Source organism: Mercenaria mercenaria, chromosome 4 (assembly GCF_021730395.1).
Source record: "Mercenaria mercenaria strain notata chromosome 4, MADL_Memer_1, whole genome shotgun sequence".
NCBI lineage: Eukaryota > Metazoa > Mollusca > Bivalvia > Venerida > Veneridae > Mercenaria > Mercenaria mercenaria.
The window spans coordinates 36363059-36651416 of NC_069364.1; the positions used below are offsets into that span (position 1 = coordinate 36363059).

A 288358-nucleotide genomic window follows, 5' to 3' on the forward strand; every position below is an offset into this window, starting at 1 on the left:
GTGGGGATAAGGATTCATCTCCTATGCATTTGTCTAAACTTAGATTAAATACAGTCGAATACCGTTAACTCGATATTCAAGGGACTGTAAAAATTGCATCGACGTATCCGAAGTTCGACGTAACGATATCGACTGTCTGGGACTTCTTTGTACTTGTGTTGGACGTCTATGTTGTCATTATATCCAATGCTTTTTAGAGGGTTTGAAAGGGGAAAGAAATAATATAAAACGTAAATACGATTTTAATTTTATTTACAAATAAAATATCTTAATTAAATACATACATACAACTTTTTAATTTTTCAAAATATACATTTAAACATTAGCATTTTTATTGCTTCCCTAAACAAGTCTGAATGCAGCGGTAACGTTCCTAGTTGAGTAGTCATTTTGACTGTGCTTCAGTAACGAAAATTTGCCTGTTAAATACGCATATTGTTACTCAGTCCTAAATGGCAGACAGAAAATATTTCATCCAAATTAGTTGTTATATTTGAAAACAGCTTTCCTGCTTGCACGGTGTTTTATAACACTAATTATTGGGAATTAAATGCAAACATTTTGACATTTAAATTGGATTTAACATTAAATGACAAACAAAACAAACACACAAACTAACTTGAATATGATTAATACATCGCCGGACAAAAACAGGTTTATTTTCACACCTTACAAATAACATGGATATTTTTTGACAATCTGTGATATCGACGAAACCAGGTGTAAAAACAGTACAGGTAAGTTGACGGGACTGAAAAATGTCAACGAGCTAAACAAAATATCGAGCTAATCATATCGAGGTAATGATAATTAATTACATTAGAATAGATAGGGCAAAATCGGGACCGACTAAAACACGTCGTGCTAACCAGAGTATCGAGCTAACCGATGAACTTATTTTGATACATTATTTACTTATGCATCCTGAAGAGATCAAAGTTATTTAAAACCAGCTTTCAATTTAAAATCAGAGCCATTTTAATAACATGACCCCTATAAGCAGTATGTCTAAATCATATATGGCCCAAAATGTGCACTTCTGCACAGCTGTGTCCATTTGTAACTCACTATATATGTTTGGTTACTAGGGTTACTTACTCTATGTCTTTGGTTACTGTACTCTTTTTCAAAATTTTAGTGTCAGTGCACAACAGCACAATGTCCATTTACAACCCATTATATTCCTTTGGTTACCAAGGTTACTTACTCTATGACTTTGGTTACTGCAGTTTGTATTGATTTTATGCTTTATCGCACAACAATTTTATGCTTTATTGCACAACGATTTTATGCTTTATCACGCGGCATTCTTATTCAAGATGTTGTTGCAAATAAAACATGCGAATAAAGTTTTCGTAGCAGTTGATGTATTGTTACTGGAAATTTCAAGGTAAGTTACATAAATTTTAATTTCAGTTTCCATGACCCATTAGACTAAAATAAAACCTTTTACCTTTCCAATATATTATACATGAACATTTTTAGATTTTATATGATACTAACCTATACTTTTCTTTGATTTCACAATATTCTACCAACTTCTTTTGATGCAATACTGTAATGTTAAAACACTCAAGGTGACTAAAGATTTACTGGCTCTAAATCCACTTTTGTGCCATATCTAGTCTAAATGCAGTCACCTGAAACATTAAAGTTATCATAAAAGCAATACGTTCTTATCATGAAAATGAATATATTTACTGGTATTTGTAATAGTTGTAACAAGTAAGGTTAACCATAGCACTGGCAATGAAAACCACCATGCAGTCTAACCGCCATTTGCAAGCAGCAGTATAAGAGGTGGATGATGGTGACATCCTTTGTGGTTACATTCTCCAAATTGAGTGAATACAAATGAGATGCAACTATTTAATTGCAATCTTTCCATTTCTGGCCGAAAAAAACAAGATTTATTTACATTCACATGTAAAACAATGGAGGTAAAATGGTACTTTTTACAACAAAAAAAAATATAAGAAGATGAAATTTTGGGAATATACAGTATGCTAATTCTGGGTAGATAGATAGATAAATAGATTTATTTAGCAAAAAATCCATCATACAACATTACAGATACAGATAAAAACAAACATACATAGCACATATCACAGAACCCCTAGTCTAAAATAAATGAATATCATCAAGAAGTTAAGATTATAAAATGTACTTTTTACCATACCAGTCTATTTTAGTTAATTTCTTATTTTAAATTGAAACTAATTCTGTAGACTGTAAGTAGTGACTAGACATTTTGCTTGGAAAGCCCATGAAAGTCAAAAAAAACTTATTTCCAAGAGTGACCATGACTGGGTCTAACAAACATATACAAACAGACAAACAGACAACAGAAAACAAATAGTGAAGGCCAAGGTCAAGACGGCAGCATAATTGAAATTCAAGGCTAATAAACTAAACAGGAAACTGTACCATAATTTCGGTAGAAAATCCTGTTATATTAGACTGAAATGGTTAAAGTACAAACTTAAAACACAAGTATTACTTAAAACTATAAAAAAAATCAAAGGCCTGAAGGGCCTGAGTCGGCTAATGATTGATGTACTGACAGTATAGTCTACCAGTTTCAGTTTGTTTTTAGTTTTTTCCCCCAACTAAAAAGAGATTTTGTTACAATAAATGAAATGAACATTCGGTCGATGCCTAGTAAAACTTTGATTGACATTATACAAGTATTTAAACCCAATATATTTCTCTAAAATTGAAGAGTGGTTCGCAGAAATAAAAATGTTGAAAGTACAAACTACAATTTGACAGCTGACACTAAGATACTTCCCATGACTTTATATATTTTTCCAGTAAACATTTGCCTCCGGCATTGCCAAAAGAGACAATTATCGGCTGGTATATATTCGCACATGATAAAATTTGAATATGACAATTTATAATTTAAAATTTCACAGCGCGGATTGCCACATACAATTTGTAACGGATGGACGAAAGAACTGATATTTTACAGATATTATAATGGGCCTGGCGATAGCCTTGTCATATGTTAGGTATTGTTCAATCATATTATAAGTGATGTCAGTTTAAAGTTTACTTACTTTTGCGTTTAAAGATACATGTATGTAAATGTTGCTGAGTGTCAATATATAGTGTAACCGATATTAATAAATGCAGTTCTTTTTTAGTTAAAACTATCATTTATTCTATTTCAGACTTGTTAACCCCTTAAAAATCATGTCTGTTATCCCGAAGTCCATCCACTTTCAATTATCCATTTTGATTCATGTAGACAGACAGGCCCAGACTGGGCAGAAAAATGTTTGAGCCATTTTTACGTGGTCGGTAGCAGGGTGGGTGTGAGGAGGGGTGTTTCTTTCCGCTTTAAATTGCAGTCAGATTTTGAAATGGGCATTGTGGCAGGTGGTAAAAGGGCAAATGTATCAAACTGTAAAGTGGCAATATGGGGGAAGGGTGTGGGAGGATACCCCCTCCTGCAAGTAGGGTTTGGGGTATTACCACAAGAAATTTTTGAATATGTAGACCCTTGATACAGCCTTTGGTGCGATTTTAACTGAAAATCTTCTGTTTCAATTTCTAAATATTACCTAGATTCTTTCTAGTATTACAATATCCAAAGTATGACTGTCACTTCATCTTTTTACTTTCAGATCATGCCTCAGGACTAGAATATGAGTCTGATATAGATTATATGTAGGTGTAATAAAAATAAATTCTAGAATCATTTCTGTTACAATAATATCTATCATGTATGTTACTTGAATGTTAAAATTTCATAACACAACTCGATATTTACCCAAAATATTATATCCGGATACGGTTACATTTTTCTCCAGTTTCAACAATATATTTTACAAATTGTGATAATACGAAGAAATTTAGCAGCAATTGGCAGTATCTGACATTGAAGTTTACGGTTAAATTACTTCTTATTTAAATCTTTTCATAAAAAAAGTTGTTTCATTTCGTCAAAGCAGCCAAACATAGACGATCTACTTTCGATTTCAAAAACTACAAGAAAATACAATTTAATGTTTCGCCGATTCGTTTATTTCTCGAAAAATAAGAAATAAAATCATTTTTAATATCAGTAGTAACTAAACAAACCAGTAAGAGCTTCTTCTTCCGATAATTTATCCCTTTACTGACTGCAAAATTCAACCTACGCAAGATCATAGAAGCGTTGTTGTAAACAGGTCACGCGTGTTCGCCGACAAGTGTCCAGAATGTAGTTAGGATTCATCCGCGAAGTCTCGCGGAAGAATTAACGTACTGCACATATCTTATTCGGGTCATTTAAAATGAAGCTGTCATAATTTAATTTCATCGATGTGGTAAACTCTTTGATAAGAGACATTCCAGTGCTTTCAGAGGTACCCACTCAATAAAATACTAGCAGTATGTTCTGGCCCTGTGTTCACAAAACATTTTTCGGTCTCAGCTGAGTTTGAGTTTGAAATTTTAGTATCAATTTAATGAAAACTTCAAGGTTAAATTTCAACTGAGACTGACCATCATTATTGAATAGTCACTTGAAAATAGTTATTTACTTAAGATTTAGTTTTAATCATGCTATTTAGAATCAAATGACAAATAAAGTTTCATTATAAAACTCAGCTGAGACTGAAACTGTTTTGTGAACACGGGGCCTGGAACTATATTTTGTCTTTCGCTGGATGTTACGCAAGATTTGTAAGCCTGCGCAATTCATAAAATGCACAGCGCAATAAATTTGTTATTTGCGCAATGATTTTAAAGATTATTTTTTGAAACGGACAGGGTAACAAATGGATAATTTGGCTAATAAGTTAATATGCAGTTTTTATTTGAATTTACGAACATCATATTTGCTATTTTGTGACCAAAGGGCATAAAATTCGTCACCATAATCATATGCGCAAATGTATTACCAAATCCCGCAGAATCGTTATGCGTGTTTATGCTTAATGAGTTACCGTGGAAGAAAATACATGGCTTTATTCGAGTATTGCACAATTACAAGTCATAAATATGACAGATTACATCGTATATTGGGCATAGCAAATAGGATTGACATAAATGAACTTCATTCGATCAATGAACTCTTTGAAATTAGAGACAATCTAATGGAACTACATCACTTCGCTGTGTTGTGAGGCCATTTAAGAATGAGAAATCGAGCGATAGCAAGGACTCGTCAAACGCTTTACAGCGTTTAGCCGACTCAAAAATCATACTGTTTTAACAATGTTTATCAGTATTTACTAAGCAAGTGTCTTTTTACTTCCCTTTTAAACCTGTGCTGTCCTCTAATAGATTGTACTCTCTCAGGAAGTGAATTCCATACTAAATTACTGTTATAATAAAAAGTATCGGCTGTAACCGAATTTACGTATGGCACATAAAAATTAAAACTGTTTTTCCTTGCACTGTATGTATGCATGTCTGATTTCTTAGTGAAATGTTCGCTTAGATATTTCGGACATTTACAATAGTATATCTTATGCACATGATTAAGGTTCAATTGTTTGACCCGATCTTCAATTCTTAGAATACTAAGCTTCTGAAAATCTGAATCTGTGACCGAAGTCCTAGCTGGAACATTCAGCATAAATCTGACGACTTTATTCTGCGTAACCTGAAGTTTAGTTTTAAGGGTTTTACACAAACCATTATACCATGCAGAACAGGCATTTTCAAACAAGCATTGTATAAGAGAATTACACAGAGTCTTTCTCATGTTAAAGTCTAAACATTATTTTGCCTGTATGCATTGGAATGCGGAGGGTGTCTTCAACAAGAAAGCTGAACTTGAGCATATGCTCCATGAGAAAGACATCAATGTCTGTTGCATTCAGGAAACTCACCTACAGCCAGAGAAATCCTTCAAAGTCAGAGGATACCAGTGTTTTCGCTGTGACAGAATTGGCAGACGAAAAGGAGGCATCATGACATTGGTCAGGAACAACATTAGCGCTGTCCAGACCAACACGCATATGGATGACTCCGAGTTCCAAGTGCTGAGCCTCAGAAAGAACGCGTTCAATTTGAAACTTGTGAACATATACTCTCCAAGAGACAAAGCTCTTTCCCTTGACAAAGTTACAACTGATGAAACCAGGTTCATCATTGTAGGAGACTTTAACAGTCACTCACAAAGCTGGGGATATGACCACCTGGATAAACGTGCAGAGGAAGTGGAGACCTGGCAAGATGATAACAAGCTAAACCTCATCAACAAGCCAGATGATCCCCCAACTTTTTACTCCAGCAGCTGGCGAACAGCATCAACCCCTGATCTTGCTTTATGTACTGATGGCATACATGGACATGTCAAGCGGGAAGTCAATGAACAACTAAGAGGTAGCGACCATCGCCCAGTCCAACTTACTATGGACCGTATAGCCTCTATTTCACCTAACATCCCCAGATGGAACTACAAGAAGGCCAGGTTTTACCAAAGTTTGAGTGATGAGCCCTGTAAAGATATCAGAGTGGAAGGTAGAGACATCAACCGGGTTGTCAAAGACTTCAACGCTAGTATACTTAAGGCTGCTTACAGCGCCATTCCAAGGGGAGCAAGAAAGGACTATAAGCCCTACTGGAGTGATGAGTTGGAAAATCTACAGACAAAATTATCAGAAGCCAGGGAGGAAGCAGAAAACAAGAAAGTAACCTCTCTCTACAGCAAGCCAAGGTCAAATTCCTCAGGCACAAACGGGAATCACAGAGGAAGAGCTGGAGAAACAAAACAGCCTCGCTCAACCTGGAGCGAGACGGCCAAAAGCTGTGGAGATTGACGAGACAGCTGAACGATCAAGAAACAGGAAGAGGCTCAGTAACTTTTGAAGAGAATGGTGAACTGTTGACGGGTAAACAAGCAGCAAACACTTTTGCCTCTAACTACAAAGATGTTTCCAACATCCCCATCAACAGGGAACGGCAAAGGGAAGCCCGAAGAGAAAAAAGGGAAAGGCAGACAAGCCAAGTGACACCAGAATGCATGAAGCAGAGTCTTAAACTGCATGAGCTACAAACAGCTCTTAGGCAGTTGAAGACAAAGAAGTCTCCTGGACCAGATGGAGTCACAAATGAAATGCTGACCCATCTAGGCACTGCAGCAATTTGCAAACTCCTGGAAATTTACGACTACAGCTGGACACAAGGACTGCTTCCGCAGATATGGAAAGAGGCAGTCATGATCCCCATCCACAAGAAAGGAAAGGATCCAAAGAAGGCTGCAAGCTATCGCCCAATCAGCCTAACCAGCTGTGTTGGAAAGACCATGGAGAGGATTGTGAATGCACGCCTGAAGTGGTACATGGAGACTAACAACCTATTCGCAACGCAACAAGCTGGCTTCAGACAATTCCGCTCCACTGTGGACCAGACCACTTATCTATCGCAAGAGATAGAGGACGCCTTCCAAGAGCAGAAAGTCATGCTTACAGCATGGATTGATTTGCAGAGAGCGTTTGACAAAGTCTGGACTGATGGACTCCTCGTCAAGCTGATGAGGACTGGAGTAGGATGTCACATGCTGAGGTGGATAAGGTCATACCTCCACAACAGGAGAGCAAGAGTCAGTTTAGAACATGCCAGCAGTAGGAAGTTCCTGTTGCGTCATGGTGTTCCACAAGGCGGAGTCTTATCCCCTACACTCTTCTTGCTTTTCATCAATGATCTGGTGTCTGAACTATCGAAAGGAGTTAAGGCTGCTCTCTACGCTGACGATCTGGTGTTATGGTGTAAGGAAGAACATGCCACTACAGCCACATACAGAATGCAAGAAGCCATCAACAAGCTTTCAGCTTGGGCTGAAGATTGGTGTGTATCGATCAATACAGAGAAATCGTCCTCCACACTATTCTCCCTGTCGTCAAAGCAGAGGGCGGGTAAAATCAAGATGGGAAATACTTCGCTGATTGAAGCAGACGAGGCAAAATACCTCGGAATGACCTTTGACAAAAGGCTAACCTGGAAGCCCCACATTAGTCAAGCAGAAGGGAAGGCCCGTAGGAAGCTTGCTATGATGCGCAAACTTGCTGGAACAACGTGGGGAGCAAATGAGCAAATACTCAAGACAGTATATCAGGGAACAGTGAGACCCCATTTAGAGTATAGCTCAACTGCCTGGTCCACTACTGCCAAAACTAACCAACAGGCTTTAGACAAGGTTCAGAACCAAGCAGTGCGGCTCATGACAGGTGCTACAAAGTCTACACCAATCTCCTTCATGGAGAAGCTAACAGACACACAGCCGTTACAAGACAGAAGACATGCAAAGGTTCTGCTTCAAGCAGAGAAGTTCAGATCGTTTCAAGACCATCCCATGAAAGCCAAGCTAGATGGCTACACAAAGAATCGGCTCAAACGTAGCAGCTTCGTACATGAGGCAAAGAATCTCAACTGAGAGTTCAAAACTGAGCTGAGCATACCAATGACTCCCCTAGGTAGTGAAGACATTATAAACCCACTAGCGAATGATCTATCCTCAGTGACTGTGAGACTTGCTGTTCATTGTCTTGACCGCGGGAAGCAAGAAGATAAAGGCATTCGGAAGAGCCTCAAACTTACTATGATCAATGAAGACTATCCTCCGGAATCATGGACTCATGTCTATACAGACGAATCAGCCACATGCGCCGTCAAAGATGGAGGAGCAGGAGTTTTCATTCAATACACGTCTGGCAAGAGAGAAACGCTACATGCAGCCACAGGAAAACACTGCAGCAAGTACAAGGCAGAGACTGAAGCACTCATGAAGGCCGTCTCAATGGTTGAAGACTCAGCAGAAGAAAGCTCCTCAGTCGTCTTTCTCACAGATGCACTGTCTGTCATGGAAGCTCTGATCAACAATAATTACCCAGCCAGCATTCTATATCGGCCCCAATTTCAAACCGACGTCGTTGTCTATAACGGCCCGATATCGGCTTCAATATCGGCTGCAAATAGGAATGATGTCGGCCCGACGTCGGCAGACGATATTGGGCCAACATCAAAATGACATCGGTCCGACATTGGCAAACGATATTTGGCCAACATCAAAATGATATCCGCACGATATTGGCAGATCATATCGTTGTCGCGAAATAGTGTGACACGCAGTGCTTCATCAAAGTTTTCTTCAATTATACACTTTATAAATTCTCAGAGTAATTTACTTGAGAACAGATGTGTCTCGCATCATGTGTATGATGGTTATTTGATTTTATTGATATAACATTTTTCACAACTATATACTACATGTTTTATACAGTTACGTAAGTTTTCTGTATATTCTTAACACTATTAAAATTGTTCAATCAGAATTTGAAACATATTTATATTTTCATTTTTTTGTAAATATAAATATTTCTACGGCGGCATTCTACATAAAATAAAAATGCATCTTAATTATAACCTCCCTTTATTACAATAAAATTTTGATAAATACCGTCTACAAATTTTGTTTGGAATCTAGTTTGATTAATTCTGGCATACATCATATTTGCTTAATAAATTAGCACACATAAACAATTAGATTACATTTTCACGTTTATCAATAATATTTTAAAAAATATAGCTATATTAGAGAATCCAATATCGGCCCGATGTCAACCCGACTTACGAAATAGTTACACTGATTGATGTAGATCTACCGATTTCAATATTTTGCGGCAGTTCAACGGTCCGATCTCGGCGATATATGATCATTTTGTGTCGATTCGCCATAAAACCTAACTCACTCACTCACAACGGCCCGACGCCGGCCCTACATCGGCACATTTTGCCGACATTCCGACATTATACCTGTATCGGGCCGATATAGTCATGCTGGCTGGGAAAGCTCCGCAGCTAGCCAGGAGAATGCAGGTCCTGAGTATAACCTGCAAAGTAGCACTTCAGAGGATTCCATCCCATTGTGGACTTGCAGGCAATGAAGAGGCAAACAAACTGGCTAAGCTAGGAGCTCAGAACAACCAACAGAACCTGTGAGTTACAGTTACAAGGAGAAAGTCACCATCATCAAGGCACTAATGAGACCAAGGATGGAGGAAGATGCTTTTCATCTCCTTGATCAGTCTGAACAAGTGATGATGGTCAGCTGCAGGCTCCGCTCAGGGCACAACAAGCTCAATGCTCACATGTACAAGAAATACAGACTGGCATCATCGCCAACTTGTCCATGTGGTGAAGAAGATCAGACTGCGGAGCATATACTTCAAAGATGTAAAAGGCATGACCAGGAGTGAGCTGCGACTTGGCCGATAGCTACCTCAATCCACCAAAAACTGTATGGAGGCATTGAGAATCTGCGGTAAATCATAAGTTTCATCGAGGCTACAGGTCTGACAGTGTAGTCGCGAACGACAAGAAGAAGAAGAAGATGACCTAAATATTTGACAGATTTCTGTGACTTAATTACACTATTACCACACTTGATAGAAAATTCATTTTCTCTTACTCCCAAAAAGAATACATTCTGTTTTCCCAAAATGCAGAGAGAGTTTATGATCAATAAGCCACTTATTGCAATTTTCAAGTTCCATGCCGAGTTTTTTTTACTTACTTTCACTCAGATTTCTATGCGTAAATTATAGCACTATCATCCGCATACAATAGCATCATCATTAATACTGACTGACATATCATTTACATTGCATAAAAACAGCAGGGGACCCAGGGTAATGCATATTATTTTACTATATATTTATAATTTCGGCAGATCTTGAAACTACATCCTACAAAACATTGTTTCAACTGGTTAAAAGGTGTGGAAAGTGGAGGAGATTTTGCAACAGTGGTAAAAAGTCTATCTATCTATCTATCCTGCCTCACACCTCTCACAAGTATTATGGGCAGGGTGCGTGTCGGTGATTAGTACAGAATAAAAGAATAAAAACTGAAATACAGTTCTTTCAGCAATAGTAAGAATGTGAAAGTGACGAATGTTGTTAAAATGTTAAAAAGGATACAGTAAAAGGATAAAAACAATTGCAGTTTATTTAGTAACTGAGCTGGGCCACTGCCTGCTTCAAGGACTCAGGGTCAGGCAGGGTTGCAATATTTGGTAGTAACCCATTCCACAAGACTGTAGTGTGGGGAAAAAGGAATATTTCAAGTAATTTGAACTGACATGGACTTGACGAAGACTTAACGAATGCATGTGCCTAGTAAACCTGTAAGTAATTGGGGAGGGAGATAGCTACAAGGCCATGGTATATCTTATAGAACATGACGAGCTTCGAGTCTAGATGTCTGTTCTCAAGCGTGCGCCAGTCACGGGTATTTTGCATTTGTGTTACGCTGGAGTAACGGGAATAATCATTCTTGACTCATCTGATTGTGCGTCGCTAGACCATTTCCAGCTTGTGAATGTTGACCTGTGTATGTGGTGACCATGCACATGAGGCATATTCAAGCTGCGGTCTGAATAAGAGTAATAAGAAATTCAAGAAAATTTACACATGGGTATTTTAGTAATTTAAATCAACATTACTTTTTTTTTATTTAAAATCACATTTTGCAAAGTTTGGCAACTATGACGTAGTTAAGGCGTAAAAAAAATTGTTTGTTTCCGGTATCTCGACCTACCCTAAATTTTTGGCCCGACCCTAAATGTTTTTATGGCCTCGGAGAATTTTTTTTCAACTTTTTAACACAAAGTTGCAAAACTGCGCTTTTTTTGTTTAAACATGGCCAGTGATTTTAGAAATCAACTTACTGATGCTCTAAAGGCATAACCCCTTTATTTGTATTCATTTTTGACACAAAAATAATTTCCGAAAACAAAAAAAGACAGTGGCTAGAGTAAAATAATTAAGATAATAACATGCATGATACTTACCAAAAGAAACAAAGTGAATTTCGGCAGCTTAATTTATGCATAAAAATGAAATTCCGGTTCTCGAGCCTATGCACGGTACTTCGGCTAGAGAACTGGTTCCGGACGAATAAGTCCGCTGTCTAGGGAACCGATTCCGGTTCTCTAGCCTCTGCCAATTTTTTATAGGCCTAATAAGTTTACACAACCAGTGCAAAAACTTATTATGTCATATGACTCCCTGTTCAAACAATGAGCATATGGTTAAACAAAATACACCGATTCTGGTCCCCCACTGATTCAGGTCCGGGTTGTCTGGTCCGTATTGTCCAATGGTCCGTATTGTCCCAGTACCATTCAGATACCTGTACGATATGACTAGATACTGGAAAGGACCCTTTTCGTGGTATTCGATCGGAAAGGGCCTAACTTGATCGGAAAGGGCCTGCCATTTGTTTGATTAAATAAAAATAAAAAAAAACCTTCTTGACGCTTCGTGTCGAATAAATCCTTCTCGTCTTGTTTTAGTGAGACGCATGTTTCTATGCTTCCGGGAAATCTACCCTTACCTTTTCTTTTATAGGCTGAACACCACTAAATCCAGCTGTTCTTTATTTCATATAAAATCCACTCACTTCATAACGGTGTTTCGACATTTTCTAGCATATCAGATTTTCAGAGACTTATATTCCCATAAAGAACTAGATCGCTACTTTAGAAAAACAAAAAGAAAAGGGGGTGTTAACTTTTATATAAGAAAACTACAGTTCGTTAAATACAACCCGCTGAAATTACTACTTTTCGCTTCTTTCAATTTCTCTTTTCGTGACATTAAATTCTTACGCCGCCATTTTTATCTAGCATGCGATAGGAACATGCCGATTTCATTAGAATGCAAAGTGATACATACTGAAACGCGGTAGGGTAAAAGTAAGCACGTTGCTGCCGAGAAAATGCACTAGGAAAGGAAAAAAGATTAGTACTATTTATATTTGGACTACTTGTGGACTAGACCTGCGGAGGCTTACATTCTATTTGGTAGTGATCAGCCTTATAGAACAGCCTCCGGAATGTTCGGAGTAGTCAAAGGAATATGTTATCCGAGTTACACGGCAATGCATTTCTGACGCTTGCACCGTGTAGGACCGTGCATCACAAAATCAGTTTGTATTTTTGGATAATTCTTCAAATTTACCTGCGAATTTTACACATTTCTGACATAAAACTTACAGATTTTGCATGTAGAAGCAGATTCATTCTGGTTACTCCTGTAACGGGCACCGCCTTCCTAAGCCGGGATTTAGGAATATAAAAAAATTGAAAATAGGGTATCTACAAGGGGTCAAGATGTCATCTTCTAATTTTTGGTAGGGGTCAAGGTGCCAAGGGGTCAAACCGTCGAATTCAGTTGGTGAAAGAAATTAGTACAGGTTTCTATAGTTCTATAAACAGGTCGGAGACTTCCCCTGGATTGAGAGACAGTCTCTCGATCTAAACACTGTCTCTCGTTTGAAAGACAAAATGTCTTTTGATCGAAAGACTGTATCCTGTTTTCTCATATTCTCAGTGGTCTAAGGGGTTGTTTTTATTCCCAGTAACAGATTAACCATTTCATAAACAGCATTTGGGTGTTATTTTGTAGAAAAATCACTTGTCTTTCAGACTGAGTCATAAAATATTACAGAAATATCCATTTAATTATTTTGTTACTGTTTTTGATACCACCCTCACCCGCAGAAATGGACCAAGAGTTTCTCGTATTCCCGTGGATTTAGATTTGAATTTTCATCACGAATAAGTTGTAGAATTTAAAACATTAAAATTACCATTGTGTAATAAAAAGATATATTCTGTAGTAAATACATCAAGAAATATGACAATTAATTGCATAATCAATAATTTATGGCAAATTTGCTAACCCCACCAGAAAAAAAATAAGGATTTTTTTGAAAATTTAGTAAAATGCTGATAATTTCGTCAATATGCGTTCAAATCACTTGAAAGTTTTGTACCATTCCTGTCTAGAAAATAACATACATTGAATTATTTGACAACATTAAGGCAGAAAACGAGAAAATGAGAAACCCTGAGAATACGAGAAACAGGGATACTGGCACTGATGATAAACCCGAACAGAAAATGAGTTTTTTTTTTACCTGTAACCTTTTTATTTCTGTAAATTGTAATCAATGGTCGGTATCAAAATAAAGCTTAACATTTGCTGAAAACTTTACATAATTCAAATTTTATATATACCTGTATCCGAACAGTACCAGTATCCGAATGCTCGTAATTTCTCCTTTCATGTAACCCTTCATAAAGGGAGTACTATATATTTTGGAACGCTGTTTCACAAGCAAGCATCGAGCAAAATTTTGTTCATCAGTGGCAAGTGATTACTTTATTAAGCAATCAACTTTCTGTTTTGTTTACATCTGAGGGATTCCACATGACACGCATGCGCGGAAGACAAACCAATGTTTGTCCAATTCCAGGGAGATAAATCCTGAGCTTATGATTTGCACTCCGTTGTAGAATTACTCTCCCTTTATAATTGGATAAAGTATTAACGAAATTATATTGCCAATGCATCACATGGGTATTTAGTAACAAGGTAGTGCTCGCTAGACTGGTCTCAGTCCTTACATTGGCCAGTCATAGTCTCTTCTCATATTTTATGTTAAATTACTTCCCTTCATAGTTATAACATGGTTACCTTTTCTTGCTGCCGATAATACAGCCAGATATTCAAAAGGGAGCAATCTATAAATGAAAGATATCTGACAAGGAAATACATTAGTATATAAAAAACTTATTATCAGACTAGTAGCTAGTCTAAGTGCTCGCCTCAGGTGTAAGAGGTCTTGGGTTCAAATCCCAGTCATTGCTGAAAATTTTTATCGTTTTTTTTTTTTACTTTTTTTAAATATATATTAACACAGCTTAAGGACTTAAAGTCGATATAAAACTCCTATATACCGAGAGTACAATGTATACAGTAATCAAATAAACTACTGTCTACAAGCTAGACAAATACACAATGTGAAAGGTGCTTGTCTGAAGTGTTGCATAATATGATTATACAGGTGCTGTACGGTACTGTACGTAACGGAACGGAAGATAGCCACACCCTGTACGATTTATGGGGAAAAGTAGTAAAGGTTAATTACATAATAAATTTTAAAATCAAAATTATAAAAGATTTTGAGTCATAATAATTTTAAAGCTGCTTACAAAATTATTTATTGGAAACTGGTACTATAGATTTAAACCAATTAACGTTAATTAGACTGCCCTTTCAGAGCCCCTGTTTTTGGACGCATGCGCAGATAATGCCGGTATTGTTTACATCCTTGCAAAGAGTAAAGACTAGGGTTTAACGATTTGTAGATTATTTTTGTAAACAATTTGTATTTAAAAATAAATATAATGAAAACCCTCATTTTTTATCGGAAACTGGTCTGAAACCAGTAATTTGTAAGCAAACTCACACAAAGTGAGGCCCTGAAAGGGGTTTGTACCAGTATTTAGCTTAAGTGTTGTAAAAACATGAAATCATTATTAAAACAATCATTTCATTACAGTCGCATTATTTATCCATTGAAACAACTTGTTATTTCTAGTAAGCTTTGCAAGAAACACATTGTCATAGAAGTTTGCTTAAGCATTATAAATTAAAGCTGATTTTGAAAATTTGATAAAAGAAAGGTAATTTTCTATATTTGAAATAAATTTGCGCATTCTAAAAAGAGAGTTTAAATTACTCTTTCATTGATTTTCATTGCTTAAGCTAATTTGAGTCGATCGAAAGACATTTTGTCTTTCGAACGAGAAACAATGTTTAGATCGAGAGAATGTTTCTCAATCCAAGTGAAGTCTTCGACCTGATAAATAAACGTCGGACTTCAATATTTTACAACTTTGACATTTCATATAGTCCGACGTTTTATCGAAATTATAAATTTCCCAGTAGAGCAATCTGCAAAATATCTTGCGGAAGGTTTTGCAAGTTCACGGGGAAATTTAAGTGACTAAAAAGCGATAGCTAAATATGAACAACGGACAAAGAAATCTATTTTACACATCCATTGAACATATTGTCTTACTGACAGTACCGAAGATCTGTCCACACTTTGAAAGTGAAATTTACAACCATTCTCTTTTGCAATACAACACGAAACTGTCAAATCTTTATTATAAAGAATGATTTTTGACGAAAAATATTTTCACGGTCGGGGGGGGGGGGGGGGGCCAACCTGGGGTGGGTTCTGGAGGGGTATCCCCTCCTGATGTCGAATTTTTTTTAATATGGTACATGAAAAGATGCATTTTCCTGCTACCTGAAACAGGGTATCCCCTCCTTATGTCGAATTTTTTTTAATATGGTACATGAAAAGATGCATTTTCCTGCTACCTGAAACACCTTTAAGGATGCATGAATGTATTATATATTTAAGGAAAAGTATATTTTTTAATCATTTCATCAAGCCTTTTCAATGTATGTATGATTGTACAGTCACAGTGTACGGACTTCATTTTTCTGTATGATACCCAGGTTTCAGTGTATTGGCTCTGATATCTACCAATCCAATGTATAACCAGCTACCAGTAATAAAGAAGCTAGTGGTTTGAAAATCAACTTTATTTATCATAAAAAAATAATATGTGTAATTTCACTAAAAAGAAAGTTATCAAAAACTGCTAAAAATTGATATACAAAATGACATGATTTGTAGAAAAATGATTTACTAAGTTCACAAATAAGTATTAATAATAAAATAAATAAAAACACAAAAATATTTTTTGAACTTTTCTGCATTTCTTGTGTTCTAAGCAAAAATAATGAAAAACTACCCAGTACCCAGTCAAGTACCGCGTTTAAAAAGCAAGCGATCAATGAAGCATGTACAGATAAACTTTTACCTGTAACATGCCTGGGGCTAATTTCCACTACCGGACACGGTTTTATGGCTCTTGAGCCTGTGTATTGCTGTCAAATCAAGCCAATTGCGCTGGTGTATAAATTTGTTAATTGAGGGGCCCATAGTAATAAAAATCGTAACTAGCCAGCCAGCTGGGGGGGGCCCTGGCCCCCAACCTGGACACGTGCCTGGCGGCCTTTACTAGTCCACATGCATTCGGCAGTCCCCATGCGTTAAATAATGGCCGCAGATTTTTTACTAGTGCCGTAGGTTAAATGTATTTGTTTTCATCTAAGCATAATTGATTCTAAATATTTATTCAGTGTTGTATTGTTCATGATATTTAATTCAATTACGCTAGAAGAGTATGTGTAATGTGTCGGGGGAAGTGATTGGTGGTGCAGTTTTAATTACAATAAACCAATATATCATGTGTTTGAATGTCTTCCTACATTACACTTCAATAAAATAAGGTTGAAATATTTGCTATGCATACGGCTGTCATTCGATTAAACTTGACACAGGGACATATTGAACGTCCAGATATTAAAAGGCGCCCTGTGCAAGTTTAATGTTATTGAACTAGGGGTTCGAATCCGACTCGGGGAAACTACAGTTGATTAGTCAGTTCCGGATCAGGGGGGTTCCGGATCACAGTACTGTTTACACTTACATGATGAAGATAATCATTTAATTTATAGCATGAATATTGGCTTGAATAAGGGAAATAACATACCAAAATATAAGTTTTGCAGATCGCTTGAATGTGGAGAACATTTGTATTTTGTCAATCCGTGTGATCCGGAACTCACACAACAGGGACACAACACAATCGAGAGATTATTTTATCTTTCCAGCTTGCCAATATGTAATGATTTGGTTGGATGAGAGAAAACAATTATCATTTCACAATTGTACCAGTGTGTTTTAGTTTTATTCTAAAATGATCTGTAACTGACCGAAGTGGTGACACGACACCACTGTTGCGCCTACAGTATAATTACTTTCTTTGCATTTTCAAACCAAATGTGGTAATATAAAAAGCAAAAGGATTTTCCTTTCTCCCTGTGCAAAATTGTGCTTTAAAAAATATATTTCCAAATCTCTGTAACAAATTTAGCTCTTAGTAATCCGGAACTGACCAATCGACTGTAACTTAAGCTCAGACCTTGAAATGAATCAACAATTCCAAAGTAGATATCACATTTAATATTTCAACCTGTGTCTTATCCCACTAATTTACAAATTAACAAATGTACATGAATCCTACATATTAGTAAGTGAGGGAACTCAACGCTTGTGCAGTGAAAGAAAGAACCCTCCCGAACAGTCATCGTTTACACATTTTATGCACATTTTACCGCATAAAAAGATCTAACAATTGTTTATTGGTCACAGCAACAGTTTCTAGGCAACTCATTATAAAACAAAACTTCGTAACTTTCTGTAAGTGCAATTGACCAACCATGCACAAGATGACATAAGTAACCTATAAGCAGTATGTCTAAATGCCGTCACCTGAATCAGTGTACTCATAGTCCATATAGTCCATATTGTTAAGTGATATTAAAATGGAGAAGTGTGACCAAAACATTAAAGTTATCATAAAACCAATACGTTCTTATCAAGAAAATGAATATATTTACTGGTATTTGTAATAGTTGTAACAAGTAAGGTTAACCACAGCACTGGCAGTGAAAACCACCATGCAGTCTAGCCGCCATTTGCAAGCAGCAGTATAAGAGGTGGATGATGGTGACATTTCTCCAAATTGAGTGAATACAAATGAGATGCAACCGTCAAAATATGTGTCAGGCCATGAGTTTTTTGGCCCCAAAAGCGATTTGGTCGAAAATGGAGTTTTCGGAAATCTGACGATTGTCTTTTCCCAAAGTAAAAATCTGCTTTTGAAACAGAAAAAGCTGTTGTTTGGAGAAATTACCCCCCTTTGGACTCATATTTTCGTAACTGTATCAAAATAGAGGAAAATTTTTTAAATTTCAAAATCTTTTAAAATAATATGGAAAAAAAAATTCTAATAAAATACAAACTAACATCGTTTATTAATTTATTTCTTTCGTTTCTTTTTTTTATTAAGAATATTTTTTCCCTTAAAATGTTTCCAGGGAACCTTTGTTAAATCCATTTGAAATTTCCTTGTAAATCCAGCCAAATTTACATCAAGAATAAATTTAATATCCGTCAAATTTTTCGTTACAGACAGATTTTAAAAGAAAAAATTTTTTTTGCAAAAATCAAATTGGGCTTTCTTTTGTAAAAAAATGATTTAATGGTTTAGGGTTGTAAAATGAAAAACTATGACAAAAACCTTTTGTTAGAAACACTTGACACTTTGCTATTTTTTGTAATGTTAACAAAAAAATCAGGAAAAGTAAAATTTATTAAAAAATATTAAAAGTTTTTGCTTAAATAGTGTCGTGTCAAAATGTCGGGACTCGTTACCTAGAAACCCAGGGTTTTTTTTCTTACCAAAAGTACCTTTTTATAAAAGGTTCTTAAAATAATTAAATAGTTAAAGGTTTCTAAAAATATTTTTTACATTAAAAGCTGTCAATTTTTATTCAAAAGTAAGAAAAAACCTCTTTTCAGTAAATTTGAGTGACACGGTTTGGGATATACATTTTTTCTGTCACAGACACAACTTGTATTTTAAGGGATTCAAAGATAATTTAAAATGTTTTGGATGCGTATTATTTAGAAAAGAATAGCCCTTACATTATTTTTTTTTAAAGATAGAAAAAAAAAAATGAAAGATGTTTTAAAATAATTATAGTCAGTTTAAAATTTTTTATCCAGGGCAACAATGCAATTTTTTTATAAAATTAAGATAGTTTATTGCAAATTTTTTGAAATGTATGTTTTTAAAAAAAAAAAGAGACTCAAGATTATTAGATGGAGTTGTTTTTAAAAAAAATCTGTATTGCTTAAACAATGAAGCATTTTTATCAACCACTTCATGTTTTCGAAACAAAACATACTTTTCCCAAAAACATTTCTCCAGTTGAACTGGGCAGTTCAGTTAGTTTTACTTTTTTCTTGCCCCCATTTGTAGTTTGAATCGTTGGTAAACTTTTGCAGAAAACATGACCTTATTTTGCACTCTTGACAGTTGACTTTTTCCATTGGCTACTTTCAACGGTGAAGCAAATATATTATTTCCCTTTGGGGTTTCATTTCCTTCACAAATTCAAAAGAATTTTTTTTTTCTGGCTGGAAATTCTTTCTCCTTCACCCCTTTCCCCCAAAAAACATTGTATTAGTACCTTTAAGTAGAAAGTTAAGAATGATTGTGAAGCATTTTTAAAAAATAAAAGTGTTTTTTTTGTGTAATCTACAAAAAAAGCATGCTACAAAGTCCCACCCACCCATAAATCTCAAAATTTTAAAAATACAAAAAACTAGCTAATTTCTGAATACTAGTGACATACCTTAAAAAAATTAAATTTTTTCGTCAAACTAAAGAATACCAAATACTGAAACAGTTTCTTAGGAAATACTGTTGATGTATTCAATCATTATGAAATTTTTCCCCCATTTCTTTTTGAGAATTTTTGTTGAAGGGGAATCTATTAGCTAGAATGTTTTCTTTCAAATGTTTAATAAAATCAGGTCTTTATGTGTATGATTTTTTTAAGATTTTTTTAAACTTGTAAATCTACTTGTACTTATTTTAAAAGGAATTTTTTTTTTGTAATATTTTAAGATGTTTTTTTCTTTCTTCAAAGAAAAATGCAAAAAAACGAAAATTACCCCAAAACCCCCAAACTCTTCCAAAAATGTGGAGTGCATCCCTTTGGGAAATTTTTTTTTTGTTTAAGGGTTGCAATATGCCCGATGTTTCTCGTAGTATCAAATTTGATCTGTAATTTAAAAAAACTTTTAAAAAAAACTGAAATGTGAGATAAAGATGGCCCAGCTAGTTACTCAGGAAAAAGAACACAAAGATTTATACTAGAGTGTAAATGTTTCAATCAAAAAACATGCTTCTTAAAAAAAGTCTTTAAAGTTTAAAAAAAATTTTTTTTTTAAATTTTGAAGTGGGTTTTTAACTTTTTAAAAAATTATTAGTGGTGGGAATCCAAAAAATCATGGCAAGTGAAAAGAATGCAAACTTACTAAAAAGCTATTGAGCATCTTTTTTTACAAAAAAAAAAAAACAGTATTCTTTACTTTTTTTTTTGAAGTGGTTGAAGAAAAAAAAATTTATTTAAAATGACAAACTGTTTCCCGTAAGTATACATAATATGGTAAGGCTGTGACTTTGACATATGGGCTTTCTATGACACACTGATCAGAAATAAGGTGAGAATGTTGTTTAAAAAAATAAGCTTTGTGCCCCCCCCCCCCCCCCCCCCCTTATTTGGAGGTATAGGAGGGGGGGAAAAAGGGGTGTATTTAGTTTTAAAGTGTGTGGAAGCAGTTTCAAGCTGGGAAAGGGGTATTTATAGGCAATGGGTGGGAAAGAGAAGGGAGGTTTTTAGGAAATTTATGGGAAGGGGGGTGATTTGAGGTAACCCAGTTGTGGAATGGAGAAGGGGGGGAAAATGTTTCGGGGGGGGTGATTTTCCTTTTTGAAAAAAATGCGGGGTTCTGATGCTAATTTTAATGACGCGTTTTTAATTTTTGATTTTTCCCCTTACCCTCAGAGTCCGTACAGCAAATAAACATCTTGAAGGTTTTTTAGCTAGAATTAAACGTTAAAGCCCAGTGACAATTCGGGATATTTTCGAAAGGGCAAAAGGTCAATAGGATTTAATTAATATTTTTTAAAAAATTCATATTGTGTAAATATTAACTTCCAGTAAACGCTCAATGCATCATTACCCCTTTTAAATCAATCGCAAATTTCTGTTTTAAAATTTTCCCTTTTCCCCCACCCTTTAAGTTTTCAAATGGCGTGTTTATACAAAGGGGGTAAATTTTCCCTATTTTTAATGAAAAGAAAAGTCAAAACACGGAACTGTTCAATACCTGCTTGGAAATGCGTTTGTTTTCATTATTTTTTGTTTCCCAAAAAATATAGTGTTTAATTTATAAAATGCATTAATTTCGCGAAAACGGTTTAACTCCATCATTTTTTTGACGTAACTTTTAAAGGGTTTTTTAGAATGGTAAAAGCCGCATTTGGGCCCAAAAAAACCCTGGGGCGAAAAATATACTGATTAAAGGTAGGGGTTTGGTCACTTGCATAGATGAATAATTTGTTTGTTTTTAGTCACCTGCCAAGTGAAGTGAGCTTTTGTGTCGGCGGGTCCCTCGTCCGTCCCTGTCCCTAAACTTTTTTTTGTGACCCTCTAGGGAAAATTTTTATGGGGCTTTAGAAAGTGGTCAGAATGTTTATCTTGAGATATTAGGCAGTTCGAAACTGGGCACGTGCCACAAAAAAATAGGCAGTAGGTCTAAAAAAAAGAAATCCCCGGACCTCTCGAGGCCCTATATTTCACAAGATTCATGAAAATTGGTCAGAATGTTCACCTTGATGATATCTAGGTCAAGTTCGAAACTGGGTCACGTTCCATCAAAAACTAGGTCAGTAGGTCTAAAAATAAAAAACCTTGTGACCTCTCTAGAGGCCATATATTTCACAAGATCTTCATGAAAATTGGTCAGAATGTTCACCTTGAGATATCTAGGTCAAGTTCGAAAACTGGGTCATGTGCCTTCAAAAACTAGGTCAGTAGGTCAAATATTAAAAAAACCTTGTGACCTCTCTACAGGCCATATTTTTCATGGGATCTGTATGAAAGTTGGTCTGAATGTTCATCTTGATGATATTTAGGTCAAGTTCGAAAACTGGGTCAACTGCGGTCAAAAACTAGGTCAGTAGGGCTAAAAATAGAAAAACCTTGTGACCTCTCTAGAGGCCATATATTTCATGAGATCTTCATGAAAATTGGTCAGAATGTTCATCTTGATGATATCAAGGTCAAGTTTGAAAGTGGGTCACGTGCCGTCAAAAACTAGGTCAGTAGGTCAAATAATAGAAAAACCTTGTGACCTCTCTAGAGGCCATATATTTCAGAAGATCTTCATGAAAATTGGTCAGAATGTTCATCTGATGATATCTAGGTCAAGTTCGAAAACTGGGTCACGTTCCTTCAAAACTAGGTCAGTAGGTCTAAAAATAGAAAAACCTTGTGACCTCTCTAGAGGCCAAATATTTCACAAGATCTTCATGAAAATTAGTCAGAATGTTCACCTTGATGATATCTAGGTCAAGTTCGAAACTGGGTCACATGCCGTCAAAAACTAGGTCAGTAGGTCAAATAATAGAAAAACCTTGTGACCTCTCTAAAGGTCATATTTTTCATGGGATCTGTATGAAAGTTAGTCAGAATGTTCATCTTGATGATATCTAGGTCAAGAACGAAACTGGGTCACCTGCGGTCAAAAACTAGGTCAGTAGGGCTAAAAATAGAAAAACCTTGTGACCACTCTAGAGGCCATATATTTTCATGAGATCTTCATGAAAATTGGTCAGAATGTTCAGCTGATGATATCTAGGTCAAGTTCAAAACTGGGTCATGTGCCATCAAAAAACTAGGTCAGTAGGCAGCCCTTTTTTTGTAAATTTGGGGAAGGGTACCAGGTCCCTTTTGGAGGGGAAATTTACGTCGCGAAATCATTGTTTGGAGGAATATATTTGCTGAAAAGTTGTTAAAATCAGGACTGAAAATCAAAACTAATTTCATTTTTTTTTGCATGGGGAATTTTTGGCCAAGGTGGGGAAAAAAGTATACTTTTTAGATTGGGGAATGGGGCCGAATTTCGGCCCTAAAATCAGCATAAAAAAAGGCCTGGTAGGTCAAATAATAGAAAAACCTTGTGACCTCTCTAGAGGCCATATTTTTCATGGGATCTGTATGAAAGTTGGTCAGAATGTTCACCTTGATGATATCTAGGTCAAGTTCGAAAGTGGGTCACGTGCCTTCAAAAACTAGGTCAGTAGGTTAAATAATAGAAAGACCTTATGACCTCTCTAAAGGCCATATTTTTCATGGGATCTGTATGAAAGTTGGTCTGAATGTTCATCTTGATGATATCTAGGTCAAGTTCGAAACAGGGTCATGTGCGGTCAAAAACTAGGTCAGTAGGTCTAAAAATAGAAAAACCTTGTGACCTCTCTAGAGGCCATACTTGTGAATGGATCTCCCTAAAAATTGGTCGAATGTTCATCTTGATGATATCTAGGGTCAAGTTTGAAACTGGGTCATGTGCCTTAAAAAACTAGGTCAGTAGGTCAAATAATAGAAAAACCTTGTGACCTCTCTAGAGGCCATACTTTTCATGGGATCTGTATGAAAGTTGGTCTGAATGTTCATCTTTATGTATATGTAGGTCAATTTGAAACTGGGTCAACTGCTATCAAAAACTAGGTCAGTAGGTCTAAAATTATTAAAATATTTTGACCTCTCTAGAGGCCATATTTTTCAATGGATCTTCATGAAAATTGATCTGAATGTTCACCTTGATGATATCTAGGTCAGTTTCAAAACTGGGTCACGTGCGGTCAAAAACTAGGCCAGTAGGTTAAAAAATAGAAAAACCTTGTGACCTCTTAGAGGCCATATTTTTCATGAGATCTTCATGAAAATTAGTGAGAATGTTCACCTTGATGATATCTATATAATGTTCAAAACAGGGTCACGTACCTTCGAAAACTAGGTCAATAGGTCAAATAATAGAAAAACCTTGTGACCTCTCTAGAGACCATATTTTTCAATGGATCTTCATGAAAATTGGTCAGAATTTTTATCTTGATAATATCTAGGTCAGGTTCAAAACTGGGTCACATGAGCTCAAAAACTAGGTCACTATGTCAAATAATAGAAAAAAGGACGTCATACTCAAAACTGGGTCATGTGGGAAGAGGTGAGCGATTCAGGACCATCATGGTCCTCTTGTTATTTTGTTTTATTCATTTTTATACGACCGAAGGGACGTATTATGTTATGACGCTGGTGTCTGTCCGTCCGTCAGCAATTTCGTGGCCGCTCTGTAACTCTTGAACCCCATGAAGGATTTCAAAGAAACTTGACACAAATGTTCACCACACCGAGACGACGTGCAGAGCGCATGTTTTGGATGTCTCGCTTCAAGGTCAATGTCACACTTAGGAGTCAAAGGTCATATCAGTTTGTTTCGTGTCCGCTCTGTAACTCTTGAACTGCTTGAAGGATTTCAAAGAAACTTGACACAAATGTTCACCACACCGAGACGACGTGCAGAGCACATGTTCCAGATGACTCGCTTCAAGGTCAAGGTTACACTTAGGGGTCAAAGGTCATATATGACTTTACTTTGTGTTTATTGCTCTGCATTAGTGCTCTAGCTTTTATTTGGCAGATCCCTCTTTTGTTCACTTACAATAAATTTTTATTCCCCCTTCGAAGAAGGAGGAGTATATTGTTTTGCAGATGTCTGTCGGTCGGTCGTTCTGTATGTAGACCAATCCGTCTCCGGATGATAACTCAAGAACGCTTGGGCCTAGGATCATAAAAGTTGATAGGAAGGTTGGTCATCACCTGCAGATGACCCTTATTGATTTTGAGATCTGTATTTCAAAGGTCAAGGTCAAAATGACCAGGAACAGTTAAACAGTTTCCGGATGATAACTCAAGAATGCTTGGGCCTAGGATCATGAAAATTGATAGGGAGGTTGGTCATGACCAGCAGATGACCCCTGTTGATTTTGAGGTCAGTATGTCAAAGATCTAGGTCACATTGACCAGGAACAGTTAAACGGTTTCCGGCTGATAACTCAAGATTGCTTGGGCCTAGGATCGTGAAAATTGATAGGGAGATTGATCATGACCAGCAGATGACCCCTATTGATTTTGAGATCATTAGGTCAAATTTCAAGGTCACATTGGCCAGGAACAGTTAAACGGTTTCTGGATGATAACTTGAGAACGCTTGGGCCAAGTGTCATGAAAGATGATATAGAGGTTCATCATGACCAGCAAATGACCCCTATTGATTTTGAGATCAGTAGGTCAAACGTCAAGGTTACAGTGACCCGGAACATTTAAACGGTTTCCAGACAGTAACTTGAGAACGCTTGGGCCTAGGATCATGAAACTTGATAGGGAGGTTGGTCATGCCCTGTGTAGATTTTGAGGTCAGTAGGCTAAAGGTCAAGGTCACATTGACCCAGAACAGTTAAACCCTTTCTGGACAATACCTTGAGAATGCTTGGGCCTAGGATCACTAAACTTAATAGGGAGGTTTATCATGACCAGCAGATGACCCCTGTTGATTTTGAGGTCAGTAGGTCAAAGGTCAGTGTCACATTGAACCAGAACAGTAGAACTTTTGTTTACAGTGAGCAAATAATTTCTGTTCCTTGTGCAATTACTGGGGGGGGGGGGGGCATTTCATGTTCGACGAGCTTTTGTTTTTAGCTCACCTGAGCCAAAGGCTCATGGTGAGCTTTTGTGACCACTCAATGTCCGTCGTGTGTCGTGCATCCGTCAAAATTTTCTAAAAAAATCTTTTTCTTGAAAACCACTGGGCAGAATTACAACAAACTTCACTTGAATGATCCTTGGGTGGCCCCCTTTCAAAATTATTCAAAGAATTGAATTCCATGCAGAACTCTGGTTACCATGGCAACCAAAAGGAAAAACTTTAAAAATCTTCTTGTCCAAAACCGCAAGGCGTAGAGCTTTAATATTAGGCATGTGACATTATCTAATGGTCCTCTATGAAGTTTGTTCAGATTGTGCCCCTGGGGTGAAAAGAGGGGGGGTCACAAGTTTACGTAGACTTGTATAGGAAAACACTTTGAAAATCTTCCTGTCTGAAACCGCAAGACCTAGGCCTTTGATATTTGGTATGAAGCATTGCCTTTTGGTCCTCTACCAAGATTGTTCAAATTATGCCCCTAGGGTGAATAGAGGCCCTGCCTCGGGGGGTCTTAAGTTTTACATAGACTTATATAGGAAAAAACTTTAAAAATCTTCTTGCCTGAAACTGCAAGGCCTAGGCTTTTGATATTTGGTATGTTTCATTGCCTTGAGGTCCTCTACCAAAATTGTTCAAATTATGCCCCTGGGGTGAAAAGAGGCCCTGCCCTGGGGGTCCCAAGTTTAACATAGGCTTATATAGGGGAAAAAAAATAAAATCTTCTTTTCTGAAAGTTTTAGGCCTAGGCCTTTGATATTTGGTATGTAGCATTGCCTAGTGAATCTCTAGCAAGATTGTTCAAATTATGCCCCTGGGGTGAAAAGAGGCCCCAGCGTGGTGGTCACCTGTTAGCTCACCTGAGCAATGCTCAGGTGAGTTTTTCTGATCACTCTATGTCCTGCGTCCGGCGTCTGTCTGTCAACATTCAGCTTGTGTGTGCGATAGAGGCTGTATTTTTCAACTGATCTTCATGAAATTTGGTCAGAATGATTAACTTGATGAAATCTAGGCCGAGTTCGAAAATGGGTCATCTGGGATCAAAAACTAGGTCACTAGGTCAAATCAAAGAAAAAACTGTGTATGCGATAGAGGCTGTATTTTTCCATTAATCTACATGAATTTTGGTCAGAATGATTACCTTGATGAAATCTAAGCCGAATTCGAAAATGGGTCATCTAGGGTCAAAAACTAGGTCACTAGGTCAGATCAAAGAAAAACCTTGTGTATGCGATAGAGGCTGTATTTTTCAATTAATCTTCATGAATTTTGGTCAGAATGATAACCTTGATGAAATCTAGGCCAAGTTCGAAAAGGGGTCATCTGTAGTCAAAAACTAGGTCACTAGGTCAAATCAAAGAAAAACCTTGCGTATGCGATAGAGGCTGTATTTTTAGGCCACCATCATCAGATGGTGGGCTATTCAAATCACTCTGCATCCGTGGTCCGTCCGTCATTCCGTCAATCCGTTAACAATTTCTCGTTATCGCATGTCCTCAGAAACTACTGGGGGGATTTTGACCAAACTATGTCAGAATGATGTATTGGTACCCTAGTTGTGTCCCCCTGAAAATCAGACTGGTTCAACAATTATTGAGTGAATTATGGCCCTTTGTTTATTTTTATAATTTACATAGATTTATATAGGGAAAAATTTTGAAAATCTTCTTGTCCAAAACGACAGAGCCTTTGGGGCTTTGATATTTGGTATGAAGCATCATCTAGTGGTCCTCTACCAAGATGATTCAAATTATATCCCTGGGGTTAAATATGGCCCCGCCCTGGGGTCACATGGTTTATATAGACTTATATAGGGAAAAACTTTGAAAAACCTCTTGTCCAAAACCACAGGGCCTAGGGCTTTGATATTTTGCATGTGACATCATCTAGTGGTCTTCTACTAAGATTGTTCAAATTATTCCCCTAGGGTCAAATATGGCCCCGCCCTGGGGGTCACATGGTTTATGTAGACTTATATAGGGAAAAACTTTGAAAATCTTCTTGTCAAAACCACAAAGCCTAGGGCTTTGATATTTGTTATGTAGCATCATCTAGTGGTTCTCTACCAAGTTTGTTCAAATTATCCCCCTAGGGTCAAATATGGCCCTGCCCCCTGGGGGTCACATGGTTCATATAGACTTATATTGACCATATGTATAGTTTTGAGTGGCAAGATGAACATTGACATGAGTTGACCTTGACATTGACCTAGTGACCTACTTTCACATTTTTAGCTCACCTGTCACATAGTGACAAGGTGAGCTTTTGTGATCACCCTTCGTCCGTCGTCAGTCCGTGCGTCCGTGCGTCAACAATTTCTTGTCTGCACGATAGTGGTTTCATTTATGATTTTATTTTAACCAAACTTGCACACAACTTGTATCACCATAAGATCACGGTTCCTTTCTTGAACTGGCCAGATCCCATTATGGGTTCTAGAGTTATGGCCCCTGAAAGGGCCAAAATTAGCTATTTTGACCTTGTCTGCACAATAACAGCTTTATTTATGATTTGATTTTTACCAAACTGGCACACAACTTGTATCATCATAAGATCTTGGTTCCTTTCTTGAACTGGCCAGATTCCATTATGGGTTCCAGAGTTATGGCCCCTGAAAGGGCCAAAATTAGCTATTTTGAGCTTGTCTGCACAATAGCAGCTTCATTTATGATTTTATTTTAACGAAACTTGCACACAACTTGTATCACCATAAGATCTTGATTCTTTTCTTGAACTGGCCAGATTCCATTATGGGTTCCAGAGTTATGGCCCCTGAAAGGGCCAGAATTAGCTATTTTGACATTGTCTGCACAATAGCAGCTTCATTTATGATTTGAATTTAATCAAACTTGCACAATACTTGTGTCACCATAAGATCTTGGTTCTTTTCTTGAACCGGCCAGATCCCATTATGGGTTCCAGAGTTATGTCCCCTGAAAGGGCCAAAATTAGCTATTTTGACATTGTCTGCACAATAGCAGCTTCATTTATGATTTGATTTTAACCAAACTTGCACACAACTTGTATCACCACAAGATCTTGCTTCCTATCTTGAACTGGCCAGATTCCATCATGGGTTCCAGAGTTATGGCCCTTTAAAGGTCAAAAATTGGCTATTTTGGCTTTTGCAGTCATATAAAGACTTCATTTATGGTTTTATTTGATACAAACTTCCAAAATATCTTCAACAACAATAAATCTTGGATTCCATGACAAATCAGATCCAATCGTAGGTTCCAGAGTTATTTTATATCTGATTACCTCCCCTGATTGTAATCAAAATTGATTTATATCAGTAAGTACTTATAGGACTTATTTGAAATTTCATTATTGTTATGAGTTGGACTGAGAAAATCAGGGTAGATAACTATGGACTGATTTTATGTCAAATTACCTCCCTTTATTTCAAATTAAAATGGGTATATTTCCGTAACTAATGAAGATACTGATCTGAAATTTCATTTATGTCAGCAGATTTATTTGGCAGATCCTTCTTTTCTTCACTTACAATATATATTTTTTTTATTACTTCCCTTTTACGTTACTATAAATAGCTTATTTTTAGTAACTTTTTTATTATTGGCCGTAGGGAAAAACCGAGACCATTTTTCTGTGGTACAACATGGATGATACCTCCAATTTTTAGGTGTATTTTGACATATCTATACCTTGTAAGAATTTTTTTTTCTTTTTGGTTAAATTTCTTCCCTTTGTTATTCCTGTCCTTTGGACTGAGATAGCTTTTCTGAGGACCTTCTTGTCCTCAAGTGCAATGATAAAAGGTGAGCGATATAGGGCCATCATGGCCCTCTTGTTGAAGGTACAGGCTTCAAATTTGGACCACATGCATAGTTTTGTGTTCCGAAATGAAATTTGACCTTGATTTTGACCTAGTGACCTACTTTCACATTTCTCAAGCTACAGCCTTCAAATTTGGACCACATGCATAGTTTTGTGTACCGAAAAAAACTTTGACCTTGACATTGACCTAGTGACCTACTTTCACATTTCTGAAGCTACAACCTTCAAATTTGGACCACATGCATAGTTTTGTGTACCGAAAAAACTTTGACCTTGACGTTGACCTAGTGACCTACTTTCACATTTTTGAAGGTACAGGCTTCAAATTTTGACCACATGCATAGTTTTGTGTTCCGAAATGAAATTTGACCTTGATTTTGACCTAGTGTCCTACTTTCACATTTCTCAATCTACAGCCTTCAAATTTGGACCACATGCATATTTTTGTGTTCTGAATTGAAATATGACTTTGATTTTTATCTAGTACCTAATTTCACATTTCTCAAGCTGCAGCCTCCAAATTTGAAGCACATGCATAGTTTTGTATACCGAAATGAACTTTGACCTTGAAATTGATCTTGTGACAAACTTTCACATTTCTCAAGCTACAGCTTTCAAATTTGGACCACATGCATGGACCACATGCACAGTGATGTGTACTGAAATGAAATTTGACCTTGATTTTGACCTTGAGCTAGTCTTGAAATTTGAAACAATCAAAAATGGCTCAATGGTGGGCGCCAAGATCACTCTGTGATCTCTTGTTTAATTAATCTTTATGAATTTTAGTCAGAATGATTGCCTTGATGAGATCTAGGTTAAGTTCGAATATGGGTCATCTGGGATCAAAAAGTAGGTCACTAGGTCATATCAAAGGAAAAGTTTGTATATGCGATACAGGCTGTATTTTTCAATTGATCTTCCTGAAATTAAGTCAAAATAATAACCTTAATAAAATCTAGGATGAGTTTGAAAATGGGTCATCTGCGGTCAAAAAGTAGGTCTCTAGGTCAAATCAAAGAAAAACCTTGTGTATGCGATAGAGGCTGTATTTTTCAATTGATCTTCATGAAATTTGGTCAGAATGATTGCATTGATTAAATCTAGGTCAATTTTAGATGTGGATCATCTTGGGTCAAAAATTAGGTCACTAGGTCAAATCAGAGAAAAACCTTGTGTATGCGATAGAGGCTATATTTCTCAATTGATCTTCCTGAAATTAAGTCAGAATGATTGCCTTGATGAAATCTAGGTCAGATTTGAATATGGGTCATTTATGGGTCATCTTGGGTCAAAAAGTAGGTCACTAGGTCAAATCAAAGAAAAACCTCTTGTATGCGATAGAGGCTGTATTTTTCAATTGATCTTCATGAAATTTGGTCAGAATGATTGCCCTGATAAAATCTATGTTGAATTTGATTATGGGTCAACTGGGGTCAAAAAGTAGGTCACTAGGTCAAATCAAAGAAAACCCATCTGTATGCGATAGAGGCTGTATTTTTAGCTCACCTCAAAGGTGAGCTTTTGTGATGGCCCTGTGTCCATCGTCCGTCGGTCGTCCGTCGTCGTCAACAATTTGATTGTTAATACTCTAGAGGTCACAATTTTTGCCCAATCTTAATGAAACTTGGTCTGAATGTTACTCTCAATAAAATCTTGGATGAGTTCGATATTGGGTCAACTGGGATCAAAAACTAGGTCACCAGGTCAAATCAAAAGAAAAGCTTGTTAATTTTGGCCCAATCTTAATGAAACTTGGTCAGAATGTTACACTCAATAAAATCTTGGACGAGTTTGATATTGGGTCATCTGGGTTCAAAAACTAGGTCACCAGGTCAAATCTAAGGAAAAGCTTGTTAACACTCTAGAGGTCACAATTTTGGCCGAATCTTTATAAAACTTGGTCAGAATGTTACTCTCAATAAAATCTTGGACGAATTCGATATTGGGTCATCTGAGTTAAAAAACTAGGTCACCAGGTCAAATCTAAGGAAAAGCTTTTTAACACTCTAGAGATCACAATTTTGGCCCAATCTTAATGAAACTTGGTCAGAATATTACCCTCAATAAAATCTTGGACAAATTGAGTATTGGGTCATCTGGGGTCAAAAACTAGGTCAACAGGTCAAATCAAAGGATAAGCTTGTTAACACTCTAGAGGCAACATTTAAGACTGTGTCTTCATGAAACTTGGTCAGAATGTTAATCTTGATGACCTCAAGGTCCAGTTTGAATCTGGGTCATGTAGGATCAAAAACTAGGTCACCAGGTCAAATCAAAGGAAAAGCTCATTAACACTGTAGAGGCCACATTTATGACCGTATCTTAATGAGACTTGATCAGAATGTTAATCTTGATGATCTATAGGTCACGTTAAAATGTGGGTCAGGTGGGGTCAAAAACTAGGTCACTAGGTCAGATCCAATGAAAAGCATCTTAACACTCTAGAGGTCACATTTTTGACTGTATCTTCATTGAAACTTAGAATGTTAATCTTGATGATCTTTAGGTCAAGTTCAAATCTGGGTCATGTGGGGTCAAAAACTAGGTCACCATGTCAAATCAAAGGAAAAGCTAGTTAAGACTTTAGAGGCCACATTTATGACCATATCTTAATGAAACTTGGTCAGAATGTTAATCTTATGATCTTAGGTCAATAAGGTGAGCGATACAGGGCCTTCATGGCCCTCTTGTTTAATTAATCTTCATGAAATTTGGTCAGAATGATTGTCTTGATGAAATCTAGGTCAAGTTTGAATATGGGTCATCTGGGTCAAAAAGTAGGTCACTAGGTTAAATCAAAGAAAAACCTTGTGTATGCGATAGAAGCTGTATTTTTCAACTGATCTTCATGAAATTTTGTCAGAATGATAGCCTTGATGAAATCTAGGTCAAGTTCGAATATGGGTCATCTTGAATTGAAAACTAGGTCAGTAGGTCAAATCAAGGAAAAACCTTGTGTATGCAATAGGGGCTGCATTTTACATTGGATTTTCATAAAATTTGGTCAGAATGGTTTCCTAGATGAAATCTAGATCAATCTCGATCTCGAATATGGGTAGTCTGGGTTCAAAAACTAGGTCACTAGGTCAAATCAAAGAAAAACCTTGTGTATGCGCTAGAGGCGATATTTTTCAATTGATCTTCATGAAATTTGTTCAGAATGATAGCCTTGATGAAATCTAGGTCAAGTTTGAATATGGGTCATCTTGGGTCAAAAACTAGGTCACTAGGTCAAATCAAAGAAAATACTTATTTATACTCAAGATTTTTTGCTCGAATTTTAATGATAATTGTTTAGAATATTTTTTTTCATGAAATCACTAGGTCAAACATGTTTACACTGTTACGGTGTGTTTTTCAGGTGAGCGACCTAGAGCCATCTTAGCCATCTTGTTCTATGAGATATAGGAATAAATATTTCAAAAATTATCAGATCATATTTCCTAGACTGTTTAATTATAATTACCTGATGACCCCTAAGTTGTTAGGAGTCACTTGACTGTGACCTTGACCTACTGACCTACTTTCTTGTTTTTTAAGATACAGCCTTGAAATTTGGATGACATGTACAGTTTTGCACACCAGTCTTAAAACTGACTTTCAGTGACCATGAATTTGACCTACTTTCTAATATTTTTGCATCAGTTTGCCATTTGAAACATGTGGCTCATATTACTCAGGTGAGCGATTCAGGGTCATCATGACCCTCTTGTTGAATTACTTCCCTTTTATGTTACTATAAAAAGCTTATTTTGAAACTTTTTTATTATTGGCCGTAGGGAAAAACCGAGACCACTTTTCTGTGGTACAACATGGATGGTACCTCCAATTTATGGGTGTTTTTAGACATACCTTTACATGGTAAGGTTTTTTTTGGTGGACTTTTTGTTTTGGAATTTCTTCCCTTTGTTGTTCCTGTCCTTTGGGCTTCACACTCCAAGTTCTTTAAATTTTACTTCCATCCTGTGATGTAACCCTTCGGGCGTATAATACCCAGCTTGGCGGAGCTCTTCTTATTTGATTGCGCTGCGTAGTGGAAGTGTCTAGGCATCCGGTAACCAGACGCCTAGCCTGCGTTCTAGCCATCCGGTAATTGTCGGGATTTTCCAGCCGTCCGGTAATTGATTTCTTAGTGAATAAGTAATGATTTTATATAGTTTTAACTGTTATTTAGTTATGATATTGATACTTGTCTGCAATAAAAATTTTGTGTGAATACATACTAAAGATTTACTTTTAATCGTCTCCGATAAATCACTGCATTTTTCAGCCGATAAAACGAAACTTTACCAAATTAAATAATGGCAAGATCACGGTGATGTCACTCATTAAAATCTGTTCTTCTGATGGTGGGCAAAACAATGTTTTTATGGGGTCGGAGTTTTTAAATTTTAACAACTTTTTCACTGGGTTTTCAAAATTAAAACAGTTTTGAAATACTTACAATTTTCAAATCTTCTTGCCTGAAACTGCAAGGCCTATGCTTTTGATATATGGTATGTTGCATTGCCTAGTGATCTACTACCAAAATTGTTCAAATTATGCCCCTTGGGTGCAAGAGGCCCTGCCCTGGGGTCCCAAGTTTTACATAGACTTATATAGGAAAAAATCTTCTTATCTGAAATTTCAAGGCCTATGCCTTTGATATTTTGTATGTATCATTGCCAAGTTGATTTCTAACAAGATTTTCGAATTATGCCTCTGGGGTGAAAAGAGGCCCCGCCCCAGGGGTCACTTGATATATGATTTATATAGGAAAAATACTTCAAAAATTATCAGATCATATTTCCTAGACTGTTTAATTATATTTACCTGATGACCCCAAGTGATAAGGGGTCATCCGACTGTGACCTTGACCACCTTACCTACTTTCTTGTTTTTTTAAGATGCAGCCTTGAAATTTGGATGACTTGTACAGTTTTGCACACCAATCTTAAAACTGACTTTCAGTGACCATGAATATGACCTACTGACCTACTTTCTTGTTTTTTAAGCTTTAACATAGAAATTTGTTCAAGCAAGCAACATAACTCAGGTGATCGATATAGGGCCATCATGGCCCTCTTGTCTTCTTTGTTATTATTACTTAAATATTTTATGCGATTAACGTATTCATTCATTCATTCATTCATTCATTCGAAACAGCAAATTTATGCTGTTATTTTCTTCTGTGTTATTATTACTGAAATATTTTATGTGATTAACGTATTATTTCAGACTATGAGAAGACCAGCACCTGACCCCATTTACAGCCTAAGAGGCTCAAGTAGTGCACTGTCGTTCTTGAAGGTATGATATAGGCCTATATTGTTTATGCAGTATCTGGACAAAATCCTCTCCCTCAAGCTTTTTTTTCTTAATTTCTGCTTTTGCTTATGGAATTTTGCCATATAAAGACATCAGTTGCCATAACAGATCTGAAAAAATACAGAGGCAGATTTTTTTTTGGAAGTGAGTTGCTTACGTGAGCAGGGTATAAACTGAGATCTTAAAAGTCTACTTTATTTTTAGCTCGACTATTCGAAGAAAAGTCTAGCTATTCTACTCACTCTGGCATCTGCGTCACACCTTGGTTAAAGTTTTGCATGCAAGTACATATAGCTATCATTTAAATGCATATAGCTTGAAAACTTATTTTTTCTTTTTCGAGGTCAATTACCAACCTCACCGGGTTAAGTCCCATATGTCCCATAACTCTGACATGTATTTTGGGCAAATTATGCCCCCTTTTGGACTTAGAAAATTCTGGATAAAGTTTTACATGCAAGTTTCTACCTCAAAAACTAATGCAGATATTGAATTGAAACTTCACATGTCTTCGGGGTTATGAAACTAGGCAATAGCATCAAGTCCCACAACTCTGACATGCAGTTTGGCCAAATTATGCCTTCTTTTAGACTTAGAAAATCCTGGTTAAAGTTTTGCATGCAAGTACATATGGCTATCATTTAAAAGCATATAGCTTTGAAACTTATATTTTCTTTTTTTTTATTTTCAAAGTTTTTCCCTATATAAGTCTATGTAAACAATGTAACCCCCAGGGCGGGGCCATATTTGACCCTAGGGGAATAATTTAAACAATCTTAGTAGAAGACCACTACATGATGTGACATATAAAATATCAAAGCCCTAGGCCCTGTGGTTTTGGACAAGAGGAAGTTTTTCCCTATATAAGTCTATATAAACCATGTGACCCCCGGGGTGGGGCCATATTTGACCCCAGGGAAATAATTTGAATCATCTTGGTAGAGGACTACTAGATGATCTTGTCCAAACCACAAAGCCTAGGGCTTTGATATTTGTAATGTAGCATCATCTAGTGGTTCTCTACCAAGTGTGTTCAAATTATCCCACTAGGGTCAAATATGGCCCTGCGGGGGTGGGGTGGGGGGGGGGGGGGTGGCTGTTCATATAGACTTATATAGGGAAAAGCTTTTAAAATCTTCTTGTCAATAACCTACAACATTCAGATTTGGACCATATGTATAGTTTTGAGTGGCAAGATGAACCTTGACACGAGTTGACCTTGATTTTGACCTAGTGACCTACTTTCACATTTCTGTAGCTACAGCCTTCAAATTTGGACCACCTGCATAGTTTTGTGCACCGAAATAAACTTTGACCTTGACATTGACCTAGTGACCTACTTTCACATTTCTGAAGGTACAGGCTTCAAATTTGGACCACATGCATAGTTTTGTGTTCCGAAATGAAATTTGACCTGGTGACCTACTTTCACATTTCTCAATCTACAGCCTTCAAATTTGGACCACATGCATAGTTTTGTGTACCGAAATGAACTTTGATCTTGAGCTTGACCTAGTGACCTACTTTCACATTTCTGAAGCTACAGGCTTCAAATTTGGACCACATGCATATTTTTGTGTTCTGATTTGAAATTTGACAATGATTTTTACCTAGTACCTACTTTCACATTTCTCAAGCTACAGCCTCCAAATTTGAAGCACGTGCATAGTTTTGTATACTGAAATGAACTTTGACCTTGAAATTGATCTAGTGACCTACTTTCACATTTCTCAAGCTACAGCTTTCAAATTTGGACCACATGCATGGACCACATGCATAGTGTTCTGTACCAAAATGAAATTTGACCTTGATTTTGACCTTTAGCTAGTCTTGAAATTTGGAACATTCAAAAATGGCTCAATGGTGGGCGCCAAGATCACTCTGTGATCTCTTGTTATACAATCTCATCGCGATTACCTCTGATTTATCCTTCTTAAAGTTCCCAACTGTTCAAACTAATTGATTCATTAGTTTATAAAAGCAATTTCCATAACGTCTAAAAAAAAAAAAGACTGCTGATTAAAGAAATCTAATGTTTACATCAAACAATTACCATTATGACATGTGCAAACAAGTATGACATCATCTCACTTTGATAATCGCCGCAGCTTTGATATGTCGGCATCAAGGCTTTGTGGTTGGGCAATTAACATGGATATGTGTTAAAAACCAACCACATTCACAGTGACATGTGTGATATTGTATTGCATATTTTTCTCACTTCGACTTACTGAGTTCACAATGCACATGAATTTTATTGACGGGACTGAAAATCCATTTCGACACATCTGGAGTCTTGGTAAGTCAAATTTTGACGTAACCGAAGTTGATTTACATATATAAAGAGTGAAATTTGACGGGACTTGAAAATTTCCTCGACTTAAGTGGAATTTGGAGGTACTGGTACTGATGATAAACCCGAACAGAAAATGAGGTTTTTTACCTGTAACTTGTTTATTTCTGCAAATTGTAATCAATGGTCAGTATCAAAATAAAGCTTAACATTTGCTGAAAACTTTACATAATTCAAATTTATATTTAGTAAGCAAACTCACATGAAGTGGGGCCCTGAAATGGGTTTGTAAAATGGGGACTGTATGAAAGTTGACTGATGATAAATTCGACCACTTTGTCATTTACAAAATTTTCTTTGTATTATTATATTGAAACTTTCTCAAAAAGCTGCAACAGTCATTCCTGATCAAGTAATGAAAAGTGACCCAATGTCAGGCCTTCATGTTTCGGCAATGAGCATGCGCAAAAAACACCCTCTTCCCCAGTAATTTTGGATAAATATTTTTATACAAATAAATGTAAGTCATTTATTTATACAGAATATTTACCAGTTTTGTTTTTGTTTACACCAGTAAACTGTTGGTGTTGTAAGTTGAAACTATTAGATGGTGTGTTCAATTTTATAAATAACCGATTTCAATTGAATATTTCCAAGGTGGTCCACTTTATCACCTGTCCGGGTTTATCATCAGTGCCAGTAAGCGAGTTTGAGATACCGAGTTTCGACTGTATATTGGTGCATTTTAATCCATTTCTACCAAAATATCTGCGCAGATCAGGTTAACATGTACACCATATGACCTTGCATATTTGGAGTAAGAGTAGCGGTAGGAGTTCAGGCTCCGCCCTGAAAAATTTTGAAATTATACAAGACAAAATGGTACATTTTAAGCCATTTCTGACAAATAATTTGAGCAAACTAGCTTTGATTTCTTTATTATGTTCACAAAACTCATAACTGGCGTACAGTAAAGATAGGGGATTGAGAGTCTTTCCTGAGGAATGTGGAAATTCTACAACACGAAAATCATTTCAGAGAAACAAATCTGATCAGAAGTTGTTCATCAATAATTACTAGCTTTGATAACTTGAGAAAAGGTAGAGGGTTCAAGGACCCTCCAAGAGAAGTTGTGAAATTCTACTAGATATGTGGTACATTTTTAAGCCATTTAAGACACAGTATTGTTAGCAAAGCGTCATTTGATTTGTGTGTAAATCATCGTGTCCAATTGTTCCTTTAAAAAACCGGATCAGTAACATAAGATCTTGGATCAAATGGAGCAGTTTTGGTGATTTTAGGTAACTATGAAAATATTATTTTTCTGTTGTTTAGAATTTGTTGTCAAGGACGGCATATAGCGCAAGACATGTTCCGAATATTATGAAATACTCGTTGCTTTTCATTTTCCAGCAAATCTAAGCACTTTTCTCAATTACTTTCGAAAACCATGTGAACATAGCAGGTAAACAATGCCACAACTCAGAAAAAGTATTATTTCATTATGTTATTCGGCAAAAACACTAATTAAAGTTACCACTTCCACAATATCACTGACACATTCCTGTAACATATTTTATCATAAATGATGAATTATAATATTTCTTGGAAGACCAGTATAAGGCAATTCATGACCGTGCTGGTCAGTAATGCAGGAGACGCAGGCTCAGCGACTGCAAAATGGAGTAATATTGGAGCTTCTGAGTTTTCTTCTGTGTTTGTTTTCATTCATTTACATGGGAAACATACCTTTATTTACTTTTTTTATCTATCAAAATAGTGATATTGTCCGGAAGTATTGACCTGGCACTCATGAATATTCCGTATGTTTCCGTAAATTAATTTTCGGTGTACGAACCCAAACAATGATATAGCTATTGAAAAGCCAATTATATACCATCACGTATCATGTGCAGATATAGCTGTGCAAACAAAGCGTTTTGCCACTAATCTCAGGGTTGAGTGTTCGAGTCCTCTGTCTGATCAAATAGGGGTTTTTTATGATTTTATCTGTAAAAGACGGAAACTTGTCACACTTACGTTTTATCAACGAAATACTCTACTATCGATTACCATTCTTCTATGTACATAAAACCGTTCTACAAAATGTCGTTTAAAATCTACAGGACCGGACAAGCATTCATTCATTCAACGGACAATTCAAAGAACTATTGTTAGCGATACAAAATGCAATGTTTCATAAAAAATATATAATCATAGATACAAATACAAACACAAGGAATTATATTTTAAAAATGGTTAGAAAAGAATTCGAACCCATGGTAACGTGTTTTCAAGTCGGAGAGCCTACCACTACACCACTGTGCCGTTGGTTCTCTAAATTGATTATTTTGATAAATCTAGATATTTTCAGGACACGAATATCACGTGAAAAAACGAAAACGCCCGAAAATATTGGCGAAGATTAATGAGTGCCAGGTCAATACTTACGGACAATAACTTAAAGCAGCATGCCTCCAGATCATTTGACAACAAAAAAAATATTTCATTATGATTTTTTTTAGATATCTTGACATAAATGCTATATTTCTTAAGAAGACTTTAAAACTTAATTACTGACAAACTTTCTGTTATGGAAACATTTGGGAATTTGCTGTTTTTACTACTTTTTTTTGATGAAAATTGAAAAGCGTTTGTCACACTTTTACTCCATGTAAACTGTCTCGATTATAAATATCTATATTTTGAAGTCATTATTCACTACTTCAGCTATAGCGCTATTGGTTATGACGACGGGAAAATGTCTTTATTGCCGCAGCGGTCCGGGGTTCGATTCCTGACGCGGTCATCTTTTTCTTGATTTGGAACTTTTAAAATACAGTACAATCGCGATCCTACGAAAAGCCAAGGGACCGGCCGTTTTTTTCGTAATATCGCATTTTCGTTCAAGCGTAGTATAGGAAATTTCGCTATACAGCACCTTAATATCTACACGTCATACCGTATAGCGGGTTATTTCTGCTGGGGTAATATTTCTGCGTTTCTGCGGTCTCTCGGTAGAATCGCAAAAATATTTCCAGCAGAATATTCGTCCAGCAAAAATTTAAAACGCAAAAAAATCTGCATTTTTTTTCACCAACGTTGTTTCACGCTATGTTCACAATGACCTGGACTAATTATTGAAAATTACCGTTACCATCTAACAATTACCGATAATGGTATAATCATCATAATTAGGTCTGATGGTCAAACAAAGTCCTAACTGTTAATCCCTCAGAAAACGTTTTTCTTTTGTGAATGAAATAAACTGAGTGAATTTCACTTGTGTTGTTTATATTAATCCCTTGTGGCAATCTTCCGAACTAGGTATACTTTAGTAACCTTTATATAAGTGTAACCGTTATATTTATACCGTAGTTTGCAGTTGTTATGCAATAATTTATTGTTGATGGATTACATTTTCTCATTTCGCAATTATTATATCCTACAATGTATTCATTAAATGCAAAGTTACCAGTAATTTAGTTAATTGATTTCATACGCTATCATTCTCTTAACGTCCGACCATGCGAGGAATTACCTCCTCCTTGGCAGAAACGCAGAAATTTCTCTTCCGTTTAAGTGAAAACGCGGAAATTAAACACGCAGAAATTTGTTTCACATTTTTTGGGACCAAAACGCAGAATATTTTACCGCAGAAATAACCCGCTATACGGTAACCTGTGGTATTAAAACATGTGATTATCGTATCGGAGTGCATGTATATCAATTTCATGTACATCTGGGTGTACTACAAATCTTATTCGAATATCTGAACTCAGATGGTATGTAGAATGTAGAACGGGTGTTTTTTTTTTTTTTTTCATCACTTTTTATTCACTGTACATAAAACATATACAGGGTACCTTGTTGCACGAGAAAAAAAAAACGCAATTGCATATTCCAATACCCTAAGTTACCCTTTACTGAAGTGTTTGGTATAATAAAATGACAATATACAGACGATCAGGACTTAAATATTGTTTTATTTTCATTATGCACTAGTTGTTTGAGCCGTATAGATATCGAAACAAGTGTGGCTTGTATGCCATCCGATCGGATAGTTATATGAGAAAAAAAATAACCACTAACTTATGTCATAATGTAAAACGTATATGTTTCGAATTTAATTACTAAGTTTTCACACTTTAATCACTGTTTACGCCCAACTAAATGATAGTGACACTTTCCACTCTTGAATATTTTCACGCCATTATGGAAGGTGTGAAAACTTAGACGATACATTCGTAAAATTGCAACTTAAACAAGTTGAAAACAGGCATTAAAGGCATAACAATACATTCGTAGGAGCGCATTTTTCGTAAAATTGCATTTTCATACAACCGCGACTTTGTTACATAGAAATAAGAAGGAAAGCAGCCGGGACCACAACACCTTTTTGTATTATACCGGTATTTCGTTAAATTGCGATTCGTAGCATCGCGAATGCACTGTATGTTAGAAACAAAAATTCATATTCTAATGTTCATAATATGATCAAACTTCAATTTGAAAAAAAAAGATTATTTTCTAGCCAAATCTGGAGGCATGCTGCTTAAGGTATACAATTATACTGGTTGAAATAAAATGTGTTCCACACTGGACATACCAGTTCCATGAAGGTTTACACCAGTTCGTCAGCACAGTTGAATGATTTATTACATCTGTTGCACTGGCGCATTTTGTCTTTGTGTCTTTTCATATGTCTCTTCAGGTCTGATTTTGTTTGATAGCATATGTAGCACATGAAGCCATAATAATGAAAGAATAATGCAACAACTCACCCTCTTTCTATGCTTACATTTAGAACTCCTATAGGTCTGGTAATTATAGCACTGTCATGGGGGTATCATTACCTTTTTTTAGCCCACCATCATCAGATGGTGGGCTATTCAAATCACTCTGCGTCTGTGGTCCGTCGTCCTTCCGTCCGTCCGTCCGTTAACAATTTCTCGTTATCGCATCTCCTCAGAAACTACCGGGGGGATTTTGACCAAACTTTGTCAGAATGATGTATTGGTACCCTGGTTGTGTCCCCCAGAAAATCAACCTGGTTCAACAATTTTTTTAGTGAGTTATGGCCCTTTGTTTATTTCTATAATTTACATAGATTTATATAGGGAAAAACTTTGAAAATCTTCTTGTCCAAAACCACAGAGCCTATGGCTTTGATATTTGGTATGAAGCATTATCTAGTGGTCCTCTAACAAGATGATTCAAATTATTTCCTTGGGGTCTAATATGGCCCCGTCCCTGGGGACACATGGTTTATATAGACTTATATAGGGAAAAACTTTGAAAATCCTCTTGTTCAAAACCACAGGGCCTAGGGCTTTGATATTTTGCATGTGACATCATCTAGTGGTCTTCTACTAAGATTGTTCAAATTATCCCCCTAGGGTCAAAAATGGCCCCGCCCCGGGGGTCACATGGTTTACATAGACTTATATAGGGAAAAACGTTGAAAATCTTCTTGTCCAAACTACAAAGCCTAGGGCTTTGGCATTTGTAATGTAACATCATCTAAAGGTTCTCTACCAAGTTTGTTCAAATTATCCCCCTAGGGTCAAATATGGCCCGACCCTGGGGGGTTACATGGTTCATATAGACTTATATAGGAAAAAGATTTTAAAATCTTCTTGTCAATAACCTACAACATTCAAATTTGGACCACATGTATGGTTTTGAGTGGCAAGATGAACCTTGACATGAGTTGACCTTGATTTTGACCTAGTGACCTACTTTCACATTTCTGTATCTACAGCCTTCAAATTTGGACCACATGCATAATTTTGTGCACTGAAAAAAACTTTGACCTTGACATTGACCTAGTGACCTACTTTCACATTTTTGAAGGTACAGGCTTCAAATTTGGACCACATGGATAGTTTCGTGTTCCGAAATGAAATTTGACCTTGATTTTGACCTACTGACCTACTTTCACATTTCTAAAGCTACAGCCTTCAAATTTGGACCACATACATAGTTTTGTGTACCAAAACAAACTGACCTTTACATTGACCTAATGACCTACTTTCACATTTTTGAAGGTACAGGCTTCAAATTTGGAACACATGCATAGTTCTGTGTTCCGAAATAAAATTTGACCTTGATTTTGACCTGGTGACCTACTTTCACATTTCTCGAGCTACAGCCTTCAAATTTGGACCACTTGCATAGTTTTGTGTACCGAAATGAACTTTGACCTTTAGATTGACCTAGTGACCTACTTTCACATTTCTGTAGCTACAGGCTTCAAATTTTGACCACATGCATAGGATTGTGTACTGAAACAAACTTTGACCTTGACATTGACCTAGTGACCTACTTTCACATTTTTGAAGGTACAGGCTTTAAATTTGGATCACAAGCATAAATTTGTGTTCTGAAGTGTAATTTGACCTTGATTTTGACCTAGTGACCTACTTTCACATTTCGTCCTTGAAATTTATCTAGTGACCTACTTTCACATTTCTCAAGCTACAGCTTTCGAATTTGGACCACAATGCACAGTGTTGTGTACGGAAATGAAATTTGACCTTGAGCTAGTCAGTAAGTCTTGAAATTTGGAACACTCAAAAATGGCACATTGGTGGGCGCCAAGATCACTTTGTGATCTCTTGTTTCAACTCACTTCCAAAAAGAAGTGGAGCTAGTGTTTACAGGCCTTAATTTTGAGAGAATAACTTGCGAAGGAGTGGATTGATAATTTGTATTTTTAGACTAATTGAATTATTTATGCTAAAGAATTGCTAATCCCGTTATTATGTCTCCCACCACACAGTGGTGTGGGAGACATATTGATTTACTCCTGTTTGTGTGTTGTCTGTCTGTCACAAATCTTGTCCGCCCTTTAAGTCAAACATTTCTCATCCGATCTTCACCAAACTTGAACAAAATGTGTTTGACCATAAGTGCTCGGCCAAGTTCGATAACTAGACAAATCGGCCCAGGCCTTTTGGAATTATGGTCCGTGAATTACCAAAAATCGGCCTTTGTACTCTTGTCCGCGCTCTAAATCGAACATTTCATTTTCTAAATCTAAATTTCTAAATCTTCACCAAACTTGAACAAAATGTATTTGACCATAAGTCCTCGGCCAAGTTTGATAACTAGCCAAATCAACCCAGGCAGTTCGGAATTACGGCCCTTGAACATAATTACCAACAACTATCGGCGCAGCATTGTAGACCGGTTACTCCACTCCACTACCGCCGAACAGCATTGTAGACCGGCGCAGCATTGTAGACCAGTTACCACTACCGACACAGCATTGTAGACTGGTTACTCCCAACATGTGAATACCAATAGGCCACAAACAGTATACAAAGACAGACTTACTATTTAGATGATTAGGCAGTTGTGGGAGACATTGGCTTTTCTCAAAAGCACCTCCAGTTTCAGGGCAATGAGACACTGTATTCAGGAAACTATGTATTGGTAGATTCAGGGCAATGAGACACTGTATTCAGGAAACTATGTATTGGTAGTTTCAGGGCAATGAGACACTGTATTCAGGAAACTATGTATTGGTAATTTCAGGGCAATGAGTCACTGTATTCAGGAAACTGTGTATTGGTAATTTCATGGCAATGAGACACTGTATTCAGGAAACTGTGTATTGGTAGTTTCAGGGCAATGAGACACTGTATTCAGGAAACTATGTATTGGTAATTTCATGGCAATGAGACACTGTATTCAGGAAACTATGTATTGGTAGTTTCAGGGCAATGAGACACTGTATTCAGGAAACTATGTATTGGTAATTTCATGGCAATGAGTCACTGTATTCAGGAAACTATGTATTGGTAGTTTCAGGGCAATGAGTCACTGTATTCAGAAAACTATGTATTGGTAGTTTCAGGGCAATGAGACACTGTATTCAGGAAACTATGTATTGGTAATTTCAGGGCAATGAGACACTGTATTCAGGAAACTATGTATTGGTAATTTCATGGCAATGAGACACTGTATTCAGGAAACTATGTATTGGTAGTTTCAGGGCAATGAGACACTGTATTCAGGAAACTATATATTGGTAGTTTCAGGGCAATGAGACACTGTATTCAGGAAACTATGTATTGGTAGTTTCAGGGCAATGAGACACTGTATTCAGGAAACTATGTATTGGTAGTTTCAGGGCAATGAGACACTGTATTCAGGAAACTATGATGGAGCTGTTTTTGAATGGTCCATGGAGACGCGGAGAGTTGTCAGCAACTTCTCAGCTCACCCAGGTCATTCTATCCTATATCTGGACTTCAGCAATGATTCACACTTGATAACCCATGGAAGAGATGGTCTGGTAAAAATATGGGCAAAGAATGAGACAGGCATGAGGCAGAATGGTAAATTGTCTGAATATGTATTCATATCCCAAATCGTATTTATTTTTAGCTCGACTATTCAAAGAATAGTAGAGCTATTGGACTCACCCATGCGTTGGTGCTGCGTCCGCATCCCAATTTGGTTAAGGTTTTGTATGTAAGCTGGTATCTCAGTAACCACTTGTGGGAATGGATTGAAATTTCACACAATTATTCACTGTGATAAACTGACCTACAGTGCACAGGTTCCATAACTCTATCTTGCTTTTTTACAAAATTATACCCATTTTTCGACTTAGAAATTCTTGGTTAATGTTTTGTATGTAAGCTGGTATCTCAGTAACCACTTATTTGAATGGATAGAAACTTCACACACTTATTCACTGTGATAAACTGACCTACATTTCTCAGGTTCCATAATCTATTTTGCTTCTTTACAAAATTATGCCCCTTTTTTGACTTAGAAATTCTTGGTTAAGGTTTTGTATGTAAGCTGGTATCTCAGTACCCACTAATGGAAATGGATTGAAACTTCCCACACTTGTTCACTGTCATGATCTGACATGCACTGTGCAGGTCCCATAACTCTACTTCACATTTTTTCAAAATTATGCCCCTTTTTCTGACTTAGCAGTTTTTGGTTAAGTTTTTGTATGTAAGCTGGTATCTCAGTATCCACTAATGGGAATGGATTGAAACCTTGCACACTTGTTTACTGTCATGATCTGACATGCACTGTGTAGGTCCCATAACTCTACTTTGCATTTTTCAAAATTGTGCCCATTTTTTGACTTAGCAGCTTTTGGTTAAGTTTTTGTATGTAAGCTGGTATTTCAGTATCTACTAATGGGAAAGGATTGAAACTTCACACACTTGTTCACTGTCATGAGCTGGTAAGCACTGTGAAGGTTCCATAACCCTTTTCCCCATTTTTACAAAATTATGCCCCTTTTTAACCAGGTTTTCAATGAAAACCTGAGTTATTAGATTGGGGTAGATGTCGGTCAGGCGGGCGGGCGGGCGGCGGCGGCGTCAAACTGGTGTTTCCGGTCAATAACTTTTGTTTCGGTAAAGATATTTGAATAAAACTTGGTATGTATGTAGCTTATATCAAGACCAAGGCTGGGATTGATTTTGGGGTTTCTGGGGTCAAGGTCAAGGTCACTGTTACTTAAAATAGAAAAAGGGTTTCCGGTCAATAACTTTTGTTCCGGTAAAGATATTTGAATAAAACTTGGTATGTATGTAGCTTATATCAAGACAAAGGCTGGGATTGATTTTGGGGTTTCTGGGGTCAAGGTCAAGGTCACTGTTACTTAAAATAGAAAAAGGGTTTCCGGTCAATAACTTGACTTAGGAATGAGCTATCATGATGAAACTTGGTGTGTAGAAAACTTATATAAAGTCGTAGCTTGGATTGATTTTGGGGTTTCTTGGATCAAGGTCAAGGTCATTGTTACTAAAATAGGGTTAGGGTTAGGGTTAGCATATCTTCTACATGCATGGAGGGATTTTGATGAAAGTTGGCACAATTGTTCACCATCATGAGACGGAGTGTCATGCGCAAGAACCAGGTCACTAGGTCTAAGGTCAAGGTCACACTTAGAGGTCAAAGGATACAAGAATGAAAACTTTGTTTGGAGCATATCTTCATGCATAGAGGGATTTTGATGTAACGTGGCACAATTATACACCATCATGAGACGAAGTGTCTTGTGCAGTTCCCTTCTTTAGAATTACTTCCCTTTGTTGTTACTATAAATAGCTTATATTGTAACTTTTTCATTACTAGACGTAGGGAAAAGCCAAGACCACTTTTCTGTGGTACAACATAGTTGTTACTTTCTAATTTTAGGTGTATTTTAAGGTATCTCTACCTGGTAAGGAGTTTTTTTGTGGACTTAGAAAAACAAAAGAATTACAATGATTACTAAACAACCACAAAATTAAAATTACATCTGCAAATACAGGTGCTAGAGTAAAGAAATTTGCTGTGACGGGCATATATTGTGACATTCTGGCACTCTTGTTTATTCTTATGAAAAGTGTTGAAAACCTGGTTTCGTGGCATTGCCGCGTTTCTTGTTCGACTTTTGTATTCATTCATTTGACAGGGCTGTTGAATAGTCGAGCGTTGCTGTCCTCCGACAGCTCTTGTTAGCATATAGAGTGAGTATGTCAGTACACCATAAATGTGGTATCTCTTCAATCTTCAGATAAATGCTACCGTATTTGATATACTATTTTACATAACTGTTCACATTTTAGAACCATATTTTGATATATGCAATTTTTAGGGCTTCTGTCCAAATACAGCATCATTTTACTAGCCTGATATATTGTAATCTGTACCATGCTAGCAGATTTACGTAGTAATTATACTCCCACAAACGAAGTTTGGGCTCATACTGTAAAATCATTTAATTTTATGGGCATGAAATTTAGTGGTTTTGGTCAAAACGGCAATTTCGTGGGGATATGAATTTGTGGATTTCAACTTTTGAACATAAAATGAATGGGAATTTTACATATTTGTGGGATTAAATTTCATGGATTGTCTAAACCACGAAATCCACGAAAATGAGTCCCCCACGAATATTGATGATTTAACAGTCTAGGAGTGAGCTTGTCGGCCGGTCCATTGGTTTTCATGGTTTCATGACAATAACTCTTGAAAGGCTTGACAGACTTAAATAAATTATGGTACACAGGTGTAACATCATAAAATACAGGTCAAGTTCGACTTTGCCTACAAACCACCATTTTTACAGGCCTGTAGGGATGTTTTATGTTATGACGCCCTGAACCCCTTGAAATATTTTGAAGAAACCTAGCACAAATGTTCACCACATAGGAACGACGTGCAGAGGGCATGTTTGGATGGCTAGCTTCAAGGTCAAGGTCACACTTAGGGGTCAAAGGTCCTATGACTTTGTTTCGTGTATATTCTGTAACTCTTGAACTGTTTGAAGGATTTTAAAAGAACTTGGCACAAATGTCCGCCACATCGAGATGACATGCAGAGCACATATTTTGGATGGCTGGCTTCAAGGTCAGTGTCACACTTAGGGGTCAAAGGCAGAGCTCCAGATAAGGACCGTATTTTAGTAATTACGAATTTATTAGGGGTCGGATACGAATTTAATTTAAAATGTGGCCTTGTCAATACGAATTTATTTTAAAATGCGGTCGTATCAGTACGACCTGTAAACAGTATTGCGAATTTCAAAGGAAGATTGAGCGGAATTGCACCAAGTTGCGCTAATCAATGCTATCCGGACTGTTGGCAATTTGCATGGTGTCAAAATGAGTGTTGAATACATGAAACACACGCCGATAGCATAATTTAAGCTCCACCTACTTCAGGTACTTGCGAGATTTTCCCGAGAAGTGTGAAAGCGAATCAAATTATCCGATACACTACAGTCGATTGTGTGCAGCCAATTAGCGCTGCGGTTACGTCTTTGACACTTTGTTTAATTGTCAGCATGTTCGAGAGCAAAAAACAATGTTTTATTAAAGAAATTGCTGTAACCGTGCAATGAATTGGAATACTGTACACATTTTTTTGTCATCTATGGTAAAAGAATGACATGTAATGTATTAATTATGTTAAATCTAATTTACTTCCATCAATGAATTGATTTAAATATGTAATTTTAGTTTACACAGTTTACTTTCAATTTTATTCGAGTGAGATACTGTTAATAAAAACATTTTCATCCTGCATTCATACAAAATAGTTATAACCAAAAATCGCCGGGTTAGATTTACAGCATCGGCTTGAATTTTTAAAAACGACACTTTACAGAATTCTGTATGGGAAATGATATAACTAAGAAAATGAATGGTCACATCAATGCTTTTTATCTAGAAACAAGAAAATTACAGCCACCTTTCGAATCACTCAACAGCGTTCAGGTAGAAAAAATCTTCCCCCCTTCTTTCTAAAGTTGATGAGTTCATGGTTGCTGCTAATTGTACCCCCCGACAACAAAGTTGTAAGGGGGGGTATACTGGTTTCAGGTTGTCTGTCTGTCTGTCCGTCTGTCTGTCTGGCCGTCTGTCCGTAGACGCAATCTTGTGCGCACCATCTCTCCTTATCCCCTTGACAGAATTAAATGAAACTTCACACAAGTGATCAGTACCAACAGTAGTTGTGCATGGGGCATGTTAGGCAGTGATTCATTTTGAAATCTGAAGATACGAGTCCATGGGACTCACATATTTTGAAACAATGAGTCCCAGCCAGTGAGTAATGAGTCATACAAGTTGAAAAAGGAACTAAATATGCTTAATATATAATAATATAACGTTACTAATTTTATTAGCTCGACTATTCGAAGAATAAGTAGAGCTATCCTACTCACCACGGCGTCGGCGTCGGCGTCGGCGTCGGCGTCACACCCTGGTTAAGTTTTTCGTACCAGTCCACATTTTGACAAAGTCTTTTGAGATAAAGCTTTGAAACTTTCAACAATTGTTTACCATCACCATGTCCAGTTATAGGCAAGAGTACATAACTCTGTCAAGCATTTTGACTGAATTATGGCCCCTTTTGACTTAGAAATCTTGGTTAAGTTTTTCGTACCAGTTCATATTTTGACAAAGTCTTTTGAGATAAAGCTTTGAAACTTTCAACACTTGTTTACCATCACCATGTCCAGTTATAGGCAAGAGTACATAACTCTGTCAAGCATTTTGACTGAATTATGGCCCCTTTTGACTTAGAAATCTTGGTTAAGTTTTTCGTACCAGTTCATATTTTGACAAAGTCTTTTGAGATAAAGCTTTGAAACTTTCAACACTTGTTTACCATCACCATGTCCAGTTATAGGCAAGAGTACATAACTCTGTCAAGCATTTTGACTGAATTATGGCCCCTTTTGACTTAGAAATCTTGGTTAAGTTTTTCGTACCAGTTCATATTTTGACAAAGTCTTTTGGGATAAAGCTTTGAAACTTTCAACACTTGTTTACCATCACCATGTCCAGTTGTAGGCAAGAGTACATAACTCCATCAAGCATTTTGACTGAATTATGGCCCCTTTTTGACTTAGAAATCTTGGTTAAGTTTTTCGTACCAGTCCACATTTTGACAAAGTCTTTTGAGATAAAGCTTTGAAACTTTCAACACTTGTTTTACCATCACAATATCCAGTTGTAGGCAAGAGTACATAACTCCATCAAGCATTTTGACTGAATTATGGCCACTTTTGACTTAGAAATCTTGGTTAAGTTTTTCGTACCAGTTTATATTTTGTGTAAAGTGTTTGACATATGGCTTTGAAACTTTTATATCTTGTTCAGTATAATAGTCTCTATCAATAGGCAAGAGTACGTAACTTTCTCCTCTTTTTTGGCTGAATTATGGCCCTTTTTGAACTTGGAAACTGGTTCTGTTTTGTATATGTCCATGTTTTGTCAAGACTATTTGACATATGTCTTTTAAACTTTAAACACTTGTTTATCATTATGATTTCCATCTCTAGGCAAGAGTACATAACTCTGACAACTATTTTGACTGAATTATGGCCCTTTTTGGACTTTCAAATTTGTTCAGTTTTTCTTACAAGTCAGCGTTTTGTCAAAACTATTTGAACTGTGGCTTTGAAACTTTTAACACTAGTTTATCAACATGATTTCCATCTGTAGGCAAGAGTACATAACTCTGTCAACTATTTTGACTGAATAATGGCCCCTTTTGGACTTGGAAATTAGTTAAATTTATCATATAAGTCCATGTTTTGCCTAACATATAACTTAACATATTTGCCATCATGGTCACACATTGCCATTTAGTGCAAGACTAATCGAAATCCACAAATACAGGAACATTTTTTGTTTAATCCATTTTTTGTTTAGTCTGAAAATCTATGGAAATATTTTGACCCCATTCTTCAATCAATTCTTCGAATAGTCGAGCGCGCTGTCATCCGACAGCTCTTGTTATTTCCAGTCTTTGTTTAAGTCTATTAATTTAAAGTAAATAAATTCACTGAAAATGTCAGTGATTCTGTTTTCTTATCTTTGTAAACCTTGTGAACCTAATGTGATTAAACTGCAAATTAAAGTTTTTTTAGCTCATCTGATTTTTTGAAAAAAAATGATGAGTTATTGTCATCACTTGAGCGGTTGTCGGCGTCGGCGTCGGCGTTGCCTGGTTAAGTTTTATGTTTAGGTCAGCTTTTCTCCTAAACTATCAAAGCTATTGCTTTGAAACTTGGAATACTTGTTCACCATCATAAGCTGACCCTGTATAGCAAGAAACATAACTCCATCTTGCTTTTTGCAAGATTTATGGCCCATTTTGTACTTAGAAAATATCAGATTTCTTGGTTAAGTTTTATGTTTAGGTCAACTTTTCTCCTAAACTATCAAAGCTTTTGCTTTGAAACTTGGAATACTTGTTCACCATCATAAGCAGACCCTGTACATCAAGAAACATAACTTCATCTTGCTTTTTGCAAGAATTATTGCCCCTTTTGGACTTAGAAAATCAGTTTTCTTGGTTAAGTTTTATGTTTAGGTCAGCTTTTATCCTAAACTATCAAAGCTATTCCTTTAAAACTTGCAACACTTGTTCACCATCATAAGCTGACCCTGTACAGCAAGAAACATAACTCCATCCTGCTTTTTGCAAGATTTATGGCCCCTTTTGGACTTAGAAAATATCAGATTTCTTGGTTAAGTTTTATGTTTAGGTCAACTTTTTCTCTTAAACTATCAAAGCTATTGCTTTAAAACTTGCAACTCTTGTTCACCATCATAAGCTGACCCTGTACAGCAAGCAGCATAACTCCATCCTGCTTTTTGCAATAATTATTGCCCCTTTTGGACTTAGAAAAATCATTTTCTTGGTTGAATATTATGTTTAAGTCAACTTTTCTCATAAACTATCAAAGCTATTGCTTTAAAACTTGCAACAGTTTTTCACCATCATAAGTGGACACTGTACATCAAGAAACATAACTCTATCCTGCTTTTTGCAAGAGTGATGGCCCTTTTTAGACTTAGAAAATCATGGGTAGGACAATATTTCTACTATACAGAAAAAATCAGATGAGCGTCAGCACCCGCAAGGCGGTGCTCTTGTTTACTCTTGCAATGATTGTCCAAACCAAGAAAACCCTTTAAATATGAATACAATTAATTAAAAATATTAATTCCATATCAGCAGTAAATAAATCAAGCTCCCAGTGCTAATGCACTCAAAGTCACAGTCACTTTAAATAACAGGTATGTGAATTAAATACATGTCAATAGCAGTGACATCACTATGACATCACTCGAATACTGTCTTCTTTGATCTGCTGGTGTCTCTTTGATCTGCTGGTGTCGGCTCACATCAAAAGAAACAGTTAAATTGTCAAACATGTTTAACCCAATTTCTAAATTTGATGCCTCAAAAATTTGGGTAAATTTTAAGCTCAGAAAGTGTCAGTGCTTCTAAAGTCTTAATTGGTTTTGAAAAATATGAGTAAAATTAAGTGGAAATTATTGGAGCCAGTCAAGGTAAGATACTTTCTAAAGGTAAAAAAAAGCATGTGTAAGCTAATGTACCTGTAATATAAATCTCTACTGCTTTGTTTATCAACAGTCAGTTTACAAAAGAAGTGTCACCTTCGCACTTCTCGGTAATCTGAAGTAGGCGGAGCTTAAATTATGTCATCGTATATGCACCTGTCAATATTTTGCCCGCCCGGGGGAGCGGCGGGCATACACGGGACTTTAGACAGAAGACCATTCCCGACAGGCGGGAATTTGACAAACATTTGATGTACCAACCAGGCTCTAGGGTGGGATTTAGACAAAAAAGGTTGTCCCTAGGGTGGGGATTTAGACAACAAAATTTTTGAAATGTCAAATTCCCCCGGGTCGGCCCTGGGCGGGGAAAATATTGACAGGTGCAATATTCCAGTCAAGTGTCAACAGGCTGATAGCGGGTAACTGGTGGGGTGTGGATAAAAAAAATCGGGCGACTTGAATTTTGCTTTGATGTTAGATTAGAGCGAAGTGGGGAGCTAAAAAGCGACTATTTCGCTCAAGTCTCTCCCTAGCTCAAGCCCTATTCTTTGCAAATCGAACGGTGATAAGGTAAATTTTGTTTGCGTCCCGTGGCTGCACATATTTTAAATTAACGCGTCTCCCATGAAAAATACGCCTCTTTGACGCAGGACGCACGGCAAAATGAATCACTGGTTAGGTTCTTTTAGAAAAAAAATTTGCAGAGTTATGGGACTTTGTTTTTTTGTTACTATACTATATACATAGACACAGTCTTGTGCGCACCATCTCTCCTCATCCCCTTGACACAATTTAATGAAACTTCACACAAGTGATCAGTACCAACAGTATTTGTGCATGGGGCATGTTAGGTTCTTTTAGAAAAAAAATTTGCAGAGTTATGGGACTTTGTTTTTTTGTTACTATACTATATACATAGACACAATCTTGTGCGCACCATCTCTCCTCATCCCCTTGACACAATTTAATGAAACTTCACACAAGTGATCAGTACCAACAGTAGTTGTGCATGGGGCATGTTAGGTTCTTTTAGAAAAAAAATTTGCAGAGTTATGGGACTTTGTTTTTTTGTTACTATACTATATACATAGACACAATCTTGTGCGCACCATCTCTCCTCATCCCCTTGACACAATTTAATGAAACTTCACACAAGTGATCAGCAACAGCAGTAGTTGTGCATGGGGCATGTTAGGTTCTTTCAGCGACAAAAGTTGCAGAGTTATGGGACTTCGTTTCTTGTTAACATACTATGTACATACAGTCTGCATATGCAATCTTGTGCGTGCCTAATCTACCAAACCCTTGCACACAATTTAATGAAAATTCACACAAGTGATCAGTACTAACCCTAGTTGTGCATGGTGCATGTTACATTCTTTTAGATAGATATTCTGCATAGTTATTGGACTTGTTAGCCCACCATCATCAGATGGTGGGCTATTCAAATCACTCTGCGTCCGTGGTCCGTCGTCCTTCCGTCCGTCCGTCCGTCATTCCGTCCGTCCTTCCGTTAACAATTTCTCGTTATCGCATCTCCTCAGAAACTACCAGGGGGATTTTGACCAAACTTTGTCAGAATGATGTATTGGTACCCTAGTTGTGTCCCCCCCTAGTTGTGTCCCCCTGAAAATCAGACTGGTTCAACAAATTTTTAGTAAGTTATGGCCCTTTGTTTATTTCTATAATTTACATAGATTTATATAGGGAAAAACTTTGAAAATCTTCTTGCCCCAAACCACAGCGCGTAGGGCTTTGATATTTGGTATGAAGCATCATCTAGTGGTCTTCTACCAATATGATTCAAATTATTTCCCTGGGGTGTAATATGGCCCCGCCCCAGGGGTCACTTGGTTTATATAGACTTATATAGGGAAAAACTTTGAAAAACCTCTTGTCCAAAACCACAGGGCCTAGGGCTTTGATATTTTGTATGTGACATCATCTAGTGGTCTTCAACTAAGATTGTTCAAATTATCCCCCTAGGGTCAAATATGGCCCCGCCCTGGGGGTCACATGGTTTACATAGACTTATATAGGGAAAAACTTTGAAAATCTTCTTGTCCAAACCACAAAGCCTAGGGCTTTGATATTTGTAATGTAGCATCGTCTAGTGGTTCTCTACCAAGTTTGTTAAAATTATCCCCCTAGGGTCAAATATGGCCCCGCCCTGGGGGTCACATGGTTCATATAGACTTATATAGGGAAAAGCTTATAAAAACTTCTTGTCAATAACCTACAACATTCAGATTTGGACCACATGTATGGTTTTGAGTGGCAAGATGAACCTTGACATGAGTTGACCTTGATTTTGACCTAGTGACCTACTTTCACATTTCTGTAGCTACAACCTTCAAATTTGGACCACATGCATAGTTTTGTGCACTGAAATAAACTTTGACCATGACATTGACCTAGTGACCTACTTTCACATTTTTGAAGGTACATGCTTCAAATTTGGACCACATGCATAATTTCGTGTTCCGAAATGAAATTTGACCTTGATTTTGACTTTCACATTTCTCAAGCTACAGCCTTCAAATTTGGACCACCTGCATGGTAATTGTACCGAAACAAACTTTGACCTTTACATCGACCTAGTGACCTACTTTCATATTTTTGAAGGTACAGGCTTCAAATTTGGACCACATGCATAGTTCTGTATTCCGAAATAAAATTTGACCTTGATTTTGACCTAGTGACCTACTTTCACATTTCTCAAGCTACAGCCTTCAAATTTGGACCACATGCATGGTTTTGTGTACCGAAACAAACTTTGACCTTTACATTTACCTAGTGACCTACTTTCACATTTTTGAAGGTACAGGCTTCAAATTTGGACCACATGCATAGTTTTGTATTCCGAAATAAAATTTGACCTTGATTTTGACCTAGTGACCTACTTTCACATTTCTGAAGCTACAGCCTTCAAATTTGGACCACTTGCATAGTTTTGTGTACCGAAATGAACTTTGACCTTAAGATTGACCTAGTGACCTACTTTCAGATTTCTGTAGCTTTAGGCTTCAAATTTAGACCACATGAATAGGATTGTGTACCGAAACAAACTTTGACCTTGATATTGACCTAGTGACCTACGTTCACATTTTTGAAGGAACAGGCTTCAAATTTGGACCACGTGCATAGATTTGTGTTGTGAAGTGAAATTTGACCTTTATTTTGACCTAGTGACCTACTTTCTCATTTCTCAACCTACAGCCTTCAAATTTGGACCACTTGCATAGTTTTGTGTACCAAAATAAACTTTGACCTTAAGATTGACCCAGTGACCTACTTTCAAATTTCTCAAACTACAGTCTTCAAAATTGATGCACATGCATAGTTTTGTGTACAAAGAACTTTATCCTTGAAATTGATCTAGTGACCTACTTTCACATTTCTCAAGTTACAGCTTTCGAATTTAGACCACATGCACAGTGTTGTGTACGGAAATGAAATTTGACCTTGAGCTAGTCGGTAAGTCTTGAAATTTGGAACACACAAAAATGACACATTGGTGGGCGCCAAGATCACTCTGTGATCTCTTGTTTTTTGTTACTATATTGTATACATACAGTCTATATACATACAGTCCACATAATTATGCAATCTTGTGTGCATCAAATTGCAATGTGCTGTTGTCAGTGCATGCGGGGGTACATTCATCACCTTTAGTGATAGCTCTAGTTTTTGTCTGTTATCTGGAACTACCATTACTAATTTCACAAAATATATGGTAGTACCGTTACTAATTAGAAAAAATATCAAGTAGTACCGTTACTATTTTCACAGAACATCAGGTAGTACAGTTACTATTTGCACAAAACCTTATCTGGAGCTCTGGTCAAAGGTCATATGACTTTGTTTTGTGTCCGCTCTGTAACTCTTGAACTGCTTGAAGGATTTTAAAGAAACTTTGCACAAACATTCACCACATCAAGACGGCAAGCAGAGCACATGTTTCTGATGGCTCACTTCAAGATCAAGATCACACTTAGGGATCAAAGGTCATACCTTTGGGCATATATTGAGGTACTCTTGTTATCTTTCCGTCCGTCCTTCCATCCGTCCGTCTTTCCGTCCGTCCGTCCGTCCATCCGTCCGGAGCCATATCTAGGAAATGGTTGGGAATATTTATTTAAAACTTCATATACATGTTCACCACTATGAGTTCTTGCGGCCCGTCAAGTTTCAGTCAGATTGCCCAAGTAACACCAGAGTTATGGCCCTTAGAACTTTCTAGTGTTAACTATATAGGGTACTATAAATATGGCAATTTCTGCATCATAACTTTTGATATATTTGACCTAGAACTATGAAACTTAAACAGAATTTAGATCACCATAATGTGGTTGTGTACACACAATTTTATTCAGATTTATTTGTAAATTAAGAGTTATTGCCCTTTAATTGTATAAAAATCCACATATTTGTACATAACAAACTTACCATTTTGGTAAAATTTCATTAAATTTCTTTCATTCTTTTCCATGAACATTTATTGTAAACATGTGAAGTTGTGTACCCACACCTGGTCACCCCCTTACCTTGATCACACACCTCCCCCCTATCCCCCGACCCCCCCCCCCCCCCCCACCAAAAGAAAACAAAAAAAAATCATTCCTTATTTTAGATATTTTTCAAACAAACTTCATATACATGTTCACCACTGTGAGGTTATGGGGCCCATCAAGTTTCAGACAGATTGCCCAAGTAACACCAGAGTTATGGCCCTTAGAAGTTTCTAGTGTTAACTATATAGGGTACTATAGATCTATAGATATGGCAATTTCTGCATCATAACTTTTGATATATTTGACCTAGAACTATGAAACTTTAACAGAATTTAGAGCACTATAATGTGGTTGTGCACAGACAATTTTGTATGGATTTCTTTTGTAACTTTAGAGTTATTGCCCTTTAATTGTCTAAAAATCCACATATTTGTACATAACAAACTTACCATTTGGCAGAATTTCATTAAATTTCTTTCTTTCTTTTCTGTGAACATTTATTATAAACATGTGAAGTTGTGCACCCACTCCTGGTCACCCACTTGCCTTGGTCACACCCCCCCCCCCCCCCCCCCCCCCCCCCCCCCCCCCCCCCCCAAAAATTTTTTTTGTTTTTAGCTCGACTATTCGAAGAATAGTCTAGCTATTCTACTCACCCTGGCGTCGGTGTCACACCTTGGTTAAGTTTTTGCATGCAAGTACATACAGCCATCAATTAAAGGCATATAGCTTTGAAACTTATTTTTTCTTTTTCTAGGTCAATTACCAACCTCTCTGGGTCAAGTCCCATAACTCTGACATGTATTTTGAGCAAATTATGCCCCCTTTTGGACTTAGAAAATTTTGGTTACAGTTTTACATGCAAGTTACTATCTCCAAAACAAATGCAGATATTGATTTGAAACTTCACATGTGTCTTCTGGGTTATAAAACTAGTTGATAGGAGCAAGTCCCATAACTCTGACTTTCATTTTGGCCAAATTATGCCCCCTTTTGGACTTAGAAAATTCTGGTTAAAGTTTTGCGTGCAAGTACATACAGCTATTTCTAAAAGGCATATAGATTTGAAACTTATGTTTTCTTTTTCTAGATCAATTACCAACCTCACTGGGTCAAGACCCATAACTCTGATATGTATTTTGAGCAAATTATGCCCCCTTTTGGACTTAGAAAATTTTGGTTAAAGTTTTACATGCAAGTTATTATCTCCAAAACTAATGCAGATATTGATTTGAAACTTCACATGTGTCTTCGGGGTTATAAAACTAGTTGATAGTTGCAAGTCCCATAACTCTGACCTTTATTTTGGCCAAATTATGCCCCCTTTTGGACTTAGAAAATTCTGGTTAAAGTTTTGCGTGCAAGTACATACAGCTATTACTAAAAGGCATATAGATTTGAAACTTATTTTTTTCTTTTTCTAGATCAATTACTACCCTCACTGGATCAAGTTCCATAACTCTGGCATGTATTTTGGGCAAATTATGTCCCCTTTTGGACTTTGAAAATTCTGGTTAAAGTATTACATGCGAGTTTCTATCTCCAAAACTAATGCAGATATTGAATTGAAACTTCACATATGCCTTAGGGGTTATAAAACTAGTTGATAGCAGCAAGTCCCATAACTGATATGCATTTTGGTCAAATTATTCCCCCTTTTGAACTTAAAACTCTTTTGATATTTAACCTTTTTATACGCCCGTTTGAAAAACGGGACGTATTATGGGAACGCCCCTGGCGGGCGGATGGGCGGGTGGGCGGGCGGGCGGGTGGTCGGGCGGTGTCCACAGACCTTGTCCGGAGCATATCTTCTACATGCATGGAGGGATTTTGATGAAGATTGGCACAGTTGTTCACCATCATGAGACGGAGTGTCATGCGCAAGAACCAGGTCCCTAGGTCTAAGGTCAAGGTCACACTCAGAGGTCAAAGGTCAAATTCAAGTATGACTTTGTCCGGAGCATATCTTCTTCATGTATAGAGGGATTTTGATGAAAGTTGGCGCAATTGTTTATCATCATGAGACGGAGTGTCATGCGCAAGAACCAGGTCCCTAGGTCTAAGGTCAAGGTCACACTTAGAGGTCAAAGGATACAAGAATGAAAACTTTGTCCGGAGCATATCTTCTTCATGCATAGAGGGATTTTGATGAAAGTTGGCACAATTGTTCATCATCATGAGACGGAGTGTCGTGCGCAAGAACCAGGTCCCTAGGTCTAAGGTCAAGGTCACACTTAGAGGTCAAAGGATACAAGAATGAAAACTTTGTCCAGAGCATTTCTTCTTCATGCATGGAGGGATTTTGATATAACTTGGCACAAATGTTCACCACCACAAGACGGAGTGTCATGCGCAAGAACCAGGTCCCTAGGTCTAAGGTCAAGGTCACACTTAGAGTCCAAAGGTCGGATACAAGAATGACTGTCCGAAGCATTTCTTCTTCATGCATAGAGGGATTTTGATGTAACTTGGCACAATTATACACCATCATGAGATGAAGTGTTTTGCGCAGTTCCCTTCTTTAGAATAACTTCCCTTTGTTGTTACTATAAATAGCTTATATTGTAACTTTTTCATTACTAAACTAGTCGTAGGGAAAAATCGAGACCACTTTTCTGTAGTACAACATGCATGCTACATCCAATTATGAGGTGTATTTTGACCAATCTCTACCTGGTAAAGATTTTTGTGTGGACTTACAATTTTTTTTTTATTTTTTTTTTTTTTTTTTTAAGATTACCTTCCCTGAGTTGTTACTATAAATAACTTATATAGTAACTTTTTTATAATTGACCGCAGGGAAAAAACAAGACCACTTTTCTGTGGTACAACATAGATGTTACTTTCAAATTTTAGGTGTATTTTAAGGTATCTCTACCTGGTAAGAGTTTTTTTGTGGACTTAGAAAAACAAAAGACTTAAAATGATTACTAAACAACCACAAAATTAAAATTCCATTTGGAAATACAGGTGCTAGAGTAAAGAAATTTGCTGTGACGGGCGTATATTGTGACATTCTGGCACTCTTGTTAGGTAATATTTTCCTGCCTCTGGGACAATATTTCGAATAGTCGAGCTTGGCTGTCTTACGGACAGCTCTTGTTTCATTTTTTATTTTAGATTTTTTTCAAACCTTCCAAGTTGTACCATTCCCCCACCTCACTTCTCCACCCAGTCATGCCCACCACTGATCATGTATCGTCCTCCCCCCCTCCCCTCTAACTTCCCCCTTTTTTTTTTTTTTTTTTTTTTTCATTTTTAATTTTCCATCAATATTTATAATCAACATGTGAAATTTTGTTTCCTCTCCCGTTCCCCTGCACCCCCACCCCCTAAAAAAATAAATATATACATATATCTATCCATATATATATATATATATATATATATATATATATATATATATATATATATATATATATATTTCCATTCCTTTTTTTTTTTTTTTAAATTTTTAAATGTTCAAACCTTCAACATTACATGTTAAGTTGTGACTGCACAAACCTTGCCCTCAGCCATGTTCAAGATATCTTACCTGTGTTCTCTCAAGGACATCTGTCCTTTTAAGTTCAAATGTACATGTTAAACTGCAACACCTGGTGCCAAACCACTAAAAGACAACATTTCGTTCCAGTTAAACTTCAAGCTCACATTTCAATTAACTGCATTTAATTTTAAAAGCTAAGCTTATTACAGTAAGCATATCCCATTCAAAATAAATTCTTTAGTCAGGATCAAAGTATCATACAGTTATTATGTACTCTTTAATTAAACATTTTTACTCACTCTATGTCGTGAGTAAATCAATTATTCACTAATTTCATGTTCCTAACTACAAAAACAACAAACAAAAATATAGGATACAGGTCTTAGTATTTGACAGCATTCCAATGTACAAAAAATACGAATATATTTGTCTTGCAAATGTCAGACGGTACGATGTTGTGCGATATGTTGACGATCGACCAGTAGAAGTGGGGTAAATGTGGTTATCTTTATCTTTGTACACCACTCAGCCTGAAAACATACTATCAAAATTTAATGAACTAATAATAAAAGAGAGTTAAGAGGAACAACACATCAAACACCGGGTGTAGTTAACAAATTTAATAAAATCTACCGGTTTCGGTCATATAAATGACCTTCATCAGGATAAAATATAAAGAAATTTCTACACTGAAGTATATAAAATGTGGACGACTTTGATGACAAATTGTTACTATAAATAGATTGGTTCTGGCAACTGTCCAAAAATTGTTGGCATCGGTCCAAATGTAAAAGGAGTCTGTTTTTAGAGTTTTTGTACAAGAAGAAATAATTTTAACTTAATTAAATATTCCGTAAACTCTGTTGACACTAATTAATTGTTCATTCTCATTACTGAACATTCCGTACTCGTCCTGGCATAAGGTATCCGTGCTGGAACAGGGTGTTGGTTGGATTGGCGACAAGGGCGATGGTATATTGAATGTAAGTGTTCCGATTGGTGGTTCTTCCTTGGACTTCCTGCTACGTTTAAGTTTCATCTTGGGTGTCATCTTGACATACGGCATTCCAGTTTTTCCCAGCATGATCCTAAATTTAGGTGTCTTCATTAGAGTTTTGTGAGTAGGGTTTTGTAATCTGGGAAAGGTTACCACTTTGTCCTGTTTCATCACTGTGACTTTCACAAATTCTTTTTCCTCAAAACCATGTATCCTGGTGGAATGGTGCTTAAGGGTGTCCCTCCTGACATATAATTTCTCACACCATGAGCATTTGTATTTTATGTTGTGGTCTTCATGGGTTTTTTTGTGTTTGTATTTTTGATGTTTAGTTGTGCATTCTTTTCCACAGATTTCACATAGGTATACGTATTCTGGCTTGTCATTGTTTTTCCTTTCTAAATCTTCTAATTTTGTAGCGAAATATATTGGATCTGTCATTGTTGCAAATTAAGACCTTCTGGTGATTTAGTCCTAAGCTTTTTTATCCAAACTTCCTCGGTTCTTAATCGTTTATTGACATCACGTCCTGTTTGTTGGATGATTATGACGTCGATTGCGTTAGCGTTATGACCCGCGCTATTAAAGTGGCGGGAAACCGGTTTTACGTCGTTCTGCATTCTAATATCGGCGAGATGTCCATAGAATCTTTCCCTCAGTGTATTGCCTGTTTGGCCAACGTACTGTAACTTACATAGCTTACATGTAATTAAGTAGATCACGCTGACCGTTGTGCATGTATGATGTCCATTAATATTGAACGTTTCTTGAGTTACTGTACTTGTGAAATCAGTAGAGTTAGACATGTGCTTGCAAATTATACAATTTCTGCCACATGTATAGCTGCCCCGTTTAAGTTTATTATGTATTAAGTCGGACCTAACCAACATATCTCTTACGTTTTTGGATCTTTGGTGTACGGATAAAATTTTTGTATTATTGATGAAGGTTGTAGAAATATTTGCCCTAAGGATCGGTAAATGTACGTTGAGGACACGTTGTGCTGGTGGGATAAATGGGCTGTATGTGGTAATGAAAGGTATCACATTCCCTTTATCTCTTATCTTATTCTGTTTAGACAGTAAAGTATATCGGTCTAATTGGCCGGCTTTATTTATAGCTCGTTGTACAAGACTGGCAGGATATCCACGTGCTGTTAAGTTCTGGAACAAATATTCAGTACAAGTTTTGAATGACTGGTTATCACTACAAATGCGACGTATACGTACCGCCTGGCTGTAGGGAATGCTTCTTTTCTGGTGTTCCGGATGAAAACTTGTGTAGTGTAAGTACATATGAGCATCCGTCGTTTTGTGTATAGGCTTGTGTGAAGTAGGCCCGTACTGTCTTTCGTAATGTGTGTGTCTAAGAAGTTTGCAGAAACTGAGTCGATCTCATGTGTAAACTTAATTGAGTCGTGAAAGTTGTTAAGGCAGGCCATGAAGGAATACAATTCCTGTCTGCTGTGAGGCCATATCATAAAGATATCATCAATAAATCTCCACCAGACTAAAGGTTTCAACATTTGAGTAAGTATAAATCTTGACTCCAGATATCCCATGAAAATAATGGCGTAACTGGGTGCACATTTCGTTCCCATAGTTGTGCCCGAGATCTGTTCGTAGAATCTTCCATTGAACTTAAAGCATGTCTTCCGTAAAACAAACAACATTAGTCTTAGAATGATCCATGTTTTAGGTTCCTGAGTTGGACGTCTATTCAGTGCTTCTTTGAGAGCTATTATTCCATCTTGGTGAGGGATAGATGTATAGAGCGCTGAAACATCGATTGTGACTAAGTGAGAGTCTTTAGGGACGTTGCTCAGTTTATGAATTTTGAGAAGGAAGTCATTTGTATCCTTAATGTATGACTTAACAGACTGTGCTAAGGGTTTGATATGATAATCAATGAATTGAGATAGTCTTTCCGTCGGACTGTCGCATGCCGAGACTATGGGCCTGCCTGGGTTATTAGCTTTGTGTATTTTTGGGAGCATATAGAACACTGGGGTTCTGCAGTTCTTCGGTTTTAAGAAATTAATCGATTCTGTAGGTAATAATTTATGTTTTTTTAGGTAGTCTAGAAATGAGTTTATTTCAGATGATATTTTCGGTGTTCGGTCGGCCGAGATTGCTTGGTAGAATTTCGGATCATTTAGTTGTCTAAGACCTTCTTGTATATACGAAGTTTTGTCTAGAATAACAACAGCGCCACCTTTATCCGCCGGTTTAATTATTATATCAGGATTATTGCGTAGTGACAAAATAGCTTTGCGTTCTTCATCCGTAATATTAGATTTGAAAGTATGTTTATTCTTTTCGTTTAAAAGCTTCAAGTTAGTACTCGCAATAAAAGTTTCAAGTTCTATAGACTTGCCTGCTGGGGGAGTCCAACCCGATGATTGCTTGAATGGGTGAATTGGGTCTTTTGAATTATTATCATTCTGGAAAAATTGTGATAATCTCAGTCTGCAATTAAATAGAAGTACGTCCCTCTCATACTGGATTTTGTCATGATATAGCGGTGTCAGGCAGAAAGATAGACCTTTACAATAATATTGAAGTTTGACTTTTTGTTAATTCTAGTTTTGATAGATTAACAACCCATTTGTTCTTATTGTGGAGTAGTTTATTATTCTCAAAATCGATTCTAGGTCTAAATCTACGTCTGGTCATTGTCTGAAGTTCGGTGGTTGTTGATTGTTTGGTAAGGTGTTGGCTGTCTCCTTTCGTTTGTTACGCAATTCTTCTTGTACGTTTAATGAAATCTTGGAAACTATTTCTGTAATCAATCCCACTTGGTCAGTAGAGGTTTTCTTTTTTAAATCCTCGTTGATTGTATCGATTTCTTGTTGTAGTTGTGTCGATCTGTTGCTCCAATATTGAAATAAGATCTCACAGAGTTTATTACCGAATTCTATATGGGCTTCTTCCCACTTAATTTGCAAAGAAGAGTTAATGACTGGAACTTGCGGAGTGAGGTTCACGGGTAGGGATTTCGGAGTAGATTTAGTGTTGATACACCTCTGTAAATAATCAATGTGATGTTGTGTGCGAGTTTTTTGTATGTATACTGAAATTTTTTAAAACTTTAAACCTGGAAATGTTCGATTCGTCAATTCTGCGCGATGATGGTTCTTCTGCGATTTTTCGTTTCTTCGTTATTGGTATAGTCTGGCCGGAAATAACTGTTGTTATGGAAGCAGACGGTGTAGCGTTCGGTGTATCTGCGTCAAAATCGTCCGGTTGACTCAGTGAGAATGACATCGGTTGTAATTTACTGCGGTTTCCCTCTCCAAGGGCTCAGGTGTTGCTTGCTTCGGCGGATCCAGTTGCTGGATGCACGGCAGAAAGTGGAAACTATCACACTGCCCACACCGATTATATTAACTGGTTGGTCGCCCGGTGGAGACGGATCCCAAAGGGATACGAGTTCCTCAACAAAGTAATGAACTAATAATAAAAGAGAGTTAAGAGGAACAACACATCAAACACCGGGTGTAGTTAACAAATTTAATAAAATCTACCGGTTTCGGTCATATAATGACCTTCATCAGGATAAAATATAAAGAATTAAGGCAAAAATTTAAGGCAAACATACAATCAGATGTACATGAAAATCTAAACTGTAAAAATGTGCTTTCTATTAGGTCCCGAATGAACCAAATGTAATAACTTGAACTCATCTTATCTAGAATAGTTAAACAGCATATAAGATGGCAATTCTGGTCTCTCTCAGCTTCGTTGAATAACCACAAAATAAGAAAAAATGTGCAGTGTGTAAAACATAACATTCTTTCAAGGTAAAATCAAAAAGACAATGAAAACTAGCTCAAAGAGGATAACGGCAATTTCCATTTGATAACGAAAGAATAACATTGCATGGGAAAAAAACAGCATAAAATATATTGATATAGAATTAAATGTGTACTTGTGAATGTTACTTTTCTAAATGTAGATACCGAGTCTGGCATGAAGAATTCAAATGTTCTCATATAATGTTAAATGTATATCTGCATTCAAAGTTCTAGTAATACATGAATGCTCAACAGTAATAATTAACAAGGAACTGTTCATGTCTAAAGACCCTTGAAATATAAGGTACGTAACTGTGAACCTTATTTTCTATCAGAACATAAAGGAGACGTAATGTCTGGCCTGAGGAATCTCTCTAGAACTAAATGATTACTCTTGTTTAAATCAGAGTCAAAAAGTCAAATCTGTCTTTGATATTCGAATACAGCTACAAGCCATCAGGAATAACTATTAAGAAACTTGAAATGTCTGTTAGGGTGGGTGGGAGGGAATAAACAAATAATCAAAATACTTGTTATGCTGTCAAATATTCAACCTCGAGTGAAGAATATCAATTAACAACCACTTATATAGTGCACTGAAAACATGAGAAAATCGTGAATTGCAAGCAGAAAACGCGGTAAAATAACTACCGGGAATGGAGACAAAATAGTTAGCAGACGATGAAAAACGTGAATAATTTTATTTACTCACTCTATGTCGTGAGTAAATCAATTATTCACTAATTTCATGTTCCTAACTACAAAAACAACAAACAAAAATATAGGATACAGGTCTTAGTATTTGACAGCATTCCAATCGAGCTAAACAAAGAAGGTAATTGTAGTGTAATAAATTCAAAAGATTCTTTTAGAAATATCCAAAGTTTTCAGAACGCTAGCCAAAATAAACGCAGCACGGCCTAATATTCATGTATCACAGACAAAGCATTCAAAAGACAGTCAACGCAATAATGCACGACTAAAATTTACAGCCCATGCTTTCTCAGCACAGCCAAAGCAAAATAGCACTTTTTACAGCAAACGCTTTCACAACACGACCAAACGGTCACTTTTTCGATACAGCGTACGCTTCAACAGCACTACCAAAGTAAAACGGTCATTTTTTCCAAACACCCACCGCTTTCACAAAACAGCTGAAGTAAAATAGACACATAGCTTGATACTCAAAAAGTATACTTATCTTTCATTGCAGTTCTCACCAAGTTTTATATGAATTACATATCCATCTTACTATCTACATTAAGCTACAACTTGCACACCATCTGAAAATATTAATTCACATACTAAATATTTCATTTGGAAAGAACTCGGCAAAAATAAATTACAGACAACATTTCAAAGTTTAGCAGAAAGGAAACGGCTAATGTTTTCGCATCACGGACTCGAAATATAAATAAACAACATCATGTCTTGTTATCAAAGTTTCGCTAAAACGATATATGTTAAACTATTCACAACATCTAAAAGTAACACTTACTGCAGAGTTTAATATAAACACTTGTTTGGCTAGTCAGCTCTTTTGCGTTATAACCAGTCAAAACAGTAAAACCTTTTACAGTACAGTTAAAGCAAAACGGACATAACTTCCTTAGCAAATTGAGCTTGAACAGGTAACACATAGCCGTACAAGCACAATGTAAAAAATCAGTGCTTTCGCGTATCCTTTTAAATTAAGTTAGAAGCGACTCCCTATATTACAACTGTATACTTATCTGTTCATTGTTGTTCTTAGCTCAACAGAAATAAATATCCACCAAACAAGGTAACACTGATCACTACATCTGAAAAGAACATAATAAGATTAACGATTGATCTAGATAAAATAAATATATATATATATATATATATATCACAGCACAATTAACGTAACTGAATATGTCAAAAATGAAAAGACAAAATCACTGTCGTTTTTAAAACAACTTCATTTATCAAAATATAATAATCATTCATTAATGCAGCACCCAATGCTGTAGCTAATGACTTCACAACACAGAAATTAAACGGTCAACAAAATGATACACGAGGAAAATAAAACAGCCAACACTTCCATAGCACAGTAGACGTAAATTACAATACCTAATGTTTCACAACACTAATAATAAGAAAGTCAACGCAATTATGCATGACTAGAACAAAGCATCCCACACTTTCAAAATACGGCAAAAGTAAAAGTGTCGTAGCTAATGTTTTCACAACACTGACTATAAGGCAGTCAACGCAATAATGTACGGTTTAAATAAACAGCCAACGCTTTCTCAGCACGGCCACAGTAAAATGTTCCTTTTTCACCAAGAAACGCAAATGCTTTCCCAGCACGACCAAAGTAAAACGGTCACTATTTCCGCATTATAGCCAAATACTTATCTTCCGTCGCAATTTTCACATATTTTTAATTAAAAAATCTAAACAATATATCAATCAAACAGTCTCTTCGTTAAGCTAATTACTACAGTTTGAAAACGTCTGAAATTTATGTCAACCAAACAATGTTACGGTTATCACATCTAAAATAATTAATGGATAAATGATTATATTTTGGTGTAAAAGCCAAGGTAAAACGGACAGTAGCCTCATATTCGAAAAATTACAAGAACAAACACCATCACAGCACGGTCGTAAAACAACTGAATATATCAACACATAATAATCCGTCATTGAAAAGAACATTATATATTAGATATTTCATATTTTCATAGCAGTTTTTCGTACATTGTAGTATTTTGTTAGCCTTACAACTTCTAAAATAAATAGCATCTACCAATCAACGTTTTCCTAATCACGACATCTGAAAACAACAATCAACAGATTGAAGATTGATCTGCATGTAAAACTCTCATAGTATAACAAAAATAAAACGGTCAGTGGTCTCAAAGTACGGCAAAAATGTAAAAACAAATGCATCATAGCACGGTCGTCCTTTAAAACAGCTCAATATACCAAAACAATATCTTTCACAGATGTACTTCTTTTTGTAGTTGAATTTATCACACAACTGCAATAAGACAGTCAACACAATAATGCATGACTTAATGGCAGAAAACGTACTAATGCACGAAAGGCTAAAAGCAACATAGCTAACTCAGTAATAAATTGTCTCAAAAATCCATAAAAGTACTCTGAAATGACTAGTGGTACAAACTTATAGGCGTAAGAGTTTTGCAAGATACTTTTATAAATAACCAAATATATTGTATAAAACAGTTGGAACGCTTTTGAAATAATGCACACATTTTACATTATTCTTGCATTTTTCCCAATATCTAACTTTTATTTTCACCCACTTCATTTTTCAGTGTCATATGCAAAACATGGCAGAAATGAACATATTGAAAATTTTCACCTACACTATGGCCGAGTAGTCTTAAAAACCAGACTTATCTAAAACATATACTTATCTTTTCACTGTAATTTTATTCTTGAAAACATATTCACCACGTGGTCTACAATTAACCAAATCAAAGCTTCTGTGCTAAACACAACATCACACGATTCAAAATCAACATAACTGACGTTTTGGTGACTTCATGTTACAACTAAAATATAAGAACAAATACTAAATTTCTATCACAGTTCTATCATTCTGATACTGAATTCACATCATTATACGTCTCTACGTTAACTGATCATTCTATCCAATACTCGAAATTCCATTAAATGAGGGTTACTTACTTGGAAGTACTTATGCAACAAATTTTTGAAAGATACTCTAATTTAGACACACACCGCCACGTGACTACTTTCACAACAAATTCTTCATGAAATATTCTTAAACATACAGCATATCCAAACAATAGATTTTATGTTGACTATTTAGGACTTATCTAAAATGTTACAACTCATCTGCATGACTTATGCAAGGAAAACTATATTCATCATAGTTAAATAAATAGATATGAATAACTATCTTTAAAACTGTTGAAGTACAAAATTGCGAAATTAAATCAACTAACGATTATGTACATATTCGCTACTAATTCAATAAATTTACAAATGACACACATTTGTCTTGGCATATATATGTCCTGTCCAATTTAGTAACTAATTACTTGTTATCTTCATCATTTTTTCATGAAAATGTATAATTTACCATCATGGAAATACAAAAGAATACAGTAATAGTGGTGACTCATTAACAAAAACAATATATTGCAAAGCAAAGTAAAAACAACTATCATTAAATTTCGCAATTACTTATTTATCAACCAATTTCATATTTTCCTAAACTAATGAATAACATTATACAAACATACATTAACAATTGAATTTTCACATAACATCAAGTCTTTAAACCATTTATCTAAACTTACGTTTCTACCGATTTGTAAAAGCACAGATCTTGCAGAAAACATTTAACCAGTCAAACTTCTGTGCTTTATACAACATACCGATAATTAAAGATCTATACAGCTTCTCTACTTACTTAAATTTGCTTATGATAGATACATATCGTCGTCGAGTATAATAATATTAAATGTCTTACAATTAAACTGATTTAAATTTATACACATACATTACACATAATTCAAGTACAACGTATGCGTCCAAATTAAAACAATAGATTATTATTGTATAAATCTCGTCCATGTATACATTAAATTACACTCATTAGCAGTAACACGTTTCTTTAATTGAACATTTCTACCATAATCAAAATTTGCAAAAATACATTTTGAAAACACATTCTGCGATAAAATAACGAAAGTACGAGAAAATGCTATATGTAACAACCGCGCTAAAACTACTAAATTTACAGATACAAATTTTCAAACTTTCTAAGAACATTACCATTTGTGACACATAGGCACGAAAATGTAAAAATTCTTGTAAATCCGTATACAAAGGATATGAACCTTTCCGTCAATTTGTAAAGTATACTGTTTCATTCTAGCCAAATATTCAAAACTAATATTTCAAGTATAAATGTCTCAATTTTGTACAGATAACAGTATATTGATCAAAATCTTAGTAATTTGACAGTGTCAATTTCAAACTATGAGAATAAATACTAGTGATACATTGACGAAACATCGTGAAATGAAAAAACTAAAAATCTTTCTGTACAAAACTACCGAATGAGACAAAAGTAGTATACGTTGAGTGTTCATTTCCAGATGCAATGATGTCAAAAATAAATATTGTCTCAGAAGGTTTGTCAAGTTTTCTTACGAGAATAAAAAATATCAAAATACTTGTTATGCTGTCAAATATTCACCTCGAGTGAAGATATCAATTAACAACCACTTTATATGCACTGAAAACATGAGAAAATCGTGATTGCAAGCAGAAACGCGGTAAAATAACTACCGGGAATGGAGACAAAATAGTTAGCAGACGATGAAAAACGTGAATAATTTTATGTTTTCTGTTAAATTGATTTTGACTAATGAAATTATTTGCTTCTTATTAACATCCTTAACTTTTTGCCGGATATATCTTTTTGCCATTCCTCACCACAAACCCTTTCGGCGGGGGATACCAATTCATCGAATTTGCTTGTTTGACATAGTTATGACCCCTTTCCAACTTAAATTTTCCCTTTTTCCGGACAATAACTCATGAAAGACTGGACAGATTTAAATAATTTTTGGTACAAAGGTGTAACATCACAAAATATACAGGTTAAATTCGACTTTGGCTACAAACCACCAGTTTTTAGCTCACCTGTCACGAAGTGACAAGGTGAGCTATTGTGACAGCTTGATGTCTGTCGTGCGTCGTCCGTCGTCTGTCAACAATTTCTAAAAAAAATCTTCTTCTTGAAAATCACTTGGCAGAATTACACCAAACTTCACAGGAATGATACTTGGGTAGTCCCCTTTCAAAAGTATTCAAAGAATTGAATTCCATGCAGAACTCTGGTTGCCATGGCAACCGAAAGGAAAAACTTTAAAAATCTTCTTGTCCAAAACCACATGGCCTAGGGCTTTGATATCTGGTGTGTAGCATCATCTAGTCGTCCTCTACCAAAATTGTTCAAATTATCCCCCTAGGGTCAAATATGGCCCCGCCCCGGGGGTCACATGGTTTATATAGACTTATATAGGGAAAACTTTGAAAATCTTCTTGTACAAAACCACATGGCCTAGGGCTTTGATATGTAGTATGTAGCATCATCTAGTGGTCCTCTACCATGATTGTTCAAATTATCCCCCTTGGGTCAAATATGGCCCTGCCCCGGGGTTCCCAAGTTTTACATAGACTTATATAGGAAAAAAAGTTTAAAAATCTTCTTGTCTGAAACCACAACACACCTTTGATATTTGGTTTGTAGCATTGTCTTATGGTCCTCAACCAAAATTGTTCATATTGTACCCTTTGGGTGAAAAGAGGCCCTGTCCTGGGGGTCCCATGTTTTATATAGACTTATATAGGAAAAAGCTTTAAAAATCTTCTTGTCTGAAACCATACGACCTAGGCTTTTGATATTTGGTATGGTGCATTGTCTAGTAGTCCTCTACCAAAATTATTCAAATTATGCCCCTGGGGTTAAAAGAAGCCCCATCCTGGGGTTATTATGTGAGTTATATAGGAAAAATACTTAAAAAATCATCTGATCCTATTTCCAAGACTGTTTAATTATAATTACCTGATGACCCCAAGTAATATGATGTCACTTGACTGTGACCTTGACCTACTGATCTACTTTCTTGTTATCCCCCCGCCAAAGGCGAAGGGGATATTAGAAATGCTCTCCGTCCGTGCGTGCGTCCGCAACGATCTTTGTCCGGAGCATAACTCCAAAAGTACTGGAGGGATTTACTTCAAACTTCATACACTGATAGAACACATTGGGAGGAAGTGCAGTGTGCAAGAACAATAACTCAACCTTGCCTATTTTTTGAGTTATTCCTCTTTATAATATTTTCATAAAAAATTTTGTCCGGAGCATATCTCCAAAAGTACTGGAGGGATTTTCTTCAAACTTCATACACTGATAGAACACATTGGGAGGAAGTGCAGTGTGCAAGAACAATAACTCTACCTTGCCTATTTTTTGAGTTATTCCCCTTTATCATATTTTCATAAAAAATTTTGTCCAGAGCATAACTCCAAAAGTACTGGAGGGATTTTCTTCAAACTTCTTACACTGATAGAACACATTGGGAGGAAGTGCAGTATGCAAGAACAATAACTCTACCTTGCCTATTTTTTGAGTAATTCCCCTTTATTAGCTCACCTGAGCAATGCTCAGGTGAGTTTTTCTGATCGCTCGATGTCCGGCGTCCGTCGTCCGTCGTCTGTCGTCTGGCGTCTGGCGTCTGTCGTCTGTCGTCCGTCGTCTGTCAACATTTAGCTTGTGTATGCGATAGAGGCTGTATTTTTCAATTAATCTTCATGATAATGGTCACAATGATAACCTTGATGAAATATAGGCCGAGTTCGAAAATGGGTCATCTCGGGTCAAAAACTAGGTCACTAGGTCAAATCAAAGAAAAACCTTGTGTATGCGATAGAGGCTGTATTTTTCATTTAATCTTCATGAATATTGGTCAGAATGATAACTTTGATGAAATCTAGGCCGAGTTCGAAAATGGGTCATCTCGGGTCAAAAAACTAGGTCACTAGGTCAAATCAAAGAAAAAACCTTGTGTATGCGATTAGAGGTGGTATTTTTCAATTAATCTTCATGAATATTGGTCAGAATGATAACCTGATGAAATCTAAGCCGAGTTCGAAAATGGGTCATCTCGGGTCAAAAACTAGGTCACTAGGTCAAATCAAAGAAAACCTTGTGTATGCGATAGAGGCTGTATTTTTCAATTCTTCTTCATGAATATTGGTCAGAATGATAACCTTGATGAAATCTAGGCCGAGTTCGAAATGGGTCATCTGGTCAAAAACTAGGTCATAGGTCAAATCAAAGAAAAACCTTGTGTATGCGATAGAGGCTGTATTTTTCATGTAATCTTCATGAATTGGTCAGAATGATAACTTTGATTCAAATTAGCCCTGGGTCGAAATGGCCTGGGGCGGAACTAGGTCTACAGGTCAATCAAAGAAAAATTGGTTTCATAGAGGTGGTTGTTTTCAATACATCACTTTGAATATTGTGATTGTAGCATTGTGCTTATTCTCAACCAAATTCGTACATAGTGTCCTTGGGTAAAAAAGCCGTCCTGGGAAATCCCATGTTTTGTATAGACTATAGGAATGCTTTTAAATCTTCTTGTCATGAAATTCGACTAGCTTTTGATGCTGTCGAAATTGGTGCATTGTTAGAAAAAACTTACGAATTATTCAAATTATGACCCTTGGTTCATAAGATCGGGGTTATTTTTTATTTCTATGAAAATAAATAAAATTCATCTGATCTAGGTCCAAGATGTTTAATATAATTACCTGTGACCCCAAGTAATATGGTCACGGGCTGAGACTAGACTACGATACTTTTTGTTATCCCCAGGCTATTTTTCAAGGGGATATTAGAATTTGTCAGACTGGCCTGTGACTGATCTAGACGATCTGTATACGGATCTGGTCAAAAACTGAGGGATTTTGTTTCAAATCATACACTGTGAACAGATTGGGAGGAAGTGCAGTGTTAAGACAATACTCTATGCTATTTGTCAGAGTTACCTTTTAATTTTTACCAATAAAAATTTTGGGAGCATTCTCAAAAACTATGGGTGATTTCTTCACTTATACATGATAGAACACTTGGTGAGAAGTGCAGTTTTGCAAGAACATTACTCTACATTTGCGTCAGATTTTGCGTTATGACTTTGATCATATTTTCAAAAATGTTTGAGGCATAAACTCCAAAGGTCATGAGGGATTTTCATCCAAACTTCTTAAAGGATTGAATTACATTGGAGGATTAGTGCAGTATGCAAGAACATAACTTACCTTGATATTTTTTGGTAAATTCCCCTAAATATTGTTCAATTTGGTTCCGGAGATAGCCACTAGGTATTGGAGGATTTCAAACTTCTTACCTGAATAAGATGCCATTTTCGAATTGGTCTTGAAATCAATAACTTGCCTTGCCTATTTAAAGTTGGTTCCGTTTTATATTTTCTTAAAAAAATTGTCCGGTCATATTTCAAGCATGGAAGAATTTTGTATGCTTGGACAAATGTTTTCTCAGTGATTTAGAATGTGTGGCAATGATCCAGCCCTAATTATAAGGTCAAGGTCAATAGGGTCAAAGGGATCAAAATAAAACTTGTCCGGAGCAATTCATAGTAAAATGCTAGTGGGATTTTGATATAAGTTGGATCTACTTAATTTGGACACGAGACGGAGTGATAAAATCAGGATGATCATGGGCCTAGGTCGGGTCAACAACTTCATAGGCAAAGGTCAGATACTAGAATTGATTTGCCAGAGCATTCTTTTATGCCAGTGTAGGATTTGGTGAAATTTGTTTCTTGACACATTATCACCATCATGAGATGAAGTGTTATGGCAGTTCCTTCTTTGGAGTACTTGCCTTGTTGCCTTTATGTTTTTTGTAACTTTTTCATTACTAGCCGTAGGGAAAAACGAGACCACTTTTCTGTGGTACAATGGATGGTACCTCCAATTTTTAGGTGTATTTTGACACATCTATACCTTGTAAGAATTTTTTTTTTCTTTTTGTTTAAATTCTTCCCTTTGTTGTTCCTGTCCTTTGGATTTAGGTATTTTTTCTGAGGACCTTCTTGTCCTCAAGTGCAATGATAACAGGTGAGCGATATAGGGCCATCATGGCCCTCTTGTCATATTTTCTTACAACATTTTGTCCGGAGCATAACCCCAAAAGTATTGGAGGGATTTTCTTCAAACTTCTTACACTGATAGAACACATTGGGAGGAAGGGCAGTGTGCAAGAACAATAACTCTACCTTGCCTATTTTTTGAGTTATTCCCCTTTATCATATTTTCTTAAAAAAAATTGTCCGGAGCATATCTTCTTCATGCATGGAGGGATTTTGATATGTCTTGGCACAAATGTTTACCACCATGAGGCAGAGTGTGTACGCAAGAACCAGGTCCCTAGGTCTAAGGTCAAGGTCACACTTAGAGGTCAAAGGATATAAGAATAAAAACCTTGTCCGGAGCATTTCTTCTTCATGCATAGAGGGATTTGATATAACTTGGCACAAATGTTCACCACCACGAGACGGAGTGTCATGCGCAAGATCCAGGTCACTAGGCCTAAGGTCAAGGTCACACTTAAGAGGCCAAAGGTCAGATACAAGAATGACTTTGTCCGAAGCATTTCTTCTTCATGCATGGAGGGATTTTGATGTAACTTGGCACAATTATACACCATCATGAGACGAAGTGTCATGCGCAGTTCCCTTCTTTAGAATTACTTCCCTTTGTTGTTACTTTAAATAGCTTTTATTGTTACTTTTTCATTACTAGTCGTAGGGAAAAATCGAGACCACTTTTCTGTAGTACAACAAGCATGCTAAATCCAATTTTGAGGTGTATTTTGACCAATCTCTACCTGATAAAGATTTTTGTGTGGACTTGCAATTTTTTTTTTTTTTTTTTTTTTTTTTTATAAAGATTAACTTCCTTTATTTGTTACTATAAATAACATTAATACTTTCAGACACTAACTTGCCATGAACTTTAGCCTTCAATTATAATATGCCCGGCGGGGGGATTAGCCATGTCTAACATGGCTCTTGTTTTTTAAGATACAGCCTTGAAATTTTGATGACATACACAGTTTTGCACACAAATCGTAAAACTGAATTTCATTGACCATGAATGTGACCTACTGACTTTCTTAATATTTTATCATCAGTTTGACATTTGAAACATGTAGCTCATATTACTCAGGTGAGCGATCCAGGGTCATCATGACCCTCTTGTTTGACGTAGTTATGGCCCCTTTCCAACTTTAAATTTGCATGTCAGACAGGAGTAAATCAATATGTCTCCCACACTATTGTGAAAGGATTTTCATAAAAATTGGGTCAGATGATCACCTCATCAAGATGATGTGCAAAACTCATGAGTCAGCCATGTCGGCTCAAGGTCAAGGTGACAACTCAAGGTCAAAGGTTTTAGCCTTCTATTTTGTGTCCGCTCTGTATCTCCTTAACCTCTTGGAGGATAATCATGAAACTTTGGTCAAATGATCACCTCATCAAGACAATGTGCAGAACCCATGAGTCAGCCATGTTGGCTCAAGGTCAAGGTGACAACTAAAAGTCAAAGGTTTGAGCCTTCCATTTTGTGTCTGCTCTGTATCTCCAAAATTCCTTGAAAGATTTTCATGAAACTTGAGTCAAATGATCACCATATCAAGATGATGTGCAGAACTCATGTGTCAGCTGTGTTGACTCAAGTTCAAGGTCACAAATCAAGGTCAGAGGTTTGAACCTTTCATTTCGTGTCTGCTCTGTATATCCTAAACCCCTTGAAGTATTTTCAAATTCATTGATTTCCTCATACATGGACTATAAAATATACAGGGCTCACACTGGCCTCCAAACAATAATAGCCAACTTTTTAACCTATGAAAAATTAATAGCCAAAATAGGTGTGGATCTTTGCATGCAATTTTTATAAAAATAAAAATGATAAATTTTAACATATATATTTTCTTAATTGCTTTAAAAATGCAGTAGAACCATACGAGGGTGTGGGGATCGGGGATTCAGGGAAATTACTTCCAAATATTGGTGGTGGGGTCCCACTATAAATGTTTAAAATGCTATATTCTGATGGATTTTGAAGGCATTTACAGGACACGTATTTAGTTTGTGTAAGGCAGCTGAAATGGTTGATATTGACTGACATTATAGACTGGGCAATGGCTCAATTAGCCCCATTCATGCACACACAATATGGACACAGTTGCACACAATGGAAAGTTTACCAAGTCTTTGAGTATCACTCATGTTTATACTTTTTCTTTATACATATCAAAAGTGTTTTGAAGATTCTTTTGACCATAACTGCACTTAAATTGCTCGAAAAGTACAAAACAATTAGGTCGCGAAAATACGTGATAATTGGCATTTATGCGCACTATTGAATTACAGTTTTTTGTCAACAAGTTTTTGATGCTTTATTCAGTAGTATTATTAAATCTTATTGATCCTGACTTGCTGTTGTAGACTTACTTTTGTGAACACTATTTATTTCTTTTATTATGTCTCCCCTAGGAGACATATTGTTTTTGCCCTGTCCGTCCGTACGTCACACTTCATTTCCGAGCAATAACTGGAGAACCATTTGACCTAGAACCTTCAAACTTCATAGGGTTGTAGGGCTGCTGGAGTAGACGACCCCTATTGTTTTTGGGGTCACTCCGTCAAAGGTCAAGGTCACGGGCCTGAACATTGAAAACCATTTCCGATCAATAACTAGAGAACCACTTGACCCAGAATGTTGAAACTTCATAGGATGATTGTTCATGAAGAGTAGATGACCCCTATTGATTTTGGGGTCACTCCGTCAAAGGTCAAGGTCACAGGGGCCTGAACATTGAAAACCATTTCCAATCAATAACTAGAGAACCACTTGACCCAGAATGTTGAAACTTCATAGGATGATTGTACATGCAAAATAGATGACCCCTATCGATTTTGGGGTCACTCCATTAAAGGTCAAGGTCACAGGGGCCTGAACATTGAAAACCATTTCCTGTCAGTAACTTGAGAACCACTTGACCCAGAATGTTGAAACTTAATAGGATGATTGGTCATGCAGAGTAGATGACCCCTAACGATTTTAGGGTCACTCTGTGAAAGGTCAAGGTCACAGGGGCCTGAACATTGAAAACCATTTCCGGTCAGTAACTTGAGGACCTCTTGACCCAGAATGATGAAACTTCATAGGATGATTGGATATGCAGAGTAGATGACCCCTAACGATTTTAGGGTCACTCTGTTAAAGGTCAAGGCCACAGGGGCCTGAACATGGAAAACCATTTCCAATCAATAACTTGAGAACCTCTCGACCCAGAATGTTGAAACTTCATAGGATGATTGTTCATGCAGAGTAAATGACCCCTATTGTTTTTGGGGTCACTCCATTAAAGGTCAAGGTCACAGGGGCCTGAACATTGAAAACCAGTTCCGATGAATAACTTGAGAACCACTTGACCCAGAATGTTGAAATTTCATAGGATGATTGAACATGCAGAGTAGATGACCCCTATTGATTTTGGGGTCAGTCTATTAAAGGTCAAGGTCACAGTGGCCTGTTCATGTAAAATCATTTTTTGGAAATAACTTGAGAACCACTTTACCTACAATGTTGAAACTTAATAGGATGATTGGACATGCAGAGTAGATGACCCCTATTTATTTTGAGGTCACTTGATCAAAGGTCAAGGTCACAAGAGCCTGAACAGTGACTTGAGAACCACTAGGCCAAGAGTGTTGAAATTTAGCGGGATGACTGGACATGCCAAGTAGATGATCCCTATTGCAGCCAACCATCAGTGTCTCTTTGACTTTCGCTCCTGACCCCTATTGACTTCTTGCCTATAGGACTTTGCATTGGGGGAGACATGCGCTGTTTTACAAAAGCATTTTCTAGTTATTGATTTGTTTTTAAGGCGGAATGTGCCCGAAATTTTTTTGTCGAATATTGTCCTGAAATTTATACTGTACAAAATTCAGGATATATGCGATTGAGTTCCGGTTTTACTTTGTCGCCATATTGTTCGTGTTTTTTGCTATTGTGTCAGAAACATGGCCCCTGACGTCAGTTTTTGTGCAACGCCCAGTTCCGAGTATTTTCGGCATTTTTCCTTTCCTGCGCTCTGAATGTCATAAAAATGAAAAATACAAAATAATGTTCATTTTGCAAACAGAAAATACTACTCAATGATACAAAATTCAGCGAAATGGAATTGACACTTAGGACGTCAGTGACGATAGTGTGACGTTAGAACGGAAAAACTCACATCAAGTTTTGATATAAATTTTGCTTTAAAATCCAGTTTATAAAAAACGGCTTGATAAAAAAACGTATAATTTTGGTATGTTGTTTCGCAGTGTGTGCACGTCTAGTAGACACATAAATATTTAGGGGTCACCGACTTCATTTTTTTGCAATATAATATAACTTTACCTAGTGATGGGCCGATTAGCGGATATAATCGATTGACGGCTAGAAAAGTCCAACCGATTCCGATAATCGATTATGTTTTCTCAGAGTCGATAGCGGGTACGAATCTACACGGGTATGAACGAAGGTTTCCGAAGGGAAATACGGTGCGTGAGAATTTATGTTTACCTTAGAAATATCCGAAATATGGACTACCTGCATGCATAACGGATAAAACAGAAGTATGCCGACAATCAAACGTTAGTATTTCGTTTCAGTTATCCAATGAAAAATGGATTTAACATCTTACAGTTAGGATCAGCTGTTAACATGGCGGCGTCCATTGCGTCAATAAAAGTGGGGCCAAAAAAATTAGCGAAACTTTGATAAATTTTCGTATTTTACAACGGTTTGCCCGAGGGAATTTATCTGTTGAAACTGGACACTAATGCCGTCAAATTTCCGTGTCCATGACGTAATTTCAATGGAAAGAAGTTTGGTGTTTTTTTATGCAGTTGCAGTTGTCATCGAGTTGTCATGATTTTTTTTCTGCCAAAATTCCGTTTACCCAGTATCGCTGACCAGTGTACATATGGAAACAAATTTAACTCTGATTTTTATCTGAGCATTTTTTACCTAGCTTCATGACATTGTTATATGCCAAAGCAACAAGTAGTTGGAACATGGGGCTACTCAGTAGTGTCAGGCTACGGTAACCATTGTATGAAAATATTAATATTACCGAAAAATAACTGAATTCATTTAATGATTTTCTACAATCACTATTTTTGTCAGCCAGAGAAAGACTGAAATATCTGTACTTTCTTGCTGTATGCTAGATATGTTACAGGTACAGATATACCAGTCAACTGTCACAAATGACAGCTATGAGTCTATGATACATGTATGTAAACCAGATTGCAATTTATTGTTGTTTCCCTGTCTGCAACTAATTAGTCATTACTAAACAAGTTTCTGTTAACCATGAACCAGCTTTAAAACATCTGATTAATGGTAGTTCTTTATTTTTCAAAAGAGCATATGAATTTTAAGTAAAACAGTCACTTTAAAGACATGACTATCTGAATAAACAAGTAAGAAAATAAATAACATTCAACCGATTATTTTTCCGATACATCGCATCGGTTTGCTAACCGATTCCAACCGATAATCGGTTGGAGTTTCCAACCGATGTCCCATCACTAACTTTACCCCTACCCCCATATGATTTGTGGCTATATGACGTGAGAGTTAAAAATAATGTGTTTTCAACTTACACAACTAATGTTCGTGTTAAAAACGATATGTATTTATAATAAGAATTTTTTACGATGCATTCGATCTGAGCTGCAGATGACATGTACTAGTGAAAGGAAACACTTCTGACAAAATGTATATCTTGTACTATTGTCTGTAAGTATTTGACCCGGCATTCATTAATCTTCGCTAATATTTTCGGGTGTTTTCGTTAGTTTACGCAAAATTGTATCCTGAAAAGATTCATTGTTACACAAATAACCTTTATAGTTAACCATCTGACTTCCACGCACGTTACCAGGGGTTCGAAATTACATCGGACCATTTTGTAAATTCAATGTAATGTAGTGTTACCGTATTTGCTTTTATTCTTAAAATATCTTTTGCAATGCTTTTCACGAATTTTAATTGATTTATCTTGTATCTTTATATTTCGGGAGTTATTTGACGTTTTATTTAAGATACCTTTAAAGATTTTTATTCGACACTTACTATAAAATATCTTGAATAAAAGGGTATTTCTTTCAGTAAATGAACCATAAAAAATAAATAGATAAGAGTATCAATTTTCAGTCCTGTAAACTATGGAGATAAAATTTGACAAAAAAGATGTTAGACTGAGGACTAAAACCCGCAACCCTGAGATTGATGGCTAATCATTTTGTCCCCGCAGCTACTTGCACATGCGATATTTTTTTTAACCATCAATAATACTTACACAGTACTTATTATGTCTCCCCCAGGAGACATATTGTTTTTGCCCTGTCCGTCCGTATGTCACACTTCATTTCCGAGCAATAACTGGAGAACCATTTGACCTAGAAACTTCATAGGGTTGTAGGGCTGCTGGAGTAAACCACCCCTATTGTTTTTAGAGTCACTCCATCAAAGGTCAAGGTCACAGGGGCCTGAACATTGAAAACCATTTCCGATCAATAACTAGAGAACCACTTGACCCAGAATGTTGAAACTTCATAGGATGATTGGTCATGAAGAGTAGATGACCCCTATTGATTTTGGGGTAACTCCATCAAAGGTCAAGGTCACAGGGGCCTGAACATTGAAAACCATTTCCGATCAATAACTAGAGAACCACTTGACCCAGAATGTTGAAACTTCATAGGATGATTGATCATGAAGAGTAGATGACCCCTATTGATTTTGGGGTCACTCCGTCAAAGGTCAAGGTCACAGGGGCCTGAACATTGAAAACCATTTCCGATCAATAACTAGAGAACCACTTGACCCAGAATGTTGAAACTTCATAGGATGATTGGTCATGAAGAGTAGATGACCCCTATTGATTTTGGGGTCACTCCCTCAAAGGTCAAGGTCACAAGGGCCTGAACATTGAAAACCATTTCCAGTCAATAACTAGAGAACCACTTGACCCAGAATGTTGAAACTTCATAGGATGATTGGTCATAAAGAGTAATTGACCCCTATTGATTTTGGGGTCACTCCATCAAAGGTCAAGGTCACAGGGGCCTGAACATGGAAAACCATTTCCGATCAATAACTAGAGAACCACTTGACCCAGAATGTTGAAACTTCATAGGATGATTGTACATGCAAAGTAGATGACCCCTATCGATTTTGGGGTCACTCCATTAAAGGTCAAGGTCACAGGGGCCTGAACATTGAAACCCATTTCCTGTCAATAACTTGAGAACCACTTGACCCAGAATGTTGAAACTTAATAGGATGATTGGTCATGCAGATTAGATGACCCCTCACGATTTTAGGATCACTCTATTAAAGGTCAAGGCCACAGGGGCCCGAACATTGAAAACCATTTCCGGTCAGTAACTTGAGAACCACTTGACCCAGAATGGTGAAACTTCATAGGATGATTGGTCATGCAGAGTAGATGACCCCTAACGATTTTAGGATCACTCTGTTAAAGGTCAAGGCCACAGGGGCCTGAACATGGAAAACCATTTCCAATCAATAACTTGAGAACCTCTCGACCCAGAATGTTGAAACTTCATAGGATGATTGTTCATGCAGAGTAAATGACCCCTATTGTTTTTGGGGTCACTCCGTTAAAGGTCAAGGTCACAGGGGCCTGAACATTGATAGCCAGTTCTGATCAATAACTTGAGAACCACTTGACCCAGAATGTTGATTCATAGGATGATTGAACATGCAGAGTAGATGACCCCTATTGATTTTTGGGTCAGTCTATTAAAGGTCAAGGTCACAGTGGCCTGTTCATGTAAAATCATTTTTTGGAAATAACTTGAGAACCACTTGACCTACAATGTTGAAACTTAATAGGATGATTGGACATGCAGAGTAGATGACCCCTATTTATTTTGAGGTCACTTGATCAAAGGTCAAGGTCACAGGAGCCTGAACAGTGACTTGAGAACCACTAGGCGAAGAGTGTTGAAATTTAGCGGGATGACTGGACATGCCAAGTAGATGATCCCTATTGCAGCCAACCATCAGTGTCTCTTTGATTTTTGCTCCTGACCCCTATTGACTGCTTGCCTATAGGACTTTGCATTGGGGGAGACATGCGCTTTTTTTACAAAAGCATTTTCTAGTTTCTCTATTGAAGGCCAGGTCAATACTTATGGACAATATCCACTTTTTACTATCCACTGGTTATTCCTGTTGATGTTTTCAAAATGCAGATTCAAAGCTTGAAGAACAGATGTCTTTTCTGTTACTAACCTTCTCAGTCTAATGCAAAATGCTAACTTAGCTTTATAAAAAGAAGCTAGTATGCGGTCAGTTGACGATTTAATTTCGTGAAAACTGGTGCTTAAACATGTTTTAAAGGCACTCGCTACAGTTTTTCTGGACGGGTCGATATTTACCCAAACACCGTGCCAATTTGTTTGTGTTTCTAATTGATGTAGCTCACTGCAGAGTTGGAGCGGTCTTCTGCGCATGCCCAGAAGTGATTATCTAATGTCGCGTACGGCAAAAATTCGCAAATTATTGTATGTTCGCATGCATTTAATGGATAATATGTATAATATACTGACTAAAGGTTAGGGTAAGTATCACCATGGTTACAAAATATATACATTTAAAGTACTTTTAGTTCAAATTGCTTCAATCCGACTTATGTATACTGGAGTCTGTAATTTATACCGGCGCTCCAACTCTGCATTGAGTCACAGCTGTTTCTAATCCCGTACCGTACCCATACCGTACATCACTATTCGTAAACTATAGGTTTTGTTCTGAGAAAGGCGCAAACTTTTATCGTTCTATGCCATCAAAATGCTTCAGAAACACCTTAAAATCCGCTTATTAAGAAATCTGCCGTTTGATAATTTGATATATCTCTAAGTCATTTGCTCAAACACTGAAAGAGTATTTCGTACCAACCTGCGTTGTAAAAATGCCCGCCACACCCCACCTCGTTGTAATTTGATTTAAGCCAAATCTAATACGATGACCTATCAATTTTCTTTTTGTTTTAGATTAGGTAGACATAACCAAAGGTATTTGCAGAGTTTGATTAAATTCTATTATGTGAAACTCGATAAAATAGCAGAAGTACCAACTTAAAAATTGACAAAAATATGCAAAAATAGCCCTTGGGTCTGCTGAACAAGTATTCCTTTCTTTACAAAATCATTTTCTTTTGATTTCTCTGAGCATGTTTCAAATAGATATATTGTTTTCCGTTTTAAAAATGCTTAGATATCAAATTGATGCTGATTATTGTACTTTACTGAAATATATTTTAGGATTATAGAAATTTTGGAAAATGTTAAAAATAGCACCATATCTAGATATCAAATTGATGCTGATTATTGTACTTTACTGAAATATATTTTAGGATTATAGAAATTTTGGAAAATGTTAAAAATAGCACCATATCTAGGGACAAATTAAATTGAAACAAAGCTGGTGACCTAGTATTTTTATTTCATTTTTCAATACATCATAACATGATCTTTTAATACAAAACATTTCATCAAAATCTATTATTGAGAAAAAAATTACGAGCTGTAGCGAGCGTCCTTAGAAATTTTGTTCATATGTAATTTTATGATATGAGGGTTTGCCTGATTTTACCAGAAATATTTATTGGCACATGTAAGACTGTTGCTCCATTTCACATGTATAATCGGAACGAAAATAGTATACCAGATCCTATATCTTGTATGAAATTAATGTTTTTACACGGAATAATTTATCATGAAACAAATTCTACCAATTTAGACATCAATCTCCACATCTTATTCATACGAGATTACGAGTTGAGAGAAGAGTCTGATCTATACGCATAATGCTGAGCAACTGGATCATTTTTTCACATCCTTGGTAAACGACCAGCGATCAAAGTCCCGACCTTCCGCACGAGAGAGACAAAGACAGTGAAGTCATAGTAAGGCAGTGTAGCTAGTCCAGCGAATAGACTTTATTCTTAAAGATAGATCTTCAGATGACGATGAAGTATTGCAGCTGATCAGAAGCAGGGAATCTATTCTTGAGACAGTGTCTTTTTATTAGCTCATCTGATTTTTTGAAAAAAAATGATGAGTTATTGTCATCACTTGAGCGGTTGTCGGCGTCGGCGTCGGCGTTGGCGTCTGCGTCGGCGTTGCCTGGTTAAGTTTTATGTTTAGGTCAGCTTTTCTCCTAAACTATCAAAGCTATTGCTTTGAAACTTGGAATACTTGTTCACCATCATAAGCTGACACTGTATAGCAAGAAACATAACTCCATTTTGATTTTTGCAAGATTTATGGCCCCTTTTGTACTTAGAAAATATCAGATTTCTTGGTTAAGTTTTATGTTTAGGTCAACTTTTCTCCTAAACTATCAAAGCTATTGCTTTGAAACTTGGAATACTTGTTCACCATCATAAGCAGACCCTGTACATCAAGAAACATAACTCCATCTTGCTTTTTGCAAGAATTATTGCCCCTTTTGGACTTAGAAAATCAGTTTTCTTGGTTAAGTTTTATGTTTAGGTCAGCTTTTCTCCTAAACTGTCAAAGCTATTGCTTTAAAACTTGCAACACTTGTTCACCATCATAAGTTGACCCTGTACAGCAAGAAACATAACTCCATCCTGATTTTTGCAAGAATTATGGCCCCTTTTGGACTTAGAAAATATCAGATTTCTTGGTTAAGTTTTATGTTTAGGTCAACTTTTTCTCTTAAACTATCAAAGCTATTGCTTTGAAACTTGCAACACTTGTTCACCATCATAAGCTGACCCTGTACAGCAAGCAACATAACTCCATCCTGCTTTTTGCAATAATTATTGCCCCTTTTGGACTTAGAAAATCATTTTCTTGGTTGAGTATTATGTTTTAGTCAACTTTTCTCATAAACTATCAAAGCTATTGCTTTAAAACTTGCAACAGTTTTTCACCATCATAAGTGGACACTGAACATCAAGAAACATAACTCTATCCTGCTTTTTGCAAGAATGATGGCCCTTTTTAGACTTAGAAAATCATGGGTAGGACAATATTTCTATTACACAAAAAAAAAATCAGATGAGCGTCAGCACCCGCAAGGCGGTGCTCTTGTTACAATAAAGCATAACTGCTGGTCCGATGCAAATGATTCATTTCTTAGCGGGAACCTTTTGATCAAGTGCAGTTTCAAACTCTTAATAAAGAATGCTAGAAAGTATGTTGTAAAACCCTCACCAATTGCAGCTGAGTACGGAGATTTAGTAAAAGCCGTATCTGTTTCTTCGGATGCCCTGGATGTAGAAACTGTAGATTCATGTTCACAATCTGAACACTTAAATTTAAATAATCGTAAGTTATATCAAGGAAATGTCATTTACATGATTTACACCCTTTATCAACTATCTCTTTAAGATATTTCATATCTACAATTCTTCTTTTCGGAATATGTCCGTCATCACCTGAATGTTTCAATTTATTACATGTTTTTTTTTTTGTTTTGTTTTAGCTCACCTGAGCAATGTGAGTTTTTCTGATCCCTCGATGTCCGGCGTCCGGTGTCTGTCTGTCGTCCGTCAACATTTAGCTTGTGTATGCGATAGAGGCTGTATTTTTCAACTGATCTTCATGAAGTTTGGTCAGAATTATTACCTTGATGAAATCTTGGCCGAGTTTAAAAATGGGTCATCTGGGGTCAAAAACTAGGTCACTTGGTCAAATCAAAGAAAAACCTTGTGTATGTGATAGATGCTGTATTTTTCAGTTGATCTTCATGAATTTTTGTCAGAATGATTACTTTGATGAAATCTAGGCCGAGTTCGAAAATGGGTCATCTAGGGTCAAAAACTAGGTCACTAGGTCAAATGAAAGAAAAACCTTGTGTATGCAATAGAGGCTGTATTTTTCAACTGATCTTAATGAAATTTGGTCAGAATGATTACCTTGATAAAATCTAGGCCAAGTTTGAAAATGGGTCATCTGGGGTCAAAAACTAGGTCGCTAGGTCAAATTAAAGAAAAACCTTGTGTAAGCGATAGAAGCTGTATTTTTCAATTGAGGTTCATGAATTTGATCAGAATGATTACCTTGATGAAATCTAGGCCAAGTTCGAAGATGGGTCATCTGGGGTCAAAAACTAGGTCACTTGGTCAAATCAAAGAAAAACCTTGTGTATGCGATAGAGGCTGTATTTTTCGATTGATCTTCATGAAATTTTGTCAGAAGATTACCTTGATGAAATCTAGGCTGATCCGAAAATTGGTTTTCGGGGGTCAAAGACTGGGTCACTAGGTCAAATCAAAGAAAAACCTTGTGTATGCAATAGATGCTGTATTTTTAAATTTGATTCTCATGAAATTTGGTCAGAATGATTCCCTTTGATGAAATCTAGGCCAGTTACGAATAGGGGTCATCTGGGGGTAAAAAAAACAAAGGACAAAAAGGTCAAATCAAAGAAAAAACCTTGTGTATGCAATAGGGGCTGAAATTTTACACTGGATCTTCATGAAATTTTGATCAGAATGTTTGTCTGGATGACATCTAGGTTGAATTTGAATATGGGTCATCTAGGGTCAAAAACTAGGTAAACCCGTAAAATTTAAAGAAAAACCTTGTGTATGCAATAGGGGCTGCATTTTACACTGGATATACATACAGTTTAGTCAGAATGATTGCCTTAATAAAATCTAGGTCAGGTTAGAATAGGGGTCATCTGTGGTTAAAAAACTAGGTCACTAGGTCAAATAAAAAAAACCCTTGTGTATGCGATAGAGACTGTATTTTTCAATTGATCTTCATGAAATTTGGTCAGAATGATAGCCTTGATGAAATTAAGGTCAATTTTGAATACTGGTCATCTGGGATCAAAAACTAGGTCGCTAGGACAAATCAAAGAAAAAGGTTTTGTATGCAATAGAGGCTGTATTTTTCAATTGAGGTTCATGAAATTTAGTCAGAATGATTGCTTTGATCAAATCTAGGCCAAGTTTAAATGTAGGTTACCTTGGTTTAAAAAACTGGGTCATTATGTTAAATGAAGAAAATACTTGTTTACACTTCAAGAGACTACATTTTTGGTCCAATCTTAATGAAAATTGGTCAGGATATTTGTTTCCATGAAATCACTATGTCAAACATGTTAACACTGTTATGGTGTGTTTAGGTGAGCGACCTAGTGCCATCTTGGCCCTCTTGTTTTTTTTTAAATCGACTTTTTCTTTAACACTTTCTTAGCAAATCTCACTATATGTCTCTCAATACTTTCATGTCGATTCATTTCACCAATTCATTCCCACTTTACTGTTAATACATGCAGCTTCGCATACTTTTTAAATTATTTTGTTAAATAAATGACGATTAAGCGTGTCATTTCTTAATGGGGTAGGGGTAAAATATCGTCAAATATTGAAAAATATAAGTCAGTGACCCCTAAGTATTTATGTGTCTACTAGACGTACACACACTGCGAAACAACATGCCAAAGTTATACGTTTTTTTATCTGGCTGATTTTTTATAAACTGGATTTTCAGGCAAAATTTGTAACAAAACTTGATGTGAGTTTTTCCGTTCTGACGTCACAATATCGTCTCTGACGTCCTAAGCGTAAATCTTATTTCGCTGAATTTTGTACCATTGAGTAGCATTTTCTGAATGAAAAGTAATAATTATTTTGCATTTTTCATTCATATGACATTCAGAGTGCAGGAAAGGAAAAATGCCTAAAGCACTCGGAACAGGGCGTTGCATGAAAAGTGACGTCAGGGGCCATGTTTCTGACACAATAGCAAAAAACACGAGCAATATGGCAACAAAGTAAAACCGAAACTCAGTCACATATATCTTGAATTTTGTACAGTATTAATTTGATTTTTTTAGTTTCAAGTTTGCCCGTATCGGGCATGCTTCTATAAATAGAAACAGAACTGGGTTTCCCGATAATTTTTTATTTAATGTGCAAAACAAAAATTTATTATGTCAGAATTGTTTTGGAAAAAAAAAAAAAGACTATTAAAAATATCTGGCCTGTAATATTTCAACAAATTTGCTTTCTTTACAAATTCTGAAAATTCGAGGGAAAAAAGAAGATTTTTTTCGCTGCGAACTTTTTCATTTCAGATTAAAAACACATATAGATCTAACCTAGATCCTGATTAAAGATATTTTGAAATTGTCAGCAGTTAGGTCAGTTTATAATATGTTTTTAAAGATAATTAAATCAGCAGTAACTATAGATGGCAATTTAATTTTTCATCAGGAAACTGCCCGTGCAAATTAGTTTAGTTGTCATCTGCCGAATATAGAGTTGAAGAAAATTTGCTTTAGCATTCCAAAAAAGTAGCCTGTCAGTTCAATCTGGTTGATAGCTAGGTAAGTAAGATTAACTTCCACTTATAATCGGTTTAATTGTCATCTGCATCCTACCGCCTTAGGCAATGTTATCTGCATAGTTGACACGTGTTTCAAATACACGAGGTAATAAACAGTCCGCTGTATCGATTTTCTACACTAGAAGACCGTGGGTTACTGTCTCACTTGGCATAGTTATTTATGCAGCTATTAAACAAAATAATCACCAGTTCCTGTCGCCAAAATGAAAAAATATTCGCCATTTAAATAAAATAATCGCAAATGGCGATAGTGAGACCTGAATATATTTAACAAAGTCAATGCTTCCACCCAATACCATCAACCCTTTCACTATCCATATAGCTGTCTTTCTGACTGCCTTGTTATGATTTCAATACATTAATAAGGTTGATATGCAGTGCAGCTCTGCATAAATACTGATATTAAAGCTACTTGCCCACAGTTTGAAACTTTTTAACATGTTCTTTTCCACTAAGTTTGGCATAGAATGTAAATATGACACTGAAAAATGATAAAGTGGGTGAAAATAAAAGTTAGATATTGGTAAAAATGCAAGAAGAATGTAACTTTTCTGCATTATTTCAAAATCGTTAAAAGGTTTTACTACCTTCTGCACAATATTTTTGGTTATTTATAAGAATATCTTGTAAACTTGTCAATAAGTTTATACGACTAGTCAGTTTCAGAGTACTCATTTTTTAGCTCACCTGAGCACAGAGTGCTCGTGGTGAGCTATTGTGATTATGCTGTGTCTGTTGTCCATCATGCATTCATGTGTTTGTCCATTGTCAACAATTTCTTTAAACAACATCTTCACCAAAACCACTGAATTAATTTTGATGAAACTTTACACAAATGATTTGTGGGTGACCCTGTTTCAGAGTTGTTCAAATGGTTCCAACTCATCGAACATATTGGTCACTATGGTTAAAATTAAGTTTTCAGCCATTTTCTCCTCTGAAGCGATAATAGGTAAAGCCTTGATATTGACTGTCTACCATAACTGTTCACATTATTATGCCCCTTTTCGAAGAAGAAGGGGTATATTGTTTTGCAGATGTCGGTCAGTCGGAATGTAGACCAATCCGTTTCTGGATGACAACTCAAGAATGCTTGGACCTAGGATCATGAAAGTTGATAGGGAGGTTGGTCATCACCAGCAGATGACCCCTATTGATTTTGAGACCAGTATGTCAAAGGTCACAGTGACCTGGAACTGTTAAACAGTTTCTGGATGATAACTCAAGAACGCTTGGGTTTAGGATCATGAAAGTTGAAAGGGAGGTTGGTCATGACCAGCAGATGACCATTATTGATTTTGAGGTCAGTAGGTCAAAGATCAAGGTCACAGTGACCCGGAACAGTTAAGCTGTTTCTGGATGATAACTCGAGAATGCTTGGGCCTAGGATCATGAAAATTGATAGAGAGGTTGGTCATCACATGACCCCTATTGATTTTGAGATCAGTAGGTCAAAGGTCAAGGTTACAATGACCAGGAACAGTAAAACGGTTTCCGAATGATAACTAAAAATCGCTTGGGCCTAGGATCAGGAAAATTGATAGGGAGGTTGGTCATGACTAGCAGATGACCCGTAGTGATTTTGAAGTCATAAGTACAAAGGACAAGGTTACAGTGACCCGGAACAGTTAAACAGTTTCCAGACAATTACTTGAGAATGCTTGGGCCTAGGATCACAAAACTTGATAGGGAGATTGGTCATGACCAGTAGATGACCCCTATAGATTTTTAGGTCAGTAGACCAAAGGTCAAGGTCACATTGACCCGGAACAGTTAAACCCTTTCAAAATGATAACTTGAGAACGCTTTGGCCTAGGATCACAAAACTTAATAGGGAGGTAGATCATGAACAACGTGGGGAGCAAATGAGCAAATAGTCAAGACAGTATATCAGGGAACAGTGAGACCCCATTTAGAATATAGCTCAACTGCCTGGTCCACTACTGCCAAAACTAACCAACAGGCTTTAGACAAGGTTCAGAACCAAGCATTGCGGATCATGACAGGTGCTACAAAGTCTACACCAATCTCCTTCAAGGAGAAGCTAACAGGCACACAGCTATTACAAGACAGAAGACATGCAAAGGTTCTGCTTCAAGCAGAGAAGTTCAGGTCTTTTCAAGACCATCCCATGAAAGCCAAGCTAGATGGCTACACAAAGAATCGGCTCAAAAGTAGCAGCTTCTTACATGAGGCAAAGAAACTCAACCGAGAATTCAAAACGAGCTGAGCATTTCAACAACTCCCTAGGTAGTGAAGACATTAAAACCCACTAGCGAATGATCTGTCCTGGGGGACTTTGAGACTTGCTGTTCCTCGTCTTTATAGCCCGAAACAAGAGGATGAAGGCATTCGGGGAGCCTCACTTGCTATGATTTAATGAAGACTATCCTCCCGGAATCATGGACTCATGTCTATACAGACGGATCAGCCACATGCGCCGTCAAAGATGGAGGAGCAGGAGTTTTCATTCAATACTCCCTCTGGCAAGATAAAAACACTACATGTAGCACAGGAAAACACTGCAGCAATTACAAGGCCCGAGACTGAAGCACTCATGAAGGCCGTCTCAATGGTTGAAGATCGGCAGAAGAAAGCTCCTCAGTCGTCTTTCTCACAGAAACACTGTCTGTCGTGGAAGCTCTGATCAACAATAAAGCTCCGCAGCTAGCCAGGAGAATGCAGATCCTGAGTATAACCTGCAAAGTAGCACTTCGTGGATTCCATCCCATTGTGGACTTGCAGGCAATGAAGAGGCAGACAAACTGGCTAAGCAAAGGGGCTCAGTCAGAAAACCAACAGAACCTGTGACTTACAAGGAGAAAAATCACCATCACAAGGCACTAAAGAGACCAAGGATGGAGGAAGATGCTTTTCATCCCTTGATCGGTCTGAACAAGTGATGATGGTCAGGCTCCGCTCAGGTCACAACAAGCTCAATGCTCACATGTACAAGATTATACAGACTGGCACCATCGCCAACTTGTTTCCCTGTGGGAAGAAGATCAAACTGCGGAGCATATTTCTTTTAGAGATGTAAAAGGCATGACCCGGAGCGAGCTGCGACTTGGCCGTAGATACCTCAATCCACCAGAAACTGTATGGAGGCGTTGAGGATCTGCGGCAAACCACAAGTTTCATCGAGGCCACTGGTCTGACAGTGTAGTCGTGAACGACAAGAAGAAGATCATGACCAGTAGATTACCCGTGTTGATTTTGAGGTCAATAGGTCAAAGGTCAAGGTCACATTGAACCAGAAGAGTAGAATCTTAGTTTACAGTGAGCAGATAATTTCTGTTCCTTGTGCAATTACTGGGTGGGGTGGTGGGGGGGGGATTTCGTGTTCTACAAGCTCTTGTTGCCTTTAGGGTCAGAAATGGTGACACCCTTTAGTGTGAGATGTATATACTATATGCTTATATATAAGCAACTTTGAAAATCTTCTCTGAATCTGAATCTATAACAGCTAGAGCTTTGATATTTGGCAGGTGATATCAGGGGTTTGACTCTCTACCATAATTGTTCAAATTGTTGCCCTAGGGTCAAAAATGGTCATGCCCCTGGTAGACTGGCTTCCGTCCCTATGTTTGTACTGTCATATTTCTTATAATTTTGTAAGTTTCTTCATTAAATGAGGAAGTAACTCTAGCAGGTTGTTTCTGTACTGACTTTTTTTATTGCCGGTTACTCCGAACATAGGTATAGTTAGCCATCAAGTAAAATTTGCCATTCAAGACGTTTAAAACTTACTTTAAGAAATGTTTGCAGTATTTAAAAAATGTATATAATAATATAGGCCAATTTAAATCTTCTTCTCTGAATCCATCATAGTAAGAGCCTTGAAATTTAGCATTTGATGTCAGGGTTTGACTTTCTACCATAATTGTTCAAAGTATTGCCCTAGGTTTAAAGGCGAGTGCTTTAGGGTCAATGACCCTCTTGTTACATATTTTTGAGAGAAACTATTTTTCACCTAAAATTTGGATTAGTCCCTTTAACTTTCATTGGTGTGTAATTTAAAAACAAGTTTTATTAGTACCATTTATTTTTAGCTCACTTGAGCATGAAGTGCTCATGGTTAGCTTTTGTGATTGCCCTGTGTCTGTTGTTGTCAACAATTTGACTGTTAACAATCTAGAGGTCACAATTTTGGCCCAATCTTGATGAAACTTGGTTAGAATGTTACCCTCAATAAAATCTTGAACGAGTTCGATATTTGGTCATCTGGGGTCAAAAACTAGGTCACCAGGTCAGATCAAAGGAAAAGCTTGTTAACACTCTAGAGGCCACATTTATGACTGTATCTTCATGAAACTTAGTCAGAATGTTAATCTTGATGATCTCTAGGTCAAGTTCGAATCTGGGTCATTTGGGATCAAAAACTTTTAACACTGTAGTTGCCCATATTGTACATACGTCATTGTTTAGTGTTGAAAGACACTATAGTTGCACATATTATAGATACGTCAAAGTTAAATGCTGAAAGACACTATGGTTGCACATATTATAGATACTTCAAAGTTAAATGCTGAAAGACACTATAATTGCACATATTATAGATACGTCAAAGTTAAATGATGAAAGACACTATAGTTGCACATATTATAGATACGTCAAAGTTAAATGCTGAAAGACACTATAGTTGCACATATTATAGATACGTCAAAGTTAAATGATGAAAGACACTATAGTTGCACATATTATAGATACTTCAATGTTTAATGATGAAAGAAACTTTATTTGCACATATTATAGATACGTGAAAGTTAAATGATGAAAGACACTTTATTTCCACATATTATAGATACGTTAAAGTTAAATGCTGAAAGACACTATAGTTGCACATATTATAGATACATCAAAGTTAAATTCTGAAAGACACTATAGTTGCACATATTATAGATACGTCAAAGTTAAATTCTGAATGTACATACGTCAAATTTTAATGATGAAAGACACTGTAGATGCCCGTATTGTACATACGTCAAATTTTAATGGTGAAAGACACTGTTGTTGCCCATATTGTACATATGTCAAAGTTAAATGATGAAAGACACTGTAGTTGCCCATATTGTACATACGTCAAATTTTAGTGATGAAAGACACTATAGTTGACCGTATTGTAGATATGTCAGATTTTAATGATGAAACACTGTAGATGCCCGTATTGTACATATATGTCAAATTTAAAGATGATAGACACTGTAGTTGCACATATTGTAGATACATCAAATTTTAATGACGGAAGACACTGTAGATGCACATATTGTATATACGCCAATATATAATGATGAAAGATACTATAGTTGCACATATTGTCGAAGTTTAATGATGACAGACACTTTAGTTGCACTTATTGTAGATACATCATTGTTTAATGATGAAAGTTTCAGTAGTTGCACATATTTTGAAGATGTCAAAAGTTAATGATTTTTTTTTTGAGTTTTTCTTTTTTATAGTTTTTAGGCTGGCGATTTATTCACCAGACTATTATAACCATAAATCGAGATTCCACAAAGATCAACAGGTGCTGAGACTTAGCCTGGGAAGCCGTTGATAATTTTGTGCTTTGTCAGAAGAAAGCATACCTAATATTTATGCATTAAAGATATCACTTAATTTGCGCTAATTAGTGTTAATTGGCATTCATCGGAGTTTCTGATATTATCAGCGCCTGGGGAAATCTGAAGGAGTTTCCATGTAACTACTGATTATCGATTTTCTATAATTAGCCTAATTGACATGTGGTCATATTTGCGCTTGTTTGAATCGAAAACGAGGCAATGCTGCCGAAATTTCGACAATTTTCATAGATCACTAGGTCTGCATTAAAATAACATCTTGATAGCTATCACGCAAATTTAAGTTTATACTGACATATTTAAAAGTTGTTACAATTTGCTGGAAAAGCTATGGGAGGTACAAACTGGTATTTGTCTATGGCCCAGAAATGTTCGGAAACCTTCGGAAATACACGATTCGAATCTGTTTTTTTCCGTGAGAATTCCGTTTCTATTTTTAGCCATGGATTACTGCTTTCAGAAGTTATTGTTCTTTATTAAACACCCGCATATTTCGGGTGTAATATAGGTGGCGCTGCGGTCGGAAAACAGGTTTCCCCAGGCTGTCAATTTGCAGGTAGAAAAAAAAAGTTAGAAATTGTCAGACTGGATTCCCAGGCTAGCTGAGACTGACAACAGAAAATATCATTTCATGTGCAATTCAAATAGTTTGCCACGTTTATCAGTTTTGCTACAGAGTTGTATTAAGATTGTTAGACTTACCTGTTTCAATAAATCTATTTGCTCAAACATGTGATAATAATGTTTTATTTTCTAATGGAAAATACTTGAAAGATAACATTAGAAAATATTACATAATGATAGTAAATTTATTCGCCCTCTACGAATGAAATGTCGGTATGAATGGAACTTTTTCGTAACTCGCTTCGTTATAGATTATAACCCCGGTCTATTAATAGCTAATTAAACAAACACTGGTTCCGAGAAACAAATATCGATATGATTTATACTGCGCATTATTCGACGACCTGACATAACATGGAAAATAAGAAATATAAAATAACAATTAAAATGAACTTATACAGTGATGTCTTATATTTAGGATTAAAGTTTTAAAAATCAATTCTTCCAGATACGTGAGAAGAAACAAATGACCACATTCTACAATTTGTATATCGAAACAGCGTACATATAAAATTTTGCTACAGAAATAATGTTTATATTTACAATAGATTCTATATTATTTGATTTAACAGCAGTTTGTTTGTTTTTAGCTCACCTGAGCATGAAGTGCTCAAAGGTGAGCTTTAGTGATCGCCCTGTGTCCGTCGTCCGTCCGTCGTCAACAATTTGACTGTTAACACTCTAGAGGTCACATTTTTGGCCCAATCTTTATGAAACTTGGTCAGAATCAGTGTGGGGAATCACGTGACCCAAAATGATACGGAACACGGAAATCAACATGGCGGATTTTTTACTTTTTTACCGATTTTCAGAGGTTAGTAAAAACTACAGCATCTATTTCGCTCGTTTAATAGCGCAGTCTATGCGCATTTTAATACTCTTTCCAGCGATATATGTGTCTTGTTTACGTTCTCTCTAGTTTCTGAGAAACCTTCGAGGTTTTGACCGAAGCGAGGATAATTTTCTTTAAAAACACAATGGTACGATACACGTAATTACTCTTTGCACACAAAAATCTATGTAATTTGCAGTTGCACATATTATAGATACGTCAAAGTTAAATGATGAAAGACACTATAGTTGCACATATTATAGATACTTCAATGTTTAATGATGAAAGAAACTTTATTTGCACATATTATAGATACGTTAAAGTTAAATGATGAAAGACACTTTATTTGCACATATTATAGATACGTTAAAGTTAAATGCTGAAAGACACTATAGTTGCACATATTATAGATACGTCAAAGTTAAATTCTGAAAGACACTATAGTTGCACATATTATAGATACGTCAAAGTTAAATTCTGAATGTACATACGTCAAATTTTAATGATGAAAGACACTGTAGATGCCCGTATTGTACATACGTCAAATTTTAATGGTGAAAGACACTGTTGTTGCCCATATTGTACATATGTCAAAGTTAAATGATGAAAGACACTGTAGTTGCCCATATTGTACATACGTCAAATTTTAGTGATGAAAGACACTATAGTTGACCGTATTGTAGATATGTCAGATTTTAATGATGAAACACTGTAGATGCCCGTATTGTACATATATGTCAAATTTAAAGATGATAGACACTGTAGTTGCACATATTGTAGATACATCAAATTTTAATGACGAAAGACACTGTAGATGCACATATTGTATATACGCCAATATATAATGATGAAAGATACTATAGTTGCACATATTGTCGAAGTTTAATGATGACAGACACTTTAGTTGCACTTATTGTAGATACATCATTGTTTAATGATGAAAGTTTCAGTAGTTGCACATATTTTGAAGATGTCAAAAGTTAATGATTTTTTTTTGGAGTTTTTCTTTTTTATAGTTTTTAGGCTGGCGATTTATTCACCAGACTATTATAACCATAAATCGAGATTCCACAAAGATCAACAGGTGCTGAGACTTAGCCTGGGAAGCCGTTGATAATTTTGTGCTTTGTCAGAAGAAAGCATACCTAATATTTATGCATTAAAGATATCACTTAATTTGCGCTAATTAGTGTTAATTGGCATTCATGGGAGTTTCTGATATTATCAGCGCCTGGGGAAAATCTGAAGGAGTTTCCATGTAACTACTGATTATCGATTTTCTATAATTAGCCTAATTGACAAGTGGTCATATTTGCGCTTGTTTGAATCGAAAATGAGGCAATGCTGCCGAAATTTTCGACAATTTTCATAGATCACTAGGTCTGCATTAAAATAACATCTTGATAGCTATCACGCAAATTTAAGTTTATACTGACATATTTAAAAGTTGTTACAATTTGCTGGAAAAGCTATGGAGGTACAAACTGGTATTTGTCTATGGCCCAGAAATGTTCGGAAACCTTCGGAAATACACGATTCGAATCTTTTTTTTTTCCGTGAGAATTCCGTTTCTATTTTTACCCAAAGGATTACTGCTTTCAGAAGTTATTGTTCTTTATTAAACACCCGCATATTTCGGGTGTAATATAGGTGGCGCTGCGGTCGGAAAACAGGTTTCCCCAGGCTGTCAATTTGCAGGTAGAAAAAAAAAGTTAGAAATTGTCAGACTGGATTCCCAGGCTAGCTGAGACTGACAACAGAAAATATCATTTCATGTGCAATTCAAATAGTTTGCCACGTTTATCAGTTTGCTACAGAGTTGTATTAAGATTGTTAGACTTACCGTTTCAATAAATCTATTTGCTCAAACATGTGAATAATTTTTTTATTTTCTAATGGAAAATTACTTGAAAGATAACATTAGAAAATATTACATAATGATAGTAATTTATTCGCCCTCTACGAATGAAATGTCGGTATGAATGGAACTTTTTCGTAACTCACTTCGTTATAGATTATAACCCCGGTCTATTAATAGCTAATTAAACAAACACTGGTTCCGAGAAACAAATATCGATATGATTTATACTGCGCATTATTCGACGACCTGACATAACATGGAAAATAAGAAATATAAAATAACAATTAAAATGAACTTATACAGTGATGTCTTATATTTAGGATTAAAGTTTTAAAAATCAATTCTTCCAGATACGTGAGAAGAAACAAATGACCACATTCTACAATTTGTATATCGAAACAGCGTACATATAAAATTTTGCTACAGAAATAATGTTTATATTTACAATAGATTCTATATTATTTGATTTAACAGCAGTTTGTTTGTTTTTAGCTCACCTGAGCATGAAGTGCTCAAAGGTGAGCTTTAGTGATCGCCCTGTGTCCGTCGTCCGTCCGTCGTCAACAATTTGACTGTTAACACTCTAGAGGTCACATTTTTGGCCCAATCTTTATGAAACTTGGTCAGAATCAGTGTGGGGAATCACGTGACCCAAAATGATACGGAACACGGAAATCAACATGGCGGATTTTTTACTTTTTTACCGATTTTCAGAGGTTAGTAAAAACTACAGCATCTATTTCGCTCGTTTAATAGCGCAGTCTATGCGCATTTTAATACTCTTTCCAGCGATATATGTGTCTTGTTTACGTTCTCTCTAGTTTCTGAGTAACCTTCGAGGTTTTGACCGAAGCGAGGATAATTTTCTTTAAAAACACAATGGTACGATACACGTAATTACTCTTTGCACACAAAAATCTATGTAATTTGCAGTTTTTCGAACTTGTTTCAATCTGTAACTGTTAGATCTTTATCATAGAGTAACTATGCACAGTGTTTGTTAATAATTTTTCGCGAATTCTTGCGAAAAATGGACAAACTATTGAAATGGTACGCGACACTTGCTATGATACGCAACACGTACTAACTGTTGGCAGTCTGATACGAAACACGTGCATGTGTCACCAACGGCGATTTAACTTCAAATTCGTGTCATAATTAATTTACTAACTATTTCAAACGTGGTTTTCAGTTTTTAAGATCGTTCGGAAGCACTGCAATCATTATTTATGTTTAAAGAGGTCAGCACGCTAAGACTTTCATGTTTCAAAATTACATAAAATGTTTATTTTATTTCAGAATGGCGCAGTTTTCTAATCTTGTATACTTTTCTTTTACAGACATGGCCAAACCTAAGAAGAAACCGGGTCTGACACTTGCATGGGTGAAAGTTTTCCGTATTATGACGGAATTCCATATTTTGGACCTGCCCAAAGGTCATTTTTCTAAATCGTGTAAATCCGATGAGGGGGGGGGGGGGGGGGGGGGGGAGATCATGTCAACTCGTCCCCTAGTCATTGGTCCAGTGCGGTCGTCTATCAATGGCAAAATAATGACAATTCAAATTTTCCAGGATGCTAAAAATAGCGCTGATTGCAACACTTGCATCGTCCTTTTCCGTTAGGAATACCGTATGTAACATTATTCGATAGCCGAAAATTACCGAACGCTGGCGATTATTCATCCAAAAATAGACTGTAGATCGGTTATTTCCGCGGATTAGACTGAAGATTCTATTTGAAATTTCCGTGTGTAACCGATGGTTAACGAATCATTTCAGCACGCGTGATACTTTATGACCTCCTTTTACGACAACCAAAAACCCGTTCATTACTGCTAATCGGAGGCAGAAATTTCGAATGTTCACAATATTGAAGAAATTGACCGATCTGACTCACAGGCACCAGTATCGGACCTGGGACAAAAATATGTTTGTTTTCATCCTAAATGAGTTAAAAATGAAAAATATGTAGTGAAATATGAGCCCCCTTCAAAGTATACATATGTCTAGACATATGTATACTTTGAAGGGGGCTCATATTTCACTACATATTTTTCATTTTTAACTCATTTAGGATGAAAACAAACATATTTTTGTCCCAGGTCCGATACTGGTGCCTGTGTGATAGTGACAGATAGATATTTGCTGTGTTGCACATTGCACAAACAATTAATTACAAATCCAATGGAAAGAAAGGCATCAGACTTCACTGCGAGGACACCAAACACCAGAAAAAACACTCGAGTTGTGAAAACGGGGAATGAGGTGAGATGATTTTTCATTATCTGTTTATAAATGCTTAATTTATATGGAAGAGGTACTAACTCACAAGCATCCATGACAAGTATGCCTCAAATTCAAATAAAAATAAGGGTATTAAACATACCCAAAAAGACTGAAACACAGCCTTTGTTTTTAACAGTGTTACCTGAACTTCATACATGTACATTATTGTATCCTTACTTAGGCAATTTTGGCATGGATGTGACCCCACCCTCTTCCTTCTTTTGTCTTCTTGCTTTACTGGCCATATACACTGTTGCTTGCTGGGACTGGTCTGTTAATTCTGAGTAAATATTAGTTTAACTTGCCCTGAACTTATGAGCCCAGCAGCAAAGTGTCGGTTTAAACCAAAGAAGCCAATTCTTAAGGGGAACCCATGCCCAATTTTTAAAAGTATATATATATGGTGGTCTATAAATTTGGGACTGTTCTTCATGGCTCTACTGTATAGTTTTGTATGTCATTTAATAATGGGTCCATTTGTTTACTTTCAGGTTCTTGTAATGGTACTAAGAACACTGAATCTATGCAAGACGGGGTGGATAAACAACACGCCATAACCAGTGGCACATACGTAAACACACACAGCATTGCCAAAAGTTAGAAGGATGACCTAAAGAAAAATCTTAAAGGACAGATCTTATCACTGTATACCAGTGAGGCAACAGACAATAACAATAATAAGAATTTGAATGTAATCACATTGTATATTGTGAAATAGTGTGGAAATGATAAAAATGAATTACAAAATATTCGAAAAAATAAGGACTTGAATTGTTGTTTGCAGAAGTCTCCAAAACTGAAATACAGAGGACTCTGCTTATCAGGAGAAGCTTTGTACAGTACTTAAAAAATGCTGTATTTCAGGAGCTTCCGGGGGGCCTCTGGCCCCCTGGACCCCTAGCCAGGGCTTTGCCCTGGACCCACCGGGGGCCCTATCGGCCCCCAGATATTTTTTCAGTATTTTCAGTTTTTCCAACTTTCACCCATGCACTTGGGAAAAAGAAGTGGATACAGAAGCAAAACAAGAATGTCAATATTAAAGTAACTTTCCAATTGCTGCAATCCGTCAAGAAATCACCAGTGCAAAAAAAAAACAAAAAGGCTGCTTACGCCATCGAAATCCCCTCTGTACAACTCATCTCCAGCAAATTAAAAATAAAGTGAATTTGGTCACCTGTCGTTTCCAAAAAACAATTTACAATAATTCCTGATAAAGGTCTTCAAAATCATTTTTTGGACATGTAGAGGAAAACAGTGATACCAGAGGCGATGTAGAACACTTCTTAAACACTGAATTACTATGTGAAGAAATGTGAAGAAATCACATGTTCGATACTGGAAGCAGAAAGAGACTTCCTGTAAAAAGAAAACAGGGAACTGTTAGTACATCAAGGAACGCAGTTCAGAAAGGAGCTCTGTGTATAAGGGACGAATGAAATAAAATGCTAGTGATGAAGAGGATTGGACTGGACTGAGAAGTGCTTATGAACGAGAAAAGAAATAGTTACGATATCAGTACCGAAAATAAAAGGAAGATGATATAAATACAATTGGAGAAAAGAAAAAATATTTTAGTACTTAAAGGTCCATTACTAAGGGAAAGTGAGTTGGCAGTTTTTTTCATAGCCAGTGCATAGACTTCTGCAAGACACTAAATAATGAAGATTGGCAGGTCAAAATTTACAGAAGGTCTTTGGAACTCAAAGAAATGTATGTGTATTATGTTGAAATTTCAATGAATCGACAGAATGACCCCCCAGGTCTTTTTAACTTTCTTCATACTTCATAGAAAAATAATTGTACATATACTGCGATTTATTTCGAATTTCTACTTACCAACTTTCATTTTCCAATAAAATGAAATAGTTTCTGTGCTTTTTAAAAGAAATTAAAATGTTCACTTTCCTTAGTATTGGACCTTTAATGTGAAAGGGAATGTGATATAAATCTACACTAAATGAGAACAAATACGGGAAGTGAAATAAATACTGTGTGAAGAAAGAACCGATGTTTTAATAGTAAATGGTAGGGAAATTTTGATATATTCAGTAAACAATGTGAAAACAGTGTGATTAAAATCATTGGGCTAAATTTTATGCAAAAGGACATTATGTGATATAAATTGACATACTAAATGGGAATAGAAAGACTCAATGACATTGAGAAAAAGAAATTTTAAGAAGTTTTTATTTATTGTTGGAAGCTTGCTGTATAGATTCTGTATAGATAATGAAAATGAGCTTTCATAGCTTTTTTTCAATTGAAAAAATTGACATTGGATAATGCTGTACAACAATGTAGGGTTAACGCACGTTTTTTTGTGTAACAAGGGATTGGTTGGTGCACGAGCCCGTAGGGCGAGTGCACCAACATAGCCCGAGGGATTCTGCAGATGTTGTTTCACGAAACAAACTTGCGTTATCGCTATTCTTGCATAAAACACAACTTAATAGCTGGAAATATCAAAAAAACTAGACTATCCAGCTGACATTAGCAGATCGAAGTCGGCCGTTTCAGGTTGTTATGGACACATGTTTTATTTATGCATTTCCAGGGCATACAGAAACAGTGCGTATTTTATACATGTCGAACGGACATTCTTGTTGTGGTAATTTCTTTAATATTAAATATATGTAAAATAAGCATGACTTCCCCTTTTTCCGATATATCGGTAGGAACTTTAGCTTTAGAGGCTCGGAATTATGAGAAAAGGGCATAACCCTACACGGCATCCTGTCTTTACACAATTTGCAGGTGAGGTGCCGACAGAACACAATTCTGCTTGGTTTAAATTGATAGTCTGCCCCTTACGCTTTTTAAATGTAAATATTATCGTTTAATAGAAACTGGTATCAATACCTATATTCTTTATGTCGTTAAGAATGAAATCTCTAGGCCTATAACTAGAAAATTTTGCTTTGCACCCCACCCAATCGCGATCAAAGTTTGATAAACACAAAAATTTGAATTTTTCCAACATCGATATAATCAACTTAGATTGGATTTATAAACTCAAACATGGTTGGTGAGATCTACAAATAAATTGAAAAATATATAATAAATACCTTCTGTTCATCAAATGTTCATTAACTGTGGAAAAATCCTTCAAACTTTACGCTTCGTCATGTTTATGCTTTACATTACACACCATCACTGTATCAGTAGACTGCATAGATGTGTAAAGTAGACACATACATTTTTTAAAAGTTTTAGTGTAAGATTTAAAGTTAGCATGTCAACTTTCTCGACTCAAATTAATTTGGAAAACGAAATTGTATTTTTGTAAATTGTTGTTTGCCTATCATTTTCAGGGATTAAATCGCGGCGTGTAAACTTACTTTGAGTCTAATACGCGTAATAATACAATAATAAGGAACGTCAATTCAGTCGCGTATCAAGAGAGGTAGCGCTTATTACAAGTTAAAGTAAAGTTAGGTTGAAAAATGATATTTTTAATAAATATGCAGATGAAAAGATTTCATAAATCTCGGACCTTTCGACTTCGGCCAAAATTGATTCGGGACCCACAGCAGCATATTCAAAATGTTCACCAACAGCGCGTGCTCACGAGAATCTCCTTGTTTGTACACGTTTTTTCCCTGTTTGTGCATGCCCAAAATCGGCAAAAAACAAAGGTTTTATGCAAGAATGTTTGATTTTCAATGTTATGTCTATATTACACATGACTTTTTTATGCTTGCACATATTGCTTTGTATGTAAATATTTTGTATGTATATCTTTGTATGGATGTAAATATGTTATACTCTCCGATATTGGAGGAAGTAAAAGTTAATAATAACCGAACTGTTATTCAAGTTTCTAATCACTATGAAATTGAAAAGATAGAGGGTTTATGTTATAGCCCCACTAATACCAGCCTCTTTATGTGAGAAAACTAGGTAGGATCTTGTGTTGGTTCTTCCAAAGCCTCTTTCCGCTCATAAGTATCTGGAATACTGTTTCAATGGACAATATAGCCACCAAAAACAACGTCAGTTTAAATTATCATAATTATTTATTAATTGTATATCTTTTGTACGTAAATATAAAATACTTATTTAACTTGAACTCCTGTTTAAATAACACTTTACTCACACATAAATAATACTTGAGCAAATTGCAAGTATATATATATACGGATATACAAAACTAGAAACAATGTCAAAATGGTGATACCGTCACATAAAAAGCATAAAAAATGCCAACTATAAACATAGTAACATAAAATCCTTAAAATCTTGAGAAGAGTATTATAAAACAATTACAGATATACAAAGACTTATTATTCGCTCCAAAATATCACACAGACACATGGGGTCTGAAAAACATACCCCCTTTGCCAGACCCCCATATTAGCTACGCCCATACACAGTATTGTACATTCCGAGACATAAAACAATCGTACATATTACATTTTGTATAAAAGCTCACCTAGTTCGCAAACATGGTGTGGCGGATGAACTTTTTAAAACGTGATCCGATGAAGACTATTTATTTCGTATGATTGTTTTATGTCTCGGGATGTACCATAACGTTAAAATATACTGTACAGGGGGTAGCAGATAATGTTGGCCTGGCCAAGGGGGATAGGTTTACCAGACCCCATATACAAAATGTAGTGTAGTATTTTTTCAATGATACTGCAAAAAAAAACGTTTTCTGTTAAATGTTTCCATGAAGAAACTATCGAAACTATCGACTAAAAATGCGTCAGAAAGGTATATAGTAACATTTATTTAGAGTTCAATAATTAGTTTAAATTGTAGATGATGTTATTTGTTACTAAATGTTATGAACACTAGCAAATCTAGTACAGCAAAGTTTATCAAAGATACCTGGATCTGACATTCCCAATACGTTCTCTAACCTATTTTTGTATCCACTCATAAAACGAATAAACCGTCCTCCAAAAATTCTCCAGCCAAGTATCCAAACATCTTAGTTTTGTTCGAGTATCTCATTTGTGTTGTATTAGTGCACCCAAACCAACAAACAACCTCCATTCACAAAAAAATGCTATACTGTTCACTGGGAGTTTTTATCTTTAGCCAGTTTTAGAAATTTTATCATTACTTCATCAAGTCCATCTTCCTCTTATAATACCGAGAAAACTTCTGACAATAAATTTTCATTAATTGCTTCATCAGTCACATCAACGGGGACTACATGACACATGCACGTGTTGCATATCAGACTGCCAACAGTTAGTACGTGTTGCGTATCATAGCAAGTATCGTGTACCATTTCAATAGTTTGTCTATTTTTTGCAAGAATTCACGAAAAATCATAAAGAAACACTGTGCATGGTTACTATATGATAAAGATCTAACAGTTACAGATTGAAACAAGTTCGAAAAACTGCAAATTACATAGATTTTTGTGTGCAAAGAGTAATTACGTGTATCGTACCATTGCGTTTTTACAGAAATTTATCATCGGTTCGGTCAAAACCTCAAAGGTTACTCAGAAACTAGAAGAAACGTAGACAAGACACATACATTGCTGGGAAGAGCATTAAAATGCGCATAGACTGCGCTATAATAAGAGTAAAATAGATGCTGTAGTTTTTACTTACCTTTGAAAATTGGTAAAAAAGTAAAAAATCCGCCATGTTGATTTCCGTGTTCCCTACCATTTTGGGTCACGTGATTCCCCACACTGTCAGAATGTTACCCTGAATAAAATCTTGGACGAGTTCGATATTGGGTCACCTGGGGTCAAAAACCAGGTCACCAGGTCAAATCAAAGGAAAAGCTTGTTAACACTCTAGAGGTCACAATTTTGGCCCAATCTTTATGAAACTTGGTCAGAATGTTACCCTCAATAAAATCTTGGACGAGTTCGATATTGGGTCATCTGGGGTCAAAAACTAGGTCACCAGGTCAAATCAAAGAAAAAGCTTGTTAACACTCTAGAGGTCACATTTTTGGTCCAATCTTAATGAAACTTGGTCAGAATGTTACCCTTAATAAAATCTTGGACGAGTTCGATATTGGTTTATCTGGGGTTCAAAAACTAGGTCACCAGGTCAAATCAAAGGAAAAGCTTGTTAACACTGTAGAAGCCGCATTTATGTCTGTATCTTCATGAATCTTGGTCAGATTGTTAATATTGATGATCTTAAGGTCCAGTTTCAATCTGGGTCATGTAGGATAAAAAACTAGGTCACCAAGCCAAATCAAAGGAAAAGCTAGTTTACACTGTAGAGGCCAAATTTATGACCATATCTTAATGAAACTTGGTCAAAATGTTAATCTTGATGATCTATAGCTCAAGTTCAAATCTGGGTTAGGTGGGGTCAAAACCTAGGTCACTAGGTCATATCAAAGGAAAGGCTTGTTAACACTCTAGAAGCCACATTTATGACCATATCTTAATGAAACTTGGTCAGAATGTTAATCTTGATTCTGTAAGTCAGGTTCAAATCTGGGTCAGGTGGGATCTAAAACTAGGTCACTAGGTCAAATCAAAGGAAAAGCTTGTTAACACTCTAGAGGCCACATTTATGACTGTATCTTCATGAAACTTAGTCAGAATGTTAATCTTGGTGATCTTTAGGTCAAGTTTAAATCTGGGTCATGTCTGGTCAAAAACTAGGTCACTGGGTCAAATTGAAGGAAAAGCTATTTAACACTTAGAGGCCACATTTATGACCATATCTTAATGAAACTTGGTCAGAATGTTAATCTTGATGATCTTTAGGTCAGTAGGTCAGGTGAGCGATACAGGGCCTTCATGGCCCTCTTGTTTAGAGTTATGGCCCCTGAAATAGTCAAAAATGCACATTTTCACCTTGTGACACGCCTAGCTCAAAACTATTTGATATAGATTCATGAAACCTTGCATAAGGCTAAGTTTTAATCATGATGTGAACTTGCACACCTCCTATTTTTCATTTAGGTCCGCCCCCTATTTTCAGAGTTATGGCCCCTGAAATAGTCAAAAATGCACATTTTCACCTTGTGACATGCCTAGCTCAAAAAGTATTTCATATAAATTGATTAAACCTTGTATGAGTCTTTATCATGATATGAACTTGCGCACCTCCTATTTTTATGCCCCCAAAGGAAGGCATATTAGTTTTCAACTGTCCGTCCGTTCGTTAGTTCGTTCGTTCGTTACAATGTTAACTTTTTGCATGAAGGCACTTTACTCGTGAACCACTGTACCCAGGACTTTCAAACTTCACATGGTGATAGTACTTATTGAGTACACGACCCCTACTGACTTTGGGGTCACCAGGTCAAAGGTCAAGGCGCTGCAGGGACATTTGTCACTATTAGTGACAGCTCTTGTTTGTCTGGCTCCGCCCCCTATTTTCAAAGTTGTGGCCCCTGAAATAGTCAAAAATGCACATTTTCACCTTGTGACATGCCTAGCTCAAAAAGTATTTTCATATAGATCCATGAAACCTTGCATGAGTCTTAATAATGATATGAACTTGCGCACCTCCTATTTTTATTTGGGTCTGCCCCCTATTTTCAGAGTTATGGCCCCTGAAATAGTCAAAAATGCACTTTTTATGCCCCAAGCATCTACTGATGAGGGAGGCATATAGTGATTGTCCTGTCCGTCCGTGCATCTGTCCATACGAGGTTAACCAAATGGGACCGTTTCGTCTAGCATCAATACCCCTTACTAGAATGACTTGATACTTATGCAGATGTAACCTGTGACCATTCCTTATCTTCAGACATCACCTGACCTCAGTTTGACCTTGACCTTGACCTCATTTTGGACTTAGGTTGCTTTGTATGGGCCATCTTGGTTAACCAAATGGGACCGTTTCGTCTAGCATTAATACCCCTTACAAGAACGAATTGATACTAATACAGATGTAAACTGTGACCATTTCTCATCTTCAAACATCAACTGACCTCAGTTTGACCTTGACCTTGACCTAGTTTTGGACTTAGGTGCAAAATCTATCGACAAGGATGCCACTGGGGGCATCAAGCGTTTATTGAATGCAGCTTCTTGTTCACCTTGTGCTGCACCTAGCTCAAAAGTATTTAATATAAATGGTTAAAAGCTCCACCCCCTAAAGTTACGACCCCTGAAATAGTGAAAAAATGCACATTTTCAGCTAATTATGTGCCTAGCTCATAAAGTATTTAATGTAAATTCATGAAACCTTGCTTGAGTCTTTATCATGATGTGACTTGCACACTTGGCATTCTTCTTGAGAATCTTTGCACTTATTACAGAGTTATGGCCTTTGAAATAGCCAAAATAGTGGATTTTTTGTTTGTAATGCTCATAGCTCAAGAAGTATATGGCCTAGATTAATGAATCCTTTTCATAAAATGTTTGTTTAGGCAATACCCCATTAAGACTGCAAACATTTGAATTATTGTCCCTTATTTGTGACAAATGTACCAGTGGGGGGCACACCCTGTGTCCTACAGACACATTCTAGTTAAACAACTTTTACCGTGTCTTTTTAGCTCACCTGAGCACAAAGTGCTCAAAGGTGAGCTTTTGTGATCGCCCTATGTCCGTTGTCTGTCGTCATCCGTCGTCAACAATTTGACTTTTAACACTCTAGAGGTCACATTTTTGGCCCAATCTTAATGAAACTTAGTCAGAATGTTACCCTCAATAAAATCTTGGATGAATTCGATATTGGGTCATCTGGGGTCAAAAACTAGGTCACTAGGTCAAATTAAAGGAAAAGCTTGTTAACACTCTAGAAGTCAAAATTTTGGCCCAATCTTAATGAAACTTAGTCAGAATGTTACCCTCAATAAAATCTTGGACCAGTTAGATATTGGGTCATCTGGGGTCAAAAACTAGGTCACCAGGTCAAATCAAAGAAAAAGCTTGTTAACACTCCAGAGGTCACATTTTTGGCCCAATCTTAATGAAACTTGGTCAGAATGTTACACTCAATAAAATCTTGGACGAGTTTGAAATTGGGTCATCTGGGTTCAAAAACTAGGTCACCAGGTCAAATCAAAGGAAAAGCTTGTTAACAGTCTAGAGGTCACAATTTTGCCCCGAACTTAATGAAACTTGGTCAAAGTGTTATCCTCAATAAAGTCTTAGACGAATTCGATATTGGGTAATCTGGGATCAAAAACTAGGTCACCAGGTCAAATCAAAGGAACAGTTTGTTAACACTGTAGAGGCCACATTTATGACTAACTTCATGAAACTTGGTCAGAATGTTAATCTTGATGATCTCAAGGTCCAGTTTGAATCTGGGTCATGTAGGATAAAAAACTAGGTTACCCGGTCAAATCAAAGGAAAAGCTAGTTTACACTGTAGAGGCCACATTTATGACCATATCTTAATGAAACTTGGTCAAAATGTTAATCTTGATGATCTATAGGTCAAGTTCAGATTTGGGTTAGGTTGGAACAAAAACTAGGTCACTAGGTCAAATCAGAGGAAAAGCTTATTAACACTCTAGAGGCCAATTTATGACTGTATCTTCATGAAACTCAGTCAGAATGTTAAACTTGATGATCTTTAGGTCAGGATTGAATCTTGGTCATGTTTGGTCAAAAACTAGGTCGCCGGGTCAAATCAAAGGAAAAGCTTGTTCTATAGGTCAAGTTCAAATCTGGTTCAGGTGGGTTCAAAAACATGGTCACTAGTTCAAATCAAAGGAAAAGCTTGTTAACACTGTAGAGGCCACATTTATGACTGTATCTTCATGAAACTTGGTCAGAATTTTAATCTTGATGATCTCAAGGTCCAGTTTGAATCTGGGTCATGTAGGATCAAAAACTAGGTCACCCGGTCAAAGCAAAGGAAAAGCTAGTTTACACTGTAGAAGCCACATTTATGACCATATCTTAATGAAACTTGGTCAGAATGTTAATCTTGATGATCTATAGGTCAAGAACAAATCTGGGTCAGGTTGGATCAAAAACTAGGTCACTAGGTCAAATTAAAGGAAAAGCTTATTAACACTCTAGAGGCCGCATTTATGACTGTATCTTCATGAAACTCAGTCAGATTGTTAAACTTGATAATCTTTAGGTCAGTTTTGTATCTGGGTCATGTTGGGTCAAAAACTAGGTCGCCGGGTCAAATCAAAGGAAAAGCTAGTTAACACTTTAGGGGCCACATTAATGATCATATCTTAATGAAACTTGGTCAGAATGTTAATCTTGATGATCTATAGGTCAAGTTCAAATCTGGGTCAGGTGGGGTCAAAAACTAGGTCACTAGTTCAAATCAAAGGAAAAGCTTGTTAACACTGTAGAGGCCACATTTATGACTGTATCTTCATGAAACTTAGTCAGAATGTTAAACTTGATGATCTTTAGGTCATGTTTGAATATGGGTCATGTTGGGTTTAAAACTAGGTCACAGGGTCAAATCAAAGGAAAAGCTAGTTAACAATTTAGGGAATTTAGGGGCCACATTTATGACCATATCTTAATGAAACTTGGTCAGAATGTTAATCTTGATGATCTGTAGGTCTAGTTCAAATCTGGTTCAGGTGGGGTTGGGTTGTAAACTAGGTCACTAGGTCAAATCTAAGGAAATGCTTGTTAACATTCTAGAGGCCATATTTATGACTGTATCTTCATAAATCTTAGTCAAAATGTTAAACTTGATGATTTTTAGATCAAGTTCGTATCTGGGTCATGTCGACTCAAAAACTAGGTCACGGGGTCAAATCAAAGGAAAAAGCTAGTTAACACTTTAGAGCCACATTTATGACCATATCTTAATGAAACTTGGTCAGAATGTTAATCTTGATTATCTTTAGGTCAATAGGTCAGGTGAGCAATACAGGGCCTTCATGGCCCTCTTGTTTTTTTAATTTTGTATAAATTATGTTTTTTCCTCCAGCTTAAACAGAGACAAATTTCAAAGTGATAACCATTGCGCAAAACAATCGCAGAGAATTCATTTTACCAGATATTTTGCTAAAAGAAACCTCAAAAGTATTGCGTAACTATTATAAAACACAAAATTAAACTGTCGGTAACAATTTTTTCTGGGGAGCCTCAAGTATAAGGATTTAATCGGACAGAAATTAAGCTCCAAGGCCACACCAAATTGAAAAGTTGTTCATCGAATTGTTTTTCTGGAAAAATTGAGGCGGCGAGCAAAAAAATAATTTAAATACAGTCAAAACTCGGTATCTTGAATTTCAAGGGTCCATGCATTTCAGTTCGAGATAACCGAAATTCAAGTTATTGGGAGGGACGGTTATGTATGTGATGATGAAAATAATGTTGATTCCAACACTTTTTTTAATCTCCAGCTACTAGGCACACTATGAATATAATATTTCTTGCAATAACTCTTTTAAAACGTAACACAAAATCATTATTATAAACATAATCAGAAATTCACAATATATACATGCATACACATCAGGTAACATTTCCGGCATATGGGCATCAGTCATACATAAATATTCAGCACATTTGATTAATATTATTACAGAACATGTAATAAATGAATATGATACACAAATGATGAAAAAATAACGTACAGTATGATAAGGGCTTAACTAACAAACGAAATTTGGTAAACCGTAAGTCGACACATTTATTCATTTCGTCTATCTCTATTTCTTGGCATGTGCAAACAAGTATGACAGCATCTCACATTAATAATCGCCGCATCTTTAATACTTCGGAATTACAGCTTATTACTGGTTAGGCAACCTTAATCACAATGAAATGTGTGAATTTTTATCGCATGTTTTTCTCACTGCGACTTACCGAGTTTACAATGCACTTGAATTTTATTGACGGAACTGAAAATCCCTTTCGACACATCCAGAGTCTCGGTAAGTCAAAATTTGACATACCGTATTTTCCCGAATTAAGGCCCCCCCTCTAATTAACGCCCCCACCCATTTTGGAGGGGAAAAAAGTCAACAAGAACGGGAAAAAATCACCTACCTCATTTTTATAAGTCCACATAATAAGTAATTTACAGTACTGAAGTCCAATGTATTAAAAATTAAACACACTTTTAAACAGTCCATGTACCGTAAGTCCAAAACATTTGTACTAAGTACGGTACTTAACAGAAAATTAAACGGTAAATACATTTTTGATTTGTTTTTACACCACTCGCGCACACGCTTCCTGCCGACTTTAAACAAACTTGCAGCAATGTGTTTACGATATACCCTTTTCTTCGGCAGTTTTAAGAACGTTTAATTTAAAAGCAGGCACAGCAGCGTGTCAAACCATTGACATTGTGTATTGAGCAATTAGCTACCCGCATGTACTAAGGAAAATGTTATCGGAGTACACAGCTGTTTGGGTCATGACGTAATGTGTAGTGTCGCGAGCGTGTCAAAAAGCCAGACATGAAATACACGAGGTACCGTATTTACATGCATAAAAGACACACTGCATTAAATTGGATGCCAAATAATTACGTTTTGGGGGGATTAAACAACACAGAAACACTTTACAGCTAGTTTGAACGATGTTTTTAAGTTTTGTAAAAAAATTTTCATTTTTTATTTTTTTACCTCAAATAAACGCCCCCTCTTTGGAAAATGTAACGCCCCCGGGGGCGTTAATACGGGAAAATACGGTAAACGGAGTTGAATTACATATATAAAGAAGGAAATTTGACGGGGCTTGAAAATTTCTTTGACTTAAGCGGAATTTCGAGGTAAGCGAGTTTGAGAAACCGAGTTTCAACTGTATTTGTTTTTGTTTTTGAGAAAATCAGGAGCAAGCGAAGAGCCAAGAAATATATTTGTCTTGTTTTGGCTCTCGATTAACTAATAAAAACCTTAAAGTAGAATGTATAGCCCTTTTACGTTAGAAATAATTCACCAGGGATTTGAGAAAACAAGGGTACATTTTGGTTTGGGTACATTTGACCTGCAGATGCACAACAAAGCAAATTCATGGAAAAAGGTATTAACATTAGCATGCAGTACAGTGTAATCAAATAATGTATGCTTTTGAAAATGCTATTAGAAAATATGTAATATACAACAGTGCATAAGTCTACACCAGGAGAAACAATCCTGATAACTCTGATTTGAATTAAGACAGAGTTATGCCATTTTTAGCTCACCTTAGCACGAAGTGCTCAAAGGTGAGCTTTAGTGATCGCCCTGTGTCCGTCGTCCGTCCATCCGTCCGTCCGTCGTCAACAATTTGACTGTTAACACTCTAGAGGTCACATTTTTGGACTAATCTTAATGAAACTTGGTCAGAATGTTACCCTTAATAAAATCTTGGACGAGTTCGATATTGGGTCATCTGGGGTCAAAAACTAGGTCACCAGGTCAAATCAAAGGAAAAGCTTGTTAACACTCTAGAGGTCACAATTTTGGCCCAGTCTTTATGAAACTTGGTCAGAATGTTACCCTCAATAAAATTTTGGACGAGTTCGATATTGGGTCATCTGGGGTCAAAAACTAGGTCACCAGGTCAAATCAAAGAAAAAGCTTGTTAACACTCTAGAGGTCACATTTTGGGCCCAATCTTAATGAAAATTGGTCAGAATGTTACCTTTAATAAAATCTTGGACAAGTTCGATATTGGGTCATCTGGGTTCAAAAACTAGGTCACCAGGTCAAATCAAAGGAAAAGCTTGTTAACACTGTAGAAGCCGCATTTATGACTGTATCTTCATGAAACTTGGTCAGATTGTTAATATTGATGATCTTTAGGTCCAGTTTGAATCTGGGTCATGTAGGATAAAAAACTAGGTCACCAAGCCAAATCAAAGGAAAAGCTAGTTTACACTGTAGAGGCCACATTTATGACCATATCTTATTGAAACTTGGTCAAAATGTTAATCTTGATGATCTATAGCATAAGTTCAAATCTGGGTTAGGTGGGGTCAAAAACTAGGTCATATCAAAGGAAAAGCTTGTTAACACTCTAGAGGCCAGATTTATGACTATATCTTCATGAAACTTAGTCAGAATGTTAAACTTGATGATCTTTAGGATAATTTTGAATCTGGGTCATGTAGGGTCAAAACCTAGGTCACGGGGTCAAATCAAAGGAAAAGCTAGTTAACACTGTAGAGGCAACATTTATGACCATATCTTAATGAAACTTGGTCAGAATGTTAATCTTGATGATCTTTAGGTCAAGTTTAAATCTGGGTCAGATGGGGTCAAAAACTAGGTCACTAGGTGATATCAAAGGAAAAGCTTGTTAACACTCTAGAGGCCACATTTATGACTATATCTTCATGAAACTTAGTCAGAATGTTAAACTTGATGATCTTTAGGTCAAGTTTGAATCTGGGTCATGTCGGGTTAAAAACTAGGTCACGGGGGTCAAATCAAAGGAATAGCTAGTTAACACTTTAGAGGCCACATTTATGACCATATCTTAATGAAACTTGGTCAGAATGTTAATCTTGATGATCTATAGGTTAAGTTTAAATCTGGGTCAGGTGTGTTAAAAAACTAGGTCACTAGGTCAAATCAAAGGAAAAGCTTGTTAATACTCTAGAGGCCACATTTATGACTGTATCTTCATGAAACTTAATCAGAATGTTAATCTTGATGATCTTTAGGTCAGGTTTAAATCTGGGTCATGTGGGGGCAAAAACTAGGTCACGGGTCAAATCAAAGGAAAAACTAGTTAACACTTTAGAGGCTACATTTATGACCATATCTTAATGAAACTTGGTCAGAATGTTGATCTTGATGATCTTTAGGTCAATAGGTCAGGTGAGCAATACAGGGCCTTCATGGCCCTCTTGTTAAACTTAGATTTTTTGGTTAAAATTCATATTACATCCAATATCTGTTACTCTGTTACTTTCAAAGTTATTGACTGTTATGTCTTTTACTGGCAAAGCTCTAATTCAGAGTCAAGCACTGAGAAATGTCGAGCATGCTGTCTTACGGCCAGCTCCGTCTTGTTCTAACTTTAAACTTCCTTAACAGATTAAATTTGTAGAAACAAAGTTTCAATTAAGGTCTGAAATGGTGAATAATGTGCATTAACATTATTTTACTCAAGGACTGAAAAGTTTGAAGCTTTAAATTGGTCTGAACACAACTCATAATGTAAATTCCATACCCCACCCACTTTCGTATAAAAATGCTGATCATTTTGACAGGAAAAACAGAAAACAGAAAAGTGACATGCATCAATATGTATGTACCCTTACCAAAATAATGTACATTGATGTTATCAAATAAATTAGTGTGTGTTTTCATCCAATTTTCAATGAAATAAGTCCGATTTTAGTATCAATTCAATTTGGTAAACATTGGAAGAAAATGGCAAACTGCATAAGGGGAAGTAACTTTAATGCAGCTAGATGGAAGTGTCCTCATATATTATAGACGAAAGGTATTATTTGTTATTAAATTACATTTTAGAACAATCTGGAACTGGAATTATAAGCATTTGTACACTGTAACGTCCGTAAAAGTAGCGCACCAAAACTTTTACCTTGAATTTTTTCAATGGGGCGAACGCAAGACAAAAACAAAAAGAATATTTTTTTTGTGTTTCTGAAAATATACGAGCGGCAAATCCGATGAACAACTTTTTAATTTGGTGTGGCCCAACACTGAAAAAATATGGCCTTGGTCTTTGCATTCAAAAAGAACCATAGGGCAGAAGTAAAACCTGCCTACATTTCTTCCAAACTTTGTAAACTAAAGAATAAATGCAAAATCAAGAACTTTTACAAAATGTAACTAAGTATTTTCAAAGATGTCTAAACCTTCACCCTTTTGTATCAGAGGTTAAATTCATTTTAAACAGCAAAAACTGCCTAATCAAATGAAAGATTACCCCTTTTGTACAACAAATCAATGATAATAAGTCTTCAAAATACAGTTTATCTTACTAGATAAAAGAAATATAATGAAAAAGTTTGGTCCTAGTGGGGCTTGAACCTATGCCCTCCTGAAAAATTAGATAAAGTAGTCTTATGGTAGGAGTTGAATACCCTTCAAAAAAGGAGGTACACTATTACGGGTCCGTCAATTTTCCAAAACGTCGTATTAGGGAAGGAAAAGGACTAGACAATAATCATTAACAGTCCTGTTTGTAGCGGGGTTCGAGCCCAAGATTTCCCTCATACCGACAAGAAAATCGCGAAAATCACCCCATCTGATCAGTGTTCATACATGATGTGGGGGGGGGGGGGGGGGGGGGATTTGCATATAGAAGTATAGATGTTGTGTTTGTTACCTTTATATTTTATCTGATATTACGTCCCTCAATGTTTATTATCGCTTCTTTATAAACATATATAAACGTTTATGGCACGCCAATTGTCCAATAATACAGTAAACCAAGGTTAACGGTTGAAAAACTAGGATTAGCAATCGATAAACTAGGTTTTTGGAATACTAACCTATATTTTCGAGCGAAAACATAAGATAATGGGCATAAACCATAGTTTATGCCCGTGAACCCAGGTTTATGTTTTTCAGTTGAACAATGAATTTCGGTCATTATTCTAAGTTAACGAGGGTGAACCTATGTTTACGAAAGTGAACATTATGTTAACAACTGTGAACTTAGGTTTACAACCGTAAACATAGGTTCACGCTTGTGAACATAGGATAATGACCGAAAATCATAGTTTTGTTCGAGAAACAAGTTAATCGGACGTAAACCTAGGTTCACGTTTGTGTTTATGCTCGTAAACCCAAGTTCACGGTCGTAAACATAGGTTCACGTCTGTAAACAATGATTCTCGGCAATCCAGTTATCCAATAATTACGTTCTTGGGCGAAAAACTACTAGGATTATCGAATACTAACATATATTTTCGAACGAAAACATATGATAAATGGGCGTAAACCATAGTTTACGCTCTTGAACCCATGTTTACGTTTGATAAACTAGGTTTCTAGATTGAACTCTAACTTGGATATACGAACATGAGCCTATGTTCACGAGCGTGAACTATGGTATACAACGTTATCCTATGTTTTCGCTCGAAAGAATAGGTTAACTCGAAAAACCTAGTCTATCCATAGTAAATCCTAGTTTTTCGACAGTGAACCTGGGATCATGTAATTATTGGACAATTTCCATACATGTCACGTCTGTAAAGTATGGTTCATGATAATAAACCTAGGCTCACGGTCATAAACTGGGGTTCACGTTCGTAAACGTAGATATAGGTTCACGGCTGTAAACCCATGTTCATGCCTGAAATTTCATAGTTGATTCTTTAATCTTAATATATCGACCGTAAACCATGTTTTACATTTGATAAACTAGGATTCTCGAATAAACTACAAATTTCATTTGTTATCCTATGTTTACGGTCATTATCCTATGTACGCTTATGAAGCCCAGTTCACGCTTGTAAACTATAGTTTATGAACGTGAACCTATGTTTATTATCCTATGTTTTCGCTGGAAAATATAAGTTAGTATTCGAAAAACCTGGTTTTACGTTCGAAAAACCTAGTTTATCGATCGTTAATCTGTGGTTCACGTAATTATTGGGCAAATTGGCGTGCCATAAACATTTTAAAGCAATTTCATTGTTCCTAAGATAGTCTCCTAAACACGGTATATTGATATGAGATTTTACTTATTTATATGCAAGTCCATGCTATATTAAAGTCAACGAATCAACTTGGCTTTTTAGTGTTAAGTTTGAAACCATGGTGGGGGCCAATGATAAGGTTAAAAAAAGGTAGCATAATCCAGTTTAAATTAACCTATGGTGTGTTTGCCACAGACATTTTTACAAGACAGTGCCGACTGTGTTCCTTTCATTGTTCATTTTGCCCTTGTTTATCCCCCCGCCAAAGGCGAAGGGGATATTAGAAATGCTCTCCGTCCGTGTGTGTGTGCGTCCGTCTGCAACGATCTTTGTCCGGAGCATAACTCCAAAAGTACTGGAGGGATTTTCTTCAAACTTCATACACTGATAGAACACATTGGGAGGAAGTGCATTGCGCAAGAACAATAACTCTACCTTGCCTAATTTTTGAGTTATTCCCCTTTATCTTATTTTCTTAAAAAATTTGTCCAGAGCATTACTCTAAATGTACTGGAGGAATTTTCTTCAAACTTCATACACTGATAGAACACATTGGGAGGAAGTGCAATGTGCAAGAACAATAACTCTACCTTGCCTATTTTTTGAGTTATTCCCCTTTATCATATTTTCTTAAAAAATTTTGTCCGGAGCATATCTTCTTCATGCATGGAGGGATTTTGATATATCTTGGCACAAATGTTCACCACCACAAGGCGGAGTGTCATGCGTAAGAACCAGGTCCCTAGGTCTAAGGTCAAGGTCACACTTAGAGGTCAAAGGATACAAGAATGAAAACCTTGTCCGGAGCATTTCTTCTTCATGCATAGAGGGATTTTGATATAACTTGGCACAAATGTTCACCACCATGAGACGGAGTGTCATGCGCAGTTCCCTTTAGAATTACTTCCCTTTGTTGTTACTTTAAATAGCTTTTATTGTAACTTTTTCATTACTAATCGTAGGGAAAAATCGAGACCACTTTTCTGTTGTACAACATGCATGCTACATCCAATTTTGAGGTGTATTTTGACCAATCTCTACCTGGTTAAGATTTTTATGTGGACTTACATTTTTTTTAATTTTTTTTTTTAAATTAACTTCCCTTAGTTGGTACTATAAATAACTTATATTGTAACATTTTTATAATTGACCATAGGGAAAAAACAAGACCACTTTTCTGTGGTACAACATAGACGTTACTTTCCAATTTTAGGTCTATTTTAAGGTATCTCTACCTGGTAAGGAGTTTTTTTTGTGGACTTAGAAGAACAAAAGACTTACAATGATTACTTAACAACCACAAAATTAAAATTCCATTTGCAAATACAGCTGCTAGAGTAAAGAAATTTGCTGTGATGGGCGTATATTGTGACATTCTGGCACTCTTGTTCCCTGTTAGCTTTTCATTCCTTCTTTTTACAGTAGCCATATAGAAAAACATCATAGCTATACTGTTCATGAAAATTAATAAAATTTAGCAGTAAACCACCTCACCACTGACACATCTTTTAAACCCCAGATGCGGACCACAACTAACAGTTCTTCAAAGCTTTCCCCAAAATTAATACTTCCAGACACTAACTTGCCAGGAACTTTAGCCTTCATTTATAATATGCCTGGCGGGGGGATTAGCCATGTCTAACATGGCTCTTGTTTGTCTATAATTTTCATTCCATTTATATTTTGAAGATAATTATGTTTATGTATACAAATCATACATACACTGTTACGGGGTTGTGGTTTGATTGGATTGCGTTCTCGGAACCTGACTTTTTTTTGTAAGATATTAAACTTTGCAGTTTCAGATTCCCAAGTGAGAATTATGTGCTGTTTGTCTCACTAATTACCCCCAATGAAGCAAACACAATGTATTTTTTCACTATCTATAGTCTGTAATATCCTTACACTACCTTCACAAGTTAATCAAGATGGTCCATCACAATAATACCCTATACTTGCCTTAGTTTGATATGGAAAACCCATAATATCATAAGATTTTGCAAACATCTTTCCTGCTCAGTTTTCATCGTGGTAGCCAGCCTTTCTGTACTTTCGGTGCTTTGATTAAACACTGTCAGCATGTTTCCTTCTAACCTTCTAGTTGTTTTTAATGAAACTTCACAATTGGTTTGTGTTAGTACTGTTCAAAAAATCAAAAAAATATTATTTCAGGTGAACTAAAATGCTCTGACACTGGGTTCTGTGGAAGTTGTTTATTAGCTGATGGAACACTTGCTGTACCAGGCTTCAACCAATCAGAAGTGGATGTGTATGACCTTAACACTGTGAAAGTCATTTCTCAGCTTAAGCATGACAATTCAAACAAAAAATGTGGTAAGTCCATGTTTAGTATTTGATTTCATAAAATAAGTGTGTTATTTAATGCATGAAAAAAGTTTCAAGGATTATCGAAGCAATGACATAAGCAAACAGATGAATGGATTTTAGCTGATCTGTTCAGATAGGCTATTGGTGTAGGTGGATGTGGTCCATCGTCTTTAACTCATTGTCTGCAAATTACATAAACATCTTTTTCTCTGAAACTACTGGTCAGAATTAAATTTAGGGGTTGCTAGAGTGAAAAATAGAAAAGCTTTTAAAGGACTTCTTCTCATGAACCGCTGAATAGATCTTCATCAAAATCTGTAGCATTGTTTAAAGTTCCTCTCCAAATTCATATCAAATGAGGACAGAAAGCCGCTTTTAGGGGCCATTAGAGCTTTTACCTTTAAACTATTTCTTTTCATGAATCACTCATGGATCTTCATCAGACTTGGTCTTAGCACCATTTTTAGCTCGACTATTCGAAGAATAGAGGAGCTATCCTACTCGCCCCGGCATCGGCGTGAGCGTTAGTGTGAGCGTCACACAAATGTTAAAGTTTGCGTACCACCCCAAATATTTTCAAAGTCCATTGAGATATTGCTTTCATATTTTGCATCCTTGTTTACCATCATGACCCCAGTCTGTAAAAAGGTGGAGGCAACTCTATCAAGCATTTTGACTGAATTATGGCCCCTTTTCGACTTAGAATATGCTTATTGTAATGTTAAAGTTTTACTCATTGCTTATATTATACTATCAAGCACTGAGAATAGTCGAGCGCGCTGTCCACTGACAGCTCTTGTTAAGTCTTCTCCCAAGTTTTTGTTTTGTTGGGACAGTTGGCCCCTTTTGGGGCTGCAAGAGCTAAAAACAAACTTCTTTTGATAAACATCATCAAGGATCATCAAGCTTGTTCTGTAACATCTGGAGATACACTTGACCAAAGTTTCAAGAAAATCCTTCAGAGTTATGGCCCTTGAATTGGTCAAAATTGACAGTGTCTGCTCGAGAACTACAGTATTTTTTTCTTTGATATAATGCCACATACCTCCGAGGAAAGAAGTATTTGTTATTGCGCGAGTTCTGCTGAGAGGCAAGGAGAGGGGGAGCCTGGATAGTGTGATGTAGTTGAATGCTCCACAACTGGTCCCTCTCCTCTCGCTTGCTTCGTTTCACAATATTCCCCGGCTTCAGGGTCCGTCCAGTGGCCTTCTTGTGTTATGTTGTCACTGAATTTAAGAGGGCTGATACGGAACCAGCCCTTGTAAATTTAATGTTTATTTTTCCACCACAAGTATATACAAAAACCTTCCCCCCCCCGCCCACACTCCTCCACACTCACGGTGAAAAAAATGGTTTGCTGAAAATTATATAATATTTCAAGCTCCTATTGTTTATATTATCGATTAAAATTTTACAATTTATATATTGAAGAAACCTTATAAAACTATACAAATTTTAAGCAATATATATATATAGGCCAATTTCAGACCATGATTTTAAAAATTAGGAGGCAGATCCTTGCACACACTTTACATTTCGACAAAGATGGTCACCAGTTTTTGAGTCGGCTAAAGGCTGAAAGCCTTTTGACGAGTCCTTGCTATCCAACGATTCTCTAAATGGACCAAATAACACAGTGAACGGATGTAGTTCCATTAGATTTCTCAAACTTCAAACAGTTCACTGCATGAATGAAGTTAAGTTGTGTCAATTCCCTTTGCTATGACCAATATACGATGTAATCTATCATATTTATGACTTGTAATTGTGCAATTCTCGAATGTAACTCATTAAGCATAAATGTGCATTTTAAGAATTGCGCAGGCTTACAAAGCTTGGGTAACATCCAGCGAAAGACAAAAAATAGTTCCAGCAGGGCTCCAGATAAGATGCGTATTAGCGTAAATTACGTATAGAAATAATGCAAATATGCATGTCTAATAATTTCTAAGCGTATAAAAACGTATATAAAATTACAGAAACGCACACAATGCTTTTTTAAAAACAAAATCTGAATCGTCTGGATGCATTAGGTAACATAGCCGATCAGCCTTAATTCTCCCACATTGAACGTAAACACGCATCGTATGATTTCTATAAACTTTGCATGGGTTGAATTTTGCAGTCAGTAAACGGATTAATAATCGGAAGAAGAAGCTCTTACTGGTTTGTTTAGTTACTACTGATATTAAAAATGATTTTAATTTTTATTTTTCGAGAAATAAACAAATCGGCGAAACATTAAATTGTATTTTCTTGTAGTTTTTGAAATCGAAAGTAGATCATCTATGTTTGGCAAACGAAACAGCCTTTTTATGAAAAGATGTAAATAAGAGGTAATTTAACCGTAAACTTCAATGTCAGATACTGCCAATTGCTGCTAAATGTCTTCGTATCATCACAATTTGTAAAATATATTGTTCAAACTGGAGAAAAGTGTAATCGTATCCGGATATAATATTTTGGGTAAATATCGAGCTGTGTTATGAAGTTTTAAGAAAAAAACTAAAAACAAACTGAAACTGGTAGACTATACTGTCAGTACATCAATCATTAGCCGACTCAGGCCATTCAGGCCTTTGATTACTATATTATTTTTAACTATAATTTTAGAACAGAATTTTAAAGATGTTTTGGCACAAATAAAATTCAAAATTCTGAGTCTTTTTGTTTTCGTTTTTTGGCAAAGGCTGACACTGATTTGATCAAATTTACTAATTTTATCAAATTTTACTCAATTTTAACAAATTTTGAACAGTATAAACTTTAATCTAAATAAAACTAATAGAAATGACCTCAAAAAATAGCTTTTTAAATGACACTATAAGAACATTACAAAATAAACATTAAAAGTTAGGCCAGCATTCTTTTATGTATGTGTTAGGGACCTATGGTGGCATACAGCGCACGGTCCTGGACACCAGGTATATGAAAGAAGCCACCATAGGAAAGTCCAGTAGTGATGATGTACAGTACAAAACCAGAAGACACCAGGAAGAAGGTAAATAAAGTAAAACAAAATAGGTAATCTTTTAGTTCAACAATACACTGCGTAATTTAGGCGTTATGTACACACAAAAAACACGCGTAGTGCATTCATTATTTAATATTATCACCTGCAACTTTCAGCACCGCTAGAAAATAAACATAGCTTGAATTCTGTAGCAGTTTTGATACGATAATAGCAGAATGTTAAGCAAAAATATGTAGAAACAACCACCTTTTTAGCTCGCTGTGTCCGGTGTACGTCATGCATTCATCCGTCCATCGTAAACAATTATGTTTAAATGACATCTCCTCCAAAACAACTGAATGAATGTTCCTTGAGTGGTCCTCTTCCAAAATTGTTCAAACGGTTCTGCTTGGTTGCACATAGGGGCCGCCAGAGCTAAAAATATAAAAATCTTCAAACAATATCTCCTAAACTTAACCGCCTCGGTAGCCTAGTGATAGAGCGCCCGCTTCGAGAGCAGGAGGTCGTGGGTTCGATCCCAGGCTGCGTTATACCAAAGACGTAGAAAATGGTACTAGCAGCTTTTTGCTTGGCGCTCAGAGGATAGTGCTAGGACTGGTCAGCCTGGTGTCAGTATAATGTGACTGGGTGGGATATCATGCCATGATATTCCAGTGAGGCAGCACTATAAAGTTGGGCATTCCCAGGCCTTCCCGCGTTCCTACCTTTTCCTACTTTTTCCTACTTTTTTGAATGCCTCCTACTTTTTTGGATCGATTGTCTCACAATCGATCCAAAGTTAACAATGCAGAAATTTCCTTACTGCAAACCGAACAAAATAGTGCGGAAGGTAGTTCCATGCCATAGATTTAGTCAACCATCAAAATATAATTATTCTGGCACGACTGTATTTTCAGCTGTTGAACGTCCAAAACAAAAAATTGTTAACGTATTTTTTCAATTTTTATGATATACAGTTGAATATCGTTACCTCAATATTGTTTAGCTCGATACTCCGGTTAGCCCGATGTGTTTGAGTCGCTCCTGATTTTTCCCTATTTATTTTAATGTAATTATTTATCATGACCTCGATATGATTAGCTCGATATTTTGTTTAGCTTGATGAGATTTTCCAGTCCCGTCAACTTATGTATACTGTTTTTACACCTGGTTTTGTCGATATCACAGATTGTCAAAAAATATCCATGTGATTTGTAAGGTGTGAAAATCAACTTATTGTTGTCCGGCGATGTATTAACCATACTTAAGTTAGTTTGTGTGTTTGTTTTGTTTGTTATTTAATCTTTAATCCAATATAAATGTCATAAAATTTATTTTATAATTCTTTGTATAAAAGCAGGAAAGCTGTTTTCCAATATAACAAGTAATTTGGATGAAATAATTTCTGTTTGACGCAGTAAAAATCTGCCATTTAGGATTGAGTAACAGTATGCGTATTTAACAGGCAAATTTTCGTTATCGAAGCACAGTCAAAATGACTACTCAATTAGGAACATTATCGCTGCATTCAGACTAGTTTAGGGAAGGAATAAAATGTTAATATTTAAATGCATATTTTGAAAAATTAAAAAGTTGTATGTATGTATTTAAATAAATTAAGATGCTTTATTTGTCAATAAGATTAATATCGTATTTACATTTTGTATCATTTCTTTCCCCTTTCAAACCCTATGGAAAAAGCATTGGATATAATGACAATATAGACGTCGGACAAAAGAACAAAGTAGTCCCAGATATCGTCGATATCGTTTCATCGAACTTCGGATACGTCGATGCAGTTTTTACAGTCCCTTGAATATCGAGGTAACGGTATTTGACTGTACATTTCTGTTGTGTATTTCTGACTACAGTAACATATTAATGCGTGAAAACTAGGTCACCGACAAACCTACGATGCCAGCTTTGTTTACAGCACAGACTAATCCTTAAGACTTAAGATTACAGCTAGCCTAGAAGAGTTTTAAGTCTTTTTTGTAGCGATTTTGATGGTAACATCGATAAGATTTTATTGAACTGTAAAAAAACAGTCCGAGATAGCAAGGGAAACAGCTGTAGTTCGATTAGTCTTAAAAAAGTTACCTCCCTCTGTTTCATTTACGTCCTTTGCATGCTCAGCAATACTACATTTTTCCACAAACAAAAAGAGGTTAATATCTCATTCCAGCTATACAGATCATCAGACAAAGCATAAAATCATAACTTTATTGTACAACAAACATACTGATTTAATCTGTAAATGCTCTAGACTCTAGTTTATTAATGAAGGTATAAATTTATCTGTTTATGCAGGATTAAGGCGTAATTTCGCCCCAGTCAGTTTGTCCCCAATTTTAATGGAATTGGTTAGAGATTCGTTACTCAATATACAATAAGTAACATGTACGTATTATGTACTGTATAGCAAGTGTATAAAGTAATTGCTGGTAACAGTTATGATTAGTTGTTACCACGCTTTTTATGCCCCCAAAGGGAGGCATATAGTTTTTGAACCGTCTGTCGGTCTGTCAGCAATTTTCGTGTCCGGTCCATATCTTTGTCATCGATGGATGGATTTTCAAATAACTTGGCATGAATGTGTACCACAGTAAGACGAGGTGCAGTGCGCAAGACCCAGGTCCGTAGCTCAAAGGTCAAGGTCACACTTAGACGTTAAAGGATAGTGCATTGATGGGCGTGTCCGGTCCATATCTTTGTCATCGATGGATGGATTTTCAAATAACTTGGCATGAATGTGTACCACAGTAAGACGACGTGCAGTGCGCAAGACCCAGGTCCGTAGCTCAAAGGTCAAGGTCACACTTAGACGTTAAAGGATAGTGCATTGATGGGCGTGTCCGGTCCATATCTTTGTCATCGATGGATGGATTTTCAAATAACTTGGCATTAATGTGTACCATAGTAAGACGACATGCAGTGCGCAAGACCCAGGTCTGTAGCTCAAAGGTCAAGGTCACACTTAGACGTTAAAGGATAGTGCATTGATGGGCGTGTCCGGTCCATATCTTTGTCATCGATGGATGGATTTTCAAATAACTTGGCATTAATGTGTACCACAGTAAGACGACGTGTCCTGCGCAAGACCCAGGTTCGTAGCTCAAAGGTCAAGGTCACACTTAGATGTTAAAGGATAGTGCATTGATGGGCGTGTCCGGTCCATATCTTTGTCATCGATGGATGGATTTTCAAATAACTTGGCATGAATGTGTACCACAATAAGACGACGTGTCACACGCAAGACCCAGGTCTGTAGCTCAAAGGTCAAGGTCACACTTAGACGTTAAAGGATAGTGCATTGATGGGCGTGTCCGGTCCATATCTTTGTCATCGATGGATGGATTTTCAAATAACTTGGCATTAATGTGTACCACAGTAAGACGACGTGTCCTGCACAAGACCCAGGTTCGTAGCTCAAAGGTCAAGGTCACACTTAGATGTTAAAGGATAGTGCATTGATGGGCGTGTCCGGTCCATATCTTTGTCATCGATGGATGGATTTTCAAATAACTTGGCATGAATGTGTACCACAATAAGACGACGTGTCACACGCAAGACCCAGGTCCGTAGCTCAAAGGTCAAGGTCACACTTAGACGTTAAAGATCATTTTTCATGATAGTGCATTGATGGGCATGTCCGGTCCATATCTTTGTCATTCATGCATGGATTTTAAAATAACTATGCATGAATGTGTGACACAGTAAGACGATGTGTCGCGCGCAAGACCCAGCTTCGTAGGTCAAAGGTCCTAAACTCTAACATCGGCCATAACTATTCATTCAGAGTGCCATGGGGGGCATGTGTCATCCTACGGAGACAGCTCTTGTTGTAAATGTTTTATTTACAATTACAACAAGTCATGAGCACAATCTAAAGCAAAGAGCTATAAAAATAAATGTATTTTATAGTTCATTGACTGAAGGAAACATTAATTATTTTCATCAATCAGTTCCAAGACAAATAAGAATTTAAGAAAAGCTTCTGATTATGGTGAACAAATTGCTTTTTTATTATTGGAAGTGTCTAGCCGTCTGGTAACTGGATGTCTACTACTAGCCTGCATTCTAGCCGTCCAGTAGTCAAACTAATTTGACGCTGTCCTTGGAAATATTGAGATATTTTATCATATGAGCAATATCCCCACTTGCGTCAAATACTTGAAAGACCAAAATGGTTGAAGCAATTTCCGATGAAACTTTCATCGCCGCTGACGCTTTACATGCTATAAGTTTAAATGCCAATAATTTCACGGAATTGGCAATAAATTCAAATGCAACTATTGTATCAAAAGGGTTTTCAATTCCTGATTGATTTATGTAAAAATTATCAAATAATATCCAAAATTACGAATGTTCTGGTGATTTAAACCTATGTATGTACTGTACACGATTAACATCTATCGTTACTTCACAAGTGAATTAGGCTTTAAAAAATTCTTGGTTTCCGGTAACATGCTCAAAAAAATTAGGGTAGGTAAGTCGGAATTTTTTTTTTTATGGAATTTTTTTTTTATTAAGGGAGACTTTTCAGAAATTATTTTTGTTTCAAAAAATGAAAGCAAATAAGAGGGTAATGCCTTAAGAGCATCAGTGAGTTGATTTCCAACATCACTAGCCCTGTTTAAAGCATAAAAAGTGCAGTTTTGCATCTTTTTGTTAAAAAGTTGGGAAAAAAAATTCTCGAAGTCCATAAAAACATTAATTTAGGGCTGGGTCAAAAATTTAGGGTAGGTCAAAACAAACAATTTTTTTTTTACGCCTTAGTGATAAAACCAATAACTTTACATGACTGTGTAATTTGATTTATCTTCCTTTATTTTGGTCCTTCAAAGTTTTGATGTTAAGATTGCCTGTCACAAATATAAAACAGTATGAACATCAAATTATTTTGACTAGCCCTCCGGTGACCGGACAGCTAGCAAATTTGCAGGGGATCTTCTTGCCATTAGGTTATTGATTTCTTAATGAATGAGTAATGATTTTATATGTTATTTACTTAAGATATCAATACTTATCTGTAAACAAAATATTGTGTGAATGCATACCAAAGTACATTTTTCAACGTCTCAATAGATTACCGATTTTTGTATACAAATCCATTGATATTCTTTTTTTAGAAATGATAAAACATTGATTGCCAAACGTCAATGTTATGTTTTTCTAACGACATAAACTTTAATCCTTAAAACACAAATTTAGAAATATTTTTTTGATGAATGGAAAGCTTATAAACCAAGCAATTCATTAATCAATTTTGACTTTATTTCGAATAAAATGGATTTTTTTATGAACGCTTATCTACTGGTTTTCTAAAATTTTGAACATCACATTGCCGCTATTGTGTTAAATGTCATTTAAAACAGATATTCATTTGAAAAATATTTGAATACTAAAATATGAAAATTGCAAATATTTTAAACTGTTTTACCTTTGAAAATCCATTGAAGAAAATGTTAAAATCTAAAAATCTGAAAGAAATATATACATGTAATGTTTCATATTCAGTATTCAGACATTATTACAGTAAGAGAAAAAATAACAAAGATGAATTGTCATCGGTACGAAAATATTAAAATTAGCAGTGACTAGGGGGCCAAAAATCAAACCTCTAGACAACACATACAGGACAATATGAATACTGAGAGACATATTTTATCTTTAAAATTAGGGCTGGGAGGATTTCAAAGTTTTGAAACCGATTAATTATTTGTATGAAATCGAACCAAACTGTTTAATCGGCTGCCATATTTAAAATGCTGTTTTCTTTCCTGATGACTGTGTCAAGGTACTTCCAGCAGCTGATTACAAAGGGACTTCCAGACTTTATCGTTTGCAAGCAGTGTGATAATTAATAAGTCATATTTTGGTGCATTTTATTTTAAGCATATCATGACAAGCAAATTATTGACTATTGACTATGTCCACTGTGTTTTAGCAGAAATATATTGCGTGTCTATGTACTAGTCAAAGAAATGTATAAAGATAAAGTACTGTTCGTGATTTTTATTGTTTGAGAGCGATTAGCGGTTTTGCAAAATTGAAACTGGTTTCACCTAGTAATCAAATTAGATCAAATTAACCGAGTAATCGTCCCACTCCTACTTAAAATCGGGTGGTGATTTCAAAAGTTTGCTGTCCTACTTTTTTTTCTTGTCGGTTTATATGGAAAGTTACAGAAAACATAATGGTGAAAATACAATGGCAAATTCGGCAAATATTAAAGGAAGTGTTTAGCCATCCGATAACTGGATGCCTAGCCAGGAGATTTTCTAGCCGTCCAGTATTAGATTTCTTGAGCCGCACCATGAGAAAACCAACATAGTTTGTTTGCAACCACCGCTTATCCAGACCAGCCTGCAAATCTGCCCAGTCTGGTCAGGATTCATGCTGGTAGGAAATCCACTATGTTGGTTTTCTCATGACTAATACCTGTTATTTACTAAAGATATCGATACTTATGTGCAAACAAAATTTTGATTTGAAACAAGATTTTAGAAAAGCATTGGGTCCAGTAAACATTAAGTGAACATGTGTAAATTCCAGATTAAGCAAAAATATAAAAGAAACAATTAGCTTCTGAACAACAGAAATGAGTTTTTGTTGAGCTTGCTTGCGGTGAGCTCCGCTAGCTGGACTTAGTCGTCATTTTGGCGAGTAGGTGTTTGTGTGTGCGCGTCTGTCGAATTTTGTCCGGACCATAACTTTTACATGCATGGACCAATCTTATTTATATTTAGCATGAATGTTTACCTAAGTGAGAAGATGTGACATGCATAAACCCCATGTTCCTATCTCAAAGGTCAAGGTCACAGTTGGGGTCAAATTTCAAATTGAAGTTCTTCTTCATGCATGGTTGGATTTTGATGTAACTTGGCATGAATGTTCACCTATGAATTTGCAGGTGGCACTGCAGTTAAGTGCTTTTGGTTTCTGTTCCTGATTGCCAAAAACAGACAGAATGTCCAATTTGTATGTTCTTACAACTCAATTTTAGTGGGGTTTTTTTACCAGTGTGACTGAAGTATTTCTAGTTTGACAAGAGGACTAAAGGTTTAGAAAATGCTTCACAACAGACTTAAAAGTATTTATGAAGAAATGATATTCTCATCCTGTTTCAAAATAATTACATAGGTAATTTCTTAAACTTGCATTTGATTGAAGAATTTAATGTTGGATTAATTTCAGCATTTTCAATTTCTTGAAATAAAATAGATGGAGGAAAATACATGTAGACATAACCATACAATTTCACTTTGTCATTATAATGTGTATACATTTGTTTTGAATTCTTCTGATATTGTATTCTCAAGTTTTACAACATTTTGCTAAATCCTCTCCATATTTCAATGTCAGAATGCTTCTTACACCATGTAGGAAAATTATAGTGTAACACTAACCCCCACCCCCAATATACGAAAGTCAAAAGCTATTCATAGCTTTAATATATTTGTATTGTTATATTCAACAATAATATTGTTTACAGACAATAAATAAATATTGAATGGATTTTACAAAAAGTACGTTTAACTTAATATTACCTGTTGTGCAAGCTTTGAATTTTCAGTTCAGTTTTGTTAAAATATACTTTTTGATTACCATTCAAGATACTGCTGTGATACGTCATAGGATGGTAAAATATGATTACTGAATGCAAAAGGCAAGCACATGCGTTCCTACATCAAAAGTAAAGTTCACATATATGGTTAAATGTCAAACTTTGTGTACATTTGTACACTAGAAAAGGTTCCCCTGATATTTACACATAATGTGTACAATCTGTGTTGTTCAGAGACAATAGATCCTCCAGTACTTTCAGTGCTTTGATCATGGTTAGCTTTTGTGACCGCTCAATGTCCGTCATCAGTCGTCCGTCGTGTGGCGTGCAGCCGTCAACAGTTTCTAAAAAAATCTTTTTCTTGAAAACCACTGGGAAGAATTACACCAAACTTCACAGGAATGATCCTTGGGTGGCCCCCTTCCAAAATTGTTCAAAGAATTGAATTCCATTTAGAACTCTGGTTGCCATGGCAACCAAAAGGAAAAAATTTAAAAATCTTCTTGTCCAAAACCGCAAGGCGTAGAGCCTTGATATTTGGCATGTGACATCATCTTATGGTCCTCTATGAAGATTGTTCAAATTATGCCCCTGGGGTGAAAATAGGCCCCGCCCGGGGGATCACAAGTTTTACATAGACTTATTATTATACCAGATTTATATAGCGCCCTTTTCATGATCAATTTCACGTTCAAAGGCGCTTTACATAGTTCAAATTTTATATAGGAAAAAGCTTCAAAAATCTTCTCGCTTGAAACTGGAAGGCCTAGACTTTTGATATTTGGTGTGTTTCTTTGCCTTGTGGTCCTCTACCAAAATTGTTCAAATTATGCCCCGGGATGAATAGAGGCCCTGCCCTGGGGGTCCCAAATTTAACATAGAACTATATAGAGGAAAAATACAAATCTTCTTGTCTTTAAGTTCAAGGCATAGACATTTGATATTTGGTATGTAGCATTGCCTTGTGGATCTCTAACAATTGTTCAAATTATGCCCTTTGGGTGGAAAGAGGCCTTGCCCCAGGGGTCACTTGTTATATGAGTTATGTAGGAATATATACTTCGAAATCAGATCATATTTCCTAGACTGTTTAATTATAATTACCTGATGACCCCAATCGATTAGGGGTCACTTGACTGTGACCTTGACCTACTGACCTACTTTGTTGTTTTTTAAGATGCAGCCTTGAAATTTGGATGACATGTACAGTTTTGCACACCGATCTCAAAACTGATTTTCAGTGACCATGAATGTGACCTTCTGACCTACTTTGTAATATTTTAGCATCAGTGTGCCATTTTAAACATGTGGCTCATATTACTCAGGTGAGCGATTCAGGGTCATCATGACCCTCTTGTTGATGAAAACCTCCTACTTCTCCTACTTTTTTGCTTGACATAGAAAAAAAAATAAACAGCCTTTTCAGTAGTTATATATTTGCAGATGATGGACTCTTGATGTGTTGCTGGCAGTTTCTGCAGCCATTTGGTGCCTCCTGCAATACATTGACTCATATCAAGGTACCCATAGTCCTACCAAACCATATGGGCACACTGACTCAAGCACAGAAATTGCCAGTCAAGACATCTGGGGTCATCATTCGGTTGCCTTGCCAGTGTACAGGTCCAGCCCAGTTGGCTGAGTAGTGACCTATACTCATCAAAGATATACCCTAATATTTTGGCAAAGGAATTTTTCTCAAAATTTAGACCCAGAAACGCACCAGAGGCCACTATTTCATAACTGTATTTCAAAATTATCCAGGGGGAAAGCCCCCTGACCCCCTTAAAATGACTTTGTCCGGAGCATATCTTCTTCATGCATGGAGGAATTTTGATGAAAGTTGGCACAATTGTTCATCATCATGAGACGGAGTGTCGTGCGCAAGAACCAGGTCCCTAGGTCTAAGGTCAAGGTCACACTTAGAGGTCAAAGGATACAAGAAAGAAAACTTTGTCCGGAGCATATCTTCTTCATGCATGGAGGGATTTTGATATAACTTGGCGTAAATGTTCACCACCACGAGGCGGAGTGTCATGCGCAAGAACCAGGTCCCAAGGTCTAAGGTCAAGGTCACACTTAGAGGTCAAAGGATACAAGAATGAAAACCTTGTCCGGAGCATTTCTTCTTCATGCATAGAGGGATTTTGATATAACTTTGCACAAATGTTCACCACCACGAGGCGGAGTGTCATGCGCAAGAACCAGGTCCCTATGTCAAAGGTCAAGGTCACACTTAGAGGCCAAAGGTCAGATACAAGAATGACTTTGTCCGAAGCATTTCTTCTTCATGCATGGAGGGATTTTGATGTAACTTGGCACAATTATACACCATCATGAGAGGAAGTGTCATGCACAGTTCCTTTCTTTAGAATTACTTCCCTTTGTTGTTACTATAAATAGCTTATATTGTAACTTCTTCATTACTAGTCGTAGGGAAAAATCGAGACCACTTTTCTGTAGTACAAGATGCATGCTACATCCAATTTTGAGGTGTATTTTGACCAATCTCTACCTGGTGAAGATTTTTGTGTGGACTTCTATTTTTTTTTTGGATTTTTTTTTTTTTTTTTTTTTTTTTTTTTTTAAAGATTAACTTCCCTTAGTTGTTACTATAAATAACTTATATTGTAACTTTTTTATAATTGACCATAGGGAAAAACCAAAACCACTTTTCTGTGGTACAACATAGATGTTACTTTCAAATTTTAGGTGTATTTTAAGGTCTCTCTACCTGGTAAGGAATTTTTTTGTGGACTTAGGAAAACAAAAGACTTACAATGATTACTAAACAACCACAAAATTAAAATTCATTTGCAATACAGCAGCTAGAGTAAAGAAATTTGCTATGACAGGCGTATATTGTGACATTCTGGCACTCTTGTTTCATGATGTCACGTTAAACTGCGGTGACATCAAAGTTTTTGTTGCAACCAAGAAAGAGCGCTTCTGTATTTATGTCTCCCCCCCCTCTGGGGGAGACATATTGTTTTTGCCCTGTCCGTCCGTCCGCCCGTCCGTCCGTACGTCACACTTCATTTCCGAGCAATAACTGGAGAACCATTTGACCTAGAACCTTCAAACTTCATAGGGTTGTAGGGCTGCTGGAGTAGACGACCCCTATTGTTTTTGGGGTCACTCCGTCAAAGGTCAAGGTCACAGGGGCCTGAACATGGAAAACCATTTCCGATCAATAACTTGAGAACCACTTGACCCAGAATGTTGAAACTTCATAGAATGATTGATCATGCAGAGTAGATGACCCCTATTGATTTTGGGGTCACTCTGTTAGATGACCCCTAATGACTTTGGGGTCACTCTGTTAAAGATCAAGGTCACAGGGGCCTGAACATGGAAAACCGTTTCCAATCAATAACTTGAGAACCTGTCAACCCAGAATGTTGAAACTTCATAGGATGATTTTTCATGCAGAGTAAATGACCTTATTGTTTTTGGGGTCACTCCGTTAAAGGTCAAGGTCACTGGGGCCTAAACATTGATAACCATTTCCGATCAATAACTTGAGAACCTCTTGATCCAGAATGTTGAAACTTCATAGGATGATTGAACATGCAGAGTAGATGACCCCTATCGATTTTGGGGTCACTCTGTTAAAGGTCAAGGTCTCAGGAGCCTGAACATGGAAAACAATTTCCGATCAATAACTTGAGAACACTTGACCCAGAATGTTGAAACTTCATAGGATGATTGGACATGCAGAGTAGATGACCCCTATTGATTTTGGGGTCAGTCTATTAAAGGTCAAGGTCACAGGGGCCTGGTCATGTAAAATCATTTCTGGAAAATAACTTTAGAACCACTTGACCTAGAATGTTGAAACTTAATAGAATGATTGGACATGCAGAGTAGATGACCCCTATTTATTTTGAGGTTACTTGATCAAAGGTCAAGGTCACAGGAGCCTGAACAGTGACTTGATAACCACTAGGCCAAGAGTGTTGAAATTTAGCGGGATGACTGGACATGCCAAGTAGATGATCCCTATTGCAGCCAACCATCAGTGTCTCTGGCTTTCGCTCCTGACCCCTATTGACTTCATGCCTATAGGACTTTGCATTGGGGGAGACATGCGCTTTTTTACAAAAGCAATTTCTAGTTTATCTAGTGTTTGAGATTAAGGGAATATTAGAATCAAAATAATTTATAGCACAAGCGTGCTTTAACACTATTAATACACTCGGGTGGTAATACGTCGTTCAAATAATTTCACTTGGGCTGTGCCCTCGTGAAATTATTATGCCCAACTTATAACCACCCATCGTGCATAAATAGTGTTAAAGCACTCTTATGCTATAAATTTCTTAATTAAGGTTAGCATTGCAAATTTTATGTTAATAACCTCCTACTTTTCCTACTTTTTTGTCAGCAAACCTCCTGGTTTTTTCCTACTTTTTTGTGTAGGGACCTTCTACTTTTCTCCTACTTTTTTGCAAGGCCATGCTGGAAGGCTTGCATTGCTCACTGCTACAAGTAGACACCGTCGTTTATATGACTGAAAAATTGTTGAAAAAGACGTTAAACCCGAACACACACACCTCCTAAACCAATGATCCGACTTTGAAGTAATTTTACACAAATGGTCCTTCTGTCACCCTCTACCAAGATTGTTCAAATTATACTGATTCATCAAAAAACATGGCTGCCAGGGGGTGTGGTCATTTTTCCCTAAATGTATATAGTGGAAATTAAAAAAATCTTCATGACTGTGTGAAACTGCTGGCCCAACTTTTAAATAATTTCACACAAATGGTCCTTGTGTGACCCTCTACCACGATTGTTCAAATTATTTTGATACGTCATAAAATATGGCCACCAGAGGGCTTGGCCACTTTTCACTATATGTATATAGTGGAAACTTTAAAAATCTTCTTGTGTGAAACTGCTGGCCCAATTTTAAAATAATTTTACTGAAATGATCCTTATGTGACCCTCTACCAAGATTGTTAAAATTATTTCGATTCGTCAAAAAAACATGGCTGCCAGGGGGCAGGTCACTTTTCCCTATATGTATATAGTTGAAATTTAAAAAATCTTCTTGTGTGAAACTGCTGGCCCAATTTTAAAATAATTTTGCACAAATGGTCCTTGTGTGACCCTCTACCAATATTGTTCAAATTATTCTGATTTGTTAAAAAACATGGCTGCCAGAGGGCATGGTCACTTCTTTAAACAACATCTCCTCCAAAACCACTGAATGGATTTTGATGAAACTTTACACAAATAATCTCTGGGTACCCCTCTTTCAAATTTGTTCAAATATTATGGGTCTTTTTGGTTAAAAATCTAAGGTTTTCAGCTATCACACTTCAAAAATCTTTTTCTCTTGAGCTTTGATATTTGGCATGTGATATAAGGGTTTAACTCTCTACCATAATTGACCAAATTATTGCCCTAATGTCAAAAATGGCCACGCCCCTGAATGTGACATGTACTTACTATAGGCTTTTATATAAGAAACTTTGAAAATCCTCTTCTCTGAATCAATAATAGCTGGAGCCTTGATTTTTGGCATATGATACTGTTGTACTGTCTAACTATTTCCTTAGGTTAAAGAATGTGTGTGATGGCTAACATAAAATAAACCTATCAATACTTGTACCATTACGTTATACAAACACACTTAAAGCCTTATACACAGGTGAGCGCTTTAGGGTCAATGACCCTCTTGTTTTGTTTTTGAAGCTTTAGCAAAAAAATCTGTTCAAGTAAGCAAGTAAACTCAGGTGAGCGATATAGGGCCATCATGCCCCTCTTGTTTTTGAAATCACATCTATTTATAGCATCTGGTACACCAATAATACTCTTTTTCAGGAATGTGTATGAAAATCAAAAGATTTGAGGACTGTGAAAAACGAGAACTTCTCACAGGCTATGAAGACGGCAGTGTTGCGTTATGGGACCTTAGACAAAATAAAATTGTTGACAAGTTAAATGTGCACACAGACCCTGTTATGTGCATGGACTTCTGTTCTGTACTTAACAAAGGTTATTCAGGCTCAGTAACTGACGACCTGTATTCATGGACTTTATTTGGTGATAAAATTAATCTAAGTGTTTCAGTGAAAACTAAGAATCCAGGATTTAATGATATATTGGTGAGAAAAGATGGTAAAATGGTAGTATTTGCTGGTTGGGATGGAAGTGTTAGAATATTCGGTGCTAAAAAGTTGAAACCTTTAGCTGTTCTAAATTACCATAAGGAAAGTGTTTATTGTTTAGCATTCTCGGAGGACAATATTTTAGCATGTGGTTCTAAAGATAAGCAGATTACTTTGTGGGATATTTACAGATGAGACAACTATATATGGCATACATTGCACTAGGTGCTTTACAAGTTACTTTGGGTGTAAAATTCTTCCATATGAGGTAGCCATGTATCTGGCTTAGGGAAAGTTGGTGATTATATCTAGCTAACTGCCCATGATGGTAATATTGAGTCTTCTGTTTTTCAGCGCTGAACAATATTTTGCAGCTTTGTAGCTCTCCTCTGAAACAATGTGTTGGAAGTTGATGAAACTTGGCCTTGATGTTCTTTTGGTGTTCTTCTTCCAAAATTATTCAAACAGTCTGCTTGGTTATACATAAGGGCAACCACAGCTAAAAATAGAAAAATCTCCTAAAGGACATCTAAACCGCTAATCTGATTTTAAAATAACTTCACACAAACAGTCCCTATGAAAGCCTTTACCAAGATTGTTCGAATTCAGATTTGTCAAAAAACTTGGCTGCCAAGGGGCTTGGTCACTTTTTATCTCGCGTAGGGACGTATTATGTTATGATGCCGGTGTCCATCTGTCTGTCTGTCCATTAGCAATTTCATGTCCGCTCTGTACCGGTAACTCTGTTCATCATATCGAGAGGATGTGCAGAACGCATGTTCTGGATGGCTCGCTTCAAGGTCAAGGGCGTATTAAGGGGTCAAAGGTCATATGACTTTGTTTCGTGTCTGTATTGTAACTCTTGAACTGCTTGAAGGATTTTAAAGAAACTTTGCACAAATGTTCACTACATCAAGACGATGTGCAGAGCACATGTTTTGGATGGCTCACTTCAAGGTCACACTTAGGGGTCAAAGGTCATCCCCCTTGAAGGATTTTGAAGAAACTTTACACAAATGTTCACCACATCTAGACAGTGTGCAGAGCACATGTTCTGGATAGCTCCCTTCCATATAACTATGGACTGATTTTATGTCAAATTACCGCCCTTTATTTCAAATTAAAATGGGTATATCTCCATAACTAATGAAGATACTGATCTGAAATTTCATTTATGTCAACAGATGGACTTGGACAATCAGTGAAGATACATATTGACTGAATTTATGACAAATTACCTCCCTTTATTTTTTATCTAAATGAATGCACCTTAGCAGCTTCTGTATTAATAATGAGATTGGTATGAAACGTTATTTATGTCTTCCATGGTAAGAAATAGTCATATTAGATAACTCTTGATTGAACATTTATCGATATGAATACTTAACTAATATATTGTTGTATAGGCTTGTACTTTTATCTTCTACATGCATATACCAATGCATGATTACCTCCCCTGATTTTTAGCTCACCTGTCACAAAGTGAAAAGGTGAGCTTTTGTGATCGTGCGGTGTCCGTCGTCCGTCCGTGCGTGCGTGCGTCAGTAAACTTTTGCTTGTGACCACTCTAGAGGTCACATTTTTCATTGGATCTTTATGAAAGTTGGTCAGAATGTTCATCTTGATAATATCTAGGTCAAGTTCGAAACTGGGTCACGTGCCTTCAAAAACTAGGTCAGTAGGTCTAAAAATAGAAAAACCTTGTGACCTCTCTAGAGGCTATATATTTCACAAGATCTTCATGAAAATTGGTCAGAATGTTCACCTTGATGATATCTAGGTCAAGTTCGAAACTGGGTCACTTGCCATCAAAAACTAGGTCAGTAGGTCTAAAAATAGAAAAACCTTGTGACCTCTCTAGAGGCCAAATATTTCACAAGATCTTCATGAAAATTGGTCAGAACGTTCACCTTGATGATATCTAGGTCAAGTTCGAAACTGGGTTACGTGCCGACAAAAACTAGGTCAGTAGGTCAAATAATAGAAAAACTTTGTGACCTCTCTAAAGGCCATATTTTTCATGGGATCTGTATGAAAGTTGGTCTGAATGTTCATCTTGATGTTATCTAGGTCAAGTTCGAAACTGGGTCATGTGCGGTCAAAAACTAGGTCAGTAGGTCAAATAATAGAAAAACTTTGTGACCTCTCTAAAGGCCATATTTTTCATGGGATCTGTATGAAAGTTGGTCTGAATGTTCATCTTGATGTTATCTAGGTCAAGTTCGAAACTGGGTCACATGCGGTCAAAAACTAGGTCAGTAGGTCTAAAAATAGAAAAACCTTGTGACCTCTCTAGAGGCCATATATTTCATGAGATCTTCATAAAAATTGGTCAGAATGTTCACCTTGATGATATCTAGGTCAAGTTCGAAAGTGGGTCATATGCCTTCAAAAACTAGGTCAGTAGGTCAAATAATAGAAAAACCTTGTGACCTCTCTAGAGGCCATATTTTTCATGGGATCTGTATGAAAGTTGGTCTGAATGTTCATCTTGATGATATCTAGGTCAAGTTCGAAAGTGGATCATGTGCCATCAAAAACTAGGTCAGTAGGTCAAATAATAGAAAAACCTTGTGACCTCTCTAAAGGCCATATTTTTCATGGGATCTGTATGAAAATTGGTCTGAATGTTCATCTTGTTGATATCTAGGTCAAGTTTGAAATAGGGTCATGTGCGGACAAAAACTAGGTCAGCAGGTCTAAAAATAGAAAAACCTTGTGACCTCTCTAGAGGCCATACTTGTGAATGGATCTCCATTTAAATTGGTCAAAATGTTCACCTTGATGATATCTAGGTCAGGCTTGAAACTGGGTCACATGCCTTAAAAAACTAGGTGAGTAGGTCAAATAATAAAAAAACCTTGTGACCTCTCTAGAGGCCATACTTTTCATGGGATCTGTATGAAAGTTGGCCTGAATGTTCATGATGATATCTAGGTCAAGTTTGAAACTGGGTCAACTGCGGTCAAAAACTAGGTCAGTAGGTCTAAAATTATTAAAATCTTTTGACCACTCTAGAGGCCATATTTTTCAATGGATCTTCATGAAAATTGATCTGAATGTTCACCTTGATGATATCTAGGTCAGTTTCGAAACTGGTTCACATACGGTCAAAAACTAGGCCAGTAGGTATAAAAATAGAAAAACCTTGTGACCTCTCTAGAGGCCATATTTTTCATGAGATCTTCATGAAAGTTAGTGAGAATTTTCACCTTGATGATATCTAGGTAAAGTTCAAAACAGGGTCACGTTTCTTCGAAAACTAGGTCAATAGGTCAAATAATAGAAAAACCTTGTGACCTTTGTAGAGACCATATTTTTCAATGGATCTTCATGAAAATTGGTCAGAATTTTTATCTTGATAATATCTAGGTCAAGTTTAAAACTGGGTCACGTGAGCTCAAAAACTAGGTCACTATGTCAAATAATGACGTCATACTCAAAACTGGGTCATGTGGGAAGAGGTGAGCGATTCAGGACCATCATGGTCCTCTTGTTTAATAAAAGTGGATTTATCTTGGTAAATATTTATAGTCTAACTCATTTGAAATTCCATTATTGTCTTTAGTTGGACTGAGGCAATCAGGGTAGATAGCTATGGACTGATTTTATGTCAAATATTACCTCCCTTTGTTTCAAATTAAAAGGGGTGTATCTGAGTAACCAATGAAGATACTGATTTGAAATATCATTTGTGCCATTAGATGGACTCAGACAATCAGGGTAGATAACTTTTGACTGAATTTATGACAAATTTACTCCCTTTATTTTATGTAAACGAATATATATCAGTAGCATCTAATGAGATTGGTTTTAAATGTTATTTAAGTCTTCCAGGGTAAGGAATAGTCATGTTAGTACAAAAATGCAGCATTTTAGCCTAGGACCCTCAAACTTGGTATGGAAATTGGCCCTGACTAGGTCAAAAGGGACTGTTACAAGAAAATGTTTATCCTGATGATATTTAATGTGTATCCCTATGTGCTCTATGTCAAAACTTGATCATATCATTTTGAGCAGTGGTACTCAGGTGAGCGATACAGGGCCATCATGGCCCTCTTGTTATATGTCCGTTTAAAAAAACCCAGACATATTATGTCATGGCGCGTGCGTCTGTCTGTCCATCCATCATAATTTGTGTAGGGAGCATAACTTTATAACCATAGAATGTATTGGCTGTAAACTTGGGATATAGGTACATGGCGATAAGACGATTTGCAGAGCACTTGAACTGGCTCTGTAGGTCAAAGGTCAAGGTCACACACTGAGCTAAAAGGTCAAAACTGTCCATCATATTTCGTGCCCAGAGCACAACTAAATAATCATGCAAGATATTGACTTCAGTCTTGGCGTGTAGGTAGATTGTGTTGAGACGATGTGCAGAGCAATTGAAACAGCTCTGTATGTAAAGGTCAAGGTCAAAATTTGAGCTGAAAGGTCATATTTGTCTGTCATATTTTGTGTTCAGAGCGTAACTTATTAACCATTCAAAGAATTGACTTAAGACTAGAGATGTAGGTAGGTGAGAATGTGACGATATGCAGAGTGCATGAACAAGGGTGGTAGGTCAGAGGTCAAGGTTACAGCAAGGGCAAATCTGCCCATCATATTTTGTGTCCAGAGTTTTAAAGGTATTGACTTGAAACTTGGAATATAGGCAGGTGGTGATGAGACGATGTGCAGACTGCACCAATCTGCATCAGTTGATATCAGTTTGCTGATGACACTATGTACCTGCGCAGTTTGGCAAGCCCAGTTTTCCCTGTGAGCCTCTGGCAAATGTACATATATACAGTTACAAAACAGAAATAATGAATCATAAATCAACAAATCAACAAATAAACAAACAATAAAGCAACAGTTATGCAAAATACCGTCCGTCTGCACTTATAAGACTATTCGCCTATAAGACGAGACCCAAACTTTGATCCCAAAATAATAACTTTAAACAACTTCTTATGAACAGTTTGATGGATCTTCATCAAACTTGTTCTGTAGGGTCATTGTAAGCTCTTCTCCCAAATTGTTTAGATCTAGTGATTGAAATTTCAACTGAACAAAGCTAGGTTCTTCTCCCAACTGAAGAGCTAATTTGTTTACTTCTAAAAATATGTCAAGTATATTTTTGAGGCCTGAAAAAGGGGTTACCGAATCACAATATTTTAATAGTACCATGTTTCCAGACAGCAAGTTGTCATTTTAAATAACCTTGTTCATTCATGTTGAGATTTTTAAATCATGAAAATCCTTAAATTATTAAAATCATTCACATACAATTTTACCTTTGTTTTATCTAGGTTACAATGTACTTAATTCATTTCCCACTTGAGAGGATTTCATGCTTTCCACAAATTGAGATAATCTACACTTCACCTTGAAAACCAATGGAAATCCTTCACTAAATTATCAATGCTATATTTCTAAGTGTTTAGTAAAAGTCTTGTCTGCTTACCGCAAATTACATGTAAACCTGTAGATTTAATTTCGGGACCCCACAGAAATAATGCACATTGACAACGTGTCACTTCCAACTTCCCCAAAATGTATTCATGCTGTTTGAGAGAAGACGAAATGAAATGTAGCATTCCTTGTCAAATACTTACAGCAAATGTTGTGGCTTCACTGTGTTGTTGAAAATCAAGCGTTCAGTTGATCGGCAACAGATAATCAAATTAACAACAGAAATAAAGCGATTACAAGAACGTCCGGTTTGGTGGTTGTAACCAGTAGCATCCATCATTATAAGATCATATCCCATATTTAGCTAACCTGAGCCAAAGGCTCATGGTGAGCTTTTGTGTCCATCGTCCATCATGCGTCATCCGTCTGTCAGCAGTTTCTATATCTGAATAAGTAACAGTATATAATCTAAATGGGTATCATTGTATTTTATTTCAACATGTTGTATTCTCCTGGGGACTACTGATACCCTTCACTACCACATTGTTATAAACGTAAATACTGCAATATTTGTGTGTACCTGCAGAAGAAAGCTGCATCAGTATCATACATTAATGGAATGTCCAACAAATAAACTAAAAAAACTAGTGTCAGTGCATGGGTATCCTGGTTGTAGTGTCATCTGCTGCAAACAACAAAAGCAAGCAGATCAATTGTCATATCTGTGCTAATAACAAGTAGGAGGTGCCTGTTAAGTTGTAAGTGATAATACATGTTTTTATTGACAAGAAAGAGCAAATCAGAATTTTTTAGTATAAGACATATTCATTAAGATCTGTAGTGAATGAATTATCTTATCATTTAATCAGTTAATGCTACAAATTGACACGACTTCTGTGTTTTCATTGCAACACGCTGCACAAAATGCAAAATTGTGTTGATACTATAAACACCTTATTGACATTTGCAATTTGAAAATAAGACTAGTGGTTTTCTAAAATGTCTATACAATGTTTTGGAATATGTTTACTAAGTATTTCGACATTAAAAGACTCGCACTAAATCCAGAATATATACAGGACAATTTGGAGAAAATATGCTGGAACGCTTTCTTCGTAATGTATTTTGATTCTCATGAAAAATTTAATTTCTGTAACTACATGAATAAAGATAGATAGTATTACAGTGGACATGTATTAAGAGACTGCTCAAGGCACTGCTAAAAAGTGGTCTCTTAATGAATTTAAGTCATGTAAGAGAAAAGATATGATGGATTTTTGATTGATCTTCATCAAACTTGCACTGTAGCATCACTGTTAGGTCCTCTCACAGATTTTTCAAATGGGGACTTTGGCCCCTTTTAAGGGCAGGTGGAGCTAAAACTAGAAAAAAATCTTTAAACAACTTCTCATAAAAGGCTTGATAGATCCGCATTAAACTTGGTCTGTAGAATCATTGTAAGGTCCTCCCTCAAGCAGTACAAAAAGGGGCACTTGGCCACTTAATGGTGCTAGAGCAAAAAACAGAAAACCTTTTAATTACTTCTCATGACTGTGTAGTTGAAAATTCATCAAACCATGACCGTGGTGTCATTTTAAAGTCCTCTCCCAAATTTGTTTAAATGGGGGCATTAGACTTAAGAATAGAAGAACATTTAAACAATTTTCTCCCATGAACTGCTTGCTGCACCTTCATCAAAATTGGTATGTAGAATGAACTGCTTGCTGCACCTTCATCAAAATTGGTATGTAGAATCATTTTAAGGTCCTCTCTCAAATTTGTGCTAATGGGGACACTTGACCTGTTTTATGTTTTTGTATGCTAACACAGATATTACCATTCATGATTCAGTATGTTATACATGTATTCATGGTTAAATAGTCAAGGTACTTTTTAAAGAACTTTTCATTTATTTTAATATAAATATAAGCAATATTAATAAATCATTATAGATAAATCTGATTTCAGAGTAAATAATCCCTGAATTAACTATGTTTTAATAATGAATGTTAGTCAGCTTGCTCTGTTTCAGTAGCACCACCTGTAGTGATAACTCTGCGGCACCCAGGACTAGGGCTTTTAAAGACATATACTTTCACAGAATGATGTTTTGAACATAGCCAGCCTTGTATACATACTTTTACAGTAAACAGGTTGTTGTGATAAATGCAGTAGCCATACAGCAGACCGTTCTGCTAATTCTCAAATGTATATGAAATGAAGCAGTAGTTGTTGAAAGTAACAAGAGTAGGCACTCTTATTTCATACTGTTTTCTGTTTAAATATTTTCTCCCATTTATTACACTGCAGCATTGTTATATCTAACACATATGCACCCATTAGCTTTACCTTCTGAGAAAGTGGATTGAGAGAGGAAGCAGAATTGTCAGTTTCCATCCAGTCCAATGATTTGGATGTAGTCATAGTAAAATTCACTGTTTGCTTGCTTTGATACCAATTACTATTCCAATAATTGTCATGTCATACAAGCCCCACACCAAAGTTACATCATTAGAGATTCTCTATTTTTCAGAGAAATCATAGAATTTTCACTCTGCTTGCAGCACCTATCTCATTCTCTTCTATATTTTTTCAATCCTTTTATAACTTCACTTTGATACATACCGAGAAATCTACCCATACCTATTATCTTTTGAAACAAAAAGAATATTGTAATGGCAAGGTTTTGTAGAATCTATTTGTATACTTTAGCTTATATACTTTAGCTGCTGTGTGCCATTTAATCAATTATTAAAGTTGACATCATAATTTAAAGTAAAATGGTCCATCAGTCTACACCGTAGTAAGTTCTTGCATACCCAGTAACTGTTGTTTCACATGTTTTTACATTGTATTTGTATAATTATGATGATTTGAAAGTGAGTTCAAAAATTGTTTCATTTATGAATGTAAACTTTATCTTTGAAAAAATAATCTGACCCCTGCGTCAAATAAAAATCAAAATATCAATCCCAAGTTTCTTAGTAATTAAATAATCAAGCCTGATCAAAAACTGCAAACATATCCCAGCTCAGATTTTCAAATGATTGTCCCTTATTAGTGTACTTCTGACAGAATTAAGTTTGACAAAGAACAAGTAAGTATGGAATTTTGGTTTGAATTTTGCCACTCTGAAACAAACTTACTTGTGAATATTAAAAGATGGTATATTTTGATCATATGAAAGCTTTATGCATGTACACTGTTTCATAAATATATATTTATCCCGAAATGGTGGTATAGTAATATGAAATAAGGCACTGCCTCAATCAGGAAGCAATCCAACTTCAACTCATCCCTTAAGATTTGAAAAGTACTGTCTAAAGACAGCATCGATTCATGAATTTGGAATAAAAACAACACTGCCCGTATTAGTACTGATGTGCAAGACATTGTGGTTCAGACAAGTTATTTGGACGCATATTATGCACAAGGAAAAAGCGTATTCATCCAAAATATCTGAAGTCAGACACTCTGTGCACATGCCGGAAGAACACATTTTTTACTGTCCATGAACAGGCTCCGCAACATTTTCATTTTTGTCATGTTGAGCACCCTGTGGAGTTTTCACTTTTGCTATTTTGATGATAATTTCAAAAGTACATTAAATATCTAAACAGAAATCTATCAACAGTTTTATTTTACAAATTATCTAATGTTGTTGTTGTTAGATTGCTAAAGCCCTGTTAAAAGGAACTGGTGAAACATTATTAATAGTTCATGGTCCCTTTTGAGCATGGAAGTAAAGATCATAATGTTGAATTTCTATATTTTATGTTTTAAGATGATCATTCTAAAAGAAGTGCCTCCCTGTATTTAAAGGTCTGGCTATAGGCCTGTACAGCTTAATCAGTGATTACAATAGCTTAGTGCATAACAGTAAAAATGCAAGCAGCTCAGCAAAGAAATGAAAATTCAAAATAGCTGTGGTCCATTTTGTTTACATTGGAAATAGAAAAATGTTTAAAAACTTGAAAAGGAATTAAGTACAAATAATACCAACTTGATCAAAATTATCTAGGCGTTTTGTTCACTTTGGACAATTTTGCAATAAGAAAGGATCTTATATCTCTCCTTGTTATTGTATTTCAGCTACTTAAGAGTAATTATAAAATTTTGTGCAAACATATTACAGGTAATCCCTTAAACATTCCTTTGAATGTTTTGTCTGTGTAAATTATCTTGTTTTCTCTTTTGTTTCAAAGCAAGGTAGTATCGAGTGTTTAAAGGAATGTTTTGACCTGAAAATTTAAGCAAAACCGATAAAATGAATAAATTAAGTACTGGGTAGATGGAAATTTCACAATGAGAGAGCAATGTAGGATATTGCATTTAATTAATTAAACAGTGTTTCAGAGGTTTTTTCTTGTTAACTCGGTGTCATTTCTTATAATTTAGGAGAATATAACAGATCATATGAGGCGGTCTTGGAGAAACCCTGCGAGAGAGATGTTCAAGATCGCTGTCCAGATTATGACACTATTAATTAAAATATAAATGAGGCGGATAGAGATAGAAGAAGAAAAGTGAAATCAAAGCATAGTAAGATTTGCTGACAATGGATTATTTACAAAATTGATCATGAACATAATGTGAATTATGTCATATATTGGTGTATCAGTTTCGTATTGGGCATGATAAGTGGAATAATTTACATAAATGCCAGCATTGTATTGATTTAGATGCATTGAAAGAAAGCCGGAGTGAAACTGGATACTATTTAACTTGAATCAGTAGAAACAGATCAAAATTTTGTTTGTAATCGTGGGAAGTATATACACATGTAGGCATAATATGACCAGCAAGTACTATTCAGCAACAATTCTCGAGAGATTTACTTCTCTAAAAAGTAGTCAACCTCATAAAACACAACACCACAAAAGACCCACAAAGAAGTACATGTATAGGTGATTAATTATGATTTTTGTATGATTGAAACGTGTGTGTTTTTAGCTCATGGTGAGCTTTTGTGACCGCTCAATGTCCATCGTCGTCAGTCGTGTGTCTGTCAACATTTTCTAAAAAAATCTTCTTGAAAACCACTAAACAGAATTACATCAAACTTCACAGGAATGATCCTTTGATGGTCCCCTTTCAAAATTGTTCAAAGAATTGAATTCCATGCAGAACTCTGGTCGCCATGGCAACAAAAGGAAAAACTTTAAAAATCTTCTTGTCGAAAACCACAAGGCATAGAGCCTTGATATTTGGCATGTGACATCATCTAATGGTCCTCTATGAAAATTGTTCAAATTGTGCCCCTGGGGGGGTCCCAAGTTTTACATAGACTTATATAGTAAAACACTTTAAAAATCTTCTTGCCTAAAACCACAAGACCTAGGCCTTTGATATTTGGTATGTAGCATTGCCTTGAGGTCCTCTACCAAAATTGTTCAAATTATAACCCTAAGGTGAAAAGAGGCCCTGCCCTGGGGGTCTCAAGTTTTACATAGACATATAGGAAAAAACTTTAAAAATCTTCTTGCCTGAAACTGCAAGGCCTAGGCTTTTGATATTTGGTATGTTGCATTGCCTTGTGGTCCTCTACCAAAAGTGTTCAAATTATTCCCCTGGGGTGAAAAGAGGACCCGCCCTGGGGGTCACTTGCTATATGAGTTATATAGGAATAAATACTTCAAAAATTATCAGATCATATTTCCTAGACTGTTTTAATATAATTACCTGATGAACCCAAATGATTAGGGATCACCTGACTGTGACCTTGACCTACTGACCTACTTTCTTGTTTTTTAAGATACAGCCTTGAAATTTGGATTACATGTACAGTTTTGCACTCCGATGTTAAAACTGACTTTCATTGACCATGAATATGACCTGCTGACCTACATTGATATATTTTAGCATCAGTTTGACATTTTAAACATGTGGCTCATGTTAATCAGGTGAGTGATTCAGGGTTGTCATGACCCTCTTGTTTATTTGTTTGGGTTTAGCGCCATTTTCCAACAGTATTTCAATTACGTAATGGCAGACAGTTAACCTAACCAGTGTTCCTGAATTCTGTACCAGTACTAACCTGTTCTCTGCAAGTAACTGCCAACTTTTCACATGAATCAGAGGTGGAGGAAGAATGATTTCAGACAGCGTCTTTTATCAATAGGGGACAAACTCACGACCCCGAAATCTGTAGATATGCGTTCTCCCTATTGAGCTAATCGGATGAAAGCATGTGTGACCATTATTAAAAAAGTAAATTACATTCGCGGTACATTCACTAGCATACTCAGCACGATACTGAAACAGTAATATTGGAAACAATGCGTATTGAATATGGCACATTTAAGAATATTATTGAATTTTACCTAAATTAATTTCAAAAAAGATATGTAGACTATAAGATATAAAGACAACAAATGAAAGCTTTTTAGCATTTCATATATATTAAATCTACTGGTAATATGTTGACAGGTGTTATACATATGTCGCTTGTCATATGTAGGAATTGGTAATTAAAGTCATACAAAGGAACGTATGACTTATTCATGGCCCTTATTCGGAGTCATTTAAGGTATTTGATCCACAAATAAGCAAGTTCTATATAAAAGTGTTATTAAAATATATCAAATATTGATGCCGGGTAAGCTAGTATAATTTTGGTATCATTTGAAAGTGTATTGTCTGCTGAAAAAGAAAATATAAATTACATGAAAAAAATATGTTATAGAATTTTTATTTCTTTTACTTTACAGTTGTCAATATATATATACCAACAGAAATCCAGGTATAACAGTGTAAGATTTATCATTTGGTAGCTCCCTTACAGAAGCAAGCCTCTGTGGCGTACATGCTGCGTATTTGCTGTGTATATGCCGCGAACACAGTAGTACGCCAGAGGAGTTCATTTTACATACACCGCATGCCGCGTACTATTTCGACGAGTACACAGCATGTACGCAGGAGGTCACTAGTACACTTCAAGTACGCAGCACAGACTCTGAAAATTTAAGGAGTACACTGCATGTACGCAGGAGGGACTTGTACAAGAAAATAGTACACTGCATGTACACCGCAGATACTTTGAAATTTGTGCAGTACACTTCATATACGCGGGAAAGACTTGTACAATTTCTTTTGGCATTTATACTTAGTTTTTTTTTTATACCGTATTTTCCCGAATAAACGCCCCTGGGGGCGTTACATTTTCCAAAGAGGGGGCGTTCATTTGAGGTAAAAAAACTAAAAAATGAAAATTTTTACAAAACTTAAAAACATCGTTCAAACCAACTGTAAAGTGTTTCTGTGTTGTTTAATTCCCCCAAAACGTAATTATTTGGCATCCAATTTAATGCAGTGTGTCTTAAAATTATGCATTTAAATACGGTACCTCATGTATTCCGTGACACGCTCGCGACATTACACATTACGTCATCGTACCCAAACAGCTGTGTACTCCGATAATATTTTCCTTAGTACATGCGGGTAGCAATACACAATGTCAGTGGTTTGACACGCTGCTTATTTGTCGGCTTTTAAATTAAAAGTTATTAAAACTGCCGAAAAAAAGGTTAACACTTTGCCGCAAATTTGTTTAAAGTCGACAGGAATCTTGTGCGCGGGTGGTGCAAAAACAAATAAAAAATGGATTTACCATTTAATTTTCTATTTGATGATTGAATACGTACCGTACTTATAGTATAAACGTTTTGGATTTACGGTACATGGACTGTTTAAAAGTGTGTTTAATTCTTAATACATTGGATACTTACTGTAAGTTACTTATTATGAGGACTTATAAAAATGAGGTAGGTGATTTTTTTTTCGTTCTTGTTGACTTAGAGGGTAAATTAGAGGGGGGGCCTTAATTCTGGAAAATACGGTAAGTTAAAGTCTGAAGTAAACTTCATATATGCGGGAGGGAGTTGTTCATTTTCTTTTGGTGTTTATACTTTGAATTTTTTTAAGTAAAAGTCTGAAGTACACTTCATGCAGGAAGGATCTGTACATTTTTTATTTTTTTTTGGAAGCAAGAACTTGATTTCCGAGTAACTTTTATCTTAATAGCATAGAATAGTTCAGATTACCAGTATTCTGAACAATGAAAATTTGCCAAACTATTTGCAATGTTCATTTGTGAAGCTTACATCTTAGTGATTACTGAGCTGCACCTTGCATGCAGTGTTAAAATATAGATCTATTCTTTTTCATTTTGAATTAATCCTGGAGCTTTCTAACTTGGATAATTGAAAAGCCTTATTTGAACTTCGTTGCATTACATTTTGTAATACATGAAATAATTACCAAGATAATGCCTCAACAGCGCCCGAATGAGAAGAATGGATGGATCCGGGCTGTCAATCAAACTAATTGTAATCTATGATATTGACCAATAAGATAACGCGGATTATTCAGTACGAATCACTTGTTGCTAACCAGCCATTCATTCCCACAAGCTTTCGCTTAGAAACCGTTACTGGTTAATTCTGATAAGTTTGGTACAAAACATTTTTTTCGGTGGAAATGGTGTTGAGGTGTGCTTATAGGGAATATGTAACGCTTACGAGCGGTACCCGAAAAGGCTAGAAGGGGAAAGATTTATATTGTCCCATAAACGGTTAACCTACGGCAGTAAGCATTGAATAAAAGTATGCTGACGACAGTTGAACGTTGAACAAATCAATAAACACAAAACAATCTGCTCATTGACAAAATATGATTCTGATAATCTCTACATGTATATTAAAACCTGTAATGTATATGGTATGATATAATAACATACATAATACATTATGTAACGTCTGTCTGCCTTTACTCATTCGTCTGTGATCTGTTTTAATTTGAATTAGCTCAGTTTATTTTAATTTAGGCCGATCGCATAATTATTCAGTTCAATACATTAGATATATAAGTCATTTATATCTTATTTCATACAAAAGTAACAGCTTACCTTCTTCAGCAATATATTCTCGCAGCTGAAAGTATCATCTATATATATTTATCCTAATGACTGTATGTATTTTATATATATACAAAATCTTGTTCAGCGACCAATTTATTCTTACTCAAGAAATTGCAGAGCATAGAGTGTACATCATAATTTCACATGAAATACCAACATAATTATTCACAAATATAAATAAGATCTGGACACTATGTGGCATATTAACTTTATTTCAAAATGTTTTTGTGAAGGATATAACGTAAGCTCATATTAGACATTTACGGATTACGTCTACGTGGACTGTGGACACCTAAGGCGACAGATTTTTCAAGGGGACCGTCTCTACATAGTTTAATTATATTATGCGCGATATGAAAAAGTGTTTATAACGGTAATGGGGTTTGAGTTATTAAATCATCACTATGCGGTAGGTGATATAAATTTGGATGTGCCTGTTTTTAGCTCGATTTTTCGAAGAAAAAGTAAAGCTATTGCACTCTCTCCGGCGTCGGCATCGGCGTCTCCGTTGGGTTAAAATTTTTGATACAGTCAAATATCTCTGTTACTGTCAAAGCTATTGACTTGAAACTTAAAATACTTATTTACTATCAAAGTCTATACAAGGAAGAACAATCCCCGTAACTCTGATTGAATTTTTACAGAATTATGCCCCTTTTTAATTTAGCATTTTTGGTTATAGTTTTTGATAAAGTCAAATATCTCTGTTACTATCAAAGCTATTGACTTGAAACTTACAATATTTATTTAGTATCGAAGTCTACACCAGGAGAAATAATCCCCATAACTCTGATTGAATTATGATAGAATTATGCCCCTTTTAACTAAGAATTTTTGGTTAAAGTTTGTGATAAAGTCAAATATCTCCGTTACTATCAAAGCTATTGACTTGAAACTTAAAATAGTTATTTACTATCGAAGTCTACACAAGGAAGAACAATCCCCATAACTCTGATTCGAATTTTTACAAAATTATGCCCCTTTTTAATTAAGAATTTTCTGTCAAATTTTATTATAAAGTCAAATGTCTCTGTTACTATCAAAGCTACTGACTTGAAACTTAAAATAATGATTTACTATCGAAGTCTACACCAGGAAAAACATTCTGCGTTACTCTGATTTGAATTTTGATAGAATTATGTCCCTTTTTAACTAAGAATTTTTGGTTAAAATATTTGATAAAGTCAAATATCTCTGTTACTATCAAAGCAATTGACTTGAAACTTAAAATACTTATTTACTATCGAAGTCTACACAAGGAAAATCAATCCCCATAACTCTGATTGAATATTTTTACAGAATTATGCCCCTTTTTAATTAAGAATTTTCTGTTAATTGTTTTGATCAAGTCAAATATCTTTGTTACTATCAAAGCTATTGACTTGAATCTTAAAATACTAATTTACTATTTAAGTCTACATGCGTAGAAACAATCCCCATAACTCTGATTTGAATTTTGTTAGTATTATGCCCCTTTTTAACTTAGAATTTTTGGTTAAATTTTTTGATAAAGGCAAATATCTCTGTTACTATCGAAGCTATTGACTTGAAACTCAGAATAGTTATTTACCATCAAAGGCTTCACCAGGAGAAACTATCCGCATAACTCTGATTGAATTTTGATAGAATTATGCCCCTTTTTAACTTAGAATTTTTGATTGAAGTTTTTGATAAAGTCAAATATCTCTGTTACTATCAAAGCTATTGACTTGAAACTTAAAATACTTATTTACTATCGAAATCTACACCAAGGAAAGCAACCCCATAACTCTGTTTTGGATTTTGACAGAATTATGCCCATTTTTAACTTAGATCATTTTGTTAAATTTTTTGATAATTTCAAATATCTCTGTTACTATTAAAGCTTTTGACTTGAAACTTAAAATAGTTATTTACTATCGAAGTCTACACAAGGAAAATCAATCCCCATAACTCTGATTTGACAAGAAATTATAACTCTGTGTGGTCACACCTTTGAATTACCTCCCTATTGACACTTCTTGACCGGATGATAAACTAAATAAGTATTGAAGATACCAAGTCGTAACTTTATACAATGTTAGACCTCATTGAAAGGAAGTGCAGTGACAAGGAACCATAACTGTAGTTGGTCCCATTTTTAATAATCTCCATTTTTAAACCTCTCTGGTGCATAACTCGAATACTATGCAAGATAGATTTCATACTTTACAAACTGATAGAAATCAGTGAGAAGGAGTGTAGGGACAAGGAACCATAATCTAGGTCGTCCCATTTTTTAATTATCTACCTTTTTTGAAAACTTTATACTTACTCTAGATGCCACATTTTCTTTATGAAATTTAGTCCAAAGACAGAACATTTCACTTTTTAAATGTATAAAAAATTAAAATACAGTTAACTGGGATATAAAAGTCAGTCGATAGTCATATCATAGAAATACCTTTTCAACAGTCTGAAGGCCTAGTTTCTACGTACATGTCTGTGCATCCCTTGTGTGTAGAAGAAAACATAACGGATTGAGTGTATTAACTGAAAACTGTCAACAAGAAATGAATTTCATTTAATTCATGTTTATGCCATAATACAGTATAAATGGGAATATTTTTTTATTTTGATTATTTTCCTATCTTCCGTTCATTTATCTAGTAAAAAAGCTGTCCATCTCTTCGTCCATCCACTACTGATAAATTAAAACAATAAAGTTATACGAATACAAAGTCTTTAACGCGGCTAATACAGAAATAACAAGTGCTCCGCCAAGCGGGGCAATATACGCCCGAAGGATTATTTCAGGGGATGGGAGCAAAATTTAAAGAACTTTACTGTTGAAGCCCAAACGAAAAGGACAACAAAGGGAAGAAATTCCCCGAAAAACTCTAAGTCCACTAAAATCATTACCAGGTACAGATATGTCAAAATACACCTTAACTTTGCAGGTACCATCCATGTTGTACCACAGAAAAGTGGTATCGGTTTTTTCACTACGGCCAATAATAAAAATGTTACAAAATAACCTATTTATAGTAACATAAAAGGGAAGTAATTCAATAAAAAATTATTGTAAGTGAACAAAAAATGGGTATGCCAAATAAAACCAAGAGCACCGCAATGCAAAGCAACATAAACACAAAACAAAGTCATGTGACCATTGACCCCTAAGTGTGACCTTGACCTTCAAGCGAGCCATGCGCTCTGCACGTCGTCTCAATGTGGTGAACATTTGTGCCAAGTTTCTTTAAAATCCTTCAAGCAGTTCAAAAGTTACACATCGCACTCGAAACAAAGTTATATGACTTTTGACCCCTTACTGTGACCTTGACCTTGTATATAGCCATCCAAACATGCGCTCTGCACGTCGACTCGATGTGGTGGACATTGGTGCAATGTTCCTTTAAAATCCCTCATACAGATCAAGAGTTACAGAGCGGACACGAAACAAAGTCATATGACCTTGACCCCTAAGTGTGACCTTGATCTTAAAGCAAGCCACCTGATACAGGCGCTCTGCACGTCCTCTTGATGTGGATAACATTTGTTTCAAGTTTGTTTAAAATCCTTCAAGGAGCGGAGTCGACACGAAATTGTAAACGGACAGACGGACAGACAGACAAACAGACAGACAGACAGATGAACACCTGTGGTATCCCAAAATACGTCCCTTCAGGCGTATGATAACAACAAAGGAATGGAGACGCAAGATATTACGTTTTCTACATTTTTCACAATGTTTTACCTGCTGACCTACATTTTGATCCCAACTGACCCAGTTTAGATTTTTTCATGTTGGACGACGCCGACGATGGAATACGGATACATTGCGATCAGACTAGCTCATCTTTTCAACTTTGTCGCAGATGCGCAACTTATAATATTGAAGAACATTTCAGGAAAGTGTTATGACGCTAGATCAAATACTTTTTGCGATATGTATAACAAAACATTTCTCTGGCGAGCAGACGGACGGACAGACAAATCCAAATACTATCCTGTGCAGTGACATATTAAGCCAGACCTTACCATCATTATAGGAATGTTTTCCTACCAAACATAAATTAAAATTATCATGTTGAGACGGTCCCCTTGAAAAATCGATCGTCCTAGGTGTTCACAGTCCACGTAGACTTAATCCGTAAATGTCTATTAATCAGACACTAAATCAAGAGCAGACAGATAAATATTCGGAGTGGACTTGAATTATTTGCCATTATTTATTATGTAATGATAGCTCTTTCATATTTGTATACAGCAAGTATGACAACGATATCCCCTCGAGGTTTCGACATCATTCTTTTCTATCCTAGGAAGTCTTAAAATTGATTAATTTAAACTGATTTTCCTGTCAGTTGTTTTTAAATGCAATTTAAAAATCAAATATATGCACATGTTAAACCATGCAGTTTAGAATATCCACAGGAGTCTGAAATTCTATCAGTAAGACCATAGAAGTCTATCTTTACAAAAAATACCCCCTATATATATAAAATAAACACCAGGAATGAAACGTCAAAAACCCAGGGTCCCCTGAAAATACGCACGGAACACAGGGAGATCGCAATTTAGCGAGCGTAGTGAAGAAATAACACTAAAATACACCAACCACACTCGACAGCATTCAAATCTGATACACTTCACAAGAGTAATCAGATATTTTCTGAGGTTTTCTGAGATTTTTAGCTGTCGCCGAAGCCATTCGCTGACGTCACAACAACAACAACAATTACAGCGCCAAGATAAAGATAAGATACTTATTTTATCCTTTAAAATTTGTACATCGAGTAAATAAGTATTAGAATATTTATATGTTTACATCAGTCTATAATATCCCCTAGATTCCTTTTGCAATAAAAAGATAATTTACAAAATTTGATTGGGAAAACCCGTAAAGGGAGGTTACTCTTGGGATAATCCATTTTACGATGCTGCGGAATATCTAAATTTCAGTAGTAAAATTTGATACTTGGTGTACAATGACTTTTTTATATGAATAGAGCAATATGAAAATGTCTGTTATGTAATTTGAAGGTGTTGTGATATTTGTTCTGTCTTTAATTGTACATATTATAATAAATCCAAGGTATACATATTTACAGTTTATTTACAGAATATATACAAGAGTTATGAATACATGTTGTATCAACTATATAAATACATGTTGTATTAAACTATCCACAAGCGTGGTCACTCTGGGACTGGCGGGAGGATCTGCTAGTTAAAATTATAAGGAGTCTCTGCTATAGTCTGTTTCACAAATATACTACATCTTCCTTGTTTTGTAATAAACGAAAATGTCCATACAAGGTTAAAGTTCACCAGTAAATCAATATACATAAGTACAAGATTATTTCTTAATGCATTCAATTTCCATGAAATAAACATTTATAAATGCACATAAAATACAACAGCAAATTATAGGAAGTATATACATTGATTCTTGTTTGTTTGTTGAAAACTAATTGACTACACAGTCATTCATGATTATCATTAAACTAAAGTCTCATTTTACCCACTGGCTGTCATAATAGCGCTCATTTTTCTTTACCACTCTACCAGACCGTGTAATGTAAGGACCTTGAGAAGTCTGAGATAGTGTGAGGTCATTACCTGTGCTAGCAGAGTAATTTTCCTGCGGGCCGTTGTAATTGTTTCCAGGATCGGCTAGAATGTTAAGCTGCATGGGGTCAATGTGGGGGAAATTCTCATTTGTTTTTAGCTCACCTGTCACAAAGTGACAAGGTGAGCTTTTGTGATCGCGTGGCGTCCGTCGTCCGTCCGTCCGTGCGTAAACTTTTGCTTGTGACCACTCTAGAGGTCACATTTTTCATGGGATCTTTATGAAAGTTGGTCAGAATGTTCATCTTGATGATATCTAGGTCAAGTTCGAAACTGGGTCACGTGCGGTCAAAAACTAGGTCAGTAGGTCTAAAAATAGAAAAACCTTGTGACCTCTCTAGAGGCCATATTTTTCATGAGATCTTCATGAAAATTGGTGAGAATGTTCACCTTGATGATATCTAGGTCAAGTTCGAAACTGGGTCACGTGGGGTCAAAAACTAGGTCAGTAGGTCTAAAAATAGAAAAACCTTGTGACCTCTCTAGAAGCCATATTTCTCAATGGATCTTCATGAAAATTAGTCAGAATGTTCACCTTGATGATATCTAGGTCAAGTTCGAAACTGGGTCACGTGCGGTCAAAAACTAGGTCAGTAGGTCTAAAAATAGAAAAACCTTGTGACCTCTCTAGAGGCCATATTTCTCAATGGATCTTCATGAAAATTGGTCAGAATGTTCATCTTGATGATATCTAGGTCAAGTTCGAAACTGGGTCATGTGGGGTCAAAAACTAGGTCAGTAGGTCTAAAAATAGAAAAACCTTGTGACCTCTCTAGAGGCCATATTTCTCAATGGATCTTCATGAAAATTGGTGAGAATGTTCACCTTGATGATATCTAGGTCAAGTTCGAAACTGGGTCACGTGCGGTCAAAAACTAGGTCAGTTGGTCTAAAAATAGAAAAACCTTGTGACCTCTCTAGAGGCCATATTTCTCAATGGATCTTCATGAAAATTGGTGAGAATGTTCACCTTGATGATATCTAGGTTAGATTTGAAACTGGGTAACTTGCGGTCAAAATCTAGGTCAGTAGGTCGAAAAATAGAAAAACCTTGTGACGTCTCTAGAGGCCATGTTTCTCAATGGATCTTCATGAAAATTGATCAGAATGTTCCTCTTGATGATATCTAGGCCAAGTTCGAAACTGGGTCACGTGCGGTCAAAAACTAGGTCAGTAGGTCGAAAAATAGAAAAACCTTGTGACCTCTCTAGAGGCCATATTTTTCATGAGATCTTCATGAAAATTGGTGAGAATGTTCACCTTGATGATATCTAGGTCAGATTCAGAAGTGGGTCACGTGCCTTCAAAAACTAGGTCATTAGGTCAAATAATAGAAAAACCTTGTGACCTCTCTAGAGGTCATATTTTTCAATGGATCTTCATGAAAATTGGTCAGAATTTTTTATCTTGATGATATCTAGGTCACATGTGCTCAAAAGCTAGGTCACTATGTCAAATAATAGAAATAACGACGTCGTACTCAGTTCAACACTGGGTCATGTGGGGATAGGTGAGCGATTCAGGACCATCATGGTCCTCTTGTTAATAGGTGCTGGCGATTTCGGCGGTAAATAGCACCATCTTCTGTTACAACAGAATATGACCTTGGATCATGTTTCTTTGTAATTTTTCCAGGCTCCCAAGTTTTTCCCATTTGTATCCGTACATAATCATCAACATTTAGGGGGCACAAGGGTTTGCTGTTTTTATCAAAGTTTCTTTTTTGTACTTCCTTTGCCTGAAGCATTTTTTGAACAACTAGGGAAGGCGGGACAGTTTTGGGTTCTAGGAGTTTTTCCGTAACTGGGACAACTGACTTGTTCTACGACCCATTAATAATTGGGCAGGGGTGTAGCCACATTCAAGGGGTGTGTTACGATACTCCATTAGGGATATGTATGGATCCTGGTTACTTTTTTTTGCCTTCAAAAGCAGCTTTTTGGCTATTGAGACGCCCTTTTCAGCTAATCCGTTTGACCTTGGATGATATGGGGAAGAGGTTCTATGTTCGAAATTCCACTTTCGGGAAAATTCTGCAAATTTTTGTGATGCAAACTGGGGCCCATTATCGCTGATGCAAACGTCGCATATGCCGTAGCGCGACATATGCACTTTCAGTTTTGTGATAACTGTTGCAGCGCGCATATCGCGTAACCAATCTATCTCTAGGAAACGGCTATAATAGTCAACCGTGACTAAATAACTTTTGCCATCAAATTGAAAAATATCCGTTCCGATTTTCTGAAACGGCCTGCTTGGGACTTCATGTGGCATTAGGGGCTCTTTCGGGTTTGAATCCCTGTGTTTGAGGCATATTTCGCATTGCAACACATATTCGGATATTTGTTTCGTCATGCCTGGCCAAAATATATTATCTTTGGCTCTTTCAGTCGTCTTTGTTACGCCCATATGACCTGTATGTACCTGACTCAGCATGTCAGATCTGAGTTCACTGGGTATGACCAGCTTTTGACCTCTAAATATCAGGGAATCTTCCACTGACATTTCGTCGCGGTGATTCCAGAAATCGAGTATTTCTGCTTTACATAATGACCTCTCTGCTGGCCAGCCTTCGACTATGGTTTGTTTCAAGATTTGCATAGATTTGTCTTGCGCTATAGCTTGCCTTATACTATCTAACCGCCTGTCAGTAACAAACAGTTGTTTTCTGACTGAATGTACATGTAAATCTAAGCCTTCTATCAGTGTCGGCATTGTGTCCGGTAATGACTGCCGTGATAGAAAATCACTTACTGGTATGTCTTTACCGCTTATATGCACTACAGTAAGCTTGTATTTCTGCAGTTGCAGTAACATTCTCTGCAGTCTGGGAGGGGCTGCAGAGAGGGGCTTTTTCATGATTGAAATGATAGGTTTATGGTCGCTATGTACCACTATGTCTCTTCCATATGTATATTGATGGAAACGCTTACAGCCAAATACGATAGCCAGGAGCTCTTTCGCTATCTGCGCGTACATTTTTTCACTTTTTGTGAAACTTTTTGAAGCATATGCGATAGGTCTACCTTCTTGCATAAGACAACAGCCAGTTCCATGTTGGCTCGAATCGCACTCAAGGACAAGCTGCGTGTTTGGGTCAAAGTAACCAAGAACTGGGGCATTGGTAATTATTCTCTTGACCTCTTGAAAAGCGCGCGTCTGGGGATCGTCCCATACAAACTCCACATCTTTCTGAAGGAGGTTCCGTAGAGGAGCAGTAATTTCAGCTAAGTTTGGCGCGAATTTAGCCATGTAATTGACCATACCGAGAAACGTTTCTAGTTTCCCGCGCGTGTCTGGCATTTCTAACCTCGTAATTGCCTCTATTTTGCTTGGATCAGGTTTTAAGCCCTGTGCAGAGATTATGTGCCCGAAAAACGGCACTTCAGACACACCTATTACACATTTATCAGAATTAAACCTGATGCCCGCTTCTCGTGAACGTTGCAGCGTTTTACACAAGTTTTCGCCGTGTTCTGCCTTAGAACGGCCACTGATTAGAATGTCATCGACAATGGCATGTATACCAGGAATATTTTGAAATATCTCATGAACTTTCCGTTGAAATATATCACCGGATGAGGAAATACCGAACGGTAATCTGAGGTACCGCCATCTTCCGAACGGCGTAGAGAAAGTTGTCAACATTGACGACTCTTTCTCTAATTCTATGCTCCAATAAGCATGCGTAATGTCTAGAATACTAAAATGGGACGCACCCTTGAGATCTGCTGTCACATCTTCTAGTGTAGGCATAGGGAAATGTGGCCTGCATATTGAGTCATTTAGGGCTTTGGGGTCTAGACATATTCGGAGTTGACCTGTTTTGGGCTTTTCCACGACAACTATAGAGTTCACCCAGTCTGTAGGCTCCGTAACCCTCGTTATGATTTTATCTTTCTCCATTCGTAGGAGTTCCTGTTCAAGCCTTAATTTAAGAGCTTCTGGCACCTTTCGAGGGGCGTTAACCACAGGGACAGCACCTTCTTTCACATACAATTTAGATTTACCTGGGATTTTACCAATACCTTTAAAAAGGTCACCATACCCGGACATAACAGACTGTTTTGTCATGGCTTCTTGATTTTCGGTAGACGGGGATTTTTCTATGGCGTATGTCAATTGTAAGAGACCAAGGTCAAGGCAGGATCTCAACCCTAACAGAGGCGGGGCTACAGTATCCACTATATAGAAGGTTGTGACAATGCAGGAAGTGTTATGTACACATTCCAGGCGTACTTTTCCGATGACCTGTATCATATTACCAGAATATGAGGTCAGTTTACTATCTGGGGGTTCCAAGGGGTTTCTCAAGCCAAGTGTTTCATACATTTGGCGGGAAATAATGTTAACAGCGCTGCCTGTATCAATCTTGAATTTGAGGCTTTGCTTTGTTGGGCCAACGAGAAGGGAAACAAAGGCACGGTCTGGGCTTTGAGATGGAAAAGATGAAGCGCTTACCGTATCAATGAAGTATTCAACGCTGTTTTCATAGCGAAATCCGCATGCGCCGCTGTTTTCATTTTTATGTTCGTAGCTAGATCCATGAGCACTACAGTTCACATAGTCCTTGTCAATATCATGTACATCCCTTGTTTTGGAGCGGCACATTTTAATGAAATGATTTTGTTTTCTGCATTTTAAACACATTTTCCCAAACGCGGGACAGGAAGCACGAAAAGTAGAGTTATGTTTCATTCCACAGTTTCCACACTGTTTGAATCCATAATTTTCGGGTCTTTGAGAGTATGTTGGCGGAGGATGTCTTCTTGTTCTCTGTACGGTATCCACATTATTCGATTTTTCTCCAAGGGCCATGGATGCCATTTGCTGTTGACAGTATTCAGCGTTTTGTGAAATTTGTAAAGCCCGGGGTAATGTTAATTTTTCCCCTTCATTGATCAATTTCTCACGAATCTTGGCGCTATTCGTGCCAAACACAATCCTATCACGAATCATTTCGTCTTCTTTATCCCCATATCGGCAATTCGTAGCACATATTCTTAACCTGGTAACGAATTGGTCAATTGACTCCATTCCTTGCGTTTCATTGTTAAACTTATATCGAGCAAACACAGGGTTTAAGGTAGGCTGCACGTGTTTTTTGAACTTGTCAAAATGTGTTTGTAACGATTTCTTTTCGTCTCCCGTCAATTTCCATGATTGCTGGATATCTCTGCCCTTATCGTCAACCCAAATGAGAAGATATGCCAGTCGTTCTTCTTCCTTTTTTGCTTTTAGCAGTCCCTCAAAAATCAGTTCAGCATGTCTTTGGAACCGGTTCCATGCCTCTGGCAAGTTAGAATTTTCCCAGTCCATTCTGGGCGGAGTTATTCCTGACATATCCATGTTGATTTTAATCACAAAGTAATTTAATATGCACTGATTTTAATCCGTTCAAAACTCCACAAATTAATAGTCCATTTATTCTGACACCATGTTGTGATATTTGTTCTGTCTTTAATTGTACATATTATAATAAATCCAAGGTATACATATTTACAGTTTATTTACAGAATATATACAAGAGTTATGAATACATGTTGTATCAACTATATAAATACATGTTGTATTAAACTATCCACAAGCGTGGTCACTCTGGGACTGGCGGGAGGATCTGCTAGTTAAAATTATAAGGAGTCTCTGCTATAGTCTGTTTCACAAATATACTACAGAAGGTAAGACAGTACGGGAATTGCTACTTTCTAATTTTATCCCGGCGCTGTTATTGTTGTGACGTCAGCGAATGGCTTCGGCGACAGCTGAAAATCTCAGAAAACCTCAGAAAATGTCTGATTACTCTTGTAAAGTGTATCAGATTTGAATGCTGTCGAGTGTGGTTGGTGTATTTTAGTGTTATTTCTTAACTACGCTCGCTAAATTGCGATCACCCTGTGTTCCGTGTGTATTTTCAGGGGACCTTTGGTTTTTGACGTTTCATTCCTGGTGTTTATTTCATATATATAGGGGGTATTTTTTGTAAAGATAGACTTCTATGGTTTTATTGATAGAATTTCAGACTCCTGTGGAATATCACTGATTTTTTGTTACATTTATTCATTTTACTTTACGACTACCATAAACTATTTATAACTACCATTGATACAGTGATATAACAAACGCAAATAGATTTATTTAATATGTTTCTTTTCTATTGTTTTATTTGAAATTGTGGAGTTTAAGCCCTTGAAAAGATTTAATCAGCCCTATGATATGAGAGCAATGTCCGTCCGCACTGAAAAAGAAAATGTTCAAAAGTTTGAAAGATTGCGCGCAAAAATTAGTACTGAAATTATCACCAAGCATAGACATATGTTTATTTTTAAGACAACTGCGTGGTATTTTTCAAATATATATTACAATATAATGGGAATAATCAATTTAATTGATATCACAGCGGTGATCGACATGTCCGTAATCAACTGTGCACAGCGCAAGTGCAATACTTGTAAAATAAGAACAGTAGCTAGGGTATTACGCAACGTTAATAAAAAGCTATTGAAATAATTAATGCATTTCTTTATCTGATGAAAATGTTATCTTGATTTATGAAATCAATTACACCATATGTGACAACACATGGAGTTTTGGTATTTTTATCATATATGCCTAGTGTGGAATTAATGTCTCTACTACTGAAGTAGGCCTAATAGTTTAATCAGATAATTTGTTTAATAATCTAAGACTTAGTCTATTTTAAAATGTTGCTTAGAAAATAATTAACATTAATTATATATGCCAAATCATGCACCTTCATAAGGACTAAGCAATTTTCCTGCCAGCAATATTTAGTGAGTGTCCACGGTTTTTCACTCTTTCTTTGAGAATGCCAACATTTAGCGCTAACCTTTACCGTGGTTAATTTTAATGTCATGTACATATCCTTGAGTAAAATAATAAGGTACCTTGGACAGCTTTCTTGGTGCATCTTTTTCACAATTTGACAAGTATTTCACAGAAAAATCATCTGTAATACAATCTAGCGGGTCCATCGCAAATATGCATGAATCCGCCATTTTGAAAGAAGCTTGTGCGAAGCAGCAACAGTAACTAAGGGGCGGAGCTTATTGATCGGTTTGCGGATCCATGCATTAATAGCTCTCACTGTTATTTGAATACTCTTAAGCAAAACACCATTCTATCATGTTTTATAAAGGCTTTAATGCTCATTATGTTAACTCATTAAGGCCTCACCAAATTGAAAAGTTGTTCATCGGATTTGCCGCTCGTATATTTTCAGAACGTTTTTGGCTAATTGCGCTCGCCCCATTGGAAAAAATCAATCCAAAATTTTTTGGTGCGCTACTTTTTACGGACGTAAAAGTGTATAAATGCTTATATAATTCCAGTCCTAGATTGTTCTCAGATGGATTTTAATCAAAATAAATACATACTACGCACACATCGTATATAATAAATCATAACACTTATATTTAGTTGCATTAAAATTGTTTCCTCTTGATGCAGTTATGCCATTTTCTACCAAATTACATGCTACAAAAATTAATTTATTTCATTGAAAAGTGGATGAAGAAAAGCATACTAATTTATTTGATAACATCAATCTACATTATTTTGGTAAGGGTAAATACTTATTGATGCATGTCACTTATCTTTTTTCTGTTTTTTTCTGTCCAAATGATCAGCATTTGCATACGAAAGTTGGTGGGGTAAGGAATTTACATTATCACAGCAGTTTCGCCACAAGAGTACACAGCATGTATGCAGCAGGAGTACACAGCATGTACGCCGCAGGACTCGGGCCAGGAGTACACAGCATATACGCCGCAGGAGTACACAGCATGTACGTTGCAGGAGTACACAGCATGTATGCCGCAGGGGTAGTACACCGCAGGCTCATTTGCATGTGAAAAGTGTATGTGCCATGTACATGCTGCGTACTATTTCCCGCATACTAAATTCCTCCAGAGTACATCCTGTGTACTATGTGGTCTACAGCATGTACGCAGCAAGTAGTACGCGACAGAGCTCATTTGCATGTCAAAAGTGTACTACAAACGTACTATCGGTGTATGTGCGGTGTATATCCTGCGTACTGTTTAAAGCCCTTGATTTCAGTACACATCATGTACGCATCATATACGCTGTATGTACACAGCAAAAGTACGCAGCAGGCCTTTTTCTTCTGTAAGGGTATACATAATTGCATTTTGCACAAGTGTTTTAACGCTAGTCAAGTGAAAGCAGTAATTCTGGACAATATGAAACTGAACAACGGCTAGAAAATCTCCTGGCTAGGCATCCAGTTATCGGATGGCTAAACACTTCCTTTGATATTTGCCGAATTTGCCATTGTATTTTCACCATTATGTTTTCTGTAACTTTCCATATAAACCGACAAGAAAAACAAGAGGACCATGATGGTCCTGAATCGCTCACCTCTTCCCACATGACCCAGTTTTGAGTATGACGTCGTTTTTTCTATTATTTGACATAGTGACCTAGTTTTTGAGCTCATGTGACCCAGTTTTGAACTTGACCTAGATATTATCAAGATAAAAATTCTGACCAATTTTCATGAAGATCCATTGAAAAATATGGTCTCTAGAGAGGTCACAAGGTTTTTCTGTTATTTGACCTATTGACCTAGTTTTCGAAGGTACGTGACCCTGTTTTGAATTTTACCTAGATATCATCAAGGTGAACATTCTCACTAATTTTCATGAAGATCTCATGAAAAATATGGCCTCTAGACAGGTCACAAGGTTTTTCTATTTTTATACCTACTGGCCTAGTTTTTGACCGCACGTGACCCAGTTTCGAAACTGACCTAGATATCATCAAGGTGAACATTCAGATCAATTTTCATGAAGATCCATTGAAAAATATGGCCTCTAGAGAGGTCACAAGGTTTTTCTATTATTTGACCTACTGACCTAGTTTTTGATGGCACATGACTCACTTTCGAACTTGACCTAGATATCATCAAGGTGAACATTCTGACCAATTTTAGACCTACTGACCTAGTTTTTGACCGCAGTTGACCCAGTTTCAAATTTGACCTAGATATCATCAAGATGAACATTCAGACCAACTTTCATACAGATCCCATGAAAAGTATAGCCTCTAGAGAGGTCACAAGGTTTTTTTATTATTTGACCTACTGACCTAGTTTTTTAAGACACGTGACCCAGTTTCAAACTTGACCTAGATATCATCAAGGTGAACATTCTGACCAATTTTTATGGAGATCCATTCATAAGAATGGCCTCTAGAGAGGTCACAAGATTTTTCTAGTTTTAGACCTACTGACCTAGTTTTATACCGCACATGACCCTGTTTCGAACTTGACCTAGATATCATCAAGATGAACATTCAGACCAATTTTCATACAGATCCCATCAAAAATATGGCCTTTAGAGAGGTCACAAGGTTTTTCTATTATTTGACCTACTGACCTAGTTTTTGATGGCACATGACTCACTTTCGAACTTGACCTAGATATCATCAAGATGAACATTCTCACCAATTTTCATGAAGATCTCATGAAATATATGGCCTCTAGAGAGGTCACAAGGTTTTTCTATATTTAGACCTACTGACCTAGTTTTTGACAGCACGTGACCTAGTTTCGAACTTGACCTAGATATCATCAAGATGAACATTCAGACCAACTTTCATACAGATCCCATGAAAAATATGGCCTCTAGAGAGGTCACAAGGTTTTTCTATTATTTGACCTACTGACCTAGTTTTTGAAGGCATGTGACCCAGTTTTGAACTTGACCTAGATATCATCAGGGTGAACGTTCTGACCAATTTTCATGAAGATCTTGTGAAATATATGGCCTCTAGAGAAGTCACAAGGTTTTTCTATTTTTAAACCTACTGACCTAGTTTTTGATGGCACGTGACCCAGTTTCGAACTTGACCTAGATATCATCAAGGTGAACATTCGGACCAATTTTCATGAAGATCTTATGAAATATATGGCCTCTAGAGAAGTCACAAGGTTTTTCTATTTTTAGACCTACTGACCTAGTTTTTGAAGGCACTTGACCCAGTTTCAAACTTGACCTAGATATCATCAAGATGAACATTCTGACCAACTTTCATAAAGATCCCATGAAAAATGTGACCTCTAGAATGGTCACAAGCAAAAGTTTATGGACGCACGGACGACGGACACCGCGCGATCACAAAAGCTCACCTTGTCACTTTGTGACAGGTGAGCTAAAAAGTAGGACAGCAAACTTTTGAAATCACCGCCCGATTTTAAGTAGGAGTGGGACGATTACTCGGTTAATTGGATCTAATTTGATTACTAGGTGAAACCAGTTTCAATTTTGCAAAACTGCTAATCGCTCTCAAACAATAAAAATCACGAACAGTACTTTATCTTTATACATTTCTTTGACTAGTACATAGACCCGCAATATATTTCTGCTAAAACACAGTGGACATAGTCAATAGTCAATAATTTGCTTGTCATGATATGCTTAAAATAAAATGCACCAAAATATGACTTATTAATTATCACACTGCTTGCAAACGATAAAGTCTGGAAGTTCCTAATGTAATCAGCTGCTGGAAGTACCTTGACACAGTCATCAGGAAAGAAAACAGCATTTTAAATATGGCGGCCGATTAAACAGTTCGGTTCAATTTCATACAAATAATTAATCGGTTTCAAAATTTTGAAATCCTCCCAGCCCTAATTTTAAAGATAAAATATGTCTCTCAGTATTCATATTGTCCTGTATGTGTTGTCTAGAGGTTTGATTTTTGGCCCCCTAGTCACTGCTAATTTTAATATTTTGTACCAATGACAATTCATCTTTGTTATTTTTTCTCTTACTGTAATAATGTCTGAATACTGAATATGAAACATTACATGAATATATATCTTTCAGATTTTTAGATTTTAACATTTTTTAATCCCCCGCCATGGCGGAGGGATTATAGGAATGGTCTGCGTCCGTCCGTCCTTCCGTCCGTAACAAATTCGTGTCCGGTCCATATCTCCTAAACCCCTTGAAGGATTTTCATGAAACTTGGGTCAAATGATCACCTCATCAAGACGATGTGCAGAACCCATGAGTCAGCCTTGTCGGTTCAAGGTCAAGGTCACAACTCAAGGTCAAAGGTTTGAGCCTGCCATTTTGTGTCCGCTCTATATCTCCTAAACCCCTTGAAGGAATTTTATAAAACTTGGGTCAAATGATCACCTCAAGACGATGTGCAGAACCCATGAGTCAGCCATGCCGGCTCAAGGTCAAGGTCACAACTCAAGGTCAAAGGTTTTAGCCTTCCATTTTGTGTCCGCTCTATATCTCTTAAACCCCTTGAAGGAATTTTATAAAACTTGGGTCAAATGATCACCTCATCAAGACGATGTGCAGAACTCATGAGTCAGTCATGCTAGCTCAAGGTCAAGGTCACAACTTAGGGTCAAAGGTTTGAACGTTCCATTTTGTGTCTGCTCTATATCTCCTAAACCCCTTGAAGGATTTTCATCAAACTTGGGTCAAACGATCACCTCATCAAGGCGATGTGCAGAACTTATGAGTTAGCCATGTCAGCTCAAGGTCAAGGTCACAACTGAAGGTCGAAGGTTTGAGCCTTCCATTTCGTGTCCACTCTATATCTCCTAAACCCCTTGAAGGAATTTTATAAAACCTGGGTCAAATGATTACCTCATCAAGACGATGTGCAGAAATTATGAGTCAACCATGCCAGCTCAAGGTCAAGGTCACAACTAAGGGTCGAAGGTTTGAGCCTTCCATTTGGTGTCCACTCTGTATCTCCTTAACCCCTTGAAGGATTTTCATCAAACTTTGGTCAAATGATCACCTCATCAAGAACTCATGAGCCATGTGAACTCAAGGTCAAGGTCACAACTGAAGGTCAAAGGTTTCAGCTCTGTATCTCCTAAACCCCTTGAAGGATTTTCATGAAACTTTGGTCAAATGATCACCTCATCAAGACGTTGTGCAGAATTCATGAGTCAGCCGTGTCAGTTCAAGGTCAAGGTCACAGCTAAAATCAAAGGTTTTACCCTTTTACTATCCATAGCAATGGCGGGGGATTTAGCTGTCTTTCAGACTGCCTTGTCTTCAATGGATTTTCAAAGGTAAAACAGTTTAAAATATTTGCAATTTTCATATTTTAGTATTCAAATATTTTTCAAATGAATATCTGTTTTAAATGACATTTAACACCAATAGCGGCAATGTGATGTTCAAAATTTTAGAAAACCAGTACATAAGCGTTCATAAAAAAATCCATTTTATTCGAAATAAAGTCAAAATTGATTAATGAATTGCTTGGTTTATAAGCTTTCCATTCATCAAAAAAATATTTCTAAATTTGTGTTTTAAGGATTAAAGTTTATGTCGTTAGAAAAACATAACATTGACGTTTGGCAATCAATGTTTTATCATTTCTAAAAAAAGGATGGATTTATATACAAAAATAGGTAATCTATTCGAGACGTTGAAAAATGTACTTTGGTATGCATTCACGCAATATTTTGTTTACAGATAAGTATTGATATCTTAAGTAAATAACATATAAAATCATTACTCATTCATTAAGAAATCAATAACCTTATGGCAAGAAGATCCCCTGCAAATTTGCTAGCTGTCCGGTCACCGGAGGGCTAGTCAAAATAATTTGATGTTCATACTGTTTTATATTTGTGACAGGCAATCTTAACATCAAAACTTTGAAGGACCAAAATAATGGAAGATAAATCAAATTACACAGTCATGTAAAGTTATTGGTTTTATCACTAAGGCGTAAAAAAAAATTGTTTGTTTTGAGCTACCCTAAATTTTTGACTTAGCCTTAAATTAATGTTTTTATGGACTTTGAGAATTTTTTTTTTCAACTTTTTAACAAAAAGATGCAAAACTGCTCTTTTTATGCTTTAAACAGGGCTAGTGCTGTTGGAAATCAACTCACTGATGCTCTTAAGGCATTACCCTCTTATTTGCTTTCATTTTTTGAAACAAAAATAATTTCTGAAAAGTCTCCCTTAATAAAAAAAAATTCCATAAAAAAACAAGAGCTGTCACTAATGGTGACAAATGCCCCCACAGCACCTTGACCTTTGACCTGGTGTCCCCAAAGTCAGTAGGGGTGGTGTACTCAATAAGTACTATCAGCATGTGAAGTTTGAAGGTCCTGGGTGAAGTGGTTCGCGAGTAAAGTGCCTTCTTGCAAAAAGTTAACGTTGGCCCCTGTGACCTTGATCTTTGACCTGGTGACCCCAAATTCAGTAGGGTTGGTGTAATCATAAAGTACTATCAGCATATAAAGTTTGAAGGTCCTGGGTGCAGTGGTTCGCGAGTAAAGTGCCTTCATGCAAAAAGTTAACGTTGGCCACTGTGACCTTGACCTTTGATCTGGTGACCCCAAAGTCAGTTGGGGTGGTGTACCCAATAAGTACTATCAGCATGTGAAGTTTGAAGGTCCTGGGTGCAGTGGTTCACGAGTAAAATGCCTTCATGCAAAAAGTGATGTGAGAACCTCTCGACCCAGAATGTTGAAACTTCATAGGATGATTGTTCATGCAGAGTAACTGACTCCTATTGTTTTTGGGGTCACTCCGTTAAAGGTCAAGGTCACAGGGGCCTGAACATTGATAACCAGTTCCGATCAATAACTCGAGAACCACTTGACCCAGAATGTTGAAACTTCATAGGATGATTGAACGTGCAGAGTAGATGACCCCTATTGATTTTGGGGTCAGTCTGTTAAAGGTCAAGGTCACAGTGGCCTGTTCATGTAAAATCATTTTTTAGAAATAACTTGAGAACCACTTGACCTACAATGTTGAAAATTAATAGGATGACTGGACATGCAGAGTAGATGACCCCTATTTATTTTGAGGTTACTTGATCAAAGGTCAAGGTCACAGGAGCCTGAACAGTGACTTGAGAACCACTAGGCCAAGAGTGTTGAAATTTAGCGGGATGACTGGACATGCCAAGTAGATGATCCCTATTGCAGCCAACCATCAGTGTCTCTTTGACTTTCGCTCCTGACCCCTATTGACTTCTTGCCTATAGGACTTTGCATTGGGGGAGACATGCGCTTTTTTACAAAAGCATTTTCTAGTTTTTACATAAATCAATCAGGAATTGAAAACCCTTTTGATACAATAGTTGCATTTGAATTTATTGCCAATTCTGTGAAATTATTGGCATTTAAACCTATAGCATGTAAAGCGTCAGCGGCGATGAAAGTTTCATCGGAAATTGCTTCAACCATTTTGGTCTTTCAAGTATTTGTCGCAAGTGGGGATATTGCTCATATGATAAAATATGTCAATATATCCAAGGACAGCATATAACCTTATTAACATAACATTCAGTAATAAACTAGCATGGTTACAAGTACAAAAGAATACAAACTAAATTAACAAAATTATGTAGAAAAAAAGTAAATAACAAGCAAATTCGATGAATTGGTATCCCCCGCTGAAAGGGTTTGTGGTGAAGAACGGCAAAACAATATATCCGGCAAAAAGTTAAGGATGTTACTAAGAGGCAAATAATTTCATTAGTCAAAATCAATTTAACAGAAAATGAATGCTATTTTTTGAGGGGGGGTGGGGGGGGTGGGGGGTGACTGGGTGAGGGTACAAAACATCATAATGTTGATTATAAATATTGATGGAAAATTAAAAATGAAAAAAAAATAAATGGGGCAGGGGAGGGGGCGGGTTGATGCATGCTTGGGGTGGTGGGCATGACTGGTTGGAGGAGTGAGGTGGGGGAATGGTACAACTTTGCATGTTGATAAATATTCACGGAAGGTTTGAAAAAAAATATAAAAAGGAATGAAAAACTATTATTTTTAGCTCACAGTATGAGCTTTTGTGATCGCCCTTCGTCTGCCGTCCGTCCGTCCACAATTTCCTTGTGAACATGATAGAGACCACAATTTTAATTTGATTTTATTCAAACATGCACATAACTTATATGGGCATAATATCTCGGTTCCTTTCGAAAACTGGCCACATCCCATCATGGGTTCCAGAGTTATGGCCCCTTAAAGGGCCAAAATTTGCCATTTTTGGCTTGTGAACATGATAAGAGATCACATTTTGCAATCAACTTTAATAAAACTTGCATACAATTTGTATTGGCATAATATCTTGATTCCTTTCAAAAACTGGCTAGATCCCATCATTGATTGCGGAGTTATGGCCCCTTAAAGAGCCAAAATTTGCTATTTTTGGCTTGTGAACACAATAGAGACCACATTTTGCAATCAACTGATTTCAAACTTGCACACAACTTGTATCGGCATAATATCACGGTTCCTTTCGAAAACTGGTCAAATCCCATCATGGGTTCCAGAGTTATGGCCCCTTAAAGAGCAAAAATTTGCTCTTTTTGGCCTGTGAACACGATAGAGACCACATTTTGCAGTCAGCTTTAATCAAACTTGCTCACAACTTGTATTGGCATAATATCGCGGTTCCTTTCGAAAACTGGCCAGATCCCAATATCGTGGTTCCTTTCGAAAACTGGCCTGATCCCATCACGGTTTATGGCCCCCTTAAAGGTCCAAAATTTGCTTTTTTGGCTTTTGCAGCCATATAGAGACTTCATTTATGGTTTGATTTGATACAAACTTGCAGAATATCTTTGACAACAGTAAATCTTGGATTCCATGATGAATCCATCAGATCCAAGCATAGGTTCCTGAGTTATATTATATCTGATTACCTCCCCTGATTGTAATCAAAATGGATTTATATCAGTAAGTACTTATAGGGCTCATTTGAAATTTCATTATTGTCATTAGTTGGACTGAGACAATCAGGGTAGAGAATTATGGACTGATCTTAAGTCAAATTACCTCCCTTTATTTCAATTAAAATGGGTATATCTCTGTAACTAATGAAGATGCCGATCTGAAATTTCATTTATGTCAACAGATGGACTTGGACAATCAGTGAAGATACATATTGACTGAATTTTTCACAAATTACCTCCCTTTATTTTTTATCTAAATGAATACACCGTAGCAGCTTCTAATTAGATTGGTTTGAAACGTTATTTACGTCTTCCATGGTAAGAAATAGTCATGTTAGATAACTCTTGATTTAACTTTTGTAGATATTAATACTTTTCTGATATATTGTGTATAGGCGTGTACTCTGTATCTTCTACATGTGTATACCAATGCATGATTACCTCCCCTGATTTTAATAAAAATGGATTTATCTCGGTAAATATTTATAGAACTCATTTGAAATTTTATTATTTGTCTTGGCAATCAGGGTAGATAGCTATGGACTGATTTTTTGTCAAATTACCTCCCTTTGTTTCAAATTAAAATGGGTGAATCTCGGTAACCAATGAAGATACTGATTTGAATTGTCATTTATGCCATCAGATGGACTCGGGCAATCAGGGTAGATAACTTTTGACTGAATTTATGACAAATTACCTCCCTTTATTTTATGTAAATGAATATATCTCAGCAGCATCTAATGAGATTGGTTTCAAATGTTATTTAAGTCTTCCAGGGCAAGGAATAGTCACGCTAGTACAAAAATACAGCACTTGAGCCTAGGACCCTCAAACTTGGTATGGAAATTGGCCCTGACTAGGTCAAAAGGGACTGTTACAAGAAAATATTTATCCTGATGATGTTTAATGTGTATTCTTATGTGCTCTATGTCAAAACTTGATCATATCATTTTGAGCAATTTAACTCAGGTGAGTGATATAGGGCCATCATGGCCCTCTTGTTTTTTTTGGGGGGCGGGGGAGGGGGAGGGGGTGTGACCAACGCAAGGTGGTGACCAGGAGTGGGTACACAACTTCACATGTTTATAATAAGTGTTCATGGAAAAGAATGAAAGAAGTTTAATGAAATTCTACCAATTGGTTGGTTTGTTATGTACAAATCTGTAGATTTTTAAACAATTAAAGGGCAATAACTTTAAGGAAAATTGACCAATTAAAAAAAAAAAAGACAGGCATCATCGAAGTATGTTGGTTCATATTTATTTCAAGTTTCATGAAATTCTACCAGAAATTGCCGCAGACGTGGATTTTTCATTAAATCAAGGGCAATAACTCTAAGGAAAATTGACCAATCAAAAAAAAAACTTGACGGGCATCATCGCAGTATGTTGGTTCATGTTTCCAAAACGGAAGGTAACCTCATTAATTATGTAGAGTTTACTCTGCGACAAGCACGATGTAATATGTGGCTCCAAGACAAAGTGCAGACACCTGGAGCCGGGAAAGGGGTCCCTGGTAGTAGTGCACATAAATCATTTTATGACGCATAAAACATATTTATGTTGACAACTACTACCACAAAATGCTCATATGAAGCTAGTATGAAAAAATTTAACTAACACCAAGTGGATTGATACATGGGCTTTATTTTTTAGCCATGATATTAATACGTACACACAGTAATACATATTTCTCTTAACAAGATATTTACTTCAGCATAGTTTGTAATACATTTCGAAATATCTGTGCGTCAAGAAGCGCCATGGAGAGGTTTGTCATAAACGAACCATGACCCGCCCAGACAAGTATGAGCATTTGGAAATCTATATATGGAAGTTAAGTTTCCAATTTTAGAAATTTGTAATTTCAATGGAAAATAGAAATTCTATTAGGATATTTAAAACAAATATAAATGGTAGAAATTTAGATACAATTCTCAAGTATACAATAGTTTATTACATTTAATGGTATCATGCATATTCTTTTACAGCAGCTCTTATGGATGAAATTAGTCAAAAAAAGTTTATTTTACTTCCCAAATTGGAAAAATATTACTATATTTGTTTCAAGTTTCCCATTCAGGAAGTTGGGAAAATCCATTGGTTGTCTTCCCAAATGGGAAAAGTAACTCAAAGTCCAGTTTCTTTTTATCAACAACATTTGCAATGCTTATGTTTTAATCGCTTTTACAAACTATTTTCTTGTTATTTTTACAATCTGTCCTTAAAGAACTGTTGGTGCATTTCCATTAAGTGTGCTGTCTATTGTCATTGAACATTGTAAAAGGAGAAAGAAAATCTGCTTAAACCAATTACTGTAATATTATATAGCATGGCATATTACTGTATTGTTTTCACCTCATTTCTATTCACTTGACTTGAATGCAATGGTTTACTTTTCCTAAAGGGTCAGAGCTCATTTAGTATATTACAAATGACACACTGAAGGATTTCTTTAATTAGAATAATTAGTGATAATACTACCCCAAAGGCAGTAGACAGCTTTGTTTGTCTTTCACATGGCAATTATCTAAAAACACTGATGGCATTAAATGATAAAAATATGACCTCGTGTATAAAAGACTACAGAATAGAAATAAACAAAAAGCATTTTGTCATTATTTTAGCAAATTATTGTTCAATTGTAGAGTATAGTGTATTTATTTTTAGCTCATCTGATTTTTTTTTTAGCTCACCTGAGCACAAAGTACTCAAAGGTGAGCTTTTGTGATTGCCCTGTGTCCGTCGTCCGTCAGTCGTATGTCCGTTGTGGTCAACAATTTGACTGTTAACACTCTAGAGGTCACAATTTTGGCCCAATGCTAATGAAACTTGGTCAGAATGTTACTCTCAATAAAATCTTGGATGAATTTGATATTGGGTCATCTGGGGTCAAAAACTAGGTCACCAGGTCAAATGGGAGGAAAAGCTTGTTAACACTCTAGAGGTCACAATTTTGGCCCAATCTTAATGAAACTTGGTCAGAATGTTACCCTTAATATAATCTTGGACGAGTTTGATATTGGGTCATCTGGGGTCAAAAACTAGGTCACCAGGTCAAATCAAAGGAAAAGCTTGTTAACACTGTAGAGGCCAATTTATGACTGTATCTTCATGAAACTTGGTCAGAATGTTAATCTTGATGATCTCAAGGTCCAGTTTGAATCAGGGACATGTAGGATCAAAAACTAGGTCACCAAGTCAAATAAAAGGAAAAGCTAGTTATCACTGTAGAGGCCACATTTATGACCATATCTTAATGAAACTTAGTCAGAATGTTAATCTTGATGATCTTTAGGTCAATAGATCAGGTGAGGGATACAGGGCCTTCATGGCCCTCTTGTTAGTTCACCTGAGCACAAAGTGCTCAAAGGTGAGCTTTAGTGATCGCCCTGTGTCCATCCATCCGTCATCAACAATTTGACTGTTAACATTCTAGGGGTCACATTTTTGGCCCAATCTTAATGAAACATGGTCAGAATGTTATCCTTAATAAAATCTTGGACGAGTTCGATATTGGGTCATCTGGGGTCAAAAACTAGGTCACCAGGTCAAACCAAAGGAAAAGCTTGTTAACACTCTAGTGGTCACATTTTTAGCCCAATCTTAATGAAACTTGATCAGAGTGTTATCCTCAATAAAGTCTTGGACGAGATTGATATTGGGTCATCTGGGATCAAAAACTAGGTCACCAGGTCAAATCAAAGGAAAAGCTTGTTAATACTGTAGAGGCCGCATTTATGACTGTATCATCATGAAACTTGGTCAGAATGTTAATCTTGATGATCTTTAGGTCAGGATTAAATCTGGGTCAGGTGGGGTCAAAAACTAGGTCACTAGGTCATATCAAAGGAAAAGCTTATTAACACTCTAGAGGCCACATTTATGATTGTATCTTCATGAAACTTAGTCAGAATGTTAAACTTGATGATCTTTAGGTCAAGTTTGAATCTGGTTCATGTCGGGTCAAAAACTAGGTCACGGGGTCAAATCAAAGAAATAGCTAGTTAACACTTCAGAGGCCACATTTATGACCATATCTTAATGAAACTTGGTCAGAATGTTAATCTTGATGATCTTTAGGTCAGTAGGTCAGGTGAGCGATACAGGGCCTTCATGGCCCTCTTGTTTTTAAAAATGATGAGTTATTGTCATCGGTGTTGGTTAAGTTTTATGTTTAGGTCAACCTTTCTCCTAAACTAACAAAGCTATTGCTTTAAAACTTGCAACACTTGTTCACCATCAATATCTGACTCTGTACAGCAAGAAACATAACTCCATCCTGCTTTTTGCAAGAATTATGGCCCCTTTTGGACTTAGAAAATCAGATTTCTTGGTTAAGTTTTGCGTTTTGGTCAACTTTTCTTCCTTAAAGGTCAAAGCTATTGCATTAAAACTTGGAGCAGTTATTCGCCATTAAAAGCTGACTCTGCACAGCAAGTACCATAACTCTACATTGCTTTTTGCAAGAATTATGGCCCCTTTTGGATTTACAAAATCATGGGTAGGACAATATTTATATTATACAGAGACAAAAAAATCAGATGAGCATCTGCACCCGCAAGGCGGTCAAGCATTTAACTTAAAAATACATTAACAGTAATCTCTATTCCTCCCTTCGAAGAAGTGGGATTTATATTACTTTGCACCTGTCGGTCACGTTGATTGGTCCGTCGGTCTGTAGTGCGAATGGTTTTTGCCCAGAACCTTCAAACTTGATAGCATGATTGGGGTTATAGAGCAGATGAAACTTATTTTTGAGGGTTTGATAGGACAAAGGTCAAGGTCACAGGCCCTGGTTGTTGAAAATGGTTTCTGCCCAATAACTTGAGAAACAATTATCCCAGACCCTTCAAACTTTATAGCATGGTTGGGTTTAGACGTAGATGACCCCTACTGTTTTGGGATTTAGTAGGTCAAAGGTAAAGGTCACACGAACCTGAACCTTGAAAATGGTTTCCGCTCATTTTCTTTAGAAACCCTTGACCCAGACCCTCCAAACTTGGTAGCGTAATTGGGTTAACTAAGTAGATAACACCTTTTGTTTTGGGGGTCAGTGAGTCAAAGGTCAAAGTCACAAGCACTTGAACCTTGAAAACGGTTTCCGTTCAATTTTTTGAGAAACATATGACCCAGACCCTTCAAACTTTGTAGTATAATTGGGCTTATGAAATAGATAACCACTATTGTTTTGTGGGTCAATAGGTCAAAGGTCAAGGTCACAGGGGCCTGAACATTGAATATGGTTTCCGCCAAATAACTTGAGAACTACTTGAACAAGAACCTTCAAACTTGTTAGCATGATTTGAATTTTAATGTAGATGACCCTTGTTGTTTTATGGGTCAATAGTCTCAAGGTCAAGGTCACAGGGACCAGAACCTTAAAAACTGTTGTTTTTTTTAATAACTTGAGAACCATTTAAACCTGAACCTTCGAACTTGGAACTGTGACTTTGCTTATGAAGTAGATAATACTGGCTGTTTAGGAGGTCAATAGGTTAAAGTTCAAGTTCACAGGGGCCTGAACATAGAAAACAGTTTCCACCCAAGAACATGAACCAATTGACTCAGAATCTTCAATTTTTAGCTCATCTGATTTTTTGAAAAAAAATGATGAGTTATTGTCATCACTTGAGCGGTTGTCGGCGTCGGCGTCTGCGTCGGCGTTACCTGGTTAAGTTTTATGTTTAGGTCAACTTTTCTCCTAAACTATCAAAGCTATTGCTTTGAAACTTGGAATACTTGTTCACCATCATAAGCAGACCCTGTACATCAAGAAACATAACTCCATCTTGCTTTTTGCAAGAATTATTGCCTCTTTTGGACTTAGAAAATCAGTTTTCTTGGTTAAGTTTTATGTTTAGGTCAGCTTTTATCCTAAACTATCAAAGCTATTGCTTTGAAACTTGCAACACTTGTTCACCATCATAAGCTGACCCTGTACAGCAAGAAACATAACTCCATCCTGCTTTTTGCAAGATTTATGGCCCCTTTTGGACTTAGAAAATATCAGATTTCTTGGTTAAGTTTTATGTTTAGGTCAACTTTTTCTCTTAAACTATCAAAGCTATTGCTTTGAAACTTGCAACACTTGTTCACCATCATAAGCTGACCCCGTACAGTAAGCAACATAACTCCATCCTGCTTTTTGCAAGAATTATTGCCCCTTTTGGACTTAGAAAATCATTTTCTTGGTTGAGTATTATGTTTAAGGCAACTTTTCTCATAAACTATCAAAGCTATTGCTTTAAAACTTGCAACAGTTTTTCACAATCATAAGTGGACACTGTACATCAAGAAACATAACTCTATCCTGCTTTTTGCAAGAATGATGGCCCTTTTTAGACTTAGAAAATCATGGGTAGGACAATATTTCTATTATACAAAAAAAAATCAGATGAGCATCAGCAACCGCAAGGCGGTGCTCTTGTTATAGCATAAATTGGCTCATGAAGTAGATGACACTATTTGTTTTGAGGGTCAATATGTCAAAGGTCAAGGTCAAAGGGGCCTGAGCCTTGAGAATCATTCCTGCATGGTAAATTAAGAACCACGTGACCCAGAACCTTCAAACTTGAAAGCATTATTGGAATTATGAATTGTTAGGTTAGTGAGTCAAAGGTCAAGATTATTGGGGTCTGAATCTTGAAGACAGTTTTTGCTCAGTAACTTGAGAACCACTTTATCCAGAGGTTTCAAACTTGATGGCATGCTTAAGCTTATGAAGTAGATGGCCCATGGGGTCAATAGGTCAAAGGTCAAAGTCACAAGGACCTGATGCTTGGTAACTTGAGAACCACTTGACACAGAATCTTCAAACTTGATAGCATGATCCAGCTTAACGAAGTAGATGACCTTATTTAGGGAGTCAGTAAGTCAAAGGTCAAGGTCACTGGGGCCTTAACCTTGAAAACCTTACTTGCTCAATAACTTAAGAACCAACTGAGCCAGTTTCTGCAAAGTTGATTGCATTACTGGGCTTATGAAGTGGATGACCCCTATTGTTTTGGGACCAAGTAAGTCAAAGGTCATGGTCATAGTGATCATGGAACTGGAAATGGGACATGTCCTCATGGGGGACAGTCATGTTTTAAAAACAGCTCTTGTTTTATCTTTTTTATGCCCCCGAAGGGAGGCATATAGTTTTTGAACCGTCTGTCAGTCTGTCCGCAATTTTCGTGTCCGGTCCATATCTTTGTCATCGATGGATGGATTTCCAAATAACTTGGCATGAATGTGTACCACAATAAGACGATGTGTCGCGCACAAGACCCAGGTCCGTAGCTCAAAGGTCAAGGTCACACTTAGACGTTAAAGGTCATTTTTCATGATAGTGCATTCGTGTCCGGTCCATATCTTTGTCATCCATGGATGGATTTTCAAATAACTTGGCATGAATGTGTACCACAGTAAGACGACGTGTCACGCGCAAGACCCAGGTCCGTAGCTCAAAGGTCAAGATCACACTTAGACGTTAAAGGTCATTTTTCATGATAGTGCATTCGTGTCCGGTCCATATCTTTGTCATCCATGGATGGATTTTCAAAAAACTAGGCATGAATTTGTACCACAGTAAGACGACGTGTCATGCGCAAGACCCAGGTCCGTAGCTCAAAGGTCAAGGGAGGCATATAGTTTTTGAACCGTCTGTCAGTCTGTCCGCAATTTTCGTGTCCGGTCCATATCTTTGTCATCGATGGATGGATTTCCAAATAACTTGGCATGAATGTGTACCACAATAAGACGATGTGTCGCGCACAAGACCCAGGTCCGTAGCTCAAAGGTCAAGGTCACACTTAGACGTTAAAGGTCATTTTTCATGATAGTGCATTCGTGTCCGGTCCATATCTTTGTCATCCATGGATGGATTTTCAAATAACTTGGCATGAATGTGTACCACAGTAAGACGACGTGTCACGCGCAAGACCCAGGTCCGTAGCTCAAAGGTCAAGGTCACACTTAGACGTTAAAGGTCATTTTTCATGATAGTGCATTCGTGTCCGGTCCATATCTTTGTCATCCATGGATGGATTTTCAAAAAACTAGGCATGAATTTGTACCACAGTAAGACGACGTGTCATGCGCAAGACCCAGGTCCGTAGCTTATAGGTCAAGGTCACACTTAGACGTTAAAGGTCATATTTCATGATAGTGCATTGATGGGCGTGTCCGGTCCATATCTTTGTCATTCATGCATGGATTTTAAAATTATTGGGCATGAATGTGTACCATAGTAAGACGACGTGTTGCGCGCAAGACCTAGGTCCGTAGGTCAAAGGTCCTAAACTCTAACATCGGCCATAACTATTCATTCAAAGTGCCATCGGGGGCATGTGTCATCCTATGGAGACAGCTCTTGTTTATACATTAAACAATCAAATAAATTATTATTTATTATTATGTAAGTCTTTTTTTTTTCAGAATGTCATTATTGCACAAGTCTTTTCAAAATTCAGTTTTTGAATTAATTAAAAAGGACACGTAAGTCAGTTCTTACTAGTCCTGATAGGATATAATTTATATCATGTTTGAAAGTGTAAAAAGATGCAAAAATCTGAAACGTTATGAATACATATCCCGCCCACTTAGCTCAATAGGGAGAGCACAGATCTACCAATCATGAGATCTTGAGTTTTCTGTGACAATTTGATAAAAGACAATTGTGTCTGAAATCATTCTTCCTCCACCTCTGATTCATGGGAGGAAGTTTGCAGTAACTTGTGGAGAGCAGGTTTGTACTGGTACAGAATCCAAGAACACTGGTTAGGTTAACTGCCTTCCATTACATAAACGAAATACTGTTGAAAAATGACATTAACTTGTACATAAAATTCATTGCCTGGGTATGAAAGTGCTACCTGTAATTTGTACAATATTTCTATCCAACATTTGTTTTCAAAAGTATGTATAATTTTTTCAACTAACTTGAAACCTCTCCTGTATGCTTTTTCAAGTTATCTATAATTTCAGCAATCAAATGACATTCTCTCTTTACTGAGGAGAAAGCATAACAGTACAGGTGACAACACAAAACAGGAACCAGTTCACGTTGTTAGTTGTCTTTGAAACATTATGACGTATGTCTTGTTTACAGATGTGGATTTCCTGCTCTCTGTTTAATTAAAAAATGGTAGAAAGACTGTAATTGTTGAATTTAGTATGCAAGAAAAATTCGACCAATAGCAGTAAGTGCAGATTGAAATATCCGGCTTTTGGGAAACTGTTTAGGCAGCCATTCAGCAGAACCTCTGTTACCCTCAAGCTGGATATTTTCATTTTCTCCTACAGTCAGTGAAGGAACCTTATAAATGTTTTAAAGGCACTCGCTACAGTTTTTCCCGACAGGACGATATTTACCCCAACACCGTGCCAATTTGATTGTGTTTCTAATCGATGTAGCTCACTGCAGAGTTGGTGCGGTCTTCAGCGCATGCCCGGAAGTGATTATCTAATGTCGTGTACGGCAAAAATTCGCAAATTATTGTATGTTCGCATGCATTTAATGTAAAAAATGTATAATATACTGACTAAGTATCACCATGGTTACAAAATATATACATTTAAAGTACTTTTAGTTCAAATTGCTTCAATCCGACATATACTGGAGTCTGTTATTTATACCAGCGCTCCAACTCTGCATTGAGTCACAGCTGTTTCTAATCCCGTACCGTACCCATACCATACATTCGTAAACTATAGGTTTTGTTTAAAAAAAAAAAAAGGCGGAAACTTTCATCGTTCTATGCCATCAAAATGCTTCAGAAACACCTTAAAATCCGATTATTAAGAAATCTGCCGTTTGATAATTCTGTATATATATTTCTAGGTCATTTGCTCAAACACTGAAAGAGACTACATTTTGTACCAACCTGCGTTGTATAAATGCCCGCTACACCCCACCTCATTGTAATTTGACTTAAGTGAAATCTAATATGGTGACCTATCAATTTTTTTTTTGTTTTAGATTAGGTAGACATAACCAAAGGTGTGTGCAGTGTTTGATTAAATTCTGCTATGTGAAACTCGATAAAATAGCAGAAGTACCAACTTAAAACTGACAAAAATATGCAAAACTAGCCCTTGGGTCTGCTGAACAAGTATTCCTTTCTTTACAAAATCATGTTCTTTTGATTTCCCTGAGCATGTTTCAAATAGATATATTGTTTTCCGTTATAAAAATGCTTAGATAAACAAATTTATGCTGATTATTGTACTTTACTGAAATATATTTTAGGATTACAGAAATTTTGAAAAATGTTTAAAATAGCACCATATCTAGGGGCAAATTAAATTGAAACAAAGCTGGTGACCTAGTATTTTTATTTCATTTTTCAATACATCATAACATGATCTTTTAATACAAAACATTTCATCAAAATCTATTATTGAGAAAAAAATTACGAAACTGTAGCGAGCGTCCTTAACCTCAGTTTAAAATATGAGCTTTCCACAGGTAAATGCACATTTTTAACCAGATTTATGTAGAAAACCGATTATTAGATTGGGGTATGTTGTTGGATGGGCGGTAGGGCAGGCATCAAACTTGATTTCCGCACAATAAATGTAGTTTGGAACAAACTATAGACACCAAACTTGGCCTGTAGATAGATGGTAAAGAGAAGAAGGTTGGGATTGCATTTGGGATCATTTGGGTCAAGGTCAATGTTGCTGTTGCTAAAAATAGAAAAAGTGGTTTCTGCTCATTAACTATTGATGTATTGAAATTAAACTTGGCCTATAGGTAGCTTATAGAAAAACCATGGTTTCGATTTTATATGGGTCAAGGTCAGAATAACTTATTTAATCTTCACACTTAGAAAATTCCACGGTGGCATATTGGTCTAGAGCGTATGGCCAAAAGCTACTTTTTAGTCAGTGGGACACTGAGATCAAAAAAAAATTATTTCTCTTTATTTGCGATAAAAAAGGTCATTTTAATGCCCATTGATCAAGGTCACTGTTACTAAAAATAGATTTTTTATCTCTAAATATAGAATTTTTTCTCGATTGGATCATCAAAAAGGTGGTTTCCGCTTTATAATTTAAGTTTGGACTTACCTACTGCCTGCCACCAAAACTTAGCTTTGAATGATATTTTGGGTCACTGTTACTGAAAATAGTAAAATGGCTTCCACTAAATATCTTTAGTTTTGGTACACTTATTGTCAGTATACTTGGTGTATTATAGCTTTTATCAAACACAAAAGGTTTGGAATGTATTTGAGGTCACTTGGATCAGAGTCAAGGTCAATGTAACTAAAAATAGAAAAATGGGGTCATGTTTGAAATAAAAAATAGATTTTTATGCTGTGGATTGGAAGGGTGTAGGTTCAAATCTCACTGAGATCCAAATTTATTTTTTATTATTTCGTGTTTTTAGCTCACCTGTCACAAAGTGACAAGGTGAGCTTTTGTGATCGCGCAGCGTCCGCCGTCGGTGTGTCCGTCCGTGTGTCCGTCCGTCCGTGCGTAAACTTTTGCTTGTGACCACTCTAGAGGACACAGTTTTCATGGGATCTTTATGAAAATTAGTCAGAATGTTCACCTTGATGATATCTAGTTCAAGTTCGAAACTGGGTCACGTGCGGTCAAAAACTAGGTCAGTAGGTCTAAAAATAGAAAAACCTTGTGACCTCTCTAGAGGCCATATTTTTCACAAGATCTTCATGAAAATTGGTCAGATTGTTCATCTTGATGATATCTAGGTCAAGTTCGAAACTGGGTCACGTCCGGTCCAAAACTAGGTCAGTAGGTCAAATAATAGAAAAACCTTGTGACCTCTGTAGAGGCCGTATTTTTCATGGGATCTGCATGAAAATTGGTCAGAATGTTCATCTTGATGATATCTAGGTCAAGTTTGAAATAGGGTCAACTGCGGTCAAAAACTAGGTCAGTAGGTCAAATAATAGAAAAACCTTGTGACCTCTGTAGAGGCCATATTTTTCACAAGATCTTCATGAAAATTAATCAGAATGTTTATCTTGATGATATTTAGGTCAAGTTTGAAACTAGGTCACGTCCAGTCCAAAACTAGGTCAGTAAGTCAAATAATAGAAAAACCTTGTGACCTCTGTAGAGGCCGTATTTGTCTTGGGATCTGCATGAAAATTGGTCAGAATGTTCTTCTTGATGATATCTAGGCCAAGTTCGAAACTGGGTCAACTGCAGTCCAAAACTAGGTCAGTAGGTCTGAAAATAGAAAATCCTTGTGACCTCCCTAGAGGCAATATTTTTCAATGTATCTTCATGAAAATTGGTCAGAATGTTCACCTTGATGATATCTAAGTCAAGTTTGAAACTGGTTTATGTGCAGTCTAAAAGTAGGTCATTAGGTCAAATAATACAAAAACCTTGTCACCTCTTTAGAGGTCATATTTTTCATGGGATATGCATGAAAATTGGTCAGAATGTTCATTTTGATGATATCTAGGTCAACTTCGAAACTAGGTCATGTGCAGTCAAAAACTAGGTCAGTAGGTCAAATAATAGAAAAACTTTGTGACCTCTGTAAAGGCCATATTTTTCATGGGATCTGCATGAAAATTGGTCAGAATGTTTATCTTGATGATATCTAGGCCAAGTTCGAAACTGGGTCACATGCGGTCAAAAACTAGGTCAGTAGGTCAAATAATAGAAAAACCTTGTGACCACTCTAGAGGCCATATTTTTCATGGGATCTGTATGAAAGTTGGTCTGAATGTTCATCTTGATGATATCTAGGTCAAGCTTGAAGGGTCAACTGCGGTCAAAAACTAGGTCACTAGGTCCAAACATAGAAAAACCTTTTGACCTCTCTAGAGGCCATATTTTTCAATGGATCTTCATGAAAATTGGTGAGAATGTTCATCTTGATGATATCTAGGTCAGTTTCGAAACTGGGTCACGTGCGGTCAAAAAGTAGGTCAGTATGTCTAAAAATAGAAAAACCTTGTGACCTCTCTGAAGGCCATATTTTTCATGAGATCTTCATGAAAATTGGTGAGAATGTTCACCTTGATGATATCTAGGTCAAGTACAAAACTGGGTCACATGCCTTCAAAAACTAGGTCATTATTGGACTTTCTTGTCCTTAAGTGCAACGATAACAGGTGAGCGATTTAGGGCCATATTGGCCCTTTTGTTGTTTTGGTGACAAAAAGGTCATTTTGATACCGTTGGGTAACTAAAAAAATAGAAAAAGATGGTCATAGTAATAATGAAAAATAGATTTTTTTTTCAGTTTGTTCATTAAAAAAGCTGGTTTCGAGTTTATAACTAAACAAGAGTGCCAGAATGTCACAATATACGCCCGACACAGCAAATTTCTTTACTCTAGCAACTGTATTTGCAAATGGAATTTTAATTTTGTGGTTGTTTAGTAATCATTGTAAGTCTTTTGTTTTTCTAAGTCCACAAAAAAACTCCTTACCAGGTAGAGATACCTTAAAATACACCTAAAATTGGAAAGTAACGTCTATGTTGTACCACAGAAAAGTGGCCTTTTTTTTTCCCTACGGTCAATTATAAAAAAGTTACAATATAAGTTATTTATAGTAACAACTAAGGGAAGTCCACACAAAAATCTTTACCAGGTAGAGATTGGTCAAAATACACCTCATAATTGGATGTAGCATGCATGTTGTACTACAGAAAAGTGGTGTCGATTTTTCCCTACGACTAGTAATGAAAAAGTTACAATATAAACTATTTATAGTAACAACAAAGGGAAGTAATTCTAAAGAAGGGAACTGCGTATGACACTTCGTCTCATGATGGTGTATAATTGTGCCAAGTTACATCAAAATCCCTCCATGCATGAAGAAGAAATGCTTCGGACAAAGTCATTCTTGTATCTGACTTTTGGCCTCTAAGTGTGACCTTGACCTTAGACCTAGGGACTTGGTTCTTGTGCATGACACTCTGTCTCGTGGTGGTGAACATTTGTGCCAAGTTATATCAAAATCCCTCTATGCATGAAGAAGAAATGCTTCGGACAAGGTTTTCATTCTTGTATCCTTTGACCTTTAAGTGTGACCTTGACCTTAGACCTAGGGACCTGGTTCTTGAGCTTGAAACTCCGCCTGGTGGTGTTGAACATTTGTGCCAAGTTATATCAAAATCCTTCCATGCCTGAAGAAGATATGCTCCGGACAAAGTTTTCTTTCTTGTGTCCTTTGACCTCTAAGTGTGACCTTGACCTTAGACCTAGGGACCTGGTTCTTGCGCATGACACTCCATCTCATGATGATGAACAATTGTGCCAACTTTCATCAAACTCCTTCCATGCATGAAGAAGATATGCTCCGGACAAAGTCATTCTTGAATTTGACCTTTGACCTCTAAGTGTGACCTTGACCTTAGACCTAGGAACCTGGTTCTTGCGCATGACACTCCGTCTCATGATGGTGAACAACTGTGCCAAGTTTCATCAAAATTCCTTCATGCATGTAGAAGATATGCTCCGGACAAAGTCTGTGGACGCCGCCCGCCCGCCCATCCACCCGCCAGGGGCGTTCCCATATAATACATCCCGTTATAATATAAGAACTGGCTTTGGGTTGTATCTTGGGTCACTGTTAATAAAAATAGAAAAATGGTTTATGCTCAGTATCTTTAGTTTGGGTGCACCTGTTATCAGCAAACTTTGTGTTTAGGTAGCTTTTATCAAAGAATCATAAATTACATAGGGAAATGACATACTTTTCTTATACCTGTACTTCTGAATAGCATGATTGGATGCAGTCAAATATGTATAATAGAATATGGTCATTTTTAGCTCACCAGAGCATGAAGTGCTCAAGGTGAGCTATTGTGACCAGTCATTGTACGGCGTCTGTCTGCATTCGGCGTCCATCGTGCATCGTCCGCCAACATTTGCCTTGTGAACACTCTAGAGGCCACAGTTGTGACCCAATATTTATGAAACTTAGTCAGAATGTTTGTCTTGATGATCTCTAGGTCAAGTTCAATAGTGGGTCATAGTTATGGAGTCAAAAACTACGTCAGAAAGTCAGATCAAAGGAAAAGCTTGTGAACACTCTAAAGACCACAGTTATCACTGAATGTTTATGAAACTTGTTCAGAATCTTTGCCTTGATGATTTCTAGGTCAAGTTTTCTCTGGGTAATGTAGGGTTAAAAACTAGGTCACCCATTCAAATAGAATAAAAGGAAAAGCTTGTGAACACTCTAGAGGCAATACTGTAGGCGTACATTTATTAGCACTGCAAAAATTTAGCGCAAACGCAATTTTTGGTGAAATATCTAATTAATGCGTGGACGTGAATTAGCGCTCTCGCGAGACCGCTAATTTCTAATTTTAGCGCTGTCCGAGATGAGGCTCTCGGAGATGTACGGAGATTCACGAAAATATTCGGAAATAAACTTAACCGTCGGCAACTTTTATGTAATGTTTTGTAATGTGTTTCTGCTGTTATTATACGTCATACTGTTAATGAAATTCAACCCTTTTCACTGTTAGCGGGCTAAAGAAAGTACGATTTATTTGAAATCATTTACTTAAGTGTTATACCGTAAATCTCTTCTCGTATTTAATTATAATAATCTGTGTGTTTTATATTCTGTATACTAGTTATAATTGCTGAAATAAAACGAGATTGTCACATTTTAATCATTGAATCCCCTTTGTCCTACATGCATTGTGTCTTAATACAAACGTTCACACCTTTCCGTAAACGAGCGACTGCAGCAACGGACTTGCCCGAAGGTGATACGGAAATCGATAACAACTTGATCAAATGAGAAAAAACACAAACTACAAGCTTAAATATTTTATTTTATATGATCTTATATTTAAAATAATAATATGAACAATAAACAGGAATATCATTCGAAACTTAAAATATTAGCAAGCAGTGTAACTAGTGCAAACTCTCAAGAGTAATTATTTGCAAAAGTTCGAAGAAAACATCATCAAATGAAAATGTACATGAAAATGCTTGGACAAATTAATGCGCGGACATGAATTAGCGCACGTGCGATAGTGCTAAAAGGGCTGTTATTAGTACACCGCTAAAATAAGTAAGCCTACAGTAGTTGTGACTCAAACTTAATAAAACTTGGTCAAAATGTTTGTCTTGATGATTTCTATATCAAGTTTGAAACTGAATCATGTAGGATCAAAAACTAGGTCAGTAGGCCAGATCAAAGGAATAATTATCTTGTTTAACCCTCTAAGAGACCACAATTTAAGTTTGAAACTCATGAGTCAGAATGTTTGTCTTGATGATCTATAGGTCAAGATTGAAACTGATTCATGTGGGGTCAAAAACTGGGTCAGTAGGCCAAATCAAAGGAAAAGTTTGTGAACACTTTAGAGGCCACAGTTGTGATCCAATCAATCTTTATGAAACTTGGTCAGAATGTTTGTCTTGATGATCTCTAGGTCAAGTTTGAAACTGGGTCATGTGGGGTCAAAAACTATAGGCCAGTAGGCCAGATCAACTCTGGTGAGCGATATAGGGCCGTCATTGCCCTCTTGTTTAAAGAACCTGTTGGAATAATGCAAATTTTGAAAACCTGGTTTTCATGGAATTTCCACCTGTTGTGATGTATGTATCTAATCGAGTGTCATGACCTCCAGTATGTTTAACTTGTGTACATTAGGTTTTGATCTCAGGAAACTTTGGTGTTTTTACAATAATCCTAAGTGAATCTTGTGACCCCATAGAAGGAGCATCAGCACATGGCCAAGAGGAAAACATGTATTTCCCCCCGAAATTGCCCATGAAAACCGTACATTGTGAAGCAATGTTGGAATGTTTGTTATTGCTATTGGGGAATGTTGTTTGGCAGGAGGGCGTGTGGGCCAGCAGTGTCAGCTGGCAGACTCGCATTCGGAACTCCATTTATTTCTTCCTAATATTCAAGAAGGCAATTCCAGGGGAGCAACTCCAGAGGAACCGAATCGCAAAGGAAAATTAGAATTTTCCTTACCTGCAATTGAAGACTTGGAAGTTAGCAGGTGGGCGTGTGGGCCGGCAGTTTCAACTGTTTTGCAGGTGGGTGTGTGGGCTGGCAGTGTCAACTGTTTGGCAGGTTGGTGTGTGGGCCCACAGTGTCAACTGTTTGGCAGGTGGGCGTGTGGGCCGGCAGTGTCAACTGTTTGTTTGGAAGGTGGGCGTGTAGGCCTGCAGTGTCAACTGTTTGGCAGGTGGGTGTGTGGGCCCACAGTGTCTGAACATTTTGTTTCTGCTCAGTAACTTGTGATTAAAATTGCAGACTTTTAATATAGGTAGAGTCAGAGTTTGGGATTGCTTACTTTCTGTCACCAAACTGAGTGTGTAGCAAGCTTTATATATGAAAAACTAGCTTTGGATAGTAATTGGCTCACTAAAATAACCTAAAAATAGAAAAATGGTTTTCTCTCAGGGTATTTAGTTTGTGTACATAACACAAAGGTTGGAAATGTATTTAAGGGTCATTCACTGTTACTAAATATGGAAAACATAAGTTAGGAATGAGATATCTTCATTCATTGCAGATTTGGAAAATTCACCCTTGTGAAGTGGTCTAAAGTTTTGGGCTGTTGTATATTTTTATACGCAGGTCTTTGAATTAGCGGGGCAGTAAATACATCTCCAACTCCACCACCTCCTCCAAAACCTGCCAAAAAACATCAGCAATTCAAAGCAGATTTTAAAAAATTAGACTCGCATTCGGAACTCTATTTATTTCTTCCTAATATTCACGAAGGCAATTCCAGGGGAGCAACTCCAGAGGAACCAAATCGCAAAGGAAAATTCCTTACCTGCAATTGAAGACTTGGAAGTTAGCAGGTGGGCGTGTGGGCCGGCAGTTTCAACTGTTTTGCAGGTGGGTGTGTGGGCTGGCAGTGTCAACTGTTTGGCAGGTTGGTGTGTAGGCCCACAGTGTCAACTGTTTGGCAGGTGGGCGTGTGGGCCGGCAGTGTCAACTGTTTGTTTGGCAGGTGGGCGTGTAGGCCTGCAGTGTCAACTGTTTGGCAGGTGGGCGTGTGGGCCCACAGTGTCTGAACATTTTGTTTCTGCTCAGTAACTTGTGATTAAAATTGCAGACTTTTAATATAGGTAGAGTCAGAGTTTGGGATTGCTTACTTTCTGTCACCAAACTGAGTGTGTAGCAAGCTTTATATATGAAAAACTAGCTTTGGATAGTAATTGGCTCGCTAAAATAACCTAAAAATAGAAAAATGGTTTTCTCTCAGGGTATTTAGTTTGTGTACATAACACAAAGGTTGGAAATGTATTTAAGGGTCATTCACTGTTACTAAATATGGAAAACATAAGTTAAGAATGAGATATCTTCATTCATCTGCAGATTTGGAAAATTCACCCTTGTGAAGTGGTCTAAAGTTTTGGGCTGTTGTATATTTTTATACGCAGGTCTTTGAATTAGTGGGGCATATAATGTGAACACCGTGGTGGCGGATGGCTGGCGACGGGCAGCAGCGGATGGGCTTTTTGTGTCCAAAGCATGTCCGCTCTCTAAGTCAGACAGTTTTCATCTTCACTAAACTTGCTGACAATGTTTGTGGTCATAATATCTAGGCCAAGTATGATAACGAGCCAATCGCCCTAGGCACTCTTGGGTTATGGCTCTTGAATTACTCGAAAAACTGCGAATTTAGCCTTGTCCTCTCTCTAAGTCCAACAGTTTTCATCCGAACTTCACCAAACTTGCTGACAATGTTTGTGGGCATAATATCTAAGCCAGATATGATAACCAGCCAAATTGCCCTAGGCACTTTTGGGTTATGGCCCTTGAATTACTCTAAAAACTGCGAATTTAGCCTTGTCCTCTCTCTAAGTCCAACAGTTTTCATCCGATCTTCACCAAACTTGCTGACACTGTTTGTGGACATAATATCTCGGCCAAGTTTGATAATGAGCTAAATTGCCCCAGGCACTCTTGGATTATGGCCCTTGAATTACGTAACTGAATATTTAGACGGGCGTATTTTGTGACAGGCACTCTTGTTATTAATCTTGAACAGACAGGTCACAATTCAAATCTGGGTCAAGGCCTAACTTTTTATAAAAGAAACATTTTAATGGCATAGGGTCAAGGTGATTAACCTTTTATTTATTTTCTTGGGTTAAACTTTGCACTGACACAAGTATAGGTCATATGGCGACTTTCCAGTTTTGATAGTGGAGGAAGACCCCAGGTGTCCCTCCATGCATTATCACGAGTGGGCACCTGGGTAGAACCATCGACCTTCCCTAAGCCAGCTGGATGACTTCCTCACATGAAGAATTCACACACTGTGTGAGGCTGGAACCAAAATCGGTGAGGAGCAAGTGCTTGTCAGCGACCTAATCCATTTGGCCACGGAGGCCCCTTGTAGCAGCGGTTTGTGTTCCTAGGTTCACAATGGTGTGATACCATTTATAGTCTTTTGCACCAAGCCTTTTGAAATAAGTGAAAAGAATTTGATTTTGATTCCCGAATGGGAAGCAAGATACTATACTTAGTATCAAGTTTCCTGTTCAGGAAGTAGGGAAAACCCCACAGATAGTTTCTTGAGTGGGAAGTTTCCCCAACTAGCTATACAAGTTCTCATTTAAGCAGTATTAAGGCATTGGAAATAGAACGGCCTGAAAATAGTACACTTTGACTCACAACATGTTATTTAAACCAGTTATATATCATGCAGTCTTGTGACTGTTATCATGATAATATCAATGTGAAACCGCTCATGTAACGGAAAATTTTGGGTAAAACTTTGAGATAGTTTTTGTCCATTTGGTAAAGTTCTAATCATGGTAGATAAATACCTTTGTCAATGTCAAATATTTCTTGCATATTTATTTTGCAGGCAATCTGTTATTCCTGTTGATGGACCTACAAAACAATTAGGCAGAAGACTGACTCCTCCAGATATTGCCATCTTTGAGGACAAATCCGCAAAAGCCGTACACTTTGAGGCAGAGTCACAATTGCAATCTGGATACCCAACCGTTGGAACATCATCCATGCTGGCACGTAGAAACAGAATCGCAGTAGAAGTTGATAACTCAGAAGACATACAATTCTTTTCTGACTTAGTGAAACCAGTGCAATATCGATGGAAATTTCAAAAGGAGAAATTAAAAACAATAACCCCATCTAAACATGGTTTTCACCAGCGAAGTCAGTCACCGACGTTTCAAAGGCTGGTAGAAGCAAATGAAATGCTACAAAACATTGCTGGTCAAGATACAGATGTGGCTGAAAATGCCACTGTCCGTGATTTCTTTGACACACAAGGTAAAATATTGCCACTAAAACCACCTTCTGTTCTAAGGTATGTGAAATCAGAACAAGTTAGCACACACAATAATTGTACCAGGTCAGTGCCTGCAACAGATGATACGTATTTACAAAAAGATTATGAACTTAGACCAGAAGTAAGAACATTAGAGCCAGCAAAAAATACAAAAGATTTTTACATTGTTCAAAACAATGTTTCTGAGGAGAAAAGATCTCCGAGTCCAGTAAATACATCTCCAACTCCACCACCTCCTCCAAAACCTGCCAAAAAACATCAGCAATTCAAAGCAGATTTTAAAAAATTAGACTCGCATTCGGAACTCCATTTATTTCTTCCTAATATTCAAGAAGGCAATTCCAGGGGAGCAACTCCAGAGCAACCGAATCGCAAAGGAAAATTAGAATTTTCCTTACCTGCAATTGAAGACTTGGAAGTTAAGGTGTTTGAAGAAGATAAATTAAAATCAAAGAAAAAACGTAAATATGAACATAAAAAAAAGAAGAAACATTCACACAGAGTGAAATCTGTTAACAAAGAAAAGGAAGTGATGGATATATTGAACGATATCCCAACTTTGATATCACAAGAAACTGATAGGGATTTCCATCCAGAGTCTATGTGTATGTTTGAAAACTGTAAACTACACAGACACAGAAAATCTAACAGAATTAGACAAACATAGTATTATACTTATAAAAATAATCTATGTGTTCAACTTAGTCAAATCATTTTCATAACTTTTATGTCATGTCCTGAAAATGCTTTCCGCTCAATAACTTGAGAACTACTTGATCTAGAACCTTCAAACTTTATAGCATGATTTGGCTACTGAAGTAGATGATCTTTTTTCTCAACAACTTGAGAACCACTTGACGCAAAACTTCAAACTTGAAATCATGACTGGGCTTTTAATGTATTTGACTCTTACTGTATTTTGGGGCAGTAAATCAAAGGGCAAGGTCACGTGGGCCTGAACCTTGAAAAGGGTTTCCACTCAATAACTTGAGAACCACTTGACCCAGAACCTTCAATCTTGATAGCATGATTTGGCTAATGAAGAAAAAGACCACTTTAGTTTTTGTAGTCAATAGTTCAAGGTCACAAGGACCCAAACATTGAGAACTATTTCTGCACAGTAACGTAAGAACTACATAACCAAGAACCTTAAAACTTGACAGCACGATTGGACTTAACGAAACAGAGGATTTTTTTTGGGGGGGGGGGTGCGGGGACCAATAAGTCAAAAGTCACAATGACCTGAAAGTTGGAAATGGTTCCTACTAAATAACTTGAGAACCACTTGACATAGAATCTGTACACTTGATAGTATCATTGGGGTATGAAGTAGAAACCCCTGTTTGTTTTTTATGGGGTGGGGGGGGGGGGGGGTGCGGGGACCAATAAGTCAAAAGTCACAATGACCTGAAAGTTGAAAACGGTTCCTACTAAATAACTTGAGAAACTGTACACTTGATAGTATCATTGGGGTATGAAGTAGATAACCCCTGTTTGTTTTTTATGGGGGCATGGGTCAATAGGTCAAAGGTAAAGTTCAAAGAGACATGAACATGCATGGTTACTTGAAAACCACTTGACCCAAAACCTTTAAATTTGACAGCATGATTGGGCTTATTAAGTGGATGACCCCAAATATTTTTTGGGTCAGTAAGTCAAGGTCACGGGGGCCTAAATCTAGAAAATGGTTTCTGCTCAATAACTTGAGGACTATTGACCTAGAAACTTCTAACTGGATAGCATGGTTGGGCTTACGAAATAGACGCTCCTATTGATTTAAAACTAGTGAGTCAGAGGTCAAGGTCACAATGACCTGAACTTTGAAAATTGTTTCTGCCCAATAACTTGAGAACCACTTGACCCAGTTATTATCTTCAAACTTTATAGCATGATTGGGCTTATGAAGTTGATGACTCCTGATGTTTTGGGGATTAGCAGGTCAATGTCATAGTGATCATGAGACCGAAAATGGGGCAAACTATCATGGGGACATACACGCTTGTTTCTAGATCATTAAGTAGTTGGTTATCAATATTATACACTTATAAAAAGCCTTTTACCGAAGCCACGGGATAGGGAATATAACAGCTGGTAGATTGAAAAGAGAAAACTAAATGATAACCTGTTCTACTGTCTTATATACCCTGTTCATTTGACAACCCAAATGGCGCCTCATAGAAAGCAGTATCGGTTTATTTCTTTAGCCAATACATGCATGAGTAGATGTTTATTTGTAATTAAAACAGCTTTGTAAGGCATATGAAATTTGATATTGAATATTGATGTGATAAATCGAATTCTCGGAATTGTGCAATTGTTTCTAGTAGTTGTTTCTGTAATGGAGTCAAGATCAAATCAATTTACCGACCACCACCACATGTTCAAAACATTCTTAATTGGTTTATTCTAAGTGGTTCAGTTCAAGGTACAGTTTACAAATTGTTAGTTAATTTATCACTGCCATAAAATATAATGCATGCAAACAGGACTTGCAGGGGAAAACAGGACTTGTAATGGAAAATTGTTAAATATCTTTCACAACCTGATTCCATATAATGTATTTAATTGTGTTCATTCAGACATTACAAACAATGAAAATTATTAAAAGATATGTAGCCTAAATAAATCATTTGCAAGTTACCTGTCAAACATTGAGGAGATATGACGTGACAATTTGTGAATTGGTGAACGAGGAATTCTTAGGAAAAATTTATTCTGCATTACTTTAGATAATATTTAACGAAGTGAACTTCTAAAAATGGATGCATATTTATTTCATGAAACGTGACTTTTTGAGCAAAAGTGAATTAATCATAAAGAAAAAGAACGTTTGGAGTAGACATGATCTGCATGTATGGACGTTGATACTAGATAATGATATTCAAGTGCTATATTTCAAGTTAACTTTGAAATATGATGATTTTGATACGAAACCATGAGTATTACAATGTATGCAATATTTATATAGTGTTGTACATGACTAATATGATTTAACATTTAGAAAATATGGAAATCTATTTACATTTTATGGTTAGACTATTGCGATACCTCTTTGTATTAGTTCAGTTTAAACATATTTATGAAATCATTTTAGAAAAAGGAACATGAATATTGTAAATGCAAACACATGGGCAACAAATATTGGAAGGTCACCTAGACTAGAGATTAAGACTGGCAGTACTATCACACAACAACAGAAGGCAACAATTCTGAAAGGAAGAGCAAAAAGTGCCTCACTCATATTTGGCAGATGCCGCACTGATAGTTTGAAGCAAACATTATGTACAAAAGAGGGCGTTAAATGTGTTCACTTGCACCAAATTAAAAAAAACAATGAGTGGACAGAAAGGGATGTTAAAGGCGCTCAGTTATACCCAATTCAGGACAATATTGGGTGTACAGAAGAGGGCATTAAAGGCGTGCAGTTACACCAAATTCAGGACAACTATAGGTGTAAAGAAAAGGGCGTTAAATCCGTGCAATTACACCTAATTCAGGACAACAAGGTGTGTATAGAAGAGGGCGTTAAATCCGTACAGTTACACCAAATTCAGAACAACAAGGAGTATACAGAAGATTGTGTTAAAGGCATGCAGTTACACCTAATTCAGGACAAGAAGGGAGAGACAACTAAAAGCGATGCATGGGCATGCGAAAAGAATACACATTTTGAATCCAAATTATTTAATTTTAAACAAAGAGTCAATTTTAAAGACATGAACAAAGGACCACCTGTGAGCAAACAACCCCTCACAGCTGCACCAATCAATAAAGTAAAACTATGTCATGTATCCAATGAACCTTTGGCTTTTGTTGAGGACACTCTTAAAATTATGTCAATATCCCGGCGTGTTTCAGTACAAAAACATAAACCGTCTGTGATAACGATAAAACAGGACAACATTGAAGATGAGCATCAAGCCGCTCTTTTTTTAAACATGATATTTAGGGCAAAATCAGCACCACTATCTGCATGTACAACATCACCAGAATCATACATTACCAATACAGGACATTTCCATCTACCTCTGTTCTGGAGGACAAGAAAGAGTTACCATAGAAACCAGAACTTGGGAAAACAAGTCAATGAAATGGTGAGGAAGGAAACTAAAGGAACACAACTTCGATCATTGCTACAAAACAGTCGGAATAGTAACCACCAACAGAGTTGTCCATATAAATGTCAGAGCTGCTTTAGAGCATGTCTTGCTTCAGATACCTACATGCAACAGCAGCTTGATAAGAAATCATGAATGAGTACATGTGACACATAGATTATTTTTTTCAGACAGGTTTAAATGATTGTCTTGCATGAATTAAAAGTTTAATTTAGCTTTTTAATGTAGCTGATTTTCATTCATTTTGGATAAGTATTAATTGAAATCAGACACATTGTTAAATATTCTTGAACATAATAACAATGGTTTTATCGTTGCTAAAATGATATCAAGGATTGCTATCTACATCTTGTACCAAAGCCCGGTATGTTTTCGTACAGAGTATGTCTAAATGGGTGGAGCTTAAATATCAAAGCAAGTTAGTGCTGTACCTGAAATGTACAGTGTATCTGAGATACATCGCATACTTTTATGCTTTTGAATCAGTTTGTCATTTGTATATAAATAAATGAGAAAAAGAACACTTAAAAATTTGCAAGGATCAATAAAATTATCTGAATATTCCGAATATGTCAGTAAATAGTAGATCTATGTATCCAGTATATCAATAGAACTGTCGACATTGATCTGTGTATCCAGTATATCAATAGAACTGTCGACATTGATATGTGTATCCAGTATATCAATAGAACTGTCAGCATTGATCTGAGTATCCAGTTTATCAATAGAACTGTCAGCATTGATCTGTGTATCCAGTATATCAATAGAACTGTCAGCATTGATCTGTGTATCCAGTATATCAATAGAACTGTAAACATTGATCTGTGTATCCAGTATATCAATAGAACTGTCAACATTGATCTGTGTATCCAGTATATCAATAGAACTGTCAACATTGATCTGTGTATCCAGTATATCAATAGAACTGTCGACATTGATCTGTGTATCCAGTTTATCAATAGAGCTGTCGACATTGATCTGTGTATCCAGTATATCAATAGAACTGTCGACATTGATATAACTGTCAACATATTAAGGCCTACAAAAGGATTGTTTGTTTCTGGTATCATGCTAAAAAAATTAGGGTTGTTAGCAGGTCGGTAATTTTTTTTTTTTTTTTTGATAAAGTGGGACTTTTCAGAAATTAAAATCATTTTTGTGTTAAAAAATGAATACAAATAAGGATTTATGTCTTTAGAGCATCAGTAAGCATGCAATTTTGCAACTTGAGAAAAAAAAATTTGCCAAGGCCATAAAAACATTTAGGGTCAAGCCAAAATTTAGGATAGGTCGATATCATTTTACAATCGGTCAAATTATTGATTATAACTTCAGCTTTTTTGTAAAGTTTGACAAGTCCATTTAAACAGGAATATAATTAAATTTCCTCTTGATTTTTCTCACTTTTTTGTTGGTAAAACAATTGCTTCACAGACTGTCCAAACTTATAGGAACAGAAAAATGTCCAATTTTTTTTCTGTCCCAAATGTTAGGTACAAAAAAAAAAATTATTTTGGCAAATTTTGAGGGTGTCCCAACTTTAAGGGTGTCTTCACCATAGTTTATCTTTCTAGATGAAATTCAGATTTTTATTTTCCACTGAAGAGCTGAGACATGAATATGAAGAAAAAACATTTTTCATAGTGAATTACACATTTGCTCTTTAACACCTATATTTTCCACTTTTGAACTTGCCTGACGTCTAACAGTTATGTAGTCTGGGAATTAAAACAATCGAAGTGCTAATTGGTCTATTATGATTGGAAATTTAAAACAAAGTCCAGATGCGCCCTCGTGATACAATAATACACAATGATTTTATTCAAGAGAAAATCAATGTTTGAGATATAATAATTTGATTCTAACATGATATCGAGAATTATTATCTACATTCTTGACACAATCTACCAAATATTTTTCCTTTTTACGTAGTTTTCTTTATAATTGTTACAAACAAACTGTAATTCTATTCCCATTTCAGTCTTTTTTAGCCCACCATCATCAGATGGTGGGCTATTCAAATCACTCTGCATCCATGGTCCGACGTCCTTCCGTCCGTCCGTCCGTCCGTCCTTCCGTTAACAATTTCTCGTTATCGCATCTCCTCAGAAACTACCAGGGGGATTTTGACCAAACTTTGTCAGAATGATGTATTGGTACTCTAGTTGTGTCCCCCTGAAAATCAGACTGGTTCAACAATTTTTTAATGAGTTATGGCCCTTTGTTTATTTCTATAATTTACATAGATTTATATAGGGAAAAACTTTGAAAATCTTCTTGTCCAGAACCACAGAGCCTAGGGCTTTGATATTTGGTATGAAGCATCATCTAGTGGTCCTCTACCAAGATGATTCAAATTCTTTCCCTGGGGTCTAATATGGCCCCGCCCTGGGGGTCACATGTTTTATATAGTCTTATATAGGGAAAAACTTTGAAAAACCTCTTGTTCAAAACCATAGGGCCTTGGGCTTTGATATTTTATATGTGACATCATCTAGTGGTCTTCTACTAAGATTTTTCAAATTATACCCCTAGGGTCAAATATGGCCCCGCCCCGGGGGTCACATGGTTTACATTGACTTATATAGGGAAAAACTTCTTGCCCAAACCACAAAACCTAGGGCTTTGATATTTGTTATGTAGCATCATCTAGTGGTTCTCTACCAAGTTTGTTCAAATTATCCCCCTAGGGTCAAATATGGCCCCGCCCTTGGGGTCACATGGTTCATATAGACTTATATAGGGAAAAGCTTTTAAAATCTTCTTGTCAGTAACCTACAACATTCAAATTTGGACCACATGTATGGTTTTGAGTGGCAAGATGAACCTTGACATGAGTTGACCTTGGTATTGACCTAGTGACCTACTTTCACATTTCTGTAGCTACAGCCTTCAAATTTGAACCACATGCATAGTTCTGAGCACTGAAAAAAACTTTGACCTTGACATTGACCTAGTGACCTACTTTCACATTTTTGAAGGTACAGGCTTCAAATTTGGACCACATGCATAGTTTTGTGTTCCAAAATGAAATTTGACCTTGATTTTGACCTAGTGACCTACTTTCCCATTTCTCAAGCTACAGCCTTCAGATTTGGACCACATGCTTTGTTTTGTGTACTGAAACAAACTTTGACCATATTCATTGACCTAGTGACCTACTTTCACATGTTTGAAGGTACAGGCTTCAAATTTGGACCACATGCATAGTTCTGTGTTCCGAAAAAAATTTGACCTTGATTTTGACCTAGTGACCTACTTTCACATTTCTCGAGCTACAGCCTTCAAATTTGGACCACTTGCATAGTTTTGTGTACCAAACAAACTTTGACCTTTACATTGACCTAGTGACCTACTTTCACATTTTTGAAGGTACAGGCTTCAAATTTGGACCACATGCATAGTTCTGTGTTCCGAAAAAAATTTGACCTTGATTTTGACCTAGTGACCTACTTTCACATTTCTTGAGCTACAGCCTTCAAATTTGGACCACTTGCATAGTTTTGTGTACCGAAATGAACTTTGACCTTAAGATTGACCTAGTGACCTACTTTCACATTTCTGTAGCTACAGGCTTCAAATTTAGACCACATGCATAGGATTGTGTACCGAAACAAACTTTGACATTGACCTAGTGACCTACTTTCACATTTCTCAAGCTACAGCCTTCAAATTTGGACCACTTATATAGTTTTTTGTACCAAAATAAACTGTGACATTAAGACTGACCTAGTGACCTACTTTCACATTTCTCAAACTACAGCTTTCAAACTTGATGCACATGCATAGTTTTGTGTACAAAGAACTTTGTCCTTGAAATTGATCTAGTGACCTATTTTCACATTTCTCAAGCTACAGCTTTCGAATTCGGACCACATGCACAATGTTGTGTACGGAAATGAAATTTGACCTTGAGCTAGTCAGTAAGTGTTGAAATTTGGAACACTCAAAAATGGCACATTGGTGGGCGCCAAGAACACTCTGTGATCTCTTGTTGTTAATGGTTGTGTTAGAATATGTAATAATCGTAACAAGCCCGCCCGCTTAGCTCAGTAGGTAGAGCGTCGGTCTACGGATCGCGGGGTTGTGAGTTTGATCCTCGGGCGGGGCGTATGTTCTCCGTGACTATTTGATAAACGACATTGTGTCTGAAATCATTAGTCCTCCACCTCTGATTCATGTGGGGAAGTTGGCAGTTACTTGCGGAGAACAGGTTAGCACTGGTACAGAACCCAGGAACACTGGTTAGGTTAACTGCCCGCCGTTACATGACTGAAATACTGTTGAAAAAACGGCGTTAAACCCAAAACAAACAAACAAAATAATCGTAACGTATATTATATTTAGTGTTTGGTTATATTTAAAATTTGTACACCCTCAAAATTTGCAAAAAACATTCTTTTTTTCGTACGTAACATTTGGGACAGAATTTATTTTTAGCTCATCTGAGCACAAAGTGTTCATGGTGAGCTATAATGATCACGCTTTGTCTGTTGTGCGTGCGTGCATCCGTCGTCAATGGGGAACATAAGTCAGTTACTTCCATTGATTATGTCCGAGAAGTAACATGGTCCTTCCTCTATTTTTATCATGGACTTCTTTGTAATTTTCATAAGCAATATCTGCGCTAAAATTCATTGGATTGGAAAATAATGAAGCACAGGTTTTCCTTTAGTGGCTCTGTGCAAAATTTAGGTTTGATTAAATATTTTTATTCAGAAATAGTCATAAATAGCATATTTATTTAGACCAACAGCAACATCTTGGACAAAGGTAATAACGAAAAAGTCAGAGGAATCCAACTGAAAAGGACCAAAGTTGTATTTGGTTATCCTTGCGCTTCATACAGCTCAAGGGAAGTATCAAGCTAATGATCCTCATTGTGTTTAATTGACATCTCCTCCAAAACCACTGAATGGATTTTGATGAAATTTGGCATGGATGTTTTTTGGATGATCCTCTACCAAAGATGTTCAAATGGTTCCGCTTGGTTGCACATATGGGCTGCTAGAGCTAAAAATAGAAAAATTTCAAATGACTTCTCCTCCTAAACCAATAGTCCGGTTTTGAAATAATTTCACACAAATGGTCCTTGTATGACCTTCTACCAAGACTGTTCAAATTATACCAATTCATCAAATAAACTTGGTCGCCAGGGGGCGTGGTCAGTTTTCCCTATATATATATTGTGGAAATTGAAAAAAATCTTCTTGTGTGAAATTGCCGGCCAGATTTTAAAATAATTTTACACAAATGGTCCTTGTGTGACCCTCTACCAAGTTTTTTCAAATTATTTTAATTCGTCAAAAAACATGGCCGCCAGAGGGCATGGTCACTTTTCCCTATATGTATATAGTGGAAACTTTAAATATCTTCTTGTATGAAACTGCTGGCCTGATTTTAAAATAATTTTACACAAATGGTCCTTGTGTGACCCTCTACCAAGAGTGCACAGATTATACCGAATCGTTTAAAGTGTGGCCGCCAGCGGGCATGGTCACTTTACTCTATGTATATAGTGGAAATTTAAAAAAATCTTCTTGTGTGAAACTGCTGACCTGATTTTAAAATAATTTTACACATATGGCCCTTGTGTGACCCTCTACCAAGTTTTTAGCTCACCTGAGCACGAAGTGCTCAAGGTGAGCTTTTGTGATTGCCCTGTGTCCGTCGTCAGTCGTCGTCAACAATTTGACTGTTAACACTCTAGAGGTCACAATTTTGGCCTAATCTTAATGGAACTTGGTCAGAATGTTACCCTTAATAAAATCTTGGACGAGTTCTATATTGGGTCATCTGGGGTCAAAAACTAGGTCACCAGGTCAAATCAAAGGAAAAGCCTATTAACACTCTAGAAGTCACAATTTTACCCCAATCTTAATAAAACTTGGTCAGAATGTTACCCTCAATGAAATCTTGGAAGAGTTTGATATTGGATCATCTGGGATAAAAAACTAGGTCACCAGGTCAAATTAAAGAAAAAGCTTGTTAACACTCTAGGTTAACACTTTTGGCCCAATTTTAATGAAACTTGGTCAGAATGTTACTCTCAATAAAATCTTAGATGATTACGATATTGGGTCATCTGGGGTCAAAAACTAGGTCACCAGGTCAAATCATAGGAAAAGCTTGTTAACACTGTAGAGGCCACATTTATGATATATCTTCATGAAACTTGGTCAGAATGTTAATCATGATGATCTTAAGATCCAGTTTGAATCTGGGTCATGTAGGATCAAAAACTAGGTCACCAGGTCAAATCAAAGGAAAAGCTAGTTAACACTGTAGAGGCCACATCTATGACCATATCTTAATGAAACTTGTTCAGAATGTTAATCTTGATGATTGATAGGTCAAGTTTGAATCTGGGTCAGGTAGGGTCAAAAACTAGGTCACTATGTCAAATCAAAGGAAAAGCTTGTTAACACTCTAGAGGCCAAATTTATGACTGTATCTTCATGAAACTTAGTCAGAATGTTAATCTTGATGATCTTTAGGTCGAGTTCGAATCTGGGTCATGTGGGGTCAAAAACTAGGTCACCAGTTCAAATCAAAAGAAAAGCTAGTTAACACTTTGGAGGCCACATTTATGACCATATCTTAATGAAACTTGGTCAGAATGTTAATCTTGTTGATCTTTAGGTCAATAGGTCAGGTGAGCGATACAGGGCCTTCATGGCCCTCTTGTTTCAAATTATTTTGATTCGTCAAAAAACATGGCTGCCAGGGGCTGTGGTCAGTTTTCCCTATATGTACAAATGTATATGTGAAAACTTTAAAAATCTTCTTGTGTGAAACTGCTGGCCGGATTTTAAAATAATTTTACACATATGGTTCTTGTGTGACCTACAAATACTGTTCAAATTTTTCTGATTTGTTAAAAACATTGCTGCCAGAGGGCATGGTCACTTTTCATCAACAATTTCTTTAAACACTATCTCCGCCAAAACCACTGAATAGATTTTGATGAAACTTTACAAAAATGATCCCTGGTTAGCCCTCTTTCAAAGTTGTTCAAATGGTTCCGGTTCTTTGAACATATGGGTCTTTTTGGTTAAAAACAGTTTTTCAGATATCAGACTTTAGAAGTCCTTTTCTGTAGAGCTTTGATATTTGGCATGTGATATAAGGGTTTGACTCTCTACCATACTTATCCAAATTGTTGCCCTATGGTCAAAAAATGGCCATGCCCCTTGGTCTGACATGTACTTACTATAGGCTTCTCTATTATGTTCTTCTCTGAATCAATAATAGCTATACGCTAGAGACTTGATATTTGGCATGTGATATCAGATTTGTAATTTCTACCGTAATTGTTCAAATTATTGCCCAAGGTTCAAAAATATGTGTGACATGTATCTAATATAGGCTTACATAGAAAAAAACCTAACTTTGTACTTATACAAACACACTTGAAACCTTGTACACAGGTGAGCACTTTAAGGTCAATGACCCTCTTGTTAGCTATTCAAAGAATAGTCCAGCTATTCTACTCATGTCGGCATCGGCGTCACACCTTGGTTCAAGTTTTGCATGCAAGTACATATGGCTATCATTTAAAGGCATTCAGCTATGAAAGTTTTTTCTTTTTCTAGGTCAATTACCTACCTCACTAGGTCAAGTCCCATAACTCTGACATGTATTTTGGGCAAATTATGCCCCCTTTTGGACTTCGAAAATCCTCATTAAAGTTTTGCATGCAAGTTACAATCTCCAAAACAAATGCAGATATTGAATTGAAACTTCAAATGTGTCTTCGGGGTTATGAAACTAGGTGATAGCATCAAGTCCCATAAATCTGACATGCATTTTGGCAAAATTATGCCCCCTTTTGTACTTAGAAAATCTTGGTTAAAAGTTTTGCATGCAAGTACATATAGCTATTACTTAAAGGCATATAGCTTTGAGACTTACTTTTTCTTTTAGTTGGTCAAGTGACATCACTCTGACTAGTATTTTTGGCAAATTTTGCCCCCTTTTGGACTTAAAAATCCAGCTTAAAGTTTTGCATGCAAGTAACTGTCTCCAAAATAATGCAGATATTGAATTGAAACTTCACATGTGTCTTTTGGGTTTTAAACTAGGTGATAGCATCAAGTCCCATAAGTCTGACTTGCTTTTTGGCCAAATTATGCCCCCTTTTGACTTAGAAAATCCTGGTTATAGTTTTGGATGCAACTAACTATCTCCAAAACTAATACAGATATTGGTTTGAATCTCTATAGATATTTTAGGGTAATATTCCTGCTTCTGGAACAACGGTTTGAATAGTCAAGCATTGGCTGTCTTACAAACAGCTCTTGTTTAATCTATATGTTCGTTTAATAGTTTGCTTGGAAGCAGTGATAGAGACTAGCAGTTTACTAGTAGTAAATGATTACGTCAGAATTACTGACACGTCAGGATGATACCACCCTTTACTTTGAAAGGGAAATAAAACACAAATACTGAATAAGTTTCAAACCAACCAAATTTTTACTATTCTTTCTTAACTAATATTTTACAAAAAGATCTAAATAAACAAGTTAGAAAAATGCCAAAAATACTGAAAAAGATGACAAATCAGCTAAGTGAAGTGTTTTATGTTCTGCCAAAAAGTAAATAATAATCTCAGTAAATGTTATTATTAAAGTATCAAAATGCATTTTTGTGACTCTGTGCCTTAACAGAAATAAAAATCAATTACCAATAATTACTTAAGTACGAGGGTTGTCCCAGAAAATCACAAACTTTTTTTATTTCGAAAATAAGCGACACATCAGATAATTATTTTAACTGATGTTATTTCAATGTGTACTCAACAGGACTTTAGTGTTTAAAATTAAATATCAGATTCTGTCATATTATTTGAGTAATTTTTGAATAATGGATGTGCTTTTTTATCTCCAAGAAGTAACTTGTATTCTGACAAAATTCAAATGCCTTTTCTATGCAAAAAATTAGTTTGTTCCAATAATCATTAACAAAACACGTGGTACAGACTAAGTATTTTTCTTGCAGACCTTTAATATTTTCCACCCATACAGATTCATCTAGATAATTTCTGTTAGAATGCACATATTTTCAGCTCAATAATTCAAAAGAGCGCTGTCCTACTTACCACGGCGTCGGCGTTGGCGTCAGCATCACACCTTGGTTATGTTTTTGGTACCAGTTGACATTCTGACAAAATCTTTTAACATTTAGTTTTGAAACTTCTAGTTTTAGGCAAGAGTACATATATCTCCATCAAGGATTTTATCTGAATTATGGCCCCTTTTAACTTACAAATTAAGTTTTTCGTACGAGCTCATATTTTGTGTAATCTCTTTGACGTATAAAGCTTTGAAGTTATTATCACTTGTTTATTATAACAGTCTATATACAATGTAACAGTTCTGTATGAACAGAATGGTTTTATGCCAAAATATAAAAAGCTGTATCTGACCAACTCGCACAGGAAAAAGCAGAGCTCAAAACATTTGAGTTACTAAATGAAATTTCTCTTAAAACCTGTGCCCATTTGTCAAGAATGTCAGATCATTTGAATGTCGGGCCTTATTCCTTGCAGAGAAATGGCGGAAAACAGAAAACATATATATTATGAATGTAAACTTTCAGTAGGGACAGCGTGTATTGCACGCCAATCGTTCAGTAATTATGTGAAGCCAGGTTCATGGTCAAAAAATTAGGATTAACAGTTGATAAACCAGGTTTTTGAATACTAGCCTATATTTTTGAGCAAAAACAGGATAAATCCGTAAATCATAGTTCGGGATCGTAAACATAGGTTCAAGCATGTAAATCCAAGTGCACAGTCGTAAATGTAGGTTCACTTTTGTAAACTATGGTTTACGAGTGTGAATTGGGGTTCATGAGCGTAAACAGGATAACAGCCATAAATATAGGATAACGACCGAAATTCATTGTTCAATTGAGAAACCTAGTTTATCAAACATAAAACACGGTTTACAGTCAATATATTAGGATTATTGAATCAACTATGAATTTCGGCTTGAACATGTGTTAATGGCTGTGAACCTGTGTTTCCAAGAGTGAACCTATGTTTACGAACGTGAACCCATGTTTACAACCTAGGTTTATGACCTTGAATCATAGTTTACAGATTTGACATCTATGGCAATTGTCCAGTAATTACGTGAACCCAGGTTCACCATGGAAAAACTAGGATTAATGATAGATAAACTAGGTTTTTCTAATGTAAAAGCATGTCAACCTATAGGTTCACGCTCTTGAACTTAGGATAACGATCGAAATTCATAGTTCAGTTGAGAAACCTGGGTTCAAGATCGAGCTTAAACTATGGTTTACGTTCGTTATCTTATGTTTTTGATCATAGATATAGGTTAGTATTTGAAAAACCTGGTTTTAGTTTACGTTCGAAAAACCTAGTTTATCAATTGTTAACCCTAATTTTTCGACCGTGAACCAGGGTTACGTAATTATGTCTTTATGTAATTATGGGAGACATATTGATTTACTCCTGTCTGTGTGCCTGTCTGTCTGTCACAAAGCTTGTCCACACTCTAAGTCGAACATTTCTCATCCGATCTTCACCAAACTTGAACAAAATGTGTTTGCCAATAAGTCCTAAGCCAAGATCGATAACTAGCCAAATCGGCCTAGGCACTTCAGAATTATGGCCCCTAAAACTTGTTTTTGATAATCAAAGCACTCAAAGTCTGATAAGGCAGTTGAGGTCTTGGTGCATTATAGTTATTAGACAATTGGCGTGCCATAAGCGTGTTAGTAAACTGGACATCTGATACTAACAAGAAAATAAAATACATAATGAAAAGCACGCGGCTATTATGAATCAACTTTCTACAGTGAAGGAACATCAGTACAATTCATATTTAAACCATTCTATATCAACTTTCAAAAGATCTAAATGTAACGTTATAACACATTGATTTTGTAAATAATTTCCACGTTAAAAGGACTAATTAACCCACATATTTTAGTCTAAAGATATTTTCTCTCAAAAATCCATACAGGTTAGTACTATGAAAGTGACTAGTGGTACATACTTATTGACGTAAGAGTTTTGCAAAATTATCTTACAAACAACTGGAAGGTAGTAAACCGTTGCAGCACTTGAAATGATGCAATTTTTCAAATTTTTTTGCATTTTTACCAACTTTTATTTTCACCCACTTTATCATTTTCAGTGTCATATACATTCTATAACAAAGTTGGTGGTAATAAACATGTTGACTTTTTAAGTGTTTGTTTGTTTGTTTTGGGTTTAACGCCGTTTTTCAACAGTATTTCAGTCATGTAACGGCGGGCAGTTAACCTAACCAGTATTCCTGGATTCTGTACCAGTACAAACCTGTTCTCCGCAAGTTACTGCCAACTTCCCCACATGAATGATCAGAGGTGGAGGACTAATGATTTCAGACACAATGTCGTTTATCAAATAGTCACGGAGAACATACGCCCCGCCCGAGGATCGAACTCGCGACCCAGCGATCCGTAGACCAACGCTCTTACCTACTGAGCTAAGCGGGTGGGCTGACTTTTTAAGTGTGGGCGAGTAGTTTTAAAGAAGAAAACCCAATAGTGAGCAATTGCTGTCCTGAATGAAAATTATTAATTTTTACTCGATTAAATTTATTGTTATCAATTTTCATTTATTTTGTATTTTGCTAAGGAATAGAGGATATTTGTTTGTTTTAGTGTAAGATCGAAATATATTTCACCGAGTGAACACTATAATGCAATATTTTTACGAGATGATCATTATATATTTATATAGATGTGCCCTAGAAGGAACTTTTGCTATGCTTTAACTTGTAATTTACATTATTTTCTCGCATATCCAACTTTCTGTACTAAACGCGACTGCTGATAAGCCTTATTTGAGAAATCGATAATCTTGTAGCTTTGATCGTTATCTTCCGTAAATTTACGTCCGTCTCCGAAGTTTAGCGGGGACCCATAAACCACGTTTTCAATAAAATCAATATTTAAATTGCCTTAAGCTATATCTAGTTAATGGCTCAATGGACAATCTTGTTTTTACTATTAAATGCTAATGGTAGAAAAACGTCAGTATATATAATGATTTTGAAACGTCTAATCTTCTTTCCAAGGATTCGGCAACATAGCCGTCTTTGCTATTTTCTCCCGGTTTTCAACGCCTGTGCCTCTTCCAACATCTATCATTGACGTCCGCGTTGGTTGGCGCCTCCGGCTCGGAGGGAATACAGACCTGTATATTCAAATCCTCTACGACCTCTCAATCTCAAAACGAGACATTCTCTAGCTCGAGTGTAACTAAAGGTTTTGTTTTTGTAAATAAGTTTGCATTTATTTTTTGACCTAAAGCACGGTTTGAACAAAAATGCATCACCTGTAACAGATAAACCGGTAAGTTCAATATAGCGTTTCAACACGATGTACGGGCAAGCTACAGAGCTACCTTTTGAAATGACAATTGTATCGCCATGACGATATTGGTCAGTCTTGCTTTGTCTGATATAAAGAGAAATGAAACTGAATTACAGCGTAACCTGCTTATTTCATCAAACCGTAATAATCCTGAATAAGCGAGTAATATCATTTTATCATACAATGTAATTGAAACGTCTGTAGTGATTGGCTCCTCCTTATTTACAGGTTTTGAAAGAGTCCGTTTTGAAGCATCCATTAAGTTTGCCACCGTTTAAACATATATGTCGGATCAGGTAAATTCTTCAAGGGGTGCACCTATGGCAAGCCAATTGTCCAATAATTACGTGAACCCCGGTTCACGGTCGAAAAACTAGGATTAACGATCGATAAACTAGGTTTTTGGAATGTAAAACTAGGTTTTTCAAATACTAACCTGTATTTTCGAATGAAAACATCAGATACCGGGCGTAAACCATAGTTTACGCTCGTGAACCCAGGTTTACGTTCGATAAACTAGGTTTCTCAGTTGAACTATGAATTTCGGTCGTTATCCTATGTTTACGACCGTAAACTTGGGTTTATGAACGTGAACCTACGTTTACCAGCGTGAACTATGGTTTACGACGTTATCCTATGTTTTCGCTCGAAAAAATAGGTTAGTATTTGAAAAACCTGGTTTATCGAACGTAAACCTAAGTTCACGCTCGTAAACCCAAGTTCACGTTCGTAAACATAGGTTCACGTTTGAAAATATAGGTTCCGGTCCGTAAACTATGGTTCACGGTCATTAACATAGGTTCACGTCCGTAAACTTAGGTTCATGTCCGTAAACCCATGTTCACGCCCGAAATTCATTGTTTATTCGATAATCCTAATATATCGACCGTAAACCATGGTTTACGTTTGATAAACTAGGTTTCTCGATTGAACTATGAGTTTCGGTCGTTATCCTACGTTTACGATCTTTATCCTATGTTTACGCTCGTAAACCCTGGTTCACGCCCGTAAACCATAGTTTACGAACGTGAACCTATGTTTACGACAGTGAACTAGGGTTTACAGTCGTGAACGTACATTTACGAGTGTGAACTATGATTCACGGCGTTATCCTATGTTTTCGCTCGAAAATATAGGTTAGTATTTGAAAAACCTAGTTTTACGTTCGAAAAACCTAGTTTACTGATCGTTAATCCTAGTTTTTCGACCGTGAACTAGGGTTCACGTAATTATTTGACAATTAGCTTGCCATATAGTTACAACTCGATAAACACAGTAAACCTAGCTTCCACTCGTAAATATAGGTACATGACCGTAAACATAGGTTTACGGCCGAAATTTATAGTTTATTTCATAATCCTAGTATATCAATCGTCAACTCTGGTTTACGTTCGATAAACTAGGTTTCTCGATTGAACTATGAATTTCGATCGTTATCCTATGTTTACGACCGTAAACTTGGGTTTACGAACGTGAACCTATGTTTACGAGCGTGAACTATGGTTTACGATGTTATCCTATGTTTTCGCTCGAAAAAATAGGTTAGTATTTGAAAAACCTGGTTTATCGAACGTAAACCTAAGTTCACGCTCGTAAATATAGGTTCAGGTCCGTAAACTATGGTTCACGGTCGTAAACATAGGTTCACATGCGAACATAGGTTCGCATCTGTAAACCCATGTTCACGCCCGAAATTCATTGTTGATTCTATAATCCTAATATATCGACCGTAAACCATGGTTTACGTTTGATAAACTAGGTTTCTCGATTGAACTATGAGTTTCGGTCGTTATCCTATGTTTACGATCGTTATCCTATGTTTACGCTCGTAAACCCCGGTTCACGCTCGTAAACCATAGTTTACGAACGTGAACCTATGTTTACGACCGTGAACTGGGGTTTACAATCGTGAACCTACATTTACAAGCGTGAACTATGGTTCACGGCGTTATCCTATGTTTTCGCTCGAAAATATAGGTTAGTATTCGAAAAACCTAGTTTTACGTTCGAAAAACCTAGTTTATCGATCGTTAATCCTAGTTTTTCGACCGTGAACTAGGGTTCACTAATTATTGGACAATTGGCTTGCCATATGCGCCTATTTAATAGAATAAACAGTAACAGAAATCACTGAGTTCGGTGAATGTTTCTCAATAAGCTCAGTTAAGTATAACGCGTTATGAATCGGAGATGCAGGCAGAGCTGATCCACCCTTTGAAGAAATGAAATAATCCCACTTTTTGAAATAAGAATAATACTTAAAGTAACTGTACTGTCACTTTTCGACAACGTCAGAAAATTGGCCATCTTGGACAACAGTTCATCAAAAGTAAAATGTATCCTGCTCTGCTGAATGTCCTCGTCAATGCAGCTTTTCACATTCAAACCTGTTCAAACTGACAAAACACAATATCAGTATATATATACCTAACTATAAAATCTTAAAGACCAAAATATAACGGTCTACCATCAAGTATGCCTCCTGGCTGAAATACAACATATTCATGGACAGAATCACTTTTCTTTTTACCGTCAAGAAAAAGTAGCGACCAAAATGGCACAGATTTCCACACTGGTAAAAGGAGTGTACAAGTGCATTTTTTTGCTTTGTATTTTTCGTAAGCCTGGATGGGGGAACAAGCCAAAAACTTTCCATCCGTCCATCTAAAACTCATTGCATCTATACCGGAAGTTCTCGGACACCAGTACTCGTACTTCGAGTAAAATTCAAATGCATTTAGCATTGTAACTACATGCGAATAAATCAAAAGTATGCGGACCCCACATTTTGTTTAATTTCTCAAATATCTCAGTTTCGACTGACCAGCCGTGACTATCGGTACATCTACTAAAAAAGTATGCTTCTTTATTTTCTGCTCTTTGGGTCCATTTTTGTGTACTTGACATACTTTGTAAACACTTACTGCTAGACTATGTCTTGCAAAACTCAAAACTGGTTTTCTACTCGGTATCAACTTTCAAAACGGTAACAACATTCTTTGTTATCAGTGTTGACCAAAATGTTCTGCCCTTCCAGGCTCTTAAATGAACTGTTTAAAACTCTGTGTACGGCCTCTACATGGAACTCAATCCACTTTCGGATTCAGACCAGCAGCCGACAACATTTTCATCGACATATCCAGCAAAACCAGCTCCACTGGCGTAACAAGACGGTACATGTACTCTGAACATGTATTTGCTCTATATATACTTTCCAATAACTCGGCATCAAGTTTGCCTTTTTATTAAGCATTCTCAAATTTTCATTCCAAAATATCAAATTAGTAATTTCGTCAAGAGCCCTTGAACTTACCATGATCGATGCTTTCCAACTAGCACAACTGAGAACACACTCGTACAGTGACCTTGACATTAGTCTTACTACCGACCAAATGGCTGACTGCATATAGAGATCAACTGTCCTATCAAACGTGCAACAGCTCGCACGGGAAAATGGTATTGCCTTTTCCTATCGTTACTATGAATTCATTCAACAACCTTTCTGATTTTGTATACGAAATTCTGTGACCATAAAGATACCCCTGCAAATATCCCATAAATAACCTAGCCAAACGATACTTTGGCATGGTACCCAATGATGGTACCCAATGACATCTGTCTTCTGCTATAAAAACAAACACAATCAAATCTTGATGCATAAACTTAGAAGCATGTAAAGCCCTACTGAACGTACTCTCACCACCGAGTCCATCATCTAGAAATAATATTGTTCTTAAACCTAGGGATCTCCACTTAGTCACAACTACTTTCAAAAGCTCAGTGAACATGAAGCCTGCTGTTGAAATTCCAAGTGGAAGCACATTAAATACATAAAAATGAGCTCCCATGAAAAAACTAAATATGTTTTATGGTCTTGAAAAATCATATGATGACGCTCACTTCTTATATGAAAAGAAAACAAATACATGTACATGTAGTTCCCAGTTGAGAAAAGTTGCTCAGCAACCGACTGATCCTCAAAGCAACATTTATATTTGAAAAGCTCGAGATTTATATGTCTGCAATTACCTGATTTCCCATAAGCAACTGTGCGAGGGTTTACAATGTAAGGGGTTTCTTGAACCTCGGTAACACAAATTTTTAATCTCGCCTGATACAAATATTGTAGACGCACCGAAGTAGGAATATTTCTAAACGGCAATTTATAGCCATGTTCTACTACATCTAAAATGTATTGATTAGCCCCACAGCTTTCCAGTGTTCTAAACAACTTTTCAACTTACCAACTGGTATCAATATTTGATCATGTATAGTATTTTCTTTTATTATATACCTATATAAATTCTGTAAAAAAAATCGGCTTGTATTTCACAATTGAACACATTGAAGATTTCGTTCAATAACAAAACAACAAATAAAACGGTAGAGGTATATAATAAAAGGGGTCATTATAACAGTAGCTCGATCAGAGATTTTGTATTCGACTCTCGTGGATTTTGCAAGGTCGGATCACACTCGTCCGATCTGGCAAAATCCACTCGATCCGAACTTATAGCATCCCAGATCGAGCTACTGTTATAATAACCCTATTTTATGCTCTTAAAACTTTCTACTACCGAATGTAACATAATTTTACTTATCTATGAATCTTTATTCACTTGGCAACCATCTCCCATCACGGCTTTACATTCTACCCGCCAGTGCCCTGGTCGCCCGCAACGGAAACAAGTACCGGGTTTCCGCCGCTGAGTAGACTGGTTCCATCCTTGCGAGGGCCGCATTTCTCGATTCTGCGACGGTGCTGATGCTGATGCATCTTGCGTCGGAAAATACGTATTTCGTTGAAAAGGTGTGTAACGAAACCTCCTATATATATATATATATATATAGAGAGAGAGAGAGAGAGAGAGAGAGAGAGAGAGAGAGAGAGAGAGAGAGCGATTTTCCTGCTTAAACTTCCGATCGACTTTGACTTAGGATCTAAAAAAATTCTTTTCGTCGTCGGATTCGTCAGCTAACGGATGAGCCTCGAATTCCTGTACTACACACCGTCTGCTGTCAGAAGTATCTGCTAACGTTATAAATTGTTCACGATGATTATGCATATCAATACCCCTTCTGATACTTTTTTCTGTGCCGACGTTACATACTCGCTGGGAGTCGTCCTTATAGCATCCTGCAGAAACCCGTCCACTTCCTTCAGTTTATCGAGTACTCGAACATTCACCTTGTGTTGCTCCTCGTTCCCCTTTTTATGAAACGTGTAAGGGCTGTTCCAGAATTAATTGTATGGGAGGGTCGGAAGGCACTTTTTGAAAAAAAACCCACCACCCATAAATTTTTATTTTCCTCAAACCCCACTACCCATGATTTTTAATTTTCCTTCAATCCCACTACCCATAATTATGAATTTTCCACTAACCCCCACCACCTATAATTATTAAATGTACAAAAAAAAATCGAAACATGGAGAGGTCTATTGTTATAAGCGATGGTGGTAGTACATGTATTTACCGTTTTCCCTTTCTATATTTCAGAAACGTTGATGAGTAACCCAAATGTTTCACTCCACTTCGAAAATTCGCCGTTGGAATAGCAAAATGTCTATACCCCACCCACCTGGTTTATTTTAAGCTCACCTGTAAAACATGTTCGTTTACCGTGAAACAATCGTCATTACATGCCTGTTAGTGTCTAAAATTTAACATCCTTTTTTTTGAAAGTTGAACACATAAATGTAATATTAAGAACCCGAATGAAAAATATTATAAGAGCCTGTCATGGATGTACAGACACGATGTAAATTCAAGCTCTTAAGCATGCATTTTCATTTAGTTGTAGAGCATTTTGTTTACAATATCATGTACATGAAAGTTTTAACACAGTAACGTTTCTGGTGACGCGAAAATATAACGCCAATACGTAATTATTCTATAAGCACAGGGTCATTACCGAAGGAGCATCATGGAAAGCGCGTGCAGTTTTCCCGCCAAAATAAAAGAAGAAACGTCTGCTTCCGGTTCTATCAAGACGGCCCGATATTTACGCATATTCATTCTTTTATTATTCACGTTTCCATCTTAACGTTCACATCTAGGTTTGTTCAGCCAAACATTAGGAACATCTTCCGAACAATGTACGAAAATGTATATCGATCTAACAGTTTCTAATATGGTTTCGGAAGAATCATGTTGAGTCATTAAAACATACACGTATCATGCCCCGACGCCGACAAGACTTGTCATTTCTTTGGACATGATTTATGGAAATTTTATCAACCGTTTTTAGAATAAAGATTTTACGCAGTAAATAATTTAGTAAACTTGTTTTAAAGACACTGGCCTCCAAATCGTACGACAAAAAAGAAAAAAGAATATATATCAGAAAAGCATTGCTATTTCCGTTTGTTCGCGGACAAAGTATTCATTTTCAGGTAAAAATTACGAAAAAAGCAAGTTTATGGAGTTGGTTGTAAATCCATGTTTTACCTGCCTAGGGCCTCTCAGTTGCTGAAATTTTGGAAAAAACATACACTTGCGTCTAATTTTAGCATCTTTGTCCACGTTCTGATTGACTCTTGGTCTCGGTCTCACGTGATTTTGCCCAAGTAACTCTATGAATAGAAACCGGAAACATAAACAGTTCTTGCAAAAACCTTTGGATAAATTCATTCGCTGACAAAAACGGGAGTTAATGTCCGGTAAAAACAAAAAACAAAAGCACAGAGAGAGCGGACACCGACAATTTAATTTACGGAAACATACGGAATATTCATGAGTGCCAGGTCAATACTTACGGACAATAACAGTATAGAAAGTATTTGCGTAATACTGCAGTAAATATGACTGTGTGCGACATTAGTGACTTCCCATATTTATAAACGAGAATTACTGTCGGGAATATTATGATGTTGGTTTTCTTAGGGACTTGCACATTTTCTTGTAAAAAAAGGTTTCCGAATCGGCTAGTGTTTCACAAATATATTGAAATACCTGAGGCAAATATGTCCTTAATATGGATGATGACAATATCTTATTTACGTCGGCATCGGATAATGAAATCGGTACCATTGATTTATTAACATACGATTGTGCCCGTTTTAAGTATTTGTGCGAGCATGGAAAAAATCGACTGATCTTCATGCAAAGAATTTTAACTCAATTCACGCATGTTTTCGTTTCGATCTGTCTCGATTTCATTTAGCTGCATTCCATTTCTTTTCCCGGCGTATGCGAAACATCCGTAACTGGTGGCATAACAAACGTCACGTGCCTGTCAGACTACACGAGTGTGAATGAAAGGCGGGAAAAATGGAAGTATCAATCGGTCTTCACGGATTTTATTGAATTCTACACATGTGCGAGTTATAGTACATAATCGGTGACACAATTCCATTACGTTAGGAAATGTTGATTGACAAACTTTCGGCGATTAAGGACGCTGACTGCAAATTCATCGGGAACGAGACAGAAAAATGAAATATTTAATGAACAGAAATAAAAAAGGATGATATTTCTTATATTGGTGATGTCAAAATTGCGTTCCGTGTATCACGGTCTGTAAAGTAGCGACTTGTAGTTAAAAAGAAAGGAAAATGTCCGTCAGTAATTAAGAGAGGTGGTCAAACACCCACCCCCATATTTTTAAATTTTTTACAATCAACCCACCACCCATTAAAACGATTTTTGTGAGGACAACCACCCATAATTATGATTTTCTGATGGACCCCACCACCCATAATTATCATTTTCCGATGGACCCCACCACCCGTCAATAAAAAATTTGGTTGCCGTCCGACACCCCCATACATTTAATTCTGGAATCGCCCTAATAGTAATTAATCGCTAAACTCTGCTGAATTCTTGAAATCTGAGCCTATGAAAAGTCTCTTTGTGACTCTTCAAATGCTGCTAACATTGACATTAACATTTTCTCCATATTAGAAAGAAGTTCATTTTCTCCGTTTGACATAGAATGACCACTAAATACACTAGAATGACCACTAAATACACATCACCAATAAAATACTTTATTTTATACCTATATAAATTTTGTAAAAAATCGGCTTGTATTTCACAATTAAAAATGAACAGGCATAAAAAAATCCGCATTGTACCTTTTAAATTCCGTATTGTACCTTCCGTATTGTATGCTGCCGGACTACTTTCATTAATATGCATGACCTGACACAGTTCTATAAATAGCGCGCATATAAAAACTTCACTTAGTTCCATTTTAATATCAATAAACATAGATTTAGTTCAATAACAAAACAACAAACGAAAAGGTAGAGGTATATAATAAATGAGTCATTATAACAGTAGCTCGATCTGGGATTTGTATTCGGCTCTCGTGGATTTTGCAAGGTCGACTCCACTCGATCCGAACTTATAGCATCCCAGAACGAGCTACTGTTTTAATAACCCTATTACATTACTATCACCAATAAAATACTACATTACTCAAAAGCACGAAATAATCGTGCGCAAGACTGACCAATACATTTGTATATACCACTGTATTGCATACGTTACGCGAAAGACAAATAGTTCACGCTATACTACCGAATCGCGTGAAATTAATATTCTTCATCATGATCTCCATCTAGGATAGTGCTAGGACCGGTGTCAGTATAATGTGACTGGGTGGGGTATCATGTCACGTGTCTACGGCGTGATATTCCAGTGAGGCAGCACTATAAAGGTTGGCAATGTGCTCACTGCTACAAGTAGACACCATCGTTTATATGACTGAAAATTTGTTGAAAAAGACGTTAAACCCGAACACACAGACAAACCATCTGTAGTCAAGGGTATGTAATTATGTAAAAAAAGGCCCTTTTTGGTCCTAGAATTCAGTTAAGTTTTTTGCACCAGTTCATATTTTGTCTAAACTGTTTGACAAATGGCTTTGAAACTTTGACCACTTGTTTACCATAACAGTCTCCATATGTAGGCAAAACTACATAACTAGGACAAGGAATTTGGTTCAGTTAGGGCCCTTTTTAACACAGAAATTAGAAATATGAAAATCTTTGGTAATCATAGCATTAAACGAGAAGACAAAATAGTGACCTTTATAAATAGGTTTTATATGCGCTTATCTTTAGTACAGGTTTGTTAGTATGTATATTACAAATTTCTAAAACACATGTTCAAAACAGAAGTTAAAAGTTGAATGTGAAACCAGTTCTAGAAATTATATCTGACCAATTAATTAATTGACAACGAGTTTATCTCTATATTTAGCTCACATGAGCACAGAGTGTTTAGGTAACTAATCGCTCATCGTACGTCCGTCTGTCCGTTCACATTTTTCTCCTTTGAAACCGTGGCGTGGATGTCCCTTGCATGGTCTTCTTCCAAAGTTCAAACGTCTCCGATTGGTTGTACGTAGGGGCCACCAGAGCCACCAGAGCTAAACATAGAAAACAATCTCCAAACGACATCTCCACCTAAAGCACTTGTCCAGCTTTGAAATAAATTCACACAAATAAAAATCTGTATCAAGAAGTGCATTCTCATTTTAATACTGTTTAAGGATTAATATCTGTGACTTTGGAAAACGACATGAAACAAACTAGTAAATATTGCTCGTCTACTATCACTAAACGTTTAAGAAGAGAAGATGTAATGTGATATTTATTTTGATGATTTATTTTGATGAAATATTTGGCCCTTCGTCAAACTACAGAATCACATTTCGGTATTTTATATACAGAATATATATTTGATTGATATAACTGAAAATCAACTCCAGCGACTGAAATCGACGAAACTGTCACTAACTGAATATTGTACGTGCATTTCATAAGAAATTTTTTAATAAAACGTTTATAGTTATAACACCACTTTTATTTTCTTATTTTTTTTACTTTCGGGTCATGAAGAACATTATCAGTAATACTTGTGATATACAAATTGCTAGCTGTAGCTGTCACTATATTAAATGCAACAAAAGCAAGAATTACTTCTATTCTGTGAATGAATAAGTGCAAAAGTAGTGTTTTTCACTATTCCATACAGATGTAACGTATTTCCGAGCGGTTGTTTTTTCTCTCCAGTATGAATTGCTATATGCTGAACGCCTCTTATGCTTAAGTTATAATACGTTCATCTATGTAATAGAATTTTCCTCTAGGTTGCTTCACCTTATGATTAGCTTGATATGAAATATATAATTTTCCTATTTGGTTGTCTCGCCAATAATTGGTAATAGATCAATATAAAGAAATGGTTTTTATTGCTATTATTTCGTAGCTCAACTTAATCAAACGTTAATTACATGATATTAAATAATTATACAAATTCAGCTTATTGGTATCTCAGCTTCTTCTATTCCTTCAACTCTAAAAGAGTTTAAGCTGACCAAAACCTTATAGTTCACCTAATGTCTCAAAGAAGTTGGTATTCTACGAGCTATAGGTGATCATCCAATATAACTTTACAATGGTTGGACTATAAGCTGACCTTATCTAGCTGCAACCCGAGCTATATTAATAACCTAATTCTTAGTTCATCTCCAAGAAGCTGGGCTTCGTAGGAGACTATACTATATAGGTTTATATGTGTCCCAAAGTTCCAGTACTAGACTTCGTCTCTGCTTTCCGATGCGCACTCTTCAAGACCAAGTGACAGATTAACAAAACAGCTGCACCCAGCTTTTATACCTACTGCTTACAGCGCCCTCTGTCGTTTACAGTGCCCTCTGTTGGATTTAATCTCTAAGCAAAATAGACAATCTCTTATCGAAATAGTCAATGAAATTGTACAATAATGTACTCCTTACCTGACTAATCTGATTACTCTGAACGGTTTTGTTCGATGCAATATCTTTATCTATTACAAGGACAATGACAAATGATTTAACACTTGTTTACGTCAAATCATTCAAATTGCGTTTTACTAATAAAGGGGCATAACTATGACCATCAAGGGGAACTAAATTACGTCATTTGACGTTCATAAAATCACCTGGTACTTAATAAGATCGCTGCATTACCCACGCCTCCGGGTTCATGCATCTCGCATGGTTAACGAAACAGATTTACAAGAAAACTCCCTAAAATCTTTTACTATGTTCATGATTAGCTGCAGAGAGTTTAAACATATACCTCGATTTTAAAAACTGAACGACTTAACGTGTATCTGCACGTATAAATGGAAAATAATATTCACTCTGTCTTAATGTTATAACTAAGTCTTTCACTACTTATGACCTCTAATAAAGTGGCTATAAAATCCATACTTGTATATGTTACCACAAATGTTGCATTTAAATGTGTCTTCTAAATCATGGCATCCCATATGCAGTGAATGGATAACATCATCCTCAAATATAATGGTTCACAACGTAATGCCTAATTCTGTTGAACAAGATCACTCTTCGTCGTCTTACAAGCATTTTCTTCTTGATCTGAACTATTGGATTTCTTCTGAGCAATATGGTTATCTACAATATCTTCTTTTACTTCAACATCAGTGTCTATGGTATTTACTGACTATTCATGCTTTTTTAGACTTTCATCTTTACAGTCATCCTTCTTTTCTGTTATTTCACTGGGAATAACAATAACTGACCCTGTGTAACCCTCTGTGTTAATTTCATTAGTGTTTCCCGGTGAACTTAATTTCCTTTTCTTCGGCGATAAATCTTCCTCTGTTTTTTCAGAAATCTTCCTCTTTTTAAGAGTTATCACAGGAATAGGATTTGTTTGTTTTCTATATATTCTACCTTTTGTAATATCATTCACTAACCGATTATCTTCAGCGACTTCTTTATCTTCACTTTCGCCAAGTAGTTCAATGTCAGGATCGACATCCCACTCACGGTCACTACTTTCATTTTCATGAATATCTGATTTTCTCATAACTGCAGCCGTAATTACCTCTTTACTTGATTCGGGTTCTTCATTTGTTGACTCCTTTTTCTGTGGAGTTGTGTCTGTTTTATTTACAGATTTTATCTCATGCGTACGACGTATGTGCTGCCTCAGATACTGTTCTTTCTTGAAGCTTACCCCGCATGTTTCACAACGGAATCTCTTCCCAGCACACCTCAACATATGATGATTGTAATTCTCATTTGCTGTCACCGTGTCATTGCATAATGGGCAAATTATCAATAGTCTCTTTGTTACCTTGGTCTTAGCCATGTTGTTTCTGAAAGTAGAAAGAACATAATTGTTCATCCATACAGTTTTTCTTCTGGTTCTTTTACCTTCACTTGCCTATTCTTCAATTCTTCTGAGCTCTCTAAAACCATCTCTGATTCATTACCTACGTTATCACTGTTCGTATTTTGTACTTCCCCAGTCAATAGCTGATCCTTTGCTTTCCGAACTCGGTCACAATGTATCACTTATGTTGTCTTTGATCTACCACAATCTACTTTATAGATTACGTCTGATAGTTTCTCTATTACCTGATACGGCCCTCTCCAATACGACGATAGTTTTGATGAACACCCTACCTTCTTTACAGTAAAGTATACATAAACTTTATCACCTACCTTGAAAACTTCATAGGATAATTTCTGGTCATGATTCTTTTTCTGTCTGCTCATAGCTTTACCTGTATTTTGTCTGACCATAGTATGTGCGGACTCAAGATTTTCACTTAGCTCCCAAACCCATTGGTAAGTAGTAAGATGGCTGGAAGATTTATCTGGATTTCAAATGAACATAGTTCATCGACCTGGAAAGATATATAGAAATGCAGATGGAATGAGCAGAATACGAGATAAACAAACAACAGACTGCGATGATATAGTATTATCAGATAAATTTGGTAGATGATCAACAGAAAGCATGCCATATAAAAGCTCATGCTAATGCAGATACTGATGATAAAAAAAGACATTCAAGATCAAGATGATGACATTTAAAAGGTTAAAAATTGGATTAAGCTTGGGAAAAGGCCCGACAAAATAGTAGTATCAAAGGAAAGTCCTTTTGTGAAATCATTATTAAGTCAATGGCAGAGATTATCTATTCGAGATAATATTCTGGTACGAAAATGAGATGTGCTGGAAACAAATACAGTACATTGGCAAGTGGTAGTGCCATTAGGTCATAGACGAATAGTTTTAACATACTGTCATGATATCAAAGCTTCTGGTTGTCTAGGCATTAAGAAAACTTTGAATAAAATTCGCCAAAAATACTATTTGCCAGGTTTGAAAAATGATGTAAAAATTTATTTGTAGGATGCGAAAAATGTCTCCAACGTACAGACTTAAACAAAATTCAGAAGGCTTCAATGAAAATAGTCAGGTCAAGTTATCCTATGGAAAGAATCGCAAAAGATATATTAGGTGAACTGCCAACAACAGAACAAGGCAAAAAGTATATACTTCTAATAGGTGATTATTTTACAAAATGGACAGAATGCTACGCAATGCCAAACATGGAAGCGAAAACCATAGCAAAAATATCGACTGAAGAAGTTATTGCAAGATTCGGTAAACCAAACTATATATATTCTGATCAAGGAAGGCAGTTTGAAAGTCAATTATTTCGTGAAATGTGTCAACTTTTACAGAAAAATAAATCGCGGACGACACCATATCACCCGCAATCCGACGGGATGGTCGAAAGATTCAATAGAACTCTTGTTACCATGCTTAGTGCATGTGTTTATGCTCACCATACAAATTGGGATGAATTATTGCCGTATGTTATGATGGCCTATAGGTCTTCTGAACATGAAACAACTGGGTTATCTCCAAATTTATGCATGTTAGGCAGAGAAACTACACGTCCTCTAGATATAATGTTTGAAATTCCCCAAAGTATTAAGCCCATCCCATATACATACAACAGTCATCTAGTCCATGGGTCAGTGGCATAGTCATGGTACAGAAACGAGATGGAAGTAAACGTTTTTGCATAGACTATATAAAATTAAACGACGCAACTATAAAGGATGCGTATCCTTTACCGAGAATAGACGACACATTAGATCAAATGTCTGGTGCTCAGTGGTTTTCTTGCATGTTCTGTCATATAAATCTTTCATATGAGGTGCAATGTTATTTCTTGTGTGTTTTGTGTATTTGTTTTCATCAACACATGTAACTGGAATCAAGTTCGCAATATTTGTACCAGCATAAAAGACTTGCGGTTCGTCTGAAACACTCATTATTCTCAAAGGTATATTTTCTTTTGGATATAGCAATGATCTGGCAACGAATCCTTTTTCATTTTCATTATGTTAGATGTTGGTTCGGCTATGAACAATTGTCTTATGTTATGTAATAGAGACGTTATTAGTTTTTCATAAAATCTAAGCCAAGGATTACATCTCCATCTATAATATCTGCTACTATGACATCCATTCTACTTTGTATTCCATTTATATCTATAATGACATTTGTTTTTCCTTTGACGTCTAAAGACTTTCTTGAAGCTGACACAATGCTCCCGTAATAGCTTTCAAGTGCCTGCATATTGCAGATACGTTCCCAAAACACTTATTGATAATATAGACAATGTAGCATCGGTATCAACAAGACAACCAGCTAATATGCCATTTACCAGCGCTTCCATACAAAGTCCTGCCTCTTGCTTATTTGAAACATTTACATTATAATTCTTATGGGTGTAAGTTTTTTATTTAAACTTTTGCTGTGGGCAATCGTACTTAAGATGACTATCTGACCCACGGTCATAACATTTTCGCCTTTGATTTTGTGTATTGTTTGAAGGTATGTGATCTCTAAATGAACCTTTCCCCCTACACTCAATGGTTGGATGTTTTGTCTCTGAAAGTTCTGTCGTCCTGTATGTGGGCTTTAAGCTAAAGTTCTAAGCTTTTTCTCATATCATCAACCATTTTCTTAAGCTCTAGTATTTCTTTATTGTCTAAGGTTTCTGTTTTATATGTTGACAATAGGTACCCTTGTCCTTCTTGCCCGCTTAGCTCAGTAGGGACAGCGTTGGTCTACGGATCGCGGGGTCGCGAGTTCGATCCTCGGGCTGGGTGTATGTTCTCCGTGACGATTTGATAAAAGGCATTGTGTCTGAAATCATTCGTCCTCCACCTCTGATAATTCATGTGGGGAAGTTGGCAGTTACTTGCGGAGAACAGGTTTGTACTGGTACAGAATCCAGGAACACTGGTTAGGTTAACTGCCCGCCGTTACATGTCTGAAATACTGTTGAAAAACGGCGTTAAACCCAAAACAAACAAACAAAAACAAACAAATGTTTTCATTCAGCTCGATTAAATGCCTCTGATTCTACGGCATGACGGACATTATCATTCAAATTGGAAGATCGTGCTTGTTTGATCCTCAGCCGCATATCAGAGCTTACTAATGAGACGACAAATTGTTCCTTCGCTAAGGTTTCTCTGATATCATCAGGTGCTGTAGGATTGGCTAAATTAGTTAACTTCCTAATTTCCTGTGAAAGCTCTGACAATTTTTCACTTGCTTTCTGCCTTCTTTCCCTTAGTTGAACTCTGTATAATTCAGTCTGGTTAGGTGGTGCAACTCTCTCTTTTAAGGCAGTAACTAGCTCTTCATAATTGTGTGACTTGACTGCTAGGTTGCCATAAATGCCCATGTGCTTGTCCTCTTAGTGATATTGCTAGATAAAGACCTTTCTCAGCTTCACTTCATCCATTTATTTCAGCGCATGTTTCAAAATATGCTTGATAGTCGGTCCATGAGCTTGAACCATCGTAAGTTGCAGGGGTAACTAATTTCTTGTGTGTTTTCATCGAAACATCATCAGCTTATTTATCACCAATTTTCTTGTTTCTAAACGCAACAAAACGCACAGGGTTCGGCGATAGGTTATCATTCTCATCTAATGTCCCTGTACCGTTATCAGCCCGATCCGAGGGTAAGTTGAACAGTACAGAACGTAATGGCGTTTGTGGTAAAAGTCTTCGTCTTAAAGGCTTCTTCTCATGTGTCAAACTAGTACTGAATATATCATCTGTCGTATCCTTTGGAGTTGAACTCCGATGTAGCTGAGATATCTGTAATTCCAACTCACATATTTCTCTTTCAACTCTAAGTCTTTGGTTTTCTCACCGTAGTTCCAACATTTGCTCTTGCAACTTTTTGTAATCTTCTGGTTATATTGCATGTGCCATGCTTGAAGTCGTGTGTCAGTGATAGCGGCTATTCTATCAATGATCCCACCGCTGCCACCAAAAATCTGTAACGTATCTCCGGGCGGTTGTTTTTCTCTCCAGTATGAATTGCTATATGCTGAACGCCCCTTAAGCTCAAGTTATAATACGTTCATCTTTGTAACAGAATTTTCCTCTAGGTTGCTTCACCTTATGATTAGCTTGATATGAAATATATAATTTTCCTCTAATGTTGTCTGACCAATGATGGGCAATAGATTAATATAAAGAAATGATTATTATTGCTATCATTTCGTAGCTCAACTTAAACAAACGTTAATTACATGATTATACAAATTCAGCTTATTGTTATCCCAGCTTCTACTATTCCCTCACCGCCTCGGTAGCCTAGTGGTAGAGCGTCCGCTTCGAGTGCGGGAGGTTGTGGATTCGATCCCTGGCCGCGTCATACCAAAGACGTAAAAAATGGTACTAGTAGCTTCCTCGCTTGGCGCTCAGCATTTAGAGGATAGTACTAGGACTGGTCAGCCCGGTGTCAGTATAATGTGACTGGGTGGGGTATCATGTCATGTGTCTACGGCATGATATTCCAGTGAGGCAGCACTATAAAGTTGAGCATTGTGCTCACTGCTACAAATAGACACCGTCGTTCATATGACTGAAAAATTGTTGAGAAAGACGTTAAACCCGAACACACACACACACACACACTATTCCCTCAACTCTAAAAGAGTATAAGCTGACCAAAACCTTATAGTTCACCTAATGTCTCAAAGAAGTTGGTCTTCTACTATAGGTGATCATCCAATATACCTTTACAATGGTTGGACTATAAGCTGACCTTATCTAGCTGCAACCCGAGCTATATTAATAACCTATTCTAAGTTCATCTCCAGGAAGCTGGGCTTCGTAGGAGACTTTACTATATAGGTTTATATGTGCCCCAAAGTTCCGGTATTAGACTTTGTCTCTGCTTTCCGATGTGCACTCTTCAAGACCAAGTGACAGATTAATTAATAAAACAGCTGCACCCAGCTTTTATACCTACTGCTCACAGCGCCCTCTGTCGTTTACAGTGCCCTCTGTTGGATTTAATCTCTAAGTAAAATGAATAATCTCTAATCGAAATGGTCAGTGAAAATGTGCAATAATATACTCCTTACCTGACTAAACTGATTGCTCTGAACGGTTTGGTTCGATGCAATATCTTTATCTATTAAGTACAATGACAAATGATAACAGTTACAGGTTAACTTACCCAATATAGCTGTTAACACTTGTTTACGTCAAATCATACAAATGGCGTTTTACTAATAAAGGGGCATAACTATGACCATCAGATGAACTAAATTCCGTCATTTGACGTTCATAAAATCACCTGGTACTTAATAAGATCGCTACACAGATAATTTATCTAATTAATGAAATTTCTAAGATCTTATTGGAGCATAGACTGCAACCAAGCAAAAAATAGCAAAGTCGGTTTGGCTGGGTCTGATCTTGAGAGTTAATGATGAAAAGTGCAACCCCCACTCCATCTGATTGGCATCTGCTAAAATGGAATTCTCTTACCCGATATTGAATGGACAATTTTTGATACTTGGGGGCAATTTTTAAGATCTGCGAACTACGTTTATAGGAGCACAATAGATACCTTTTAAGTTAGTGTGTCGGGTACTAGATTAAGCCCAGAGATCTCTGTCAATCACCATAATCGTATTAGAATGGAAAACATGGTGAGTAATGATGATGTCCCGGTTAATCAAGGCTCTGTTCTTGGCCCTCTTCTGCTTCTGCTTTACACCAAAGACACCCCCACCCCCACTCCTTGATCTGTTACCTCTCAGGAGCGACTCTTTGTTAATGACTCTGCAGTTTATGCCTTCAGCGACTCTGCAGTTTATGCCTTCAGCGACTCTGCAGTTTATGCCTTCAGCGACACTACTTCAAACTGTAAAACCCTTCAACACGATCTCCGGCAATTAGAAAAATGGTAGGAACTGTGGGACAATACACCTTTAAATTCTTCAGTTAACGTTAGCTGCCTCAACTTATCACAGTTCCTATCTTCTTTGATGTACACAACCTGTCAAATAACTGCATTTTAACTCGGGAAAATTCAATATGAGTCTGCTTATAATCCTTCCTTCAATTTGGAATCGTCGCCTACATGCCATCAGGAACAAGCTCAAAACCTAGCGAGAACACTTTGAAATAGCAGAGTGTCCTAATAAAATAACACTAGCTTTACAAAATTCACTTTTTGATAAATTTATTGTAAACCTTGCCTCAGCGACTCTTTTGAACAAATCCTTGATCGTCTACAGATGGCTTTGCCAAGTGTCATGGTGTATGATGACATCTTTAATGTATCCATCACATCCATTAAGTCCAGAAATAATGGAATGTACAAGTTGCTGATAAGTAGTCTGGTTCCCGTCGTAATATGTACTAATCCAGACTAGCTGATAAGTGACAGGTGAACTTTTTATACCAAATGACATCACTTTTTACGGAAATAAGCTTTCAGGTGTAACAATTGCTGGAGCTTGTTTAGCTTTACCTGTGAGAGGAACTTGCCAAAATCCTTTTAACAAATCAAATTTTGTTACAAAGGAGTTTTGCATGTCCAACGTTATCAATACACTCATTAACTCTAGGCATAGTAAATGAATAAGTTTTTGTAAAGACCATAATATCTAGCTTGTATACTAGCGGTAGGTAAAAGTGTCAAAAGTCTACCACCTGGTTTTCTTTGGCACATTGATCATATCTTGATGTTCTTTTTGTTTTGAACAGATTGCAAGTTTAAACGTCCCTGTTCACAAACTTTTGTAAATCTAGTTCTAAAGTCAGAAACATTCTGTATCAAATTTAAAGAAGTGTCATCTTCTAATTTAAGGGTCCACGGACAGTGTGACCAAACACTATTTCAAATGGACTGACGACAAGTGATATTTGTACAGAATCTCTGGCCGACAAGAGCAACAGCAATATCTTAATCACAGTCCTCTGTATTCATACAATATATCATAATCATGTTTTTCAATGTTTGATGAAATCTTCCTAGATAGGCTTAAGAATTGTATTGTTTTATGCCTAAGTTATGTAATACTTGATGAAATAGGTTAGACATAAAATTAGAGCCTTTATCAGACTGTGCAGATTTTAAGAGACCAACAAATGTAAATAATTAATTAAAGCCATAACAATGGATTTGATCTCAATGTTTCTTAAAGGAATAACACCTTGACATGTTTGTTGAGGCACACATAATTGTCAAAAGATACTAGATCCCTGATTTAGTTTTAGGAACGGGACAAAAACAGTTTACTAAAATTGCACAAAAACGTTCATCAAATCTGGTAAATTCACATATTTAACAAAATAGCTACGACCTGTGACGCTTCTTCTTCGCTGACAACCCTTTGAAACATTAATGAAATTTCAGGATCATTTTGTTGTTCCTGAATAAACTGTGACCTTGGCAGCGAGTTAATAAATCGTTCAATAAAGAGAATGATTAGAGAAATTGTCTGAGTCTGTTAGCTGAACAGACATGTTTTCTTAGCCAGACTGTTTGGGTAACCGCACACGAGAGGTATTGATTACTGTGGTTGAATAAATATTATGGAGGAGTACAGAAAGAAAGCCACACTCCACCCCTTGAATACGTCTATTTATACAGAAGAAGTCCTCTCAGAAAAAGGCAGGACGTCTGCAAGAATAAGAGATTAATTGGCTACTGAATCCTGTAAGATTGTAATAGGAAATGACTGTACAGAGTCACCCATAAGTGATACAGAACCTTCAGGTTCACAAACCTCCATGATAGAATCAGAAACAGTGTCCTTTACCTCCATAGTAGTAGTAATATCGGTACAAGACTGGGTTGAGATATCAGTTAGGTAAGGTCTGTAGGTTCTGTCTCATCCCTTTCCTGCTTTCTATTCTCGACTCGGGTATGATTTTTTTCCTGATTTCGCATTTTTAAGATCGTTTGAACTTTATCAGTTTAAAACTTGATGAAATGAGTACTCGACTGCAAAAAAAAAGGCTGCTGAAAAGAAAGTATCAGAAATGGATTCTAAGCTAAATGATCCGTGGACTGATTTGGAGTCTAGGGTTTTGAAAAATGCAGACAAACTGAATACAATAGAAGAGATCAACTGTGAAAGGCCTTACATTGAGCAGTACGTTAAAAATAAAATAAGATGAAATCCTGAGAAACGGATTGAGTACAGACGAGGACTGATTTCGAAAGTACCAAATTACCACAACTTAATTATGTTTTAGGATCTTTTTACAGATTTTATTAAATATCACAACAACAACCTTTAAGTGTCGTGTGGCGGCCCGTACTTGGATTCAGTGTTGTTTTATTTTCTAGTCCTTTAGGATCATGGAGTCCATTCAGTTGATGTGTAAAAGAATTCCGCTTAAGCCGGTGCTAGGGGGCGTGAGAGGTTTTGCATATTTCATTACCTCTCTTCAACAGACTCAATTAAACCGAGTCTGCTATTATTATGCTTGGTTGCATTCTTTGCTTTCAAAGGATCTTTTTACATTTTTACAGATTTTATTGATTCTGTAGATAGTAAGAATGAGTCGGCAGTGAATAGAGTAGTTTACAAATTTCAACCTTGTTGCAACACCTTAATTAACAGAAAAACTAATTTAAAAAATCGCCGGAACGGCATGATAAATCATGTCAGGATAATAACAGAAATATTTAGAGCATTGCAGTACGGTAACCAAATATATAGTAACGAGATAAATTGTAAAAATGTATTAAAACTAACAGATCGCATTTTAAGGCGAATAAAATGTAAGAAATTGAAAAAATAAATAAATAAATTAAAAAAAAGAACACGCGAGGAAATACATTTCAAAAATGAATCACCAGGTAGAAAGGTAGCAGTATAACAGCGGATGACTTATGTGATTATTTTGAAAATCTGACAGACGAGATAGATATAACGTTTGACAACAAAAGTGAAGACTTGTCGAGGACAGAGGTAGCTGAATGACCCTGTTTTAAAGAATTAGTATAATAAGATTGCTGAAGTTCAGCGCGCGATGAAAAACCTAAAGAGCGCTAAAACAGACTCGAGTGACATTATTAATGAATATTTCATTGGGGCTGGGGATATTCTTAATTGCTACACATCTGGTGGACTTGTTTAATTAACATTATATTTTCGAGCGGTCATTTTTTCCGTCTGCCTGGAATGAGGGAAAATTATTCCGATATTCGAAAAAGGTGATGAAAACAACATAATTAATTACAGAGGAATTACACTTGCTAGTGAAATATCAAAGCTTTTTACTTCACTAAATACTAGACTTACAGATTGGTGCGGGATAGGGGTGTAACGATACGCTAGTCTCACGATACAATACATATCGTGATGCGGTTGCAACGATACGGTACGTATCGCGATACACATTGAGCATTCATCTGACAACATGAAAAAGAAAAAATTCGAAGTTCCTACAGTTGGAAAGTACTTGAAATTTTGTTTTAAAGTTAAAGAAACTTATAATTGATACATTTGTTTAGTTACTATCTTTAACACTGATTTTATGAAAGTTTTCATTCAATGTTTTTACTTTTCACTGTATCGTTTCTGTATCGTGAACCAGGTCTATGATACGATATGCGTATCGCCAGACTAAGGTATCGCGATACAGTGAATTGCGATATATCGTTACTCCCTTAGTGCGGGATTTAAAAAAGGGTTTCATTGCAACGGATGCGAGTTTTTGTTTGCACGGGCTAATTGAACATAGTTTTAATTGTGGAATCGTGTTTATACAACTTTCACTGATATGACAAAAATGCTTTGATAGTGTATATAGTAATGCATTTTGGATTAATATGTACACACTAGGAATTAATGGTAAACTGCTACGAGTATGATCAAGTAAGATGCCGTGTTAAACACTTTCATAAATAATTAGATTTCATAGAAGAAATAGTTCGCTAGAAACAGAAAGATATCTGTTCTCCATTACTTTGGTCTCAATGTTTGTTGTTGATTTGGAACTGTGTTTGAGTTCACGAAGTGGTCTCAATTTCGGAGATGTTATGTTGATTCTTTTTCTCTACGCCGACGATCGATTCTGTAGAAGGCCTTTAGCAAAGTTTGACTTAACTCCACACATATTGTGAAGGTGAACAATGACAAACGTGAGGTATTTAGACGTCTATGGCACGCCAATTGTCCAATAATTATGTGAACCCAGTTTCACGGTCGAAAAACTAGGTTTTTCGAACATAAAACCAGGTTTTTCGAATACTAACCTATATTTTTGACCGAAAACAAGATAACGGGCGTAAACCATAGTTAACGCTCGTGAACCCAGGTTTACGTTTGATAAACTAGGTTTTTCGGTTGAGTAAGAACCTATCTTTATGGGCGTGAACCTGGGTTCAGGAGCGTGAACCATAGTTTACGAACGTGAACCTATGTTTACGACTGAAAATCATAGTTTTGTTCGAGAAACTTATTTTATCGAACGTAAACCTAGGTTCACGCTCGTATACCCAAGTTCACGGTCGTAAACATAGGTTCACGTTCGTAAATATAGGTTCACGTCCGTAAACTATGGTTCACGATCGTAAACATAGGTTCACGTCCGTAAACTTAGGTTCACGGCCGTAAACCCATGTTCACGCCCGAAATTCGTAGTTGGTTTTATAATCCTGATATATCGAACGTAAATAATGGTTTACGTTTGATAAACTAGGTTTCTCGATTTAATTACGAATTTCGGTCGTTATCCTATGTTTACGGTTGTTATCCCATGTTTACGCTCGTGAACCCCGGTTCACGAAAACCATTGTTTACGACGTGTGAACTTGTGTTTACAAGCGTGAACCTACGTTTATGAGCGTGAACTATGGTTTACGGCGTTATCCCATGTTTTCACTCGAAAATATAGGTTAGTATTCGAAAAACCTGTTTTAAAATCGAAAAATAATGAATAATGGACATATAACGCCTTACGGAGAACGGTAACATTGATTATCTTGGCGCAGTTTTTTGATTTGAATGCGCAAAAGTACTTTACTACTTTACTACTCAAACCAAAGACCTAAAACCATGTATAGTCTTTTTGATTCATTTATGTGTGTGTGTCCATTCTTAACTACTCGACTAAAGTATGGGGTTACATAAAGTGCAATTTTAAAATGTCGACTTGTTAAAATACCGACAAGTAATGCCTGCTGGAGTATATGGTTAACCTGCCCGTTTCATATCATATACAGTCGAATACCGCTACCTCGATATTCAAGGGACTGTAAAAATTGCATCGACGTATTCGAAGTTCGACGTAACGATATCGACTATCTGGGACTACTTTGTATTTGTGTCGAACGTCTATATTGTCATTATATCCAATTCTTTTTTCAGAGGGTTTAAAAGGGGGAAAGAAAGAATATATAAAACGTAAATACGATTTTAATTTTATTGACAAATAAAACATCTTAATTGAATACATACATACAACTTTTTTATTTTTTCAAAATATACATTTAAACATTAGCATTTTTATTCCTTCCCTAAACAAGTCTGAATGCAGTAGTTATGTTCCTAGTTGAGTAGTCATTTTGATTGTGCTTCGATAGCGAAAATTTGCCAGTTAAATCCGCATATTGTTACTCAATCCTAAATGGCAGATTGTCAAGTTACCCGGACAAACAGAAAATATTTCATCCAAATTAGTTGTTTCATCGGAAAACAGCTTTCCTGCTTGCATGGTGTTTTATAAGGGTAATTATTGGGAATTAAATGCAAACGTCCTGACATTTAAATTTGATTAAAGATTAAATAACAAAAAAAAAAAATAAAAACAAATACACAAACTAACTTGAATATGATTGATACTTCGCCGGACAACAATAGGTTGATTTTCACACCTTACCAATAACATCGACGAAACAGTACAGATAAGTAGACGGGACTGAAATATCTCATCGAGCTAAACAAAATATCGAGCTAAGCATATCGAGGTAATGATAAATAGAATCTAGTTACATTAAGATAAATAGGGAAAAATCGGGACCGACTCGAACACATCGTGCTAACCGGAGTATCGAGCTAACCGATATCGAGGTAACGATATTCAACTGTATTAATCGCTTTCTTAGAATCATTAAACAATGTGTTATAAAGAAAATGTATGTAGTAATGCTAAATGATGAAAAACAAAACTGGGCTCAAAATATAAAAGCTCAGGTTTGGCAACGTTTCGGAATATCTGCTAAACGTAGATATGAACACTTTCATTCCATATTTTATACTTTTGTACAAGACTGGAACACTAGTTTAATAATAATTGTGTATTATTTGTTTACAAGAATGCGAAGCAAGACTTTGAGGACTACCTTAGCTCGGTGACAGCTAAAAGTTACTGACATTTAATCTGATCATAAACTGCGAATTGAAACCGGGAGATAACACTCGAAAGAGGGGTGCGATGGATGGACAGAAAGACAGTCAGACAGACACATGTGGACGTAGTGAAATACTTCGTGAAATTTGTGGAACAAATGATATTGAGGATGAGTTCCACTTCTCAAATGTAAAAAGAAAACGATATACATGTATTGATAGTTATTACCACGAACGTCCTAGTTTATTTATACTTGTTATTTTTTAATAAAAAATGTGCAGATATTGAACAATTTAGCTTGCTTTTTTAAAACTGTGATTGTAAATAATAGCCAGAACGGTTACATAATTATCAAATTCAGACTAGTGTTTGAACGAATTACAATTGCGAATCTTTAAGTCCATTTACCATACATAAGCTTTTCTGTCATGTAGTTTGATGTATGCCGGCATCTATACGTGTTACCTTGATGCAGAATATATATATATATATTTGTTTAAGGGTGAGGAGCGTAAGCTCAAGTCTAAAAATATAAAATATTTGTTCTGTTCTGTTACAGATAAACATTTTTTAATCATTCGAACGGACATAAACATACAACAACACAAGTATCAGTTTCAGTATCTTAAACATTTACCATTGCATGAATGGTTGTCAATTTCAGGATACAAAAATGATAATAATAACAACTTTCTTTTTTTTCCAGTCATTACTCTTAATAAAGACCATCGCAAAAACAGAACTATGTCCATTTAGGAAGTTTCGTGGAAAATAAAGCAGTTGCTTATAAAAAGTTATTTTTAAGTGTTTTGTGTAAATCTTACAGAGCCTTTCTTTTTACTTTATCATTCTATTGATAAATATCCTTGAAAATCATGATACTAATTATAATTATTGTATATAACCTGAGCCTGTTTTAAGAAGAAGAAAATGATTGAGAACTATTTCACTATTTATTGTCACAGAATAATATACAGCCGTGTTTGTCAGTTGACTTTGTCCCAATGTATTCATTAGAACGAAGACTGCACCTGTTACTGTAGATCGCTTAACTCCATTTTGCGAAATTTCTCAGATTTCTCATTTTATTCATTCGCAAAATGTTGGATTCGACACGTTGCGGAATTTAGAACCAGAAATCCATTGGGGTATACTAATAAAGGTGGCCAATCACATTTAAACAACATTTTACGATTTTTTTCATTTTTATTGTAGTCTGCTAGAGATTTATATAATGTATAAAAAAGAACACTACATAGAGCTAGATCCCTATTACAATAACATGCTTTATTATTTTCATAAAATTTTGTAAATATCCCCTTTTAATACGATAGTATTCAAAAAGTGTCCTATTTCATTACTGATACAAACTTGTCTTTTTTTTCGCAAAACTTTGCATTCACCAGGGATGAAAGTCGTGAATATTAACAGATTTTACAATGTGTCACATGTGCCCAGTTAAGATTAAACGTTAATCTAGTCAAACTGCTTCTTAAAAGAGATTTTAATTACAACTTTATGAAGTATGTTATCTGGAATGCTTTTCATTTGTTGAAAACATCTTACAGAAAGAGAAAATGTAGAATTTATGCCTGTCGTATTCTGTTAGATTTTCTGTGTCTGTGTAGTTTACAGTTTTCAAACATACACATAGACTCTGGATGGAAATCCCTATCAGTTTCTAGTGATATCAAAGTCGGGATATCGTTCAATATATCCTTTACTTCCTTTTCTTCGTTTCCTGATTTTACTCTATGTGAATGCTTCTTCTTCTTTTTTTGATCGTGTTTATGTTTTTTCTTTGATTTTGACTGATCCTCTTCTAATGTTTTTACTTCCAAGTCTTCGATTGCAGGTAAGGTAAATCCTAACTTTCCTTTCCCATTCGGTTCCTCTGGAGTTGCTCTCCTTGAATTGCATTCTTGAATATGAGGAAGAAATAAATGGAGTTCCGAATGCGAGTCTAGTTTTTTAAAATCCACTTTGAAATCTTGCTGAAGTGTTCTGTTTGGTTTTGTGGGAGGTGGTGGGGTTGCTGGAGATTCATTTACCGGGCTCGGGGATCTTTGTTCTTGTGCCGCTGAAACATTGTTCTGAACTATATAATACTCCTTTATCTTTTTTGCTGGCTCTATTGTTCTTATCTCGGGTTTAAGTTCATAATCTTTTTTTAAAGGCGTATCATTTGTTGCGGGTATTGAATTTGTATAACTAGTTCGAGTGCTCACTTGTTCTGACTTTACATACCTTAGAATAGAAGATGGTTTTACCGGCAATATTTCACTTTGCGTATCAAAAAAGTCACAGGCAGTGGCATTTTCATCCACACCTGTATCTTCAACAGCAATGTTTTGTAGTTTTTCATTTGCTTCAACCAGTCTTTGAAACGTTGGTGATTTGCTCCGCTTGTGGAAACCATGTTTGGATGGCGTTATTGTTTTTAATTTCTCCTTTTGAAATTTCCATCGATATTGCATTGGTTTCACTAAGTCAGAAAAGAATCGTATGTCTGTTGCGTTATCGAATTCTTCAAATGTGTGTCTGTTTCTACGAGCCACCATGGATGAAGTTGCAATGGTTGGGTATCCAGATTTGAACTGTGATTCTGCCTCAAGAAGCACGGCGTTTGCAGCTTTGTCCTCAAAGACGGCGATATCTCCAGGAATAAAGTTTCCACCTTGGTGTTTTGCCGGCCCATCAATTGAAATAACAGTTTGTCTGAAATTTGAATATTTAAGAAATGTTTGAAATACAGATTTTTAAATATTTTTTCTTTATAATTATTTTTTTAAATGTTTTTCCCTATACAAATCTGTTTAAACCATGTGCACCCACAGAGCGGGGCCAGTTTTAACCCCAGGGGGATAATTTGAACAAACTTGGTAAAGGACTACTATACAATGCTACAGACCAAATATCAAAGCCATATGCCATGTAGGTTTGGACAAGAAGATTTTCAAAGTTTTCCCTAAACAAGTGTATATAAACCACGTGACCCCCAAGGCGGGTCCATATTTGACTCTAGGGGGTAATTTGAACAATCTTGTTAGAGGATATATATCAATGACATGGTGTTAATTTTAAATACTACCAACATTGATCTATATGCCGATGACTCCACCCTACATAAATCCGCCGACAGTATTACAAAAATTCAGTCTGAACTTCAGTATAGCCTAAATAGCGTCCATAAATGGTGTAAAATAAATAACATGTCACTTCATCCTTCAAAAACAAAATGTATGGTTTTGAGCACTAGAGTCAAAATAAAACATACTAAAAACTTGAGTTGATTTTAGACGGTTCGGTCATTGAAAACGTGAAGTGTCAGAAAGTTCTAGGTGTATATATCGATGAAACTCTGTCTTGGCAATCCCACGTTAGTACCGTGGCCAATAAACTAAACTCAAAAATTGCTCTACTTAGAAGAATTGCATTTTTCTAAACAGATGTGATGAAACTATTGTATTACAATGCATATATTATGTCAACCATGGAATATTGTTGCAATGTCTAGGGATTTTGTCACAAATCGGACACTGATAAAATTACATCTTTGCAGAGACGCGCTATAAAAATAATTACAAAATCAAAGTGTAGCAATTTTGATGAGGTATTAAGAAATTCAAAACTTCTATCTTTTGAGAACAGGTGCAAATACCATATTTCATTATTAGTGTACAAAAGTAAAACAGGAGATTGTCCTATATACATTTCAGATTTACTACATTCTGTTCATAATGATGATTACAGACGCATGGTAATTCTTTTAAAACATAGTTATTGTTATATTACGTTTATTTAAGACTTCTTTAATTTGAGAAGTGTTTGTCGAGAAAATTTAAGTAATTCTGACATGTGTATTTTTGTATAAATGTTAAATTATAAATTGACAGTATGATTGTGTGTATGTGTGAATGTATATCAGTTGAAGGCCATACTGGAAATAAGTTGTATAATATCTGTATTTGTACACTTAGTATGTCACCTTCAGAAAATAAAGTTATTATTATTATTATTATTATTATTATTATAGGACCACCAGATGATGCTACAAACCAAATATCAAAACCTTAGACCCTGTGGTTTTAGATGAGAAGATTTTCAAAGTTCTTCCCTATATAAGTTTATATAAACCATGTGACCCACCGGGCAGGGCCATATTCGACTCTAGGGGGTAATTTGAACAATATTGGTAGAGGACCACCAGACGATGCTACATACTAAATATCAATGTCCTAGGACCTAAAGGGTTAGGACAAGAAGATTTTCAAAGTTTTTCCTTTCGATTGCCATGACAACCAGAGTTCTGTATGGAATTCAATTCTTTGAACAATTTTAAAAAAGACCATCCAAGGAACATCCCTGTGAAGTTTCATCAAAATTGGACTGGTGGTTTAGGAGGAGATGTCGTAATAGGGCGCCATTTAGCGGAACGTCTTTGCATTCAAAGCGTTGACGGTAAACAGCTTGTATGCAAAAGATTTCATTTCGCATCCAGTTTTTCGTCATATCTAAACAATTAAATATCTACTTGTAGTTCATAAAAGGAATGGATATTATTACCGTTTACTTTAAATATAATTTCTGATATATTATTTTCCATCAAAGCCAGAATGAACGCCTTGAAGCAAAAGAAAAAATATCTATGTTTAAAATAAAAATATGGCTAAGATTTTGTCAGCATTTGACCGTATTTATATTTAACACTCAGATAAAAACTTCCACCGTTTTTATCAGTATGTGTATTTTTTCCAATTTAAATAGGCCTAATGTGAATATTATAGCTGGATATAGCTGCTATTAAATCACTGCCATTTTCAACACTAGCTTGAAACAAAACCAGGTGATATGAATTATATAAATGGGCAGTATAAAATATGAAAGAACGGTTCCGTTTCCAAACTTTCCAAAAAAAAAAAAGAATTAGAGCCCGTGCCCCCGAAATATTACCGCACAGAGTCTGTTTTAAAAAGATACTATAAATAAACGGTAAAAAATTTAATATGAATAAACGGGAGGGTAGTAATAATAATAAACTTTCGCGTTTTAACAATTAACTTAAAGTCTAACTTCATTTTCTTTTATTTTAATCATATTTGATTGCATAAAATATTACAAGCATATCTTTTTAACACTAGCACACGTACACGTACACGCACAAAATTTTGGTCGGAAGGAAATCGGAAAATGGCTTACAAAGTTAGAATACGCTTAAAATGAAATTTATGTTGTTGTAAACTTTTTAATGATTAACTTATTTTTCCCCAAAATACAAACAGTTCTTTGTGAAATTTTGATGCACAAAATCTGCTCGTGAAAATGGGGGTAGGGGAAATTTAAGACAGTTTGGAATAACCCATAATGTTTTTCGCTTATTTTACAGTAAACTAAATTTTTATGGTAATTTTAGTTGTTTTTTTAATCAGTAGGACAGTTTTTACACACTACTTAGTAAATCCGCTGGAAAACAATTATTTCGTAGAAAGATTTTGGCATGATTTTTGCGTAAAGTAAGCAAACGGCAACGTCACAACTATTTAGGGCTAAAATGTGATTTTTCGACGTCATCTGCGTAAAAAGTGTGCATTTGACCTTTTTGTACATCGGGTGAAGATCAGCTTTTGCCATTATTTAAACATGTTATAAAGGATGCAACTTGTTTTTCAAATTCCTGCTCATTACGCTTTCTTTACCTGTATAAAGGAAAATGTTGACGGACGACGCACGACGGACAATCACTGACCACAATATCTCGCCCTTGAGCACTTCGTGCTCAGCTAATAATTGAAGAAATAAAATGTATCTGACTCTCTATTAAAATACTGAAAAAGGTGTTAAAACAAGAAAATGATAAACTCTGTAAGAAAATGGTTCTGAATTAGACCGTAGACAGTATAACTGTAGGAACTAAGGACTGAGAGAATGCATTACAGACCGCAGACAGTACGATTGGAGGAACCAAGGACTGAGGGAATGCATTACAGACCGCAGACAGTATGATTGTAGGAACCAAGGACTGAGGGAATGTATTACAGACCGCAGACAGTATGATTGGAGGAACCAAGGACTGAGGGAATGTATTACAGACCGCAGACAGTATGATTGGAGGAACCAAGGACTGAGGGAATGTATTACAGACCGCAGACAGTATGATTGGAGGAACCAAGGACTGAGGGAATGTATTACAGACCGCAGACAGTATGATTGGAGGAACCAAGGACTGAGAGAATGTATTACAGACCGCAGACAGTATGATTGGAGGAACCAATGACTGAGGGAATGTATTACAGACCGCAGACAGTATGATTGGAGGAACCAAGGACTGAGAGAATGTATTACAGACCGCAGACAGTATGATTGGAGGAACCAAGGACTGAGAGAATGTATTACAGATGTTCACTTATGTTCAAGAAGCCAATTTTTAACATGTGATTATGCCTAATGTAGAGTCATTAAAAAATTATGTTGATTTTATTCTTTCATACGGGAAAACCTTCTATTCTGCTTACATTATTTGTGATTAGACGAACTATTTTCCTTGTTGACAGACGAATAAGTAAAAGTTTCATGGTGCAGGCAGTTTGCATTCTATATGTTTAACACTGATGATAGTACAAAAATTTTAGCACTTAGAGACAACGCTTCTATTAGTGCTAGAAAATTGTAATTAATCACAGTCTTTGAAAGTGTACAGGAAAAGAAACATAACTGAGGTAACAATGATCGAAAATTTAAAGAAACCATTGTGATATTTTCAATTATCGCATAGTGCGGCAGTTTTCCTTTGATCTTTGCAGCATGTTATACATAGTAACACACATTATTACTACAAAACTGTGCTGATATCTTACAAAACTGTTGCGATATATATCAACACGGAAATCTCTATGGAGTTTCATAAGAAAAAAAAGTGTTCCGGTATATATCAGCACAGTAAAACTGTTCCGATATATATCGGAACACTTTTTCTCTATTGAGGTCCTATCAAGGGAGTATAATTTTTTCCTTTCAAAGAAAAGATGATTTTAGCTCCAATTTACAGTTCACAGAGAAAGAATTGTCACAAACACCTACATTTATAAAGTAAAAGAATAAATAAACTAGAATATTTCAAAAAATTGATAGTTATTGCCAAATTCAGAAATACATGAAATATATGAAATTCTGAGATTTCTCAAATGTTTCTTTTTCTTTGATTTTTTTTTTACAATCAAAACAACAAGTTTTACAATATGTCTGGCCAATGAAATGCAAAGATTTAAAACCAATGCAGAAATTTGTTGGGTACTTTTATCTGGGGAACACATTTTCTAAAACAGAAGTTTTAGTGTTTCAGTCAGCGAGGCGCAGAAAGGGAATCAAAATAGTAAAAATAATAATAAACAAATTTAAATGAAAATGATATATAAATTTTAATGATAAACTATGCGATAAAACAGTTATAATATGTAGTGCTCGTGTGTTACCAGGATATATCAGAGCTAGGGGTACATCTCGTTATTTTTCTCTTCACATATCTGTCTCGGCCTACCGGCCTCGACGATATGTGCAGAGAAAAATACCCTCGATGTACCCCTAGCTCTGATATATCCTGGTAACACACTCTCACACATACTACTAGTATTAGACATTTACGGATTAAGTCTACGTGGACTGTGAACACCTAGGACGATCGATTTTTCAAGGGGACCGTCTCAACATGATAATTTTAATTTATGTTTGGTAGGAAAACATTCCTATAATGATGGTAAGGTCTGGCTTAATATGTCACTGCACAGGATAGTATTTGGATTTGTCTGTCCGTCCGTCTGCTCGCCAGAGAAATGTTTTGTTATACATATCGCAAAAAGTATTTGATCTAGCGTCATAACACTTTCCTGAAATGTTCTTCAATATTATAAGTTGCGCATCTGCGACAAAGTTGAAAAGATGAGCTAGTCTGATCGCAATGTATCCGTATTCCATCGTCGGCGTCGTCCAACATGAAAAAATCTAAACTGGGTCAGTTGGGATCAAAATGTAGGTCAGCAGGTAAAACATTGTGAAAAATGTAGAAAACGTAATATCTTGCGTCTCCATTCCTTTGTTGTTACCATACGCCTGAAGGGACGTATTTTGGGATACCACAGGTGTTCATCTGTCTGTCTGTCTGTTTGTCTGTCTGTCCGTCTGTCCGTTTACAATTTCGTGTCGACTCCGCTCCTTGAAGGATTTTAAACAAACATGAAACAAATGTTATCCACATCAAGAGGATGTGCAGAGCGCCTGTATCAGGTGGCTTGCTTTAAGATCAAGGTCACACTTAGGGGTCAAGGTCATATGACTTTGTTTCGTGTCCGCTCTGTAACTCTTGATCTGTATGAGGGATTTTAAAGGAACATTGCACCAATGTCCACCACATCGAGTCGACGTGCAGAGCGCATGTTTTGGATGGCTATATACAAGGTCAAGGTCACAGTAAGGGGTCAAAAGTCATATAACTTTGTTTCGAGTGCGATGTGTAACTTTTGAACTGCTTGAAGGATTTTAAAGAAACTTGGCACAAATGTTCACCACATTGAGAGGACGTGCAGAGCGCATGGCTCGCTTGAAGGTCAAGGTCACACTTAGGGGTCAATGGTCACATGACTTTGTTTTGTGTTTATGTTGCTTTGCATTGCGGTGCTCTTGGTTTTATTTGGCATACCCATTTTTTGTTCACTTACAATAATTTTTTATTGAATTACTTCCCTTTTATGTTACTATAAATAGGTTATTTTGTAACATTTTTATTATTGGCCGTAGTGAAAAAACCGATACCACTTTTCTGTGGTACAACATGGATGGTACCTGCAAAGTTAAGGTGTATTTTGACATATCTGTACCTGGTAATGATTTTAGTGGACTTAGAGTTTTTCGGGGAATTTCTTCCCTTTGTTGTCCTTTTCGTTTGGGCTTCAACAGTAAAGTTCTTTAAATTTTGCTCCCATCCCCTGAAATAATCCTTCGGGCGTATATTGCCCGCTTGGCGGAGCACTTGTTATTTCTGTATTAGCCGCGTTAAAGACTTTGTATTCGTATAACTTTATTGTTTTAATTTATCAGTAGTGGATGGACGAAGAGATGGACAGCTTTTTTACTAGATAAATGAACGGAAGATAGGAAAATAATCAAAATAAAAAATATTCCCATTTATACTGTATTATGGCATAAACATGAATTAAATGAAATTCATTTCTTGTTGACAGTTTTCAGTTAATACACTCAATCCGTTATGTTTTCTTCTACACACAAGGGATGCACAGACATGTACGTAGAAACTAGGCCTTCAGACTGTTGAAAAGGTATTTCTATGATATGACTATCGACTGACTTTTATATCCCAGTTAACTGTATTTTAATTTTTTATACATTTAAAAAGTGAAATGTTCTGTCTTTGGACTAAATTTCATAAAGAAAATGTGGCATCTAGAGTAAGTATAAAGTTTTCAAAAAAGGTAGATAATTAAAAAATGGGACGACCTAGATTATGGTTCCTTGTCCCTACACTCCTTCTCACTGACTTCTATCAGTTTGTAAAGTATGAAATCTATCTTGCATAGTATTCGAGTTATGCACCAGAGAGGTTTAAAAATGGAGATTATTAAAAATGGGACCAACTACAGTTATGGTTCCTTGTCACTGCACTTCCTTTCAATGAGGTCTAACATTGTATAAAGTTACGACTTGGTATCTTCAATACTTATTTAGTTTATCATCCGGTCAAGAAGTGTCAATAGGGAGGTAATTCAAAGGTGTGACCACACAGAGTTATAATTTCTTGTCAAATCAGAGTTATGGGGATTGATTTTCCTTGTGTAGACTTCGATAGTAAATAACTATTTTAAGTTTCAAGTCAAAAGCTTTAATAGTAACAGAGATATTTGAAATTATCAAAAAATTTAACAAAATGATCTAAGTTAAAAATGGGCATAATTCTGTCAAAATCCAAAACAGAGTTATGGGGTTGCTTTCCTTGGTGTAGATTTCGATAGTAAATAAGTATTTTAAGTTTCAAGTCAATAGCTTTGATAGTAACAGAGATATTTGACTTTATCAAAAACTTCAATCAAAAATTCTAAGTTAAAAATGGGCATAATTCTATCAAAATTCAATCAGAGTTATGCGGATAGTTTCTCCTGGTGAAGCCTTTGATGGTAAATAACTATTCTGAGTTTCAAGTCAATAGCTTCGATAGTAACAGAGATATTTGCCTTTATCAAAAAATTTAACCAAAAATTCTAAGTTAAAAAGGGGCATAATACTAACAAAATTCAAATCAGAGTTATGGGGATTGTTTCTACGCATGTAGACTTAAATAGTAAATTAGTATTTTAAGATTCAAGTCAATAGCTTTGATAGTAACAAAGATATTTGACTTGATCAAAACAATTAACAGAAAATTCTTAATTAAAAAGGGGCATAATTCTGTAAAAATATTCAATCAGAGTTATGGGGATTGATTTTCCTTGTGTAGACTTCGATAGTAAATAAGTATTTTAAGTTTCAAGTCAATTGCTTTGATAGTAACAGAGATATTTGACTTTATCAAATATTTTAACAAAAAATTCTTAGTTAAAAAGGGACATAATTCTATCAAAATTCAAATCAGAGTAACGCAGAATGTTTTTCCTGGTGTAGACTTCGATAGTAAATCATTATTTTAAGTTTCAAGTCAGTAGCTTTGATAGTAACAGAGACATTTGACTTTATAATAATTTGACAGAAAATTCTTAATTAAAAAGGGGCATAATTTTGTAAAAATTCGAATCAGAGTTATGGGGATTGTTCTTCCTTGTGTAGACTTCGATAGTAAATAACTATTTTAAGTTTCAAGTCAATAGCTTTGATAGTAACGGAGATATTTGACTTTATCACAAACTTTAACCAAAAATTCTTAGTTAAAAGGGGCATAATTCTATCATAATTCAATCAGAGTTATGGGGATTATTTCTCCTGGTGTAGACTTCGATAGTAAATAAATATTGTAAGTTTCAAGTCAATAGCTTTGATAGTAACAGAGATATTTGACTTTATCAAAAACTATAACCAAAAATGCTAAATTAAAAAGGGGCATAATTCTGTAAAAATTCAATCAGAGTTACGGGGATTGTTCTTCCTTGTATAGACTTTGATAGTAAATAAGTATTTTAAGTTTCAAGTCAATAGCTTTGACAGTAACAGAGATATTTGACTTTATCAAAAATTTTAACCCAACGGAGACGCCGACGCCGACGCCGGAGAGAGTGCAATAGCTCTACTTTTTCTTCGAAAAGTCGAGCTAAAAACAGGCACATCCAAATTTATATCACCTACCGCATAGTGATGATTTAATAACTCAAACCCCATTACCGTTATAAACACTTTTTCATATCGCGCATAATATAATTAAACTATGTAGAGACGGTCCCCTTGAAAAATCTGTCGCCTTAGGTGTCCACAGTCCACGTAGACGTAATCCGTAAATGTCTAGTACTACTATGCCCCAACGATAACTTGATATTTACAAACATGACTATAAATAGATTAAAATGGAACATAGGGAATTCAACATTTTTCTAACATGTTACAATCTAAATATTTCTAGATTTTGTACCAATTGGAAATTAGCTCAGTGGTAAAGCATACAGTCCATGTTAAACAGATCTTTTGCTGTGTGGGTTCGAAACTCAGCATCGACATTAAATTTTTATTTCTACACGTATAAACATGTAGATTGCTTCATAAACTATGTGTCAACACAACAGAGAAGTATCTTAAGCCGATATGGCAGATCAGAAAAGTTTAGCATTATATTAAAGATGATGTTGACTAAATGCATGCATTTAAGCCATGCAAATAATAAACATACTGTTGTGTTATATAAAGGCATACATACAGATACTAATAAACTTTGATAATGTGGCAGTTGAGTCCAATAAGTCCAGAGGTGTTCAAAGATAAATCATCATGAAATTATCTTGGAGCTATATTGCAAAGCAATTATTAGTTACTTGTTTTGGAAAATTAACAGTGTCGATTGTATTGAGGTCATTTGTCACATTATCAAAGTTTATTAATACAAACCATCAAAGAAAGAAACAAAAATACGGAAGTAAAAATGAAAACGAAAAGAAAAAAAAAACACAAAAAGACAAAAATTGAAAAAAAAAACTCACGAAGATTCGAACCCACAAAATGATTTGTTTATGTTCAATTGTTATCTGCGTTTTACCCGACTGAGCTTATGTTTCCATGTAATCATAGTATATTTAAGATGAAACAAATACTAATATTTACTTAGAAGGTAATGTGTAAGCATTATGGGTTGGTATTTCATCGGTTATCATGAAATAGAATCGTCCTTGCGTTTCGGCGGGAACCTTGTTATCGTTGGGGATTAGTATAACTATTACAAATAGAAGTGTCAATATTTCATGACACAGGTTCAAATTTGACAGTCTACTTATAAAACGTCATATGATAAAGATAAGCCGGGTGAAATATCAGTTATATCCTAAGATATTTGTTTCATCAAAAATAAACATCATATGCATGGTTTCCAATGTAATTGTCTAATTAAGGTCTACAGCTAAATTAACTTTATAATTTGAATACTTTTGCTGGCATTTGTCCAGTAAATACATGATAAAATTGCAATGGCATTTTCAAATAGTTTCCCAAAATATGGCAGAAAATTCATGGTTTGAACATTACCCAATACCAGTACTCATGCGTCTTTTCGCAATATCTAAAATCCAGACAAGTCCACCTGGTAAAAAAAAAACCAGCACACCAAAATATGGGGAAAACAATCTGCCGAGAATTTCTATGATATCCTATCGTATCTGGTTATTTTTGTCAACAGTGCCAAATAAGCAATTAATGTTTTGTTTCTCGTTTAGGTTTTCATATCTTTGTGTGTGCGTTAGATCCCCCTCGACTATTGACAAGGTGAGCTTTTGTGATCGCCCTTCGTCCCTCTGCCATCCGTCCGTTCACAACTTCTTAAGAACACGATAAAGACCACATTTTGTAATCGATTTTAATCAAACTTGCACAAAACTTGTACTTTTATAATATCTCGATTCCTTTCGAAAACTGGCTAGATCCCATCATGGGTTCTAGAGTTACGGCTCCTTAAAGGGCCAACATTTGCTATTTCGGACCGTGAACATGACAGAGACCACATTTTGCAATTGATTTTAATCAAACTTGCACAAACCTGACTTTGGCATAATATCTCGGTTTCTTTTGAAAATTGACCAGGTCCCAATATGGGTTCTAGAGTTATGGCCCCTTGAAAGGCCAAACTTTGATATTTCGGCTTTTGCAGACATATAGAGACTTCATTTTTGGTTTGATTTGATACAAACTTGCAAAATATCTTTAACGACAATAGATCTTGGATTCCATGATGAATTTGTCAGACCCAATCATAGGTTCCGGAGTTACGGCCACTGATTGATCCCTAAAAGAGCCAAAATTGTTAATATTTACCTTGTGAACACAATAAAATTGACATTTTACAATAAGATCTTGGTTCCTTTTGAAAACCGGCTAGATTCCATCATGGGTTCTAGAGCTACTGTCCCTGAAAGGAGCACAATTCTCTAATTTGACCCTTTCAGCCAAATTAACTGGGTTTCATTTATGCTTTGATTTGATACAAACTTGCAAAGAATGTTTGGTTTATACATAATTTATTTTAGGTCGATTGTGAAGAAAGTTCTACAACTTATATTTATCACCCTCGACATCTCATTCCTGATGGAATCCATCGCCACGAGGGTATGAGAGAAGAGGCCAGTTTCCCTTTTAATGCTGAGCGCCAAGTAAGGGAGCTACTGGTACCATTTTTCACGTCAAAGAATGTTTATTTTGATGATCTATAGGCCAAGTTTGAAACTGGGTCATGTAGGATCAAAAACTAGGTCATCAGGCCAAATCAAAGGAGAAGCTTGTTAACACCCTAGAGGACACATTTATGACCCTATATTCATGAAACTTGGTCAGAGTGTTTATCTTGATGATTCCTCTATTAGTTTTAAAACTAGGTTATATGGGATCAAAAACTAGGTCACCACTCAAATCAAGGAAAAGCTTGTTAACATTGTAGAGGCCACATTTATGACCCTATCTTCGTGAAACTTGGTCAGAATTTTTATCTTGATGATTTCAAGGCCAACTTTAACAGGTGAGCGATATAGGATCATCATGACCCTCTTGTTTAAATTTTAACTACATATGGTAAACAAGAGTATTCTTCTTAAATAGGTTTAATGAACTATTGTAAAAAATCACCTGTGCTTCTTCGCAGATCTTTTGTGACGAACTTTTTTATGATGTTGGCCATTTTTCCGAGAAGTAAATCTCTCCAGAATTATCGGGGAATAATATTTGCTGGTCATATTGTGCTTGTATACCCGCCGTGAATACAAAATGTACTTATACACTCGCCGTGAATACAAAATGTACTTATACACTCGCCGTGAATACAATCAAACGTTTATAGGTCATTAGTACATATAGAATGGCACAATATAATGGTATAAATTCGTATCCTCGCTACTAATATTGAATCAAGTTTACTTTGTAAAGTACCAGATCAGTCTACGAAGTATACATGTATATAACTTGTAACATATCGGAACTTCTTTTTCTGAATTAGTGCAAACCCTTATTCACATCCTGAAAGGTATACGCAAATGAAGATCCCCAGTATCCAGTACGTTATATTTCCACTCTTACATAATGCTTAGTATGCTTAATGTATCAGATAAAGATCAATTGTTTAATGTTGTTGTTCGTTGCCAATACACCAATGGATATCTATTATTAATGTGATAGATTTCAATTTCAATTTACTTGACCGATTGAGATTTTAGTATATTCTGTTGTAGTATTAGGTTGTCGTTGTTACGAATAAAATGCACCTAAAATGACAAATAAACAACACCTTTCGTTTTTATATTCCATCCAGAATTCAATACTGCGGTGGATATATTTGTTGTTCACTAAATTTATCATACGAATCTTCATTTTCCGTTTAAAACAGTAGTATTTCCTTTTTCAATGTACGAGAAAAATCAGTAAATGTACGAAATGTATTCAAATAAATTAATGAACTGAGTCACTAACATCTTTAAGAATGACAAACAAATTCATATAGAATTCTCCTTGAACGGTTCTTAAACACCATTTAATGGTCTATCTTGAAAGATATTTTCCATAATTATCCTGTCTATAACAAGCAGTTTCTTTCTAGTGAAATAGCATTTATCTCCTTGATACCAGCCGAGATAATTATCCGTTTTTGTCCATTTCAATTTATCAAAAACCGTTTAATAGAATTACTCAACAAGGACATAATCCAAGATTTTTACATTATTTGAAGGTCTTAACTCTTTTTATCCCAGTATAAACCACTGTCTCCGGTGAACCCCTTGTTCAAACACTAATGTCCGAAGTAAGTATTGCACGTTTGACGATTTGTATAAAAATATGATTTGATAAGATAATCAATCCTTCAGTGCATCTAACAAAATCTAAGATCTATAAAAAGATCAATATAAACACATTTATGTAAAATATTCCACTCATCATGCCAAATATGAAATTGATAGACCAAATGTTATGGCATATTTCATATAAATTATATTTTTCTGTCATAATTAATTTAGTTAATATCCATTGACAGCAATTCTTACAGTCTTTTTGTTTCTATCGTTATCCTTGATAATGTCGTTGGTAATCTCAATATTTTGTTTATTTCAGTATCTTCGAGGCATAGATAATTGCCATAAAGACGATAAGCATTTGTTTAAAATCAAAAACAGTATACTGCATTGTCCTCTCACATTTGCTTATCGGTTTTGCTTAAATTCGAATCAAAACATTCCTTCGTGTAATCAATACCGCCTTGCTTTTAAACAAAAGAGAAAAAGTAAGAATACGCTGACAAAACGTGACAATTTGAGAACTTTAGTCTATTGAAGGATATTGCTTATTTACTTTTAGGTAGTTAAAGTACTGTAACAATTTTTACGGCAAGAATGTCTCAGCTGGTCAAAAAACTGGATAAATTTGGTGAGAGTTAGTATTGTTTGTACCTCCAAACGTAAATTGACCACGAGTGTGGGTATTTAGCATACTAGTAATGTTTTATAATAAGCTTAGTGCTAATTTAACAAAACAAGACTAAAAGTTCATAGAAGTTTTGCGATCCATGTGTTTGAACCGTAATTTTGACATATATTATAATAATGTTGTTTAAAAGACATGGATATACATACTTTCTTTCTAGTGAATGAAAAATTATATTTTTTAAATCTGCAAAACTTACGAAAGAAATATTTAAGTATTACAAACAGACCTTCATTTGCAAGATTATAAAGGATTTCTGAAATTATTGCACATTTGTAAAACTAAAGATGTTTCTGTAGGATTTTATATAAAGATGGACAGTCACATTTAAGCATCATTTTATGACATTTTTCATTTTTTTCTTATATTCTGCTGCAGATATATTAAGGAAATAAAAATACCCATTTCATAAGGTTAGACACCGTTTTATCTTTTTAATTGCAATCATTCCCCTTTGAATTATGTTCTATGGACATTTTTTAAAATAAATTTTACATAATATCTATTTCAATATCTACTTTATCATTTTCAGCAATGATAAGTATATGTCACCATGCCCGATTTTATGTTATGGACATGAAAGTGCATGAATAATTTGAAATTGGTATTCAAATATGAGAACTAGAAGTAGCTTATGTCATATACATCAGAAAGAGACCACAAATATCATGGATATCCATGCATTTTTCTACGATATAAAGATATTTCTCATTTTTTTGCCAGGGGCTATAACTCTATTATCCGTCTGCATTGTCTTATTCCTTAGGTTTCTGATTAAGAAAAATCGTCCTTTACACACGTTTATTATGGAACATTTAAATATGCTTAAACATGAATGAGAATTTAACTATAACTGTATACATTGGTTGTTACACTACCCAAAGCTTTCCATCGTCTTACTTGTAAACAGACATCTCTTTTTGCCTTTCCTTTAGATAGAAACCGACTAATTCGCTTTTTACCGATAAAAACATATTCACAGCCAGTTTGTTTCTATTTACATGAAGTGTCTGATAACGTCTGAAAAATACAATTTTCTATTTAATGAAAAACAGAATCTATAAGTAACGGATCTGCCACTGCGCAGTAAAAACTGCCGGAAATATCCTTAATATGACTGAGTACCTCTTTTAAAATCAATATAATTTCTAACATTTCTAGACATCAGGATATTTTAATAGTTTGAAAAGGCAACTTTTGAAATGGATTTAGTTTATACTAATTTGTTTTAGCTCGATTGTGATGAAAGCTTCAAGATTATTGGAACCACTCCCGAGTCCGCTTCCTGGTAAAACCAGTACTGGTGTCATATGAGAAGGCATGGACGTGATCCCAGTGGAACTCGAACCCACGGCCCCTGGATTGAGCGACCCACACCTTATCCACTAGACCACCGCTCCTGAAATTGATTTGATTTCGGAATTCTCTTATTTCCAATCTCTCTTTGTCGCGAAACCAACCAAGATAGGCAAGAAGAAAGTAACGAATTTTAGCTAGATATGTAATTGTCAATTCAAGACTTTGACAGATGTAAATTCATATCTTTCCTTATGAAAAGTATGTTTATAAATTTATACTTACGCTAAAATAGCGGGGCAACTAGGATAGGAAAATGAAAGTCTAAGAATGAAAATCTATCATCTGGACAGAAACAGAAAGGTAACGTTTCGAAAAAATCAATAACATGGCCAAATTCAGATTAACCACATTTTACATCAAGTGTACACGTTATTTCATTCCCAGTTGGATGACATGTATATAATGATATTATGTATCGTAAAGCAAAACAAAGTTGCACGACATACTTATTGACATTATGTGTCGTAAAGAAAAACACAGACTACATGTATAATGACATGTACTAAGTTTCGCGACATAATTATTGACATTATGTGTCATAAAGCAAAACATAGACGACGTGCATAATCACATTATGTATCATAAAGCAAAACAAAGGGGCACCACATACTTTAATATTGACATTATGTGTCATAAAGCAAAACATAGTTAGACGACATTCGTAATGACATTTCGTATCATAAAGCGAAACAACTTTTATAATCGGTCACATAGGCTTTTTGCATGCTTTAAGATCAATTACACCATTATTTCATTTTCTATCGTAACAGCAATGTAAAAATATCTATTAAAACTAAAGATCATGGAATAACAGTATCGACATATTTCAACCAAAGTCACAATGGTACCCCATAAGTATCACGTATTCTCGCCATCCATACTTATAGCTATTTATTGAAACAGTAGCACTCCTAACATCCATGATGTGATATTCCAGGTTGTGTGGTGTATGTCTGATTTTTAAAAATAAATCTTCCAGGTATTGTCGTCACTTGATTTTCTAAAATACTTTAAAATAAATTCAAATTTTCTAAGTACATTAGGGGCCATAATTCAGGACAAAATGCAAAGCAGACTTATGGCTCTTGGCCTACATACTCTTCTAATGATGAGAAAGAAGTCTGCAAAGTTTCAAAGCTAGTGTTCTTATTGAACACTATTGAGGTAGCCTAAAGTGGACCTAAACCAAAATTATTACCAAGAAATTCAAATTTTCTAAGCACAAAAGGGTCATAATTCTAACAAAATGCATGGTAGAGTTATGGTTCTTAGATTACTTACTCATCTAATGATAATAAAACGAGCGTGCAAAGTTTCAAATTTGTAGCTTTTATAGTTTTGGGGGAAAAGTTGACCTAAACAAAATTTTTAACCAAAGAAATCATTTTTTTAAATACAAAAAGAGCCGTAATTCTGACAAAATGCTTATCAGAGCTATGGTTCTTGGAATACATAGTCACCTAATGATGATTAAAAAAAAGGTGTGCAAAGTTTCAAAGCTATAGTTATTTATTTAGGTCCATTTATCTTGAATTCTATAAGAATTATAGCTTTGAAACGTGTACACTGTTTGTTATCATTAGATTAATAGGTAGGTCAAGAACCATAACTCTTTCTTGCATTTTGTTAGAATTATGGACCGTTAGAATTATGGACCTTTTTAACTTAGAAAATCAGTATTTCTCGGTTGTTCTTTATATTAGTTCACTTTTCTTGAATACTTACTATAGCTTTGAAACTTCATACATTTTTGTCATCAATTAAGATGAGTAAGAAGGCCAAGAACTATAACTCTTTTCTTGCATATTGTCCGGCGATGGCACCCGCAGGTAGTGCTCTAGTTTACCTATATTCTGATTTTTAGAAGGACAGTTGATTCTTCGCACATTGCGGTTCATCAGTATGTCCTTGTTCATGTTTGGCACTGTATGCCTTTATGCCAGTGTCATGCTGCGGTTTTTTCGGCAAGTTGAGGAACAATGAAAGGACATTGTAACTGGTACCGATGTCTAATGGTAATAAATGAAAATGGTGGACATACGCTGACATCCGGTTGCAGCAGATCTTTTGAAATAACGTATGACCGTATCTGTTTACTTGATAACAACGTGCAGTTTTGGGGCGGGTTTTGTTTGTTTGTTTGTGTTTGGTTTAACGCCGTTTTTCAACAGTATTTCAGTCATGTAACGGCGGGCAGTTAACTTAACCAGTGTTCCTGGATTCTGTACCAGTACAAACCTGTTCTCCGCAAGAAACTGCCAACTTCCCCACATGAATCAGAGGTGGAGGACGAATGATTTCAGACACAATGTCGTTTATCAAATCGTCACGGAGAACATACGCCCCGCCCGAGGATCGAACTCACGCGGGTTTACCCTCTACCAGAGTTATAAGAGTACAACCATAGAATCTATATCTTATTCCTAATTACAAAAAGATGTTCATGCGCTTCAAAAATTCTTCCATTCATGAATATCAATCGCGGATGAATTATCAATGACAAAGCAGTCCTGCATGATTTAGCCTGTCTTCTTTCAAACTGACTATTTAGATTGTTAGTTCTACCTATGATAGTCTTGTCAATGCATCACTTCTTTCCAACTAATTACTTTTAAGTATGCCATTCAACATAGACAACATCGCGTGCAGTGACACATTTTGTCAATAAATTGATCAGGGTTAAATCAATGTAATAAATGTTTAATTGAAAAACTCGTATATTTGTCATTTATTGATCCTATCATAATTACTGATCCTTCTATCAAACATAAATCAAGACATCGGAAACGTAAACAATAGAAGCAATTATCAACCTGCGTATGCGTAGTGCAACTGTATCTAAGGCGTAAAAAATTGTTTGTTTCTGGTATCCCGATCTACCCTAAAGTTTTGGCTCGACCTTAAATGTTTAATGGCCTTGGGGAATACTTTTTTTCATTTTTTTAACAAAAATTTGCAAAACTGCACTTTTTTTGCTTTAAACATGGCCAGTGATGTTAGAAATCAACTTACTGATGCTCTAGCGGCACAACCTTATTTGTATTCATTTTTTGACACAAAAATAATTTCCGAAAAGTCTCCCTTAATAAAAAAAATATATTAAAAAAATCCGACCTACCTACCCTATTTTTTTGAGAATGTTACCGGAAACAATGAATTTTTTTAGGCCGAAATGTTAAATTGTTTACATCGATAGCTCTAGGTGACATGCTCTAAAGCAGTTCCCACATTTATTTGGAGAACAATGTTTGCAATTATTGTTCCGGTTGTAGTTTAAGCAAGGATTGAAGTTGTAATCTTTTAGTTCCGCCCCCTTCCAAGTCACTGGCTTGTTTTTCTAAGTTTTGTTTTCTGTCCTCCAGAATAAAAGTAGATGGAACTGCTCACAGATAGTTTATTGTTTTGTGTTGAAATGCGCCGACAAACTGACATGATTTAAAATGTGTCCTCAGAAAACCTAAATCCTTATTGGATATATCACATCGCTTTACATCGTAATTCGATGCGGCTGTGAAAAGTCGTTTGGATACGCGACGTCGTTTTACATCATGCCTAGCTGCAGCTGTGAAAAGTCGTTTGGATACATGACGTCGATTTACATCATACCTTGATACGGCTGTGAGAAGTCGTTTGGATACATGACGTCGATTTACATCATACCTTGATACGGCTGTGAGAAGTCGTTTGGATACATGACGTCGATTTACACAATACCTTGGTACATGTGTGAGAAGTCGTTTGGATATATGACATCGATTCACAATATATCTTGGTATAGCTGTGAGAAGTCGTTTGGATACATGACGTCGATTTACACAATACCTTGGTACATGTGTGAGAAGTCGTTTGGATATATGACGTCGATTTACATCATATCTTGGTACAGCTGTGAGAAGTCGTTTGGATACATGACGTCGATTTACACAATACCTTGGTACATGTGTGAGAAGTCGTTTGGATATATGACGTCGATTTACATCATATCTTGGTACAGCTGTGAGAAGTCGTTTGGATACATGACGTCGATTTACACAATACCTTGGTACATGTGTGAGAAGTCGTTTGGATATATGACGTCGATTTACATCATATCTTGGTACAGCTGTGAGAAGTCGTTTGGATACATGACGTCGATTTACATCATATCTCGGTACATCTGTGAGAAATCGTTTGGATATATGACGTGATTTACATCATATCTTGGTACACTGTGAAAGTCGTTTGGATACATGACGTCGATTTACATCATACCTGGTGCAGTGTGAGAAGTCGTTTGGATACATCGACGTCGATTTACATCATATCTTGGTACACTGTGAGAAGTCGTTTGGATACATGACGTCGATTTACATCAATACCTTGGTACATTGTGAGAAGTCGTTTGGATACATGACGTCGATTTAACATCATATCTTGGTCAGCTGTGAGAAGTCGTTTGGATACATGACGTCGATTTACATCATATCTCGGTACATCTGTGAGAAATCGTTTGGATATATGACGTTGATTTACATCATATCTTGGTACATCTGTGAAAAGTCGTTTGGATATATGACGTCGATTTACATCATACCTAGCTGCAGCTGTGAGAAGTCGTTTGGATACACGACGTCGATTTACCTCATACCTTGGTACATCTGTGACAAGTTGTTTGAATACCCTGAAATCCCGAAAATAAGCCGCGGCTTATTTTAAATTTTCGTACATCATACCTTGGTACATCTGTGAGAGGTCAATTGGATACATGACGTCAATTTGCAACATACCATGGTGTAGCTGTGAGAAGTCGTTTGAATATATGGCATCGATTTACAGCATACCTTGGTATAGCTGTGAGAAGTCGTTTGGATATATGACGTCAATTTACATCATACCTTGGTATAGCTGTGAGAAGTCGTTTGGATATATGACATCGATTTACATCATACCTAGCTGCAGCTGTGAGAAGTCGTTTGGATACATGACGTCGATTTACCTCATACCTTGGTACATCTGTGACAAGTTGTTTGAATACCCTGAAATCCCGAAAATAAGCCGCGGCTTATTTTAAATTTTCGTACATCATACCTTGGTACATCTGTGAGAGGTCAATTGGATACATGACGTCAATTTGCAACATACCATGGTGTAGCTGTGAGAAGTCGTTTGAATATATGGCATCGATTTACAGCATACCTTGGTATAGCTGTGAGAAGTCGTTTGGATATATGACGTCAATTTACATCATACCTTGGTACATCTGTGAGAAGTCGTTTGGATACATGGCGTCAATTCGCATCATACCTTGGTGCAGCTGTGAGAAGTCGTTTGGATACATTGCGTCAATTCGCATCATACCTTGGTATAGCTGTGAGAAGTCGTTTGGATATATGACATCGATTAACAGCATATCTTGGTACATCTGTGAGAAGTCGTTTGATTATATGACGTCCGATTTACATCATGCCTTGGTACATCTGTGAGAAGTCGTTTGGATACATGGCGTCAATTCGCATCATACCTTGGTGCAGCTGTGAGAAGTCGTTTGGATATATGGCGTCAATTTACATCATATCTTGGTGCAGCTGTGAGAAGTCGTTTGGTCGCAAGTGGCCCTGTGGTCGTGTCTGTAAAATTTACTCTTTGTTTAAACGTTCATTCCAATTTTAGGAATTCGTCTTTTAGATGTCTTTTAGAATTAATAGAGATAAAATATAGATAATAGATTTTCACTACCTCTGTACAAAGGAATCAGAACTTTTTTTTAATTGTCACCATATTTAGAAATGTTAAGATGTATACAGCATAGAAATATTATTGCAAAATTATTTTTATCATCACATTAGCAAAATACAGAAACAAGACGACACAGAAATATAGCAAGAAGTTGAAGGAAGTGTGAATTATGCGAAACAAATGACATAGAAGATGACTACCATTTTGTCATGATTTGTCCAGTTTATAGACTTTTCATCATATTCCTCGACATTATTATACACACCCAATTATGGCAAAATTTATACATCTTTTAAAATATCGCAATGCTAAAATGTTAAATAGACTTGTAGTTTTCTGTATCAAAGCTTTCCTTTCAAAAAAGCCTTTTTCAAGGGTAGCATAAATCAAAACAGTAATGGCGTATACTAGTATTCAGCTTTTATAGTTCAATATATAAATGCATACTGAATATTTCTATCAATCAGTCAGTCAGTCAATGTTTTTTCTTTGCTTAATAAGAGCCCATCCGGCCAAAACAGCCACAATAAAGTATTATGCTATGTAAGAAAAGTACGGACCCTGGCATGTCACCAGCCATGCCGTTAAAGAGAATTTTTGAAGCCAAATGGTGAAGCGAATTTACCTTCACGCAATATCCGTAGAATAAAAGTAAAAAACTCCAAGTAATTTTGAACCAAAAAGCGAGTCACCGTTCACTGTCACGACCAAATGCAATGAGACCTAGAACGACAGTGACCCGAGAAGGCAAGGTCTCCCTAACAAGGGCGGTTGGAGCCGCAAGTCGCTAGCTGCTGCTGTCCTGGTCCCTCATCAAGTTGATGTGCCCCTCCCCTCTCGAACATCGCGTTGAGCGTAGGAATTAGGGGGCTTGGGTTCTTCTCTGCATGCTGTCTGTACTACAGGCCGTCACCAAGAAGGTAGCTTCTTTCGCACACAAACTCCCGCCGACTTCAGTTATATATTAGGACACTGACAGAAAAAAAGCTATTATGATTATGACCTAGTTCCGTCAATGCCCTGTGCTTTCCCGTGCACTCACCGGCGGGTCGGAGAAGACATATCGATCAATGAAATTCCATAAGATCTGGTGCCGCCTGTCAATAAAACTTATCTATGATCCAATCAGATATCGATTTTTTAACACACTTGCATACCTTGGATGTAGTTATCTAAAAAAGCTTCTGATTTGTTATCGCCTACTCTACCATGACTGGTTTGTTTTGAAAGTAAAAAAAGGTGGTTATAAAAATAGAGCGCGTTTGATTGGTTATCCGATATTTTTTCCTGAAGAAGCATGTATGATATGATATAAAATAGTTGTCAAAATAAAAACTGTGTTCGATTGCCTGAAATGATAAATTCAGATTTATATATCTACTTAAAATGAATTATGTCAGAGCCGTTGGAGAATGTAAAATTTCAAAGATATCATTGGCTAACTTCAAACATGCATTTTCCTCATTATATTTAATTATAAATTGGTAACCGTACTTGGAACTGATCCACTAAGGATTGGCCAATTAACCAAACGTTTTGAACATGCCATGGCGGCTAGTAAATTGATTTGCACGTGACTACATTACAGTAACAACTTCTGGAAACAATTGCATAAATGTGAAGGTTCGATTTTTTTTCACAAACAGTCAATACTTTATAAACTGTAACAACTACTTGTGAGAAATGAACATAGTGCATTCTGTCGGATCGTCATAGTTCAGCAGAACTTGAAATAAACCTTGCAGTGGAGTATATACCATGGCATTTTTAAGTTTTCTGTTCTTTCGGATTCGGTTAATGAGAATCCACTGTATGACATCTTGTCATCTTTGGGGGATTTTTTTAAAAATCTAAACGGCTGTAATGAAATAGTGAGTAACTTTGCAGCGGGCTTATTCAAGGTTCTATGGCTTTATGTTGTTCTTTGTTTGAAACATACACAGTATCTGCTGACTTCCACACCATGGTCCTTGGGCATTTTTTATTTATAGAAATCCACAATGGCTGCCATCAGAACCGCGTGATAGCATATTTTCATACTGTAGTGAATTGCTTAAATTGTTGTGAAGGCGAAACGTTATTGCGATAAATTATGATAGACATAAATTATATACGTGTTGTTGTTGAAATACCTATCACAGTTGATTGCTTAAAAACTGATAAAAGTGCTGTTGTTACTTGTAGAAATGATAGGCACTTAAAAGGAAATTAAAACAGATAGGTACAACGGCAGCAACTGTTTGAATATATAAATGAAGTAAGAAAATCTCAAATACTTTGTACAAGGCTAAGTACGCATTGCAGCTCTCTATCTTCTGCGCTCCATGCCAAAAACATTACTGAGTCTCAAAATTGTGACTGCGGGGATGTAGAAACGCCTTATCACTATTTTTTTGTATGCCCGCTGTATATTCTTACTTAAGAATACAACTGTTAAATGTCATATCCCAGTTTTGCACTCCAACATTAAATGTTATTTTACAAGGTAATCCTGCCATGTCAGATGAAACCAACTAGACATCTTTACTGCTTGTTCAGTGTTACATTGTTAAATCCAAAAGATTTTGATCTACAAGAAGTACACATATCAGAAATAGCTTACGTGAAAAATAGCATATCAAAACCCTTCAACTGTATCAAGTTATAGTAACAGTAAGCATGTAATTGTCACTAGTTTCGTTATAAATTTCTCACTATTTCTATTTTTTCTTTCTTTCTTCTTATACTAGTATTTCCAACTACGGAAATATTTATAGATAGTTACTTTACAACTAAATTACATTCTTTAGTAAAAGCTTGTAATTTTTTCAAGTTCAATATATTGCCATGAACTATGTATGCACATTGTTGTAATAGGGAGAGGACAACCTTAAGCTTATAAAGCTTCCTGTCCAATCCTTTATTGTATTTGTAAGCATGTTGTGAAAATAATTAAAAAATAAAATATGTTTAAACCAACATATAAATGCAAAGATCTACACTTTGGAATCTTTCTTAAATGATATTTTCACGTTTTCATAAAAACATAACATTCATTTGCGTTTTGTGACATTGAAAATCGGACAGAGGTCGTAAAATGAATAAGCCTGTATCTTAAAGAGATTGGCTTCGTCTTACTATGTTCCTCTGGTCAGATCGCTCTGTGAAAAGGGCGCTAATAAATCTGGTATAATAATAATAATAATAATAATAATAATAATAATAATAATAATAAAATGATATCATTGCATTACACCATATTTTTCTGAATTTAATACTTGGATTAACAATCTGTTGGAAATTTAATAAATGGAAAAATCGAGGGGCGTTAGAAGTTTCGATAAGTATCTATACAGTAACTGATATATTGATATGTAGTAATACTAGTAGAAAATCAAAGCGCTGAAAGCAACGAAGGATGGCCGCAAACCAAACAGAGCAAAAATGAACATTTGCGTTAAACAAGTACATTGTAAATGCTTAACAAAGGTCACACTAGAGCTCAATTTAACAATTAGATAAAGTACAGTAGGCCTACGTTTGTATTGTTTCTGGTGGTGCACACGTGTCAGGTAAAGGTTAATTTCAACCTTGTTTCCATTTTCTGCAAGTACAAGTGTCATGTTCTGGCTTTTATCATGTGGTGTCGTCTCAGAAATGCTGCACAGTACAATTTTCTTGGCTTCATCACTAGACACAGTCGACACAAAGAAGGTTAAAGGAAAGAATGTTGTATTCTGTAATAAAGGTTTCACTAGGAAGTTTGTATATATATTCTTTATATAGGTTGAATTAACCACATCTGTAGAAACTTCTTTCAAACATGGTTATAAGAGAAAAGAAAGAACATTTTATATTCTATAAACTTTAATGTAGTAATAAAACAATGTTAGACTAGTTTAAAGAGTTCTAAAGAATAGGATTTTCAACATGCAGGCATTTACAAAAATAGTTTGTCTTATTCACTACACTCCTGGGCTTAGATTAATGAAGCATCTTTGCTTTCTTTAATTAATTGAGAGAGACTGCATTCACAAATACGTGATTACTTTTTTACTTTCTAGATTTCAGTGAATGCAAGTAGTTTTAATGCCTGAGAAATATTTCATTGAAATTATTAAAGGGATAAGTTTTGAATATAAGGGGAAAATAGTGACTTAGGTAAAAACTATCTCAAGATGGTTTATGAACACACCCTATAGTCTGTCCCACCTAATTTTGGACCTCCGATAATTTACTTATACTGTATATAAAATTGTCAAAAATGACATCGTTAATACCAGACGGTTAATATCTCTAGGCACCTTTTTCATTTTTTTTGAAAAAATGTAAAATGAAGTTAAAAATCAAGATTTTATGTTTTCCCCCATAGACTTGCATTGTAAAATGACGCGACGTCTATTTCAAGATGGCGGCTTCCATACAAACGTCATTTGGGGGTTTGCTCACAGTTAGCGACGTCAGATATTGAATAACAGACATGGAAAATTAAAACAAACTCTGTCCAAAACTTGTAGTATTTTCTTGTACGGAAGACCCTGAATTAACATTTTACTCCAAATTAAAGTTATTTCCGTTTCAGGTTTTCAGCTTTTTTTTTCTGAAAAATGTGTTTGTACTTACTCGTTCGCATTGACGTAAAATAAACACATGTCTCAAGTCAAGTGCGTATCATTGTTTTAGCCGTTCTATGTAATAGGGGTGGGGACAGCGGAGATGCGCGCAACCCATTTAACTCATTTTCATTATTGGTTACTGTTGTTTATAATTGTTTCAAAGGTTCGGATGATAAACGTCTGTTAAAATGTTGTTTTTTTTAATAGCATGAATACTTGTTCGTATACTGACTTGTGCTCACTATTTTTTGTGACCGTTCGATCAAGGTAAAACATTATTCCTTAATGCAGTTAATGATTTAAATTATACATATTTCAATTTGAGACAACCGCCTATATAACGGACTACGTTAAACAAATTAATGCCTTTATTCTTTATAACATAATACCAGTTTTTCAATTCCATCTTCGCGTCTTTATTTCTCATGCTTTGCCGTTCAGTGAAATCCAAAGTGGCATGTTAAAACATTTTTGTGCTATTGATAGGCATGGTAGACCTATAGACAAAATAAAAATATGAGCCGCGCCATGAGAAATCCAACATAGTGCATTTGCGACCAGCATCCGCGCAATCTGGTCAACTGCCTTCTGCAATTAGAGAGACCGTTAGCGAACAGCATGGATCCTGACTAGATTGCGCGGATGCTGGTCGCAAATGCACCATGTTGGTTTTCTCATATGACCTTTTGAAGGGGTATTTTGTTCTTCAGCTGGATAAATGAAGAATGTTCAAACGCGTCAGTTACTTCATTTTCAATGATATAAAACCCGTGTTTTTGTGTGTGTGTGTGTGTGTGTGTGTGTGTGTGTGTGTGTGTGTGTGTTGTTTTTTTTTTCACCAAGAAGTACGTATACGAAACATTTACTTCTATTACAAAACGGGCAGTATATGACTATATTGAAAATTCAACCAAAAACACGTTGAACGCAAAACAACAGCAAAAGAAAACACCAAAAAAAATTGTACTTGCATGAACTTTACCTTACTGTGTATAACTAGCTTATTAAATACATCTACGCATCAAGTTCATTACAAAAATATACTCAGGCAAAAATGACGGTATCAATTGCCACAACTTTAACTAATGCAACAGTCTACACGGAATATCACTGCAGTCATGTATAAGCCGTGATATAGTCACATGCCAAATGAATTTTATTTTAGTTAAATTGTTATCAATATATAAATTTATGAAGTTGTGTACTATACCATTATTCGACAATTCACATGCTGATAATTCTCTGTTACAATTACTAATACGCCTATCCAGTAATTCAATGGCCAGATTCATTTTGTTGACTTTTTCCTAGGAATCTACATTTTTGGACAATCGTGACTTTTTATTTAATACTAAACCGCGATGCATGACGGTACAATGACGAAAACACGATGGCGCGATGGCACGATGGTGAAAACGCGATGGCACGATCATCAGTGATTAAATCGCGATGGTGCGATAGTACAATGGTGAAATGTCGATGTAATATTGCGTTTTCATCATCGTACTATCGCGTTTTCACCTTCGTATCATCTTACTATCGCGTTTTCACCTTCGTATCATCGTACCATCGCGTTTTCACCTTCGTATCATCGTACCATCGCGTTTTTTTTTTACCATCGTATCATCGTACTATCGCGTTTTCACCTTCGTATCATCGTACCATCGCGTTTTCACCTTCGTATCATCGTACCATCGCGTTTTCATCAACATACCATCGCGTTTTCACCATCGTGCCATCGCCTTCCGGTGGTCATGCGCAGTGGTATAGTATATGTTTCAGTAAAATACAGGCTTGATACAATCTCATTTTCACATTGCACTATGTACCTTCTACATCCTGACAAGAATAAGCAAGCTGAGTTTGGATAATACCATGTGACTATTACACCAAGCTTTTAATTTATTTTCATGCATACATAAAATACAAAGGACGTGGCCTTGAAAATTTTAGAGTTGTAATAAACTGAGCACTGAACATTTTTAAAACATTTTGCAAAACAGCAGAATCTTAATGGTAAATTTCGTGTCACAAAATACATTGAGATACATTCTATTCTATCTATTTTTGACAAAAATACAAGTGTACGGAACTACGCATTTGAAAACGCGATGGTACGATGGTGAAAACGCGGTGGTACGATGGTGAAACCACGATGGTACGATGATGATAACGCGATGCACGATGGTGAAAACGCGATGGTACGATTATGAATACGCGTTATTACATCGACATTTCACCATTGTACTATCGCACCATCCCGATTTCATCATCGTGTCATCGTGTTTTCACCATCGTACCATCGTTGTTTCATCATTGTGCCATCGCGCGTTTTCGTCATCGTACCATCGTGCATCGCGGTTTAGTATTAAAAAAATAGTCACGATTGTCCAAACGGAACACCATAGTTTTTAATCTGAAAACGTTATGAGCCTGTTCGCACACATACCCTCTTAAGTTCTTAACATATTTATTTCTGTTTTCTTTGGGGTATGAAATGTTGTCCTCTGGTGCATTTATAAGTGGCTGTACTCCCCTCATTTTAGTGGGGTCAGGGGTCTCTCCCCTGGAAATCTTTGAAATACAGGCATAAAATGGTTGCTTCCGGTGTAGTTTTTTGTCAAATACAGATCTAATAATGGAGGGGTTACTCTGTACTCTTGATGTTGGGGCGGGGGTGGTCAAGGGGCTCCCCCTTGAAAATTTTGAAATACAGGTATGAAATGGTGGCCTCTGGTGCGTGTTAGGTGCAAATTTTGAGAAACAATTGTTCCTTTACCAAAATAGTAGGGTGCATCTTTGATGAGTAATATGAGTAGGTCTATAGGTCACTTCTCAGCCAACTGGAGGGGGGCACGGGCCCCCTCAATCCGGCCCTGGATCCTGGCCTGCGGAATCTCCTGTTTAAAACTTCAGAACTTATGTTGACAGCGATCATTAGGTTTTCGTGTTGTTGTTTCTACGCCTGGTTGTACAATTTAGGTCATAATGGCGACTTTCTAACAATCACTTTACAGGTAAGAAGTCAAAATTTTAAATTTATAAATATAACGCACCAGGGTCGGTTCCAGAAATTTTTGACGGGGGGCGGGGGGTGGGGGTGGGGGTAAGTCTATGGGTATCAGGGGTAATCCCCTGCATTTTTTTTAAATACATGTATAAAATGTTGTCCTTTAGTGTATTTATAGATGGATGTACTTTCCCTCATATAAGGAGGGTCAGGCCTCCCACTCCCTTGATAATTTTTGAAATATAGGTATAAAAAGATGGCCTTTGGTGCATTTAAGGTCTTAATTAGTCAGACTGGCACAGTCGACAGCTAATTTGCTTTATCCTCTTAAACTTCGGGACTCCGTTAGCTTCAATATTTACTTAATTAATTGTCGTTGGGGTAGCTATGCGTAAGAGAGCCGACATGTGCCGCCTATGCACTTGATCGCTCGAGATATTTAGTGACGTCATATCTATATTGTAGTCTATGACATAATTGGAATTTAGCGTTTGAAAAGTTATTGTGTCATGGCGAGCTTGTTAAATGTGTAGAAGGCTATATTCTAAGGAGGCTGAAGCAGTTGACGTCTTTGTATCGTACAGGTTCTTCCTGGATTATGCATTTGGAAAATACTGTGATTAAAGATAGTTCAGTTGTTTGCCTGAAATTCTTCGAAAGACTGCCGCAGATTGACTGAATCAATTTTCGGATGATGGATTTTCAATGTATGAAGATAACACTTTAAAAATTGTGCATTGAACAGGACATCGTTTGGAAGGATTTAAGGATAAATCGAATAATGATTAAAGGAATTTATAACCATGATAACTGAATACATACTTATCGTATGGCCGGATTCTTTCGTGCAAAGTAAGTTCTTTTTCTATTTTTCATTTTTACATTTTTCAAAATTTTGTTTGTATAGATCTACTAGATCTAAATTGTAAATTCTATTTCAAACCCATTCTGTTTCTTACGGGAGGAAAAATAGCTAAGTGTAAAAATTAAGTGTGAAACGTCCCCACGGAATAACACGTGAAATTTCCCGAAAATCTCCAAAATAGAGAATATTTGGCAATGGCGACCAGAAATAAACAACAGTGAATTCCCATAGAGAAAATGAAATTTAGTCGCACGGGAAAACCAGACGATTGTTTCAAAAATGCTTGAAATTCTCGAGGATGACTTTTTTTTTATTCACAAAAACATGTTTTATGTTCTTTGATCCCGTTTCATTTCTTCATATCAGCCCAAAGTTGAGGTCCAAAATTAGGTGGGATAGACTATAGTAACTTTTTGTTTCATTAATAAACAATAAACTGTATTCAACCGATTAATATACATGCCCCAACCGTGGTTTGACCGGTAATTTAGCCAATATGACCACCCCATTCAGTGAAAGTACAAAACAAAAGTATAAACACTATACAGCCTGTATACAGCAAACTGACACAAAAATACTGTGATTAATCACAAGACGTCTTCAATATTGCGCACCAGATATGAGACTATGTTTTTGGTCCGAGTAACAGTTACATTTTAAATGTATTAAACTAAACAAGGCACCAACATACTATTACTGTTAATTTTGACTCCCATTTTTATAGTTTGATGTACTCAAAATACTGTACAGGAAGTAGATCTACATTGGAATCTGGCATCAAAACAAAACCGTTTTAAGTTTTTCGTGTAACGTTTTAGTGCCACACAAATCCCGTTACATTACTTTCCCCTCCGAGAAATCTCGTCCCGAGATTTGGCCTAGGAAATACATGGGTAAGGCAACTCCAGTCCGGCAGTTGACTTCATCCCACCGCTGCCACCATTTGTAACGTTTTAGTGCCACACAAATCCCGTCAGTGAAAAGCTAGCTCATCACCAAAGGTGATTTAATGTGCATATATACTGTCATTTATAGAATCCAATGACAATTGACAGGTTTACAAATTTGCATATTAATGCAATTACTTCCCTTTATGCATCCAGTAATCGTTACATTCGCACGAATAATTTTTGTGGCAATATTTGCAAATTCATAAAAAAGATAAAACTGGTGAAATTAAAAAAAGTAAAATATTCCAGTGGGGCTCGGACTCCCGACCTCTTGAATGTGAAGCCAGACCGGGCTCCAAGATATTAGCACACAATAGCCTTTAAGCTACAGCGGAACAGTGACGTCACAGTGTATAAACTTATGTATATATAATAAACATCAGTTTCGGTGGCGTTGAAATTTATGAAAATATATCGGGCCTTATTTTTTTTTATTATCAAACACTCATTTACGTTGTTATTCACAGTTCAAAAGAATAAGCGGGTCGCTTTAATCATCAGTAAATTGCAAGCGTCTATTGACTCCTATTAAAACAAACAAAATACTGTTAAAGTATGGAACTATTTTATTCCAAAGGAGTTTCGAAATCACAGGAGTGATAAAAAAATCTCATAAAGATTTTCCCCGTATATATATTTGTTGGAGGGTGTGTGTGTGTGTGTGTGTGTGTGTGGAAAGGTGGGGGGGGGGGGGGGGGGGGGGGGGGGGTTGCACTGGCCGGTATGTCTTCGACAACCGTCCAAGAACTGTAACGGTTATGCTGCGTTAAATGTTAAATTGGCGTTTTCACGCCAGTCCTGTTTCAAGAATGCATAATTACATTTCATTCTTTTATTCTATTCGTTTATTTCAGTCTCATCCTTTAATACATTACAAATATACACATATAGATTTTAAAAACATATCGTACATAGTATTGGCCGTTCTTGAAATAGAATTAAAAGAGACTTTGTATCATAAAGCCTATCAATGAGGAAAACCAGAATCATGAGGCTCACACCACTGACAGACCCAGTCAATGATACTGAACAGTAGTATATCCTGATCAAACCACACAGATATACAATTCTACCCGTGTCCATACAAATGTTAAGCGTCACAAAGCTGGCATTCTCATGGTGCTATTAATTTGTTATGACATTATACAGACATAAGCTACAAACAATTGTTTACACAACATCATCTTAAAAATCAGCGTACCATTGCTGGCCTTTTTTATTTAAAAACTATATTAAAAAGACACTACTTAATAAGATACTGAAAACTGTAAATTGTGGCACTAGCGCGCTTAATAAAAATATTTTAAAAGAGCAATTACCCTCCATGATCAGATCATGAGGAGACTGGTTCGCAATGATAATCTGCACTGTTATAAAAAGTATCTTTAGGTTACCATATAAGAATTTAACTTATTTCTTTTTTACATAGTAAAATTTGGTTTACTCTTTAAACAAGTAATACTTTCATACACATGTAGTACCAGTTCATAAAAATTACAAAATGAGACTAGTCGGACACACTCCAACACACAAGATTCACAAAGTTCCCAGACCGGACTCAAAGATATTAGCACACAAATATTGGTCATACCGCCTGTGTAGGAGTTTGTCAGACATGGCCTACCCTGTGTAACATACAGAAACCACCAATGGTAAACACCTACCTCCTCAAAATATTGGTGAAACAGAAATAGTACAGTTGGCTAATGTATTAAGGAACGAATTCCCACAAAACAGTCCATGATTCACCACTATTAGAGGCAAGTGAGCTATGCCATGAGAAGACCAGCACAAAGACATCTACGACAACAACAGGCAACAATCAATGTGCCCAGGATCCTAACGAACATTCAGCAACAAACGCGCCAAATGCCCCACAAACGGTACAGATACCCAATCAGACGGTTCAACCAGACACAGAGAACATGACCAATCCCAGCCAAAAACATCCAAACGCAGACCCTCCCATGGAGTAGCTCAACTTAGGATTATATTTCTAGCTATTCCCTATACAACAGATTATTTCTAGTTTTAAGCATATTATCATTATTGCTGGAGAGTATAAACACAAGTTTTTCCTGGTCAGACAAATTATCATTGACATAAGCATTACAGTGTAACAATACGTGCATTTCATTCTCAACCCCTTGCAAGCATATTGGACATAGTCTTTGTTCCTCTGTTAAGTTTTCATATCTACCAGTTTCAAGTCTAAAAGGGGCAACGCCAAATCTGGATTTTGCTAACGCTGACTTATGTTTTGAAGGGTATTAAAGATTTTACATAGCTTTCAGTTACGTAGTCATGCTTGAGCAAACGATAGGTCCTCAATTTATTTTTACCTCTACCAGATGGACCAACTTCATTTTCCAAACTTTCTTTCCATATTTCAATATATTTTTTCATAGATGTATTTTCAACTCAGTCATAGAAATATCTAGATGAGTTCCTATCATAGTTTTCATAGTAATCTAGCAAACCAGTATCAGATAAATGTAACTTATGTGGCGTTTACTGATAGGTAGAACTAATTTCTAGCGGGATGTTAAAAATTGTCTTCACGCGGATGAATTCATTCATTAGGATGAAGATAGCATTTATGAGGCGTGCATTGTGAATATAAAACATACATCTAGTAAAACATTTTATATATTAGTCGACCGATTAAAGTATCTGTAATTATTTCCAACAATGGAACAAGTCTTGGAGAAATATAATTCAATGTAAAAATATGACGCTATGTCTGCCTTATTCTGTTAGATTTTCTGTGTCTGTGTAGTTTACAGTTTTCAAACATACAAATAGACTCTGGATGGAAATCCCTATCAGTTTCTAGTGATATCAAAGTCGGGATATCGTTCAATATATCCATCACTTCCTTTTCTTCGTTTCCTGATTTTACTCTATGTGAATGCTTCTTCTTCTTTTTTTGATCGTGTTTATGTTGTTTCTTTGATTTTGACTGATCCTCTTCTAAAGTTTTTACTTCCAAGTCTTCGATTGCAGGTAAGGTAAATCCTAACTTTCCTTTCCCATTCGGTTCCTCTGGAGTTGCTCTCCGTGAATTGCATTCTTGAATATGAGGAAGAAATAAATGGAGTTCCGAATGCGAGTCTAATTTTTTAAAATCTACTTTAAATTGCAAAAGTTTTTTGGTAGATTTTGCAAGAAATGGTAAAGTCTGAGGTGACTCATTTATTGGACTTGTACATCTTTTCTCCTCTTCGACTTTAGCATTATTTTGAATAACGTAATAGTCCTTTGTCGTCTTTGCTGGTTCTATTGTTCCTACCTCAGATTTAAGTTCAAAATCTTTTTGTAAATATATATCAATATCTGCAGGTATTGAATTCGTATGACAAGCTCGAGTGCTCGCTTTTTCTGATTTTACGTACCTTAGAATAGATGACGGTTTCACAGGCAATATTTCACTTTTCGTGTCAAAGAAATCACAATCAGTGGCATTTTCATCCACATCGGCGTCTTGACAAGCAATGTTTCGTAGTTTTTCATTTGCTTCAACAAGTCTTCGAAACGTCGGTGACTGACTTCGTTGGTGGAAACCATGTTTTGATGGCGTAATTGTTTTCAATTTCTCCTTTTGGAATTTCCATCGGTATTGTATTGGTTTCACTAAGTCAGAAAAGAACTGTATGTCTGCTGAGTTATCAACTTCTAATGCGATTCTGTTTCTTCGAGCCACCATTGATGAAGTTGCAATGGTTGGGTATCCAGATTTGAACTGTGATTCTGCCTCAAGAAGCACGGCGTTTGCAGCTTTGTCCTCAAAGACGGCGATATCTCCAGGAATAAAGTTTCCACCTTGGTGTTTTGTCGGCCCATCAATAACAGAGTGTCTGAAATTTAATTGTATAAGACATGCTTGACATTGTTCTACATTATAATTACCACAGTTTCACAGGCTTATTCTTTGCTCTAGGAAATATATCATGTTTAGGACGGATGACTGTTGAAATGGATACACACTTCAACTATATCCTCAAGATTTTACTTAAAATATTCTGTTGTTTCAATTTTAACATTACATACCCATATTATGATTAAAGTTTAAAACTGCAAACATATTTTATGCTAATGATGGGCACAAGACCGGTTGAAAAGTCAAGGCAAATGTTGTATATGAAATTATAGGCCATTTAATCAACTCACTCACTTTATTTGCTGAAGCTATTATGTGTAAAGCGCCTTTGAGAGTGTCATGAAAAGTGCGCTATAAGAATTTGGTATGATACAAATATATATATATATATATATAATCTTAAATGGATAGCTTTTCATTTAGGATCACCAGCTTACCGACGAATTTTATATATCAAAAATATTCATTGTTACCTTGTTCAAATGAAAACGAAAGTATCAATTAAGACACTCCGGGAGACGAAGCATTTATCATTTTTACTTTGAAGTAATTCTAAAATTTGTATGGCATATTTAATATTTTTTAGAAATACATCAAAATTGTATTTTCTGGAAAACAATATCCTAGTGCCGAAGAAATTATTAAGGTTCATCAAAAACTGAAGAAACTGTTAATACCGTGATATATTCTGTTTGCAAAAGTTTTTTTTGTAATTAAAGAATTCAGAAGTGTATTAATGATATTAAATGCCTTTTCTAAAAATTGCAATTTCTTTAAAATACTGGTCCAAGTTTGTATTAGCATTATGGATATTTTATATAAAACAAATATATTTAGGCATTCCTTCTCCATTAAAATAAATATATTTTCTTTTCGAATTCTACTTACGGTTCTGGAGATGGAAGTTTATGCAACAAAGGCCACTTCATCCGCGAATATTGTGGAGATTTTATATTCACAACTTTAAGGTTTTGCATTTTTTTTTACATTTGTAACAGGCTATATCCAATTTATCCGCCGACTCCTTTTCAATACCTTTATTATGCCATGGAACAGTGTATGAATGTACATTCAGTTTTCCATATACGCGTCCATTTGGAATAACTCGTATGAAAAAATATTTTCACGTAATTGTTTTGTTTCTGAAAAAAAAATGTTGAACTTTTCCAACAACACAATAGTACTATAATTGAGAAAGATAAGCAGTTTAAGCTTTAAAAAAAATAAATGAGGAACATAAGAGAAGAAACTTTTCATTTGCTAAAACAATTTTGTCATTTCTGTTTTACTTCTATGTCCCTATCTGTTTTGTATATCTTTGAACGCGTAACAGTGTCATATTTTTATCATTTAGTGCAATCTGTGTTTCATTATAATTACTGTGTGAAAGACAATTAAACAAGCTGTCTAGTGCCATTGTTGAGCATTTTATCGCTGTTTCGATTGGATGGTTAATGCAAAAGGGAGAAGTAAGAGTAACATTTTCTCTAACAATCCTAATTAAGACCAATCAAGTACTTAAGTGTGCTGTTTGTAATGAACTTGAACGAACTCTGATCCTTAAGTAAACAAAACTCTTCAGTCATTCTGCAATCATGCCGCCTTAACACAAATGAGGCGAAAACAAATGTATGTTTAATCACAGTTAATCTAACCGAGCACAATAAACACAATAGCAAGGTTAAAAACTTCTGCAATTGAATACTATAGTCATTAAATGTAATGCGGCGTTGTTTTCGTCACTACAACTTGTATTTACAGGGGCGCTTATTTTAGACTTTTGAAATACTGTTATAGTAAGCTTAATATTGAAACTAGGAATAGAGATTGCCAGAGACCAAATACTGTTATAGTAAGCTTAATATTGAAACTAGGAATAGAGATTGCCAGAGACCAAATACTGTTATAGTAAGCTTAATATTGAAACTAGGAATAGAGATTGCCAGAGAGCAAAATGTAACAGACCATATAACAGTCTACAACAATCTTCCCGGCCGCAAACGGAAGTAGTTTTATCCGTATCTTGGTTAGCCAAACCCATCTTCGGCTTGGCACGTGGTTGATAAGGTTGAAACAGAAAAATCTAGTAAACGTTAGAAATTAATACAAATGTATACAAAAGAATAGCTGCAGTTTAAGATACGAAAACTATTAACATAAACAAACGTATCCTAACACCCCTCCCCCTCCCCCTCTTTGCCTTCGTAGTATATGCTGAATTGTTCGTCCTAACAAATAAAACAAAATACAATTTGGCAAGAAAATTTAAAGACAACGAAATTAATAAAACCCTAGATTGTGAAAATGTGCATGTAGGAGGGCTGTCCCATTAAAATGTGCATGTAGGAGGGCTGTCCCATTAAAATGGACACATTGGGAATCATATGGGAAATAACTGGCATCGATTCACGGGGTTTTCACGGTCATTATACACGGCATTTAGGAATACATTTTTAGAAAATTACAATATATGTTTCAGAATTATGGTTCAACACGAAGTTACAGTAGAACACAAACGGTGACCGTCGCACGTCGTAACGTCAATACCGTCAACTACGTGAAGTGTAATGTGCATCCTTTCTCAAAGTATTGTCTCTATATATATTCAAACAAGAGGGCCATCATGACCCTAGATTGCTTACCTGAGTTTCACAGTCAAAACATGTTTCTTTGTGGTTTAACAATTTTGGCAGAACGCCACTAAAGAAGGATTGTGTGATTTTTTTCCAAAATCGAACGGTCTTCAAAAAGGATAATTTTTAAAGTGTCCTCTATATACTTACAGTCCTAAACAGAAGGTTTAAACATTCAAGTTCTCTAATTTAATTGGCTTGAGTATTGCCGTGTATTACATGTAAACGGCCTTGCATCTCAAGAGAAATCAAGAAAATGAGAAGAAAAAAAATGAAAAGAGACATAAAATTAGGCAAAAAAAGAGAGAAATTCTTATGAAAAACTTATCAATTAATGGAGGCTATTTTCTATCAATCAGATATCAACTTATTTTTTTTATCAATCAGATATCAAGATATAATTATAATGTTACATATACTATTTTAAAACTATAACAAACTGAGAGTAAGAGGACATTACTAGGATGATACAGACCAAGTATGGTGACGATCCATCAAGTTGTTCAGGAGCAGTAGGGGTCTAGAGGATTTTTTCTATTTTAAGCTCTAGCAGACCCTAATATCAGTCAAGCAGAACCATTTGAACAAGTCTGAGAGAGGACCTTACTAGGACGCTACAGAGCAAGTTTGGTGATGATCCATCATGCGATCCATGAAAAGAAGTCGTTGAAAGGGTTGTTTTTTGTGTTGGTTTTTTTGGCGGCCTCTAAATTAAAGCATTCAAGAGCAACCATTTGAACAAAATCTGAACAAAATCTGAGATCTGAGAAAACCTTATTAGGATGCTTCACAAGTTTGGTGATGATCCATTAGGTGGTTCATGAGAAAAAAAAAACACGTTTAAAGGGTTTTCTGGTGGGTCTTTCAAGTGGAACCATCTGAAAAAATCTGAGATAGGACCTAATAACAACAATGCTACAGACCAAATTTGGCGATGATCAATCTAGTGGTTCATGAGAAGAAGTCGTTTAAAAGTGTTTTTTTTTCTTTTTTGGCTCTGATGGACCCTAAAATCAGTCAAGCGGAAACGTTTGAAGAAATCTAAGAGAGGACCTTACTAGGATGTTTCACACCAAGTTTGATGATGATCCATTTAAGGGTTTTCCATTTTTAGCTCTAGCTGCCCCTTTAATCACTCAAGCAAAACCATTTGAACATATCTGAGAGAAGACCTTACTAGGATGCTACATACCAAGTTTTGTGATGACCGATCCAGTGGTTCATGAGAAGAAGTGGTTAAAGGTGTTTCCTATTTTTTTGCTTTGGCAGCCCATAAAATCAATCACACGGAACTATTTAAATAAACTTGAGAGAAGACCTTGCCAGGACGCTGCAGACCAAGAGCAAAATGCTGAGGTGAGCTAAAAAAAAGCTTGCGACATTCATAAATTGTTGGTATATTTAAAGTATTCGTTTTGCAATCATACAGTTTCAGCATCCTGTGATTTCAGATATTTCTCGCATTTGTCGGCATTCAGATCAGAGACCACCAATTCAACAAGTGAATGAAGTATTGTCATGCAATACACAGTCCCCTACTGGAAGGCACCTAATTTTCTCTACTGCAGTATAACATAATGAACTGATATCTGTCAATGATGTATAAACAATATTGTACTATATATATAAACAATATGTTATAACAAAACACTAGGATTAAAATTTGCATATATAAAAACCTACAGTTGTTTTCATACGGAATTGTTTTCGGCCAATTATAAAAAGTTATCATATAAGTTATTTATAGTAACAACAAAAGGAAATTAATCCGATAAAAAATTCTATATAATATAAGTCCACAAGAAACTCTTTACCAGGTAGAGATAGGTCAAAATACACCTAAAACTTGGATGTAACATGCATGTTGTAACACAGAAAAGTGGTCCCGGCCAGTAATAAAAATGTTACAATTTAATCTATTTATAGTAAAACAAAGGTAGGTAATTCTAAAAACAAGGCTGCCTGATGGTGGTGAAAATATGTGCCAAATGACATCAAAATCCCTCCATGCATGAAGAAGAAATGATCTGGACAAAGTCATTATTGATTTGACTTTGGTCTCTAAGTGTGGCCTTGACCTTAGACATAGGGACTTGGTTCTTGTGCATGACAATCTGTCTCATGGTGGTGAACATTTGTGCCAAGTTACATCAAAATCCCTCCATGCATGAAGAAGAAATGTTCCAGACAAAGTCATTCTTGTATCGACTTTTGGCCTCTAAGTGTGACCTTGACCTAAGACCTAGGGACCTGGTTCTTGCGCATGACACTCCGTCTCATGGTGGTGAACATTTGTGCAAAGTAATATTAAAACCCCTTTAAGGATTGTTGAGTTACAGACTGGACAGGAAAAAAGACCTTTTGGCCTTTGACTTCCAAGTGTGACCTTGACCTTGCAGCTAAGGGCCCAGGTTTTGACATGTTGTCTCATCCGGGGGAATATTTGTGCAAACTGATATTTAAATCCTGTTTTGCATGACAAAGTTATAGACAAAACAGGAAAAAAATCCTATTGATCTTTGATCTCCAAGTGTGACCTTGACCTTTAAGCTAGGGTTCTGAGTGTTGCGCATGACACGTCGTCTCATCATGGGGAACATTTATGCCAAGTAATATTGTAATCCCTTGATGCATGACAGAGTTTTCTGTAGCGGACAGGAAACAAGCAGCTAACGCCTGACGGCGTTTTGGCGGCTTTTCCGAATTTAATATGTGATATTGAGTTAAAGTTCTAATAATGGCATACAATAAATAACACCCCCTCCCCCAAATTAATAAGCAATATTGGAGGAAAAAGGGAAAAAAGAAATGGACAGGAAGAAAATGAAATTAAAGAAATAAATTTGTGTAAAAAAAAATAAAAGTAATAAAAACAAACATTTTCAATATTTATATCCCTGTGACCTTAACCTTTGACACTGAAATAAAGGGGGGTCAGGTACACATCAAGACCAACATACCTATGAAGTTTCAAGGTCCTAGGTGAAAAACTTGTTTAGATATTGAGCGGAAACCATTTTCAATGTTAAGGTCCCTGTGACTTTGAACTTTGACCCAGTGACTCTAAAATCTGTAGGGGTCATGTACACAATAAAATCAACATACCTATGAAGTTTCAAGGTCCTAGGTAAGTAATTGTCCAGATATTGAGCACAAACCATTTTCAATGTTCAGGTCCCTGTGACCTTGACCTTTGACCCAGTGACCCTGAAATCTATAGGGGCCATGTACACATCAAGACCAACATACGTATGAAGTTTCAAGGTCCTAGGTGAAATACTTGTCCAGATATTAAGTGGAAACCATTTTCAATGTTCAGGTCCCTGTGACCTTGATTTTTGATCCAGTGACCCCAAAATCAATAGAGGTCATGTACAGATCAAGATCAACATACGTATGAAGTTTCAAGGTCCTAGGTGAAATACTTGTGCAGGTATTGAGTGAACAAAAAGGTTAACATTTTCAGATCCCTGTGACCTTGACCTTTAACCCAGTGACTCTGAAATCAATAGGATTCATGAACACATCAAGACCAACATACCTGTGAAGTTTCAAGGTCCTAGGTGAAATACTTGTCCAGATATTGAGTGAACAAAAAGGTTAACATGTTCAGGTCCCTGTGACCTTGACCTTTAACCTAGTAATCTTGAAATCAACAGGGTTTATGAAAGCATCAAGACCAACATATCTATGAAGTTTCAAGGTCCTAGGTGAAATACTTGTCCAGATATCGTGCAGAAACCATTTTCAAATGTTCAGGTCACTGTGACCTTGACCTTTAACCCAGTGATCTTGAAATCAATAGAAGTCATATACACATCAAGACCAACATATCTGTGAAGTTTCAAGGTCCTAAGTGTAATGCTTGTCCAGATATTGAATGAACAAGAAGGTTAACATGAGACTCATTATTTCATGCATCCGCCCATCCGCCCATCCATCCATACGTCCGGACAGACCTAATCTACAAGCCGGACCTTTCTTCGAAAACCCGGCCAAAAAAAACCCAAACCTATTGATCTTTGACATCCAATTGTGACCTTAGCCTTTGGGCTAGAGGTCCGGGTTTTGCGCATAACACGTCGTCTCATCATGGGTAACAATCCCTTTATAAATGATAGAGTTATGGACCGGACACGAAACAGACCCTATTCATGCCATGTTATGGGAGTTATGAACCGGACAGGAAAAAAGCCCTGTTGACCTTTGACCCCAAATTGTGACCTTGACCTTTGAGCCATGGGGTCCGGGATTTGCGCATGACACGTCGTCTTATCATGGGGAACATTTGTGCCAAGTGATATTAAAATCCCTTAATAAATGACAGAGTTATGGACCGGACACGAAACAGACCCTGTTCATGCCATGTTAACATTTGACTGCAAATTGTGACCTCGACCTTTGAGCTACGGGTCTGAAAAGTGTGCATGACACATCGTCTGATTATGAGGTACATTTGTGCCAAGTAATATTAAAATCCTTTTTTGGATGGCAGAGTTGTTAACCGGCCAGGAAAAAAAGGTCTGTTGACCTTTGACCTCCAATTGTGACCTTGACCTCTGAGCTAGGGGTCCGAATTTTGTGCATGACACCTCGTCTCATCATGGGAAACATTTGTGCCAAGTAATATTGAAATCCCTTCATAGATGACAGAGTTATAGACCGGACACAAAAATTGCGGGCGGGCGGACGGACGGAATGACGGACGGACGGAAAAGCGCATTCCTATAGTCCTCGAAACTAGTTTTCAACCAGTAGGGGACTAAAAGAGTACAGGGAACTTACTGGGAATAAGGTAAGTGTATACCTGGGAAAGAAGTTATATTGGTCAGTCATGTAAATAAACCAAAGAAGTGATTGTTTTTTTTTTCAAAATTGATTTTACTGCATAAACGGTATTTTATTTTACATTTTGACAACATTTTCTACATGTTATATATATTGAAAATGGTTTTATCAGACGAAATTTTCCCTCCGTGCCAACGATGTAAACTGGGGATCATCTCATTCACAAGAAAATTACTCAAATAAAGTATCACTATTATATGCAGTATTCAGCTATTTATCATCCGATATTTTGTTGGAACTAAGATAGTTCTTGAAAAAATGTGATTAGATATATATGTTAATGTTTCGATTAACGGAAGGTCGTACACGCCATAATGTTAAAATGGAAGTCTATGGGAAAATAATTGGTGGTCTGTAACCTTCAGACGTCTTTGTATCTGCAGCATATTGTTACCATCGCAGCTTTTCGGTCGCTTTGGGCACAATTTCTGAATGTCCCGTAGAATATCTGCGATGTCACTTACAAACTAGTAAACATTCATGTTGCAACTTCTTCAAGGTTATTGTGCGCCGCGGCTTCTTCCGTGGTCGCCATTTTTATACGATGTGTTTGATAAACGAATACTGTTCAACAACTAATAATGTCAATGCGGCAGAGTGATATTAGAATGATGTACGCTAATGTATACATGAATGTTTAGCGGAAATGTTGAAAATACGCGTTTTATAACAGTTTGTCGACGGATCACAAATTCATTCTACACTGACGAGATAAAGAAACGCCTCATTCAAACTCGGTATACAATTTTTCGTTAACCGTGATTCAGAATTAGAAAAGAACAATTCCATTCGCAAATTAGATGCTTTACAAGAATTTATGGTCAATAAGAAATCATTTCATTGTCGCATTATGCTTAAATCTTGAATTTTAATAGCCCGGTCGGAGAAATTGCATTAGAAAAATCAGTAGCGCGTGTGCCCATCTCTGCTAGCAACCACAGCTGCAAGGCGACGCCTCATAGAGCCGCACCAGTTGCGTAACAGATACCGTGGGATTCTGGCCCACTCCTGGTGCAGCGCTGCTACCAGTTCCCGGACGTTTTCTGGCTGGGGTTGACGTTGGCGTAACCGCCGTCCGAGATAATCCCACGCGTGTTCAATCGGATTGCAGTCCGGTGAACACGCCGGCCAAGGTAAAACATTAATGTTTCTAGCCTGTAGAAAGTCCCTGTGACGCGTGCACGTGAGGTCGCGCGTTGTCGTGCTGATAGACTAATCTTTGACGTTGACGGAATAAAGGGACGACTACATGACGTAATATCTGGTCGATGTAACGCCTGGCTGTGAGATTACATTGGCAAACGATGAGTTGGGACTTAAACCTATGGCTGATTGCTGCCCACACCATTACTCCACCTCCACCGTAACGATTGTGCTCCAAAACGCAATTGTTTGCGTAGCGTTCATGGCGTCGTCTATAGACACGGATACATCCGTCGGCATTCCACAAGTTGAAACGCGACTCGTCACTGAACACTACGTTCTGCCAACGCTGGCCGCGATGGTTGCGGGCCCAAATAAGACGTTGGTGACGGTGGCGTAACGTTAGAATTAGACCGCGGTAGGGCCTACGACAGGTAATTCCGCGTTCTCTGAGTCGATTTCTCACTGTATGTCGACTAATTGGACGTCCACGGTTACCTACAACTATACGTGACGTAGATTGCGCCGTCACAAATCTGTCACGTAAATGACGTTGACGTATATAATTATCCTGTCGTACTGACGTTACACGCGGTCTACCTGAACGTGGTCTATCGATAGATGTTCCCGTGTCTCTAACACGTCGAATAAGACGCACAATTGTCGAACGAGAGACGTTAAAACGTCTAGCAACTGTTCCTGCGTTCGCCCACATTCAGCATAGCCAAACCTGAGCCTCTCTTCAGAATTCAGCCTCGGCATTACGAAAACTAATGATTTTTTCAGAGAATAGCTGAAAATATGGTTGTCTGTCGTATTACACATGTACATGTGCAAAAATCGTTCAATCAAACCACATGGTTTACATGCACGGACTGCACGAGGAAATCATGACCAGGTACATGAAGTGAACAATTGGCTGAATGAAATCGCGCGAGTTTTTGTTCACTGTGTTTGTCGGTCAGAGTACATGTAGATTTACTACATTTCACAACAATTAAAAGCGTTAGGAAAAAAATAACGCCAAATTTCAATGAGGCGTTTCTTTATCTCGTCAGTATATATTGTTGCGCCTTACTCTAATATACTGGACCTCAATAAAAAAAGGTTTTAGAAACATTTTTTTTTTTCGTAAAATTATTTCTTGATAAAAATCATTTATAGTTTCTAGGAATTAGCAAAATATACATTTGCGTGAAATGCTTGCCTCAGTAAAAATGATTCAGTCTACGATTTGGTGGGACAACCCTTTCATTTATACTTGAGACTCCAAGGGCGGCTATCAACAGACGAAATTACAATGCGGTTGGTTGCCCCGTAGTTTTACCAGATGTTTTGATTTTCATGAGCATTTTACGTGTTACAAAAAGACCGCTGAGCAATATGTAAACCTACATTGAATTATCATTATATTACGAATTGCCACAATAAAAAAGATTTTGCTCACACAATTTATTGTTTACACATATGATCGCTTAATTACAAATACGTATGTAGTTAATTATATCTTACCTGAGGTTAAGCATTGTTTCTTAATTTTTGTACGTCCGTGTAAGTGTCTAATGTCAAGAATCCACTCAATAATTAAACATAAAACTTGTTCCTTTCATTTGAAAATGTAATATTGTCTTCAATTTTATCTTCAATATAGCTGTAGTTTATATTTTTCTCGGGCTCGAGTGATATTTATTACATTTTTTACGGAACGCTCACTGTAGTAATGTTTTAAATAATATACCGGAAATTGTTACGTACTTATTTTGCAAAAGGTGGTTTAATTCGAAAATGTCACCTAATTAGACAGGGTCATAAAAGTTAATCAAGCAAATAAGATGTCTGTTTATATGGCCCTTCAGTGTGAGGAAGCCATCCAGCTGGCTTACGGAAGGTCGGTGGTTCTACCCAGGTGCCCACTCGTGATAAATAATGCACGGAGGGACACCTGGGGTCTTTCTCCACCATCAAAGCTAGAAAGTCGCCATATGACCTATGATTGTGTCGGTGCGACGTTAAACCTAACAACAACAAAAATTTTGCCCTTCAGTCATCAATACCATACTTAGTACGCACTCGAACAAGTATACCGCGTGGCTGGACTGTTTCTTAATTAAAAATAAACATATCACACGATACCTAAATTGAAAATGAAATCTAGTAGAAGGTCCTTTGGAATTTTGGTAAAAAATTCAATGCACCGAAAATATACTGTGTGCAGAAATCAAAAACCTTAACTTGAATTCCACAAAAACAAGAGATAGTGGTCTAACAACAGATAATGTGAGAGTGGACTCCCCCCCCCCCCCCCCCCCCCCACACACACACCCATCGGACCCCCGTCCCCTGTTGATATTGTTAATTAATCTGTTACCCTGTCGAAAATCTTCAGTAAATTCCTTTAACGAAAGCAAAACTTTTCATTTATAAATACGCCCGACTTAAAGTGATATTACCATGTAAGGTAACTGCGACATGTTGTAATTTCATGTTAAGAAATAACCATGCAATCATAATCTTTCAAGTTAAATTAATGGAAAATATCTCATTTTGCTTTAACCTAATTTGTCGAAATGAAAGATCAATACTGCTGAAAATAGTTAATTGCCTATTTATTATGAATCCCTAATCATCAGTTATAATATCAAGCGCGTTAGTTGAAGTATCTCATTCAGAGCAAGGCATCACTGCGGATGTGCAAAGATTTACATACTTTTTCCTTTGTCCTGCAGTGGTCATTTATTATAATACAGACTCATATTGATCGAATAGATGGAAATGTGGTATAACTTAATATATTGTACGGTCATGTCTTTTTGCACTACGTTGAGTGCGCATGTGCGACATTTTGCTTTCGTTGCTATGGGCTCCACCAAGTGTAAATCCCTCTATAGGAGAAACTTACCTGAACGGGAAACTTTGAAAATATAGTAACTTTATGCCTGTTCGGGAAGTAAAATCACCCAAGGCCCGGAGCATAAGAATATACATAGTATTATAAAATGAAACTTGAAAAATATGTCTAAATTTCTTCCGTTTCTATTTTTTTTAAATATCCTACTAAAATTATATTCAACTTGGAAATTATTTAATTTCCCGAATTGGAAATTTAATTTCCCTATCTGAAGCTTATTATATAGATCTATGTTGCATTGTTTGTCTTTCATAGAGTATTTAAAGTTATACAAATAATATTAATAAAACACGTTTTAACATTGCCCTGCTTGATGACTGCTAAAACAAATTAATATTTCCAAATGCTTCAACACTTATTTGTGACAAACAGCCAATTTATACTCGTACATATCGACTTTAAATGTTATGCTGCTTAAAATCATACTGGCCCAAAATGATTTTATGCAATAGTATGCATCGTTAAAAGCTCCATATGGACCTGTGCAAAAGCCTAAAAAAAAACAAGAAAAAAACCCAAGAGCTGTCTATTGGTGACAAAGGCCCCCGAAGCATGCCCAAGAAAGCTACAGTTGTATGCACAAAACAAAAAATCACACACCTTCTCAATATGGTTAACATTTGTGTCAAATTATTTTCAAACCCCTTGATACATGGCAGAGTTATGACCAGACAATAAACACCTTTGACATCTAAGTGTGACCTTGACCTTGGAACTAGGGGTATGGGTCTTCGGCATGACAAGTCATCTCATTACAGGGAACATTTATGCCAAGTAATTTCAAAATCCCTCCATCAATGACAGAGTTATGGACCGGACAAAAAGCAGACCATGTTAACCTTTAACCTCTAAGTGTGACCTTGACCTTAGAGCTAGGGGTCTGTATCTTGCGCATGACACGTCGTCTCATTATTGGGAACATTATGCCAAGCAATTTCAAAATCCCTTGATGAATGTCAGAGTTATGGACCGGACACGAAACGGACCCTGTTAACGTTTGACTTTTAAGTGTGACCTTGACATTGGAGCTAGGTGTCCGGATCTTGCGCATGACACGTCGTCTCATTATGGTTAACATTTATGCCAAGTTATTTCAAAATCCCTTTATGGATGGAAGAGTTATGGCCCGGATAAGAATTTACCGGACGCAGGCACGCACTCACGCACGGACGGACGTACAGTGCGATTTTAATATGCCCACCTTCGTGGGTATGAAAAAGAAAAGAATTTTCTGACTTGAAAAGGGATTATAATTCTGACTGAATGCAATTCGATGTAAATACACACATCTGTGTTCCCGATTCGGAAGTAATGTTTCCTGTTCGGGAAACTTTGAAATTAATAAATATAAAAGACATTTATAAATAATCTAAACGGTAAAATTTTGATAAAGTATCTAAGTTTACCTTAAGCTTATTTCATTTAATGACACCATGTATATTCTAATCACAGGGCCTTTCGATGGAAACAAGTAAAAAAAATGATGATTTTGCTTCCCGAACGGAAACAAGTTACTATATTTAGTAATAAATTTCCCGTTCGGGGAGCAGGGAAAAAACATTAATTGATTTCCCGGACGCGAAATTTCCCCTACTGGCTATCCAAGTTCTATTGAAGTAATCAAGTTTAAACGTAAATCTATGTCACATAGACCCATTCGACTTCTTCCAAATCCCTATATGGTATGTGCAAGAAGGACAAAGCGAGAACAATACAAAGTGATAAATTTTCAACATTAATTGTTATGGATTATTGTTCAGCCATTATGAAAAGAAAGTATTTTTCTTTCATTCGTTCAAACTGGCAAACCTAATTTCCTGTTGAGGATCCTTTATGATTTATCTAGACTTGACGTTGCTAACAGACAATTAAACGAAAGGTTTCGCGTGCAATCGGCTGCTGAAATGTTTCGAGCCGTCTGTGTGTCTGCATCCAAATAATTAAAGTATAAATTCCCAGCTTAAATCAATGCATCTTAAGAAAGTATTTTCACCTAAAATGCATATTTACAGAGTATAACTAAATTTGTGACAGTTTCACAACCACATGGCATATACTGTTGTTAAAATTTACCAAGCGTTTATTTGTCATTTTTTAAAGAATACTTAAAAATAATCTTAACACGTTGATTAGACGCGAACAACTACCTTATCAGCATTTTAACAAACACTGTAAATACAAACCTACACAATAATATTTATTTATTTATTTTGTTGGGTTTAACGCCGCACCGACACAGTTATAGGTCATATGGCGACTTTCCAGCTTTGATGGTGGAGGAAGATCCCTGGTGCCCCTCCGTGCATTATTTCAACACGAGCGGGCACCTGGGTAGAACCACCGACCTTCCGTAAGCCAGCTTGATGGCTTCCTCACATGGAAAATTCAACGCCCCGAGTGAGGCTCGAACCAATATCGATAAGGGGCAAGTGATTTGAAGTCAGCGACCTTAACCACTTGGCCACGGAGGCCTACACAATAAAGCGATCTTTAAGATCCTTAAGTCACGATATTTCGGCAAGTGCCTTTTACTAAATGACAGTCGTAATAGTATCACTTACTTATTTAGATTGTATAATTCTTGATCAGAAAATGATGACAGGAAAAGAAAACTAATATATGACAAAAAGAAAAATCGAAAACTTAAACAAAAAATAATTAAGCGTCAATACTGACAGCCTTTTCATATTACGCCAAAGAATATACAAATACCAGATAAAATAACTGTTAAATATTTCCTAAAATACTTTTTTCCATTTGAAGAGAGGAATAGAATGATCTGCAGCTTATAAACATCATGATTTCCAAAGTCACATAATACTTACCGGTTGTGTATACGTTTTATCCACGTTCGTTATTCCAAATATTTCAATGCATTTAAAATACATCTGCCAAAACTATAATGGATTTCAACCATGATCTGATTAAAGAATTACTGGCTTGTGGTTCAGCGGAAACTAGAAAGTCGGATCATTCAGATTAAGCACTTCGTTTATAATGTCATACATAGAACATATCATGTTAAGCCGTAATAGAGAACAAACATGAAATGGTCAAGTTTATGTATTCATACTGTATCACTGGCACCAGATCAGAAAGAAAATGCCTCCGTACGTGTTATACCCTACCCTTAGGTATTCTATACGAACCATGGTCATGAACGGGAAAGTGCACTAACCCGTTTCAGTCGTACATTTCTCAACTTAAACTCGCAGTTCGGTGAATGGGTACCTAGTATAATGAACAAGCGATAATTTATCTTCCATCGTGCACCAGTCACATTGTCTCAATATTCCATATTGCTGAGATTATCAACATATTTTATGCTTTCGTCAACGTTACTGAAAAAACTTGCTTGACCTTCCCTAATGAACATCCGGTCTAGAGGTCACGGCAGTGTGCACATGTTTGGAGAAACGTAAACAAACAAAAACAGAATTTAAGAAAAAAAAACACAATTTTACACTAAAACTCGAAATGATGAATGAAATTCATCTTGTATATGATCTTTAATTTGAAATCGTACATTGGTCTGTATCTGTTCTGTTTATTTTATTCATTTTGCACATTTATGCTGCATTTTCACATTTTAGCGGACACGTGTAGTAAAATGACGATTGACATACATTTTCACAACAGCCAATCAGAATGGTTTTGTAATCTAGAACGGAACTTCACCAGGGAAGTTCAAGCAAGTTTTTTGTGTAACGTTGAAATAACTATAAGCTACGCGTTGTTTTTCAAAGATAAAATGTATTGAAAAAATGTGACCGGTACACAATGGAAGATAAATTACCACGTGATATCCATAGTACACATTTACCGCACTGCGTGTTTTAGGTATGAAATGCGCGATTGAAACGGGTTACTATATATATTTTCCCGTTCATGACCATGGTTCTTATAGAATACCTAGGGGTAGGGTATAACATGTACAGAGGCATTTTCTTTCTGATCTGGTGCCAGTGTACTGTATAGCGAGTGAAACGCCTTAAATAGAACTCTTTTACGCATGGAAATTGCAAGTGTGGTATAATGGTCTAAAGAATCCATTATGCCAAATAGTTTTAAGCTTTATTCGTTCATTCTGTTTTCGGTCAGTGATAAGTCATATTATTAAAGAATGCCTTTCCTTTTTTTCAATTAGCTTCAGAATTGAGTCACATGCAAAACTGACAGATTAAATCGCCCAGGTTATTCATTCTTTGGCTATGTAATTGTCGTTTTGCTGTCCAGTTACTTCTTGTTTTGACAAGCTGACTAAATAAAAATCATGACCTGTAAGATAGATATAGTAACTTTATGCCTGTTCGGAAAGTAAAATCACCCAAGGCCCGGAGCATAAGAATATACATGGTATTATTAAATGAAACTTAAAAAATATGTATGAAAATATTATTTGATAAGATAATCAATCTTTCAGTGCAACTGAATCAATATCTGCAATGGATTTTAAAGAAAAATGTGACATTCACACATCAAAGTTTTATTTCACATCTTTCAGAATATTGTAAAGAACTTAATTATCTTAAGTACTGAAAAAGCCCTCTGTTATAAAGCAAGAAAAGGATATGCTTTATGTACTGAAAATTCAGTATATTACTGTGATTTATTATTATTATCATTATTATTATTGTTGTTGTTGTTATTGTTATTCTTAGAACTCATTGAATCACTTTCTATTTAATGTAGTATTTTTCAAAGTTAAAATCCAGCTGAACTCCACCTTACCATTTGCTTTATTCATAATTTACCTTTGACACTAAGATCGTACACGTGTATATGACTGATGAATTATATTGACCGTTTTGTTCATAATAACATAAAGAGATAAGAATGAGAGAGGATGAAGTGAGGCAATAAACGGCAACAGTATTTCCTCTCTTTAAGACATTATTTTAGCCCACTTGACGACAAAAACAAACAAGTATACGATCATTATTTTTCATTAGCTGATACTGGTACTGATGATAAACCCGGACAGATGATAAAGTCGAACACCTTGGAAATATTCGATTGCAATCGGTTATTTATAAAATTGAACACACCATCTAATACTTTCCACTTACAACACCAACTGGTGTAAACAAAAACAAAATTGGTAAATATTCTGTATAAATAAATGACTTACATAAATTTGTATAAAAAATATTTATCCAAAATTACTGGGGAAGAGGGTGTTTTTTTTGCGCATGCTCACTGCCGAAACATGAAGGCCTGACATGTGCTAACTTTTCATTACTTGATCATGAATGACTGTTGCAGCTTTTTGGGGAAAGTTTCAATATAATAATACCAAGAAATTTTTGTAAATGACAAAGGGTTCGAATTTATCATCAGTCAACGTTCATAAAGTCCCCTTTTTACATACCCCTTTCAGGCCCTCACTTTGTGTGAGTTTGTTTACTAAATATAAATATGAATTATGTAAAGATTTTAGCAAAGGTTAAGCTTTATTTTGATACCGACCATTGATTTCAATTCGCAGAAATAAAAAAGTTACAGGTAAAAAACCTCATTTTCTGTTCGGGTTTATCATCAGTACCAGTAGGCCTATTACACATAAAACGTGTCTTGGTCTGGAATGCTATA

The 288358-nt window shown here is 36.3% G+C and overlaps 4 protein-coding genes across 13 annotated transcripts; 1 reads left to right on the top strand and 3 right to left on the bottom strand.

Moving 5' to 3' along the window:
* The first annotated feature begins 12827 nt into the window (after positions 1-12827).
* On the top strand, positions 12828-194932 carry LOC123551449 (guanine nucleotide-binding protein subunit beta-like protein 1). Of its 9 annotated transcripts, XR_006686410.2 has the most exons (6): positions 12828-12930; positions 35137-35208; positions 45654-45867; positions 121044-121205; positions 147640-147783; positions 193281-193414. XR_006686410.2 is itself a non-coding variant. In XM_045340396.2 (5 exons), the coding sequence occupies exons 2-5, from the start codon at positions 35140-35142 to the stop codon at positions 147729-147731; spliced, it is 537 nt and encodes a 178-aa protein (XP_045196331.1). In that variant the 5' UTR covers positions 12829-12930; positions 35137-35139; the 3' UTR covers positions 147732-149918. The 9 variants fall into 9 exon arrangements, 8 of the variants coding, with proteins under 8 accessions (XP_045196331.1, XP_045196329.1, XP_045196326.1 ...); XM_045340396.2 differs by lacking the exon at positions 193281-193414 and having other exon boundaries at positions 12829-12930; positions 147640-149918; XM_045340394.2 differs by lacking the exons at positions 147640-147783; positions 193281-193414 and adding an exon at positions 137555-146211 and having other exon boundaries at positions 12855-12930.
* Positions 194933-221262: 26330 nt separating this feature from the next.
* LOC123551453 (uncharacterized) lies at positions 221263-227620 on the bottom strand. Its single transcript, XM_045340398.1, has 2 exons — positions 227570-227620; positions 221263-222366 (listed from the first exon to the last, which is right to left on the bottom strand). The coding sequence occupies exon 2, from the start codon at positions 222357-222359 to the stop codon at positions 221706-221708; it is 654 nt and encodes a 217-aa protein (XP_045196333.1). The 5' UTR covers positions 222360-222366; positions 227570-227620; the 3' UTR covers positions 221263-221705.
* Positions 227621-233758: 6138 nt separating this feature from the next.
* Positions 233759-250575, bottom strand: LOC123551452 (uncharacterized). Its single transcript, XM_045340397.2, has 2 exons — positions 249019-250575; positions 233759-237432 (listed from the first exon to the last, which is right to left on the bottom strand). The coding sequence occupies exons 1-2, from the start codon at positions 249123-249125 to the stop codon at positions 236301-236303; spliced, it is 1239 nt and encodes a 412-aa protein (XP_045196332.2). The 5' UTR covers positions 249126-250575; the 3' UTR covers positions 233759-236300.
* A 17602-nt stretch (positions 250576-268177) lies between these two features.
* Positions 268178-272565, bottom strand: LOC123551454 (uncharacterized). Of its 2 annotated transcripts, none has more exons than XM_045340400.2 (2): positions 272270-272565; positions 268178-271211 (listed from the first exon to the last, which is right to left on the bottom strand). In XM_045340400.2, the coding sequence occupies exon 2, from the start codon at positions 271058-271060 to the stop codon at positions 270092-270094; it is 969 nt and encodes a 322-aa protein (XP_045196335.1). In that variant the 5' UTR covers positions 271061-271211; positions 272270-272565; the 3' UTR covers positions 268178-270091. The 2 variants fall into 2 exon arrangements, with proteins under 2 accessions (XP_045196335.1, XP_045196334.1); XM_045340399.2 differs by having other exon boundaries at positions 272123-272564.
* Positions 272566-288358: the final 15793 nt, after the last annotated feature.

Bases quoted from the DNA above. Each gene is read 5' to 3' on its own strand.
- LOC123551449 (XM_045340390.2), top strand. From the start codon at position 148,036: ATGACCAGCAAGTACTATTCAGCAACAATTCTCGAGAGATTTACTTCT. The intron at 148,149-193,280 runs GTGATTAATTAT...TTTATTTTGCAG, and splicing joins ACAAAGAAGTACATGTATAG to GCAATCTGTTATTCCTGTTG.
- LOC123551453 (XM_045340398.1), bottom strand. From the start codon at position 222,359: ATGGCTAAGACCAAGGTAACAAAGAGACTATTGATAATTTGCCCATTA.
- LOC123551452 (XM_045340397.2), bottom strand. From the start codon at position 249,125: ATGACCAGCAAATATTATTCCCCGATAATTCTGGAGAGATTTACTTCT. The intron at 237,433-249,018 runs GTGATTTTTTAC...TTCAAATTTCAG, and splicing joins AGATCTGCGAAGAAGCACAG to ACAAACTGTTATTTCAATTG.
- LOC123551454 (XM_045340399.2), bottom strand. From the start codon at position 272,211: ATGCAAAACCTTAAAGTTGTGAATATAAAATCTCCACAATATTCGCGG. The intron at 271,212-272,122 runs GTAAGTAGAATT...ATTAAATTTCAG, and splicing joins AAACTTCCATCTCCAGAACC to ACACTCTGTTATTGATGGGC.